Genomic DNA, 273,462 nt, shown 5'->3' with positions numbered 1-273,462 from the left:
AAAACGGGAAAAGCCCGCTAGGTGACTTGTGATAACGGTATCTCACGCAAAATAATATTGTCTCGGGGCGCTCTTGTTCCATATTTTCAATTATCTTTTATCTATTTGAAGATATCACATAATTACTGTAAAATTAGCGGTATTTTAATTTCGCCGGGATGAAGACTCTTAACTGGAAGACCAATCGGAAAACAAACGACCATTAGGAATACCTAGGCGCAGATGGCAGGACAGTATTAAGATGGATCTCGCAAAAATAGGAATACAAAGTAGAAACTGCATCCAGTTGGTAAGGACAGAAGTCAGTGGAGAGCTTTTGTGAACGCGGCATTCAACCTCCGAGTTCCATAGGCCATAGGGTTAGTGAGTTCTTCCCATTCTTTTTATTTGTTTTATTGCTCTTAATTTTATTTCGTATTTTACCTTTAAGTCTCTATATTTCGTCAGTCTTATTTCTCTTAGATGAGGGTACCGTAGTCTGGTGGTAAAGGCTTGGATTCATATCCGCGTTGTCCCGGGTTCAATTCCCGACCGATGCTTCCCCATCGTCGTGAGGCAAAACTGGGGAGTAACGTGACAGCCACTACGTCTAGAAAGCTCCCGATACATCGGTTAGCGATAGGGCGACGCGGCCGCTCTGACTACGCGTTTGTCGCTAGGTTGAGCGTAATTCCACCAATCGCTAACAGATGGCGTGGAGCGGCATAAAAGATACGCCAAGTGGTTATTTGTCTTAGATCTTCTCGGACTGTATATTGATATAATTTACGCGCGTTTCTATATTTTAGTTTTTAATCTTCCTAATTTTTTCGTTCTAAAATGTACTTCTAATCATGTTTGCATTTATTATTTTAATTTTTGATTAATTTTTTATTGGTTTTATTATTTCTGCTTCTATTTTCCTCTCCTAATTTAATGTATTTGCAGTAATTTTAATTGTACTCTAAAATTATCTCAATTGATTTAATTTGGAGTAAAAAAAAAGGAAATCTTTGAGTTTTACGTCCCACAGTTATGATGGCTAGGCTTAAAATGAAATTGAAATAAAATTTTTGAGTTTTACGTCCCCACGGTTATGCCGGTTAGGCTAAAGGAGACGGTGATGATGAGAATGAATGAAATGGTGGAATGAAGAAAGTGGGAGGAAACGGTAGAACCCACAGAAAACCCCCGCACACGGTGTTTGTCCACCACAAAGTTCACTTGGCGGGAGCAGGGTTTGAACCCGGGGATCCCAGACATCAGAGGTGAACGCTCTACCACTGAGCCACCGCGGCCCTTTGGCTAGGCTAAAGGAGACGGTAATGATGTAAAATGAATGCAATGGTGGAATGAATAAAGTGGGAGGAAACGGGAGAAACCCGGAAAACCGATAAACACGATGTTTGTGCACCACAAAGCCCACTTGACACGAGCTGGAATTGTACCAGAGACCCCGAACAACAGAGGTGAACGCTTTTACAACTAAGCACCGTACTCCCTTTGTTTGGATTATGTTTTTATGACATCCTTTCCATATTGTTCATCGTTTTTCCTTTCAGATATCGAAAAGTATTACACTATGATCACTATTTGTAGCACTCCCCAATTTTTTATTTTGTTTGCTATATTAAATATTGCTATTGTTTGAGATTCTTATCGTTAGATTCTTGTTGTTAGCTATTTTTGTATGTTAGAGATTTCTTCTTCGTTGATAAGTAAGTGAACCCGCGTATCGTAGTCGCTAATGCTCTTGTCTTAGATGCGAGTAGTCCTGGGTTCGACTCCCAATGGGGACATTCGTTTCGAAAAATTGCAAAATTTTTTTCCAGGGCCAACCATAGTGACAGAGGTTTTCCTCATTCACACCAGGCAAATGCTTGTTAAACAAGGAAACAAAGAGCACAGATGAAGTGTACCATCAAATCTTTACGCTACATCAGTTATTTCTGTACAAGTAATTATAATTTTATTATGAAAGTATACAAACTTATCTATGTCGAGTGTACAGAGAAACGTGATAACCCTCAAATATGTATTCGTATTCGTCACGATTTTACGAACACTTATACTTTTTACGAACATTTTAGCTTTTTTGGTTTAACCAGCCAACCCTGTCTCTACCCTTCAGAGATTCGAAGATATAGACATTTTACTGTAATTGTTTATCTTCTATCCCCTCCCCAAACCTGTTTTCTCGAAGAGTTTCCAAAAATTCTTTCTTGGTTCTACCTCACATTACAAATCCTATGCACTGTCCAAAATTTGAAGTTTCTAGCTTAAGTTGTTTGACCCAAGCATTGATCAGTCAGTCAGCACATCTTCTTTTATATACGTTAATCTTTCTTTTAAATATACCCCATCAGGAAGTCGTGGTCGGAAAGAGGGATTGTCCGCCGTCTACTTGTTCAAAGTTGCCGACCCTTCTGCCGAGGCGGCAAGCGGTCGAAAATCGTAAAATAAAATGCCCTTTGCCGACTGTTTGCCGACCGTCAGAGTCGGCAAAACAGTCGGAAAGGCCTCTTTCCAACCCTCTGCCGACTCGTTTATGCCGGCCTCTTTTCAACGGCGGCACCGGCGCATTTTACTCCGCCTTTACGGCTGCTGGCCGACTGCTGAGCAAGGGAATTATTCGTCGCGGTCGAAAATCGCCGGTGTTCGGCGCCGACAATCTGACCGCGGCATCTGGTCGGCATGGATAAATTTCCGACTATAGGCGGCAGGATCCTGATGGGGTTGTTAAAAATCAAACATACATATTGAGATGTCGTGGGCTACCATGAATGAAAATGAAATGAAATCGTTAAGTTTAACGTCCCACGATTATGCCTTTTAGGCTAAGGGAGACGATGATTAAAGCAAGTGAACGATGATGGAAGAATTGGTGGAATGAGAAAGTGGGAGGAAACGGGACTACCCCGAGAAAACCCACGGACACGATGTTGCCCACCATGAACTTAGGCCGGGGGTCGAACCAGAGACCCCATATACCAGAGCAGGCCGGTAGCCAGCCCAAAAATGTAGGGGGGGCGATCCAACCATATTATAGTTCATCATCATATTATAATTCATTTGCAAGCCTACTGTGAAAATTTTAGGTGGGCCAGAAAAAATTTAGGGAAGTGTCCCCCCTAACCCCCCACTGGATACGGGCCTGTACAAGAGGTAAGGAGTGTACCACTAAGCCACCGTTCCCCCTTTTGTCAGTTTAAAAAAAGTTGGAAACCATTAAGCTAACCCGTGATAGAAGCTCTGGTAAGAACCCCGTGAAATAGATTGCTTGCAATAATTTTTGAAAGTGCAGCCATCTTAACTGTTTGTTAATGATATATTTTTTTAAAGCAAAATTCAACTGCTTTATACGGCATTCGTGGACTGAATTTTTAGATAGAAAACTGGTGATGAAGTATTCAAGATAACAATTTGCATAGACGAGTCCTTAATTAAGCGAACAAAAGGGTCGTTTTAAACATCTCATCCGACGCTGATAAAGGGTGATAAAAAGAAGGAAAAAAAAAACGCCAGCAGAACTTGGATGAAGTTAGAAAGTCGACAACTCGACATTCATGTCGCAAGAACAGATTTCACTACAACAAAAGGCGCTGCCACACTGAATTACATCAGCAAAGTCACGAACAAATACACTAAAAACTTACTAGATGGTGCTGCATGTCTGTGAATCAGCTGAAAGAAAATAAATGGAAGTTACCTACAGTGACTTTGAGAATTGGTTTACAATCCAGTGAAAGGTGAAATACGTACACGATAGGCGTGGAAACGAAATCACGAACACCTCCCCAAAAGGTGATTTCTATATATACGTTCCCTCAGCATTATAGAGTTAATTTCTTCAGTTTTTCCACAATCCGGAAACGGTAAACAGAAATGAACAAGAAAAACTTGTAAAAAAAATACTAATATAAATTATAACTAATAATAACTAATATAAAAATAACTAATATTAAAGAAATAACTAAAATAATTATTAGACACAAAGTACCGTAAAGCGAGGTTACTTTGGACATCAGTGGTTACTTTGCACAAAATATGAAGAGAGTTGCACAGTCCTCTGTCGGTAAAACCATGAACTGTAAAGAGAAAGTTTCAACTACCACAAGGATCTTATAAAATGGAGGTTCTGCCCTTACAACAAAATCTTGAAACCATACGTCACAGTTTCGCCACCCCTACTCTGCCCACTCCACCGAATAGGATCGCAATGTTTTGAGCCAACAAACATGGCGGAAACGAGAGTAGCCAATCAGACGTGCCGATGCTCGGTTGTTTTTTGGCTTCATTATTTAATAGGATGAAGATACATATGGGCAGATCCTCTATTTTATAAGATCCTTGAACAACCACCATAAAATAGAACATATAACTGCATTTTGGCTATAATGTTGGCGCTTATCAGTTCTAATATCGGAAGGAAATGAAATGAAATCTTTAAGTTTAACGTCCTACGGTTATGGCGGTTAGGCTAAAGGAGACGGTGATGATGAGAGATGAGTGAAATGGTGGAATGAAGAAAGTGGGAGAACCCCGAGAAAACCCATGAGCACGGTGTTTGTCCACCACAAAATCCACACGGCGCGAGCTGTTATTGAACCAGGGACCCCAAGCACCGGAGGTGAACGCTCTACCACTGCGCCACCGCGGCCCTCCTTATAAGTAATAAAAAGTAATAAAAAGTGCTCAAAATCAAGGAAAAGGAGGGTTTATTGTTGAAAATTTTCTTACACTTCCTACCAATTATGCTGGCGCTTCGCGGCTGATTTTGTCTATCTCACTCATACTATGCAGGCGTTCTTACAGAAAAAGTGTTCCGGGGGGCCGCACGTAGTATTCCGGGAGGCAGTGCCCCCCAAAAACATGTCTGGAAGAAACACTGCTCATATGAACGAGGCGCCGTCGTATACTCTCACCCCGGAAACTGATTTTCCACGGTACGGCACTGCACACCGTATGGCACACAAAACTCTGGCGACAGCGATGACTTTTGATACTTGTAAAATAACGATAGAACAGCATCTCCATTTGCGTGGTGTGACACCGCTTCAAATTCGTCGCCAGTTGAACAAGACATATGATGATGGTGTCATGGATGTGTGCAGTGGCGTATTTACGATTTTGTTTCGGGGGGCTTTGCTCTTTCGGAGGAGGGGGGGCTTTGCCTGAAAATATGAAAATTCTGCAATATATTTCATATATTTTACTATAGTGTGTAAGATTTCAGGCGGGGGCTTAAGCCCGGAAACCCCCTAAATACATCACTGGTTGTGTGTAATATGCGATCGTGAGTGCGACGGTGTAAAGAAGGTAGAACGTCGTGTGACAATAAACTAAGACAATCTCGACCTCGCACAAACCGGTTTGACGACAGTGTGCACAGATCCCACGGAAATACAAACTTTGGAGGCAGTGTCAGTGTTGCCACACTCAATACAATTGTACCAAATTCAGCCCTTTTTGCCATTCACCGGCCCGTTGGTACACTCCGCATAAAAAAAATTGCGACAGCTAACGCCGTGCAGCTAGGCCACCCAATATACACTTTCTTATCCCATAATCTTGTCAGGTTAAGAGACCCCCACTCTCTCCTCCTCTCTTCTCTCCTATACAAAATTAGCTAACAACATGAGCGAAATTCTAATTTCAAACTATACATGCATTAATACCTATAAAATGAAATAATAAAACCGAGACGAAACAAGATTCATAAGTTGATGCAGGGAGAAACTGAAATACACACAATGAAAAATTAAAACCAATAGATGTCTATTACACAGAGATTCAGAAATGAGGCAGAGAGAGAGAGAGAGAGAGAGAGAGAGAGAGAGAGAAGAGGAGAGGAGAGGAGAGAAGAGAAGAATAACAAGAAAAGGGAGAACAGATAAAAATGTGGAATTTAAACGTAGTAAGAAAGGTACTTTACATTATAAAGTTCCGTTTCCAGAAATCCGATAGTAATATACAAATAACGTTTGATTCTATATATTTTTCAGAACTATTCGAATATATAGAGAATGCTTTAAACATTCACTAAGTCACTTTCATAAAGGATAGCATACTCAATTTCCAGTAGAACTGTAGATCTCCGAGACACATCTAGGATAAAGTCAAAAGTTTAATACATCCTTCGTTACTGCGTGTTTCGATTGCAAATTCGGTAGAGTTCATTGGAAGTACTGATCCAAAATACATTGTAATAAAGCCAGTAGGCAGCGTAGGTCATATTCTCCATTTCAGACTACTAATGCAAACTTAAAAAAAGAAAAAAAACAGAAACGAAAGGAAAAAGAAAGAAAGAGAGAGAGAAAATTGAATGTGTGCTCTTTTACTGCTAAATTTCTAACAGAACTATCCTATATTAAATGTCCAAACTTTATCGTAATGAAAACTTACAAATGTTCAAAAGGAAAAGTGGATCTTCCTTATAGATGTGGCATGTTTCAAATTCAACGTGAATAAAACACGTTGAATTACAGGATGAAAACAAATTTTGTGTCGAACTAGTATAAATAAAATTGTTTTCAAATTACCATTTTCTAGCCTTTTCCGAAGATTTATCCCTTCCGGACATCCAGCATCGATTTTATCTCTTGCGGATATAACATAATTTAAAAAGATAGAATGAACATGCTAGAGCTCGAACGGGTAATTGCGTCAGTCGGATGATGTTGGTTAGGTTATAGAAGATAAAAAAGAGATTTTACTTATTTCCATGCGTTTATATAGTATTTCTATCAGAGATAACCAGGACTGTAGATGTTATCACCAGAGCACGAAAAACACGACGCCAAAGTTCCCAGTTAATTAGATTTTAACTTTGGAACACGCACATGCACTTAAAGTGCGTGTGTGTGTGTGAGAGAGAGAGAGGGGGGGGGAGTGAAAGTTACAAAGACAGGATAGGGAAACTTAAGAAAGAGAGAGGGAGGAAGGGTGATGAATATAAATATGAAACATACTTATCATTGCAGTGTATGATGTAGAACGCACACACTGTTTACTTGAATTATTCCCAGTGATGCCTTGTAAGTTCTCCTACAGAAGATAAATCTCTGCTTGCAGCCATTATTTCATGCGAAGAAATCATACTACCTGATGGGGAATCGAACCGAGATTTTCCATTTGGAAGTCTCGAACTTTACCACTACACCACCGATTGCTCTAGCCAAACTTTGTTTAACAAGTGGTGCAGTGTTTCCTTCTGAGAACGATAACACGAAAAGTGTATACTGCAGATCAATGATGTGTTTGGAATGTCCTGGTAATTCGCTTGCCCTTTCCCAACCAATATTCGTAAATTGTCTCTATCATGATACAGGTGTTTGCTTCCACATTCTTACGTATTGCTTGTCAAGTATGATAAGTCGATTCTTCACAATCAGTTTGTAAAAAAATACTTTGGCGTGAACAAGATTTGAACCTATGTTAGATAGCTGTATTATTCATAAGGCCCTTACGTTACCCTTACACTAGCACGCCACCTGGAGTTAAAAGCCAAATATTACTTACTTTAGCCCTGATGTTTAGAACGAACCAAAGTGCACAACGAAATTCATTTATTCGACGGCCTATAGAGAAATTAGTGGCGACTAATAAAGAAAAAATATACAATCCAGGAAAACTTCCAGAAATAAAACATATTTTGCAGTAATTTCCCCGTACAAGTTCAAAAGTACGTGAATAATAATAATAATAATAATAATAATAATAATAATAGTTTGTTCACATTCAGAGTAGAGTTGTCAATTACACTAGTCAACAAGATTTTGGCACAGAAATGAAAATACCTGATTTTAATAGAAGTTTTCACGTAGTATTCGAATCTTCAATCAGTTTTTCTCCATCACCCTCAGTTTCCCCGTGACAGAGGGATTTTCGAGAAATTTCCCCTCAAATTTCCCTTTTTTAAACCATTTTCATACCTGTAGCTCGGGTACCCTTAGGTATATAAACACACAAATTATATTGTATGTTAGCTTGATTTATACTTAGTACGCCCTCTAAGTTTCATAAGAATCGCATTATTCTTTCTAGAGAAATAAACATCTTTATATACAAATATGCTATGTGTACTGTTCATTTTACCATATTCATTAGTGGAGTTAAAATCACATACAACTTCCACTAAAATTACAATATAAGCACGGTTTATACCTCATTGTATTTGAAATGAAACATATTTTAAATGATGTCTACACGGTGTCACCATTTTTGTATGAGGCAATTTCTAGAGGGATTTTGTGGGAAATTCCCTCTAAAAAGTAGTTTATAAGATTTTCGTCTTAACTTGCTATTTGTATATAGTGATACAGAAACCTATATTTTGGTTGCTGTGTAGGAGACCAAGATAAGAATTGGGCTCCTCACTACATTTGTTGTACTTGCGTGAAACGTCTGACTGGGTGGGCAAGTGGTGAACGAAACATGAACTTCGCAGTACTGATGATCTGGAGGGAACCGAAAGATCATTCTTCAAACTGCTACTTTTGTATGACACAGATAAAAGGAATAAGCAGTAAATCTAAGCACACAGTACAGTACCCTAATTTGCCATCAGCAATTAGGCCAGTTCCACACATTGTAGAATTACCTGTACCAGTACCTATTGCTCATCTTACGGTAAATGAGGATTACGGACTTAAGGCAACTACTGAAGTTCCAAGTGAAGAAGGTGACTCCACTTATGTAGGAAGCACATCTACATTGGATCCCCATCTGATAACTCAGGGAGAACTAAATGACCTAGTACGTTTTAAAACTCTCCAAGATACAGGCAGAACTTCTTGTTTCTAGACTTAAAAGCTGGAATCTGCTCCATCGTGACACTAAAGTGTGTATTTTTTAAAACCGTCATACAGAGTTTCATAACTACTATTCTCATGAAAATGATTTAGTGTATCGTAATAATGTCTGTGCTGTGATGGATACACTCGGACATGCACATATAAGTACAGAGTGGAGATTGTTTATTGACTCTTCCAAAACTAGTTTGAAGGCTGTCCTATTGCACAATGGCAACAAATTTCCTTAGGTACCTTTGGCTTCTGCAACTAATATGAAAGAAACCTATGAAAACATCGAAATAGTGTTAGAAAGAATTCAGTATGAGAAATACAGGTGGACCGTTTGCTGTGATTTAAAAGTTATTTTTTTGTTAATGGTTTTGCAGCTTGGTTATACGAAATATTGTTGTTTCCTCTGCGAGTGGGACAGCAGGAACAAAGCGGAACATTACATCAAGAAGGAATGGCCAAAGCGTGTATTAACTCCTTGGCAGAAGAATGTTTTTTACTCACTGGTGAGCCCTGATAAGATAATTCTACCTTCTCCTCACATAAAGTTGGGGCTCTTCAACAACTTTGTTAAGGCAATGGACAAAAGTAATGCAGGATTTTGTTACCTCAAGGAAAAATTTCCTCGGGTGTGACGCTAAAATCAAGGAAAGGATTTTTGTAAGCCCCCAAATAAGATGTTTGATTTGTGACCAAAAATTTGAGGATCTCTTAACTCCGGTTGAGAAAGCAGTTTGGTGTTCATTTCAATGCTTAACAGAGAATTTTTTAGGAAACCAGAAAGCCCCAAATTGCCGTGAAATTGTGAGTGATTTCCTGCAATCAATCAAAGAAATGGGCTGCAACATGTCCCTTAAAGTTCACTTTCTAGACTCCCACCTGCATTTCTTTCCTGAAAACCTTGGTGCTGTTAGTGATGAGTATGGGGAACGTTTTCATCAGGACATTTCTTCCATGAAGAAGTGAAATGATAAAAATCATCTCTAGCCGAACCTCATCTATGTTAAAAATTTGATCGTGATTGATCGTTTAGTTCACGAGTTATCAAGTTTTATTTATTTTTTAACTTCTCCCTCCCCTCAACCCTAAGTTATATCGCCAAAGTAAATAGATAAATACCACCTTATTCCCGTACCTCATCTATGTTGAAAATTTGATCGACATCGGTCGGGTGGTTGAAGTGATTAGGAGCCACAACATAGATACTTTCAATTTTATAATATAGATTATTATTATTATTATTATTATTATTATTATTATTATTATTATTATTATTATTATTATTATTAGCATACTTTTGAACTTGTACGAGGAAATTACTGCAAAATATGTTTTATTTCTGGAAGTTTTCCTGGATTGTATATTTTTTCTTTATTAGTCGCCACTAATTTCTCTATAGGCCGTCGAATAAATGAATTTCGTTGTGCACTTTGGTTCGTTCTAAACATCAGGGCTAAAGTAAGTAATATTTGGCTTTTAACTCCAGGTGGCGTGCTAGTATAAGGGTAACGTAAGAGCCTTATGAATAATACAGCTATCTAACATAGGTTCAAATCTTGTTCACGCCAAAGTATTTTTTTACAAACTGATTGTGAAGAACCGACTTATCATACTGGACAAGCAATACGTAAGAATGTGGAAGCAAACACCTGTATCATGATAGAGACAAGTTACGAATATTGGTTGGGAAAGGGCAAGCGAATTACCAGGACATTCCAAACACATCATTGATCTGCAGTATACACTTTTCGTGTTATCGTTCTCAGAAAGAAACACTGCACCACTTGTTAAACAAAGTTTGGCTAAAGCAATCGGTGGTGTAGTGGTAAAGTTCGAGACTTCCAAATGGAAAATCTCGGTTCGATTCCCCATAAGTAGTATGATTTCTTCGCATTAAATAATGGCAGCAAGCAGAGATTTATCTTCTGTAGGAGAACTTACAAGGCATCACTGGGGATAATTCAAGTAAACAGTGTGTGCGTTCTACATCATACACTGCAATGATAAATATGTTTCATATTTATATTCATTCCCCCTCCTCCCTCTCTCTTTCTTGACGTTTCCCTATCCTGTCTTTGTATCTTTCACTTCTCCCTCTCTCTCTCTCTCTCTCTCTCTCTCTCTCACACACACACACACACACACACACACGCACTTCAAGTGCATGTGCGTGTTCCAAAGTTAACACGCAGCAAGAAAATCTAATTCACTGGGAACTTCGGCGTCGTGTTTTTCGTGCTCTGGAAATAACATCTACAGTCCTGGTTATCTCTGATAGAAATACTGTATAAACGCATGGGAATAAGTAAAATCTTTTTATCCTCTGGGTTACCGAGTCCCAGTCAAATTACCGGGTTACTACGGGTTTGAATCCTCGACCCAGTGGTGGTCTATAACCTATCCAACATAATCCAACTGACGCGATTACCCGTTTGAGCTCTAGCCTGTTTATTCTGTCTGTGCAAATTACGTTATATTCGCAAAAGATGAAATCAATGATGGATGATCGGAGCAGATAAATGTTCGGAAAAAACTAGAAAATGGTAACCTCTTTGCTTATTTGAAAACAAAATTTTATTTATACTAGTTCGATACAAAATTTCGTTTCCATCACTTAACTCAGCGTGTTTTATTGAAACATGCTACATCTATGAGCAACAAACTTTTCTTTTCGAACATTTGTAACTTTTGTTTACGACAAAGTTTAGAATTTAATATAAGGTATTCCCGATAGAAATTTAGCAGTAAAATAGAACTCATTCAATTTTCTTTCTTTCTTTCTTTTTCATTTCTTTTCGATCTTTTTTTCAGTTTGCATCAGTAGTCTGAAATGGAGGATATGACCAACGCTATCTACTGGGTTTATTAGAATGTAGTTTGGATGAGTACGTCCAATGAACTCTACCGAATTTGCAATCGAAACACGCGGAAATAAAGCATGTGTGTTAAACTTTTGACATTATCCTAGATATGTCTCGAAGATCTAGTTCTACTGGAAATTGAGTATGCTATCCTTTATGAAAGTGATTTAATGAATGTTTCAAGCATCCTCTATATATTCGAAAAGTTTCTATATATTTTTCAAAACAAACGTTATTTCTATATTACTATTGGATTTCTGGAAACGGAACTTTATAATGTAAGGTTCTTTTCTTACTACGTTTAAATTTCACATTTTTCTCCCTTTTCTTTTTCTTCTCTCTCTCTCTCTCTCTGCTTCATTTCTGTAATAGACATCCATTGGCTTCAATTTTTCATTACGTGTGTTTCAGTTTCTCCCTACATCAACTTATGAATCTTGTTTCGTTTCGGTTTTATTTCATTTTATCGAAACTAATACATGTGTAGTTTGAAATTAGAATTTCGCTCATGTTGTTAGCTAATTTTAGTATAGGAGAGAAGAAAGGAAAGAAGAGGGGTCTCTTTACCTGAAACGATTATGGGATAAGGTGTATATTGGGTGGCCTAACTGCTCGGCGTTAGCTGTCGCAATTTTTTGATGCGGAGTGTACCAGCTGACCTTTTCAGCCCCTTTTGTAAAAAAGTTGGTACAATTCTACCTAATTCAGCACCATTTAACAAATACTTGGTGTTGTAATACTTAAAATTATTAATAATGTGTTGTGATGTCTTTCAGGGAAGGTTCTAGGACCCAGGACCGGTTTTACATTTTTTACAAATGTCATCTACTTACCTCATATTCTTCCTGTAGTCTATTATCCTCCTTCGGTCGTGAAATAAGCGAGAACAAGATGCAATAATTTGTATTTTAATATTTTATTACAATGTACTGTTTACACACGAACTCGGAGATGATTGGTTCTTCGTTTTCTATATTTTTTCATATATGGCCATAATACTGTTTTGGTTTATTGGTCACTTTGAAATAGAGGTGCGTTTGGTTTCCTTACAATACATACCAAAGATGATAACTGTTTTCCCTTTTAATTTGTGGTCTCTGTTATAGTTCCAACGTACGAGAAAAGTTTCATCTACTTCCACAGTTTTTCGGGATCCTCCTATTTGGATGTTTTTAAAAAGTAATTTTTAAAAAGAGCACTTTCTTGATTAGGGCTCTTAGAAAAGGGACCGGGTAGTCTTTGTGTTATAGAACCATGTATTTTACACTGATATAAAATATTGAATTCGGCCCGTTTGTTTCAATTTGGTACTATTTTTCAGCCCACTTCAGAGCTAGGACTGTGGCAGTGTTGGGCAAATTTCAATTGAATTAACAATTAACAATTAATCTGTAAATTTAATTGTTAATTGCAATTAACAATTGAAATAAGTAATGGTTAATTGTTAATTGCAGTTGGCCATTAAAAAAGGAGAATCAATTGCAATTGATCAATTGATTGAAAGTAATTGCAGTGAAAAGTAATTGCAATTGAATTCTGTAATTCAATTGCAATTGAAATTAATTGGCAATTGATTCAATTGCAATTGATTTCCACAGCAATTACTTTCAATTGATTGATCAATTGCAATTGATTTTCACTGATTAATTTTCAACACTGTAGTTCAGAGAGGGCGTGGGGCAATGAAAACTTTAGCCACGACCAATTGACTCACCACCCGTCGTGACCCACGACCCACCGTGACCCACTCTGACCCACCACCCACCATAAATCACTCTTACCCACTGTGACCCACAGACCCGCCAAAACCCATTGTCAACAACTCTGACCCATGATTCACGCCCTCTTCTCTACTGACTAAAGAGTTTAAACTTGTAATAAAACAAGCCTATAAAATTATCACTCATCGGAGTTTGAATTTCTACGATCAATCGCTCAAGCATCGCACTAATACAATAACAGCGGATCTGACCTTTCTAATATAAATAAAATAGTTTGTTCGTGTGTCTGTGTGTCTATCTTTGTGCGGCCTGTGGACGGGACGAGTGGACCGAAAGTTTTCAAAATTTGGTCACGGGTAGCTTGGTCTAGGCCCCAGACCAAGACGAAGAGTTTTTTTTTTTTTTTAATTCCTTACTATGGGGTCTCCAGGAGACGTTTACCGGGACCGGCCTGGGGACCAGACAAGTCGACCGAGAGTTATCAAATTTTGGTCAAAGATACCTTGGTCCAGGTTTCACACCAAGGCAAAGCTTTTTCGAAAAAATTCGAACCAGGGGGTCTCAGGGGGGCGTTTACCGGGACATGTAAAAGTAGTAGAAAATGACCGATATCAGTGTCGATTTCATAGTTTTCGCGGTCGCTGAGATCAATGGTGAAACTCCGATCGCATTAACTTCCAAATTCACCGTATTCTGCTACGGGCCGTGGGTCAATGGGGGGGAGGGGGGAAATACCGAAACGTACAAGTAATCCAAAATGACCGATATTAGTGTCAAATCCATAGTTTTCGCGGTTGCTGATATCAATGGTGACACCACCATTAGCGATGACTTTCAAATTCATCCACCGTTGTATGCGGGCCTTGGGTCACCAGAGGGGGGAATTCCGAGACATGTAAAAAAATAATCGAAAATGACCGATATTAATGTCAAATTCATAATTTTCGGGGTAGCTGAGCTCATTGGTGAAACTCAAGACCGCGTTTACTTTCACATTTAGCCCCCATCAGATAAGAAACGGGGGCATTATGAAGGGGATCACGAGACATGTAAAAATAATCCACAATGACCGATGTCAATTCCGTAGTTTTCGCGGTGGCTGAGATTAATGGTGATACTTTCATTAGCGATAATTTTCAAATTTAGCCAGCATTGTATGCGGGCCGGGAGTCACCGGGGGTGGGGAATTGCGAGACATGTGAAACTAATGGAAAGTGACCGATATTAGTGTCAAATCCATAGTTTTAGCTGTCGCTGAGATGAATGGTGATACTTCCACAGGCGTTGACTTCCAAATACAGCCCCCATCGGCTGCAGACCAGAGGCATTGTTTTTTTCAAAATTGGAACCAGAGGATTATAGGGATTTTTACAGGCATATGTAAAAAGTAGTAGAAAAGGGCAGATGTTAGTGTCACATTCATAGTTTTCGTGGTATTAGTTGGGGGTTGGTGGGGGCCAGAGGAGATTGTTTCACAATACGAACCAAGGGGGTCTGAGGGGGTGTTCACCGGGACATGTAAAAGTAGTAGAATTTGTGTCAAATCCATATTTATCGGGGTTGCTCAGACGTATAGTGACACCCCCGATAGTGTTTACGTTCAAATTCAGCCCCATCGGCCTTCCCAATGAAAGCACATGTACGTTGTTGGATATATATTCACACAAAATATATCCAATGTTAGAAATGTTTCTTAATTGTTCTCCCGTTGTTCAATTTGTTTACATTGATATTTTATCTGATCCGTGCGAAGAACGGGTATAACAGCTAGTACGAAATGGTAAAGTGTTTGTTATGGACCGAATTACAATGAATTCAATTATATATAAATAGATAATTATTATAATTATAACTAATAAATATTTCCTTGTTGAATCATAGAGCTCCTCCGTGGCTAAGCGGTTAGCGTACGCGCCTTTGGCGTGGGAAACCCGGGTTCGATTCCCTGCGGGAGCTCATGTGGTTCGGATTCCACGTTAATCAGTAGGTCCATGTCTCATATAGCCTCGCTGCTGACCGGGACGTTAAACCCCAAAAGCAACTCAAAATCAAATCAACTTGTTGAATTATACATATTTTTCAGTGGAAAAATGAATACAACTTAAAAGTCCCAAATAAACGTAAAGTCGACCAACTTAAAGGAAAAATGTATAAAATTTTCCATATAATTAAGCTTACAAACAAAATTTCCATGTAATTAAGCTAAATTACCATTTTTGTGTCGTTTTGTGCGCCTATTTCCTCGTTTTCTGCGTCACCGGAAATGGGTCAACGTTATCCTACAAATATGGCGGAACAAGTTAATGTTGTTCCGTCAGGAACGATTTCGAGGTCGTTTCCTTCACATCGTCTTGTGCGTGTTTTCTACCGTTTTGTAAGCCTATTTCCACGTTTTGTGAATCAATGGTAGTGGGTCAAAATGGGCATTCAATGTGGGAAGAAAACTGATCCACTCTCCCACCAGTATCGAATTTGAAGGTCGCTTTTTTCGCATTGTTTAGTGCATATTTATACCGTTTCTGCGCATACTTTCACGTTTTGTAGGCCAATTAAAGTGGGTCAAAGGTGACCTACAAATATGGCAGAGAAAGACATATTCATTCCACTTTCAAGGTCCATTTTGACCCTCTTCCACTGATGCACAAAGCGACACAAATCATGTATAAAAAGTGTGAAGGAAACGACCTCATTTGATGGTGACGGAACAGCATTAAGTTATTCCGCTATACTTGTAGGCCATTTTGACCCATTTTTGTTGTCGCACTAAAGTGGAAATAGAAGCACTAAAGTGGAAATAGGAGCACAAAACGGTACAAAGCAGGCACTATACGATGCGAAAGAAACGACCCCCCAAATTCGATAGTGGCGGAACAATGGGTCATTTTGGTCACACTTTGGACGTCCATTTTCACACACTTCTGGTGACGCGCAAAACGTGGAAATAAGAGCACGAAACGGCACGAAACATTCACTACTCGACGCGAAAGGAAGGACCACGAAATTCGGTAGGTATAGTGGTGGAGCAGTGGGTCATTTTCGTCCCACCTTCGAGGCCCATTTTGACCGTCTTCCAGTGACGCACAAAACGTCGAAATACGCGCACAAAAGGGTATGCAATGTGAAATTAACGACCTCGAAATTCCATAGTAGCGGAACTCTTGGTCATTTTCGTCCCATCTTGGAAGCCCATTTTGACCCACTTACGGTGACGCACAAAACGTGGAAATAAGGGCACGAAACGGCACGAAAATCCACTAGTCGATGCAAAAGGAAGGATATCGAAATTCAATAGTGGTGAAACTCTTGGTCATTTTCATCCCACCTTCGAGGCCCATTTTGACCATCTTCCAGTGACGTACAAAACGTCGAAATAGGCGCACAAAAGGGTACGCGATGTAAAATTAACGACCTCGAAATTCGATAGTGGCGGAACAGTGTGTCATTTTCGTCCTACCTTGGAAGCCCATTTTGACCCATTTCTGGTGACGCACGAAACGTGGAAATGGGGGCACGAAACAGCACGAAAATTCAGTAGTCGATGCGAAAGGAAGGATATCGAAATTCGGTAGTGGCGGAGCAGTGGGTCATTTTCGTCCCACCTTCGAGGCCCATTTTGACCGTCTTCCAGTGACGCACAAAACGTCGAAATAGACGTACAAAAGGGTACGCGATGTGAAATTAACAACCTCGAGATTTAATAGTGGCGGAACTCTCGGTCATTTTCGTCCCATCTTGGAAGCCCATTTTGACCCACTTTCGGTGACGCACTAAACGTGGAAATAAGGGCACGAAACGGCACGAAAATCCACTAGTCGATGCAAAAGGAAGGATATCAAAATTCAGTAGTGGCGAAACTCTTGGTCATTTTCATCCCACCTTCGAGCCCATTTTGACCATCTTCCAGTGACGTACAAAACGTCGAAATAGGCGCACAAAAGGGTACGCGATGTAAAATTAACGACCTCGAAATTCGATAGTGGCGGAACAGTGTGTCATTTTCGTCCTACCTTGGAAGCCCATTTTGACCCATTTCTGGTGACGCACGAAACGTGGAAATGGGGGCACGAAACAGCACGAAAATTCAGTAGTCGATGCGAAAGGAAGGATATCGAAATTCGGTAGTGGCGGAGCAGTGGGTCATTTTCGTCCCACCTTCGAGGCCCATTTTGACCGTCTTCCAGTGACGCACAAAACGTCGAAATAGACGTACAAAAGGGTACGCGATGTGAAATAAACGACCTCGAGATTTAATAGTGGCGGAACTCTTGATCGTTTTCGTCCCACCTTGGGGACTCATTTTAACCCACTTCCCACGACGTACAAAACGGAAGTAGACGCACAAAACGATGTGAAGGAAACAATCTCGAAATTCATTGGTGGCAGAAGAGCAATAACTTGTTCCGCCATATTTGTAGGCCCATTTTGACCCACTTCCGGTGATGCACAAAATGTGGGAATAGGCGCATAAAGCGACACAAAACACGCACAAAAGATGCAGAACAAAGTACCTTGAAATTCGTTGGTGGCGGAAGAAGTTAATGACGCCGTGAGCACCAATATAAGTATATACTGTAGTTCTTACCAGTTGGCGCGGTGGGTCAGTGGTAGAGCGTTCACCTCCGGTGCTTGAGGTCCCTGGTTCGATCCCAGCTCGCACAGTTTGTACTTTGTGGTGGACAAACACCGTGCTCGTGGATTTTCTCGGGGTTCTCCCGTTTCCTCCCACTTTCTTCATTTCATTCATTTCCTATCATCACCGTCTCCTTTTGCCTATCTGGCATAATCGTGAGACGTAAAACTAAAGATTTCTTATCATTTTTTGTAGTTCTTACCATCAAGGCTGAGAACTGCACGGTCCAATTTTTTAGCCAAAGTAGAAGCCCAACCGGAATAGTGATGTCAACCGACTCGGCTTGGTTCAACTGAGCGTACAGCTTGAGCTGGCTTGATTGGGATTACCCATCGACTGGGCTCAATTGAGCCAATGGCTTGAACCGGCTCGGTAAAGACGAGTCATCGGCTCGGCTCGATTGGAGCCAATGGCTCGAACCAGCTCCGTTGAAACGAGTCCATAGGCTGGGTTCGAGTCAGCTCAACTGAGCCGATGGCTCGAACGGGCTCGGTTGGGGTAAGCAATCAGCTCAATTCGGCTCGGCTCGTGTGAGCCATCGGCTGGAGCTGGCTCGGTTGGATGAGCTGTTGGCTCGGCTTACTTCTCGGTTCGGCTCGATAAGTGAATAAGCTGTGAGCGAGCCGCTTGAGCTGTTGACAACCCTAAGCCCGGGTCGAGCAGTTTTGAACATGTTTGGCTGGAGTCCCATAACTTCTAACAATTTTTGGCTCGAGCCCGAATACTTGCTCCTCCTGAACTCAAACCAAGAACCTCGTGACCGATGTCCTTGCCTCCTGAAGATTTCTTGACGACCAAGATCGACAGTCACCTAATTTTTAGTATTCCGATACAAACCGCCTATATTCCATGTTTATACAGGTACACGGTGTTATAATGATAATTAATTATAGTAGTAGTAGTAGTATCATTGATTATTATATTGTCTATGTAGGATACTTGAAGATAGTAGTACTTGGAACTACACAAAGGATTTAGCTCGAATTGGCTCGACTCGACTGGAAACTCGATCCGAATTCGAGTCGAGTTGGGGGAAATTTTTCGAGCCGAGATCTCAAGTCGAGCTCAAAGATGTCTGCTTCGAGTCGAGTCGAGTTTTAAAGAAAACTCGCTCGAACTCGCTGGTGCCCATTCCTATTGTATGCATGACGGGCATATAGAGTTCTTTCGAGGGGGATAGAACCATAAACATAATATATTTTAAAAAATACTTAGTTTCCTGGCTTTCTTCCCAGGGGGGGGAAGGGATGGTAGGTATCCAGCATTTCTTATAAGTACCTTATTTGAAATATGTAAAACAGTAACAAGTGGACAACACAATACACACACATCTTCTTATCTTCAGTTTTAATTGCTGATTTCAATTACAATTAACAATTACAAGTTTCAATTGTCAATTGCAATTAACAATTAAATGTTTCAATTGCACCCTTTGCAATTGACAATTAACAATTAAAAGTTTCAATTGCCTGGTGACCAATTAACAATTAACAATTAACAATTGACGAAAATTTAATTGCAAATTTTATGATTGAATTCAATTGCAATTGAAATTAATTGTCAATTACAAATTGAAATCAATTGCAATTGAAATCAATTGCAATTGATTTTCAGAGCAATTACTTTCAATTGATTGATCAATTGCAATTGATTTCAATTGATTTTGCCCAACACTGGACTGTGGCAACAATGGGTAGTGTGTTCCATACACATTCGGCAATCCTCCAAAACAGCTTTCTCCACTCGTTCGATCATGTCGTCAGACCGGCAAAATTTCAGGTGGAAGTATAAACGGTGAGAAATTATGAGAGTTTGAAGTGAAATTTAGCATTGAAACAGATTTTGATGCAGCTTTAATCGATCAACAACAATTATAGCGGAGCTGAACAGTTCAGATATCTATAATAAATAACCGAGGAAGTTGGGTGAGTAATCCGTTAACCCTTTGGGGATCCTATGGTACAATTTTTACCATACGCGTTTTTCATGGTACATTGCGTTATTTCTCTTCTATTTGAGCTTTTTCGTCCTTTTTTTTTCCAAGTCCAGAGGCCTTGTAGAAGACATTACGTATGGTTCCAGACCGTCCTGCGTCCAGACATAGGAGGTGATGACGTCATAAGTCAAAAATTTCTTTTCTCATTTTCTAAGCCTATGTTCAATATTTTTTGGCGGGCTTATTTTTCTACGTAGAAGATTGAAATTTTGCACAAACATTCAGTCCACCGAGTAGTATTTACCAGATTTTTTGTTCCGATGTCAGTGTTAAAACAGGGGGGGAACCAGAGGGTCAAAGGGTTAAAAAAGGGATTTTTTACCCCAAAAATCCCGTTTTTCGTCATTTTCCCACCTCACATACATGATAGGACCACGTGAGTCATACCGTCTGAAAGGCAGTTCCATTCTGAAGAGAACGACGGTCGAATTATTATTCTAGGATAATTAGGGCCGTCTCAGTAAATTTTTATCCAAATATACTTCTGTATAGGGTAAAAGTGGGGCATGGTAGGGAATTTTTTTCTGGTGGGCCTATTTTTTCACGTAGAAAATTGAAATTTTGCACAAACATTCAGTCCACCGAGTAGTATTTACCAGAAGTGTTTTCCCGATTTCTGCGTAAAAACAGGGGGAGTCCAGAGGGGCAAAAGTTGAAAAAAGGGAAATTATGCCCCAAAAAATCCCTTTTTTCAGGAATTTCCCGCCTTAGATACATGATGGAAACATGTGAATGGTACTGCCTGAAAGACAGTTCTATTCTGAAGAGAATGATTGGCGAATTATAGTCCTAGGGTAATTAGGGATGTCTCAGGATTTTTTTTCCCTGAGATCATAGTGTTTTATGGTAATTTGGGGCATTGTGGGAATTTTTGATAAAAATTCTTCCGTCTTTACTATTCAAGATAGAAACTTGAAATTTGGCATACACATTCAGCATACCAAGTACTATTTATCAGTTTTTAGATGACTACGATCACACAGGGGGGTCCAGGGGGGCCAAAGTTCGAGAAAAAAAGTTTTCCCTCCGAAATTTTCACTTTGACATTTTTCCCCCGCTTCTGGTATATGGTATGAGCATGCAAGTGGTACCATTTGAAAGCCAGCTCTATTCTGGAGAGAATGAGGTATGAACCATGATCCTAGGATAAATAGTGACGATACAGTAGCTGTTTGACTGAAAGTCTAAAAAATAGCCCAAAAAGCCAGGATCCTTTAAGGGTTAATCAGATGTTCACATGTTGAAATCCTGTAAAAAGTTTTTTTTTTTTTCGTACACATCAAATAATTTCTCATTGATTTCCAATACTAAACTTTAAACTCTATTACTTCCAGGAGCGGATAGGCATCACTAGGGGGGCGCGGGCACTTCTTCCCACAGAGGCCACTAGAATCTCAATGTCATAAATCAAGTTGCGCAGTTTTCTTCTACAGTAAGTCAATAATGTTAACAATTTAACAATTAAAACTTCATACTCTTTTATGAACATATCATCTCAATTGTTCAAAGTATTACACAAAGTTCAAGGAATATGTATACTCAAGGCCCTGCCGTGGAAAATCAGCGCCCGGGGCGAGAGTATACGACTGCGCCCCCATACACATATTCCAAGCAATTTTCCTATTTACCTTTTCTCTCTCGAATTTTTCGCCCCCTTACTTCAGCGCCCGGGGCCGCCGCCCCGCTATACTATATTACAAAATTAGCGGATGTTTTAGGGTACTACTTTTCGATGCTACAACGTCGTTCACCTTTTTATTTGAAACCTTCTCTAACAAGTCCTTTTCAATATGTATCAACATAAATGTTTCCAAAGTTCCTGAGACATGGCACTCCTTAACCTATTTTTAATATATTTCAGTTTTGAAAAACTTCTTTCACAGATTACCTGGCTTACGGACCAAGTCAACAGAAATCTGTAAGCTAGTAGCAAACCTGGATAAGCATTACTGTACAAATTATAATTCTACAAAATTAAAAAGCAGCACGTTGGATAATTTTTGCAACACATTCAGTAGCACTCGCATTCCTTGTGAAGTGTTTGGGCCATTCTGCCCTCTACTTGTTTCATAAAAATAACAATAAAAAGCAGGCTTTTTTTTTCACTTTTTGAGCCTACTGTCAGCATTCCCAAAACTTGGAACAAAATATACGTTTTATGTAGTGTCAGTTTTGCTGTACAGATATCTCTTTAGGTCAATTTTGTGCAACGATGTTATAAAATAGAGGACCTGCCCATATGTATCTTCATCCTATGAACTCAGTAAAGCCAAAACACAACCGAGCATCGTCTGAGTCGGCACGTCTGATTGGCTACTCTCGTTTCCACCATGATTGTTGGCTCGAAACATTGCGATCTTAGTGGCGCGAAGAGGACAGAGTAGGTGTGGCGAAGCTGTGAAGTATGGGCAGATCCTCCATTTTATAACATCCTTGATTTTGTCATAAAAATATTAGAAATGAAAATGAAATGAAATCTTTGAGTTTTACGTCCCACGGCTATGCCGGTTAGGCTAAAGGAGACGGTGATTATGAGAGATGAGTGAAATGGTGGAATGAAGAAAGTGGGAGGAAACGGGAGAACCCCGAGAAAACCCACGAGCACGGTGTTTGTCCACCACAAAGTTCACTTGGCGGGGGCTGGGATCGAACCCGGGACCCCAAGCACCAGAGGTGAACGCTCTACCACTGAGCCACCGCGCCCCCCATAAAAATATTAGGTTTTACAGTTAAAATGAGAGAGTACATATTAAAGAGGATCTGCAGGACATTAAATTCCGGAGGAATTTTCCACAGTGTAGGAAACTATTAATTCATATGTAGAAATGCGAAAATATTAATGCTCTGACCTATGTGATTTTATGCAACATCCAGTGTTTCACACACTATCCTCATTTACGCGCCCACTCTCAGTCACTCATGCCCCTGCCTCTTGCGAACACAACCCTGTGCTAAGTCGTGGGTCCCCTCCTGTGCTCCTGCTTTGAACCGGTTAAATTGGGGTGACCAAATCGTCAACTAGAAAAAACGGGACACCTTTCATATCTGGATAGGTTGCTCCCCTAAATATATATATATTTTTTTAGCCTCTCCGTTTTCTCTCTCTCTCTTTTTCTTTTCTCTCTCTCTTTTTTGTATTTCTCACAAAAAAAGGGCAAATTTACAATTTTTCGTTTTAAAACCTATTGAAAAGGTTGTGGAATTAATTAGATAACAAGTAACTATCAGCAGCTAACAAAAAATGAAATATTTTAAAACTACTAAAAATATATGAGCGCTCAAATCTGTCACCGACATGATTTATAATTACTCTCAGCATCGGATTCCAACTCCTTTTATTTGTATTTTGTTACTATTAAACATTATTTCACTTCCAACTAGTTTTCTTTTTACTTTCACTTTTATAGTTCTCTACCTTTATTCTCCTTTGGTAATAGGTTACATCTTAGTCAAATCACGGAAACACTGTACTGTACTGATGACAGCGCCTCAATCTTCCACTGCCCGAAACAGAGAGTAAAAACAGGTTACATTTGTTCTTCATAACACTTTCAGCCCTTTGCACTGTCGTCTGCGGAGAAGGGAGGCCTAAGAGGGAAATCAATGGAACCACCACATCCAATACCGCAAACGTCGTAATGACGTTGCTCAGTAATTAAAGATATATTCCAATATAATCACATACCTTAGAAAATAATCATATAAATTAAGAAATTTTAGCGATTCGAAAGGTTTTTTTTTGTACCCAATGTACGTAAATACGGGACATTTTGGCGTCCCGAGAGAATTTTTCGGGACACCGGGAATGGTAGTGAAAAAACGGGACAATCCCGTTTTTACGGGACGTTTGGTCACCCTAGGTTAAAAATCACCTCCCCTTTTAATGGCCACCTAACGTAAGTTGCTTTTTCTGCAGTTTTTTTTAAATGGTATTCGTCCGACGCGTATTTATCTTAAAGAAAGTCCTCGTAAAGTGAATCTGCACTCATGAATGCAACTCCTACCCTAAAAAATAATTTTTAAGACATTACGAATGAATTTCATGAAGAAATAATTACATATAGTAAAACAACACATACTTATTCCAGAGACATTATATGTATGCACATTGTCATTTTGTACGCAATAATCTGAGCATACGATAAAGTAAATGTCTTAAGAAATCATTTAAATGAAGAAAAGTGAAAGAAAATGTTTCTTTTTAAATTCCACGGAATATTCTCAATCTACACCAATTTTGGGAAGTCACCTGCGGTACTTAGTCCTAATATTCTTTAATTTTATAGTTATACAAAACAATTACTGAAAGTATGTATCGAAAGAATGTCAACTGCTTTCCGTGTCCACATCATAATCGATTTTAGTGCAACCGCATAGCGATTTTCGTTTGTTTTCTTTGATACAATGTTGAATAGAAATAGAACAAGTTCTAATTTAGAACAGTTGTATCAAATGTTGTAACCAACCCAAAAGTTGCATACAACTTGGTATCGTACATTTTCAAATTCCACTTTGATAAAATATTTGATATTTGATGGAATATTTGTTCGTCTATAACGGGTTTTAGGTACATAAGGCACATCCTGCACACATTCCCACGTACCTGAGGGAACATGATAGGCATATGCCTACTATATAACTGTGCTGTTAGGGCACATATGGCAGAGGTCCCGGGAGACCTTTCAGAAACTTGGCTGGAAGATATTGCGACATGCACCATATTCACCGAACCTTACGGACAACCACCTCTGTGGGAGATCCATCGCAAAACAAGGTAGACTTGCGGAACACAATCAGGGACTTCTTTGCATCCACGACCGCCAAGTTTTATTCCCAGGCTATTGTGCAGTTGCAGGAATTGAGAAAAGGTGTTGGATGCTGATTGAGATTACTTCGAAACCTAAAGGTTCGTAGCGACCACTGTATTGTCCTTTGTTTATTACTGCTCTAGAACGGCAAATACTTTGGTTACCTTGTTTTGGTTACTCTATTTGATTACTTTGTTTTTGGTTACCTTGTAATGTACACATGGCCGGTTGAGTAGTTTTACAGACGGTACACACCAAGACCGTAATCAGTTTAAAGCCTCGGGGGGGGGGACAGCTTAAGCTGGCCTTCCTCAAAATATATATATCGCAAGAAAGTAAAAGTCGGAAGAAATACGTCACAGAACGCGGTATCATATAATATTATGAATGAGAATGCACAACAGCATGCAGAAAAAACTCCATTCATGTGATACATGAATGGGAAGGAAATTACTGGCCACCTTATAGAAAGGATGAAGGCGTTGGTTCATTTGTCTGTTCTCTGGTATCAAAAACTTAATTTTAAAAATAACCTAACCCTAATTTCAAATGCAAAATAATGTATAACAAGTTATGCTTACACAGAGACGTCGAAGTGTTTGCGTTTACGGGGGGATGGGTGAGCCTGATTGAACTTTCAGAAAACCGGAAATTCAACTGGTTATGCGCCTCACTTGAAACAAAATGTTTCTTGATTCCCACTGTTGCGATTTTCTGGATTTAAAGCTTGTTCCATTCAGTTCGATATTTTCTTCTATATGCTGCATCTAGGGGACGCACCGGGCACCGTCCGCCCCTGATTACTTCTATCCCGGTGTGCAATTCCACTTGGGCTCAGTTGACCAGCCTCTGAACTGTGTTCAAGCAGGGGCGTCATTTCAGACTTCGCTTGGGGGGGGGGGGCAAGACCACCACCGACATAAGACTTTCACGTTTTGTACTAGAATATTAGTAGGCAATCTATTAAAGTATATGTACCCCCCAAACTCTGGCGGGGGGCAATTGCCCCCTCCTGTCCCCCTAAATGACGCCCCTGTGTTCAAGTTGGGTCAAATTCCCAACAGGTGCCAGCGACAATTTGCTACTTACTAAGCATGTTTAAAACTTCATTTTAAAAGATTTACCCGATTTTTTCGTAATGGTTAGATAACATTCGATTCGATGTCACATATATTGAACAAATACTTGAAAGTTAACCTCTTTTCACCATAAAAGCGGAATTTTTGAAGGCGATGGAACATGTTCATGCTTTTTTTTTTTTTTTTTTTTTGTAATTGTTAAGAACAGCTACTTCTCATCTCCGGTGCACGAGGATACTTCTTACTGTTGCACTAGCTACAAAATTGATTCTATTTGATGCACAAGTGGTAATGCAACACATAAGAAACCCAGATCATGTTGTATTCACACTCCAATATGAAGTGAGAATGCAGCGTGATCTGGGTTTCTTATGTGCTGTATTACCATTTGTACATCAAATGGAATCAATTTTATACCTAGTGCAACAGTAAGAAGTATCCACATGCACGAAATATGCGATATGCGTTCAATTGCCCCCACACATACTCATACATTAAGTACAAGGGCACTAGACAAACATATATATTAAGTACAAGGGCAACATTTAGAAATGCAACGAAAAGGAGAATAACGGCCAGGAAGCATTCATTTTCACATACCTGAAATGGTTAGAGGATTACAAGGGCACTACAGGGATACACATTTAAGTACAAGGGCCAAATTAATTAAGAATTGCAACGAAAAAGAGAAAAAGGGCCAGGAAGCATTCATTTTCACATACCTCAAATGATTCAAGGATACAACCGAGCGACTTCAAACTGTCTTCTTTCCGTGAGGTAATTCTTATTTCAACACCACCATACTCAATAATATTCCATGAGTCACAGATTCACATAACTATAATCACTGGTAATCACTCCCCCCGACATTTTTTTCTTACCGTGTTCTCAACACATTCCACGTGCAGCTCGTCGCCATATTGCTCTGCCTCCTCCTTCACTCAGCTGCCGCCTATATCAATCTGCGCAGACGCACTTCCATGATTCACTGACGTCACATAGAACATGTGAAAATCGCAACTCGTCAATGTGAATAAACAACGTTCAAAACACAACAAGAGCGGAATACACACACGTCTTCTTTTATTTCAAATCACTCATTAACTAATTTAAATTGGGTATATTACCAACTTTTTAAGTAGGTAGATATTCAATGAATAATTCCTGAAAGTATGGCGTTTCTACTCCATCCGTAACCGTGAAGTTCTTCTCCTTAACTATAACTTTTTTTTTTTTTAGTAGTTTATATACCAAGTTTCATTTATCTAACTTAATGTGCTTGTTGAATGCTCTATCTTTGAAATCCCTCTTCCTCTTATGATACACAGTAATGAACGTAACATGATAAAAATTCGACTAAATCAGCTGCTAAAAGTGGTTAATCCATTTTGCTACGATGACGAGAAATACGACCTCGATGGTATTTTTAAATATTGAGAAAATAGAACTATTCTTTTCTCCCTTTAAAATCGGAATTTCCAAAAATGCTTGGATACATGCCCCTGGTTTATAATAAGAAATTTATATAGTTCCATCCTCCTAACGTGAAAAAGTATTTTTGGCATACACTTTGGATACCGTAAGACAGGTTACTTTGCACAAAATATGAAGAGAGTTGCACAGTCCTGTGTCGGCAAGACCATGAACTGTAAAGAGCAAGTTTCAACTACCACCATAAGATCTAACTGTATTTTGGCTATAATGTTGGCGGTTAACTTCAGTTCTAATTACCGAGAAGGTTTGTTGTAGAGGCATGGAAAGATTCCCTACATTTTAGCACGGTGCTCATTATCGAGTAATTTTGCACGGTCTTGTTTATCGAATTAATCATTCTGCAGGTGTCGTACATTTTTACACCATCCACCTAACAATCACGCGATTCTTCCTGAATATGCTTTCACTATACGGGGAGGAGGGACAAAACAAATATGAACTAAGTAAGGACAGAAAAAGAGCAAACAGAACTTAAAATAAAAAGAGAAAAATAGTTATAAAAATAAAGCTAATAACGACACTAATAGCAGATTAAAGTAAATGAGATTAAAAAGAAAACTTAAAGAAAAAGAAAATCTTGCGAAAACAGACTAAAATGTGTTGCTGCTTTGCACTTCAGTATTTTCAGAAATTGATATCGTTTCTGCAGATCGACTTTCAAGGCATTCTTCGGCTAAGTTGTCAAAACCTGTATTTTCGGAAATTAACGTATGTCAGCAATACAGAAGAAAATAAACACTTTGTTTAAAAAATAGGATTTTTTTTTTTTTTTTGACGGAACGTTTAAGAGTTGGTGCAAGTATTTTTTCCCAATTGTACACCATATATGCAGATATAGGAAGGACATATGATACGACGTTGGATATACCAGTCTTATGCATTGCTGCTAGGCAAAACAGAACGAACATACGGAAATGGCGGAGACTTTAAAAAATGCTTGCGAAGTTTGAATATCTCCAGAAGCTGGAATAATGAGTTATGAATTGTACAAAATGAGTTGATGTACAGAAGTATGAAGGTTCCACCTTCATGACGTGCTGTTCACTCGGAAAAAAGATGGCAAGCTTCTTAGAACTGCCTTGGAGATAATGTGTTTCACAAATCACGTTTTTGTATGCTCTGGAACAGGCATAACTTTTTTTTTTTTAATTTTTAAACTTCCTAACTGAATTCTCGTACGTGCTGCTTATTTTACTCTTTAATTTAATTTAATTTGTAATTGTTCTACCTTCTATTCCTAATTATGTTAATTATTGATTATTCTTTCTTATTTCTTTTCCCTTGCTATTCGTTTTCGTCTACTTCAATTGTGGTACTTTTTATTTTTCTTATTTACTTCAATTTCCCATTGTTTTACTATTTTTCTTTTCTTTACCATAACAATTGCTTTGCTCATATTTTGTTCTGCATCTTGTTCTTAGTTATTTTAATTTCCGGTTATTTTCTTCATTATTCTTTTAGTGAAAATGACATTTTCTAAGCTCTCCTTCTCTATTATTAATTGCAATCGTTTATCTTTCTGTTTTTACTTAGTTTCCATTTGTTGTGTCCTCTCTCCCCCTAGTGAAACCGGTTTCAAGGTGAATCACGTGATTGACAGATGGACCATGTGAAAATGCACGACACCTGCAGAATGATTAATCCGATAAACAGGACCGTGCGAAATTGCTCGATAATGGGCACCGTGCGAAAATGCACGACATGCCAGAAAGAAGTCACTGTAAAGGCCGATAAAATTTGAAAGATATCACCTACAAGAATTTCCGTCAAAGTCAAGTCATTTTCGTAGAATACTACTGTGTATAATGGGACTTTGAAGCAATAGTTGAAATTGAAAAGTTTTAAATTCTTATTCTACTGTGCGTATCCCATTTCTTGTTTCATATATCGGGACCCATAGGAGCTTACATTACGAACATTTAGAAATAACTGCGATTATTGCATTTTTTCAAACATAGGCCTGGTACTAACTGCTTTTTCCTTTAAAATGGACTTCATAACCAAAACAAAGAAAATATCCTCAAAATATCACGCAAGTCGCGATTCAGGCATATTACAATGACAGCTACATTATTCCTGTTATACATGGAATTAGAAAAAGAAACCCTACATTTTTATACAATGGGCTGGATGAAACATACTCGCAGGGCGCAATTTGATCATTGCTATAAATATAGACTAACAGGTCAGAATAATGCAATTTAACAAATACCATTCTTGTGATCAGCGTAAAACACCCACATAATTATACCTGGATTTAACAAACATTTCCGCGCACTGCTTTTAAATTCGAATAGTGAAACTTGTCTATGGCCAGCTTACAGAAAATGTGATTATTGCATTTTTAGAATAGGATTTCTAGTACATGCATTACTTGATTGTAAATTTTTAATAAGCAATGGCACTACAGCTACTTTTAAATCATCTATATAACCATAATATAAAGTACTAGAAAAAAATACTACAGTATGTTTAATACATATACACTCAAGTCCAAAATTATTGTCGCATATCTATAACTGTCCTCTTGCAAGAATATAATTTGATAATGATTTTGCAGAGTACTTTTAATACTGATACTACGTGTATAATCGGGAAATGTATATTTGTGGTAAATTTCATAGGAAAAGAATTATAAATACGAAAATTAGAATGAGTAAAACAAAATGTTGCTAAATGGACAATAAATTTTTTGTTTTATTGTTCTTATTTACTATTTTGACATGAAATTTGCCACATACATGTATGCCGATTACGAGTATACACATACTAACAATATAAGAAATACCGGGTGAATTCGTTATCAAATTCTATTCCTACAACAACATATTTATAGACATGCGACATTTGAACATGAGTGTACAGTATCGTCTTATTTCTTGTTAATGTGTTACAAAGGTTTCCCTCGGAGCAAGAGGTGTTTTGAGAAAATCTTAAGGAAATTCGTATCTCAAAACCACTATCTTTGGACAAGCCGTCACGTGCCAATAGTTGACAATTGAGATGGTTAGCTTTAATCTTGAGAATTTTCCGGTATTACTAAAGCTCCTTATTGATGAAAGGAGTCGTTATGGGTAACATTTTTACTAAAACTGAGTAAACTAATACGTACAACCATTTCCTTAATTCCTTCACCACCCCTTTATCAGAGCAGTGTTCTGGCCATTGACCTCCAAGAACAAAATCATGCGAATCCATGCTTCTGTCTCCAATCACAAATACAGAACATCTGCCTCATATGGGAATACGAAACATTTAAGAAAAATAACAAAACGGTATTTTGCATGGCCAAGGTACGAAGCTAACTTTATTATCATGGGGTAAACATTGCTTGAATGCGGCCAACTTCCAAGATAAGACAGACGATAGAGACCTGCACGGGCCGAATGTTTCGGCCCGAGCTCAATCCGGCCCGAAAACTTTGGAGATTTTCGGCCCGGCCCGATAAGTTTTTAAAATTCTTGGCCCAAGCCCGGTCCGATAAATTTTAAGTTTTTGGCCCGACATTTTTTTAAAAAAATTAGCTCGAGCCCGAATCTTTCTCAAAATTTAGTACTAAATTTGACATAACCCTCAGAAACATTTTCTAAACTTTGGTTCACAACCTGACGCTTGCCTCCTAGAACTTTGCCTGTCATCAAGAGAACAAAAACTCCATTCCCTGTAACAGAAATCTAACTTAATTGATTTTTAGCGTAAAGTGAAGATGGCAATATTGTTTAGCGACAGGCAAAACATTCCCACCCCTTCTTATATTTTGAGTTCAGTGAAGGTCAAGGTCAGAGCTTAATTTACCGCATAATGCCTGGAATCCTCTATAGTAAAAGAGGAGCCGCTAAGCAACACAAACTGTAATTAGCTATTGCATTCGTTGTAACATTTTTCAAGGACACACTTCTTCAACGTTTGGCTTTATTCCAATTATCATTTAACGAAAGTCTATAATTATTAAAGAATTGCAATTGATCGGCCCCAGCCCGGCCCTACCTGAAGAGAAATCAGTGTCGGCTAGCCCAAGCCCGGCCCGGTCCAAAGAAATAACTGTCGGCCCGCCCAAGCCCAAAGAAATAGCAGAGTCGGCCCGTGCAGGTCTCTAACAGACGAACCAGGCCAATATGAGAAGGTGGCTAAGTTGGCAGGATTTACGGTACCTCTTCAATTATCTGAAGACACAGGATCGACCACAGAAATATTGACTTCTTACTGAACCGGAACAGCATTCATCCAAGCCATTTTGTATATAGGAATAGTGCTTAACACTAGTTAAAGTAATGAAACTCACATTCTGGAATTATAGTACAACTACCTCTTTTCGTTCCAGTGTTTTGCTACAATAACTTCTTCCGTCCCTCTGACTAGCAGGACCATGCCGTGGGGCGGGAGGGGCGACGGCTCCGGGCGCCGAAGTAAAAGTGCGCCAAATTCGGGATGAAAAAAACGATATATATAAAACGGAATGAAAAAGTAATAATAAAAAGTGCTCAAGATAAAGGATTTATTTTTGAATTTTTTTTTACACTTCGCGGCTGCTCTGTGGACCTATGTACAGAGCCACCGTCGTACTCTCTCGCCCCAGGCGCTGATTTTACACGGCACGGCACCGATGACTAAAAGCAGTAAGCACAGAATATATACCCTTCAAAACAAGAAATCCAGGTTGTAAAAACAAAGCCTGAAGTTCAAGCAAACAAAATATTTATTGAATACCATCGTAATACACTCTTTTAACAAACTGATATGAAAGACAATAAAAACTTTTATTTTCAAATCAATTTTATTATAAATTAATCCATTTAAAAAAGTAAACGAAATAAAACAAAGAACTCTATTAAAAAAAAACTGCTGGATGGACCTTCAAATCGGAAGTAACTCTGCAGACAGTTTAGCTATCCCACAGTTGACTTGCACTTGCCCCCAGGCATTCTGTCCTTTCCTCGTATATTTTAAAAAATAATATATATTTTATATACTCTGGAATAGCCTTTGTATTTTTAAATGCGCAAACTATTGACAACTTATTCCTTTTATTTATGAAACCCTTATTTTGCAGTCCACACATTCCTAGGAATAGGTAATATTTTTTTTTTATTATAATAATAATAACCTCACATAATATATAACCATAATTTGTATACAACAAAGATTCATTTTCTTTTTTTTAAAAAAAAATCAAACATTAATATATGTTTCACAGACACAATTACTATTTTTTTTTACAATAATACATTTTTTCATACTCTCTAAAATACAGATTTAACAGGGCCCTCCCCAGGTATGAAAAAAAATATATATATATTGGCTGGGAGTTTCTAGGACATCATATAGTCGCCAGAGACCGATAACTTGTGCAATAAATATCTCTGCTACGGGTTCCATAGCATTTTTTATTTTATTTTTTTTTTAGGGCAGGCAAGTTTATTTTTCTGTCCTTATAAAATCTGCAACTAACAGCGTTGTATTTCTGCTGGAACCACACAACAGATTTTGTCGTAGAAGTTCTCCTGATAGCATTGACTAGGCACACAATAGTTAACAAGAATATGTCCATGGAAAAATAGAAACTTCTGACAAAAATTAATAATAATTATAATAATAATGTGAAATAAAAAAAAAATTGTCGTAGGAAACCTGGACAAACTACTATGAAAACCATGCCTTTTTTCTTATTATTTACTGAATACAAAACTAAACATATGCACATCCTTTTCACAACGGTATTATTTTTCTTCTTAATTATTCATTAAAAAATGGTAATTATTTACCTGTACTGTAGTTTCACAACATATAAATCGCATGTACTAGTAGTAGTAGTAGAAAGAAGTTTGGGGGAGAGAGATATATATATGTATCAACAGATTTTTTTCTTATTTTTAAAATTTTTAAAACACATTTGGAATGTTATGCCAGATATTCTCTAATAGAAAGCACTTCTGCATTGGAATTGAGGAATACAATATTACATATTCACTTCGATATATATATTTTTTAAATCTACGGAGGAATTTGATCTAGTGAAACGAAACAACATGTTTGTACTCTAGTTTTCAAATATAACAAATTTCACATAATCTTAAAAAATACTATATTTCTTGAAAAAATTTATTAATAACATTTACTTCAACACTCGTACCTGATATATTAATAATAGTTATTCCCGTTCACCCCCAAAAATGCTCATTTAGTGACGTGAAGCTCTTTTTATTATTGTTTCAGGGAAAAAATGTTAACTTATTTGCCTATTTTTCACTAGATCCAACACCTCGTAACGTACTTCAGTGCAATGGAAATTTTCTATCCAATAATACACTGAAAAATTTCAAGTTTCCTTCCAATATATCGACCGCCTTGATAAAATTTATGTATGGGCTTCATACAAGACATTATATGAAAGTTATTGATATGAACTGACATGTTTAATAGTCTTGTGGCCCCTTTGAAACAAAATACGTTGAATCCTACCGAAAAGTGCGCAGACCGTGGACTAAATAAGGAAATTAACTCGGCAGTCAGTATGAAGTCACGTGAAGGGAGTTATTTTTAAAAAGAAAATAGATGAACCATGTTTCTTAAGGCTTGTGTCACTTCTGTTTAAATGTTACATTTTTTTACGAAAAAAAAAAAAAAACTATGCATCACAGAACAATTTTGAAAATTTCCCTCGCAGTAATAACACAGTTTTATTGTCCACTGAATATAACTGTAGATTTTTACCCATTTTTTCTACAATTCTTTTAAATTTTCACATGCAATTAAATTAAGTATTAAAGAGGTTGTTTTAAAGAAAGAAACTAATTTTTATTATTTCATTATAAGGCTACTTGAAAAAAATTCTGACTTGCTTTCCTCTGAAGTTTTAATCAAAACTACTTGATTAGGAAAATGAAAAAATTTCAACATTGGGGTAAATATTTGTAGATATATATATATATAGTTTATTATTATTAATTATTACAGACAATTGTCCGTTATCTTTTTATCTGACCACACACACACACACACACACATATATATATACACACACACACACACACACACAGATACATACATACACATGCGCACTGCCTACTAAAACAACAAGCTCAAGAGAAGTGGGACTTATTTTTTTTTTTTTTTTTTAATCTCTTTGTAGCACATTTTTTTGACTACTACTAAAACACATTGCCACGAGATCAAACACACAGTACCAGAAAATCTCTCAGTCCTCCATTAGCAAGTTATCAAATGTTAAAAATAAGATGGTTCACTCAGTATTTGTTTAAATTTCAAAATACAAGGTTTGAGATTTAAAGATTTGAAAGACTACAAGAAGGAAGAAACAGGATCCACCACAGTGCTAGCATCAAGATACACTTACTTGTAACTGGTCGGCGACCTAACAGTAATTGTTAGCATTTTTATTTTTATCTGAAATCTTCATGGAGGACTTTTCCCTTTTTTTTAAATATTTTATTTTACCATTTTTATTTCAAAATATAATAAAAGCTTCCAACAATGGCCCCCGAAACAAGAGTCCCAAAAAAATAAATTAAGGAATTAAGAAAAAACAAATTTGTTCAACGATCGTCCATTTTTTTTAATATTTTAAATAATTTATCTTTTCTTCTAAAAATGTACCAGTAATAATAATAGTATTAGTAGTAGTAATAATAATAGTAGTAGTAGTTCTTGGCAGGCAAAAATTACATTCATTTACAATGCTACCAATCCCTCCCACTTTAGTAGATCAGTCTTTTCATGAGTACAAGTAGGCCTAATTTCGCCTCGTGTTTCAGGGTCAGACATGAAAAAAAAAAATAGAATAACAACTACAACAACATTGGTGGCCAACCTCAACGAATTGTGTGCACAAAATATCGATATGAGCACCAACCCGAGTGGGAAAATGTACGGAAGGTTGGGAACCAACTTTTTAAAATCCTTCCTTTAATTATATTATGTATATATATATATCTAACTACAAATTACACGGTGCAAGCATCAATCTACAAGCAGCTATCAAAAACTTTTTTTTTCCTACTTTATGTAACCTACTGTATATCGTAATATTAAGGATATGTGATTTTACAGTTGATTTTTTTTTTTTTTTAAATCATACTGAACAAGTACAAGTATTACAAAGAATTTACAATTGATTGACACTTCCAATACAAAATATTAGTCAAGTTAAAACAACAATTAAAACTGTCACAATTGCTTCTCGAGGGAAAAGGGGAAGATGTTGGGGAATGGTTGTGTTTGTGTATGCATATGTATAATAATAATAATAATAAAAAAAAGCAGAACAATCTGGATGGATATCAACCGAACTTTTTTTTAAAGGAAGGTGGGGTAGGGAATAGGGTTAAGCCTCGGGAACTGTGATAATAATTATGATAATAATAATAATAATAATGATAATAATAATAAAAAAGGAGTGAGTATGTTTTCAAAAATGTTTAACGGAACCAGACCCAAAAAATTGGGGCTAGCTTTTTCAACAACATAACAAAACTACTTTAGGGTTATTTTGTTCTTTTACAACAGACACAGTATCTCCAACCTTGATCCTTGCTCTTGCTTTCCAATTTAGATGCAACAACTTTTAGTTGCACATCGATGTACAAAAGGAGCAAAAGTAACGTAAGGTGGAGAATTTTCACTACGCAATTTTTACTCTTTTTTTTTTTTAGAAAAAAAATAATATATATATAAAATCAAGTACTAGTGCGACTGAAGTGCTACTACAAATAATAAAATAAGGAATGCTAATAGGAGAAAAAATAACAAGCAAGACATAATACAACAAAAAACTAAAAAAAAAAAAAAAAAAAAAAACTCTCGAGAGTACGTTTGACTCCCATCAATCGTAATCAACAGTAAGAAGCTGCCTACAAACTAAGAAAAACTAACATTTACAAATCTTACACAAAGTAATAATAATAAAATGTAATAAATTTAATAACTGGTGCCATGAAAAATGCAAATGACTGGACGATGTATCTTTACATTAAAAAATCGGTTTGTAAATAAGCTAGGCAAATATGTGAAAACAGATTTGCAGTCTACCTCTCTTCTCTTACAGACTAGCGAACTAATAAGTAATAATAAATCACAAAAAATCTACACTCAATGCGGGCTTTCGTTAATAACCCAGCTCTCTCTCTCTCTACATATATAAAAAAAGCTACGTAAGTTCTCTCTTTTTTTATTCTTTAAATCCTCTGTACTTGGCACACTCCCTCGGCATTTTGTACCTAAAAACCACAATAATTAACAAAGGGACACTGGTCATTGTTACATCAGTCTGTAGTTAAACAATTAAGTCTACAAACAAGTTTAACAGCAAAATGTTGTGTGTGTTTTCTTTTCCTGTCCAAGTAATAGGAAGGTTACACACACAATTCAAGGGGACACCTTGAGGTTCATACAAACAATTAATATAGCTTTTTTTTTTTATTATTTTTTTTTCCAAAAATTTGTGCTCCAACCATGAAATTTAACATTTTAAAGACCTTACATAGAAAGATATATATATATATACTGCGCTTACCTAACACCAGTGGTAATGAAACAATGAGAACAATTGTGTCAAAAACTTACATGTACCCTAAATTCCATCTCTTTATATATATATATTTATAGTCGGCAACCATATATTATCATATACATTTCTTGGATGGGGGAGATGAAATATACTTAAGGCAGTAAAGATATTCTACATTCAAAAGACACGCACACACAGATTGAGCACAACATTTCAATTCCATACATAGAATATATTCTTTAGCTGCATAATACAATTATGGTGTAACCTGACAAGCTTATACTAATTTTCCCCCCCGTTCTCAATAATGTAAATCAACAACAGTAAAAACATTATTAAGTAATGCTTCCAGGTTACACCAGACTGGTCCGAACTGGGCAATTCTATCTACCACATCGAAAAAAAGCAGCCTAATGCTCTACAATAAGCAACAACCTACCCTGCAAAGTTCCACATACATTCACACAAATTGTTCATTTTCCATGGAATCACCTATACGTATTTTTTTTTTTTTTTTCTCCAACTGCTACCACAAGAATGAATCGTAGAAAATGACGGGGAGAAGGGGACAAACTCTTTAGACCACTGGTGAGGTCGTGTATATATAAAAAAGTTTTCTACTATTTTTTTCCGCTTCAGAAACTTGTGAAATATTAGACAACAATACATGACGGTTAGTTTAAGCATGATGACTTGTCACAAAGTACGTCGAAAAAAAAAAAAAAAAAAAATTCAGCAGCAATAATACTAAGATCCCTGTTACAGAGAAAAGTACCACATATGTACAATTAAAAAGTTATTTTCATTTTTTTAAAAAGAGATTTTTTCTGATAATGAAGCGACGCGAATACGTTAAAAATCCATTTTGTTTTTCTTCGAACATTCGGCTAGTAAGGTTCCTATTCTACGAAGATCACATACATGCATATTGGCAGCCGTTTTTCGAAAATATATATCATTTCTATATAGAATATAATAATTACTCCTCTTGTTTGGAAGGAAAAAGCTCTGGAAAAAGATGGCTGGCAAAAAGGGGGAAATATTTTCATTTTGATTCATATATTATATAAAGTTACAACCTGCAAAAGTGGTTTTATCAAAAGAACCTATTATCTCTACAAAGTAATTTAAGTCTCTCTCATTGGGTCGTCTCAATAATGCGTTTGTTTGTTTTTTTATTATTATTCAGAGCAAAATATTTACACACGCTAAAGCGTAGAGATTTTTGTTATTAAAATTATTCAAATATTTTTTGTACTTTTGTTCCAATATTCGATTATTCTAATACCGAATATATTCGAGTACTCGAATTTTAACAGTACTAATATAAACAACCCGTATTACTAATATTTTTCATCAAGTATTGGTATCCTTATAGTGTGTTTCTGGTTATTTAGGTTGATATTCAAGACTAATTAACGTTAAATGTGGTCATTAAGCCGGAATTAGTTTCTGAGAAATGTTTTACCGATTGGAAGTTAGTAAAAATACAAATCAAACTTTAAAATACATTAAAGTCAAGATTGTGAATTAGGATTTTTTCAGACCTCTAAACTGCAGTTATACCAATACTGGACTAATATCCATTATTTCTTAACATAATTACGTACTTTCTTCAGCAACAAGTTTCAGAATTTTGAATTGCAGTATTAGTTTCTTTTATATGTTTGACGCAATGAGAGATACTTATAGCAACAGTCTCGCAAGAAGCAATTTATATACTTTGTTTGTTTTAAATATCTTACTACAATTTTATTTTTGCATACGAGCAGGAAAAATCTATCCACTGCTTCAAAATTGCACCTGTTTTGAGGTAGCAATGGATAAGTGCCACATTTCAAAAGCGAGCACTAAAAGTTTTTTTTTTAATTTTTCTTTTTATCAACACGTTTTCTGTATCTATATTAGTGTTTTAAGTTGCATTAAATTGTTTTCTTCAAGTATTTCAATACATTGCACTGAATAAATTAAGTTATTTCTTATTATTATTATTTAACATTTGGGAAAAACGGGAAGGCAATATGAACAATCACAGTCTGTTTTATATGGGAAGAGAACGAGAGAGATATCATTGTCAACAGAATACTTGAGTTGGGTGCTCACTTTTATAATGAGGCTGTGTACACTGCAGTGTTTACACATTTGGTGTTTTCCAATTTTTATTTTCAAAAAATCCAGCTCATTTTCACGTTCCTATGCAGTACACATGAGCAAAACCTCCCCTGATCCGAACCACCACAATTATTAAACGCTGCCTTTAAAAAAAAAAAAAAAAAAAAAATCTAAACCAGTTCGAAGATACGTTCAATGTTCACTCGTTAAAAATCTCACACCATGGACCTACTACCAATGATGTTTTTTTAAAATTCTTTTAAATGAAACATCAAAGCCACCTTTCTTATTCTAGAAACACACTTACAGAGCACTTTTTACATTACAAAAGCAGGAAAAGCTATATATTAATATGTACACACCCATGGATTAATGTTCCCTATAGTAATTGACTTAATGAAGTTTACTTTCTTTTTCTCATAATCAACATTTACTCAATGTATAAAATGTACAGGGCCAAATACATTATCTAAAGATGATCTGCTAACTTTGAAAAAAATACTTCCACACAACGATAGTAACTGGGAAGTTGTTACGAAGACCATTACAAACAAGTGGTCTTGTATAAATAGGCAGAATGAAGCCCATGGACAATATACATCTGAGCTTAATCGTAACTAATTATGTTGATTATTTCATTGCATAGAAATAATGGAAATGATGGGGTATTGAGAACACGGTTTAGTTAGGGAAGGGTACGGGCACTATATATATATTTATATATATATGTACGATACACAATTGAACTGGAATGCAACACTTATAGAAGGATTTTGACAACTTTGGATCAAAAATCCTGATTGTTGTAGATCAATTTCTCACAAATAGCTTGGAGTAAGAGATGGAGGGTAAACGGGAGTGGATTTTCTTCTTGTCTAAATGGTAGTTATGGGTTAACAAATATTAAATATCTCATATTTCCGTTCAGTCTTTCCTGTTACAAGCTCCAGCGCTCCAATGATTTTTGTTGTTTGTACTATGCATGGTACAAAGAACCAAGTACAACTAGGCCATACGAAACTATACAAATGTTGGCCTAACTTGTCCTAAGATTTATTTATTCCCTTCTACAATAGACAAAACATCTTCAATTTCTTCGTAAAGTAATTTCTGTACATTACAAGAAGAAAAAAATACTTGAAATTCTTTACGAAGGAATTAAGATTTATTATTTAAAACTTTTAACACAGCACAAAACATTTACAGGGTTAGGAAGATCATTAAATTTACTGCAAAAATTTAAATCACGACTTAATTGTTTTTCAAAAACACACATTCAAATTACTTTTCTCAATCAAAAATCAAGCTATAACAACGTTGTGGAGGATTGGATTGTCATACTAACACATTTTAATGATGATCATTACAGTAACACCATCTTCCTGACCCTTAAAATATCTTGTGTGACTTTCCTTTGTAAATCTGGGCACTATAATAGTCTATCCACTCAGAAAAATCACGAGACCACCACAAAAAATTTCATTTTACATTTTTTTTCTTAAATTGCCCCAAATTACGAAATATTTATTGCAACATTTAAAAAAACATAAAAATATAACAAATGACACCCGTGTTTTGTGATTTTTTTAAAAAAGAAAAACTGCAAATAAAAGCCAACAGAGCTAGATTCTAGCGCTTTAAGTTTAAGAACACAGTGGACAGACTACGTATGATAAATGCATGACAAAAAATTGGAAGAAAACTCATATAAGAAAAATACAACCAAACAATTTGAAACAAAAAGCTACTCATTAAAACGAATTTAAAAAATCCCCTTTAAAACAAAAAAGAAAACGGCAGAGCACTTAATTTTTTTTTGTTGATAAATGGAAAATATACGCATTTTGACTTATCTCTGATAAATGCATATTGCATATTATTAAACCATATAATTAGTCAACAGAATTATTTCTCTCATGTCTTCAGATAACCTAAAACACGAGTTTACATATACATACATCTACCTACATATATATATTTATTATATATATATATATATATATATATATATATATATATATATATATATATATATATATATATTGCCATTTGCTTGAATAGTTTACTATCATGCAACAATATTTGCTTTCTTTTCCTATCTTAAAACAAAAGTACGTGTATTGCTCCAAACAATAAATATACATTACACAAAAAAAAATTATATTCTCTTTTCAACTCTTTCAGAAATGCCTGCTATATTCTCAGTTTAAAAAGAAAATAATAATAATATATAAATAATAAACAATCAGGAATAAATTAAGATCGGATAAATATTGCTACACTGATCAAAAGACACCAGAAGATGGCCACCTAGGTCCACATGATGTCATATGGACATGTACAGCAACATAATGGCACACAAATACAGATCTATCCTTTTTTTCAGTAATGTCAACATAAAAGAAAAAAATTGGTGTTAGTTTTTCATATTAAAGCCAACATTTACATGTACATATAGATAATATATATATATATTTATATTCATATGTATATACGCACACGCACATATACCACAAACGCGCACACACATATAAAAAATTAACTTCGAACTTGATTTTTTTTTACAACAAAGAATATTTTTTTTATTTGACAGTCTGTATTTAAGATAACGATTTATTTTTTTATATATAAAAAAGAAAAAAAAACAACGGTTACTATTACTTGGGCTCTATGTGCCGATCTTCATTTTTTTTAAAGAAATACTACCAAACTTAAATATAGTACGTAAAAATAAAGTGATAATAATTTAAAAACAAAAAGTCATGTTCAATACGAGCCACAAACTGAATTATGGCAATATTATTATTAATAGTAATAATAATAATAATAGTAATAACGAAGCACTTTTTGCCCAATATATATATATATATATATTTAGTTCAAAAGTCATGGGTTGTCTGATTTGTTTTTCTGACTGACTAGGTTATATTTGATCAATTTTTTTTTTTTTAAAATATGTATATATAGACATTATATAAAAGTTCACAGTATTAACAAAGGAAAGCCAACACTGTAGTTGAAAACAAAGTTGAGAGGTACCACCACTGTTGCCTTCGACCTAAATTATTCCTTCTTTGGATTCCTTATATTATTATCGTATAAAACAGTCCACTGTTAATTCTCTATAGCTACTTGTACAATGTCACAAAACGGCACAAAAACACGTATATTAAAATAGAGATTATATTAAACAGGTGCATATATTCATGCCAGAACTGTACAACGTGGCCCAGGCACCATCGTATGTCAAAGTCCCTGTTATTTTTTATACATATATATATCTTTTGATAGTTCAAGAATTTTTGGTCAAAACTTTTTTTGAATGCATAATACAAAATGAAACAACACAGGAGAGTGTCGTATGACACAAACTACCTCCCACTCGCTGTTTTTGAGCCAATGTTTCAAGGTCATCAACTTCTCAAATCAATCTACTTGTTTTGTTTTGAGTTTCAACATGTGGAAATACGGTACAAAACTATCTATCTATAATATATATATATATATTATCATCAAGGAAGAAATTGTTTTGCAATTAAGAACTAGAGTACACAACAACAGATATAACTTCGCACACCACTCCTCTCAAAAATGCACGAACAAAGTGTAGGGAATGGTTGCATTACTTTATTATTATTATTATTATATTTGTTTGTTACTCCCCCGTTATTAACCTGGGGGAAAAACAGCTTCAGTCCAGTGTTAAGTGTCTGGAGATCTCACATGATCCGGGCCGTAGCAGAATAACGTATTCTGACCCACAAAACAACATGAAAAACCAGAGTTTAACACCTCTGGTTGTGGATTTTGTGTAAGTATTAACAGGTTGGGGACTTGAGGGATATGTGTTTAATTACAACAACAATAACATAGTCCACCCACAGACCTTCGTCAAGACAGAAGGATTCATGGGAGACCGTAATGGAAAACAACTAATGAAGTCCTCATCTTATGGGGAAGGAACTGGACGAGGGAGGAATAGGACCCTTCCAATTATTGGCAAGTAGATTCTTTTCTTTTTTTTGGGATGGAATGAGCAGTAAAATGATCCAAGTCCCCCCTCTCCTACAAATCCTTCTTAGAGCCCAATGGGGGGCACTTGAACATACCGGTATATATAAAGTCTGTAGTCCTTACTGGCTAAAACCACAGATCCATCGTCCATCAGTGCCACATCAAAACACTGGGCATGTTTCACTTTGGACTCAAGAGCAGACACAAGTTGGCCCTCCTGAGTGAAAATTGTGAGATTGAAGTTATTATGGTTGTCTGCAATGAGAATTTCGCCAGATGAATTGATACCAACTCCAATAGGGTAATTGGTAATTCCTTCCCCACCTATCTGCCTCAAGTAAACTCCCTCATAGTTAAAAACTTTGACACAATGTGCGCGATTATCACTTATGAATATTTCTTGCTTGTCATTGACCACAACACCATTCGGGAACTCCAGATGTTTTGAGCAGCCAAATTTTTGAAGTACATTTCCCATCTGGTCGAAGATAATCACCCTCATTACTTTGCATTCTACAACAATTATACGACCTTTGTTGTCCACAGTTACACCTCGAGGATGCTGAAGAATGTTGGCACCAAATTTGCGAACGAACTGCCCATATTGATTGTAGATTTGTATCTGATGGGTAGGAGATCGCTCTGTTACTATGATATCTCCTGATGTTCTCACAACAGCGACTCGATTCGGATATAGTAACTGACCGTCTCGCTTGCCACACTCACCAAACTGGAACTTAAAACGGCCCTCTTTATCAAAGATCTGAATACGATGATTATTGGTATCAGCGACTATGATATCATTCTGTGCATTCACAGCAACGCCACTCGGTTCAGTGAACTGTCCTTCCATTACCCCAAATTCGCCGAATTTGCAATGATAGATCATTTTTTGCCGCTTGATCTGAGATTTTGGAGGAAATATTGTGGTGGACATCAATTTCGAAGTTAGATCAATCATTGGATCAGGTCCTGAGGGAAGTGGAAAATGGTCACTGCCATTTTGGAAGATGCTATCACTGCCACCATTAGACCATTTTTCGTATGGGTTAATACCATTCAAATTCAGATCCCCAATTGACGCTGAGAAAGGTCCCAAACTGTTGGCTGAGCTGAAACGTTTAGAAATTATGTTTGATTCAAACGAGGACAACAACCCATTCGTGTAAGGTCTTTCTATAACACCATTTAACCCGCCACTGCTACCGTTCATGGCACCAGGAATGGTGCCATTTAAACTGCTGGTACTGCTCGCATTGCTGCCAGTGCTCCCTGTACTCCCACTGCTGCTACCGCCATTCAGATGTGCACTACCATTAGTGGGGCGAGCGATAGGAGGCTGTTTGCTTGGTCCCACTGGAATATCGGAGCTCGATCTTACGTACCCAAATGTGTTTCGAACACCTACTTGAATTGCTTGATAGTTAGAGACAAATTCCAAATCACAGACTGTCTGTAAATTCACTTCTGGAGTGTAGCTCAAAAGTGACTGTAATTTCGAATCCAGGAGTTTTTTGAACATTAGCACTTCAGTAGTCGTTGCATACTTTGTAAGCCGTTCAACAAATTCACAGGTCTGGTAGATTTTGTCCACAGTCTCTTGTGCCTTCTGACCGAAAACACTAAGAGAAATCTGTTTCGCATTGAAAACGCTTTCCAATTCTTTCAACACCTCTTGCTTCCTTTCTTCGATCATGGAACGATAAAACTGGAACGTATCATTAATTTCATTCTGGGCTTTGTGATACTGGATCTGGAGCCGACTGGAGGTATGTTCTAAACTTTTCAACGTATTTCGTATATCAGTTGCTTTGATTTTCCCTTCTTGTACAACCTGATTGATATGTTCTACTTGCTTAGCGCCGATTTCATTCAGATGTTCACAGTCATGAATACCATTTGGGTGTTCAATTAAGGTACATTCCTTGCATACCGGGATGTTACAAGTACGGCAGAAATACTTTAACAATTCGTTTTTATGGCGTGGACAAAACACAGGTTTATCAACTTTCAAATCATCCTTGTTGCTTTGGAGTTCCCCCAAGGTTAGAACTCGATGGCCCTCAAAACAATGCATGAATTGGTGTGCCATTACACAGTTAGGACAAAGGAAATTCGCACAATCGAAACAACGTGCAACAGCACTTGATTCTTTGCTTTTACAACCAGTACAGTGGAGGGAAGAACCCTCGATCGCAGATGATTCAAGAAGATTACTGACTGCGTAATCAGACAATAAACCACCAACACCTTGTGATGTTAATACACAATCCTGGTGACACTGTGAACACGTTAGTTTGTCTGGATGTTCTTGATTCTTCTCAAGACACGGCTGACAAAAAGTGTGGAAACACGGAAGGACTTTCGGGATGGTGTAAGTCTCATTGCACAAACTACACTTGGTATTTAGGCCCAAAGAGCCTCCCAATCCACTGTTAGAAAATCCGTTGCTGGTACTAGTAGGAATAGAACCATTCACAGGAGTGTCCAAAGGCAGAGAATGCTCAGGTTGGTCAACTAAGGACCCAATCGTAGTAGCTGCAGGCAAAGATTCCAACGATGGAGTTGGTGAGGCCATCTTCAATCAGCCTTCATCCCTGCAAAATAAAGAAGGAAACTATGTTAATGCTCGATGTTTAAAACAAATATCTATCATTATATACATATATTTATTGTGAACATACACTAAAAAAAATTACATGATTATACAACTACTGAAGGGTCTGGAGTAAGGAGCACCATTATCACTTCTGGACAGAATAGTTTCTCATGCATTACAGAGAAGTTTGACCAATCTATTATCAATAGTTTGAACTACTTCGCCGTCGGCATGCCAAACCTTGCCCAATTTCCTATCCAAAAATTTAGAATCATTTATCTTTAAAAAAAAAGAATCTACCAGTTTTAAACGCAGGAAACGTCCTTCCCCCCCCCCCTTCAGGACCTTAAATTACTAGTGAAAATCTTTTATAGGAAAGTTGATATTGCTATTTTATTTTGAATTCTAATATTTTCCAATTTAGAAAAAAAAGAAATACAACGTTGTGTCTGTGGGTTTTTCCTCACTTCGTTAATTTATTTATGATGTAATTCCATAAAAAGTTTCCATGACTCACTCTTTAAAATCCATATATTTTTTAATGTATTAATATTTTTTCCACTGGTATTATTGACGTTTATTTGATCTTAAATGTATAACAGACCACTTATAATATAAATCCTAATCAGATTCTCATGTTAAAAATTTCAAGAAAATGCATATACAGTACATCCCCATTTATCCGACCATCGTTGATCCGGATCAGATTTGCACATTGAAAAAAAAAAAAACTCGACACATGCAGATGACGTGCATCAGCTGACAAACATCATGGCGTACTTCAGAGCGTCAGCCCGACACCACTCCAGCTGAAGTGATTCATGATAAAGCGTTTGCATCACCGTGCTTCATTCAAACGCCACACGTATTTGTATCAGAATACAGTGGATCAATTCTTTGTTAAGAAACAATGTGAAAACAGTAAGTCTGTTTATTTAACGTCTTGTTTTGTTTATATTACCACGATTTCCGGTTTTCCGGATTGCCTTTGGTCCCAGTTAGTCTGGATAAACGAGGCTACACTGTAATTCCAAATGAAGCAGTCAGTCAGTGTAATATATCAGAATGAATTTAATGGGTTTACTGGTCCATCTCTCATTTATATTGCATAAATTACTGTAATGTTTTCGGATTCAAAATAATAAACATGGCGTTTACAGGACTTCAAGGGGTAGAGGGGAGATTTACGCTCCCACGTACACATTATTTCAAGAGTTTATGCTTATCTTAAAATGGTCTATTTTTACTTATCTTCCTCAAGGCGGTAGCTAAAACCCCGAAATCACCTTTGCGTACGCCACTATTCTCAATATACATTTTGTTCCTATACAGGATGGTCCAAAAGTAGCCATCGAGACCGTACTGATCAACTCATTGCATTTTATATTATTTCTCATTGTTATCCATCAGGTAGACTGTTTCTTTATTAGTTGTTCTTAATGTGTTCTTATTTACGTCTTAAGCTCGGAAGAACCGAAGCAAATAAACCCATAAACTAGAATGTTATACTTGATCAATGCAGGGATATATATACCTACTTTTGAGCCGCATGTATTAATCGGACAATTCTGTAAGTACTTCACTTCGAAATTACAACCAATGAATAACATATTGCACTCCCAAGAATAATACTGTCACAACTAAAATAGCTTTTAAATAGCTTTTTAATTAATTTTTAGTGATGTATTCTGAACTGTCACAAGAATACATTTTTTGATTGAGCAAAAGGAAGCAATAGACTAACAGAACTGGGCGCAAGGTTTACCCTCAGGAAGACACTTCTGAGTATTGTTTAACTTTACCCCCCCCCCCAAAGAAAAAACAACAGTATTTTTTAAACTTGCCATTTTATAAGAATTCTAATTTATAAAACTGAAAATGACTTTTTAACTCTTGAACCATCCGATGGATCTCGATTAAATTTTCAGCATAGGTAAGGTTCTGGCCTGGGATGGTTTTTATGATTTCACTATCACGGTGGAGCTTAGGGGAGAGACATTTAAAAATGATCGAAATGACCTATAGTAATGCTGAATTCACAGTTTTCGGAGCCACTCAGACGAAAGTAACACTTCCGATCCCATTTAAATCTAAATTCAGCTCCCATTTGCCCTTTATGTTTAAAATAAAACTTATTCTCCCCGTGCGAAGAACGGGCAGTCTCCTAGTATTTTATAAGAATACATATCGCCTGGCTGCACACCGAAATCCTTAAATAATTACAAAAAAAATATTACATTTAGTTTAGAATGCTTGGTGAGCAAACTAAAAAATAAATGTAAAGAAGTAGAATATTTAATTAAGTACATTTTTTTTACGATAGTATACACACGAGCCGAAGGGTCGTTTGGAACAACTAGTACATACAAAGCCCAGAAGTGAAGGAGCTGTAGTTGAGGAACAGGCTGTTAAGACATAGGATTAGGGATTTACGTATCGACTTTTAGATTTATATAAAAAACACCCGAGATATTGAAGTTCATTGAAATTTAGAATTCAATTTTTCCATCCGATGCAATATCCTTTAATCGAAGAGAAAATTCAACTCTATTAGGTATATGTACCTACTAATCGTTCACGTTATGTGTGTGTAATATCAAGCTACGATTGCTTTTACTATTCGAACTTTTCCATCCATCGCAACAGCATGATCCCCCCTCCTCCTCTCCCATCCTCCGTCAGCAAAACACTACTATCCGTTAAATCGATAGCATGAATATCTCCTTTCCCCTTCTGTTCTCAACTTGCTTTCTCAAACAAACCGACGTCAACACGTTTCCATGGGAACAGTCATTTTCCGCGCTAAAATAGAAGCGACGGTGACCTCTGTTCGTTCAGGTGGCAATCCAAGTTGCCTCACGCTCATTCTGGATTCTGCACTTTGTGGGGGCATCAACGAATTTCTGGTGGACGATTTCCAAGTTGCCTTTCGCAAACATCCCGTCCTGTTTCTAACGTTATTTTGTTTCTATCATAATAATTGCAACAGCTACGAGCACAAGACAGAAAGCATCGTTTCGCAGATTTAACCTAACAGATTGTCATAGCATATAAAAATGAAATATTTCAGTTTTACGTCCCAGGGTTATGCCAAGTAGGCTAAAGGAGACTGTGATGAAGAGAAATGAATGCAATGGTGCAATGAATTAAATGGAAGGAAACGAGAGAGCCCCGAGGAAACCCAGGAGCATAGTGTTTGTCCAACTCAAAGTTCACTTGGCGCGAGCTGGGATCGAACGAAGGACCCCACGCACCAGGGGTGAGTGTTTTACTACTGGGCCACCGCGGTTAATCAATATATTTTGCATATATAATAATAATTTTATGAAGCCAATTGCCACACAGACAAAACACAATCATATACGCAATTTTCATGAATAACATCATGGGCTTCCTGTCTGTGGACTGAAGTGTTACTACTATAAATGATTACGGTTGCTAATTACCGAGAAGTGACAGCTAATTAATCAGGAAACAAATGAATTTGCAAATGAATCCCGCATTCTTCACAGAGACACGCACAATCAATCAATTATAAATTAATTGCTACTATGTAGCAGTAAGAATGAAAAATAGCATGAAACGTGTTCGCGCCATCTGATACATGGCACAATATGCGATATACGTGGAAGATTCCTAAATTTTCTATTAAAAAAAAAAAAATCCTGGTGCTACAGCCCAGGAAAGATATAGGACTAGCCTGATATTACTTGTTCAATTCGGTACACTGTGAAAACAAGTGAAGTCATCACAACCATAAGAATATAGTTAAACTTGTGTGGCCATACAATTCACAAAATTTTAATTGCGCATTTTCAAAACTAGATAAAAAGAAAAAATGTCACTGTAATTAGGTTGATTTGCCACTTCCGGTTTGATTAACTTCTCTACCAACGAATTCGATTTCTAATTTAAACCTCTATATCAGCGTTTCCCAACCGCTGTGCCGCGAGGAAATCGAAACAAATTAATTCTATAGGAACCAAATTCCAAGGTATAGGGGCAATGTATTTTTGTATTTCACTTTACTATGAACCTCTACTCTATTATAAATCTACAATTTTAAGTTTTATACTGTGTTACTTTTCTGTACATTTTTAATGTTGAAAAACATATTGTCATGACCATTATTGCTTCTTTATTGTTGCAGACTATTTCGTAACTTGAAATTTTAACATATAATTCAATAAATTCAACAAAGCAAACATGCATACCAATTACCACACATTTGTGTTTTAAAAGTATAGGAGATTTGTTTATTTGTTCGTTATTTACTGATCTTCCCTTTTAGTGAAAGGTTAGATACAGTTTTCGAAAGAGAAAGTGGATTTTTAAAAACCCGAGTCCTATATTTCATTGCAATTGTTTTCTATTTTAAAATTAGAATGAAAAATAAGCATAATGATTTACCACGGGGCAAAATGAGTGATCGAGCTCTTTTTCTCTGTAAGAAGGAGATCAGTAATCACATAAAAATACCATGGTATTTTATATTTACAAATAATAAGTATATATATATATATATATATATATATATATATATATATATATATATATATATATATATATATATATGGGTGTGCCGCGAGAATTCAAGTTACACCTGTAGTGTGCCGCAACTTGAAAAAAGGTTGGGAAACGCTGCTCTATATCCTGTCCTGAAACTGTGATCCATCAAGTTAGAGATTTTTTTGTCTTCCAGATGGACGAACATTGTAAATTTGCAAAACTCTTTAAAAATGCAAATACAGATCTGGTTTCACTGAATGCAATTTCCCCAAGTCATCGTATAATACCTAAAGCTCAGGGCCGGATTTAGGGGGTGCACCGGTCTTTGTAAATATACACTATCTAAAATTAGAAGCTAGCAGTGAAGATAGCAACACTTTTATAAGGATTCTGTACGATATAAATACTGTATTCATCATATTCCAAGTGTCCATGATTAAAGAAATTTTTGATCTATAGCACCATGCTAATTTATATACTGAAATTATACCGACAGAAAGCACCCGTGGCTCAGTAAAGCGATGGTTTTGCATTGGGAAAGTCGTGAGTTCACTCCCGAGACCAGACAGTGAGCAATTCCAGGACAAATTCCTCATTCACACCACAGATGCCTAAAGGCATTAGAAAATTCGAACTTAATTCAACTGTACTGAGTTATCGGTGCACCCCTGGTGAGAAATTCTGGATCCGACCCTGCTAAAGCTAATATACCAAAAACAAGGAAGGCACTAAACAATAAAAAAAGAACATAACGCTATCAAGATAATACAGCACTTTTACTATTCAATACCGAACCACTTAAAAAGTGAGGAAAGAATACTTCCGGTAGTGAATGTCACCCAGCACAAGGTAGCAGGAAGTTGCTGAGCCCAATCATAATGTAAGTCATCCGCTCACATTACAAAAGCCTAACCCAACACAAGCACCGGACGAGGCATGACGGAGCATGTCCTACACTTCTACAATCTACACCTGGATGAGAGAAACGAAAAGGAGTACGGGAAGTAGGGGAGAAAGTCTTCCAGAACATGCAAACTGAAAACCACTACTAATTTTCAGCTGAAGAGCCAATTGTAAGCGCAGGGAGAATGAAGAATTTCTCGCTTCGATGAGCCCTCAAAACACTTGCTATTTCCTGTCAAGAACCGGGTTACTAGTGACATCTGTCGTCTGATCTTGGAATATTCCGTTGCAATATCCGGTCGCGGGTGCGGAAATTCAACGGTTCTTGCCTGAAATAAGCAGGAAATTCTCAACTTTTGGTTAATTCAATACTCCTACTGTACACCATATGGACAATACCTCAACATTCAACAGGAATTTGAGACAATAGTTTTTAAACGCTACTGAATCAACCAGCAAAAAAGCAATGTAACGGAGAAATGATGTAATCGTTTAGTTCTTGATAATCGGTTGCAAGTTCAAGCATGCACAAATGCCCATGAAATATATTCCGTTACAAAGTAAATCTCGAGAATAGTGACAAATTTGAATTAAATAGAAATCCACATGCATATATTAGTTTCGCGACATCTCATAACCAAAAGATAATTTTAAAAGGATTTAAAACAAAACTAACGGTAAAATAAATCCCTAAACAAGATGAAAATTGTTTTAAAAACTAAAACAAAATACAATAGCTTATGCATGACTAAAAAAGTATAGGGACATCCTCATATACTATCACTTGATAAATTCTTCAAATCTGACATAACATTTTCAAATATTAAATAATGATATATTTACACATATTACATATGAGTACTGAAGAATTTATGAACTGATTGTATATGACAAACTTAATTACCTCTGCTCCCTCTGAATCTCTATAATTATTATTATTGACAAGGTAGAATTCCGTGCAAACATATTTTATTCGACTGCTATATTTTAAGATGAAAACTAAGCTACTATTCATATAGCTACAGGAACATAAGTGAGGAGGAACGCGGGTGGAGGCAGTTACCCCACTTCCAAAAAATATCCATGGCATCCCTCCACTTAAAAATTACAATGGGCAAAGATACACAAGGAGAACGGGGTGATATGTCCCCCAACCTTTTCAGATCCAGTTTTACCTCAGCATAACTACGAATATTGGAATGACTATTGGGGTTTGGAGAGACTTACGAATAGGGAAGAAAAAAAGTTTATACCAGTGAATACTGTATACGAAACAGGTTTTACAGTACCAAATCATAAGAAACAGCACAATTTTAGTTCCTCTGAACTGGAAATGTGAAATTTTAAAAAAGATCAACATATTCTGTAAGTACATAAATTTACACTTGCGAGTTCTGACTGATAAGTTTGTAAGCAATGACATTTAGGAACATTAAGCTAAAATGTAATTTTAAAACTGTTTTTCGTTATCTTTTTTTAGATAAATCGAGAGAATGGCAATTTTTTTTACAGCGTTGTCAAGGTATTATTTCTGTTTAATTGACTGATCTACATTGTTTTATATTAGCTTTTACTGTTGTGTACATATTTTTCACTGTTCACTTATTTACTATTATTATTATTATTATTCCTATTACTATCATTAGTATTATTATTCCACGTAATATTTGGTCCCACGAGGACGGTTTCGATTAATAGTGTACTTCTCTTTTTCTTAGGAGTCTTACAGAAAAAAAAAGTTCTATTCTATGCGCCTGTTTTTATTTTTTAAGGTTTGTATATATTTTTCTCTATTCTTGATTAACTCCGTCCTTCACGGTTCTCTCGTGCCAACCTGAAACAAGTTACTTCACCTCCCAACATCCTGAGATAAAAGAAATGAAAAAAAAAAAATAATCAAGGTCTTGTGCCCCATTCTCGCTCTGTTCCAAGTACCACAATAACAACAAGTCAATTTCAGAAGCACTCAAGCGGTCGTTTCGTGCAGTAACGCCCCGGGGCACTTTTCTTTAAAAAAGTACTCACGCACTCCTATCTGTTATATACTTAAAGCTAGCGCTATGGTTTCAGAAGCCGTAGGCTCATCGCCGCCGAAATAAAAAGAATACCATCGGATCGTATTCTGTAGGAGATAATCTAATCGAGATTAGTACAACCTACTTCCCGCTAGAGTTGCCAGTTTCGAATCAGGGTTCCCTTGGGATTAGGCACCCAGTGACATGGTGGCTCTATGGTGGGATGCTCACATCTGGTGCGACGGATCCCTGGTTCGATAAACGCCAATGCAAATTTATGGTGGACATCATCTGATCTTCATCATGGGATCTTCCGGTTCCTTCCACATTCTCGCTCCCCGAGTGTCACAATTCACTTCCAATAATCAGTCTAAAGAACACAGACCTGAGATAAAACTAGAAATTTCATCTCATTTCCGACTCATGCTAATTTCGACAGGCACTCACCCGAGTTCAACATACCCACTGAGGCTTTCGATCATTCGGACTCAGGCTTTGACTTGCTATTAACTTCTAGCGCTCATACACACGCGTACCCACTCTCAATCAGTGTTTCTTCCACACACATTTTTTGGGGGGAGGGTGCATTGCCCTCCCCCGCAGGAGATCAAAATAATATAATAAACAAAAGAGTACCAGCAGTGCCCTCGGACCATTGTTTCTGAAAGAAACACTGCTCTCAATTAGTTACATAGAGGCAGAACTCTTGATATCTTCCCACCTTCTACTAGGCCTAGCCGAAGTCAGTCTTTTCTACATTAACTATGTAGGATACATGTCCCTCCAGGGTCTTGAATTACACGAAGTTACATTATCATAGTTGCTCTGCCATTATTGGTATGTAACTTGCCGCAACTGAAAACTTTCCATGCACCATGGTCTTCAGCTATCCTCTGTCTTCACGTACGATTTTTGTTTTGAAACCACCCATCAACTGTAGCAATCTTCGCCATCTCCCTCTCTTTCCAGCCACCTACCCTCTAGCATGTTCCATCAAGACAGTTCCTTCGCAGCTAATGTTTCAAACAGTTTGTTTCTCTTTTCAATTACATCTAAAATTGTTGTTTTCTCTCATTAGTTTCAACACCCTCTCATTCATTCTGCCCCCGAGCCCAGCTAATTCTCTTCATTCTTCTTCATATCCACATTTTAAAAGCTTCCAGGTCTATTTTCATCACTTCAGCATAATGCCCATACAGTACAATATTCCATAATAATCTTTGATTTTTTATCATCTCTTTATTCATAATCTATAGTAGTCTGAAACGCTATTTCTGTAATTTTTCAGCATGCCAAACTTACGTTATACACACACTGTTCTGCACTTGTACTTTTGAAGAAAAAAAAAGCACGGAAGAGGTTTGTTATGTTTTTCTAAACACTACCAGACACAAAATATCGTTCAAGATAGTCGCCAACTATGACACATGAATTTTACATAGATTCTCACTCATTACTCCCTGATAGGACATCTTGCAAAACTACGTGTCATATTCGATGCCTCTATAAGAGAAACTGCAGATCATTTTATAAAATGAGATATTTCTTCCCCTTTTCACTTTACCTCATAGACTGTTCATTTTTTAAATGCCATCACATCAAAGACAACATAGATATAGAACGCAGGGTTGCCAACCGTCCCGATTCTGTCGGGACTGTACCGATTTCTGACTTATTTGTCCCGCGTCCCGCCCGGACACTCGTCGGGACACACATTGTCAAAATTTATCGATTTTCGAAGTTAATTAATATTTTATTGGGCCAAAAGATTTTGTATGATGACAGCCAAAGAATAACACTTGGTTTTAGTAATATCTTTTGTCAGTAATCCCTTAACAATGATATGCATTCATTTGTGATTAAAAAAAAAAACTATATATTTTTCTCTCTAAACTTTGGCCGTATTAAATAAATTGCAGTTGTTTTGGTTTGAATTTGATGCATATATTGCCATAGTGATAAGCAGTGGGCGGGAAAATAAAATAAAAAAAAAAATGTGTCGCATTCATCAGGTTCGTGTTATTCAGCTGATTATTTACATTGTTTTCAACGACTCTGTATTTGTAGTTGTCTCCGGGGGGTCTCTAACACTGATTGTCCCGTCCCGATTTTCTCTTAAGGAAAGTTGGCAACCCTGATAGAACGTTAAATATTGGCAAAAAAAAAAAAAAGTGATGTTATATTGGAAACTCTGTAATTTGTAAGAGTTCGATGTTTTGAAATCAAATGAAGTCTCAATTTAACGTCCCATGATTGTGCCGGTTAGGCTAAGAAGCGGGGGGGGGGGCGGATGATTAAAGGCAAGTCAATGATGGAAGAACTGGTAGAATAAAAATGTGGGAGGAAACGAGCGTACCCCGAGAAAACAAGAACACAAGAGTTAGATGTTTTTAATACATTAAATAGGGGGAAAAGGGAAGTGGCTTCAGAATGATTTCGCAATTATTAACCTTTCTATATACTGGCATTTGCCACGGCGACATTTCACTGTGTTAATAGGCCTCATCCCGGCGAAATTAAAATACCGCTAATTTTACAGTAATCATGTGATATCTTCAAATAGATAAAAGATAATCGAAATGTGGAACAAGAACGCTCTAGACAATATAATTTTACATGAGATACCATTATCACGACTCACTTATCTGCTTTCGATTTCGAGCCATTTTGAAAATCGGCATTTAATTTCGCGTTTCTAAACAGCTGAAAACGGAAAGCCACTAGGTGACTTGTGATAACGGTACCTCACGCAAAATAATATTGTCTAGGGCGCTCTTGTTCCGTATTTCAATTATCTTTTATCTATTTGAAAATACCACACACATAATTACTGTAAAATTAGTGGTATTTTAATTTCGCCGGGATGAGGCCTATTCGCCATATTTGTGACAACTGTGAAAAATGAAGGAACAAGCGCAAGTAGAGAATCAATCAATCGTCCATCTTTCTTTTTCTTTACGCAACGACCGGAAGACCTACATGAAGAATAAATCAGGTACTACTCATCCACGCAATTCTTAACACGAACACAACGTCAGTGCTATAAGACTGAAGGCCGAGTCAACTTCTAAATTCGATAAGAGTCCCTTGCACGTGACTTCCTGAACGAACGTCTCATTCGTTGTAGACGATGATGATGAATATACTGACAAAGATGATTCGATTGTCTGTTTTGCATACATTATATGAATAATAGCTAATAACGATGGAGATTTAACATGAAACAAACTGCTCACATGTAGCATTGTATGGATAACATGAAATGAGCTATATTGATTTTTGAAGTTATATTATTTCCTAAAATATGCATGTTTCGTAGTTTTTGTTGAACTACGTCCAACAGCATATATTACAGCAGATCAATTATCATCAATCATTAAACTGCTGCAAGGTTTCTTGCAATTATGCAATTACCTTTGTCTGTCCTGAATATTATTTCAAGTGTTCTTCAAGGCCGTTCATAAGACCTGCCTCTAATATTTTATTTATATTACATACATACAGAAATCAATACTAACATTTCTTCGAGTAATTCATAGTACTTAGACTATAGCAGGGTCAACAAGAGATGGTCTCTGAAGTTTCGTACCACATGCGGAGGGAAAATTCATTCCCTACTTTGGTACTAATGTTACCAATCACGGTCACTGTCTCGCACCATTAATTAAATTGTCATAAAATTTCGCGACAGACCCTATGAGACCGCATGACACGTCAATGTGTCGCGACGGACTAACTGACACTTAAAAAATATTAACGCTGGGCAACAAAGTTGGCTGAAACTTACATTTGTTCCTGGAGTCCTATTTTCATACCTTAGCGTACAGTTTGCACGGGTTTCTCTTTCCTATAGTTTCCCAGTTCCAGATTCATTGATAATATATTCCGAGTGGTTAGGTAACCTATGTAACTACTAGGTAAGGTGGGTTGCAGCACCACAGAAGAAAAAAAAATCCTCGCCACAAAGGAAACCCGTTATAATGGATCAATTAATTCTCAACTTCGAATGAAACTTTAATGTATACTGAAATGCCACTAATCTGTTTAGAAATTAATCTGTTTAGGAAACACCGACATTTTTAGCTGATTTAATGGGTAACCTTTCACCTTTCCCGAAATAACTGAGCCCCATGTTTGAGCTCTATACAGAGATGTAAGGATAGCCCACACTTAGATTTTTTTTTTTAAATAAATATGTTCGGTGTTCTAGTTAACACTGACTTCAACAATGGAAGTACTTATAGGAAAAAATTGAGTGTTGTGAAGATACGTCGTCTTAACAGCGCAGTCATTCGGCCTAGCGGCCCAGCTATAAGCTTTATGAAGCCTAGAGGTCTGTTCAAGCCTCGCTCAAGGTGAGAATGAAAAACATGCAAAGAAGCATATTTCGAATTTAACTTATTCACATGGACTGGGAGCAACTAATGATCTCCCTTTAAATAAATAAATAAATAAATACACTCGGCTATATATTAAATCGGTTCAATCAACTGGATCAAACCTGGCACAGCAGACCTTGACCTGCGTGTGAAATAATATTGGTTCCTAAGTTACGAGACCCTCAATGTAGAGTGTGAACTTACTGCACTTTTCGCAATACATTTGTGATAAAGATTTGCTCCTTAAAAATTCGTGAAAAACTATTTCTTTTCTACAATTCGAAAATTTATAGTAGTTTGCTAGCTTCTTCCGCGAGAGCAATTCGACTCAATTTTGGTTCAGTAATAAAGGAAAAAAAATAAATAAGCAGTCATTTTTTTTTTACGTCGAATACGAAGTAGCTTTTAACTAAAAGCTACGCGTAAGTTAAACATTTAAAAATGCAAATCAGTTTGATTCCTTTAAAAAAAAATACGGAAGTATATTTTATACTAACTACAAATTGGCGGCGAGTTTATTATTATTCCCTTAATAGCAAAATGTCCGTTCTTCGCACGAAAAAAAAAAAAGGTTTCATTTTCGGCATAAAAGGTCTTGGAAACTGACACTACTAAATTAAGGGACCCCCAAAATTATGAATTCGAAACTAATATATATATATATATATCTTCATCTCAGCGACCCCGAGAACTATTGATTCAACACTAATATTGGTAGAAACCCTCTAATCCGTCACCTATGAGACTGGGGGTATGGTCGGAATGCGAAAAAAGGTCGGATTATCAGAAAATACAGAGAAATACGAATTTATACTAAATAAACAATCTCAGAATTAAAAAATGACTGTATTGTTCTCTACAGTAAAAACAAACGAACAGTGAGCACTGAAAACTGCACAGTACAGTACAGAAAAAACACAATGGAAGAAATTATAACAAGAACTGACGGAGCACTAAAACGGATATGCGGTAACAGCAAGTAGACAATACCGCAACGGCAGTAAACAATAATGGTCCTCGTGAGTCGGTACAAATTCGGGTCGAACACATCGATCAACCAGAGTGACGGTCCAGCCGAGGACAGACGAGAGGTGTTCTACTGTATCTGTCACCTCCTTCCCATCCACCCTAGGGGTGTTCGCACAACATTTCTTTCGAGACTAATTCGCGTGTATATATTCAGAAAGGAGTTTACATACCGAGTTACACCTTCGTAACATGACGAATCAGTGAGATACTCTACTTTTTGTATAAATTTTAAATAACCTTTTTCCCCATTGCAATCACCAGCTCCTCCCCGTTATTATATATAACTACGGTCTCTTCGGTAAAGGAGACAGACCATAATTAATGGAAGTGAATGATTATGAAAGAAACAATGGAACCAAAAAGTAGGAGGAAGCGAGGGAATCCGGATAAAACCCAAGGACAAGGTGTTGTTCACCACGAACTCATATGACGTGGGATCGAACCAGTGACCGCTGGTACCAGAGATGAGATACACCCATACTCCCAACATTCAGAAACAGAAATTGGTAGGTACTCAAGTCACAGAGTTAGCTTAACCAGATCTGCAGTTCTAGATGCGACGTTGCAAGAGGATGTATACAATACTTCACGGTACAAACCGCAGGGGAGGGGGGAATTACAGAAGTTGACACATACCGCACCGCGTATCAACATAAAACAGCCGTCCGGATGTTACGTCATTATCTTGGTGATATTTTAGCTTAGAAATATAAACGATAAACACATGATTTTAGCCTGGAAAAATTTCGAAAGCAGTACTATTCATAAACGCCCTTTTTTGGAAATCAAAATCTTAACGAATAGCCACAATACAATAGTTTTCACTCTCTTGATTCACATTACGTTTCTTGGAAGCTTTTTTCTTAGTTTGAAGACGCCTTTGCCGCAAACCTTTTGAATGGCTTCCTGAGAAAGTAAGCCAAAAGCCGTCTTGAGAAAACATCACTGAACACGTGGTAACGACGCACAAAAAAAAAAAAAAAAAAAAAAAAAAAAAAAAAACTTTAAAAAAGAACACTCTCGCTCTCTCTTTAGCCAATGTACACAGCCAGGCTTTGTTCTGTGACCTCAACGTCCTTGGTCTAACAACCCGCGCCAAGAGTCTCTTGACTGTGCAAGAACACTACGTCATGCTTGGGGAATGTCCGGTAGGGAACGATTCACATATAAACACAGTGAGGAAAAAGAGATATCTTAAACAGGACTTAATTTTTCAATAAACTACAAATGAACAAAGAGCCTTTGAGTTTTACTGTTTGTATATTTAAGGGACCCATATCCTAACCATTTTCGTATATGGTTGCATTGTGAAACTGCTACCGAAATAGAAAACTCCAGATTGTTTACTTCAATCTACAAGAAAGATCCTCCTCAGTTTTTGTGAGCGACGGTATTCGTGTAATTTTACCTTTGTTACTAGAATCTGAAGAGTATTTCTGCTCGAACTAGTTAATTTTGAGTTTCACGCCCTTTCAGCAGCGAAGTTATATGAGACGGGACCTACCGAATAACGTGGAATCCGAACTAAATGCGCTCCCGCCGGAAATCTGCTCGAACTAGATCTTCATCCAAAGTTTATCCCACTTGCATCATGTACAGGCAACACTACTACAGATATTACTAAATGTATTTTCAACTTTCCTCCCATGACCAAATAACTACTTTTTGTACTACCTATTACAGCAGTTTTTTAAACCACATTTCTCGCTTTAAATTTTCCACTTTTCTTAACCCTAGGAACCTCAGTGCGAGGGGGGTTCCTTTAACTCTCAAGTTTTGTCCCTTGAACCTTTGCTGAATTACCTACAATATTTCATTGCCTACAACATAATTTGTCCTATAACTCAATTGACTGCAGCAATAAAATCTTACTGCAGCTACTTAATGACTCCGACATTGAAAAAAAAACTATTGTCCCGTCTCGATTTTTTAAAAGTTTGCAACCCTGCTGTGACTTCCTGTAGATACACTTTCTCAATAGGACTATATTTGTTTAACAAGGAAATGAATGATGTAGCATGAAAACTTGATCCTACACTTCATCTGTACTCTTTTCTCTTATAAAAACAATCTAGTTCGATCATTTATTTCTGAAAATATAGGTGGAAGTATTTTACAATTACTTATCGTTTTTTTTTTTTTCGGATGCACCAAAATAATACTAGTTCAACATTACATAAACGTAGTGGCCTGTAGTATTGGACCCCTATCCTAAAGTTTGGATCCCCTCCGAACATAAATATCTGCATGCGCGCCTGGGTTCATTCATCATTACTAAAGATGCCGGAAATTATGAGGTCGCGAGAAGAGCTGATTCAGGACAACAGGAGGATCACGTTACGGCATCTGACGGCAGCTCCGGTACTTGGAAGGAGCTTCTAGGAGGCCGTCGCTTCGCTTCAGACAACGAGGTGAAACACTTCGTGGCAACGCAGCTGAACACGCACGGACAGGATTTTTTCCGAGGAAGAAATCTTCCAACTCATTCCACGATGTGACAAGTGCCTAAACCGATGTGGAAACTATCCTGAAAAACAACTTAATGTATGTGCTATCTATTTGTTGCATTGTTTGTATGAAATCGTGTATAGCCTACACGTTTCACTGCAGACTTTGTAACCTTACTTTCCGACCACCCCTCCTATTTCACAAAATTTTAAAAACTTAAATCATGTAAAACAGTGCTTTAGATATAATGGGTGAACTAACGTTGCCTACAAACACTAACGAAACTTCTCGACTCGAAAAGGAGACGGAATTGTTTTAAGAATTAAAAATTTACAGGGTGTCCGAGAAGTCCTTCCCTGATTACAGAAATTGATAAGTCAGGCTAGAAATAAGATAGAAATATGAAACTGGTGTTGAATTGTTTACAAACTATAAAAGTTTTGGTCTCATCAGTACACTTCCACATGAGCACCCTTGGTAGCACATCTAGGCGATATTCAATTTCCATCCACACATTACCCAACATCACTGGAGGGATCGATGCAACGACTGTGGTTATTCGTTGCTGCAGGGTTTCAACATCTGGTACACGTGTTCGGTAGACCTCATCCTTGACATAACCCCATAAAAAGAAGTCTAATGGGATTATGTCAGGAGAGCGTGGAGGCCAAGCTGTTGGTCCATCACGACCAATCCATCGCTTCTTACTTACGTACTACAAACCTAAAACAAACAAAACTGAGACTTGGTAAAACAGAACAAACCTAACATACAAAAAGTTTTATAGTTTGTAAACAATTCAACACCAGTTTCATATTTCTATCTTATTTCTAGCCTGACTTATCAATTTCTGAATTCAGGGAAGGACTTCTCGGACACCCTGTACTTCTCATATCGTGGGCAACACAAAGTGATATTCGCGCGAGATTTCGATGTTGATTGCAGTGTGGTTAGTCACAGTTCAAGCACAGAACCACTGTCGCTACTTGACTATGACAATTAAATAAATACCTATTTGTAACCGATCCTCCATCGTGTGACTACCATGTATTTCCTTCCCTTCGTGACAAACTTCTTACAAACCTTGACTACAGCTAAACGTTCCTTCTTTTAGATGGATTACAAAATGACACGAACACACCTTTCGGAGTACCTAACAAAACACAAGGTCGATATCAGGTCTCTAATCGCTGCGACGTCTTTTGTGTAGGTCAACGCTCCGCCGCCTCGACGCCGATGGTGGCGCAACATCAACGTCAGCGGGCTTTTCCTTGTCCCTCATCTTCCTGCTACTACGGTACATTTTGGGGAAAAATAGGAAAACTGATATCCCAGATCTTAAGCACGCAATACCTCTTTTTCAATGATCTATACACTCCTAGTAATAAGATCGTTAGCAGCACGCTAGTGGCAAACGGAAATGGCAAACTCGGCTACTTTAAACCTATCAAAAGAAAATCACAGCTGATTGTATCAACAAAGAAATGACCCATATTGACGGACAGGGTTTAATCACTTCCAGGTATTTCCATTTAAATTATTCTCCATACGTGAGACAATCTCTCAAAATGTCTTACACCTTAAAGATAAAGGTGAACGAAAGTGAATAGTAACAGAAAGCCATGCTGAGAGGAAACAAAAAAAAATCCAGTTTAACGTCCCAGTTATGCCATTTCGGCCAAGGGAGACTATTAAAGCAAGTGAATCATGGAAGAATTTGTGGAATGAAAAATGGGAGGAAACTGGAGTATCACGGAAACCATGTCCACCACAAACTTACATAGCTGTGGATCGAACCAGGGACCCGCGCACCAGAGGCAAGTGTTCTACCACTGAGCCAACTTTCTCCTGTATGTTTAATTTCGAAATTTTGGGGATTCCGGCCTCAGTGGACATTCCATGGGGTGTAGAACAATATAAAGAACTTTGAATTGCTACTCAGCTATTTACAAGAACTGAGTTAGCAACCGTGGACGCACGTAACATTTAAACTGTGGGCTCATTAAAATTGTGGACGGGCCTGTCTGGGGAGTAACGATGCTTTAGTAGTAAAATACCTCTGATGCGGGGAGTCTAGTTCGATTCTAGGTTATGCCGTGTGTTGGATGTAGTGCCCGTGGATTTTTCTCCTACATTCTCATCCCACCATGTTTCACAGGAAAACTTTATGAAATCTTTACGTACCACGGTTATGCCGGTTAGGCTAAAGGAGACTGTGATGAGAGATTAGTGAAATGGTGAAATGAAGAAAATGGGAGGAAACGGGAGAGCCCCAAGAAAGCCCAGAGCACGGTGTTTGTCCACAAGGTCCACACGGCGCGACCATGTTTCACAGGGTTCCCAACTGATTTTAAGGAACAGTCCCTTATTTTATGACTTTGTCCCGCGTCCCGGGAAGCTTCAATACGGGACGGCAAAAGCCTCGTATTTTGCCCAAATGACAAATTTTCACACAACGACTTTAAAGCCCGCAATTTTTAATGAGTCGTCATGAATGTGGGCAGTAAAGGTACATGCTATTTCAGGAAAGCTCTGAGTTTCCAAATTTATTTAAGGTCGTACCCTTTTTCCTAAGCATCTCACACTCAAATTCATTTCTGGAAAATTTTCTCACATATGAATTTGAAATGGACTAACACAAAAAACAGGTGTTCTGCCCAGTTAATGAAAACTGAACTTACAATAGCAATCAACTGTTCGACTTTAAGCTGCAATAAGAGTTTTGACAGCCTAATTAAAAATCCAAACTTGAGAAAGATTATAAGAGCAGTTAAGTCAAGCATGAAGTATTTTTTTTATTAAAAAAAAAAAGATTAAATAGCTTAAATCCAATATTTTAAAAGTAATATTTACCTATTTTTTTCCATAATAACTTTGTATTAGTTCATACTTTTGTATTTCTTTCAGTCCAAAATGATTACTATTTTTATTTGATGCCTGGCTCAATTTTTTTTTTTTTTTTTTTTTTTTTTATACCACTAGATCATATCAAAACCTTTCCCGTAATACTTATTGAAACTCGTCAACTTGTCCCTTATTTTGACTATTTTTATTTGGCAACCCTGATTTTTCATAATCATCATTCTCCTTTAGCCTACACAGGGTAGAACGATTGGACACTAAATTCAAAGATTTCCTTTAAGAAACTCCACTGTATTTTTGTAACGAACTTATTAATGCCGCTTTGGTATGTTTGAAAACCATAAGCGATACAGAAAAAGGCGCCAAAAACGCTTCACGGACGCATCACATCGTTTGTTCATTATTCTATAGAAGAAGAAAAAAAAAGTGAGTCAAAGAAAAAGACGAGCGTTTTTCAAGGGCAAAGATTGTGAACCTCGATGTGAAGGAACAAAAGAATAAGCTATGTTGCCAACTAACTACATTTCTCTGTCTTGTCTGTCTGTTTCTCTCTCCCACTCACTGTTTATCGCCTGTGGGTAACTCACGAATTTTGGACCACAAAGCATTCACTTTCACAAACAGAATAACTAAAGACTTCGATCCAAAATAACCAACACAAGCAGCAAGTACACTGTTGCCAATTATTTATATTATCAACACACAAAGAGAATAGTAAATTTATGTACTTAATTTTGCGCACACCAAATTGCCTCGAGATTTGCAATGCTAGATTAAATTAGTTTGCTTGTCCAGTGTACAATATTTATCTACGTTACGTGAAACTGAATCTAGAGTTTAACATGGAATCATACTTATCGTCCCAACATTTACTGGAGTGCTTTTTTTTTTTTTTAATTATAATATTCAAGGGAGACTGATGATGAGGGATCATAGCACTGGAATAGCAGAGTTCCGGCAAAGCCACGCATACGATATTTACCTCAAACCCCACTTGGCGGGACCTGAACTGGAACCAAGGACCTCACGCGCCATGTGAGCTCTCTAGTATTAACCCTTTCAATTTCTGGTTTTGGGGTAAACTACAGACTTTCAGTCAAGCAGCTTCAAGCAAGGGTGTAAATAAGGGCCCCGCAGATCCCGCATTGCGGGAGGGCCCCCAAATAGTGAAGTGGGACGTAAAGGAGCCCCACTCCACGCTGTTTGCGGGAGGGCCCCCAAGCCTTTAGTTATGTAACTGGCTATAAGCATCATCCCTATTTATCCTAGGATCATGGTTCGTACCTCATTCTCCTCAGAATATAAAAGCTTTTCAAACAGTACCATTCACATTTTCCTATCATGCCTCAGAGGCGGGAAACAGAAGTCGGATTTTTTTTATTTATATTATTATTATTATTATTATTTTTTTGTTGAAATTTTGAGTTCCTCCGAACCCCCTGTGTTAACGCATATATCTCAAAATCAACTGAAAAATCAGTCTTTTATGGGCGAAAAACTTCAGCGATTTTGCATAGGAAACGCGCACACATGTTTTACCCATAAAACAAAATTGACACAGCCAATCGTCGAGAAATTCGAAATTGGATTCGGATAAGAAAATACATGGAATCCATACCATATACCCTAGGATCCACTGCACATTTTTTTTTCTGTGTAACTGAAAGAATACTTCCTCCTGGACCGTTGTTTTAATCTGAACAATTTCCGGAATATGCACATAGAACAGGCAGCAGAGTCATGTGTACACTTCGTGAAGGAGTTAACGTTTCTATTGCGTGATACTATCTCAATATTGAAACCGGAAGTAGCAGCCGCTTTTAGCAGATAAATAATGGGAATAAAATTTACTCGAATTGTTGAATAGACTCCAAGAAACTTTTGTCAATATGTATCATCGTTTTTACTCCATCGCGATCAACCATCTGGTCGATTTCTTCCACTTTGAAAACAAGTGGCTCAGTGGTAGAGCGTTCTCCGGTGCTTGGGGTCCTTGGTTCGATCCTGGCTCGCGCCGTGTGGACTTTGTGGTGAACACCGTGCTCGTGGGTTTGCCCGGGGTTCTCCCGTTTCCTCCCACTTTCATTCCACCATTTCATTCATTTCTCATCATCACTGTCTCATTTAGCCTAACCGGCATAACCGTGCCCAAGATTTCATTTTTTTCTTCAACCGTTCTAAAAGGATTTCATCTCACTTGGCAACACTGCTTCCTACTCTCAACAAAAATTATGGAAAATATTATAGACAACTATACAGTATATGGGAAAAGTCTGAATACCAATCCCTCCCAAGCCCTCTCTTGTAGAGGTGGTCTCTCTAGGAATTATCCTCCTCGAGTTCAAACAAGCCTGAGAGACTTTCAGGTATTCGGGGTCCATCCACCATCCATCCCCTGCTGCTACCTGCATGAAACCGACTGAATACGACCAATGTTATTCTCGTCCCCAAACGCCTCCTAATGCGATCATTATTCTGCCTTCTCTTTTCTGGGCCCCTCCCATAATAGTCTACAAAAGGGACCGTTTTTCCTAACGTTCCAAAACTTTTGTTATCAACAACTCTGCACTAACTGTATCTTTATACTGGTATCGGTGAAGTGTTATCCGAAACCGTGAATAGAAATTTTTCATTCTTCCTTTATAGTTTGGTAATAAATTATGAGATATTAAAATAAGATCCGTCCGAGGGCTGGTGGAAAACATTCTGCACCAACTATTATGGATAATGACGCTACTATTCCGATATTATAAAATTCAGAAGAATAGATTTTTTCGTGTTTAAATTATCTTTGTTTAAGCCTATTCATTTTCATTTTACAGCAGTTTGACGAAATGTCTCAGAAACCGCTGTTCGGAATGCGCCTACAGTTGCTTCGGGCGACACAAATCGCTTTCTTACTATAGTTTTCATGTGCTGGAACAAAAAAGAATTCATTACTTGTCATTAATTCCATATTTTTACGAAAAAAAATTATTCTGTATTCTTAACGGGCACTTGCATCGTGTATGTAAAGATTGGTGCAACGATATATTGTTTTATGCAATTCATTGATGGCCTCTGGTAAACAAATAGTCATCACTCACCAAATCATTCGATCTTCTAAAAGCTCTCGTTGTCATATTCACGGTGCAGTGGCGGATCAAGCGGGCGTCCCCCCCCCCGAAGAGAACAGTTTTTATTTTATATATAAATAAAACCCATCCCAGAGTTTGGAGGTCTTAAAAGTAGCTCTAAGTAGCAGTATTACAACCTACGCACCCCCCACTCCCACCAGAAGTCCGTCCTGGATCCGTCCGTCACGATGTAACCGAAGCAATCATTCGCTTGGCAGCACATGTCGAACTAACGACTTTTCTGCTTTTGGGCTCACTCTAAAACACTCACGACGTGAATTGCTATTTGTTTTAGTGGTGGACACAAAAAAACCGGTTCTTCGGTTGTCGGTTTTTAGAAAACCGAAACAGGTTTTTGAAAATTTAAAAAAAAACTCTGTTTTATCCAAAAACCTACTTGGTTTTTCACCAGATCCGGTTTTCGTTTTCTTCCAAAATGTTGTTTCTAACCAGAATAGGGTTTCGTTGTTCTCCGGAACAGAACAGTTTCCACAGAAATAGTTATGTCTTTACTAAAACTTTTCACCGAAGCCAGTTTCGTGAAAACCGAAACCGGTTTTGGAGTCTTTTCGGATTTCGGTTTCTAGAAACCGATTTCCGGTTTTTATAAGAAAAACCGGTTTGGCCCATCCCTAATTTGTTTCACGTTCGCATGAATACATCAAGTTTCGTCCCCTACAACGAAGTACTCACTTTGGTTGAATTTTCTGAGTATTTCTTGACACCTATTGATACGAGCCTGTTCTGGAGCTTCGGTCAAGTTGTGTGGGATTTTACCGCTTGAAAGTTTCCGAATGTTCAGGTGATCATGCAAAATCTTATACACTGTCTATCATTAAATCATGCCTTAATCTCACAATATGTCATCGATCTATCTATCTCAATCATTCACGCAATGTCAACATTACTGGCGACAGCAGACGTGGATGGACGATCTTCACGAAATTCATTGAGACATGGATAATCATGCTGGAATTTAGAAAAAATCTACACAGTCCTGTTGGATGGTACATCTCCAAAAAGCCAAATGAAGTCGCACTATATATTGTGTTAAGGCAGGTACTGCCTCATTGCTATTTAGCGTAGGATCATGGTTCACACCTCTTTCTTCCACAATTGAGCTACCTTTCCAACGGTACGACTCGCTTGTTTGTATTATACACCTGAAACGGGAAAATCGGGTTTTGATTTTTTTTTTTTTCAAAAATTTTGCGCCACTCTGGCCCGGGCCTGGGTTGACGCAGGTATCTCAAAATCACTTTAAAAAAAAAAACGTAGCTATATACGCAATCTGTATGCAAAATTTTAATATATCTTGAAAACTACGGCCAGAAAAAGATTTGAAAATTGATTCAGAAAAAAAAAAACAGAAAAAAAAAGAAATGTGATGTCACCCCCCGCCCCATGTGGCGTCACAAAGTTTACAATCTGATTCCAAAACGCATCTGTGCTGCTCCTTAGTCCATATCTGATTTGACGAATAATAATGATAAAACGGCGTAAACGCTTGTTATAGGACATAAATAAGCGATTAAAGATAACACTGCATTATGGTACGAAAACGTACCACGGATCGTAAAAGGGTTAAAGACAATTTAAACAAAGAAAGTACTACTCTTCCGAATTTTACAATAGTAGAACACTGGCGCCACTAAATAGTAGTTTGTAGAAAATTTTCAAGTAGCCCTCGTATACTCAGGGGAGACCACAGAATCGTGAAAGGTAGCTCGCAGTAAGCTGTGTCATACTGCATATATCCATCACTATTATTTGTTTAAAATTTCGTCTAGTGAATAAATAAGTAGGTCCTTCAGTGATTTCTGAAATTACACATAGCTCTTCAATCCTAAAAAGATAACAGAAGGAAGCTGGGTGGATTGGATTACGAGTTAAGAGGCATAATCACTGGGAAATTAAAATACCGTTAATTTTTCTATGTGATATCTTCAAATAGATGAGAGATAATCGAAATGTGGAGCAAGAGCGCCATAGACAATATTTTGCATGAGGTACCGTTATCACGAGTCACCTAGTAGCTTTCCGTTTGCAGCCATTTAGAAACGCGAAAATGCCGATTTTCTTAATGGCTGGAAATCAAAAACTGATAAGTGAATCGTGATAACGGTATCTCATGTAAAATAATATTGTCTAGCGAGCGCTCGTTCCATTTTTCGATTATCCTTTATCTATTTAAAGATATCACAATTACTGTAAAATTAGCTGTATTTTAATTTCGCCGTGATGGAGTCTCTTAAACGTTCCTTTTCAGGACTAAAGCTATGAAAACTGGACGATTTCCCACCGGGAAATGAACCCGGGATTACGCAATTTTCACAACAGTCCATCTCTAATAATCTCTCTCCATGATGCATGAAGAAGGCACACACAAATTGAAACTAAAATTGCTATTCAATTCAATTTTCTTCCATACCTAATGTCCAACAGAAATTGAGCTTCCGTTGTGATTTGAACCGGGTCCCGCACAAGAACGAGAATGCTTCAGCTTCATGATCTCAGTAGTATGTAACAAGTGGAAAAGAACTAAAACTAACAGCCGTTCCGAACATTAGCATTACCGTAGAACTAGCTAGAAATCATTGAAATTGCCAAATTACTAGTTTGGAAAGCTTACTACCAGCGTTTCCATTTTTTTTTTTAAAGCAAATATTATAAAGCCTTCGCCGAGCAGTTTAATGTTCTGCTATTTTTGAGAACGCCCGTAACCTAGCCAAACACACCCAATTTGTTCTACTAATGAGAGGAGTTCTCACGCACGGCCTGAAAAACGGCTGTGAGGCATGCAACGACACTCGTTTGCTTCAAGACCCTCGCGCGCCTCGGCTTTTCCCAATTGGGATTCCAGATGGGATTTTTTTTCTTTAATGCACGCCGTTACTGGTAAACGCATTGGGTGAGGTTCACTTCGCCCAACATTTTAAAGCATATCCTATCCTAGCCTTCGCTATCTCCTAACCAAAGTTCAAACAGGAACTCTGAAAGAACTAGCGCTCATGCCATAGGTAAATAGTGCCACATCTGGGTAATTGCGATTATTTATAGACTTGTTTAGCGTCCCAAGACTATGCCCTTTAGGCTAAGGTAGGTGAATAAACCAAGTGATTGATAATGGAAGAATTGATGGAATGCGAAGGTGGAAGGAAACGGGAATACTCCGAGAAAACCCACGGATATATTATCCATCACAAATTTACTTGGTCAGAGATCGAACGCACCAGAGCTAAGCGCTCTATCACTGAGCCACCGTGCCCTATAACTGCTTCTTCGTTAACTTCTTTACAAACGAATATTACGAGAACTAGAACAGAACCGGCTTCGGTAAAAATGCCTTCAGTAAAGAGAAACCAAAATATTGAGGAAACAAAATCATTATATAAAAAAACTAAATTTAAAACTGGTTTTGCCTATCTCTAGTGTAAAACAGTGGCGGCTCTTGAGGGACATAAAACCTTAACTTACCTCTCGTAAACAAGAATCGGAACTTAAAATAACGGGTCATCCCTTGGCTTGTAGCGAGAATATTCTAGATTCTACCAATGCCACTTGCTAATTTAACCCTTTTAGATTCCGGATTCCCTATCATGTCCTTTAGGCGGGAAATTTAAAGAACTCGACATTACTCTCTCTCTATCCCTTCTTGACCCCCCCCTGTATTAACGCAGAGACCTGAAAATCAACTGAAAAATACTAAAGAGTGTACTAATTGCGTGTACAAACTTTCAAGCTTCTATCTTTAATAGTAAGGGCGGGGGAAATAATATATCAATAATCCCCACAATGCCCCAGATTACCGCAAAAGACTGATCTCTGGGGGGGGGGGAATTCCCGAGACATCCCTATTTATCCTAGGATCATGGTTCGCCCATCATTCTCTTCAGAAGAGAACTGCCTTTCAAACAATGCCGTTCACATGTCTCCATGTATCTGAGGCGGGAAATTCACGAAGAGTTTTTTTTGGTTAAAATATCTTTTTTTATACTTTTCGCCCCTCTAGATCCCCCGTGTTAAACACAGTGATCTGAAAAAAAAAAATTGATAAATACTACTCGCTGGACTGAATGCTTGTGCAAAATTTCAATCTTCTAGGTGCAAAAGTAAACCCACCAAAAAGTTTATGACGTCATCACCTATGTAACGTGTTCTCCCATGCCTCTAGACTTGAAAAAAAAAACGAGATAAAAAAAAGCTTTATTGGTTCTTTTTTTAATTGAATAATGATACTACTTTGGTACCTAAAAATAGGTACTAGAACTCCAAAGGGCTAAAAAAAAAAAAAAAATCACACCGGCAAAAAAAAACTTAAAAATGTAATCCTTAGCAATCTGATAACGGTTTAATAGAAGGAAAACGAGGAAGGGGAAGAAAAACCGGCGTACTGTAATAAAACGGGGAAACTTAAACAATCAGGAACAGCAATGAAATAAAGCTTTCCAGTTGTATTAAAAAATACTGATTCTCAAATGCGAATCTATGAAAACTGATGTGCTTACCATCACAAATCACTCAAAAAGCCGTTTTCAAGCCTATATGAACTGTTACATAACAGCGTTCCTTCTAAGTTCAGAGTGATGTTAAACCAAAACAACTAATCCTCTCTAATATTACGGCGAAATGCTAGCAACTTACGAATGTCCTGTATCAAAACTTACTACATTGTCACGCGATTTCGTTGATACGTATTTACATCTTGTCATTCTGCCAGCAGCGGGGCTACATATGACGGGATCTACAAAACTGTAACGTTCAGTACTCTCCTACCGGGAAGAGAACCCAGGACATCGTAGTAAATCAGCGAGAAGGATTTACCTTTAAGAAGACACGAATGGTCAGCAGTCACAAATCTACCGTTATTTCATGCTTATTCTCACGAGACTAAGTAATAAACCTGAAGGTATGAAGGGTTACCATACGGAATAAAATGGTTCATAAATAAAAGTTTCCTAGGGGTCTTCAAGACCAAGCAGGGGGGGGGGGGGCAAAATTATTGACACTAATAACTATAGTCGTAATTACGATTATGAATTTCGCAACAAAACGTTAAATATAGTACAAATGCAAAGTAACTAGTAAGGCCTGTGGTTTCACTAGTTACGCAGTAAAAATAATAATAATAATAATAATAATACTCCACACTAGAACGATATGGAGAAGTGTTGTTGATGGGAATACACAATTTATTATCATCAAAGATTTGACAATACAGTGCTGCTCCTGAAACTATAAGAGTCAAAACAAAAAGGGCGGAAAACCAATGAGCGGAAAGATGCAGGATTTATGAATGGTTCGTCAGGTAAAGAAAGAACCACTGCAATGGAATGGGAAGTTGCCCACACGAAGAGCGCAATATCGGACATCAAACTCTGAGGAGCTTGTCTCCAAACCTACTGACAAGTTTGAAATTAGACCTGAACCTTACCTCTACGCCACGAAGATTTACCACTGAAATCACCGAAACGTACTCTCCCTGTGCCACTAATGCACTACTTCCAGTACTAAAAATTCTCGTAGCCCTGGCCAAATGAATGCAAGAAAACGCGTGCCTTCTTCCCGAAGCACAAAGTGATACACATTCTGGTATTTCAGTGACCTGCCTGAAAGTTGGCAACGCTGTGAGGTACGATCTTGACAAGTCGATCGTGGCTTTGTACCTGTCAAGGTCATCTGTTTTGGAGGGTATGCGCGACCTGGCAACGCTGGTGTTTTCCAGCAGACGTGCTACCCAAGCAGTCAGTCAAACACAGACACCACCAGCTGTTCACATCCACAACACACCACAAACCCACTTCCACCGTCCCAAGGCCGTACAAGACAAAGACATTCCACCCGCTGACGGCAATCGCCCAAAAACCCTTTGATGATAAGGGAGGCTTATTTACCTTCAATTCTTCATTTCTCCACACCCACTGGTAGGCGTTTCGAAAACTAAAATCTTGTAATGGATAATTTCATGCTTGTAACTGAAGAAATCTCTCCGAGACTAATTTGCGGACGTGGATGCACTGGACAAAACAATGCTCCAAGTTTAACAAAAACAAAAAAAACAAAAAGTATTAGCTCAAAAACATGCAACAACCGGAGGGAGCGACTAATTGGTTTACATTTGTTGATCGACTTCATTACTGAAATTAGTCAATTACTGACGGCAATTGAAGATCTCAGGTATCGACTTCAATGTTAATCACGCCAAAACTAGACTCATTTTTAATGCTACATCTATGTCGAAAAAGCAGGACAATCGCAAAACCCGGGAGGAGCTTTGGACGCAGATTGTGGTCATGAGAATATTTGAATTTTTCATTGAAAATCGTAGATTTATGGAAGGCGTCCAAACTTTTGGGGGTTGGGCATTGTTGGTAACTTCTGCGAGCAGAACTGGAATATTTATACACAAATAAACAGCAATAAGAAACGTTAATGATAGCAACTGACTGACCGTTTGTCGATTAGTTCTCTTGAAGGCCAAGCTTCTGTTCTACCAGAAATACACTCTTCGCACGAAAAAGTACCTGAAGGATACGTCCTAAATTCCAGTGATCTGTTTTGAGAAAAAAATTAATGGCTAATCATTTTAAAGAAAGAGGTAAATGTAAAAGGGCATCCAACATTCAGAACAGGCCTTACTCACCCACAAAGTGGCCTATGGAATCCGGTGGTTCAATGTCGCGTTTACAAAAGCTCTCCATTGGCTTTTATCCTTAGCCAAGTGGATCCAGTTCCTAGTTTCTACCACTGAGCCACCGCGGTCTCTCTTAATCCATTGGTAACATACTGTTGATACTATAATGGCCTAGCCTTTCAAGTTCTTCCTTTGTCTTGGACGTAGTTCTAAAATTTTTGTTTGGATGTCAAAGCATTAACTTTATAGCAGTCAATAAGTATGTAAAAGAGCATTGCCTAACGGACAGACATTCATTCATATCACAGGGTAGAGGGGATCAGTTTTTTTTTTTTCAGAAAAAAATGTTCGGGGGACACACTTAGTATTCCTGGGGGCACTGTTGTACTGTTCTATTTATTATATTATAGACGTATTATTTAGGTGTCCTCCGGGGGGCAGTGTCCCTCAAAAATGTCTAGAAGAAACACTGGTGGGGATGACAAAACATGTGTCAATAGTGTCGCGTAAATAACGCTTTTTTTTTCAGTTGAAAATTACTCTTGTCTGGTACAGAATCACGTGTTCTTGTCAAGGTCCCAACAGCTGCTAAATGGAAACTTTGAACCGCTGGCCTTGCCCAACACCTCAGACGAAATTTCAAGGATAGCAACCAGTACATCTCTCTTTTTGCCTACCATTGCTCATGAAACCGATTTACCTTGCCTGTTACATATGCCAATGCACACCTGCTCCTGGTTCACGTAATACATTGAATGACAGTTCATGCACTTTTGTAAACAGGAATACTCACAAAAGTACGTTTTTCTCATGGTTCGTTATTTTATGGTAATTAAATTGTCCGCTTCCTTTGGGTCTCATTGTTCTTTGTTTACCGCCAATGATGACCTTGCGTGAAATGGAAAAATTGTTCACGAGTCCGAATTACAAATGAGCGCGCGAAACACATACCACAATTGTAATTCAAACGAAGCGGAATTCTTGTCAAAATAGCATCCTTTGCTAGTGTTGGACTGGTAAGAGAGAACAAATGGATTTGTAACATAAATGGCTTTATCCTACCACTAAGTTTCACTATACAAAAAAAGCATCTTTTATGCACTTGTATATACACATATGTAGAAAGTTAATCTAATGTGGTATGAGCGTATATACGTTCTATATGTCCAGCCCATGTAGTAGGTCAGTATGTGATAAGGCGATCTACTGAAGCAGTGAAAACATTTCCAGCAATATACCCTTATCGTAAAAAGCGCCGTAGCTTTTTTTTTTTTTAAAGCTACCGAATTTTACATAACCCAAGATGGTGGTCTTCAGAAACAAACATGTAACATTTTCCAGATGAAATCCAGCAAATTCTATCAAACACTGAGTCAGGAGTTGACTTTTCTAATGCAGACAATGATGTGGGAGGTGAAAATCACCATCACTACAACCTTCCACTGGAAGCAAGAAAACTAGGGAGGGTACTAACAATTAGAGGTTGCCTCTAAAAAAGTAATCGTATGTACTTTCGTACGTTCAAAAGCTATCTAATGCACTTGTTACATTCTATCCTAGCAATTCAACTGAACAATACCAGGTTGTATTAAGTCTTAAAACACAACGTTTAAAAATTTATTTGCCATGTATTTAGGATACCTACAAATCTGGTGCATAGTTGGTGCAAACGTGCAAGGGTACCGTCATCTTCTTTCAATGATTCCCAGCATCCCGTTCGCGCGGCATACGTGCCAGGCCCATCTGATAATAGTTCTAGGACATCACGAAAAAATAACAGACGCAAAAACTTTATCGAAATATTTTATTTTTAATAAAACTTTTTCCGGTTATTCATTGAATGGATCTTGTATTATGAAGGCCAGATACACACCTGTTACAAATGGATTTGAAAAATATTTTTCATTTTTAAATCACGGGCCAGATGAAATACTTGCGAGCAGCAATTTGGCTATCACCGGTATAGACCAAAAACTGTAACAGACAAGGTTTTCTTGTGTCAATTCAGCACTGAAACAAGAATTTTTGGAATGATCAAAAAAATCAAAAGATTGCGACCTTTGCCAATAATTAGTTCCTGGATCAGGAGCCACAAAATTTTTAAACTGTCCCTACATCGAGTTTTGGTATTTTCTACGGAAACAGCACATCATACTGAGTTATGTGATAGTTTGGATTTTGCCACACTATATGTAGTTCTCCAGATATAAGGCGTACAAGAAAGTTTTGATTGAAATATATTGGCTGTTATGACCCAAAAATAGGTTGCATCTTCGCAGTTTTTCCTCTATTGAAACCGGGATATTTCAACCACTTCCGGTTTCAATGCCAAACACTCATCATTAGCAAGTCAACCATAGTTCCATACTGTACGAACGGAAACTTCTTTTTTTTTTCTTTCTTCAAAAGCATAACCACATATACTAATCAACAACATATGAAACAGCACGTATACTTACTTTCACTAAGACAAATACAGAAAGTTCAATATATGCTCGTTGTATAAGTCAATAAAAATACATAGAACTACATATTTCTCTCCGTGCTGACAAAACAAAATTATTTTATTTGTGTGAACACAATAAAAGCGCTCTTTGTGCTACAGTACATTCCTCGCAAGACTAGTAAAAACAGTGCAAGAGTCTTTGAACATTAGATTGTTTTTATTTTTCGTTGTTGTTGTAGTAGTAACTCATGCCATCACGTGACCAACAACAACTAAGGCAAGAAACCCACACCTAGCTACGTTTGTTTACCTTTTTGCTACTCGCTTGAGCAAAATCTGCAATGTAAATTTCTTTTTAGCGACTCATGCATCGCGTATCGTCTTGAAAACACGCGGAGAGCTAAACAAAAGTAGATCTTGTAAAGTGAGATCATTGAACTAACTACTACTTTTAACAGGGCTCATTACACACTGAATTATTCGTGTAACAAATCACGCACATAAAATGATGTTGCATAAGGAGGGATGGATATTTTATATTACAGATTACGACATTGTTTGAAATATACGGGAAGGCAAAATCAATATGGTGTTATACTACAAACAGCACAGAGGTCTATGTGCTCTGTTGTCCACGAGACGAAATAAGAAATAAGATTGCATCGTCTCGACTGAAAATGTTTCTAGTAGGGATGGGCAAAACCGGTTTCTATAAAAACCGAAACCCGAAAAACCGACATGTTTTCTCCAAAACCGGTTTGGTTTTTCACCGAAACCGGTTTCGGTTTTCTCCAAAACCGGTTCAATTTTCACCGAAACTGGTTTCGGTGAAAACTTAAAAAAAAAACTATTTCTGTGGAAATGGATTCGGTTTCCGGAGAACAACGAAACACCATTCTGGTCAGAAATAGAACAAGTTTTGGAAAAAACCGGAATCGGTTTTGAAGAAAACCGAAACCGGATCATGTGAAAAACCGAACCGGTTTGGAAGAAAACCGAAACCGGACCATGTGAAAAAACGGTTTTTTGTGCCCACCACTAGTTTCTAGTCTCTTTCGTAATGCAAAATTTGTGATTCTTCCGTTAGTTTTATATAGAAGTTATCAGATATAGAATCATTTCTCAGGTTTATGTATAAGCTATCAGAATCATTTCGAGTCACAACAGGTTCACGAAACGGTGTGAAATAGCAATTTATACCATATTTATTGAAATTAAAATGAAATCTTTCAGTTTGACGTCCCACAATTATGCCCTTTAGGCTAAGGAAGACGACGATTAAAGCATGTGAATGCAATACAAAAGAATGCAGCGATTATGAAAATATTGGTGTAATGAAAAAGAACCACGAAAAATACCGGAAACCTGAAGCTGCTATTATTCGCTCATATGGTCAGATCAAACTACTGTCCTTCGCATCAACAAATAAGGCCATAGTGTATACCACGTCAAGGAATTTAGTTTATCAGAGTGTATACAACGTAACACTTTAAGTTTGAATTTTTGCACTTAATTTCACACTTATTGCTTACTCAAATCTGTAAACTAGAGAAGTTGTTTGGTTTCACTCAACGGATAAATAAGTATTTTGTATCCTGAGCATTATACAAACTGATGTGCACAGTTGCGCAGGTAGTCTATTAAACAAGGATAATAATTACTGCCATAAGGTTATATGGGGAGTCAGTATGTTGGGGGGAATATACAGGGTGTTTAAAAACAACACCGACAACGTTTGGGAAATGATTCCTGACAAAAGTATATAGATCTACCTGGGTGCACAAATCATTTCTTTCGGAGTTATGGGTTACCGAAAACACGAGAAAAGGAACTTTGAAGATCTATAGCTCCGAAACTACGGGACCTATCGTCTTCGGATCAAGACCACTTAGGAACTAGTATGTGCGCTATCAAAAAAAAAAAAAAAAAAAAAAAAATCAAAATCCTAAGGTAATCACGCAACAAATTTTATAGAGGCAGTTTGGCTACGGGCATATAATTTGAAGAACTCACCAACTATTTCTTTAAAAATTGTGAAAGTACCACAGGATTCTGAAACTTGGATATTTGGATAAGAGCACATACTAGTTCCTAAATAAAGTCTTGACCCGACTACGGTAAGTCCCATAGTTATTGCGGCTATGGGCCTTTAAAGTTCATTTTTTCACATTTTCCGCAGCCTGTAACTCCGAAAGCAAGCACTTGTGTACCCAGGTTGGTCTATACTTTTGTCTAATCTTGGTGTCATCTCCCAACGTTGTCGTCGTCGTTTTTAAACACTCTGTATAGACGGATTACCTAACTTTTGACTCACTACCTCTAGGCCAAAATTAATGATCGATCTAATAGTTGTTAAAAGTTTGTGTCTCTCCCGAGCAGACAGGCAGAGAGTAAATACACAAAGAAGCTTTTGTATTCATCTGAGAATAAGACCCTGAGACGAATATTGGGACACAAGAGAAACGGGAATGGTGAACGGCGGAAACTTTACAACGAGGAACTACATAATTTATACCGTTTACCAAACATTGTTAGGGTCATCAAGTTTCAGAGGCTCAGGTGGGCAGGCCATGTAGCCAGAATGGAAGAAAGGAGGAATGCTTTCGAAGTTTTTAGAGGCCTCATCCCGGCGAAATTAAAATACCGCTAATTTTACAGTAATTACGTGATATCTTCAAATAGATAAAAGATAAATGAAATATGGAACAAGAGCGCCCTAGACGATATTATTTTGCGTGAGGTACCGTTATCACAAGTCACCTAGTGACTTTCAGTTTTCAGCCATTTAGAAACGCGAAAATAAATGCCGATTTTCAAAATGGCTCGAAATCGAAAGCACATAAGTGAGTCATGATAACGGTATCTCATGTAAAATGATATTGTCTAGGGCGTTGTTGTTCCACATTTCGATTATCTTTTATCTATTTGAAGATATCACATAATATTACTGTAAAATTAGCGGTATTTTAATTTGGCCGGGATGAGGCCTCTTAACTGGAAATCCAACCGAAAAACGACCATTACGAAGATTAAGTGCAGATGGGAGGACAATATTAAGATGGATCTCCAAGACTACGTGGCTAAGGATAGAAGTCAGTAGAGAGCTTTTGTCAGCGCGGTATTGAACCTCCTGGTTCGATAGATAGGCTGTCGAGTGAGTTAAATTCTTTTGTGAACTCGACCACTGAGCCAATTACCCGAAGTTGAACAGAGTATAATGACTTCCACACTCACATCATTAACAATCATTTCGTACTAAATTCCCGTGCAAATCTTAATGAAACTTACGAGAATTTGATCTAACATTGAAAAAAATAGTTAAAATTCAATGTCACAACTGACCACCCTTTGCCTTAATGACTCACAAATAGATTTGAACTTAAAGGTCTTGCAGCACAATGTGAATGTCATCCAAGCGTTGAATCTCGCACGATAACAAATGTATTATATGCAATATACTACAACAAATTCAAGATCATTTGCAATGCAAACGTGTGACATGAGGGATCACCGGTCATGAGGTTAAAATGAAATAAATTAGTGCCTTTTGTCAGCTTGTACTTCATTACATACATGGTGAGAACAACTAAACGAAATTAACACTTTTCCTTTACACCATTCTTCCCCTCTCATTTTACCTGCACGAAGACAGAAAATGGAACTGAGTCACAATAGTTCTAAGAAGTAATTGTAAGAGAGACTTTTCTTTTTACACGCCTATTTCTTTCAGCTTTCCTTATATACCTCAAACCAGAGTACTGTATATGCTAAAAATCCTTCAATAGGTTCTCGTACTTCTGAACTTGTAGGCAACTCAATAAATATTTGACTAAATAATAGATTGCAAATTTCTAATTACGAAGTTGCTTTAAAAATTACTTTAAAAAAAAAAAAATACGCGTTGTTGTTGCGACCTTCACAAGTTGGTCAGAATATATTGACACCATTCCAGGGCCTGCAGATTATACATCAAAAACTTTTGATCTTTATCTACGCCCTTAGCAGTGATTTTTAAAAAGTGTTCTATATTCTAGTGTAAAGACTTCTTTACATAACACTTTTAGTGTAAAGGAAATGCGAATTTGAAGCCACACCACAGATATACACAATGGCGTAAGGGAAATTAAACTTTAATTATTTTAAATCGGAAAGAAAGTCCGAAAAATTTCCAGATAAAGAATATTTTCAACCTTCAGCTATACGGTTAATTAGCAGTAAGTGTTACAAGACTTGCTTTTCACGATTCGACTAATGTCAACAATACAATTTCAAAGTGGACTCCTGAAAATTCTAATATTTTTATGTTTTACATCCATCAATGCAACGCAAAACATACCTTTTTTCTTTGCGATAATCGACAAAGAAGTTGCGATTCTGCCTTTGAGGTCAAGAGGCCTCATCCCGGCGAAATTAAAATACCGCTAATTTTACAGTAATTATGTGATATCTTCAAATAGATAAAAGATAATCGAAATGTGGAAAAAGAGCGTCCTAAACAATATTATTTTACATGAGATACCGTTATCATGACTCACTTATCTGCTTTCGATTTCGAGCCATTATGAAAATCGGCATTTATTTTCGCGTTTCTAAACGGCTGAAAACGGAAAGCCACTAGGTGACTTGTGAGAACGGTACCTCACGCAAAATATTGTCTAGCACGCCCTTGTTCCACATTTCAGTTATCTTTTATCTATTTGAAGATATCACATAATTACTGCAAAAATAGCGATATCTTAATTTCGCCGGGACGAGGCCCCTTAAGAGAGATGGATGACTAAGGCAACTGAATGATGACAATAACTGATGGAATGAGTACGTGGAAGAAAATGGAAGTTCCCCGAGAAAACTCACGGACATGATTTTGTCCACCACGAACTTATTTCGCCGGGATCGAACTAGGGATCTTACGTACCGAAGGTAAGCGATCTATCGGTAAGCTACCGTGTGCTCCCTTTCAAATGTAGCATCTGAGATAGTTCTCAGATAAAAAAAAAATCTATTTCTGATAATGTTTTAATCTACTCAATTGGCTTTACTATATATATATATTGTTCCACTCCTATTTGATCTCTTGAGAAAGGAATTTCAAGCGCGGTTACTAGCAGCAGAAACAAAAAATCAAACGGCCTCACAAAGAGTCAGTGATGCTTTGTGAACAAATGGGAAGTTCTACAAACGCTATGCAGCCTTTATTTTCATCTCGTATTAGCTATTTCAAATAATGGTACTAAAACAAGAGTTAAAATGCAAAATTCGTTTGCCCCTTTCCAAGTGTACTTTTAAAAAGAAAAGAACCGAAGCAATCGCGCACGATAGCTTTCGGGAATATAAAAATGCTGTAGAAACGGAAACTTCCAAACAAGAGCCATAAAAGGGGACGAAGTCAGCAAAATTTAGTTACTGCACATTACTCCGAATTAGACTATCACTACTACCTGACACTATAAAGGAAGTGAACCCTATCGATCACATAAAATTACATATGCAAGCGAATACTCGTGTTAAGGTAGCCATATACAACTCTGTGCTCTATTATGTGAATTTGTTGCTCCCCATTTCAGCAAAATACACGCAGAGAGGAAGGACTAGGAAGGAACTTGATTCTAACAAAATACTGTGGTAAGAGGCAACAAAAACTAGCATTATCGATGGTTTTGTGGGTATACTTTTTGTAGATCCCTAGCTACGCCCACACTGCCAATACTTCTCATCTTCCTTCCTTGTGTCTTGACTCATTACTAAAGCGCTCCTACATTTTACTAAGATTATGAAAGTGCTCCTACGTCACACATCGGCCACTGCAAACGATTTAACATTTGTTATGCTACGAATCTCTCACAAAGTTAGAACAAGAAACACGTGGATCAAAGATGGAAGTTATTGCGTGCACGAAAATACAGCTATTGAAGTTGCGATGGGGCGGACAAATTGCAAAAAAATGATCGATGAACAAAATAAATAGATGCCTAGAGAGAAGTAACCTAGGAAATGTCCTAATACGAAGTGATATGACTAAATCAAGAAGCACAAAGTAACGTGGATAAGAACTGAACAAGACAGAGTATGAAATGTATTTAAAAAAAAAAAAAAAAACTTTTGTAAGTAAGTGTACATGCCACAAGATCCCTACGACGCTGGAGACACGTATTTGTCGTTGGAAGATTTTATTTCGGGCATTTCGTTTCCGCGGCACCCCCAGCTTTATCCGTCAGACCTCCACCCACTTCCGTCGGTTGTGGCAACAAACGAGGCAAATCCAACGCAAGAGACATATCACACACACACACTACGCTTGTCTTCCACATATGTGGATCGCTGCCATTGTAAACATTAAACGGCATAAATAAAACGAACCGCTTTAGCAGCTCAAAAAATTATCTTTCGACAGAAGCAATTTCGTTAAGTTAAGTGACTGGATACGGTACAGTTTCAAATAATGTCTTGCTTGATTACACGAATCAATACGTAATTGGTTACTATTAAACTTCTCTTCGACCTCGTGAGTCAACAAAGGTTTGAAAGACGTCTAAATACGGATTACAGAACAGTTCATGAGTCAGCAATACTTGGATTAGTTTGACCCATCTTTCCATTCTACCTTTATCTTTAACCAGACATTACGAGGCAGCAAACTCCGGTCTAAGAAGCAGAAAACTACTACAATAGAAGCAGTGTCTGATGCAGCTAATATCAGTTATGAACCAGTCAAATATTCGTGAGGCTCTGATAAGAGGAAACGTCACAGTAACAGGAATTTCAGTTGCGTTCATTGCAATTACAAAAACAAACGGGAAAATGGTAATGGGAAGTGTCAAAGTGTGCTGCTGTCTGTTGTTCTTGGTGTCATAAACAGAGGGAGAGAAAGTCGGCTGCTTATCAAACTTCAGTTATAGATCAAAATACAGGAAAAACTACAAAATTTAACGGGAAGTTAATAAATTACTATTATACATTTAAAATGTCCGACTAGATTCCCTAGTTGAGTTCAAAAAACACACATCAACCATTTTTCTTTTACACCTTGTACTTGGCCCTAAATTATTTATAGGCGTACAAGAATTCTTGTATGGCTGCCATCCCTGCACAGAGAACCACCCACTAGTTCCACCCAGTCATTTTAAGCCTTTATCGGTTTGTACATTCCTTGTCAGAAAATCTGGAAAATACAGAGCATACATAACGTCTAATGTACGCTCTGTATTTTTGTTGGCGATCCGTACCTTGTTTCCTGAGGGAGAACACAGTAGGGCCGGAAAGAGAAACACCTCAGTGCTGTGTGACTCAAACTTTGGAGCGCTCTTTGTCTAGCACGTGTTCTAGCACTGTTTACAACACTGAAGCTAGGCTTGGTTTGGCTGGCCTGTCCTCTACGCAATGTGCGAACGGTCTAAACCAGAAACTAAATTTCATTCTCGTTCTAGAGTTTTATATCTTTAAATAATAGACGGAGTAAGTGTACAGGGTGTCTACTAAAATTCCAAAATGAAATTTCGTGACCTTTCCTTTACCAAACCTAAAATCTCTTAACATTCTCAAATACGAAACGAATTTGGGTTCGAATTAGACCGAGTTTTCATGCATGCGATAGTAGAATGCTTTGCTTGCAATTTGGTAGCGTCTAAAGCCGACCATAGACATTTTTGGTGGTAATTTTTTACGTTTTATAGAAAAAAATTTCCAATTTGTACTTATATTTGTACAGATAAAACAATTCGTGACCTAAAAGCTAAATTTCTCGACTTCCATGACCGTTTTCTGATTTCGTGACTTTTTCATGACCGATAAGACCCCCTGGTGTAGCATATAATGATAGGTATGCTACAGGTGTGGTATTTGTTATCGTAGAACAGCAAATTCTATCAACAAAGGCAGGTGTGTCCAGTTTGTTTTCAATATTCCTAAATACCAGTCATTTCAGACAAATAGTATGTTTTAGGAAGATATGGATATAAGCTTTAGAAATTCTTATTCCTTCAAAATCATTTTACATACAAACTCCAAAGAGCTGCAAGTACTATGGTATTATTAGTCTATTTTTACAGCTGGCGAAAATAACTATCGGGATAAAAATAACACGACGATAACTCCTAGCTGAAAACAACATTACTAAAATGTAGGTGAAAAATCCCAATATACTTGCTTCGTATTTAAGTAATTGCATGAAAATCGTACCGGTCATATACTTCCGTACGACCTATCTGAGTGTTGATTACAGGAGACACCTTGTGAACTAAGGAGACACTGGAACTCAAAGCTATTGTAAAGTGTTTGGAATGGCGGACACGAATGTTATCAGTGTTCAAGAGACTTGTGTCTGCCGTGTTCAGCTGCCACATTCTGGATGATGCGCCTGCACACTTCGCCACGATCGCCTGTCAATGCTTACATAATACGACATTACAACATCGCTAGAATTGTACCTATAAATAATAAAAACAATAGGAGCAACAAGTGTATTGCGACTTTTCGTACACCTTTTACTATTTCTCGGAACTTGTTCAGGGCACTACTTTAAAACTCTGACTTTTCGTTATTTTGAAAAAGAAAATTGTGAATTTCCATATGACCCTTGTAATAACAGTAATCAGTATTACAATAATATAAACGAGTATGCCACAGACACACACACATCAAAATATATAAAGTCACTAATTCAAGACATGTGGAAGAGATACACCCAAGCTGAGGATATACATGCACACGTAAGCCAAATTAAGGTAACAGCAGAAATCGAAAAGTAATAATGCGATTGTAGGACAAAGTAGAAGCAGCAAACTGCTTTAAATTTCATGCGCAGACCAAGAAAAAGCAAAGTAATAAAGCAGAATAGATAAGAAAAAGACAATTTGCGTGTTCAACTATGAAAATGCACAGATAAGGGTAGGAAAGCAAGAGAAAGATGATACCAGCAATAACAAACAAACACTGGATCCAACATTCATAATACAACTTTCTAAAAGCAAGTCTGAGCACAGTCCATGCAACACCACTGAGCGGCTCCAGCCCTATTTTGCCTGTCTTGGAGCCGAAAAAGAAGGGAAAAAGTTGCTTCCCAATCATATTACGAGCGAATGAATTTCAATACATTACCTTTCTTACGCTTCCACAACCAGTTCGGATGCGAGCTCCACAGTGCCATCCTAAAATTAAAAACGGGAATTTGTTACGAAGGATACAACCGAAAATAGGTCATTTAATTTTTCATTAGTTATAAACATTTTAGCGTACATTCAATACATACAAAACGTAACATTAACGATCACAACGCTATGAAGATGTGCAATACGTAAGTATACTTTCATCATCATTGGGAAATAAATATCTGCACGGAAAAAGAAAATTAAAGTGCATTATATATATATATATATATATATATATATATATATATATATATGTGTGTGTGTGTGTGTGTGTGTGTGTTTTACTGATTTATAGCACACGTTCACCAGAATTAACTAATCGTTGGCGACGTTGACACCAGCGAAATATAGTAAGCATCTTGTGTGTTCACGCCAAGATAACCTGCTTACGCACATTGATTGTCCGCATTTAGTAAATCAGGAAAAACTATGATTTCAATCCTGTCAGACTGCCTGTATAAACCAGATTTACCGTTCAGAATCCAGCGAACTTCGCACGCATGTTTTATAGAAGGATCATTTCATAAGCACACTAATTTTTGGTGACTTATACGTTTATTGTTTGGAGAGGATCTGTTTATCGGCCTTCATTGCAATCTCCTTGTTTGGCAATGACGGAATCCCAACGTCCGCGTACCTTCTGTATTTCATCAAGGACGCCATCTTTTGTGAAGTTGTCGAATGGTTCGGGTATAAATGGAAATCGATGCCCATAAGTATGTTGTTTCAACTTCGGAAACAGGTTGTAATCTTGTGGACTCATGTGTCACTGGAAGAAGCATTAAGTAACAGTTCCAACCGTATTTGAGACGCTCTGCTAGTACAGCATTAGCGGTGTGTGAGTGATGGTGTGGAAAACCAGTGAACCCACACTGGAACTATGATCGGTTTTTGTGCTTTTTTCTGACATGTCGAAAAGTTCACATGCCACATGGCGATCTCGTTTAAGTGCATCTGCCACAAGTTGCACACTTCTTTCATCGGATGATGAATTCAGCTTTCCTGGTCTTCCACCATTCTTTATGCTTTCGCAACCACTACAGAAATGAATAGTCCAACGAGGAACTGTGTTCACCAGAGAGCGCATAAACACACGTCCTACTGCCTCAACACCTCACCTTCAACTGATGAAATGATTATCTCGATTTCATCATCCACTCCGCAGTGCATTTATGAAATTACCCTCGTACATCGAAACAAAATTATCACACTGAACAATGTTCTATGCGTGAGGGAAAACTTTGATTGAAAATTCTCCCGATTCTGAACTAAACTCCGGATTCTCTTTTAAATCTGAACAACATACAGGGTTGACACCAGCGACAAATGGCGAGACCTGAAACTAAGATAACAGTAGCAGAAGGGACAATGACATTCCAATGAATTTCCTCACTTAGAGACGGGAGCTTACAGCACATAGTTTTATTAAAATAAACGTCCTTGCAAAAAACATTGAATGGGAGGCGAGAATCTGAATAAGGATATATATGGTCAGCGCCGTTAGGGTTACTTTTGTTGAAACAAGAGTTTACTCCGTATTAAAAACAACCATAATATACTTATTGCAAGTAACGAAGGTGAGACGACCAGGGTGTGTATTTATTACACGTCCTCAGAATAAAATCACTACTATCCACAAACCTAAAATTCCATTCCTAGACAATACTTGTTGAACAATCCCAGTCTCATTGTAGACGAAGTTCAACATCACATCGATCACAACGAAGCAATGAAGACTTACACAAAATGTGTCTTGAAGTTCTGCCTGCAAAAATAACTACGTTTCCAACTGAACACCTGACACGATAGTGCAGCAAACGTTAACAAAGCTGCTTGTGCGGAACCAGATAAACCAGCCTGCACTCGTTACAGTAAAAGCTCTGACCTGACGACAGAATGGGATTTATATCGATTGAATGGTTAATCTCATCGAAGGTAATCTCTCAGTTACCGATCAACTCAAGAGTTCGCTTTATTCTTTCCGTATTACGCTAGGTAGATTACATTCCAATCTCGTAGTTTGAAATTACGACAAACTATATCACACGACTAAAACTTATCAGCGATCAATACGATGCCTAGCGCTCCAGTCTTGTATGATACATATCAACATTGAAGTATATTACAGTACGTAAACTATTCTTTATTCTTGATTAAAAACAAATCCATGGTGCCCATCTCTTGAGTTCATGGCCCATCATCAAACTACCGTTGTAACTTATATCTGAAAAGGGGACATATAATAGCTTAGTGGTCGAGAGTTTTATTTCAGATGCGAAGATCTCTGATTCGATCCCAGGTTTTGTGAATTTCAGACAGACAACACCGTGTTGTGTATTTTCTCCGGGTTATATTTCCTCCCACATCCTCATTTCAATTATTTCCCGATAATTCAACTTAATTCTCATTGTCTCCTTTAGCCGTTGAACGTATATTAAAAGATTTCAATTCATTCATATCTAAAACCTCCCACCCCCAGAAGTGTTTAGTTGTGAAGTGGGAGACTCAATTACTTCTAGTCGTCATTTCTAGCACCCTAGAGCGGAATTCGATACCTCTCAATTCAACGTTTCCTATGGTTTCAGGTGTAAATTAAACACTGAAAAATTGGGGCACTACTACGAACTGACCCTCAGATCTTGCGAGTTGTCACACCCAAAAATCAAAATTTGATTTTTTTTCTTTTGTGTCCCAATATAATACCAAGGTTATTAAGAACAGGGTCTATTATTAACGTGCACCTCGAATCACGATAGGGGTTTGAATTCGATAAGCTGCGGATGCATATATCATTATACGAGATCAATTCCCACAGACCATTCCCCACTACACTACCTCGACTAAGAGACAGCTCGATTACTGGAACATCGAGCGTACCCAAAAATAAAGTAATATGAATGTAAGGATAAAATTTAAAGCAAGTCTTGTTATAACATGTGTGTTATAGCTTTGGCAATACAACACTGACTTCTTGACACCCGTTATGAAGGTGCAATCTGAAGTTCAAGGTTACGGATTTCAGAAAATGAGAGGTCAATTCTAACCACCAAAGATTTCTTCTGAGTAGAGGTCTGCACGGGCCGGAATTCTTAGCCCGGCCCGTGAAATTAGTCCGAAATATGTTTTAGCATTTAGACCCGACCTCTTGTAATAATCAAGCCCGAATTAGAGGAACTTAATAATTAACGCAAAATTTTATTTTTATGTGCAGTAATTTTGCAGTTATACTTTAAAAGCTCTGCAGAAAGAACAGTCCAATAAATCGATTAGGTATCGTTGTACAGTACATTAACAAAGTTTGGCCCGAGCCCGTGCAGACCTCTACTTCTGACAGGGAGGTCAATACGTCATGTAAACCTGCGTCATGCTGTACCCAAAAAACGATAAAGTATTGTTAATTACTGCCACTTATGTTCTCAGAAAAAATCTTATAAAAGTAGATTATATATATATAAGGCAAGAAAGAGCACAAATAAGGAATAAAATCTTTGGGCTACATCAATCATTTCTGTTAAATAACTATAGTTAGGTATATGTTCAAGTGTACAAATGTTAGTCGAGTTATGAAGTTTCGGGGGGAAGGGGGTCCCGACCCGGTGGACCTACCACGGGTGCGCTCCCAATTTTTGCACTTACATTTTTAAAAAATCAGTACAAATCTAATCTTTTAATTGGAAAAATGAAATGAAATCATTTCAGTTTTACGTCCACGTTCATGCTGGTTAGGCTAAAGGAGACGGTGGTGATGAGAGATGAGTGAAATGGTGGAATGAAGAAAGTGGGCGGAAACGGGAGAACCCCGAGAAAACGATGTTTGTCCACCACAAAGTTCACTTGGCGGGGGCCGGGATCGAACCCGGGACCCCAAGCACCACAGGTGAACGCTCTACCACTGAGCCACCGCGCCCCCGATCTTTTAATTGGGTTTAACTTTTGAAATTAATAATAATAATAAAAATAAAAATAAAACTTATTGGTTCTTAGAAACTAAATTAAACCTTTAAGTTGTACGTTCCACAGTTAAGTCGTGCAGGCTAAAAGAGAGACTGATGATCAGAATGTCTGAAGGTGCAATAGAAAAAAAAAAAAAAAAAACTAAGAGGAAACTGGAAACTCCAGAAAACACACAGGTTTTCCTTTGTCCATCACAAAGCTTATTGGCTGTTGGACATGACCTGTCAGTTTCTGACAAACATGTAGCCTTAGATTGTACTTTCATAATATGTCTGATGTTGAAATTGTTACAAATTAGTAGTTCTTACTCTAGTTAAATTTTAAACGTTACACTACAGGGTTAGCATAAATGAGTCATTCGTTTTGAAAGGGCTATATTTTCAAAAGTATTGCACATACATACATGGAAGATAAATGAACTCACAAAGTTTGTATTGTGTCGCAGCACGAGTCCATCGGGTGTGGCAGTACGAGGTTTATCGAAAATGGAGGGGGAAAAAAAGTCAGTATCAAGACTTGTGTTGTCATCAAAGGAACAATACTGGTGAACATTTGCAGAGGGTGTATAAACTAGGTGAGTTTTTTTTTTTTTTTTTTTTTTTTTTTTTTTTTTTTTTTTTTTAATCTCTTTCATGTGTGTACGTTAATACTTTTGAAAATACAGCCTTTTCATTTATGCTAGCTCTATAGTTTCAAAGCTAGAATTACTTGGAAGAGAGAACTGTTACGTATGAAGGAAACAATCAGAAACTCTAAATTCAGAGTGACGGAATTTCTGACTACTTCATTTCATTTCTCGTACAAAAACTTCCAGATCAAACTTGCAGTAATATGCGGAAAATACAAAAATTGGAAGTTAACCATGGTAAGTTTGTCTAAAAACGAAAGTGACGCTCTCGTTTGAGAACCCAGAACACAATGTATCGACGAATAATAATAATAATGAGAATCAGGAAATGAAACCAAATAAAGTTCCTGCCACTAAACCCTCGACGACACAACCCTCCTTTCATCCGTAATCATCATTCCCATCACGACGTATCACCTGGTACCAGAAAACCGGTTCCACGCACTCAGGTATATTTACACACACAATGTAGAATATGAGTCACCAAGGCAGCATGTCACCCAGAACACGTAATCACGCTTCCCTTATTCCTTCCACATACATTCTCTACGGCCTTTCCCCCAACAAACTGAAAGATACACCTGCCGAGATAACACCAAGAATTAGAATTCAACAATGTAAAATGCTCTAAATGCTATTCTTAAAAGTAACTCGATAACAGCTGGAAAAAAATCTTAAACAGCGGTTCACAACCTTTCCAGGTCTGGGAAATGTTACAAACATAACGAGAACTGACTTGTCAAGCTAAATTAGTCTACGTTACTCTTCCGGTTTTCGTATGGGGGTACCACGAATTCAATTTTGCCCTCGCTTCTGGTCTAGTGGCTAGGGCGCGCACATTTGGTTCATATGATGGGAGAGCATTAAAAAATGTGAACGCATTTATTGTGGTTTGGATTTCCGCTCCGAATGACTTTGGACTGCTCTCTACTCTGAAAACTAAATTTTAGTCCAATATAATACTGAACGCAAAGGTTCCGGAAGATATATATGCTGTCATCGTGATTAGAGTACCATCATCGACGGGACAAGTATTGTATGTGCACACGGAACAGGGTTGGCAAAAACCATGGTTTTTATTTTAAAAAAAAAACGGTTTTTTTGGTTTAAACCAGGTTTTTATGGTTTAAATGATTTGCTCTATATATTCATATCATATATGGACAGAAATAAGTTTGTTTCGTCTTGATGTTATTATGCAACAACCGGGTTATGCTGGAAGGGGTCACATAAGCTTAAAGCGGAATAAAAACCGCTTCTCGAGTTACATCCGAGAGAAATTGTCCTCCATTTGAACTCAGAACCAGGACTAATTGGCCACAAATGCGATACGTCTGCCGACTCACTCACGAAGGAATCCTGATAAAAAAAAAATACGTTGTACTGATCTTTACATGCTTCTTAATATAATTGTCAAGAGTCATTTCAGAAGGACAAAAAGATAAACAGTTGCACAAGTGAAACCATTACACAGAATTACATATGGAACAATTTCAAAGTACTACGGAGTACTGAAGAACTAATTTAGTTCAAGTTAGTTAACAACGACTTTTATTGGTCCAAATTAAAGAAATACACCGACTTAATCTGCATATCAATAAGAAAAGTGAATAAAGATACGAATTATTTGAGTCCACTTTGGCTCAAACTCATTTATACATAAATAGATACCAAAGATACTTATTTCACTAAATGCCTCTCGTGAGTCTGTATGACCCCCCCCCCCACATACACACACAAAGTACGGCATTTTGATGTATTTTATCAATAGTAAACATTGAAACGAAACAATATTTAGAATTTTTCTTCAATTGCAATTACATAATAAAAACTACAAAAAAATTACAAAATAAACATTTATAAACTTGTAAAAAAAAAAGTTGCTTTTGTAGTATAATCTTTTTGAGTAATGAATGGGGAATTTAGATCTGAATATAATACGAATAATATACGGGAGTGAAACGTGATAACCCACAAATGTGTGTTCATCAAGATTTTATAAACACTTACACTTTTACGAACATTTTGTTTTTTGGTTTAAACCACCTTGGTTTAAACCAGCCAACCCTGACACGGAACATATTTTTTAATTACCGTAAATAAAAATCAAACCATTATAATACACAGCAATTGTGAAACTCATCACTGCCGAACCAATGGTTGTCGTGCGATTCTATGTGCATAATCCGAGTTCTATTCCCGATAAACAAAAATCTGGCACAGAGACAATTTGGAGCCCAGGTATAATGGCGCCGGAAACAGACGTTCTTGTCCATATATCCAGTCAGAATCGTGCCATTTACTGGTCACCATAAACTTACTTGGACGAAGATAGAACCAGGGACCCCACGCACCAGGGGGTATGCGCTCTACGACTGAGCTGTGCCCCCCCTACACACACACCCTGCCTCAATGCACTCAAAATATCATTAAAAAAAAAAAAACTACCCCATAAAGATTTACCTTACATTCTACACTTAATGGTGTGACAAACCTAAGCCCGTTAATCATGCAGATAATTACTTTTACACTTTTCTGTGAAAGAATTGGAACCGTTTAATTTTACGTATTTACACCAAATTATTTAATGTCCCATTACTCCGCGAAAATTAAATTTTTAACTTTTTTTTAAAAAAAATAATTTGTATTATTTAATAAACATTAACTACACTTGGACAAGAAATCAGTAAAATTACATAATGGAAAGTGATTCATTTCAAAGAGAACCCAATACATAGCACCAGAACCGGATTCAGGGGGTGCTAAGGTGCACGTGCACCCCCCTTCGTTGTAAATATACACTAGCAGTGAGTTTTGCAAAAATCAAGTTTGTCAATTTTCTGAAGGTTGAAGAAAGAGGATTCATCGAGAGCAGACACTGAGCATTTCCGGGGCAATTCCTAATTCACACTTCAGATGCCTAAAGGCATTTTAAAAACTCAAATTTAATTCAAATGTACTGGCTGTTATTTGCTGCACCCCCCTCAGAAAATCCTAGATCCGACCCTGCAAAGCACCTCTGGAAACCTTGTTTCATGCTGAAGAGAATGCACTATAAACAATAACTTTCCAATGAACAGTGTTGATGCAATAGCTATTTCACTGCGAGTCCACGATTTTCTTAATACTAACAGGGTCAATGGGCCCCAGGGACTTACTCCGTTGTCCACTGCACCTAATTTTTTGTGCATGAACATATCTTTGTTATGTTTATCGAATGGAACACGTTTTATTAGGAAATCCCGTTGACAGGTCCATGTGCTTTTCTTGTGCGGAATGTTGTTGCTGTTGGGAGACGCTGACTGTTACAGTCTCGAAATTGATTTAACTAATTATTAAATGTTTCAGGACTTAAAATTGTAAAATTTCGCGACATACCGGTTGGTGACCACAGCGTTAGAATAGAAGGGGACTACAGCTGACTAGACTGTCCTTAGCATCATTTCTGAAGAACATATTGCTTTTTAGCGATTGTATAATCGGTTAACATTCAGAACCAATATAATCTAGCATTCGTGCCATTTCACTTTCCCCAGACTTTAAAAGCAGAGTAGCATAAAACCAGAATTCTTTATCCTGTTATCTATGCACAAGATTTCGAATGATAAATCGTGGTTGACACTAATTCTGTCAACTTTTTAGGGGGAGAGGGTGTTGCTGTAACCAAATCCGAACTCCCATGGTACTAGCTATATTGAGAGATTAGAAAGAACTCTACTGTTGGTGTAATGTCTTTCACATACGCCGCTGCCGGCTGTTCTAATTACAGTTATGAACAAATTAGCAGTGTCAGTGTATACCACGTGAAGGAGTTTGGTTTCTTCTAAAATAAGGAAATAAAAAAGTACTTGATCGTTAGATCCATTTTAGCGTGCTATTCCAACAGATAGACTAGTATTTTGTATCCTATGCATTATACTAACCCGCTCATCTCCTCAGCACTGTAGGTAGTATCCAAGCGAGGATAATCAATTACTCCTATAGAAATACGTCGAGAATCGATCTTTTTTTAATCCTATATGTCTTGAGATGAGCTGGATGGATCACATAAATGAACGTAACTCCCCCCCTCCCCCCACACACATGACATTTTGCAGTTTATGACGAAATGAAAAACTTATTACTTACGTTATCACAACAGTAACTACATTTCAAGTAAAATTCAAGAACTAGGAAATTGTTGGTGTCATAGTACATCAACCATTTCCTGGAGTAAAACTGGGACGTTGCAGTGCAGTGAGAGTTGAAAAAAGAAAAAACAATCGCAATATGTTTAATGCCGGGAGATTATCTGTTGCAACACGCATGAAATTATTACCTCCTATGATGGTGAAACCAACTCCATTATCATAAGCGATGATCTGATAAAACCGAGTAGCAAATTTCGGTGATAAGTGGCGAACCTCAAACCTATTACTAAGACATAAAATTAGATATATTTGATGAAATATGATGATAGATGGCTTATGATTAATACTTCGGAGGAGTGAGCAAGTTTCTGACCACAAGGTCCTACCCAACTCAATGATCATAGTGCAAATGATGGGAGAAAAAAAAAACCTTGCAAATGTCAGTAGAGTTATCTGACTCATTTACATTGTTATGTACTTAAATGGTATATATGCAATCGATTCTATAGTACAGACTACGCAAGTGTGGTTTCGTGCAACAAATCCCGAACTTCCAGTAATTACATCAAATTTCCAAATTTCCTTAAGACACAGGGTGGGCCAGTTTCATTCCTGTTCGAGAGAGCCATGTCCGTTCATCCGTTACTCCACACGATAACTTAAGCGGCTGAGAATTTTTTAATAGACAGCTAGTGCAATTGTTGAGTTCTATAATGGAGTCCATATCTTAACACGTTTACAGATAACAGTGCCACTTTCAAAAATTCATTAACAATCAATAGTTGCCATGCAACCTGCACTCAAGCAAATATTGGTTACCTAATAATAAAATACGTAATAGCGTAATCCCCTTTACTGTTTTAACAGTATTTGTTTTACAATTTATACAGTCTACAACCATCACCCAATGAAATCTAAAACAGGGTTCTTACATTTTTTTTTTATTTTTCTTTAAAAGATAAAGTATTGTGTAGACTGAACTGTGTTGCATATGTGCCATCAGTGTAAGTAATCAGTGACATCACTGCAGTGGGTAAGCTTCTCTTGTAATGGGAATGTTGATAAATGTTGACAATGTTTTACTTCCCTTTTTAATTTGCACGTTTTCTTGGTCAATGTGGATAATAATGTGTATTATTGGCTTGCCAGAAGTATTCAATTTCTGTTAATTTTCCTCTTCACTTGGAAACAATGATCGTATGGGGGAAGGGGAGATTTCGCCTGCACCTAAGATGAGATCAGAGACTTCCGCGGGACTTTTTTTTCGGGGAGGGGAACAATTTTGATGCTCTCATGTATGTAATACATCATATAAAACAAATATTTATGTACATCATAACTACGGTATATAAATTATAGTATTTCATATAGTAAGTACTTTAGTAAATTAATATGTTTTGACATGTATTTCCAGGAACACCCTTGATACGTAATCGCAGGGGCTATAAGACCTTCCGGATAGTAAGAAATAACTCGACAAAAGTTAACTTGTAATCTGAACGCTCGAAATTAATTATATTTGACGTGTTCGAATACTAATGCCAAACTATAGTCAGTTCCTCTGCCTACTGTATGGTGTAAATCACTCCTTTTTACTTTAGAAACTAAATGGATGAGTATTTTGACCATACAAAGTGTACTTTAAGGCAATGATTTCCAAGTGGTGGAATTTACAAGAACCATTTAATAATTAGTTAAAATCAATTTTGAGAGACTGTACCAGTCAATGACTCCAGCAACAGCAATACTGCTTAGTACTTCAACGAGTTATTTCTTTATAGAAGCTTACATTATTATTATTGCCCGCGTTGTCTGGGGTTTCATTAAATTGTGTCAATTTTAAAAGGTTGGGAACAACTGCTTCAGGAAAAAAATTCTGCTAAACTCGCCCTTAATACTCGGCAGGAAAAAATGGTGATGAGAGATGAATGAAATGGTGGATGAAGAAAGTGGGAGGAAATGGGAGAAAACCCACGCACACTGTGTCTGTCCACTAGAAAGCTCATTTGGTGTGAACTGGGATCGAACCAGGGACCCCACAAACCAGATATGAACGTTCTACCACTGAGACACCGTGGCCCTACGACTGTTGGAGAAACAGAACTAAATAAATTCTAAAGTACAGAGTAAAACTCTCCTAACTAAAAGCTACCAACACTGCATAATTTTCAATGCAAAATTTTCAAAAATCCAAGTTGATAAAACGTCAACGTAACATAAACTCGAGGACTGTTGTTCTCCAGTGAAGCGGATTGCCCTTGACTTTACTAAATGGAGGGGGGGGGTCTTCAATATATGTAAATACTTCTCTTATCTACTAACAAACTCATTTTCCTTTCCTTGAAACATCTGCTTTTACAGCACTATTCGCGCACGAAAAACGTCAAGACATCTTGATTCAATACAGAACGCCTCACCACGAACACACAGCGGATTTTCCCATAACTAAGTGCGGGAAAAAAAAAAAACCTCACGCTAACATTAAAAAAAAAAAGCCTTACTTCTCCAGCGAAACGTGCAGTAAAATAATTTACTAAGAATATAAAATATTACTTATGTTTCTCCAACAGTAATCGAAGAAACAACAACGCACACTTAGAACATTTACTATATTTTATATATATGGAGACAGCATTTATATATTAAAATGTTAAGTGTATATGTGGTTGAGGAAGGTTTATTTGTTTGCGGCCAATTCTTTTCGACCATGAGGTGCCTCGAAAACCACAAGTACTAGAAACGTGCCGTTTTCACTGATCAATTTCAAATTTTGTGTAGATTTTCCAGTTCACATTCAAATTTTCAGATACCTTCTCTTTATTTTTCTATTCCACATTTTAGGAGTCTTTTTGGCCCTATTAGTTTAATATTGCCACTAGGACCTTATTCTCTAAGGTTCTAAGAGAATAACTATTTAGTTATCTATACGGCCGTAACTATAATAATATAGTATAATAATAGGAGAGAGAATAACTCTTAATTTTTTTCTAAGGTTGATACCCTTGTGAGAGGCAACCAGTACAGGAGTTACGTATAGCGGGTTGACGGACATTTCAGGCGCTCTAATCTGAATGACAAAACCTATTGCAAGCTGCCAATTTCGAAGGTTTGTGGATACAGAATGAGGCATACTTGAACATGGGATTATAAGGAAGAAATATTTGCATTTGGTATCATCTATCACTTATCCAAATCTGTCACAAACTTCTCCCAATATTTTATATATTAAAATACTACATGTCTGGCTATAGCAATTCACACTCCCTTTGAGAATCTTCCTGTGCGTAAAGGGACTTGCACAAATATAGTGGGAAGGAGATTCCGCTCATATTGGTATTGTGCGCTGTGTAAATAGCGGAGATTCAGCTAATTAGCTATTTCCTTACTTTATCTACTTCAATACTTTATTTCTTCTACATTATTTACACTCTTCAGTGGACACGTAAGAAAATCTCGTCAAAATAATTACGAAAAAGAAATATCTTGTTTCACGGCCAACATTCTAAATGAAAGACGAATTAACGAAACCATATTATGAAATAACAGGAACAAACTATGGGAGGAAACGGGGAATTTCAGCAAACCAGTGGACATGACGATGTCCACAAACTTTCATGGAAGTAAACGCTCTACTACTGAGCAAGCCACATGCCCCCTAAAAGAAACCTGTCAAAAATATAAAATATCCCTATATAGTCAGGTTGATAGGGCCATATGGTTGTATATCTTGTACACAAGCGGTAACAAAAACGAGCTACTACTCAGTTACATCGTATAAAAGACCACGGCCGGCCGAATTGTGTAGCTTTTAACAAGATTACTCTTAGTCGGTGCATCTTTTTCTCCCAATGCAATTCCTGGCTCTAGACTTTTTTTTTTTTTTTTGTAACTTGTTTATTAGTGTGTACCTCTTCCTTTATCTCACGACACTGGATCGTCAGAATACTCTGTGCTTCCACCGAGAATTGAACCCAGAAATATTCTCATAAACCCCACGCATATTAATCATTTGAATAGACAGACGTACAATTTACGATTTTTTTTAAACTTCCTGACTGTGTTTAAAAGAATCATTACATACAGCCGTAACTATAATAAGAGAATTTACATGATCACTAATATAGGCCTACATATTATTTTTTTATAGTGGCAGAAAGTAGAAACGCTTTCAAAGTCTTGACTGGAAGACCAATCGGAAAACGACCATTAGGAAGACCTAAGCGCGGATGGAAGGACAATATTAAGATGGATCTCGCAGAGATTGGAATACAAAGTAGAAACTGGATGCAGTTAGCTAAGGACAGAAGTCAGTGGAGAGCTTTTGTGAACGTGGCATTGAACCTCCGGGTTCCATAGGCCATAGAGTTAGTTATATTATTTTTTTGTAGTGGAATGAAATTTACATATGCAGACTTACGTAAATGTTAACGTACGCAACTTGCACAGGAGTTAAGTCACATACAGGAACATGTTTCATAGCATTTTGTCATTTATGTTCTTGAAAATATTTTTCCTGTAAATGATTCGAAAATATGTGCAGTGTGTCATTTGTTTCTGAAGAACGCCTATAACACACATCCCAGAAAACGTAAACTGTCAATGAAGCAACGATTGGTAATAAATAATCATAAACTAAAACCATTTCATGGCCAGCTCTCACGGCACATCCGCCAATTATGCTCGACGCCTTCTGGTGCATGGGATTTAGACATAGTACGCTGACATCCTTATAATAAAATTGTTTTAGTCTACTACTAGTACTATTCTTAACATTTGAATAAGCTGGAACCTAGAGCAATAAGGAAATAAAACCATTCTGCTAGTCTAGCAAGTGAAGAACTAACCACCTGGGAAGGACCATCAATTAGAAGCAACAGGAGCTTCGATCACAACGAATAAGATTATTATTATTCCGAACTATTCTACTCGAAAAAAAAAAGCGCTAAATACTAGTAATAACTTCACACGCTATTGCATTCGATTTACTTACATTTATTTCAAGCTGTTTTATATTTTTATAGTATACAGATAAGAGATGGGATCGCATGCTGTCTCACTGGTTTATCCTGTAAACACGGGCAATCGAACTAACAGAACTTACACGTAAAATTGATGAATAATTATCAGCTTACGGCCACTGGCTTTTGTTTAATCTCAAATTCGGACTTTAACGGTAATTGAAGGACTTAGAATAAAGTTAATAATCTCTTTGGTCTCCAGTTTCGCTCCCGCTAGGGTCGATTCTCAGAATTGATCCAAGACCGTAGGGAAGAAATATATGGGCTGGATTCCTCAATTCTAATAACACCAAACAACGAAAGTAACTGTACGTCACTACATTTGAGCGAATGTCTATAATACAACACGCCAAATGGATTTATATACCGGTCGCCGGTTTAGATCCAACGCGAGGCAAATTATGACTGATTTTATTATTCATAAGCATCCATTTTTTGCCGTACAGTCTTTAGCCTATACAGTACAGTCCCAGTGTAAATAATGAATTTATCTTACATTTATTAAATGCTGGAGTTCATATATGTAGTCTATGGATCACATCTGGATTAAGATAGATCCTATTTCCGAAGGGAAAAACCTTACTCTTCCGAAAATAAATTTGGAAAATTTCCAAAACAAATAATAATCTACTCCTGATTCTTACCTTAGAGAATCCATCCGAACTTTCCAGTAACAAATTGTCAAGCACTCGTGCACTCCCAAGCACACACTACATTGAAACACACTAAGCAAGGCCAGTTATCCCACACCCTCACCAAGAGATCACTATGCTCCAACTCGACTACACAAAAGACACTGAAAACTCCGCGCCACAACACAATATCTCGAAGCTATGATTAGCGGGGGGAGCGGTGACCACGTGCTGCTGGGCGGGGCCAAAAAACAGATTGGCGTCCGTCCTGTGAGCAAAGCAGCTGCTATGAGGACTCCCCTTCAACAGAGCACAGCTGACAGAGAAAAACGCGCGGAAATAGACGCCCGCGGATCCAATACTGTCATATGCTGTCGGCGGTCCAGCCGCTGTTTCAACACGTTAGACAAAGGCAATGAAGTAACACAGGGGAAGAAGGCCGATGGTCCAGCCCTCATCACATCCTGAATCCAGTCCATTGTGCGAAGGCCGGCTGCACACTACTGTGACTGTCAACCAGACGGCAACAAATCCACGGAACCCCACAACCTAATTTCTGCGCAGGCTCCCTCAACTGGCCCGACATCTCTTGTTCAACATACGTAACAACACATCCCACCACCCTCAACCCTCGAGGTAGTTGTGTATCACTCGCAAACGTAGACTTACGCACTCCAGAGCGCAGCACGCATTTTATTGACGCACCAGAGGGATAACAAGGAAAATGGAATCCTCCGATTTAGGGGTGAGGGTTAACTACCCCTTAAAGTTTATTCCTTCCACCCGTCCACTAATGCCATCTGTCGACATATACTCTCTCCATACAAACACACGGAAGTCTAACAACCTCTTATTCGTGCATGTATTGAAAGAACGAGATTAGGAGATTGTATGCCCCAACCCCTTTCATCTATTTTCATGCACGCTAAGTTACATAAATAAACCCAACTTTTTTTTTTTTTACTTCTCGTGACGTCACACTGAAGAGCTTTACGTCACAACAAAAACAAAGTTCAACATAACAATCACAAAAAGTTTACAAAAAACAAATTGAAATCTTTTTCTGGAAAGCATACACACACACGAACCAACACATTTACATTATATTTGACAACACTATTCTTTCCAGTAAAGTAATTAATACGTACCCGATTTAGTTTAGTGTGAAGCGAGGATATTTGTGCGCTTCGTTACTAAGTGAAAGGTCTTATTTCTCTTCTTTTGTATGTGATTTATCAGTCTTTATCTCTCAGCCTCTTTCTCTCTCCTTATACTACCCGTTGATTTAATTAGTTGTTAATAACAAATCTTTAAAGCACACGAGAAAGTAGTGTGTGTCTGCAATAATCCAAAACACAATAACACAACAGGAAAAGAACTACAACATACAACATAATTATTCCTTTTTTTCTGTCTGTCTGTTTCGTTAAAGGATTTGTTTTCACGGTTAACAATGAAAGCCACAAACTATCATCACTATTGAATTTAACAGAACAATCCAGGCATCAAGCATTGCCGCGCCCTTCTACTACTGACTACACCAACAACTTGCTTTCTTCCCCTTCGAAAAGGCTCTTCCATCCAGCACGCTTCCCTCAAAACAGCCCTAAAAAAGAGGGTTGGTTCAGACGCATGCGCACCGAGGTTTTTTCTAGAAACGCGGCCACACGCAAACAAAAAGAAACGTTTTCACCCCCAGCACTCTCAACCCCCTGCGAGTTAGCTTCCATCGATCAGCATCCCTGCCAGTTTTCATCATGACCTTCAACAATGACCTCTGAGAAGACCAACACCTTTTTTTCTTCTCTTCCTAGTTTTTTTTTCTTACATACTTGCTATAAAAAAAAGTATTCTAAAAATACACGATAATATTTATAATGCGGGAGTTACGTGCGCACTGGAGCCAAACTCTTACGCGCAGAGTTTTCCCAACCCTGACACAACTGCTTTCTCCCAAAATCTCTTGTAGTGATGGGTCGTTACTTGCGGAGTCGTTACAAAGTAACGACTCTTCTTGAGTACTCAAAGGAACGAATACCGAAAACAACTCAAAGGACTCGGATTCACTTCAGAATCTTTTGAGTCCAAGGACTCAAAGTATTCATTTGGATTCGGATTTAAAGTTAGACATATGATTCCTGGAATCAATTCGCGTCTGCATTGGACAGATTGACAAGATTTAGTAAGGAATACTCACATGAAACAGACAAAAAGACACGTTGGAAGCATATGGGTATTATAGTGCGCATGCGTTAAGAAAAAAAATCTTCATTGCTTGATTCTTCTGCTTGTTGAGTGCTCTCTCCTCTTCGCCCTTATGCACGCTTCGTAAACAGAACGACGAAGCTAAGCTGTTTCCCTCCCCTTTCTCACGGCATGACAACTTTTAACATCCAGCGGTCAGAATCCACGGCTTTAGCCATACAAGCGAACAAACAACAAAGTAATAAAAAAAAGTGTGGTGCCGTCTATTCTCTAGTGATATACAATTTTTTAAAAATGTATTTACAACTATTTACACTGGCAGTCTTTCTTACATATTTGCATATAAAAACAGAATTTGGGAGACTTTGGAAGATTGCAATCACCTGCGTGCAGTTAGCACCCCCCTTACAAAAAAAATAAAATTATTTTTATGTCAATCGTGTGATCAGGTATGCTGAACAATTTTTAAGGTTTGATCAGATTTACTAACATAAATATGAGCTATATTTAGTAGGGGGGAGTAACTACATGCTAGTCTCCTGCACGCCTGATTCTGAATTTTTCGATGCCAATTCAGTAGCGTCATTTCAGATTTGGCTTTGGGGGGGGCAAGACCCTTGATATATGTAAAATTTCGCGTTTTTCACTGACTTACTACTATTCTATTGGTAAAATCTAAATAAATCTCAAACTCATGGGGGGTAAATGCCCCTCCCTGCCCCCCTAAATGACGCCCCTGTGCCAATTGTTCGATCAGGTTTGATCAACGATTTTCAATGTTTGATCAACTTTACTAACATAGAAATAATGGTTAGAAAATGAGGGGGCCAGTCCTCCTACACCGCGATTCGACTTTTTCTTATGTCAATAATTTGATCACCAATTTTAGACGTTTGATCAGCTTTAGTAACATAAATTTAGTATATTTAGTATATTTAGTAGGGGGCTAACTACACGCTATCCCCCTCTCCGGCTATGGCTTAAGGAATCAGATAATTCACAGCAGCAGAAACAAAATGTCTCCATCTGTTGCCATTTTGAGCAGCTTCAATTCAATTTGAATTCTTATACGGCTGTGTTCTAATTGTCAAATATACGGCTGTGTTCTAATTGTTTGAAATACAATTATTGGAATTAAGTAGATGTAACATTTTAAAATACCGCAAAGATAACACAATTTCTCATTTAATGTCATTAAATTCATTTTTCTAGTCGCTTTCTTCACATAGATTTTTTGAATCGTAATTTGTGGTAACACTTCAAATATCTACAGATATCAACGCTAATGGTTGCTTTTATGTATCTTTTTTGGTGCATAACACCATTATTTATGATTATGGTTATTTACATTCCAGTATTTGCTTTGATTCTTGACAAACTAACAGACAAAAAAAAAAAAAAAACACGTTAAAATGTCATCAGAGTCGACGTATTACCTGCTCTCAAAGATTCTATTTCATCCGTAGGATTATAAGATTAGGAATTAGGTTTCTGGGCTTTCAGCATGGGGGATGGCTACGTTAGCCCGTCACGTATGAGGGATGACGTCCTCGGCTATCCGGGGGAAGGGGAAGGAATTAAGTGGCCTAGGATCTATATATTAGGTACCATCCCGGCATTTGTCTGCTGTGAATGAGGAAAAACAGGAAATTCAATCAGGATAGCTGGCCTCAGAAAGATTTTACACTTTTTCGACCGAGTGTACCCACCGGGAATAGAACCCGGGACCGCTCGCACCAAAGGCGAGAGAGTGTTAGCGGCTACGCTATGCGAGGGCACTCTTACAATTCTTGCGCAGAAAGTACCGGTACATTAAATTTTTGAACCTTGTCGAATTTGTCACTTGTAGTCAGTATGCTAAGATTTCAATTTTTCCGGGGGAGGAATTCCAAGGTATTCTTTAAGCAGTACGCACACTGCTTGTAGCTCTTGTTTGTAAAGGCTTGATTTGTAATGAAGGCCAGAAAGTTTTGCGTTCTACATTTTTTAAATCTCAAATTTCATTCTATTTTCCCGATATTTTCTTACTTTCGAAGGATTATGTTAATTCACTTCAAATTCATGTAAATAACCAACACTATATATATATATATATATATATATATATATATATATATATATATATATATATATATATATATATATATATATATATATATATATATATAAATACAGTGAAACATAGCCCTTCATTCTTTGTCTTATTTAGCCGCCCCACAGTTATTCACAATAGTACTATCAAACTTATGGCAGTTCTACGTTGGGTGTTCATTAAGTTAGGAAGAATGAAAACAACTATTTTCCACCGCTCGCTGGTGTCACTCCCTCTAAAGAGGATGAAGCGGGGGGTGCTATTTTCTTTTAAAATCAGTTGCCTAAAAATATTCTTTCCTTTTCTCCCTTTCACTCACCCGAAGCAGAATTCTACTTGATTGCTTTATGAATAGTATGCTGCCGAAGACATACGAACTACTACGAAGCCAAACTGAATACATTGACGAAAACGAGGAATCAAGCTTTTGAAAACCTGTTTGAGTACGGGTAATCAGAACTGAGGGAAAGAAACCCAAAAGGCAACTGAGTACGGGGATTCAGAGGGACATATGAGTCCTTGTAATCAAAGTAACGAAAGTAGTCGTTACTTTTTATGATTCCTTGAACTCAACGAATCCAAAGGAATCGAATACCAGAAAGGAATCAGAATTCCCATCACTAATCTCTTGGTAAAGATCCAAATTCACCTTCATCCCCCTCAACTTTTCCAACCCTCTTCCGCTTAAAAAAAAAATCACCCCAACCAAAGCAGCAAGCTCGTCGACTTTCGGTTTGGGGTAGGGCATGGTTTGAGGGGGTAGAATACACTTCGGGACGCCTCGGAGATTCTCGTTCGGTGTCGGGAAGGTCATCCACCACCAGACGACAAATAACGGAAGAACAAAGGAAAAAGTCTCAGCGAATTGAAACATTTTAGAACAACGGGGATGATGCTTTTGAAATGAAGGTTTTCTAAACTGAAATTGCACTCTCGAAAAATCTGTACTTACTGTTCACGCAGGGAAATTCAACGAAATTTAGTGTATCTGGAATAACGATTCAAGTGGCATCTTTTGTGGCTGTGAATAGTTTTTGATCATAGGATGGTACCGAAGAAGCCAATGGCGTTTCCACAGCGAATGAACACTACGGATAAATTACATCCTGAAACAGGAGATAAAGACCATGCCTCGAGATAATCTGCCTTTTCCTTGTAGATCATCACTACTTAATGCCAGTACGAATCACTCAACCTTTATATTGCTATCCCAGCCTCTATACATTAAACCATATTAGGAGTTAAATAGGAGGAAACAGTGGCGTGTAACCTTTCTGAATATGCGTATTTTTTTTGTGTGTGTAATACATGTTTGCGTAATGTAATATCTATCTATATGTAGTGAATTTTATTTTTCCTTGTCATCTTAGCCAAGGGAGAGAAAGCCTCCTTACGTACGCCACTGAGAAGAACACAAAATGGTTAGGAAATTGAAATTCTGTTCTAAAAATCATGTGGTGGAAATAAAACCAGGGGCCAAAAATACAGTTAATGAGCATCTACAAAATCCTGCATAGATAGTCCACCAGATCAGTCGAGGTCTCTGGCGCGGATGAGAACATTTATATAGCTTTCTGTGGTTATAATTTTTATTTTATTTGTGGATGGATGAAATCAAGGATGATCGCGAAAAGACATGTGAGTTTTTTTTTTCGGGGAAGGAGGTGGGGGGAATAGCTACCAGAGCAAAACTGCGAGTTAGTTTAACTTCGAATAATATTCGCTTTCAAAAGCCTTGTTCTAACTTAATTTTACCTTTATATTCTGAACAAAGACGCTTCTGCCTCACATACGAGAAAAAAACATTAGCGACATGATCTAAAATTATTTAACACATAGTTATTAATAGAATTCTGCATGGATGTGGGTGTATTCATAGGTATTCCTCCATCACTATATATAATCGTATTTTTATCTGCCATCCACACAAGAACTAAAATACGATTATTCATGAAATTCTAAACTTAATTGCTCACATTTTGTAACAATGTAGTTACTCTTTAGGGACAAATAATCACCAGAACAAACTGGCATTATTTTCTGTGATTTAAATCCTATAATAAATATAAAGTACTAACATGATTTTATGGCTTTAGCAAAGAAGCCGTTTCACTTCTTATGAGTTAGGAAAAACAAAGAAGGATGTGCTCTTAAACTGACACATGGTTTTGCCAGCTTGACAATTTTCTTGTCAGAAATCTGTATTTGAAAGAATCTTAAATAAGTAGTTATGTTTTTCATTAATTTCGTGTTTCTGTTTGCATAATTTAATGTTTAGCTTGAATTCCATATATATATATTGATACACAGGTACAATATTAAATATATATGGCTGTAAGTTGAACCTTCTGATTAAAATTCAATAAATAATGCCATATATTAACCTATTGACTGATTTACATGTAATTGCATCAAGAAACTGCCTCGCCGTTAATCTAATAAGGCACATCCTTTACACAGAATCGAATTCTCAACCCTCGAGCCCCGATGGCAAAACTTTGTCTTTCTGCGATGAGCTTTTGTAAATCAAAAATTTTCTGCAGGAATTCCAAAATTAAAAAAAAAAAAAAATCAAGATGATACTGTTTTTATTACAGCGTTACATGAAGCATAGTAAACAGTTTTCAGTGGTATCTCTAGTTCGAGTTGCAACCTGTGAAGTCACATTTTTTTAAAGAGTTTTGGTAAAAGAAGCAGATTTAAAATATTTATGATACTTTCTCATCTCTAATATCATCACTAAGTCCATCCTTTGCTGCTGGCCTTTTCTCCATTACATTAGTAACCACTGAACCCCAGCTGTCACATATGGTCTCAGACAATAGTATACTCAAATAAAATATCATTAGCTTTACTGCAACAGAGTATTTGTGTCGGAAATCTGTTACTGCAACTTTAAAGAGTGTCTTTAACTTAAAATAAAATTTAAAAAAAAAAAAAAAAAAAACTCATTTCTTGAGCTATTTACCAAATCCTTCATAATTTAATGAAAAGCTTATATTCATATAATCATCTATCTTGATCTATATCTATCAAAAACTCAAATGGGAATATACTCAAAGAAATTTGCAGACAAAGTCCTTCTGCTAGCTACTTTTTTCCTCTCGCAATTTTTCTGAAAAGGCGCAGCAAATTTTCTGCGATCACATCGCAGATCGCGGCATGTTCTGTTATGGGGCCCTCGAGTACTGTGCTTTTTCACTCCACTGTTGCGTCATACGTATATCAAAATCAGGTTTCGAAGAATCAAATATTTACGACGATTCACTGATTCGTTTATGTTGTATCTGTCCCACGTAAAACACTATTGATTTTCTCGAAGCTGCAGAATGAATCATCTAAATACCATGTCAAACGAAGTGCTGTCACGAAAAACCCACAAGAACTTAATTGTTCGTCTTATTCAATCGAAAACAATTTGAAAATTTCCTATAAATACAGGGCACTGGAGATGATTTCAGAATTACAAGAGAATTTCATTGTAGTATGACATGTGCTTTAAAAAAAAAAAAAAAATCAGCATGTATTAAAGTTACTTCAATTTACAGGTAACAGAACATGATTTAATACACAATATTCTGAATACCAATGTTGCATATGGAAACTAAATAGAAGCATGATTATTATGCCAATAAATAAGGACAGTGATTTATCAATCTAGCACTATTGTCATTCCAACTCTTCAGAACACAAATATTCGGATAAATTAACGCTTTTGTTCAGTTTAAACGATACACGCGATTATGTCACGTTTAATGAAATCTAGAGTACTTTTTCAGCATCGAGGTTGTATGTGACGTGGATCTATTAGTTTGAAGTGAAATTCGGAACACCGTAATGCCCTCCTACTGGGAATCGAACCCAAGACTAGGTGCAGCAAAGAAGCACGCGTTAACTACTATATTAATGGATATTGTGTACTGTAGGCTAGAAGCGACTAGGAACAAATGGGAGGAAGCTTTAAGCAAAAAAGAACAGGCACAATGTAGTCCCAAAACAAGCCCATTTAATCTGGAGTTGAACTAGAAACCCATTACACAAAACGCTATTTGCTATGGATATTCTACATATTTTTTGCAGTTAAATAAAAATACCAAACACACATCACATCACTCCCCTGAAAAATCAATTTGAGAGAGATCCACTGTGACTAACACTATTCAGCTTAACTTTCCAATGTATTTACAATACCATTCTAATTAGCTGGTCCTATTTTACACTAAAAACCATTACTGTTTTATTTTTATTATTATATGCCTATGTATCTATATTAAAATGTTAGAAAAAGTTTGTATATTTATGGCCTATCCTTTCGACAAAGATATCTCGAAAACCCACAAGTGCTAGAAACGTCAGCTTTCGCTAGTCGATTCCAAATTGTGTAATTTGCCAGTTCTCATTCAAATTTTCAAAAATATATATTCTACATTTTAGGCGTCGTTTTGACCGTATTAGTTTAATATTTCCATTAGGACGTTAAGATTAATATCCTTGTAGAAGGCAACCCGTACAAGAGCCATGTACAAGCGGGTTGACGGGCATTTCAGGCGCTTTGATTTAATCTGGATAACAAAATCTATTGCAAGCTGGCAACTTCGAAAGATTGTAGACCCACAATGAGGTGTACTCAATATGAAATTATAAGGAAAAAAAAAATATATTTGCGTTTGGTATAATCTATTACTTACCGAAGTTTGCCACAAACTCCCCCAACATTCTACTTTATATATTAAAATACTACAGTTATATGTTTATCTATAGCAATTCACTCCCTTTGAAATAGGGATGGTATCGAGACGAGACGAGACGAGACTTTGTACAGTCTCGGTCTCGTCTCGGTTTAAAAATAGCTGTCTCGGTCTCGGTCTCGTCTCGAGTCAAAAATCGCCGTCTCGGTCTCGTCTCGGTCAACAAATGCTTGTCTCGATCTCGGTCTCGGTCTCGAAGGCCAAATCTCGGTCTCGTCTCGGTCTCGTCTCGAAAGTCTCGAAATAAATAGGTGAAATTAAAATTGTAAAAATATTATTATTGGAAAGTCTGTCGTTTCTGCTTCTTATTTTTGGCTTTATTCTTGACTTAGAATTATAGTATCGTATACTTCTTCAGAGCTAATTTGCTAGCGCTGATGCCTTCCATGCGTGTGTTCCAGTTTCAATCATCAGTGGGTATATCATATCTGGGATAAAATTCTAATAGTAACCCATATTTCACTTTCAGCAAAAGACTTTCTCATATGGCATCAGTGCTGCCATACAATTAAACTCTATTAAATTAACTTCAGTACTATACAGTAGTTTATTTCCTTCCTTAGAATAAGAATTGTTCAATACCTCCTAACGGATAACGCAACACATAGCAGCATGAATGTATTTTACAATTTCTCATTTATTATCCAATACGTTCTTTTTTGACTGTCATTCTAAAAGCATAATATAACGTTCATTATCTGAACAAATAGGGTAAATTATTACTACAATATATTTTGTTTAAAATTGATCAAATGCTTTATTACCGTTTCACATCTACGTGTTTAATTGACACCTTATAACACGAAATTCCTGAACTTTGTGGTGGGAGCTACGACACTCATCTTTGCTATGTGTGGCCTCGAGTCGCATCACGAAACAAGTTAGATTCAAAGTCAGATGTTTCGCATAGTTCGTGTCTAAATTTAAGTACATTCTGTTTCTTATACAAGTTCCTAAAGTTGTAATGCATTACATACGCATACGTATATCCACTGCCGTAACATAGATTAAGCTTATTCCTGAGCTCTTAGCGGTGCATGTGCTCTTTATCCGTGAAAACAAATCGTGCGTTCATTACGTTGAAGTTTTATATTGATTGAAAATTACTTGCAAAACATGAACATACATATTATATAAGTATATAGGTAATTCGAGCTAGCTGTATCTATTTTCTCTCTCTCGCCAAAACAAGTGATTCTTAACTTTCTAGTTTTCTTTTGTATTCATTTTCGTAGTTTTGCAGCAATATGAAGCATTAAATAGTCAAATATATATATATATATTTCGCTGTATGACTTTCGTTAAATTTTGGACCCAATTTTACCCTACCTTACCTAGTAAATTTATACAGTATATATATATATATATATATATATATATATATATATATATATATATATATATATATATATATATATATATATATATATATATGAACATTAGTGGTAGACTATGTTAAGTCACTTTTTGGTCAAATTGAGTTAGAATACTTTTTTTTAATAGACTATGTTCTTTCTAGTGGTGTAATAATGTGAGTCTAAAGCCATCTTACTACTTTGTAACTACTTAGTATACTTTGAAAAACAGTATTATAAATCTTAGTTAAGGAACCGGTTTTTCGCTTCTCCTGTAAACTTACGAAATTATGACTTGGTTTAGTTTACCTCTGAGGTCTCGATATAAAATCATCACCATCATCATAATCAAGCATTATCAATCCACTGCTGGATGAAGTCTTCCCAAGTTTTCTCTACAACTATCTATCATGGGTAATTCTTTTCCAGGTTACTCCCCAGTGGTTCCTGAATTTCTTGTATGCGGACATTTCCTAGGCTGTATTTGTCACGTGGTATCCAATCTAAAATTTTTTTCGTCTATCGATCATAATTTCGTCTTGCAATATGTCCATCACATTTTCCGGTCTATTTTAAACATTATTTCATTAGTACCAGTCATTAGTTGCCAAATAATTCAGTTCTATATATTTGGGCTACAAATAGTTCATATCCTCTACTTTTGGAGCACAGACACGCTACTTTTTGATCTTCGGATCTGGCAACACTGACTCAATTATTTAAATCAACACAATGTAAGAACTCTTATTTGCTGTAATGGCTAGTACGCTTGATTTTGGTTCGCATGGTCCCGAGTTCGATTCCCGGTTGCGGTAATGTTCAACGACCGAAGTTTTTCGGATTCCACTATGATCAGTAACTCCACGTCTCCTTTAGCCGCCTTAGCATAATCGTGAGACTTTAAACTAAAACAAAACAAACCAAAAATCAACACAATGTGTATTACTAACTGTAAGTCTTTGAATAATTGCATATAGCTATATGGTATGGATCGAGTTTGAGGTAGTCGGTGGTCAAACTATAACAAATGAAATGCAGTTAGGGTGTAATTAAAATTTTAATAAAGCAGCATCTAAAAAAATACACCAGGCCTAAGGCTTAGGGAGAACAACTAGTGCTACTGAAAAGTTGCCAGTTACGTTTAATTTCAGTTACAATTTGCTTTTACATGTATTGCTGGAACGAAAACTTTGACATTAACATTATAAGTAGCCCAAAGACTATGAAAAACATCGTGTTTTGAAAACATTCTTGCACCATAAAACAAATTACGAGTAATTTTAAAATATTTTGCATTTTAGCTACGTTATTTGCACTATATTTATAATAATATTTAACAATTTATTTAAGTTCCCAACACTGCTTAAAATAATGTAACTGCGACTTGTTGTAATTAAAACTACTGAACACTAATGTTATAATGTTCCTGCCATTTGAGTTATTAGAGATCTCCAAAATGTTGATGTTTGTGATAGGTATTGTCCTTTGTTACACTCAATAATATATGTGCTTTTGTGGTTTAATATCTAAATTAGAAATATGTAGAGCTCTTTCGTGGCTAAGCAGTTAGCCTATGGCGTGAGAGACCCGGGTTAGATTCCCGGCAGGAGCTCATGTGGTTTAGATTCAACGTTAATCAGTAGGTTCAGTCTCATATGACCTCGCTGCTGAAAGAGGCGTTAAACTCAATTAGAAAATGAAATGAAATTTTTGAGTTTTACGTCCCACGGCTATGCCGGTTAGGCTAAAGAAGACTGTGATGATGAGAAATGAATGAAATGGTGGAATGAAGAATGTGGGAGGAAACGGGACAACCCCCAGAAAACCCACGCACTAAACTAAATTAACTGAACAGAAATATGTAATACCAAACGTAGTGTAATTTGAGAAATTAGAACTTTATGTTGCGTTGGCAACATTGTTTGTTTATCTAGTGGTATTGCAGAGTATCTAGAAGAGTTTCCCCTTCCATATTTCACACAGCATGTTAAACAAATTCAGCATTTTTAATATATATGACTATTATATATAACTAGATGAAATACCCATTTTTCGCATGGGACCAGTATTTGGAAGTCAAGGCCTGTGGGAGTATCACTATCTCAGCAGACGCGAAAACTATGTATTTGACACTAATATCGGTCATTTTGTATTATTTTTACATGTCTCGGTACCCCCTCCCCAGCAGGTGAACCCCGGCCCGCATGCACTGGTAGCTGAATTTGAAAGTCATCGCTAATGGAAGTGATACCATTGATCTCAACGACCGCAAAAACTATACATTTGACACTAATATCGGTCATTTTCTATTACTTTTACATGTCCCGGTAAACGCCCCTCCTGATTCTAAATTTAAAAAAAAAAAAAACCGCTTCTTCTTGGTCTGAGGCCTGGGACATGATACTTGTCACCGAAATTTCGTAACTCTTGGACTCTCGTCTGGTCCCCAGGCCGCACACGGGCAATCAGAAAGACAGGCACGCAGACACACAGACAAACAAACTCTTTCTTTTACTTACGTATATTAGATATGATATACAGGCGAGGATCCAAGGGGAGTGTTAAAGGGATTATACCTCCCCTTGACGCTCAGCTATACACTGTATAAAATGGGCTTCAATCCTACTTTTTTCTTTACACTGGATAAAATGTCAAACTATGGTTTAGCCCCTCCCTCTATCATATCCTGGATCCGCTGGTATATATATATATATATATATATATATATATATATATATATATATGTATGTGTGTGTGTGTGTGTGTGTGTGTGTGTGTGTGTGTGTGTGTGTGTGTTGAGAGAAGGAGACAGAGATGACTATACACATCAGCAGTGGATTTTGTTTCGGGAGAGGCTTGAGAACGAGTAACGAATATTTGTGTGGTACGTGCAATGCGAAAAAATGATCATAAATCTATTTCGGGAGGGGCTTCAGTCCGTTAGTCATCCCCTAAATACGCCACTGAACATTAGTCAACTGTTCCCATATTACCATATACAGCAACGAAAGAAATTTTGAGTAAAAGTCAATCTTAATAGTTGTCTATATCAATATTCGAGACGAGACCGAGACTTTCGAGACTGACCTAAGTCTCGTCTCGGTCTCGTCTCGATTTATAGAGCTCCGTCTCGGTCTCGGTCTCGTCTCGGTAGATAAAAGACCGTCTCGGTCTCGGTCTCGTCTCGGTATATAAAAGGCCGTCTCGGTCTCGGTCTCGTCTCGATAATTCGAGACGATACCGAGACGAGACCGAGACTAGTCTCGGTCTCGGTACCATCCCTACTTTGAAAGTATTCCTATCCGTTACTTGTATCCGTAACGCGACTTGTACAGATATAGTTACAAGTGGGAAGGAAATTCATGCTATTAGAACTGTGCGCTGTGTAAATAGCGCAGGTTCAGATTATTATTATTATTATTATTATTATTATTATTATTATTATTATTATTACAATACGGAGTGAAAATCAATGTCGAAAAGTTAAATTAATTTTATTTGTTATTCGAATATCATTTGAACAATTATTAGTTATTCGAATAACTGGTCGAATAATTACTTATCGAAACAATTGTTCGTTATCCAAATAATTGTCCGAATAACGTATTTTGTTAGAAATTCGAATAACGAATATTTAAAGAACCCATTATTTGAATATTCGAACAATGAATTATTCTAATTTTAACAACACTAATTCCTAGACTTGAGATATTACGGAAGCTACAGAAGAAATACTTTGAGAGCTTCGAGATGATGTGTCAGAGGAAGATGATAAAATGGACGAAGAGAGTAACAAACGAAGTTTTTAACACGAGAAGGAAAGAGAGGGACGCTTTTGTAGAAGCACCAACTGGATTGAACACATTTTGCGAAGAAATTGTTTTCCTCAAAACGCTGTAGACGGAAAAATGGAAGGAAAGCGAGTAGTAAAAAGAACGGAACTCATCGATGATTTGAACAGAAGAAAATAAGTTAAAAGAGGACGCTAAAGATCAAGAAACGTGAAATAAACATTTCCAGAACCGAAACTAAGAAAGAAAAATACACAAAAACTTCTTTAGTCCCAGGATCTACTGACTTAACAAAGAACGCAACTTTGAAATTCCCGCCATTCTGTTGTAGCAAGTTGGCAGCACTGAACGTTACGATTTTCATGTCTGTGGTTGGTAGTTATGGAATGCCGAATAGCGCATGATCATCATTGTTTTTTGTACACGTGGGAATGAAGCTTTTCCCGGCAGAACAGCGTGTTGTAACGTTCAAAAGCTGCCGAAATACTAGAACAGAAATGCCGAGCATTTCAAAAGATGCATTCTTTATAGGACACCCTGTATTTTGTAATAATGCTATGATAGGATATCAGTTACTACTTGGTCTAAAGTTATGTCCAAACAGGGACAAATTGAGACCCCCAGATGATTCGAGTCATCACTTGTAAAATCATTAAGGAGTACGTAAAATGAGTTTTTTTTCAACGATTTGCTTCCATTATGAGGTGTGTTCGATTCATGTTAAGAATTGTGAGGTGCAGGCAGCGAGATTTTCTTTGTTTCTGCAGATAAGAACAAATTATACATATATGGCCTTTAAAAGAAAGAAGAAAAAAGGTATGGTCTCTGGAGGTGTAACGTGGAGCTTTAGAAGCAACAAAGAAAACGGGATTTGGCAAACAGCTGTTGACAGTTTTAATAGCCCTTTGACTGAAAATGTCCTAGATCTCGTCTGTTCCTTCCTTCTACCTGCCTGAGGTATAACGGTGAGCACGCATTTAGAGTCAAAGGGGTGGCAACAGCGGAAATGGCCTCGGTTTATATTTTAATATAGGTCTCCAGTACAAAGGTCCTGATACAGCACTTTCTGCTCCCCCTTATTTCTACACGGCAATAAGCCTATTTGTATCTTCCCGCCATTCTTAAAGAAACTCATCAGCTACTAATGCTTCACTCCCACGCCCACAGAAGGCGGGGCAAATTGTACACATGATTTCCAATGAGTTTAAATCTTGCAAATAATATGCTGAAGAAAACGAAGCGTTTTGCAAAACAATTATCTTTGTTTCTTAAAACGTCCTTACCAATCAATTACAGTGATCAACACATTAAATGCGTGCAGTTTATACGGGGGTTGGACAGAATATGAACCAGTGGCGTATTTAGGGGGGGGAGCTTCTGGGCTTAAGCCCCCCCCCAAATCTTACTATAGTAAAGTATACGAAATATCTTGCAGAATTTTCATTTTCAGGCAAAGCCCCCCCCCCCGAAAGTTAGCAAAACCCCTCCCGAAACAAAATCGTAAATACGCCACTGTGAACAGCAGTCGGAAATTACATGTAAGTTTCGGCCGTTATTGTACAGTCAACGACAAAAGTTCTTTCCGTTCGGTAAAATTTACTTTGGGAATAACAGTGGTATGACTGCAACGTACAGATAAGTACATTCTTTTTAATTTTACTGAAAACTGTACTCAAACTGTCCTTCCATTTACGAAACTAATTTCATCAAATGGAAAGGACTTTTATTGCTGGCTGTACATGTGTTGCAGTTCGCGATAGCGTTTTGTTCCCCATGTCTAGTCCAGAGACTGCTCACTTGATATCATGATCTGGGTGGACAAAAGCGTACCAGTTCGCCTCTGACTGAATAATCTAAATTCCTATATCCTCTCTGTCACGGACACTTCTCGTTGACAGGAAAAACAATTTCCCACTAATGCCCGTTAAGGTCCCACTGTATATCGGGCGTTCTAAAAAAAAAAAATGGCGCCCACGGACCATAGAGCATTATTCTACAAGTCAAAATAAAGCAAAAATATATATTTGAATACCTTTCGACTCCTCGTCTGGACACTGATCGCACTATGTGGCAACGTCGCGAATAGGTTAGATCTACCAATCTATCAAATAGTTATACCGATTCTTTCCAGATGGCAGCTAAAATTTATATTGATTGACACTGGCATCATTTTTTCGTGTAGCAATCAATTCAACTGCTTGTTGTATTTGTAAATGCGCCCAAGTTAATCTGCAACGTTGCCACATTGTGAAATTTTGATTCCCCATAGCGGCTGAAGGAGGCCCCGGAGGGCATACCATCATAACACTTCTGCTTTATTTTGGCCTGTAGATTAGTGCTCTGTGGTCCGTAAGCGCCATTTTTGGAACACCCCATATATTTTCATTAATCCAGTTTTCAGTATACGTTGTTGAGCCATTGGGAAAAAACTGGCCATCTTACTCCTGTACTACTGGCTTAGTGACCTCGCCTAGCTACGTTGGGTAAACGGACTAGAATTTACCAGTAGGCGGAACACTCAAAAACTATAAAGACAGTGTTATTGGCAATAGAGAGGCCCAGTAAACCTAAAATAACGTTGTTACTAACTAACCATCTTGATTCCACCAACCATTACAACTGGCAAGCTTCAACATCTATACATACACACACTGTTCGTGTAAGTCACGTGATTACATCGTGTATAACGAGCTATGAGAATTGGAAGAAAAAAAGTGAGAGGGGGAATATGAATGTTTTTCAGTTCATCTCAGCAGCACCATGTGCGCGGAGAATCCCACGCCCTCCGACATCAATGCAGGGGGTAAAGGAGATGAGTGAGGCAGCGAGGTGATTGGCCCATCAACTGTTTCTACTCACAGTTGTCACAGAACTTTACAAAAACACATCAAACATCGAATGTGACGTCAGACTTAACAGTCTCTCTCATTATGTGATTAAAAAGAAGAAAAAAACTTAGGCACAAAGCTAGAACGCTTGTTTGCTCACACACCAGTTTATCTGCATCCAATAAGGATCAACAGAACGAATTGAAAATGCACCGAGCTACTTACTTCTAGCGCACGATAAACAATAAAATTACTTCGTATATTCTGGACGTATGTACTTTTTAACTTCGAAGCTATTTTTACTGTTAAAGGATTGTGACCTGCTTGAGTTTGTACAAGAAACGTCAACGATAAAGAATATACATACTTATTTATTAATTCTCAACGTATAAGTAAACTCTGTTGCTTCTCTAATTTTGCTCTCACTGTTCAACTTGGTCTTATACAATAATCCAATTCATACTACTTCATAGGTCAGCCTCTTCGTGCAGGATCAACGAAAAGTCGCGCAACCCACTTTCTTTACAATACATTGCAAAATAAATATAAATACTCTGATGGATTCTGTGTTGAAACACTACATATATGAGGTGCATTCAAGTTCTAAGGTCTTATGCTTTTCATCACTGGAATTGTGAGTTGTTTCTACACCACTTGCCCAGTCGTAGTACGTTCGGTGGGACTAGATGGCAGCACAGTTCGATGCACATAAAATGACTGGTACAGTATTGTCTTCCGGTGGAAAATCTTTACATTAATTCTAGATCAGTCTATCATCCATTTGCTTTACCATATATCTCATATGCTTCCAATATATTTTGAATAGACAAACAATATTCAAAGTAATTCAATAAAATTTAAGAGCTGAATATTCAACTAATAGATCGCATTATGTCCTCCTATCTTTCCAATGCATTATGCAGTGATAACCTATGGGGAAAAGTGCCATTTTATGGTATTTTTTGACAATTTTTCCAATAGAGATAAAAGGGAATACTCACGAAAGTAAAAGAAACGAAAAAGCAAAGAAGCGGAACGTGCCACTATCGAAGGAGGGGATTTTGTGTCATTCAAAGAACCATTGATAACTAACAAATTCTCGTTGCTATGGTAACGAAAGAAATTACATTTATAAAGGCCGTAACAAAGTCAGCTGTCCACTACGGAAATTGTCAGAGATTCCTGTATATAATAATGCACATAATAATAGGATACTCAACGGTGAGACACTATTTCTGCCAATCCGAATTTCGCATCATAGACACAGGAATAACGAGTACTAAAAGAGCTTGTTCCATTATGATTCCCTTCTTAACTGCACGGATTATCCCCTGCCCATGATTCAACTTGCTTTTGGACAAAGCTTCAATAAACTCTTTAATATGATTTGAATTTTTAAACTATAGTTTCTCTACACATAATATCAATGATCCCAATACGAAGGAAAAACTGTCACACCCCAAAACACTTCAAATTATGAACTAGGAGGAAAGAAACGATGAGTTCATCTTTTTGCTGAAACAAATCGAAGTTAAATTGTATTTTATTGTTATACATGACGCGAGGAATGTCTCGTCTCAAAACGAAACTGAGTAACTTCTTAAATACGAGACGAGACTAATTCCACTATTCTCATAAACAACACTAGTTCACTCCTATTAGTTCTCACATCTATTTTAGCGTTACACGATTCGCAGTACGAAAATGACAAAGTGAATGCACGAACACGATTAAGAACATTTATTAACGTTTAAAAGATGTAAGTTATTACACAATATACTCCAATAATAAATATTGTTTAAATGATGATGCATTACACCTTCCGTGGACCTCTTGTGACGTGAAAGGGTTCTAAGAACTTCTATAGAGCGTCTCACCCTTAGATTGCAGTACAGGAGTAAATGGCAATGCTTTTCCTTATGCCCATTGTTGCCAAACTTATCCTGAATTTTAGAAAGTTTTATTTACTAGATATGGATAGATTATTGTAGAACATTGTATTTTCTATCAAATAATATGTTTTTCTAATATGAATAGGAATTTTCAAGCATTGAAATAAATTGAAACAGTGAAATCTTGCTAATGGCAAATTCTAACGTAGCGTTAATATATCACGTCATAAGTTCTGAATTATAAAAAAAATACAAAGTTGAAACTTATACAGCTATTAATACCAATGCCAATGGTATATTTGGTGCCAATGTTGGGAAAGTTTGCATTCAAAAAAACTTTTTTTGAATTTTAAAATAAAAAATAAAATTAAGCCAAAGTGTGTATACTATTGCAATACAATATCTAAAAAGTTGATTAGTGATAATCTCTCTTATTTTTCATGTTAGATAGGGATGCAAAGCGAGAAAAATATTGAGTAATGATTGACATTTTTAAAACAATTCGCAGGTCGATATCTATCTATATTTAGGTTTTATGACTTAGTGTTAAGAGTCAACTTTCCAAAGCGCGCGCATCTGACCAGAAGAAAGGCAGTGACAAATCTGGCCTATACTATTTTTCTCATAATGTTTGTTTTAACGTTACTGATGTAGAGTGCCGTGCTATACCGATGAGTATTCAATGTTGATGCTATGCGAACACGAATCTATTGTACGTCTTGGCCTGTACTGCTTAACGGAAGCATGATCGCACAAAATTGTAATGGTTTTTCTTTTTAATCAGAGCATAGATTGTGTACACAAGTTTACAAAATGAAATGAAATCTTTAAGTTTTACGTCCCACGTTATGCCGGTTAGGCTAAAGGAGACTGTGATGATGAGTAATGAATGAAATGGTGGAATGAAGAAAGTGGGAGGAAACGGGAGAACCCGGAGAAAACCCACGCACACGGTGTTTGTCAACCACAAAGTTTACTTGGCGGGGGCTGGAATCGAACCCGGGACCCCTAGCACCAGAGGTGAACGCTCTACCACTGAGCCACCGCGGCCCAAAGTTTACAAAACGAAATATATGATAACTTTTTTTCGAGAATCGAGACGAAATGAGAAATAATTGTCTTATCCTGTGGGCAACACTAACTGTATTAATTTTATTTAAAGAGATCAGGTCAAGAATAGCCATAACCAAAGCATTCAATAAGAAAGAAAAAAAAATCACGTAACTAGCAGTCTCAACATCGGACTAAGGAAGGAGTTTGCCATGTGCAATATATATATGGAGCATTGGACTGTATGGTTCAGAGATTTGGATATTACGAAACTTAGAGAAGAAATATTTAGAGCGCTTCGAAATGTAGTTGGAGAAAGATGAAGATAAAACGGGGAGAGAAAGAAAGTAACAAACGAAGATGTTTTAAAAGATAAGAGAGGACAATTCTAGCCGGCATCTTTCGTGGGAAGGCCAACTGGACTGAACACATCTTGCGACGAAATTGTGTTCTCCATACTGCCATAGAAGGGAAGATGGAAAGAAAGCGAAGAATAAGAAAGAAAAAAAAAAACACAACTGCCCGATGATTTGAAAAATGGAAGAAAATATTGGAAGCTACAACGGGAAGGTGACGATCGAGAAGCATTAAACATTTCCATCCTTTTTTTTTTAATAGTTTGTCCCAGGACATATTAAAAAACGAAATGAAATTTTTGTGTTTTGCGTCCCACGATTATGCCGGTTAGGCTAAAGGAGACGGTGATGAGAAATGAATGAAATGGTGGAATGAAGAAAGTGGGAGGAAACGGGAGAACCCCGAGAAAACCCACGCACACGGTGTTTGTCCACCACAAGGTTCACTTGGCGGGAGCAGGGTTTGAACCCGAGACCCCAAGCACCAGAGGTGAACGCTCTACCACTGAGCCACCGCCCCCCCCAGGACATATTAAAAGGCAGGATATTTAATAATAATATTTAATACAAAATATTAACATACCTAACTTATAATACCTTTAACACGTGTATTACACAAACCACAGGACACACTTTCCGCACTTTTTACACAACACTGAAATAACCTTTTACGCAAACAATACGCAAGCTGTCACTCAAGACGACATACACATGTATAGTGCGGTTCATTGGCTTAAGGAAAAAAAACTATATTTGTCGCTCTTTGTTAATGGTTATTGGACATGCGCTTGTGACATTGTATTACGTAGAGCTGTTTGTTTAGAAAGCTGAGCCATTTTGCACTTTTTGACATTTTGTTGGTAACAAAAATTTTCCTCAATGACTCAACATTCGCATATGGTACGCGGATCTCTTAGTTCCTTCTTTTTCCGCTTTCTTATCTACAACTGTTTCCTGGTTTATTCATGACGTGATCCAACGAAAGCATTTACAAAAATATTGTTATTTGGCCGTCACGCAGAGCTCGTCAATCCATTCCTTACTTCCTGTGCGCACACACACACACACACACACACATTATATATATACAGGGACTTTTTTCCTTTTCTTATGGTTTTAAAAGAATACAAAACCATGAAAAACTTACTTTCACAACATTTATTAGATCTGTTGCTTCTAAGCATCGTCACGCACATGTTATCGATTCTATAATAGAAGAATTACTTCGAGTATCAATTGTATGACTCATCCTTAAGGAGCTGAAATTCTAGGAGAAAAAAGAAACCGTTGAGAATGCTCGACGAGCATTGCCACAACAAACTTAGAAATATTTCTCTCTTTCGAAATTTGTATGAAATTGCATAATTATTGAATCACTTAGTGATGCAATAATTACTGACATCTAATGACGCAATAATTATTGAATCAATAACTCAAGGATGTTATAGAGAATGTGCCCATATGTATCTTCATCCTATTAAAACGATGAAGCCAAAAAACAACTGAGCATCGGCATGTCTGATTGGCTACTCTCGTTTCTGCCATCGTCTGATTGGCTACTTTCGTTTCCGCCATGATTGTTGGCTCAAAACACTGCGATCCTATTGGGCGGAGTGGGCAGAGTAGGGGTGGCGAAACTGTGACGTATGGCTTCAAGATTTTCTTGTAAGGGCAGATCCACTATTTTATAAGATCTTTGCAATAACTGCTATTGGTATTGAATCGATATTGGTATTAATCAACACCAATATCATCTCTCTAGGATTTACGGTTCCCGAAATATTGTTCCCGAGATCGGAACTTTTTTTTTTTTTTGTGTGTGTGTGTGTGTGTGTGTGTGTGTGTGTGTGTGTGTGTGTCAATATCTTGGGAACGGTAAGAGTGACGCGACAAATTCTGTCACTTCTTTGAGATAGTTTTTGACGCTCTATTGCATAAAGGGCTCAAAATTAAAAAATTAGCAAAAAAAAAAAGTTACAGACACACACACATACATACATACATACACACAAAGAGGCCTTAGAAATGAAATGAAATCTTTTAAGTTTTACATCCCACGGTTATGCCGGTTAGGCTAAAGGAGACGATGATGATGAGAGATGAGTGAAATGGTGGAATGAAGAAAGTGGGAGGAAACGGGAGAACCCCGAGAAAACTCACGAGCACGGTGTTTGTCCACCACAAAGTCCACACGGCGCGAGCTGGGATCGAACCAGGGACCCCAAGCACCGGAGGTGAACGCTCTAGCACTGAGCCACCGCGCCCCCCCCCCCCAAAAGGCCTTAGAGAATTCAGTAACGAACTTTGTAAGTTCGTTGAACATTATGTTAGGAACGTAAATTAAATATTTCAGTATTGCGTGCCATGGTTACGCCATGTGGGCTAAAGCCGATGGTGATGAGAAAATCAGAGATGGTTAAATGACGAAGGTGGGAGGAAATAGGAGAACCCCCCCTCACACACACACACACACACACATACGATGTTTGTCCACCACAAGGCCCTCGTGGCGTGAAATATTACGAATATTTTCTCTATAATAGCCATCCAATTTTCATCAGTTTACATTTTTTTTTTTCAAAATAACGTTGTGTGGAGGTACATTTTTAAACTAGAGTCGAACGAACAAGAAACTACCCTCAATGAACAGAATCTACTATTGATTGAAAGTACTGGTTGAGACGGTTGATTACAGAAGTCTGAAAACTATGGCCGATAAAACCAGCTGGTGCCACTACCACTATTAGAATGTCACTCGGCCGATAGTCATTCTGTCGACTACTGGCCTAAGAAGGTTAATAACAGGTTCTCTTTTGTTCGGGGTTCAACGTTCTTTTTCATTATTCTGCTATAAGTAAGTGACTTGGCTTATTGGCTCCAAACCATATATGCTCCCACCAAGACTCAAACCTGTTTCTCCAGCACAAATGACAACGGTACTTATTTAATCGCAATGGACCTGTAGAAGCGCGAACCCAGAAATTTCTGTTAGGGGGGTCCAAGCTTTGGAGGGGGGGTCCAATATTACAACCAACTACGTCTATGTAGTACTGAATGGATATTATTCTGCATCCAAAAAGACTAAGTAATTGTAAAATACTTCCACTTATCAGGAAAAAAATGATAGAACTAGATTTTATTTTAATCAGAGAAAGAGTACAGATGAAGTGTAAGATCAAATTTTCACACTACATCAATCATTTCCTTGTTAAACAAGTTTAGTTTTATTGAGAAAGTGTATAAATGTATGTTGAGTTAGGAAGTTTTGAGAAGATTTGGACCTCATGGGTCGCCCGTGGGTGAGCCCGTTTCAGTTAGAACTAGACTGTTTTTATAAGAGAAATAGTACAGATGAAGTGTAAGATCAAATTTTCACACTACATCAATCATTTCCTTGTTAAACAGGTATAGTTTCATTGTGAAAGTATACAAATGTATGTTGACTAACGAAGCTGGGATGGGGTCCCGATCTGCTGACTCCCCAGTGGGTGTGCACCTGGACCTACATTCTCTCAATTTTTGTATGAAATTGAAATTAAGTTCGGTAACTATCAACGATTTCAATATATATCTTCACTTGTTTAACTCTGTTTCAAATTGTTAAGCTTAAAAAAAAAAAAAATCACACACTAATGTCCGACTGTTAACACAGTTCTACTTTTAAAAAAATACTGAAAAACTTTACTGAAGAGAATGAAGAAAAACTGAGAAAGCAAAAATGGAAAAAAAAAAAAAGAAATGACAATAATTACAGTTTCCAAATTTTATCTTATACGACTTCATAATTAGCTGGACACCCAAATTTGTACACTAGCGAAGAGACTTGGAATCATAGGCAGCGCTACAGTGGGTGCAGCTGCATCCACCATATTAACTTCAATTTACAGATTTCCTATAATAATATTTTCTATTTTGTATATTTCTTGTTTCCTATGTTTGGTTATATTTGAGTGACTTCTTAAGCTTCTCATAAGTTACTTACTATCACACCTTGTATTTATATATATATATATATATATATATATATATATATATATATATATATATATATATATATATATATATATTTGTAAAACTTAAGGATTATTTTTGAGATCTTAAGGCTCAATAGTGCAGAGCGTTCTGGCAACAATGTTAGGATGTGTTGTCCCATCCTAGCCTGCACCCACATTACCAAAATCCTGGCGCCGCCTATGCTTGGAATAACAGATTTTGTTTCTTTCAAATGTTTACACATAGAAGAAATTGTAGCGTCTACGGTTTCGTTTCTTATGTGTACATGCTATTTGATATTCATAATAGGATACATATCTGAGTCTACTGTTTCTTATGTTTTTATTTATGGACTGGAAGGTAATAAAATGTGAAACTTTTTTCCAGATTATTTCTCTTCCCCCAAGTTTATTACGTATCGTTAATAAATAATTTAAAAAAACATAGTAATTAAAACCAACTTAGATGTTGAAAGGCCAGGGAACATCTGACTTAGGTGAAGCGAGATTTCAATGTGTTTATACCAGGGATGGAAAAAGAACCGGTTATGGCCCGCTTTTGAACCAGTTCAGGCTCCAAGAACACATGCTAACCATAGGAACTTGTCCGGAGCGTTTTCACAAGAATCGGTTCATTTTCCATCCCTGGTTTATACTAGGGATAAGCAAAACCGGTTTTTATAAAAACCGAAAACCAGTTTCTATAAAAACCGAAACCCGAAAACCGGTTCGGTTTTATCCAAAACCGGTTCGGTTTTCACCAAAACTGTTTTCGGTGAAAACTTTTCGAAAAAACACAAAACTATTTGTGGAAATGAATTCGGTTTCCGGAGAACAACTAAACACCATTCTGGTCAGAAATAGAACAAATTTTGAAAAAAAAAACGGAATCGGTTTTGAAGAAAACCGAAACCGGACCAGGTAAAAAACCGAACCGGTTTTGAAGAAAACCGATACCGGTTTTTCTAAAACCGAAAAAACGCTTTTTATGCCCATGGGCACAAAAACAGGTTTTTGAAAATTTTCAAAAAAAATGTTTCGGTTTTCTTTAAAACCGGTTTTGTTTTTTTTAATTTGTTCTATTTCTGACCAGAATAGTGTTTCGTTGTTCTCAGGAAATCGAATCAGTTCCCACAGAAAGTAGTGTTTTCTAAAAGTTTTCACCGAAACCAGTTTTTGGAGAAAACCGAACCAGGTTTAGAGAAAACCGAAATGTCGGTTTTTCGGGTTTTGGTTTTCCTAGAAACCGGTAATACAAACTGTAACCTTACCTACCGAGGAAGGCGGGGAAGGGAAATCACGACAGACTGGCAAAATTCGAGATTGTATCTAGGTTTTAACAGAATTGGAAGTATCCTGTGTACATTTTTGACACCACACCTTTCAGAAATAATAATAATAATAATAATAATAATAATAATAATAATAATAATAATAAAAGTGGACTGTGACGACTATAGTATAACCGCCATTTAATCAACAAACTTTCAGCTTTCCTGAATATACTGTTTTATTCGCTTATTCACTGAAAACCACAATCCAAGTATCTGGTTCACAAATGATGCTAATTACTATTTATAAGAGGACATTGTGTAATGATTCCAGTTAACGGTCCTTGTCTATGAATGTTAAAAATTAAGAAAGTGTTAACTTTGTAACTCACTTCCGTCACATCACTTTCTAGAAATTTCCATGTAATATATAGTTATTTAATATTAATTCTAAGCGGAAAACGTAAATAACAATGTTCATAATTAAACAGTTTATTATAATACAGTAATTTGTTTCCTTCTTTTGGAATGTTCTCCCATAAGTATATGATTCAGTGTTTAAATTTAAAGTGAAACCACCTCAACGGGTAACTCCGTAATATGGACAGATTTGGTCTGAGCTAAACTTTGTATATTATCACGGGACAGAACCCTCCTTTATAGGAACATACTTCACAGTTCAGACGCATTTCGCGCAGAAAATACTTCAATTCGAATAGAAAATAAATCTGCGATACACTACAATTCAAAGAACACCTCTTTGCAACAAAACGTTCCTTTGTCATATGTATGTCAATGACCTGGTGAACCACTATGCACAAGAGTCGAAAGTTGAACCTGAAATTCTTGTTCCTCATGGGGGTTGAGAGAGAATTAAGAAAAAGGTCCTTAGAACGACGGGTTTTCTCGGGGTTCTCCCGTTTCCTGCCATTTCATTCATTCTCATCATCCCTGTATCCTGTAGCCTCGCCGGCATAATCGTGGGACGTAAAACTAAAGGATTTCATTTATTTTTTTTTTTTTTAAGGGAAAACCTCAAAACCTTTAACCCTCCTGCGACCACCCGCCAACACCAAGTATGCTTCGCGATTCCGCGGGCCATTTAAATGATTTTTAATGGTCTATAGTGTATGAAAAAAGCGTATATCATCACTTCTATTGTGCATAGAGACATGAATTAAAAAGTACTTTGTCTAGGATTTCTACTTTAATTTTTTGTGGCATTCATATTTTTTTAAAAAATTCAGGGGGGCCACAGGGGGCAAGAGCCGAAAATTCTAGAAAAAAAGATTTGGTGGAACCACCCCCAAAACACCGTTTTCTATTTGGTTTGTAAAAGTAATAATACTATTTCATCCTAACACCTAAGCCAAAGAGATTTCGCATTGGGAAGGTTGTAGCTATATTTCAAATAAAATTATTTACAAACCAAATTACAATATACCCAAACAATAATAACTCACTACACAGAACTACACCTACTATATATAGTAACGAAGTTTAACAGGACAACTTTTCGGAGTGAAATACAAAGATAGTGACAATTTCTGACTTCTTATAAGTAATGTAACACAAATAATACTATACAATTAATCAAATATTAGACAAAAGCGTTCAACTGGAGTATACTGTGTAATGATTTGCTTATCTTTAAGCGCTGATAATGCTGTTTCGTTGTACTTGCAAATAATTTACTTTATCAGTTGAAGTGATTATGTTACAAAAGTATTATTTTAAGAAAAATGACCTCATGATTAGAATATGTGATGTTAGAATACTTTTGTGTATAGCTTCTTAGTTGCGATACGCATATACCACTTTTCCAATAAATAACTCTACATTGTTCTGACCTGTGGGTACCAATATCTCAAAAACGTCAAAAATGTACCAGACCACTCTTGCTTTCAATGCCCTAATTTCTAGTTTCAATCAGGTTTCTAGTTCGATCCCCGTCCAAGTACGTCCATGGGTTTTCTTGGGTTCTCCTGTTTCCTCCCACATTTTCATTTTACGATTTTTTCGATCATGATTCACTTGCTTTAATCATACATCTCCCTTAGCCTGAAGGACATAACTGTGGGATGTTAAACTGAAAAATTTAGTTAAATTTCAATTTATAGTTTTATATAACGGATCATGTAACACACAGTGTTTTGAGGTTTTTGCTTAAAAAAAAGTCAAATGAAATCAGTTTACGTCCCACGGTTATACCGGCTAGGCTAAAAGAGACAGTGATGATGAGAATGAAAGAAATGGAAGGAAACGGGAGAACATAGAGAAAACCCATGCACACGGTGTTTGTCCAAGGTTTTCCTTTAGAGACTCGTGAAACTTCAAGTGTCGTCTAGATTCTTCTCACAAATGAGACAAGAACTGTTGCTCGTCTCGAATTAAAAGGTGCACTTCTCGTGGTTCTGGAGATAAGAATATTTCTCTTCTCTCGTGCACACAACAGAAACAATTTTGTACTTTTCAATTCTAGACTCTCTGGAAAATAGTGATCACACATCATAATGTAACTTCTTATAATTATTTATCCTATTCAGTTAATTTCCGGTTCCTAACGCTGCTTTTCTACAGCGAATAGATAATATAGCAGAATATTAAATATTATAAGCTAATAGAGATTTAAAGAGACATATATTCGTATCCTATAACAAAAATTAAATCTTATTGTTAATATGCGTATCTGTAGTAGATATAGTTAATCGCAAGCATCTTTTCAGGACCGACAGGGATTTCACGAAAACCGTATATCTTTAGATTGGCGGCCCTAGTACGCTCTTTTAATTTTTACAGGGAAATGAACGATACCTCGTTGTAAAGCTTATGGAACAGATTCCAACGAGCTAACTTTTATGCCCCCCTTGGAAAAGCCGTAGATTTTTTTTAATGAGAATTTTTGTTTTTGGAAATTTGTGAGAGGCTGGCAAACACTTTTCGAAAGCAGGAAAAAAAAAATATTTTCACATGTACGCCAAAGGTGAAAGTTCAATACCAAGTGAGAAAAAAAAATCCGAACGTGTTTCTTACGAGAATCATCCTGGATATATTTTTCGAAATATTTTGGTCTACCTTGACGTAGGCAACCCTAGCGACGTCCCTAATTGTAACAGCGATATAAGCCATACCTCGTTGGAAAGTTTATGGGACAGATTCCAATCAGGTAACTTTTGAGCCCCCCACCCCCGTGTCCAACCCCCAAAACTAAAAGAAAAAAATGGAAAAAGTACATTTTGTGGTAATATAGCAACACTTATTTGTCGTACGCAAGTTCTCTCATATGCGCCAGACATAACTAGTTATTATGTTCGTTTATCTTTACTGATACCACCTTTTATGCTTGTGGCTCGTTTGGGGGGACATTTCCCCTAAATGCTGTGAGGGAGTGGAACTTCCCCCCCTTCCCTTACGTTGCCGTACACCCGATGTGGATGAAAGGCACACCGTTGGAAAGTTTCGTTCTTCCTGAAGAGATCGACACCTAAATCATCTCTCTAGGTTAATTAGGAGCCGAGCTACGGAGGTTTCAACTGTTGGCTCAGCCCCTGAGCCGGTTGTCCTGAAAAGGCTAAATCGTTAAGCTCAATATGGTTAAGTTTATTAAAATTATCAATTTCTCTCCCCACGCCAAAAAAATATTTATTACCTTGAAAACAGAAATATACCACATTATGCTCTGAACATGTACATGTATTAGGTCACATTGCACATTGCTTAAATGTCACTGATAGTAGCGCAATGAACTTTTTCTTATCAGCTGTAAATCCTACTTCAGCCTTATGAACTGCGGACAAACTCCGTGATAGAAAATATCACCACGCCTCCACGAAAATAAATTATTATTAAACACAAATTAATTCTCTAAGACTTCGATGGAGGCAGTCGCCTAACTTCCTGTAACAGTGTTTAGTTACATAAAACCCGGAACACTAAGAATCACTGACGTCAAAATATTTAGGAATGGTAATGTGGTACGTAAGGAAAGAAAAATATTTTTATCGCATTTTTTTTTTAGACATTGGCGGTGTTATGTAGATATAATGTATAGTATTTACCAGAAATAAAAAAGTGTCTAAATCGAACTGAATGTAAAATTGGACGATCAATTTCGAAGTTTATGAATTTCAAATTTTCCATTTGTTTCTCATTACAGCACTCAATTTGATGCTCAAAAGAGTTATGTACACTCATCTCCAAAATTATTGTCGCATGTCTATAAATATGTTGTTCTAGGAATATAATTTGATAACTAATTCGCCCGGTATTTCTTATGTTAGTATATGTATAATAGATAAAGACAAGTATATGGCAAATTTCATGCCAAGAGCAGTAAATAAGAACAATAAAACGAAAATAAAACTTTCTTGTCCATTTAGCAAAATTTTGGTTTACTCATTCTAATTTTCGTATTCATAATTCTTTTCCTATAAAATTTACCATAAAGATACATTTCCCAATTATACACATAGTATCAATATTAAAAGTACTCGGCAAAATCATTATCAAATTATATTCTTACAAGAAGACAGTTATAGATATGTGACATTAATTTTGGACATGAGTGTACCTTGTTTCTAATCATCGTCATCATCATCATCACCATAGGTATTCTGCCACCATTGGCAGGTCGCTTACCGCAACTGGAAAGCTTCCATACTCCATGATTTTCCGCTAACCTATTTGTATTCACGTACGATTTTTCCATTTTGATTTCGTCCATTAATTGTAACATCCTTCGCTCCCTCCCTATCTTTCCTGCCACCATACCCTCTAGCACGTCCCTCATGACAGTTCCTTCTTAGTCCATGTCCCAACTAGTTTCTCTTCCTCCTCTTAATATCAAAAATAATTATTTTCTTCCCCATCATTTCTAACATCCTCTCATTCATTTCCCGCTCGATCCAGCTAATTCTCTCCATTTTTCTCCACGCCCACATGCCGAAAGCTTCAAGTCATTTTTCATCATTTTTGCTTAATATCCAAGTTTCTGACCCATGCAAAACAATACTCCACTGAGTTTTTCTCAACTTTATTCAAGACCCCACAAAATAGACTTCTGTTCCTCCTAAAGGCTTCTTCGCCATTCCTATCATTGCTTTTATTTCACGTTAACACTTCATATCATCACTAATACTACTACCCAGGTATTACCTATTCAGATAGCCACCTGTTCTATTTTCTCCCCTCCTACTTCTATAGTTGACACCGATTGCTTCGTTCTGATCACCACGACTTTTGTCTTTCTAACACACATTTTTCTCCCATAGTGTTCACAGCCCTTCCTCAAGTTTTCCATTGATTTAGATTTCAGCTTCCGCAACCATCACCATTATCATAGCAAATCGTACATAACTAATTATTCTACTTCCTACTGAAATGCAGTCTTCATTTTGTAAGCTCTTTTTCACTATTTCTTCTAGATCTAGACAGATATTAAATATTGCTAGCGAAAAGACAACGTTCTTGTCAAACCTCTTCCAATTGTCATTTCTTCCTCTATTCTAACCTTGTTTCTACTAGTGCTGTTAAAAGCATTAGTTTTCAATATCTAATAATAGTTAATTCTACATTATTCCAATAACACTAGCCACGGGAAAAGTTTTCGGAGTTACAGATCAATTCGATCAATGAATTACTCTAATATTAACACTACTACTTCCAACAACTCCTAGTAAATCAAACAAATAAAATATACAGAGCACAGCAACTTCCCACTGCTGGAACAATGTTGGCAAGCGAATAAGAATATCGATGGTAGAAAGGATAGTCGAGCATATGCACCACTCCTAACACTGACAACACTTCTCGAAATTACCACGGCCTCCTCCTTTGCATTTACTGTTCCACCACACCACAAATGGAAATAGTGGTTTGAAGTGTTAATTAGCCGGCATACTCCAATTTTAACTTCAAAATGTTACAGAAAACCCAACAAGTCTTCCAATATTTCGTACGTAATTTCAGACTACTGTTCAAAGAAGGTATTTATTGTTCGCTAAATCGACAACAAAGAACATAACAACGTGGCTGGCTTCAAGGGTTTCTACTTGGGAGCAGCGAGCTCGATTTCCCTGACTTTTTAAGTTTTCCAGGTCACAATTTCTAAATCTATACATATTTGTGTGCACAGAAGTTCTGAAAAACAGACTAACTTAATGTATTTTATAAAATACTCTACCAAATAGCTGGGTAAAATAAGAGAAGTAGGGTTCTGAGAAGTTGTAAATTCTCTGACTTTTAGACGTTTTAGTTTTTCATAAAATTCTGACTTTTCTAAGACTACACGAGTAAGCTAAATTCCCGGATTATACCACATTTTCTAGGTCGTTGAGAACCCTCTGACTTGTATGAAAGCTTATAGTAAAAAGTTGGTAATTATTAATAAATGATACAACTGATATAAAAAAAAAAAGTTAATAGAATGAATGAAAATATGAGAAGCAAAGAAAAAACCTACAGAGATATTCTTGTCCACCATAAGCATGTGCCCTGAGATATCACGCAGTCCCACATGCTGTGTCGAGAAATTTTAGAATTTAGAAAAATCATAAAGCATTTAATAATTTAATTAAAACCAATTCTGAGATAGATTGTACGAGTCAACGTCTCCAGTGGCATAAATAATGCTCAGTATTACATAGTCACTATACAAATTTAATCAGCTTACATTAATTTATAATACGAGGTAATAAAATACTAAGTGTGACACGATGTTGGTGTGTAGAGTTAAAAAGATTAGGAACCACTGGCGTATGTCATCGGGGAATTATTATTAACATTAATACCCTTACAGTGTAGGGTTTTTCTTTTCTACAAAACTTCACTACGTCATACACCAATTTCATCAGTATCGGATCTAATTACAAAGTGTGTCCATTTTCCTGGCGTTTTCATTTCAATTTCCAGATCTCAATTACTTAAGCAATCTATATAACAAAAACCGAAAAGAAAAAAAAAGGATTACATGTACAGACTTGTACATTCTGGCAACCCTGTAAAGGAACAAAAAACTGCCTTCCCTCCCAACCACCTTAATTCACGGATTTCCTAGCCCCTTTTCTTTATTTTGCTGGTGACACTTTACTGCATGTCTACGTTATCGTGACATTGATTATTTTTTAATTAGAACATAAATAATAATGGCGTAGGCAGTTTCATTAACGGGGGGTTCAAGTGTTCAATTTCAGATCATTTCAAGACATATATCTTAACAGTAGATGTTGCTCAAGGCAGTTATAACCCCGAAAGTCCCTTTGTGTACACCAGTCAAATACTCAAACTGTAATGAAAGCTTTAGATTTTACGTCCCACGATTATATACCGGCTAGGCTAAAGGAGACAATGATAAGAAATGAATGAAATGGTGGAATGAAGAAAGTGGGAGGAAACGGGAGAACCATGAGAAAATCAATGCACACGGTGTTTGTCCACCACAAAACAGCGTGAGGTGGGATCAAACAAGGGACCCAGTGCACCAGAGGTGAATGCTCTACCACTGAGCCACCGCGGCCTCGCTAGTCAAATAATGTAAGACTTCCTATGAAACAATGACTATGTACTACTGGCCATTGCTGCCTCCGCTAAAGTCGGTGACTGGTAGTCTGTTTCAACATTTATTATAATTCATTCATTAAATTCTAAACTTTTGGGACATACCTTATGGGACTGCACGACATACCAGATGGGAACCACTGTCCTAACCCAGTAACTCCATGAAAACTCAACAGCAACGACTCGACAATCGCTCAATACATCGAGAAACAGTACACACGTTAACTTGGAAGATCTGACCTGACGTCCTTTCTGAAACTCTATAAAATGCGCTTTTAACTTAGTACGCATCAATTGGTTATTGCCTATAAAAGCAAGAGGCGACTCTAACACAGAGTGTAATAAATGGCTCAGTTCAGTAGCCTTTTTTTCTTCTTTCTAAGAAGAACGGAGATAGATAGATAGAAAAAGAGAACAATGAACTAGGAGGAAAATGAAATTAACATACCTTTATGATCCACCTTCTTTGTCAGTCAAAAGCTCTCTTTCTTGCAACATTAGAACAAATACACCTGCAACAACAATAATAGGTTCGTTGTAATATAAATGACATAACACTGAGAGTCTGTTTATTAAGTACTATTAATAATTGAATTAACTACTCAACTACACACCATGAGTATCTCTTCTGTCCAATCACTCTGCATGAGTATTTCCACTACGTTTAGCACCAACAATTCAGTATTCCACGAAAGAGAATTACTCAACTGAGTAAAACAGCTAAAAGCCCACCTCACACGGGTATATTCTGCACATTAATTAAATTATATTACCATTACAAACTTCTAGAGCATTATAACACATATCTATGTTGTCCTACCGTACTCTGTTATTAATCTACAGAAAAAAATCGAATACAAGGGATGATCGAAGAAAGTTACAAAACTTACGTTGTTCACTGTAACTTAACGAAAATTTATTTGTAGATTACTAACATGTTTGTCTTGGTGCAGGTTTGAAGAATTCTGATTGTGTATACCCGAAAAGCGGACTTTAAGAGCCTTCATTCCGGTGAAATTAAAATACCGCTAATTTTACAGTAATTATGTGATATCTTCAAATAGATAAAAGATTATCGAAATATGGAACAAGAGTGCCCTAGACAATATTTTACATGAGAAACCGTTATCACGACTCACTTATCTGCTTTCGATTTCGAGCCATTTTGAAAAATCTGCATTTATTTTCGCGTTTCTAAACAAATGAAAACAAAGCCACTAGGTGACTTGTGATAACGGTACCCCACGCAAAATAACATTGTCTAGGGCGCTCTTGTTCCATATTTCAATTATCTTTTATCTATTTGAAGATATCACAATTACTGTAAAATTAGCGGTATTTTAATTTCGCCGGGATGAAGACTCTTAAAAATGCTGACTCGTCTGGAAAATTGGTAAAGAGTAGAAATGAGATCGGTGGTGCGATTCTGTGGGCCAAAAACACTACACCTGCTGGCATTCATAGGCGGATTGTACAGGTGTATGGGGGAGGGCTAAATTTCTAAACAAGTGGTCTCAAAGAAAGGCAGACCAACATTGTTAATGACAACCCTGGACACAGTGGTAGACCCAATACCTCAACCACTGACGTTACGCTTGGAACGACTGGAGTACCCCTTCGACAGCCCTGACCTAGCCCCAATGACTTTCACCCTTTCCGCGTTCTAAAGCAAAAAGGGCTGGCCATCATCACTTGGCATGTGATTATGTCAAAACCTCTGCCTCACGGTGACTACGAAAACTTAATGCGGATTTGTATGCAAAAGATATAGAAAACTATGTGCCGCTGTGATAAGCTGTGGAACAAACTGTGATTACATCGAGGACTTTTGCTGAGTGTGCCCGTTATCATCAGGTGTGTTCATCTTCCAAATATGTCTCACACATAAGCCACAATAGGGTTTGTAACCTTTTTTTCGATCATCCCTCGTATATTTATATCAGAAATTTTCGTTGATTTCTTTCACGTCCCATCGATCTATCATTTAGCTAAGGAAAGTGAATGATTAATGGAAATGAATGCCAAGAATTTGTGGTGCAATAAGAATGTCAAAGGAAATTTTAAACTTTTTCACCACAAACTCTCAATGCCTCGGATCGAATCAAGAAACTCCTCGCACCAGAGATAAGCCAGCCATTAGTGTTCCCCATGAGACGAGAAGAGAGGTTTTCTCGTCTCGTTTTGTATATCGGACCCTTGCTATAAAAGTGCCACAACTCAAATAATGTTAATTTTTAAGTTATGGAAATGTTCGGATTTGTGAGCCTGTATTCTATCCGGCAATATAAGAATCATCGCTCTAGCTTTACAAGAAGCTGTGTGGGAGCGCTAGTTACACTAATGAATAACATTAAAGTGCATGTATTACCAACACTTTCAAATGCGATTTATTTAAAACTGTTTTCAGTTGTGGCACTTTTGTAGCAAAGGTGCGATATGTATGTACAAAATTTATGACTTTCTTCAAAAATTTTATCCAGAAGTTACCAGGTCCTTCCGCGTCAAAAGGTGCACAAAAGGCGTGATGTAACATCATTTAAACCATAATTATTATTGTAATATATTGTGCAATGATTTGTGTATCATGAAAACGTTAATAAAAGTTCTTCATTGCGTTCGTACAATTACTTGATCAATTTATAATTTCCATACTATGAATTATGTTCATAGTATGTTTCCATACTATGAACAATGTCTGAGATCTAAGACTTAGGTGTTCTTGTGTCGCCAACGAGATTCAAGAAATTTCCCTTCCCGAATTTGTAAATATAGACTACTTCTCGTCTTGTGGGTAACAAATTCTGCCACTGAGTCACCCCGCCATTATTAATAATAATAATAATAATAATAATAATAATAATAATAATAATAATAATAATAATAATAATAATAATAATAATAATAATAATAATAATAATAATAATAATAATAAGAAGAAGAAGAAGAAGAAGAAGAAGAAGAAGAAGAAGAAGCAAATGAACAAACTAAATTGATACACTCTTAAGAGCCTGCCTTTCTAAAAATACTTTTTTTTTTTTTGCTTGTTTATCGTAAGTAAAAGGAGATAATGAAATACAACTTACCCCAATCATAGATAATGTTATTTTATAACAGAAAATATGAACATGTTCCGTCCAAATTACCATACAAATTACAATGTTACCAAAATAACAACGATCCTAAGATCTAAGTTAAGTATCTTCATCCCGGCGAAATTAAAATACCGCTAATTTTACAGTAATTATGTGATATCTTCAAATAGATAAAAGATAATCGAAATGTGGAACAAGAGCGCCCTACACAATATTATTTTACATGAGAAACCGTTATCACGACTCACTTATCTGCTTTCGATTTCGAGCCACTTGGAATTCGGCATTTATTTTCGCGTTTCTAAACAGCTGAAAACGGAAAGCCACTAGGTGTGCCTTGTGATAACGATACCTCAAGCAAAATAATATTGTCTAGGGCGCTCTTGTTCCATATTTCAAAAATCTTTTATCTATTTGAAAATAACACATAATTAGCGGTATTTTAATTTTGCCGGGATGAAGACTCTTAAGGCAGCGACTAAAGTAAGTAACTCAACTGCATTTGGTTACGTATCACGTTGTTTAGGTTTCCTGTGAACTACTTTTTAAATAATAGTTGTACTTAGTTTGTAATAAACAAAATAGTTTTAAGATACAGTTTTTAAAACTAAATAATAATGTTATCTAAAAGTAGTTCACAGGAAACCAAAACAACATGATACGTAACCAAATGTAGTTGAGATCGTTCCTCTAGTCGCTGCTTTAACTCAGATTTTAAGGTCGTTGTTATTGTGGCAACACTGCAATTTGTATGGATGGCAACACGGAACATGTTCTTTTTTTTTTTTTTTTTTTTTTTTTTTTTGTTATAGAATAACATTATCTATGATTGTTGGAAAGTTGCATTTAATTATCTCCTTTCACTTATTAAAACAAGTAAAAGAAAAATGGTAAATTTTGTATACTATTTTTCTACATAAATGCCACGCAAATTACGGCATTTATCATAGCGGCACAAGTTTTCCAATACCGTTGCAGGAGAAATCTGTCGCCTGCGATTTCTATCACTGGCTTACACCGCCATGCAGTTCGGCGTCAGTATCAAAGCGCTTGTGTAGCGAGCCACGTCTTCATTGCTGAGAAGATCTGTATGAATTTTTCGTCGATTTGCCTCATGAGTTCAAACAAGGCTAGGTCTACCACTGTGGTCCTTATCGTGTACAGTCCGCAGCAAAAAAACCTGCAACATAAGCATGTGTGAAACTACGCCTAACAGCCCAGGGAATCAACAAAACGTCTAAGTGGCACGAATCACTCCAGGAGAAACTTCTGCGTCCTTCCCTGCACACTTATTTTGGAGCAAAAGACTTCGTCGTTTCACAATAAACTTACATGCTCATGTTGCAGGTTTTTTTGCTGCGGACTGTACATAGGAAGGACCATTTTTAAAATTAATGCCCCATTGCCTCACTCGAAAATCACTCATTATTGCATGTCCGTATACTTCACATAGTTGGCGATGGACTTCTATTAGCTTTTTTTTTTTAAAAAAAAAAAAAAACTAATCAGAGCTCACCTCACAAGAGGCGGGATTTTCTCTTGCAGCGCACATTGTAACACGTCACAGAAAGAACAGTAAGAGCGCCACAGTTCTCACGCTACCACAGCTGGATGAGTACTAAGTGTGGCAACGTTCTGATACCAAGATAGCTACTCTAGCCCCTCTCACTGTCGCGATAGGCCAAAATGTCTGGTACTTTTTGGGTAGCCCTCGTACATAGTATTAGGTCATCCATCGTATTTATTTCTTGTGCAGGGGGCCATGTTGGCTTAGACGAATTCTGATAACTTCTAAATAAAATTTTAAAAAAAGCACAAATTTACGAATCAAGACTAGAAAAATATCGAGACGAGACGAGACAAAAATATTTTTCGAAAATCAAGACACGTCAACACCAACAAAATTTACAAGACGAGAAAAAAAAAAACAGGATCGTCTCGTAAGCAATACTATTGATCTGAACGAGGAATATTTTTAGCACACGATGTATTAACTGATTAGCGTGAATGTAACGTAGATGCAATGGAACAAATGATTTAATTATGCGGACTTAATATTTGATTGACAGACCAGCTTGTGCAAAATTAGCATTGTAATTGCTAACACTGCTAGAGGTGTGACTGGTTCTTGTCACTATACGCAATGATTTGTTGCATCGATGGCGGATGAATAAGCAGTGTGTCGTTTACACATTAAGAGCGACAGTAATGGCCAGCTCAAAACGAGATTATCAATTGTCGTTAAAGAAATCCTCTACATCAAATCTAATACTATTCATAAAATGATATTTTAAAATAGTACAATATCCTTTCTTTGCACGAGAAGAATCAGATTCTCAACAATGCATCTCAAGGATATAGCGTCAGCGATATGTACCAACGAAGTTTAACGTTTGAAGTCTCCATCAAATGTTGATGAACTAAAGTCTTTCCAGCCTTGGAACAAAGTAGATGTAAACAAAATGAAATGTATTACTCCACGGTTCACGCGTACTTCAGCACTGAGAGAGAGAAACAGCAAGATGATCTGCTAGCTTATTGTCGTCGCATAATTTCCGAAGTGTAAGGCTCTTTTGGTTGGTATATAATTAACGCACTGACACTGACTACTGTTATGTTGGAAATACATATTTTCTTAAATCGTTATATAAACGAAATTGCCTCTGTTCCTGACGTTCTCTTTTGTGTTTTACAACACGAGAGGAAGGTGCATTATTGTAACACTTTTTCGCCATGGAACACACTGCATTCTACAATTTCAAATGAAGGAGTCGACGCGCGAACGCATACGCATGCGCAGTAAATACTATATGTCCAAGGACGGGTGAGGTTGAAATAAAGCTACGTCTGTTAAATATTATATATATTACGTTTATTATCACTAAGTACAGGATAAATTCGGATATTTTCATTTGAAATTATCGTTTTAGTAGGGATTATATTGCGGTAGGATATTAGTGCAGTGAGACCAACAACCAATCACTGGTCATCGATCTACTGGTAGTCAGGTGGGTTTGTTTACATCCACTTTTTTCTAAGGCTGGAAAGAGATTAGGGATGAACTTCAACAGCAGATTTTCGAAGTTTAACTTCGTTGATCTTGGTTACTTTTTTAACACTAATGGTCGTGTGCACCAAAGAAGTTCAACTGTTGAACGAGCGTCATAACCAAGCTCGGTGAAAATGTCTGTTGCACCAATAACGTTCAAGGTTAAGTCTCGGTCAAATGGTGGGACAAACTTTAACTTGAACGGCCGAATTTGGGGGTTTAAACTCCGTTGATTCAAGTGTCAGTCAGTCTACATTCATTATTATTATTATTATTTGTATTTTTTCCACTTGAAATTACAATACATTTCTCGTGTCCGAACATTTTTTTGCTCGTGGTTTCATTATTTTTTCCATTACAATTATAATCACTGAAACTAGGCTACTCACAACCTTATGCACACAATCTCGAAAGTCAAAAAGACCGGCACGCGCCATGCTTTCTTCATTTGTTAAACGAAGATTAGAGACAAAAGCCGACAACCAATCAGAGTCAATTTTACAAATTGACCGAAGTTTACTTAAACGAGATGTACTGAACTTCGACTTTCAATGGTGCAACAAAAGACCTGGAACACAGTTTGAGAAACTATACCACATGGAGAGTCTAGAATAATTATTAACATATACAAGTTATTTTTAAACCAAAATCAATATTTAAACTGGTTAAGTTTGAAAAACCACCATTTGAGCCTCACCCCAACAGGTAATAATTAATCTTGGTTGCAAGGGACGTGCCTCGGCAGATATCCATATACATTACGTACGTGACAATTTCACCACAATGAGCCATGAATATTACGGATTGCCTGGCGACATATGTTTCCGCACAACAGGTACCAAGGTAAATCTTCATAGGGGAACGATATAAATACATATCAATGCATTTTTTTTAAAAAGTAAACAAATGTATTAACTGAGAACAATTTATGCGGTTTGCCATTTTAAACATAAAATGATACTGTATATACACTTACAAAAAAAAAATCGTAAGTTGACAATTAACGACAAAAAGCTTCAAAGCGCTTCACGAGAAATAAACATTCGATTTTTTACTGTGTACTTTAGGAAACGAAACTGTACGTCATACATTTATGCCCTAAAGGCTAAAAAGTTGGGACGATTAATGAAAAATAGTTGGTGGAATGAGAATGTGCCAGGAGACTTAAAAACCCGAGAAAGCTGACGGGTACAACGTTGACCACCATGAACTATGGTCTGACAGTAAACCAAAAACCCCTTGCAGATGTGACGAATCTACCAGTAACAAAAAACCAAATGCTCCAAGAGCATTGCCAAAACGAATTAAAAAGAATTAATTTTTCTTATTAACTTCTATAGGTTTCATACCAATTGTTCTCTGTACTTTGTTACTATACTCATTAAACAAATCTTGTAATATATCTATCCATTTATAATTTCCTTGAGGACTAAATTTTTTCTACATGGTTTGTGTCAGAATTCTGTTAAAACGTTCTACAATGATGCTGCTGTTTTACGAAGACATGCTCAAAACGGAGGGCTCAAAATTGAAAAATTTGCAAAATATCATCTCTGACTTACAGTTCCCGAGGTATGGCTCCTTAAATCTCTCGAAATCGGAACTTTTTTTTTCTTTTCAATATTTGGTGAACGGTAAGAGTGAGGCGAAAAATTAGAGTTTCTCCGATAGTTTTTGGTGTTCTATCGAATGAAGGGCTCAAAATTCAAAAGTTCGCAAATAACACAGACTGACAGAATTCAGTGATGAAAATTTTAAGTTCGTAGAAAATAAGTTACTAATTTGCATTAGTTACTTTCAGATATAACTCCGTATAACATTTCACATTGAAGACAATGAGATTAGGTAGGATTTTGTAAGTTGGAAATGGGATTTATTTACAAGGAACCACCGCCTAAAACTGAAGGATAAATAACGGAGCGAGATTCGAACCCGTAACCTCCCCACAGTGAAGCTAGAAACTTCACTTACCTAAGTTTGTTCAGAATATATGCAACTGAATCTTTCTGGATTTTCTCTTCAGAATGCAGTAATTAAATGTATTTTCGTGTTATGAGAAACGAAGGTGAAAAGTACTGGTACCCCCCACACTAAACTGTGGTAACAAACACCGTGTGCATGGGTTTCCTCGGGATTCTTCCGTTTCCTCCCACTTTCTTCATTCCACCATTTAAATTCATTTCTCATCATCGTCGTCTACTTTAGCCTAGCCGGCATAATCGTGGGACGTAAAACTCAAAAAATTTTCATTTTATTTTCGATTTTTAAAAAAACAGGCAAAAAGAAGTTTTTTTTTTCGATCCCATGCAACTCTAGGTCTCAAATTGAAAGGGCTGAAGTGGTTACGGAAATTCTCTCCTTGTGAGCAATTCTACCACTCAAATTTTACTAAGCGACAGTTCACTACTATCTGATATTCGGAGCTGTATTAAAAACCATTCTGCCATATTTTGTTACTGTCATGTAGAATTACTCAACGGAGTACACCTATAAATACAGATACTCGAGAACCAAAGCTAACATTCTACAATAAAACCTACCACTTACAGAGAAAAAGTGCATTATTTCACTAAGCTGTGCCATGTCGCCAGGAATTTCAGAAAAAAAAAAAGAAAAAAAAGGAAACGATATAATCTTTAAGTGCTTGTGTTAAGTAATGTCATGGACGCCTTCAAGTAAATTATTTCACACACACACTAACATGTAATTCTCTTCCGGTTGCACTCTTGGCTTACTTTCACAACACAAAAGTGTGACAAGAGTAGGGTTATGCAACGACGCCAATGCCAAACACTTCAAGTATTCTCGGTCGAGGTGGTAAAACTTTTACTTTACTTGCTATACAAAAGCCAAAAGAACACGGTATTTCGTTTCGTGGTTAATTATACTTTGTCTTTCTTTAACGCCCATTTCCTATTACAATTAATGTATGTATTACCGTATGATATAACGCCGCTTGTTTAGAACTATATATTGTGTTAATAGGAGGTAACTAATATGTAATGTCAGTTACATTATAACACCGGACTCAACTTTTACTTTTTTTCCTTCCTTCTTCGAGTTCCAGCTGACTGGCCTTCAAATGCCTAGGCCAAACGGTTTAACCCTCGCACTACTACTTTGTGCCCGTTTTTTTTTTTTTTAAATTACTCTTCCCCCATAACAAAACATGCCGCGATCTGCGACGTGATCGCACAAAATTTGCCAGAGGAAAAAAAAATAGCCAACAGAAAAGTATAAAAACATGCCTGCTATGTGTAGATATGTCTGAGTTTGTAAATATATTCCCATTTCAGTTTTAGATAGATATAGATCAAGATAAATTACTTTTTGAACACAAGCTTTTCATTAAATCTATGTAGGACTTGGTAACCAACTCAAGAAATGAAGAAAAAAAAATTTGAGTTGAAAACTCTCTTTAAAGTTGCAGTTCCAGATTTCCGAGACAAATACTCTGTTGCTAACGTTTTGTTTGAGTATGTATACCTATGGGGACATCTTAAGCAGACAGTGTATGCTGAGACAATCCGTGATTTGAGACACTTGGAGGAACGCATATAACAAGCCTGTGACCAAATTTCAGGAGACATTCCGTGTGCAGTCAGAGTGGTTGCGGCGACTACAGTTCTGCATTGCACGGGATGGATAACACGTAGAACATGTGTTGTAGCTTTCAGTATCAAGGTAATTTCCCACTTTTGAACATTAATAACTTCTAAACTGTACAACATAGGGGAAACAAATTGCACCACTAAATTCCTGAGCTCAAGCTAGTGTTATAGACCCACGGGTATGCTATGTGGGCTAAAGAAGACGATGATAAATGAATGAAATGGTGGAATTAAGGAAGTGGGAGGAAACGGGAGAATCCAGAGAAAACCCATACACGCGGTGTTTGTCCACCACAAAGCCCACTTGATCCTTACATTGTTCAACTTTTACCGGCACTGGTAAAAATAGTTTGGACTTTAGAAATTACACATCAAATTTGGTATTTTAGACATAATTAAACGTGTTTCACTGTTGTGAGATGTTTAATCTACAATGGAAGAAAAATGGGCGCGATGCTTCAGTACACTGCTCATACGAGGCATTCAAATTTCGTGAGGGCCCGTTTAACGTACCGTTCAGAAGCGAGGCTATATGAGACGTGACCTACTGATTAACGTGGAATCCGAACATGAGCTCCCGCCGGGAATCGAACCCAGGTCTCCCACGCCAAAGGTGCGTATGCTAACCGCTTAGCCATGAGGAAGCTCTCGACTTAAGATGAATTTTGAACGAAAAATGCTGAAGGAAGAATGTAAATATTTCTTGCTGTACTATGGAGCATTTGCTAGCATTTAATGATCACAGACATTTTTAATATTTGCAAATTTTCTATCAAACTGTGCAGAGTTAAACTGCGTTGAACTGAAATACAATCCAAACTCCTTTTGTTATGAATTTTATCAGGCGTTCACCCAGAAATTTTTCATGGGAAGGGTCCAAGCTTTTTTTGGGGGGGGGGGGAGGAAGAGTCCAATACTACAAGCCTCTATGTCGTATTGAACCGGAATTATTTTGCACCCGAAAAGACGATAAGTAATTATTACTTCCACCTATCTTTTCATTAAAAAAATATAGAATTAAACTGATTTTGTACGAGGAACAGTACAGACAAAGTATACGATGAAATTTATGTTACATTCATCAGTTTCGTGTTAAACAAATATAGTTTTATTGAGAAAGTGTACACATGTATGTTGAGTTGCTGGAATCCGGACCTTGTGTGTGCGCCCCGGAACCTTATACCAAAGCAGATGAATTATTAATCTAAATATACGAGGTATATTTGAAAAGTTACGAATGATCTTTTCGTGTACGTATTATTTTTAATATACCAAGATTATCCACTTCAAAATAGTCTCCTTGGGCAGCTACAGAGCGATGGAGGTTTTGGACATATTTTAAGGCATGGGAGAATCAACCTATTAGGTATAAAGCGAATGACAGAAGGAAAATACGTAAAGGAAGACCGTGATGGAGATATACGGAGCAAATAAGACAAGATGTAGGGAAGAATAAGTACATGGAAAAGTCTGGCTCAGAACAGGAAGAATGCAAAGCTGTCTCAAACAATACAAGACGTAATAAAAAAATAAAAAAAAAGTACAGTAAAGCCACGATTATCCGCGAATGGATGATTCGTGGTGCTGATTATCCGCGAGTACCGCGAAAAACAAATTTTAACCCTTCTGCAGTCGCGCTTAATTACTTTTTGTAAATAGTCGCTGCTGACTACCACTTCACAAGCAAATAAGTACAGTTTGTTCTATAAAAATAAAATATTTCCAACAAAAGTGCATTCATTCTATTCTGATAAGCAGAAGCCGATTGTTGTAAGGTGTAAAAAACGGGAATTGGGAAGAGTTTTTTTTTTTTTTTTTTTTTTTTTTTTTTTTTTTTTTTTTTTTATCATCCGCGGTGCTGTTGCCACCCAATTCAGCGGATAATCGTGGCTTTACTGTACAGGGAAATGAAAAGTCTACCTTAGGATAAGGAAAAATGGAAAGGTGTGTCAAAGAGAAGGACTGCTCCCCTTAAAGGCAGCTTATATACATTTTCATAAGAAACTGCATGCAAATAATAATGGTGCGATTTACAAGAAAAATACGGTATTTTCTATACTTACTGTGGTATATGCTCCCCCCTTCCCTAACATCTTAAACGAAATTCAAGCCTGAAATTACGGACTCATGACAGCACGTTTGCAAAATAGCATGATCAAAAGTGATTAATAATTACAAAGGCAATGACTAAGAGATATCGTTAACATTCACTACTCCATGTCCTCGTTTCTCTTTCAGAGAAAAGACAACTGTGTATAATAAATGTATTCATAAAGCATGCTACTACTACACCTTAGAACTATCACCGCCATCAGTTCGTTGTTCACGCTTCATAACATTACAGCAATACAAAGAATAAGCTAACATACGATTACAAAAAGGCAATAGCCGACTCCGCCCTATCATCTATCCGCTGTACCCACCCACCCAAGATTCAGTCGCTATTCTACGTTACAAAATCACTGCCCTCTCTTTCTCTGATATCCACAACACACAACAACACTACACGCTACAATGCGTTCGAGATTGTTGGAGTTCATGGACACAGGATGTTAGTACACTGTACTCCGGCGCTCGGATAATTGACTCTTTTCAGGACACTTTGAACACATCTCGCTGCAATAAAAAAGAAAGAAAAGTTACCAATACACATCGAACGCGTTAAGTTATGTGAGCATGATAGTCGGAAAAGTATTTAGCCTCGATTCTCAGAAATATCTAATTAAAAAAAAAAAAAAAAATTCTTGACACCACGAGAAATTCATTTCATTTACCGTCCCACGATTTTGTACCGTTGTTCTGACGTGATGACAATAAAATAATAGAAAAGAAGGAAATGGGAGAACCACATGGAAACTCACGCACATGGTCTGTAGCTACTACAAAACTCACTTGGCGGGAGCTGGAATGGAACCAAGGACTCTACGCACCAGAAATAACCGCTCTACTACAGCTGCATCTCCTCCCAAAGTTCCAATATTTGGAATGTACAAATGGGCATTTTGTGTTGTTTCGATAAAATTTTGACGATCACTGAAAATCAGATGATGTCAAAACAACATAACCACTGACCTAGCTCTTTGCGATTACTATATATTTCCTAAAATCCTGTTGGAAAGGCAGATTAACTCCATAGAAAAGATCCCCGCGGGAAAACGTGAAATCTTTCAGTTTAATGTCCCACGATTATGCTCTAAGCAAATGAATTATGGAAGAATTTGTGGAATGAGAAAGTGGGAAGAAACGGGAATACCGAGAAAACCTATTGACACGATGTGGTACAGCATAAACTTACTTGGCCGGGGATCGAATCAGAGACCTAACCCACCAGAGGCAAGCTGTACCACTGAGCCACCGTCCCCTAATATCCCACAGGAACAGCGACAGTTTTTTTGTACAGTAGATCCAGCGGACTTCAGCAATCTTTCAAAAAAGGTAATGGTGGAAATCAGGATTTAAGTTAAATTTTCTCGGAGAGAGAAATTCTCGGACATTTTGCATAATACTGTACTTTGAACACGAAATGAAGAAATAGCATGATAGGGCTCTATGATTTGCGGATCTGGATATCGAAAAATCGATGAAATATCGAAGCTTAAAAGTCATATCGAAAAGTATCTAAATATTAAAATCAAAATATTAGTGCTGTTAAAAAAAAAATTTAAAACAACAATTACTATTCTGAATAGTTTTACAACTTGCCCTATTTGTGTTAGACTTTACAATACAACTATCGTTTCACGTGTTTGTAAAAAAAACTATCATTACAGTGCATTCTGTTAAGAAGTAGTAAGTTATAAAGTAACAAAAAAGAAAAAGGAACAAAGAAAAAAAGGAAATCAATCCAACATTTTATTAGTGCGACTGGTAGAGCTGTGATATAATTAAGCTGTTATTAGTACACTCATGTCCAAAATTATTGTCGCATGTCTATAAATATGTTATAGAAATATAATCTGATAACGAATTTACCCGGTATTTCTTATAATGTTAGTATGAGTAAAATTGGCAAAGACATGTGGAAAATTTCATGTCAAAAGAGCAATAAATAAGAACAATAAAACGAAAATAAAACTTTCTTGTCCATTTAGCAACATTTTGTTTTACTCATTCTAATTTTCGTATTTATAGTTCTTTTTCTATGAAATTTACCACAAATATACGTTTCCCAATGATACACATAATATCAGTATTAAAAGTGCCCTGCAACATCATTATCAAATTATATTGTTACAAGAAGACAGTAAGTAACAGCATGTAGGGAAGTGGTGTCGTGCCTTCAAAGAAAAACGGACCAATATTGCTAATGTTGATCCTGGACACAGCGTTAGACCCAGTACTTCAACCACTGACGTTACGCTTGGAACGACTAGAGCACCCCCTTCTACAGCCCTGACCTAATCCCAGTGACTTTCACCTTTACCTTGTTCTAAAGAAGGGGGGAGGAAAGCTGACCATCATTATCTGGCATGTGATTATGTCAAAACCGCTTCCTCGCGGTGGCTACGAGAACTTGACGCAGATTTCTATGCAAATGATATTGAAAACTATCTGTAGTTGTGATAAGCGCTTGAATAAAAACTTTGGTTACATCGAAGACTATTGAATGAGTGAGTTGAAAAAGGTACATTCCAGAAAATAGGCAAGCTAAACTGGGACGGCTATATTCATTTTATTTGTACCTACACCGCTTGAGAGAAACAAGGAACGCATTCTTTAATTTTAGGTCCTCTTTACTGAAGTCTACAGGAACGTATGAGTGAAAAATCGAACATAGTTCTGGAATGTGTTCATGTTCCCATCCAATGTTTGAAAGTTGAGGTTTTTGGAATGTGTTCCTTATTCAACTCTCATTCTATTGTTGAGTGCCCTCTATCATCAGCTGTGTTGATCTTCCAACTGTTTCACACATAAGCCATAAAAATGCTCTAACTTTTCTCCGGTCATTCATCGTGCTCCTTCCTTGAATACAACAGTTCCCTTTACATGTTTTCAAAAAAAAAAAAAAAAATCGAATATCTGAACCAAGATCACTTACTAAACATGGCTGGTATAAAGCACTAACTGCAACATAAGAACCACGAAAGACAAGAGAAATAATGGCAAAGACCTATCTCCAGACTTTTCAGGTGTCTTCATCCGGGAGTATTAACATTCTTAATGACGTCACTAGAAACCAAGGTCAAAAAGAACTGAACAAATCACGACCTCCTACTCCGCACTGACATGAAAAAAAAATTAAATCGTATTCCGCCCAATTTCCAGCCTTGAAGGCTAAGTACTCATCGTTCGGATGCAAAAATTACTTCAGATCTTACGGCCACCAGCACAGTTTTATCATCCTAAGCTAATGGTTTTCTAACATTTTTTTTTTTTTTTTTTTTAACTGCAAAAATATCTCTCGCGGGAACACTTTCACTGAACAATTCTCGTCCAAGACTACGAGAGTTTGATTATTAAAAGAAGAAAAGTTAGCACAACCGGCTCCATCCGAAACCTGTTTGTTTTTATTAGTGATACATTGTGTTCAAGCTTGTACAGAAAAGTACTTTCTCCTCTCTTAATATACATTTACGTTAAAAGAAAAAAAAATATATACACAATAGGTTCCTCACATTCCATTGCCTCCTACGATTCTTTTATTACGTCAGTTATTTGTTCGATGTGAATCATAATGCATTCAATCGTTAACCTTACAGGACGTAGGTAATTACAATAACTAAGCGATTCGATTCAGCGATTTATCCAAGCATAAACTCATGATGAAACGTATTCAGGTGCTGCAATATAACTATCTTAAACATTAACGACCCAATATCAATGCCTACAATTCAATCAGCTTCTGCAGGTTTCAGGAGGTTTCCATTTCAGATTATGTTGGCTTCAATAATACAGTCGCATAATTAGCTGTAATTTGTTAGGGATCTATTATTTGTCTTTCTTCCATGTCTGGAGGGCACTTCTGGAATTCATATTTTGCTTTACTCCGCATCAGTTTCTAAAGCCCAAATCAAAGTAGCAATACCTTACCTATTCAGCATATACAGAGCTATTCAAAATGGCTCAGTACAACGTTTACTTCTGGTGCGTGTGAACTCTGGTTCCATCCTAGTCCGCACAAAGTGAGATTTGTGGTGGCCAAACACCGTGTGTGGGGGTTTTATCGGGTTTTTCCCGTTCCCTCTGCCCCACTTTCTCGGTGCATAAATGTTGGACGTTAAACAAACAAACGAAAACGGTATTCAGTATTTTCGAAAAATAATACCTAATTTACCAGTTTTCTTTTGCTTGTTTTTTTGTAACTGAAAGGATATAATGAAATGCAACTTACCACAATCGTAGATATTATTCTACGAGAGAAAATATGAACCTGAAGAATTTTCAGTGTTGCCATCCATAGAAATTACAGTGTTGCCAGAATAATTCCCCAAAATCTAAGTTAAGACAGCGACTAGTACGTATTATGTTGTCTTGGGAATCCTGTGAACTGTTTTTTTTTTTTTATTATTATTATTATTCACTTTATAATACAAAAGTTAACATAGAGTTATTAAAATTAAATAATAATGTTATTTAAGAAGTAGTTCACAGGATACCAAAACAACAGGATACGTAATCAAATGCAGTTTAGTTCGTTCCTCTAGTCGCTGCTTTAACTTAGATTTTAGGGAATTATTTTGACAACACTAATTTCTATGGATGGCAACACTAAAAATTCTTCAGGTTCATATTTTCTGTTGTAGATTAACATTACCTATGATTGTGATAAGTTGCATTTCATTATTTCCTTTCACTTATGAATAAACAAGCAAAAGAAAAATGATAAATTTTGTATTTTTAATAAGTCTCACTCAAATCTTGAAGACGTTCCCTCGGATCTGTATGTACGTATTTGGATAGTACAAAATAGTACAAATGTAAGTCTTCAGACAACAGTCCAAAAGATAATACAATGATATATTATTTTCACTTTATTTTGACTTGCAAAATAGCATTCTGTAGTCCGTGGGCACCATTTTTAGAACATCCGTTAAACGCCTCATGTAGGCATTCAACTGAATTACTCCTATCCCTTTTTCCACACTCTATGAAATGAAACTGTTTTACGTCCCACGCTTATGCTGGCTACGCTAAAGGAGATGATGATGATGATGAGAAATGAGTGAAATGGCGGAATGAAGAAAGTGGGAGGACACGGGAGAACCCCGAGAAAACCAACGCACAGTGTGTTTGTGCACCACAAAGTTTACTTGGTGCGAGCTCGGATCGAATCAGGGACCCCATGCACCAGAGGTGAACGCTCTGAGCCACCGCAGCCCATTTAATCAAAAAATACTGAAATACATATTACTTATTTTAAATGAGAAGACTAAATATCCAATTCTATGTATCTAACATTCAGCAATTCCGAGATGACACAAAACAACTGCAATCTCCTCGTCATTTCACCCCACTTCATGTAGAGTTTCCAGATCTTGCGTCGCAAATCCTACGCGCACCACAAATCAGCGTTGTCTTCAGCGCAGTGGACAGCAGTGGCTCCGCAGAAGAGCCTTCACCTTGCATGTAAAATAAAATATCTCTAGTTTCAGCTTGCGGACAACACTGTGTCCAAAGATTTTCATGTTTTCCTGTTTCCTTCCAGTATTTTCAATTCACTTCTACCGTCAACATTCTTTTAGGCCAGCCGAGAAGAAGCACAATACTGTGAACAATACAACAAGCCTCGTATCGTATAATTCACTCGAGCAGGTGATAGGCAAAGGCCTAACCAACATTGTGAAGTAGATATACATTGCCAATGCACTCAGTTTCTCTCTCTCTCTCTCTCTCTCTCTCTCTCTCTCTCTCCTCTTCCTACCTCTATCTCAGTTTGGTTGTCCAGCTTCATGTCAATGTGGGCCCGGTCTTCTTACTCGCTACCTTTAGTTTAAAATGAAAATAAAATGACATTTAAGTTTTACGTACCACGCTTATACCGGCTAGGCTGAAGACTAATGAGAAATTAATAAAATGGTACGATGAATAAAGGAGAAGAAACGGGGGAACTCCGAGAAAACCCACGAACACTGTATTTGTCCAACATAAAGCCCACTTGGCGCGAGCTGGGATTGAACCAGCGACCCCACGCACCAGAGATTAACGATCCACCACTGAGCCACCGTGCCCCCAGTGTGTAATTATAATTTGCTATAACAAAAACAACGAAGAAATATTGTCTTTATCCCGACGAAATTAAAATACCGCTAAATTTACAGTAATTATGTGATATCTTCAAATAGATAAAAGATAATCGAAATGTGGAACAAGAGCGTCCTAGACAATATTATTTTACATAAGAAACCGTTATCACGACTCACTTAGCTGCTTTCGATTTCGAGCCATTTTGAAAATAGGCATTTATTTTCGCGTTTCTAAACAGCTGAAAACGGAAAGCCACTAGGTGACTTGTGATAACAGTACCTCATGCACAATATTGTCTAGGGCGCTCTTGTTCCATATTTCAATTATCTTTTATCTATTTGAAGATGAGTTGATTTTAGTTTAGCGTCCCTTTCAGCAGCGAGGCTATATGAGACGTGGACCTACTGATTAACGTGGAATCCGAACCACATGAGGTCCCGCCGGGAATCGAACCCGGGCCTCCCACGCCAAAGGTATCTATTTGAAGATATCACATAATTACTGTAAAATTAGCGGTATTTTAATTTCGCCGGAATGAAAACTTAATTTCTTAAAGTCTTATCTCTGACTCTTATAATCATCACACCAAATTGGCTACAAAGTAAACAAAATGATAATGAGAATCCTATACAATATAGGAAGAATGAACTAACTCATTTAACACATTTTATTTTCGCAATTAACATCTTGTTGGAAGAACCCGCATTGAAGAAGTTTTCAGCAGCTCAAGGTCATACACACAGATGATACCAACGAAAGACACAAAGACTTATTTCCCGACTTTAGATGACCTTGCTACACGCTTACGGTCTTCAAATTTAGTTTTCATTTCATTATCTACTTCGGTTCACTTTTCAGAAGCGGCTATGGAGCGACGTGTCAAATATATTTTTAAAAAACTTAGCAATGTTGTTATATATTTGCTGGTTCCATCATATCCCTTCGAGGATTTTCAAACTACGAGCTGTCACCAACACAAAACGTGACAAAAGCAGCTGACAATATGGAACATAATGCTAGTACGGTAATAAGAAATAATAGCGAAACAATTTAATTTCAATTATTTTGTATGTCCTGCTTTACCACTTTTTCTTCCTCTGGCGAGACTTTCCTACTTATACAAGCTTCTTCAAAAAACTCATCTGTATCCAAGAAAAGTATATCTAATGAAATTCATTCACTTGTTTGTTAAACGTAAAACAATTCAAACTATATGCTTATAGACATCGATGGTGAACCATTTTGAAAGAAAAAAAAAATGAAATCTTGCAGTTTAACGTTTCTACGCCCGCCAAGGATTTGAACATAATGGTACTCACATGTTCGGGGTCCTGGTGACCCCCTTAATTATCACAGTCATGACTTATACATCGTTGTAAAGCTTCTGGAGCACAGATTCTAACAACGTAACACTTGTGCAATTCCCACCCTATTCGTACAAGAAACAAAAAAGTTTTAAAAATATGTAAAAATAGAATGCGGGGGGCCCTAGCAACCCTTGCAGTAGTTATTCTACGCTGACAAAATGTCAATGTGTAGGCAATACAAAGCGAAATAAGAACTCAGAACGAAAATCCTATAAAAACGCCCTGTATAACATTTCCAAAAGGCTGTTGCACACTTCACGTTGACGGCCGTGGTGACCCCTCTATCACATATGCTCTTCCAGTGAGAGTTGAACCCGAGATCTCATCTACCGAAAACAACATCCACGCCAGTCACCGAACCAGCAATGAGAGATACGATTTAATTCATTTAATGTTAGTGCACAACATTCACCACTAATCCTTAGTGTTATGCTAACACTGTTGTGTCGTAATATGACGTACAACAAATTACTTATGAATTTAAAAAAAAAAAAGTATGTAGTATTTAGTGAAACAGAACAAGTAAGACTCACGGAAACAATGTCTTTTTCCGTACCGAAAGTGGGTTGGATTTAAATCGGACTTTGGTGCCTACACTCGAAATCGAACCCGGATTCTTGAGCACAAGATAAACTTAAGGATCTCAATCTGGAAGAACGAACTAAACCGCACTGCACAATTTTCACTAAAATTCAGAAATGTTAGTATACAAATCATGAATGTTCACTTCACAATCCTAAATGACATACCTTTTTGAAACAGCACCTTTAGACAGTATGGTCCTGTGAGACCAAGCACATTTGGTAAACTGTATACCGAAGTGACTAATATTTGCCTTATCAGCTACTATGTATTCACCCCAACTGTAACGGACATTGCACGGAAAATCTTACTGTTTGCAAAAATATAAAGAAAAAAAAATGTTATCCGACCTAGCCCGCTTCAACGTTGGCAACTGAAATCCGGATATACTACAAATAATACCAGAGTACAAAAATTTGGGACCTAATAATAGGTCCTATGAAAACCCCAAAAGCACAGTATACCCGAATCTATTCATCCAGTGACCAAAACCTGTCTCTTCACACTTTTTGTATCAGTTATACTCAAGAGTTTTCGTTAGTTTCTTAAGTGCAACAAAATTCTTCTTCTGCAGCTCGGAAGACAAATATTACAGATTAAAAGAAGAGGGGAAAAAAGTGCAAAACTTGTGTTGCACAAACGTGCTGCTGCAATGTTGCGCCCAAGACTTAAGAACACAGTTCCACGATGGCAAGTTTGGTCGTTAAACGTACTCTTTCTAAGCAATCGATGACAGCGATATGTTTCTCCTATTGTGAATCCTATGCAATGCATCTCCCAACGATCTGCAACAACTTTCTTTAACCAGTCAGTCCGGTCAGACTGCCCCGTGCAGCAGCTCTGGTACAGAGAGAAGAGATGCTCTCTGCGAGATGGATGCACAAAAATCTTCTACCGAATCTCCTGCGTGTGACCACTGTCCACTAAAGAGCACACAGCTCAGCAGGACCTTGCGATTTCTGCTTATCCACATTAGCTGGCCATTGTAATCCGGTTACCTTTAACTCAAAAGCAGACTAGATATCGTTATAGCTCTTCCATTTAAAAGGCTGAGGGGGTGACTCACGGCTCCCTCGCACACAAAGATAACGAAGAGATCTTCAAGAACTTGGCTCACCCTCGCCACTATGAAGAAAACCAGATAGCCCAACGGAATATCTTTGAAACTGATACAAGAAAAAAAAAAAATCAACGGATGCTGTAAACAACGAATACTGAACAACCATGACTACTTCATACACACAAAAAAAAATTGGTATCAACGTACAAGAGAAAATATGGGGAGGGGGGGAGTAATTACATCAAGTTCTTGTACTCACGTATAAAACAAAAACTACACAATTATTCGTCATTATTTTCATACAAAATACGGACAAAACGTTCAAAATGAAATTAAATTAAATCTGTTTTACGTTCCACGAGTATGCCGGCGAGGCTAGAGACTGATGAGAAATGAATGAAATGGTGGCATGAAAAAAGTGGAAGGAAAACTCCGTGAAAACCCACGCACACGGTGTTTCTCCACCACAAAGCTCACTTGGCGAGAGCTGGGATCAAACCAAGGAACCCACACACCAGAGAGCTCTACCACTGAACCACTGCGGTCCCCAAAACGTTTGAAACTAAATATGGAAAAATGTTAATGCACTAATACTGCATGTCGCAATATTAGTGCACTAATTTTCGAATAAATACCAACGTCATAGTCGCATCGATGTCAAGTAGTGTTGGATTTAGTCCGATGAGATACGAATGACCTATCGTATTCACCACATGGTGTTGGCATCGCGGCTGTCTACTCAGTATCGTGAGGACAGTTGGAGAGCTACTTGAAAGGAAGAAATAGTGAGCTCTGGTCTACAAAACCAGATTTAACGGCAAGGGAGACAATGTGCTGACCATACATTACCTTATACCTTTTTTTTAACCAAAAAATATCTGATTTTATCTTCTTCCATAGAAGAATGGACAATAGCTATACGAAGGCTAAATTTTGACGTATTCTTCATCTCAGTTAACTCATGACCATAAAATAAGAAACCTCAATATCAAGGATTGTTCGAAGTGAGAAAAAATCAAGGACTTCTACTAGATTGATCCACTTATTGGATTTAATCGTTTTTCACCATAATGTCAATCAGAATCAGTACTCGGGTTTGTATTCGATACTTATATCCCTGTTTATCGTCGGTACAGAATAGATTAACTGCGCGAACATACGGATAAAGCTCCGCACTCCTCAGATGCTCCGTAACAAGTCACGGAGGACATGGAGACAAATACTATGTAAGGCAATGGGACACACACTGATCCATTGGATATATTTGGCTCGTATATGCAAATACTAAACTATCATAATCATTCTGCAATTATTGGCAGGTCACTTACTGCAGCTGAGAAGCTTTCATGCACCACGGTCTTCAGCTAACCTTCTTCGTCTTCACGTACCGCTCCTCCCTCTTTTTCCTGCTACCATACTCTAGCACATCCCTCATAATAGAGTTCCTTCTTAGCCAATGTCCCAACAATTTTCTCTTCATCTTTTGAATTACATCTAAAATGTTTTCCCCCCCTCAACATTTCTAATACCCTCTCATTTGTTTTCCGCTCGACCCAGCTAATTCTCTCCACTCTTCTCCATACCTACATTTCGAATCTTTTCAGTCGTTTTTCCTGCTTTTGCGTAATGTGTGTTTCTGACCCCGACTGTACAATACTCCACACGAAGCACAGGGCTCATAGTGGTCTGGTCTCTTGTAAATAGTTGAAAAGTGACCAAAAGCACACGAAAAAGTGACCAAAAGCGCGCACAAAAAATGACCAAAATCTCATCATGTCCCTTTTTTCCTTTGTCAATTTCATCGCCTCTGTTTGTTTTCTTTCATCTTTTCTTCTTTACAACTACTTTTTGAGCTTCCTCCTTTCTTAGGATTTTTAAATATGCTTTGTAGTTACGGTAAGCAGACTTAGCAGATGTAAGAAGCTTCTGAGTAAGTGGAACCAGTTTTAGCCTATTTCCGAATTTCTTCATCCCAGACATTATATTTAACTTAGCACTGAGAGTTTTCAAAGCCGTGAAATATTCAAGTTCATCACCGACTTTTAAGAAGAACATACAAGAAGCATAACACAAGACGAACATGATGAACCACACAAACACCATACACAACGTTGAGGGAGCGTTAATTATTACGAGAGAAAACTAAAAGACTATTATGATAAAAGAAAGAATAGACCGAGAAGGGTTCTCAACCCCACCTTGAGAGCTTAAGCATCCACCAACCATTCACTGTGCTTTAGAAAGAATAAAAGCTGAAATGAGAACAAAGCTGACTGTTTCACATATGGTAGCAAGTACTGAAGCTTTCAGAAGAGTAATGAGTAAAAAGTTTCTGCATTTTTCCATTTATTTTTGTAACATTTTTCTTAGAAATCTGCCAATGCAAAACATATATCACACGAAAAGGTCACTTTACCTCCCAAAAAAGTAACTTATAGTGACAAATTTGAAAAGAAGTAACTTTTAGTGACCAACTTTTAAAACAGTAATTTTTAGTTATATATATATATATATATATATATATATATATATATATATATATATATATATATATATATATATAAAGTAACTCGCTATGAGCCCTGGAAGCATTTTGAGTCATTTTCTCGACTCTCTATCTAAAAGACCCGTTTTTCTTCCTGCTAAACGGTTCTTTCGCCATTCCTATCCTCGTTTTTATTTCACGCGTACATTTCATACTATCATCAATAATACTACCCAGATATTTCTGAGAAGTCACTTGTTCTATTTTCTCCCATCTTACTTCTATATTCGGCACCGACCACTTCGTTTCAATCACCATGCATTTTCTTTTACATTTATTTTCATCCTATATTATTCACAATTCTTCCTCAGGTTCTCTAACATCTTACTGATTTACATGTTAGATTCCGCAACAATCACTATATCATCTACAAACCCTATACACACCTACTCATTCTATCTACTACCGAAATGCAATCTTCATTATGTAGCACTTTTTCACTACCTCTTTTAAATAGATATTAAATAATGTTCGCGAGAGAGAATATCCCTGACGAACACCTTCCAATTGCACTCTTCTCTGTCATTTCATTCCCTATTCCAATACTTAATTATTGGTTCATATATAAGTTTCTTATGAGTCTTTGATCTTTTCATTGCAACCCAACCTTCTTTAGAACTCCAAACAATTTCCAATTCACGAGGTCAAAAGCCTTTTTTTTTCTTTTTTTTTTTTTTTTAAGAAAATAAATGCAATATATACATCTTTTCTTCTTTCTATAAACCTTTCACTGATTACCCTTAATCTAATTACATATCTTCTGCCCTTACTTCCCGTCCTCCTTTTCCATTTGTTCTTTCATACAACCTTCAGTATTCAAAGCAAAATTTTTGCTGCATGTGCGGCATGAGTAATAGTTCTATAATCCTCACATCTCTCTTGGTTCGATTTCTTAGCCATCGGTATCATGATTATCTTCAGGAAATCCTTAGGCCACACTCCTCTTTCATATATTTCATTACAGTCAGAATAATTATTTCTTGCTCATGTCTCCCATATTTTTAATTCGATTAGTATAGTATCTATCTCGAATGCCTTCCATTTCTAATCTCTGACATAGCTTTTTCAAACTCATCCCGAATACTAACCCCTTTACCACCCTTGTTTATTTCCTTTTGCTACTTCAACATCTAGGCTAGTGTTGTCAACGGCTTGAGCGGCTCGGCTCTCGGCTGTCACCGAGCCGGCTCGAACCCTCGGCTCATTTGGGTTGAGCCGAGCCGATGGCTCATCACAATTGAGCCGAGCCGGAGCTCAGGGTGGGCCGGTGGCTCAGGGCTCGAGCCGGGCCAGTTGGGTGCAACATCGTCCTGATTAACAAAGAAAAAATACAAATTCGCTTAGAAATATTTTTTTCAGTTATTGATAAATAGATGGAAGTAATAAAACAAAAAAAGTCTAGATAAACACAAAGGATATCTATCTTTTAAAAAAACTACATAGATGATGATACACGACCTTAATAGTTGTAGGCGTACTCGAACTTGTACATATTTGTACTATTATTTCATTAGTTTTTTTAAATATTTACAACAGAGGTCAAACTAGTGCTCACTGATTTAAGAGATTAATTAACAAATCAGTTACAACAAACTAAAATATAAAACATCCAACTTCGAAAATTGGGCTTTTAACATTTCGTACCACGTACTTAGCAACTTTAACCTAGTGTTGCTAAGTACGAGCGGCTCGGCTCACGGCTCAGTCACAACCGAACCGAGAAGTGAGCCGAACCAACAGCTCACCCAACAGAGCCGGCTCGAACCCTCGGCTCAGTTGGGCCGAACAGAGCCGAGCCGAGCCGATGGCTCACCTGAGCTGAGCCGAACCAAGCCGATGGCTCACCTGAGCCGAGCCGAACCAAGCCGATGGCTCACCTGAGCCGAGCCGAACCAAGCCGATGGCTCACCTGAGCCAAGCCGAGCTGAGCCTGAGCTGATGGCTCATCGAAACCGAGCCGAAGGCTCATCCGAACCGAGTCGAACCGGTTGACATCACTAATCTAGGCCATACGGTCTATCCCTATACTCATGTAAATCCTCAACGTATTTTAGTATGTACTAAAAATAAACTTACCCTGATATTGATGTGATACTCAAAACTAAGAGTTTGGAGACTTCTCGGACATCCTGTATATACGCGTTTACGTAACAGTTTTGTTTCTCAACAAATATCCCAAAAGAACAGACATTGATGTTAAGTTAGAGAGGCTACACAGATAAATCTTATCATAACGTGCTGAACAACACGGTGAAGGTATGTCAACGAAAAGACTCTGACCTCCAAAGTAGGAAAAATACCAGAAACTTTGAAAAACAACGAACAAATATTGCTCAGATGGGACAGCAGTATCTTAAAAGCAAAAGAAGATATACTAACCAAACTCTCAGAACACAGTTTCAAAACTTAACAGATAAAAACGACAGCAAACAAAAGGACCAAAAAAAAAGCTGACATTTAAACACGTGTTCCACGAAAATAATAGGGCTTCTTTTCTGTGTTCTTAAAATTCCGCAAACTCAAAACACTACAGCAGAACGCTTAAACAAAGGTCAAACTCCAAAATTCCGTTCAAACCGATCGCAACAGAGCTCGTCAGCAAAGGTCTTTCGTTTCCAGCTTTTGATAACTCGTCCGTGTTTTGGCATTCGTCAGCTACAAATGTCAGAACGATAAGCACTATAATTTTCCATATTCAGTAATAATTTTAATGCTGGTTGGCATCCTTACCACTTGACCAGAGAATTGTTACACGAAACTAAGCAACAAGGAGATATTCTGTATAGCAGTGGTTCTCAACCTAATTTCTATCACGATCCCCATTTTGTCACATCCTATTGCCACCGATCCCTTTATAATTTCTGGTTTTGTAATAAGCTTGTGTGGGATTTTTAATATATCTATTACGGAAATCTCACGATATCCATCTATTTCTATAATAGTAGAATCCATTTCTTGTATATAGAGGATACAGTAACTTCCCTAAAAGCGAATGGATTAAAACCAAATTTGGTCAGTTCATTCATATTACAAATATCGAATCCGTTCCGTCATACTGTTTCAAAATGGAGGCTTAATTTTGAGTCATATGGTAAAAAGATAAATTTCTAATTTTGGTTAAAAAATTTGGACAGTTCTTAAAAAGAGTTACTGAGTATTTTAAATGACTTGATAATGCGCGTCACGACGATTTAACCGGAGATTGCCACACTACTGAAATCACACCATGCGCAAGTATTTCATTAGCTTACAATTTTAATTGTATTTCAATATGCAGGTTTTGTATCATTTGTATTTTTGTGGTATTTCATTGTGCCGTTCTCATTCATTTCATATTGTACCGCTTTCATTTAAATTGATTTTTAGACAACTCTGCACCTGTTGAAAATGTTTAGTAGACCTATTTTGTTGTTGTTCTTAGCAGTATGTTTAAAAATAAAAATATGCCAATCAGAACAAAATTCTAAATATTTTCCGGTACTAGATTCTAATTATATTTCTCTCTTCCGCTTATCTTCGCGACCCCCCAGGTTGAGAAACTGCTTATACTGGTATGTACACTCGTGTCCAAAATGATTATCGCATATCTATAACTGTCTTCTTGTAACAAAATAATTTGATAATGATTTTGCGGGGTACTTTTAATACTGTGTATATAATCGGGAAATGTATATTTGTGGTAAATTTCATAGGAAAAGAATTATAAATACGAAAATTAAAATGAGTAAAACAAAATGTTGCTAAATCAGGGTTCATACAAAAATACTGAACTCAATTTCCCTGAATTTTCCAGGTTTTCCAGGTACTAATTTTACAATTTCCAGGTCTAGTGGAAGAAAGTAACAGTAAGAAAAAGACAAATTTTAAGGATAATATATTTATATATTTTAGAATGGTCACCCTTCTCCCCGATGAACGATTGGAATTAAATATTGAGTCACAAGAAAATAAATAAAATTTAAGTTGAGAAGCCTACTAAGAGAATTAATAAGTAAATACTTTTGTTTCATACTTGAATACATTCAAAATATACAAAAATACTGAACTCAATTTCCCTGATATTTCCAGGTATTTTACGAGATATGATCGATTTCCCTGAATTATCCAGGATTTTTTCTTCCAAAATCAATTTCCCTGAGATTTCCAGGTTTTCCAGGTAGTGTATGAACCCTGTAAATGGACAAGAAAGTTTATTTTCGTTTTAGTTATTATTTTCTGTTCTTTTGAGATGAAATTTGCCATATTATATATATATATATATATATATATATATATATATATATATATATATATATATATATACAATCTTTGCCGATTATACACAGAACATTCTAATACCGGGCGAATTCGTTATCAAATTATATTCCTACAATAACATGTTTATAGACATGCGACAATAAATTTGGACATGAGTGTACAAACAAGACGTTGTACAAGGACATATTACGCGTTAGGTATGATGTGTGGTTAGGTGACCGACTTTTAAAAGTAATTACTTCTGGCTTTCTAGAGTGGAGTTCGTTAAGCCTTACAACAGTGTTTCTCAAACTTTTTTCAAGAGCGGACAATTTTTATTAAAATTTTCTACGGACCATCGTACATATGTCCCCCTTTGAAAGCATATCGTTGCTTTAATAGAAATGTGACAAACTTTATAAAAATATTTTTTAAAAAAATGTTGAAAATAATATTGCAGGCTAGGAGAGTTTTGTCTGAAAATAATGCACGTCAAGGTACACATTCTCAAGGAAATAACTGTATTCTTTGTCCATCCCTGTCAACTGCACCAATGTAATATTCAAATCGCTCTCCTGGAATCTTGATCTTGAGCCATACCACTTTTCTACTAAAGGAGCTATGGAAGGAATAGTATATACCAATATACTTATATTTTATTTCTTTTAAAAATGGTATGACAGTATAACCCTCATTTGTTTCCGCATTTAATCCTTTCGAGATAGGGGCATCTTAGGCGTTTTCGTAGACTTTCGGTTAATGAAGTATAACTCAAAAGAATATTTAATCAATTGATGTGGCTGATACCTTTTTTATTATTTTTTTTAAAAGATGTGGGTAATTTGATAACAAATTTGATTGCAGTGTCGCCACCGGGAGGGAAATGTAGAGGTAACACTTCACCAAAAAATCCATCCACAACTGAATTTTAAGATTTTTTGGAGCTGGCACCACTGTCTACACATGGGTCCAAGTCACCTTTTATATATATATATATATATATATAAGGTGTGTTGACAACTCACAGTGAAAAAGTAGTTCGCTGGCATGCAAAAACAAAAATTCTCTCATCGTACATACGAAATTTTGACACCTTTTCCCCTTCAGAAACAAAAATAAAGTTATGTAAGTATTCCATCTTTCGTAATTATTCTATTGGAACTTCCTAGGGTCCGTTGTGTAGTCCAAAGATAAGGCTTTCAGATACTGCTACATTTGTTCCAATGTAGCCAAAACAAGAGATAAATTTTCTGTGACTGGAAACACTGCTACTATATAACCGCAAACCATGTTAAACTTTGGTACACCGCTAATATATCACAGAAGTATTATGTCGATATCTAAGAAACGAAGCTTGTAATCTTTTTTTTAAAAATATGGTAAACAGAAAAGTAAACAACATGAAGGTTTAGAACCTAAATTGGAATTTTTCGTGCGCCCTCTAATGACCCAATTGTAAGAATATGTACTTGCTTTTGTTCAGTAAGGACTGATGTTCGACTGGAGTGGCTTGCGTTCGTACATACAGGTACTGATTCATAAACAAATTTCAAATTTTTGGAACGAAAATAGGAAAAAAAATTCCCTAGTTGGCAACACTGGTTGAGAGTTGGTCAAACTAGTCTTTAAAAAAATTAGACATCCATATGAACGAACGGTAAGAGAAAAAAAAAGAACTGTCACAAAACTGCATTTTCGAGAAAACAGCGTTTTAATATTGAAAGCCGCGTTAAAAGAAGAGGGTAAGTTACATCTTTACTCCTTTTTACATGGACATTTTTACATCTACGCATGTATGGCATATACAGTCCAACAGAACCAAGAGTCGCCAACAGATAGGACAAAGCACCAGAAAAAGCTCACACATGGACATTCCTTGTTTCCCCCCCCCCCCTTACCCTTTATATAAGGTATATACTTGGCAAGTCCTGAGTAGATCTCTCTAAAACGAAGGGAAATTCGACACTCAGGGGGGAAAAATACCATCAGGATAAACCATGGTGCAACCATACTTGGTTTAGAAAAAATCATTCCAATATCTTAAGTGTTCACACAGCAGATGACTAAAAAAGTAGTGTGCCACATTCCCGACCCTATCTCGAAAGCGTTAACTCCTTTTCAACGACTTGCAAATTCGCAACATACTACTAATGAGTGCTTCTGCAAGCCGGTGTACACTGGTGGTGGTCAGAGGCACCGATTGCAACGAATTAGTGACGTATCCGTTCAATTTTCCTTGCATACTCTGCCCTCTAGACAAGTCAGACAAGGTTGTAATATGTCGCCACAATTATTCAACATTTACAGTGAATGTTTAATGAAATTGGGGATTTCACGATTGGAGGGCAAATTATAAACAAGCTCAGGTATGCAGATGATACAGTTATTATAGCTAGAACCGAAGAAGGAATAGAGGAGATGGCTGACAAAATAGTTGACACTGAAAAACTATATGGAATGGAAATCAACATCGAAAATTTGAAAGCCATGAGAATATCCCGAGGAAACGCGCCCTTACGGCTCTGAGTAGAACCAAAAAGAACTGAAGAGGTCGAGAATGTCAAGTATCTGGGAAGTATTTTGACGAGAGAGACTTACTGCACCAAAGAGATCACGTCAAGAATAACCATAATCAAAGAAGCATTCAACAAGAAAATATCACTTAACTAGCAGGCTCAATATTGGACTTAGGAAGAAGTTGTTCAAGTGCTATCTTCACGAAATCCTCTCAAATTGTATGCCTTTCTTTGTTTGCAAAAGACTCACCCCTCCTCCTCAGAATATGCATTTCAATCAAGTCCACAACTAATAATAAATATCGAGATCAGTTTAAGTTATGTTTAAAAACTAATTTTAAACCGTTCAACTTTGTCCTCAATTCCGCCATTTTATAGATATAAAATGGGATTAGGGATTAGATTTCTGGACTTCGTCATTTACGGTTATCGTAAGCCCGTCACATATGAGTACCATCCCTCGGCGATCACACTATCCGGGGCATTGGACAGAAGGAAACGGCCTGGGACCTGTATGTTAACTACCATCCCAGCATTTGCCTCGTGTGAACGAGGAAAATCCAGGAAAAACCTCTCAGAATGGCTGGCCTAAAAAAAGATGTTACACCTTTTCGATCGAGTGTCCCCACCGGGAATCGAACCTGGGTCCGGATACAAGATACGAAATTAAAATACGAACCTATTTCTCTTTTCAACTTTATATTCGTGACGAATCCATAGTTTTCAGGGTCGCTGAGATGAATAGTGACACTTTCGATGCAGTTTAAATCTAAATTCAGCCCTTTATGTCTAAAATGAAACGTATTCTTCCCGTACTATATATATATATATATATATATATATATATATATATATATATATATATAGTACGGCCGCTGTATCTCTGGCTCTGAAAGCCATGAGAAAAAGAAAGCGAGGGTTGATCACACACACCCACTACATTGACACCCCCCCCCCCCATAAGGCCCAGTGAGTGGCCGAGCTGTCACCGCGCTGGCATGGAAACCAGACGTTGTTGCCGTTTCGTATTCTTCCTTTTGTTTGTGCATAGTTGAGTGAAAACTGCATTGAGATCGTGTTTGGTTATTGCAACTTTTTTCTTTTCTTTTTGTGTGTTTGGGTGTGCTGTTTAGAAGTATTGTTATTAATTGGTGACAATGGCTAGTTCTTCAGAACCGAAGGCAAAGAAAATAACGTATAAAGGGGAAATTGGCAACATTGTTTTGTCCACGTGCAGAACTGTCAGAGCCGAGACGTAGCGGCCATACTATAGTATTCTGTTAGTTTTCAATACATATTTTTGTCCAATTTGAAATCCTCTACCCCCTTAGGATACGCATTTCGGTGAACGTGACATGTATAATACGAAATTATTAAATCAGTATATTGTCAAAATTCTTGGTTCATTAATAAATATTTCGGTTTTTAGCATAGAGTTAAAAAAAAGTCCTACCATCATACACATTAAGATACGAGTTTCAGACTTATATTAGCTTTTAATGTTCTAGAATAGAAATATCGTATTTTATTTGTTTTAAGCAAAATAAAAATGTGATTTAAATCGCACTTAAATTATTTAAATCAACCAATCCTGATACAGAAGAGACAAAATTGTAGTAGCGTAATTCTATATGGTGACGTAATAAGGGCTAAAAAAAACAATGCTTTTGTTAAGAAAAAGCATTTTTTAAATTACGAAATGTGGTGAAGACTAAAAATCATTGCACATGATTTAAAGTGAAATTTCTTAGCCTTCTCAGCTTTCGGAAAAGCGCCCAATCCCGATTATTAGCCAATCCTACTTTTTTTCCTTTTTAATTTTACCCCACAAACAATCCTTTCAGTTCATTTTATGAAAGCATTGTTCTCTAGAGGGCTTTTACGATTGTTGTTTTCCTTAGACAATTTTCTTCAATGATAGTTCCTCTCTCTCTTTTTTTTTTTTTTTTTTTCGTTGAAGCTACAACAAAATCAGCACCAAAATCACTCTCAGCTATGAATTAAAACGAATGCTGATGTTAATAACGCCTATACACAATCTGATTGTATTTGTAATAATTTTACAAACACATGATATAGTCTAGAACGAAAATTGTGTGGAAAATAATTTCATATGAGTTTACGTCTATGTATAAAAATTCTAGCGATCGAAAAAAAAAAAAAAAAAGACAACTTAGTGCTTTCTACAATAGAATACTGCAATACTGTTTATTTAGATTTGGGCGACAATCTATCGAATAGACTGCACAGAATTCAAAATGGTTGCGTCCGTTATATACCTATTTAACTTCAAATATTGAGATTATTTAACCAGCTATTTTTAAAAGCTGAAGTGGATGACATTGAAGGTACGATGTACACTCATGTCCAAAATGACTGTCGCATATCTATAACTGTCTTCTTGTAAGAATATAATTTGATAATTATTTTGCAGGGTACTTTTAATACTGACTGTGTGATCGGAAAATTTATATTTGTGGTAATTTCATAGGAAAAGAATTATAAATACGAAAATGAGAAAGAGTAAAAGAAAATGTTCCTAAATGGACAAGGAAATTTTATTTTCGTTTTATTGTTCTTATTTACTGCTCTTTTGACATGAAATTCGTCACATACATGTCTCTGCCGATTAAACAATACTAACATTGTAAGAAATACCGGGCGAACTCGTTATCAAATTATATTCCTACAACAACATATTTACAGACAATAATTTTGGACATGAGTCTAGATATTACATACTTATAACTTAAGATATTAAGAGTGCATCTAATGTCACATTTTCAATATCAGCGCGAATCTTATCAACGAAACACCAAGAGTAAATAAACTATTTTCTCTGCCGAAGCTTAAAACTAGTACTGTGTCAAATTTATTCAATCACAGCCGTGAAATTGTGGAAAGACCTTCCGGGCGATATTCGAAAGTCATTCTTGATAGCTATGTTTAAAAATCAACTCAAAAATTACTTTTTGTTTCAGATTACCACCACAACTAACTAGAGCAATAGTTATTTTGGTAATGTATTCTACGTAACACATGGTCATTCCTCGTCGTATTTTTTTTAATTTTAAATGTGTTTTTTTCATGTTCTTGCCATGCTTGCTACTTTTCTATTTTCAATTTTTATTGTTATTGTTGGACAATGTTTGTATGTATTAGACCGAGTAAAAGGTAAGCCAGAAGTCTTAACTCAGACTTAATACACTGAAACTGAAAAATTATCCGTTCTAATTAGTACAGGAAGTTCGTCGAATATTAGTTGCAAGATTTGATTCTAACAATCAGAAAAGTAACTTCACAAAACTATTGCAATGAAACACGATTTATACGTCTACACTAATTGTAACTCGTATCAAGAAAACGAAACAAAATTACAAGTGGTTTTCCAATTTAATTACGGATATCGATACGTCCTATTATTTTATATGAGCTATCAATTTTAGGAGAAAAATTCCTTTCCACAAATACGACTATATAGACACCACATTCTGAAAGAAGCTGTCCATATTTCTTCCCACCCGGGCGAAATGAACTGGCATCAGACACACCGATCACGAAGTCCCCCTGTGAACCATCGTAAGCCACACGTCCGCATGCTCAAGAAACAATCCTGCCTGGTTTCTAACAAGGGTTGCTATGGTTACCTACCCTCAGACAACAGCTTTCCACTTCGCCCCTCACCAAGGTCACGGAGGACAGGCGTGGCAGCAGGTGGGCACAGTCGGAAGGTATGTCTACATCACGTGACTACTCAGGTACATCCAGGAGAAAAACTTATCCAGGAAGAACAAGCAACACTTTTTTTTTTTTTTACTTCACATATCCCTTCCTCTCAACAATGTAATGTTAGTGTTTAAGCGTATACTTAAGAATACCAGTATACTCAAGAACGAAAGAAAATTGAAACTGCTTACGTAATAAGTATGTTTTCGTTAACGGCTAGCTCAATTTATCATGGTACGTAATAAGTATGTTTTCCTTAACGGCTAGCTAAATTTGTTATCACGGTACGTAATAAGTATGTTTTCGTTAACGGCTAGCTCAATTTATCATGGTACGTAATAAGTATGTTTTCCTTAACGGCTAGCTAAATTTGTTATCACGGTACGTAATAAGTATGTTTTCGTTAACGGCTAGCTCAATTTATCATGGTACGTAATAAGTATGTTTTCCTTAACGGCTAGCTAAATTTGTTATCATGGTACGTAATAAGTATGTTTTCGTTAACGGCTAGCTAAATTTGTTGGGGTATGTCTTGAAATGATATCTAAGTTTAACGTCCCACATTAATGTCCTTTAGGCTAAGGGAGATTTTCATTAAAGCAAGTGAATAATGGAAAAACCGGTGGAATGAGAACATTTGTGTGTATATATATATCCGTACTCTGTTCATATGTCCGATTAGATTACTTGCTGGATAAGAATGAATTTTCGCCAGGATGTAGACGGGTCAAAAGCTAGGAATCAAAATTCCTTGCTGGAGATATCTTCAAACCAGAACCGGTAGGAATCTACAATTTTCGGTTTTAACGCTGATCATTACAGAGCAAAAACGGACAGAAAGACGCTGTCAAACATCAGGAATACATTTCATCTCCATTCTTAAACACTAAAACCGGAAGTAGTAGAAATCCAGTACAATTTCTAATTTCATTATTGATCTACATGGAGCAAAAGGAATAAGAGCTCACAAAAAAGCAGTTTTTCGGGGTCTATTAACCGAATTAACCCTCTATTCAAAGTGGAAATGAGAACTGGTTTATATGTAGACTACTATAAAAGTAAAAATGGTAACATAACGAGACGCGGTTTCTGGAATCGATTTAGCATTCTAAAATTAGGAACTATCTTATCTTAGTCCTCTATTCAAACCGGAAGTGGCAGATCAACCACTTCCGGTTTTAGTGCTGTTTTCTGCAATCAATTAAGGGTTTAACGAATATATTCCATCCCCACTGTAATCTCTCTACTAAAACCGGCACACTAACCTCTACTGAAGTGGTAGAAATATCACTTCCGATTTCAATAGAAAAAATACCACGCCATACAAATGAAACTGCTTCACATGATTTATACATAGCCCTTGCTCTCGGGGCCGCGGTGGCTCAGAGACCTCTGGTGTATGAGGTTCTTGGTTCGATCCCAGCTCGCGCGAAGTGAGCTTTGTGATGGAGAAACATCGTGTGCGTGTGCTTTCTCGGGGTTCTCCTGTTTCTTCCCACTTTAATTCCTCTATTTCACATGCGTTCTCATCATTATAGTCTCATTTAGCCTAGCCGGCATAACAGTGGGATGTAAAATTTAGAGATTTCATTTCATAACACTGCTACTAGTTTGCTGTTGAACAAACCGGAAATTGTTTATTTTTACCACTTCCGGTTTGAATAGATGGGGTTATCGTGGAGATGCTATGTTTTCTTGGGATGTAGAGTTCATGAAAAAACTTCATTATCTTTTATAGTCATTGCTCTGTGAAAATCAATATTGGTAGATTTTCTTACTTCCGGTTTCACTGGAGAAATTAAGACCGCACATGGGGTCTATTCTTGAAACGCTGAATCTATACCCTTTGTCGTTTTTGCTCTGATACCTGTGAAGTGGCAGACGAACAACATAACAGTTCTGTAAAACCTTTCAATTACGCATAGCATAATTTGTAGTCTTAAGAAATAAATAAGTGGGATACGGGTCTGGAATCTTACAAACTTTAATTAAAAACAGATCAATGAACAAATGCAATTTTAAGGTTTTATTTGAACAGCGAAACAGTCTTCTTAGGAACACTTTCCATCCGTGTTGATATTACGAACATCTGGAATTTAAAAACCTTGCATTCTGGTATTGACCAGTAACAAAAAGGACGGGAAAATTCTCTTATTAAGCATGCAAAAACCAAACAACAAGGAAAACTTTCCGTAACAAACACTGGAGAATAACAACGCCGCCAGATCTTCGCGTGAATAGAAAACAAGAGCTGAAGTCACGCCAATATGTCAACATATTAAATCCTCGTCCAGATGCATGCTTTTCGCAATGTAAGACACGCTCTCTATGTCTACCTACTAACAGACTTACAACCAGGATTAAGTTGCACGACTACCCTAGGATTTCCCTGCCACTATTTGAGTAGTTATACTTCTGTTTATGAGTATTTCGGTCTGCAAAGAATCAGTGTAACTTGAAGTATAGTTAATGTTTCTCCACCAGAAATCAAGGGAAGTGGCGGAAATTAATTACAAAGGGGGCCAATGAGGACCTAATTACAATGTCGAAAAATCACACATACACTTTCGAAACCAAGACGATTGACCGTGTCAGTTACTTATTATGGGCGAAAAAACTTGAGCGATTTTGGATACGGAGGATACGTGTAACAAAGTCATACAAAAAAAAAAAAAAAAAATGTATGCAGCGAGGCCTCAGGGAATGGATGGATTCGATGTTATTTTGTTACACACAGGGTTCATAGTAGTCTGGTCTCTTGTAAATAGTTGAAAAGTGACCAAAAAGTGACAAAAGCACACGAAAAAGACCAAAAAGTGACAAAAATCTCATCATGTCCCTTTTTTCCTTTGTCAATTTCTCCATCACCTTTGTTGTTTTCTTTCATCTTTTCTTCTTTGCTTCTTTTTGAGCTTCCTCCTTTTGTTAGGTTTTCTAAGTATGCTTTGTCGTTACGTTAAGCAGACTTAGCAGATTTAAGAAGCTTCTGAGTAAGTGGAACCAGTTCTGGCCTATTTCCGAATTTCTTCTCCCAGACATATTTAACTTAGCATTGAGAGTTCTCAAAGCCATGAAATATTCAAATTCGCCACCTACTCTTAAGAAGAACATACAAGAAGCATAATACAAGACGAACATGATGAACCACACAAACACACACAATGTTGAGCGGAGCGTTACGATTACGAGAAAAAATAGACTATTATGATAGAAGAAAAAAATAGACACAGAAGGGTTCTCAACCCCACCTTGAGAGGTTAAGCATCCACCAACCATTCACTGTGCTTTAGAAAGAATAAAAGCTGAAGTGAGAAAAAAGCTGACTGTTTCACATATGGCAGCAAGTACTGAAGCTTTCAAAAGAGTAATGAGTAACAAGTTTCTGCCTTTTTCCATTTCTTTTTATATTTTTCTTTAAAAACTGCCAATGCAAAACATAAATCACACGAAAAAGTCACTTTACCTCCCAAAAAAGTAACTTTTAGTGACCAACTTGAAAAAAAAAAAGTGACTCGCTATGAGCCCTGTACACAGAATACAAATTTCGGAACACCAAAACGATTGACCGTGTCGATTTTGTTTTATGGGCGAAAAATTTGGGCTATTTTGGATAGGTAGGACAAGTTTTCCGCCCATAGGAACAAAATTGACACGGTCAATCGTCCTAGGATTTCGAAATTTGAATTCTGGGTAACTACATACATCGAATCATCCATACCATGGGGTTCGCTGCACACAACTTTTTCTTTTCTTTCTTGTGTAGCTGTGTTACACACATCCTCCCTATTCAAAATCACTCAAGTTTGTCACCCATAAAAAGGAACTGACACGGTCTGTTCGGTACACAGAACTTCTATTTTGTGTGTCTGTGGTATTGATTCGAGTTTCGCGACAAAAACTATGTTTATCTGTTGTATTTGAATTGATCTAAATATCGACTCTCTGTAATATATATACTATTCACAAAAAAATCGAGGCAAATACCGAATCTAGGGTGACCCCTCTCACGACGTCAAGTTACGTCATGCAATTCTGATGAAAAGGTTGAATCAGCTTGCAACTACAGCCGGAGTACGCTCCTTGAACCTCTTAACATAAAAGCTCGAGAGCATTTCGGTGTTAATTTTATTGAAAATATAAAATTCCGAGTCTATTCGTATTAACTATTGTTTACCCGAACATGTCTTAAAACTACGAATATACTCGTTTTCCTATGCTTCTGTGTATTTCCGCCAGATAGTGCTGCTGCAGTTATTGTTTAAGTATTTTTCCGGCAGATGTCATTGTACTCTCCTCCGTTCAGTATTCCGATTGTTTTCGTCTGCGGTTGTGATAAAGCAAATTATGGCGCCTTACTTTTCTTCCATGTTTCCTTACGCTATTTCTCTTGTCTTGTGTTTATTTTGATTACTCAAATGTAGTTTCTCCTTATTTTCACAGGTTCCTGGGTAATATTATTGATCCCTTTACGGACATGAGTATACTTGAGATTTTAAGGGCTTTTCCGATGACCACATCTTAACAACAATCATCACTATGTATGTTCTTTCAACTAATTACTTCACTTGAGTAACAAAGAATTCATTAAAACCGAAACGCCTTTCTGTTCAAAATTGGTGTGTTAAGAGAGCAATTTTACATGCAGAGAATTTCTACTAGAGGATGAGGCGGACTAACTTTCCGAGTTAATTCCTTGGTAATTATCACTATGTTGCAGCTCCTTACAAAATGAATTGGAAAGATAGAGTAAACATGTTGCCATCTATATGAAGCGTGATCTATAGCTTAGATAAGTTTTGGAAACAGCTATTTAACCTTTTTAAGATCCATGGTACGTTTTCGTACCAAAATCCAGTGTTGTCTTAACCGCTTATTTAGGTCCTGTAATTCGTTTAAGCAGGGTTTTTATTTATTTATTTTTTGGTCAAGTCACACATGGAACAAAGAACACATCAGATGCGTTTTGGAACCAAATGGTCAACTAGGTGGCGCCAAATGGGGATTCAGGGGCATGTCATCACACTTTTTTTAGGCAATTTTCAAAAAAATTTCCCGCCCTTACTTTCCAAAATATCGAAATTTTGCATACGCATTGTGTACAGCTCTATTTTTTTTTTTTTTTTTTTTTTTTTTTTTTTTTGATTACGTCAACTCGGACCCGAGGGGTTCAAGATTTTCTAAAAGGGGATTTTTTTCCGAAAAATTTACCTAATTTCCCCTTTCTGGTGTATGATATGGGCATGCAAGTGATACCCTTTGAAAAGTGTCTTTATTCTGAAGAGAATGAGCTATGAACCGTGATCCTACGATAAATACCAATGAAGCAGTACCTACTTGGCAGCCGAAAATTTACCTCAAAAGCAAGAATCTTATAAGGGTTAATAGCACTGTTGTAGATATTATATAGCTGACTTTCTACATTTTTGATCATCTTCACTGTCTACGTTATTTACTAAAATACATAAAAATGGAGATACGCTTCAATGTTTCCTTCCCAAAATATCGGTGTTGTAATCAACTATAAATTAAGTGGGACATTATAGTCATTGAACGAACCAAATGCAAGTTGCGTTCCCGTGCTCTCACTTCGCAGCAGGAATGTCTATTTTCATCTCTCGTGTGTGGATATATAAATCTAGATCCAAACATTCCGGTTGAGACGCTCTTTATCTCCGCGCCTCCTACAGCTCACTCAGTCTCCTAAGAAAAAATTGTTTACATAGTGCATGCCTGTATGGGGAAAGGAAAATCAACACACAACTGCCACTTTCACTACAAATTAAGACTCGACTCAAGCGCTCACAAACCAGAGTGTTACAACATATGCCGCTGTATATAATTATGGTTAGAGGAAAGCTTACATTCAAAAAATAGGTAACTGCATCTTTTACAATCTACTATTTCTTCCACCGGACTTTAAAATCAAAAACTCTCCCCACCACACACTATTTAGAGTCCGCCAAATTTAAATACTCCCATTCCGCTTAGCACCTTCAACCATGAATTAATTAAAAATGCATTTAAATGCATATGAAGAACTAGCAGAATACTTGCCCTCGTCGAGGACAATACGTTTCATTTTGGACATAAAGAGGTGAATTTAGACTTACACGACATCAGAAGTGTCACTGTTCGTCTCAGCTATCCAGCAAACTACAGATTGAACACTAATATCTGTCATTTTCGATCATTTTTAAATCTCACCCTCCCCTAAGTTGCACCTCAAAGTGAAAACAATAAAAAGGATCCCAGACCCGAACCTTATCTATGTAGCAAATTTGATCGAGATCGGTCACCTTGTTCATGAGTTATTACAGGGTTCTTATTGATTGGAGAAATCTTATTTCCCTGACCTACCCTAACCTTTGGCAGGAAATTCCCTGACTTTCAATGACAGGTGTCGAATGATGTTGACATATAAATAAGAAATAAATAACGGTGAATATTTATATACGAGAACATTTATTCTACAGTGACAAATAATAATTGCTCATACGTACATTCCACTTACCACCCAAAATATCTAAGCAACGTCCCACACTGACCATTAAATGGTTAGCTAAGCTGAAATTGGTGTACAATTAACATTATTGAGTCACAAACAGTCACTCATTTTTATTTATATACATAAATGAATGTGTCACGTATAACATATTTCCGTAAATGCTTTGAGCATTATTTTTTTCCCGCTGGATTAAAAACAAGTGTGCCCATGGAGCATACAATGGTTAAGTTTCGCACAGGGTTTTACAGTAGGCTATACATAATTAAATATCGCCATTAACTAGCGACAATAATAACACGAATTATTATTATTCTCTTCGTATTACAAATTGGGCCGTGTTGATGTTTCTAGGCTAAAGGAGACGACTGACAAATCGTGCAAGGCTGCTTTTTCAGGAGATGCAGACCTAAAGATTTAATCTTTTCACCCCATCCCTTTTTCGAGCCGCTTTCGCTTTGCTCCTTCCAAAAAACGATGTACCTATTTTCCTCACGATTAAGTGAATATTTTAAAAAACTAAAGTGTATGATTCTAAACTACTACAACAAAAAGAGTTGAGAACCGATAGGTTCATGATCTGTTTTAACTCAAAATAATTATTTCTAACTACACAAAACAAAAATACTGTCCCCTGTTTCTATCTTCTTCATCATTAGAAAAAGATCTAGAGGGGAAAGTATTGTCCCTGTCTGGGATAAAATTTTCTTCTCTAAAGGAATTTTTTGTCAAAGGGAAATCCCTGGCATCCCTCATCAATTCGGATACTGGTTGTACGACACTAAAAACCTCACTTACTAAATGCAATGGAGACTTCAAGCAAATATTATTGGAGTAATTAACATGCGTAGTTAATGAGGTAATGATACTATTTTGGATACTATTTTTTATTACAAAACATAATCATTAAGTTTTATTGTATTCTTATTAGAAAGTCATTATGCAAACTGTTTTCTTGTGTTTCTTACTACACAATCAACAAAGTTTTGATTCACATGTTCATTTTGTAGTATTGTTTCACCGGTAAATTTTTAATATATACATCTTACAAAAGTTTTCCTTCGTGTGTCCCACTTGCACGTTTTCAAATTGTCACCGTAAAGCTGAATTGTCACTTTAGAACAATCTTGTAGCTGTCATATATATATATATATATATATATATATATATAAAACTTGCAACCCTATAATATTTATCCATGTAAACAGTCTTGAAAGGGACTTTTTTTTTTTTTTTTTTTTCATCTTGCAAGGGGTCAAACCATGTGCAACTTTCTGGGTCGTCTTGCTTGCTATCTGCTATCGTCCTCACGCTAAAAGAAAAACAGTTTCGCCGCTTCCGAAACAAATTCTTTTGGTCGGGGAGGAAAAGCGCGCCAAAATACAAGTTTTTAATGAGGAGGTTTACTATTTGTTCACTAGAATGCAGTGCTGCATGGGTGGAAATCTCTCTCTTGCTTTCAGAAAGTTGTAATGTGTAAACAGTAAATGGAAAGATCGGGTTGCAAGATTTTTAATGAAAGTTACAAGATTCTTGTAAAGTGACAACACAGCTTAAGTAAATGATCTTGTATATACGTCTTTGATCTACCTTTATATTTTATCATACAGCATAACCGTTCTTTCATAATTTCCCAAATTATCCGGATTGAGTCCAGAACTAATCAAGCTGGATAACTGGAGTTCCACTGTATAAATTGCGCTTTTTTTTCGAACACCCTATACAAATACTTTAGATTTCTTTGACTAATAAACTATTTTTAATGTAACGTTCTGTCATGCCATCCGTAATGCATTTTCACTCCCACCTCCGTTGAAAATTAAAATAAAAAATTTGCTTTGTGTTCGTGTTCCAACTTGTTTGCTCCGAGTCGGAACGTTAGCACCAAGCACGTCACCGACAGATCATAATCGCCAAACATTACAAGGTCGCTTTCTCACGTGTTGTGTGGGCAGTGAACTTCACCTCGCCGAATCCCAAGGCGGGGCACTCTGGCAACACTGTTTTGTCTCAAGGTCACCTACCTACCTATCTCCCAGTGTTCCGGATTATAAAAAAAAGGGGGGGGGGACACATCAACAGAGGAGCTATGAATCTTCATTCCATAGACGGCCATGAACCAGCCCTTTCTCATGTACCGGAAAACTCCAAACATGGAAAGGGGTAGGGCAACACAAAGGAATTGTTTACCCTTGTATGCATGTGCTTATCAGTCTCATACCAATTCCAAAATATTCAAGAAAAAAGCGTAAAACTTCTCTGCGTGATCTTACATCGAAACTTGAATGTGCAGATACACAAATATACACTGTTAAACCGTTTGAAATGAAGTAGAATGCGTATCCTCGAAGGGGTCAAAATTTATCCCGAAAATAAAATTTCAGGAGCCCAAACTACTATCTTTAATAATAATAATGTAGATTACGTTTGATCCTTTTGAATCCTACTTCGAAGGTGTTACTGATGTGTGTGTATCTTTACGCATAATTGTAATTACTTTTAATGGTTTGTAATGTAATTCAAAGTAAAACACGAATGAACCAGCCAAACTATTCAATTCACCCGTTTCTTTCGTGCTATATCTGACAAGGATATGTATGCTCATCCCCACTCCCTACATGTAACCTTTACATATGTAACCCTTTATTTGGATGTTTCAGAATGTTTTGCCTAATTTCCAATTTCATAAATTATATATTACTTTTGCGGTGACCTAGTAGAATTGTTAATGAAATCTTTGATTTATGGAATGTACACCAAATTGCTGGTATAGTCTGAGAAATTTGCATTCTATAATTTTCCAGTAAACTACCTTATTTCTCGGGTAAGAAGAAAAAAAACTGAGTATCTCGTACAACACGTGAGTATAAAATTTAATTCCGGTACGCTATACTGCATGGCTTCTAGGCGACTGCACATATGTCGTCACCTCCAAAATAAAACCTATTTGCCACGTAAACGCTACGAAACGTGTAATCCCGTTGAAATCCCAAAATTTCGGTTTAAAAATACATTACCATATTTTCTTCACTCCTACCTTTACTTAAAAGTTAAAACTAAGGGGAAAAAATGTCAGACAAATAATCATTTAAAACAGTTATGCGCGGGACAGCAGTTCTCCGCAACGATTAGAATAAAGTGTCCATTAAAAATATTCTACATATATCAAATATAGGAAAAGCTAACGAACTGCTTAATACTAAATGTCACGTGAAGTTTATGTAAAGCACATTTCTTTAAGACAAAACGAAACTAAGAAACAAAACTTCAAAACTGAATACTAAAACATCCTTTGAATTCATTTATTCTCCGAGTGAAGAATTTTTAACCTAAATAATTCGAATTTCTAATTTATGGCAAAAAAAAAAAAAAAAGTACTTACAATCGAATATTTGAAGGAAGAAAAAAAAGTATCAGGCACTCTTCAGCACTTCTTTATATTTTCATAATCCGTATACACCAAACTGAAAAAGAGAGAAAAATAATTATAGCATGTGTTCCTGCAACATACACTAAAACAAATATTAACTACGAGTTAGATAGTACTCTTCAATTACACTTATATGTGGTTAGCACATCGTTATTTCTAGCTTTGTATTTACTCCCTTAATTCACGTAACTTCACAATCTTACTCACGATTCTAGGTCAATACAAAATCATATACAATCTGGGTTACATTTTTGTTGTAATTTCTACCTTAATGCCCCACGTTAATGCTCTTTTGACTAAGGGAGACTGATGATTAATGGAAATGAATGAGTATAAAAGAATTGGTGGCATGAGAATTCGGAGGAAACTTTAAAATCTTGACAAACCTCACAGACACGATGCTGTCCCCCCCCCCCCCCCCCACACACACACAAACACACGGCTTGGGATCGGGCCAGGAATACCTTTCAACAGGTGAGCGCTCGACCTCTGACCCTCCCCCGCTCTCCACATGTTTATTCAGTCCATATATAGAAATTCTACGTTATTAACCAAGATAATTCTGAAACTATACCACAGCTAGTCAAACTTACTTGGCCGAAAATCGAAACCACGGACCTTATTCACCAGAGCTAAGCGCTCTACCACTGAGCTATCATGCTTCCTAGATCACGGTCAATTCATTGCCAAGTCTGATACAAATCTAACTGCGGGTCAAAGAGATTCTCGCGCGGTTTTTTTATATGGAGAAGAATGTGCAGTTGATAATCCAATTATCAACAGATTTTTTGCATTTTGTTTTATCCTACCGGTAAGAAACACCCACGAAGAGATTTAATCTGTCCTGTTGAAAACGGATGTAGTAAAACCCAGTACAACTTTTTCCCCCGAGTTTTAGTATTGATTCCTACATAATAATTGTGACAGATAGCGAGGAACTTTTTGACGTGAAGTAAGTGTCTGAAGAACATGTTCCATTTCAATCTTATCCCTCCTTTGTAACCGAAAGTTTTAGATTTAGTACTTCCATCTGCAGTATTTATTTACATCATAGTTTGGAAATATGATGTAGTTCCACTATATAGAACTGAACTCACTTTTTGTTTTGCTTAATGAATCCCTTCTTGAAGTAGGTCCCCTTCATTTTGAACTAGTATAGCTGTCAAATGAGGAATTAACTATACAACGTGGAAACGAGAAAAAAAAGTCATGTGTACACCACGTATAAGAATTTGGTTTATATATTTTATCAATAATGATATACACTACAATTTCCGATAACACTTCCGATTTTAGTGGCTATATTATATTAAGAGTGGAGATCGCATACATACTTGGAAACTCTTCTTGCCATCTGTTCTTATTACTTTATACTCTACGGTTCCTACTGATTTTGACAAATCTATTTCCCTGATTTTCCCTGACATTTAGCATGAAATTTCCTGACTTTCATTATAAGTGTCGAACGTTGACATAAAATAAGGAAAAAATAACTTAACATTTATACATTAGAACACTAATTCTAACATATAGATGAATAGAAATTAAAACAAAATTGCTGTAGGAAAAAAAAGCAATAAAAACTATTATAATGACTGACTAAGCTGAAATTGGTGTATAATTAATGGTAGGAAAAATATATTTTATAAAATTTCCTTGACGTTCCCCTGATTTCCAGTATTTTCCCCTCCGCGATGATTTTCTTTGAGTTTTCCCTGACTTCCATAACCAGTAGGAACCCTATACTGATCCATCCGGATTTGAGATTTTAGAAGGGATATGAAATATTCTCTTGGGACGTGTAACTCGTTACAGAAAAGGATTTCTTGCTACTAACCGTTTTTACCTTACAGCGATCAAACGTTAAACTGTAAATGATTGATTTTTGCTACATCCTGTTTGAATAAGGGATTAAGAAAAGGATGTAGACTCATGTCCAAAAATTATTATCGCATATCTATAAATATGTTGTTGTAGGAATATAATTTGATAACGAATTCGCCCGTTGAGTAAATAAGAACAATAAAACGAAAATAAAACTCTTGTCTACTTAGCAACATTTTGTTTTACTCATTTTAATTTTCGTATTTATAATCTTTTCCTATGAAATTTACCACAAACATACATTTCCCGATTATACAGTAATATCAGTATTAAAAGTACCCTGCAAAATCATTATCAAATTATATTCTTACAAGAAGACAGTTATAGATATGCGACAATCATTTTGGACATGAGTGTACATATTCTTTTACATTAATCAATTAAAAAAAAAACTCATCGTTTTTGTCATGTTGAACAATATTGAAACTACACTGCAACTGATACTACTTGTCCCTTGTGACAGCTCGCTGCGCGCACGTGGTGCTCAATGCTGCGTTGCCAGCTTTTGCGTCGAATATTGAAACTACACGAGTAGAACAAGTAAATTGTTTCTTGTTCCATATTAACCTTTACTAAATATAGAATGCTACATGACACAAAAATGAACTAAAAGGAATGCTTTCAATAACCACCAGATCCAGTACTCAAGTTGACATTCGACTAAAACGATGTGCATTTGTTTATATTCAAACTGGCAACGTGCGGAGAGCTGCAGAGCGACAGAAATGAGCCACTATAATTGGCTGAACGTGCTGTTGCCGTAGAAACAGTCCTTCTTTGCTGATTGTTATGACCACGTGCAGGAAGGAAAGAAACATAGGAAAGCAACTGTTACAAGGGACAAGTTGTATCAACTGAATTATAGAAGTTGTACTGGATTTCTATTCCTTTCGATTTTAGTAGAAATTTAAGAATGGATATGAAATGTATTCTTAGGACACTTAACCACTTCTCACTATTACCGTTCTTGCCCTATAGCAATGGTCGCAAAACTCACGAAGCTTCTACGCTATCGTACAGTTTTTAAATTCTACTGAGCTACCAACCAAAAGAACTTTCAACTTTAAAAAATCTTACATTTGTTTATTGCCTATCAACTTACATTTCTAGTTAATATGAAATCAAACTTTCCAAGTTAGCAAACGTCTAATATACACACGAAAAACAATGTGCACAACCCCATATATACAGTATATATAATCAACTGTGACATGAGGCTCACAATGGCAGTTGCACAGGAGAAACAAGCAGAGTTCTTGTTGTCAGCGCCCTCTGTCGTTAAGAGTCAGTTTAGTGGAAGAATCAAAGTTAGCCAAGAACGTTAAGAATCTTCATCCCGGCGAAATTAAAATACCGCTAATTTTACAGTAATCATGTGATATCTTCAAACAGATAAAAGATAATCGAAATGTGGAACAAGAGCGCCCTAAACAATATTATTTTACATGAGAAACCGTTATCACGACTCACTTATCTCCTTTCGATTTCGAGCCAGTTTGAAAATTGGCATTTATTTTCGCGTTTCTAAACAGCTGAAAACTGAAAGCCACTAGGTGAGTTGTGATAACGGTACCTCACGCAAAATAATATTGTCTAGGGCGCTCTTGTTCCATATTTCAATTATCTTTTATCTATTTGAAGATATCACATATGTAGTGCCGCAAATTCGCAAACTATTTTTTGCGAATAATTATTTCTTTTCTTTTTATTTTTTTTTAAAACTGCAACAGAATTCGTATTTCATTTACTTCTTTTAAAATACAAATTCGTGTTGAGTGTTCTTTTTTTTCCTAGCTGGAAACCAGACATCCTGTCTGCCTTCACCGAGTTCCCCCTTTCTGACCTGTAGGTCAACCGCAGTTAAGATAAACATTCTCCCCTTCTGGTTCGATACAGAAGCTTAGTTTTTTTTCTATATTAATGTAGTCTTTTAACAAGTTAGATTATTATTATTAGTGGTAAAATACTGTTAAGAAAACCCATATAGTTTGTGTATCTTTAAAATGTCATTTTTGCTTCTAAAAGAAGATTCTTTTTCGTTCTTCAAAACATTAAATATATATGTGTGTCTTTGGTCAAAAAACAAGTAAAATAAACTGTTAAAGGGTCTTGAGTTCATTATGTATAAAACCTTTCAAGTTTATTACTTGAAATCTTTTATGTTTAGTATATGTTTATAGTTTAAAATACTATTTGTACCATTCTCTGTAATATCTCGATGTAATCTCATTCTTCCAGAGAAAGGGGCTCACACACCTAAACTCAAGGACTACACATCACACGCACACGCATGCGCACACACAAAATCTTATCTTTTGCCTGGCTCCGCCCAAGGCACCTTGTACTAGCCAATCTAAATGTTAATAGCATGGCTCGTTCCAATAGTTAGTCGCTCCACCCCTCAGAGTGGAACTCTTCCGAGGTCATCTGCACCCGAAATCGTGTGCAAAGCCAATAATCTTTCTTTTCAGAATACTGGTCCCCCTCGGGCTCCGCCCTAGGTACTTTTTAGATCTCCACGCATGCTCAACCTCTGACCTTACGGTCCTCGTGCAACGTTTGCTCACGTTACTATTTTGCACACAAACCGTAAATTGGTGCCGCTTGCACCTCCGACCGAGGCCCTTAAAAACGCATGTTTTGGCCTCTCTCGTCGGACAACGTCCCCCTCCTAAACCCCTCAGAGACGTGCAAACTACAAGGAGTACACAATTCGTTAGGTACGTCTCAGTTCAGGAACTTATCACAAAAAAGTCTCTAGTTGTCCATCCCTCTGCCTTCAAACCTCTCTGCCTCTACGGAGGCCTGCCTACTCAATCTCTTGGTTACCTACCTCACTACCTTAGTTTACCCAATACTTGGCAATCTGTTTCTAAAAGCTCGATGGCTCAGCCAGGGTTCTCCCATAATTGCTGGTCGGCTTAGGAAACTAACAGTCAAAGTACTACCCTACCTAATCCTCACAGTAACTTGGCAATCTGTTTCTAAAAGCAAGACGGTTCAGCCAGGGTTCTCCCATAATTGCTGGTCTGCTTAGGAAACTGACGGCTAAAGTTACCTCCTTCCAAACTTGGCAATCTACTTCCGCAAGTTTCGCTTCAGCCCGGACTCGCTCCAGAAACTGCTGGCAAGCTTAGGAAGTTGACGGCTAAAGTTCTGTCGCACCCCTATTTAATGTGTATTTTAACAAACTCTAAGTTTATTGCTTAGCTGGCCTAAAACGCACCGGTAATCAAATAGTGACTCCCTGTTTGATGTCTGTTCGCAGACCGGTAGATCAAACGGTAAACCCTTACACCTTCCTTGTTTGATGTCTGTTCGCAGACCGGTAGATCAAACGGTAACCTTAATTCCTTCTGGTAACCAACTTTGTTTAATGTCTGCCTAGCAGACCGGTAGATCAAACGGTAACCTTTACACTTACCCTGTTTGATGTCTGTTCGCAGACCGGTAAATCAAACGGTAACCTGTTCCTAACCTCTGGTAGCCTACCCTATTTGATGTCTGTTCGCAAACCGGTAGATCAAATAGTATACCTCTTACCTACCTACCCACTAGGACTGATTCGTGCCCTCCCAGTCTAGTGCAGTTTTATTTTATTTATAAAAAGTGCTACAGTTAGTTTGTTTTATTCAATAACATTCAGTGAGTTATTTTTACTACCTATTGGAACGTCGCCACGTAAGTTAAACTCTCTTATATATAAACACAGTACTTACACTATCGCCCCGGCTCTGGTTCTTGTAATTTGCTTAAAGCCAATAAACTGCAGACTTACTGCAAGAAACATATTTATCAAGTTTTGTTTCAAAAAATATCCCAAAAAATTGTTTGGTTATAAAACCTTAATCAGGATAACAATTCCATTGTTTCCATTAAAAAATAAGTCTTGGCCACGGCCAACGCTACCGTGTAATACTAAGATTCTTCAAACTGTTTTGTTAGCTAAGTTCCTGTTTCCAGTATAACTTTACCGCTCGAGTTATAGTTGATGTTTTGCAAAAACTTTGGTTAACTAAATAAAAGTATTTTAAAAAATTACAAAACTCTCTTGTGTGGGTGCCGGTCTACGCAAACGCATACCGCCGGCCCGCCACATAATTTGGTGGCAGCGGTGGGATATCTTGAACAACCCTAGGATATCTTGAACAACTTAGGATATTTTGAACAACCTAGGATATCGTGAACTTTTTGCACAGCCTTAGGATATCAGGAATAATCGTGACATCGTAAACTTTGATACCAGTTTAAGTTATTTAAGTGAACTGTGTTTTGTGCATGTGCATTTTGCATGTGTGGTATTTATTGTGTGCTGAAAGTTTTTTCCATCTGTTTAACTTTCATTCCATCCTCCTTGGCGGAAGCGAAAAAGGGAAAAGGACGCTTTTGTTGTTTGACTGGCCATCAATCAGCAAAACATCCTGCTCACTGTATCGTGACGCCAAACGCACATTAGTGATTTCAGTTCATTAGTGTTTAAATAAGTGCAGTGCATTTTAGTGTTAAAATTAGGCATTTAAAGTCCCATACAGGTGATAAACCCATCGTAAATTTAGATTTAGTTAGGTTAAGTGAGAAATTCCTCTCAAAAACCATTATTGCTCAAACCTTCGAGTTTTCGCAAATCTAAGAGGTCCATTCATTTATTTCATTTGTTGTTTGTACGTTGAAACGTAATTTAAATTTTTAATCATGGCAGAAGCTGACGGAAGTAACGTACAGCCAGAATATGTTAAAGTTTCTCAGGCAATTCAGGTTATTGCAGAACCATTTACAGAAGATCGTTCTAAGTTGAGGCAATTTATTGATAGTTGTGAAATTGCTCAAGGGTTAGTTAAGCCCCGTGATAAGCCTGTATTATTAAAGTTTATTAAGTCGAAAATTTTAGGAAAACCTAGAAATCGTATTTTAGTTAGATTGAACGTAAATACTTGGGAAGCAGTTAAGACAATTTTAGAAGAGAATTATGCTACACATAGATCTATTGATTATTATGCTTGTTTATTGTTTTCTGCCAGGCAAGGCAAAAATGAGGGTATTAGCTCATGGGCTAGCAAGTTAAATACAATTCGAGCTAATCTGAAAGCTGCTGCTTCGAAAATATGTCGTGAAACTGAAAGAGCTGGTGCTCATTCACTTATTGATCATTTGACAAAAGCATCTTTTGTCCAGGGAATTAGCGATCCCCGCATTCAAACAGTAATTCGTGGTAAAAGTACAAAAGATGATAGTTTCGCTCAATTAGTAGATTTCGCTCTAGTTGAAGAATCGCACATATTGTCTCAGAGACGAAAGCCATTAAATTCTAAGAATGAAGATAGGGCAAATTCTTCAAATCATAACCATAAGTCAGAAAAGAAAGGAAATAGGAAATTTTCCGAGAAAAAGCATTCTGAAAGTAAATCTAAAAATTCTCATAACTCTTCTCATTCCCGTAAGGATAGTAGAAATTTTAAGAAAAAGGTTCATTGTTTAAAAGATTGTGATCATTCAGTAGACTCGCATAAAGAACCGCATAATAAACATTGTAGTAAAAATAGTGACAAATTAGAGGATTCCAATTCTTGTTGTGCTTTACGTTGTACACACTCATATCATTGTCGTGAAAAGCGTACCCATACTTGTGCTAAAAAACGTATCCATGTTTGTACCCGAAAAAACACAAGTTCTCCGCGTTGTTCTCATCACCGGCAAACGCGCAGTCCTTCTCCGCGTAGTTCTCGTTGCCGCAAAACGCGAAGCCGTTCCCCGCGTCGCATTCAGTGTCACCCAGCGCGAGATCCTTCTCCGCGCCGTCCTCAATGTCATCGCCCAGCGTGTACTCATTCTCCGCGTCGCACTCAGCGTCGCCGATCGCATAGTCATTCTCCGCATCGCACTCAGCAACGTCCAGCGCGTAGTCCTTCGCCGCGTCGCCCAGTGTATGTGTGTCCTCAGCGCCGTACACCGCGCAAACCTTCTCCGCGACCAAACCCGAATAATGTCTCACCGCGTCGTCATCCCGCCTTTGACACGCATAATTGTGAATTGAAAGAAAAATGCCGTGCTGACCACAGCACCAAGCCAAAATCTTGTAGCAAGAATAAGTCTTTATGTTGTTTATCGAAACACAACTCCTCCAGAGTTAAATTAGAAAAACGTTTTGATAATAATAAAAATCAGAATGATAATGTTAAAAAGATTTTCCTTTGTTCCACTGAACAAACGAGTAATAATTGTACAAAGGTGTCCCCACCTCAGAAACCTGATCGAAATTCTGTTAAGTCTGATACAATTGGACGTTACGCCCAATTATGCGAATGTTCCACTAAAAGTATAATCGATAAAAAGGGTAAAATTAAAGTACAAATGATGGATTTAAATAAAAATTACAACATATTATTAGATTCAGGCTCAAATCTATCGCTTATTAAGTATAACCATTTACGTAAGTCAATGTTGAGAAAGATACATAAATGTGACTCCACTCCAGTGCATGGATTCAATAATTTTCATGCCCATACTTTAGGTACATTAGATCTTAGATTAAAAATAAGCAAGAACAGAGTGACTCATACTTTTCATGTAATGCGTAGTGATTTATTACCTCCTAATGTAGCCGGTATAATAGGCAAAGATTTTCTTCTTGAACATCATTGTGTAATTTCGTATGACGAACAAGCTAAATTAAAAATTGATATAGGAACTAAAGTAAAAATCCCAGCACGTACTGAAAAGCTAATTAAAGTTAAGACTAAAAATAATGGGATAGGATTTTTGTCCAAACGTACTTTGGCAAACGGTGTATTCCTGCCAGACGCTATAGTTAAAGCATCCGATAACAAATGTATAACTAGCATTTTAAATTTGACTGAAAATGAGGTAAACGTACAAATTCCTCCAATCTCTTTAGATTTTGAACCACTTCTTGATATGACAAAATCTCATAGTGTTTATGCATTGAGCAAATCTAACAATGCAAGTCAAACTAAAGGATTAAAATCGCGTTTAGAAGTACTTAGGCAGAACTTGCGATTAAACCATTTGAATCCAGAAAAGAAAGCGTTAATACTGTCGCATTGTAAAGAATATCATAATTTATTTTATTTAGAGGGAGACAAACTCTCCTATACTGATGTAATTGAACATAGCATCCCCATTCATCCCGACAAACGAAGTACAGTCGTGACTCAGAAACCGTACCGTATTCCCGAGGTACATAAGGCAAAAGTACAAAATCAAATCGACAAAATGTTAGATAAAGGTATAATTTCCCCAAGCAAGAGTCCTTGGAATTTTCCAATATTAATAGTGCCAAAAAAGATAGACGCATCAGGCAAACCTAAGATTCGTATATGTTTAAATTTTCGTAGGCTTAATCAAATTACTATTGGAAATAGCTTTCCTTTACCGAATATTACAGAAATACTAGATCAGTTAGGGCAATCGAAATACTTTACGACCTTGGATTTAGCCAGTTCGTACCAGCAGATTAGAATTAAACCTGAAGACCGTAGTAAGACCGCCTTCAGTACACCATATGGTCATTACAAGTATAATCGCATGAGCTTTGGATTATGCGGTGCCCCCGCAACATTTCAGAGAATAATAAATATTGTTCTATCCGGATTACAAGAATTAAAGTGTTTTTCGTATTTAAACAATTGTTGTATCTATAGTAAAAACTTAAAGGACCATATGTCAAGATTAAAACTTGTATTTGATAGGTTTCGAACCTACAACCTCAAACTTCAGCCTAATAAGTGCAAATTTCTTAAAAAAGAAGTAACATATTTAGAACATCAAATAACAGATCAAGGTCTGAAGCCAGACCCTCGCTTAATTGAAAAAGTGTTACATTTTCCGCATCCGAAAAATGTCAAGCAATTGCGTGAATTTTTAAAATTAAGTTCTTATTACCATAAATTTATTGAAGGCTATAACAATATAGCCAAACCTCTCACTCTTTTGTTAAAGAAAAATGTTCCATTCAAGTGGGAAACCAAACAAGAACTAGCGTTCCAAACTTTAAAAAAAAAATTGACATCACCACCTCTCCTTCAATATCCTGACATGAGCCGTCCCTTTATTATTACCTGTGACGCCTCAAAAGTCGCAATTGGAGCTATCTTGTCTCAAGGCCAAATTGGTCAAGACAAACCAATCGCTTACGCTAGTCGTACACTAAATAATGCTAAAAAAAATTACTCCACAACCAAACGTAAATTACTTGCAATAGTTTGGACTGCCAAACTATTCCGCCCATACATCTTTAAAAAGAAAACAACCTTTGTAACTGATCATAAACCTTTGCTTTGGGTGTTTAGTGTAAAAGATCCTAGTAGTAAACTTTTAAGATGAAGAATTAAGTTAAAAAAATATAATTATAAGATTGTTTATAAAGCAGGTGTCCGTAATACCAATGCTGATGCATTGAGTCGTATTGCATATTTAAACCCCAATCCAGAAGGTCAACCTTCTACCCTTGACGAAAAAACAAAAAGTAGAATTTTAAAAAAGTTTCACAACCTTCCTACCGGTGGACACCAAGGTATTCATCAAACTATAGCTAAAATCAAATCGTACTTAAAATTAAACAATATCAATCCAAAATCTTGAAAAAAACTAAACACCGATGTCAAAAAATACATAAAGAAATGTAAATCGTGTCAAAAGAACAAACTCACCCAACCTAATGTCAAACTTCCAATGGTTTTGACCACCACTCCCGAAGTAGTATTTAAAAAATGTGCTTTAAATCTTGTAGGGCCGTTTCCTGAGAGTTCTCTCGGAAACAAATACATTTTAACATGCCAAAATGAATTATCAAAATATTTAGTAACCATTCCCCTACAGCAACAAGATGCAAAAACCGTAGCTAAAGCCTTTGTAACAAAAATTGTTTGTGTTTTCGGTATACCTCAAACCATTTTAACCAATCAAGGTACTAATTTTATGAGCGATACCTTTAAAAAAATGTGTCGCATGTTCCAGATTAGGAAACTACATACTAGTGCATTCCACCCTCAAGCTAACTTCGTTGAAAAAGTTCATAAATCTCTTGCTAAGTATCTGAGGCATTATGTGTCTAAAAACCAACTGAACTGGGACGTCTGGTTGCCATACGCTGCTTTTGCTTACAATACAACTCCACATTCAGTAACTAACTATACTCCACACGAGTTGATGTTTGGCCGGATGGCTAACATCCCTGGTATATTACAAAAACAAACTACCGACATTAATTACGCGTATGATAATTACATCAAAACCCTAAAGCAGAAGCTTCAGAACAGTTACGAGTTAGCTAAAACAAAACTAAAACAAGCTAAGGTTAAAAACAAAGAACAATATGATAAAACCGCCTCTCATAAAAAACAATTGTTTAAAGTAGGCAATCAAGTGTTACTTAAAGATAAATCTGTTAAAAGAGGACGATCCAAGAAATTGGGTTCACAGTGGATCGGTCCATACAAAGTAGTTAAAATTAAAGGTGTTAATTGTACTATTGCTAATCAAAAAAAAACATTTGTAGTTCATGCTAATAGGTTAAAGTTATATTATTAGTAAATACTATTAGTAGGTAATGTAGTTTCCATTTTTGTTCGCAGCCATCATGAGACATCCTCTCTCCTTGTCTGCTTGCTTAATTATATATATATATAAAAAAAAAACTTTTGGTCATATGTTCTGGGTATTCTCATCGAAAACTTTAATTAAGTGTAATCACCCGAAAACTCCACAAGGTTGAGCTAATTAAAAAACTAAAAAAATATATACATGGTAAAAAACCAAAGAGGAATATTTAATTAACTTCATAAATTTAATTTGGGTGTTTGAAATCTAAAAAAATTCTCATTTTTGGTATTTCCGATGTTAATTATCAATGACTCTTATTTAATTATTTACGATAATTAAATCAGATGTCATTTCATATGTTAATTATTATCAAATAGTCTTTTAAAAACTATTCATAACACTGTGTTGTCTATTAAACATAGTCAATACTCGTAGTCAAATATATATGAATTTGCATGTCATACATTAATAAAAACATCGAGATCAAATGTTTTTATCAATCAAAAAATTCTTGGTTATGTTATTAGTTTACCTTTGACTAATGGTTTAAAATTTAATATGTATAAATTAATTCCATTTCCAACTGAGCTTAAAGACAATAAGTATTTCTTTATACAGCCTCAAAATCCGTATTTGATTATTAAAGTATCAAAACAATATTATAGTAAAAATTGATAAACATATGTTTAATACTTGTAAGGAATTAACTTCATTTTCAAGGGTTTGCAAACAAACATTTCCGTTAAAACCTACACATAGTAATAAAGACTGTAAAGTAAAACTTATTGATTTTGTTAAATCAATTCCAGCAGATTGTAACAAACGTATAGTAGAATTAAAAAATATTTTATGGATTTCATTAGATAATAATGAATGGCTATTTGCTTCGCCATTCCCAAAAAAATTAACAATAGTTTGTGGAAATGATATGTCGAAAACTGTTTTAATTCATAAAACTGGAAAATTAACTTTAGATAAAAACTGTAAAGCTTATAGTCCAAATTCCTTAATCAGTTCTCAGGAAATATATGTAAGTAACAATACAAGTAAAGATTTACTTCCACTACTAAATAATAGCATTGATTGTTGTATATTCTCAAACTCAAAGATCAATATTAAAAATATAAAATTTACTTTGCCGTTAAATCATATCATACACAAAGTTACAAATTTACAATATGCCAGCCATCGTGTTGAGGATGTTAAAAAATTAATTAATAAACAAAAATGGCAAATAAAACAAAGTAATCATGTATTTTCTTATTCTATTTTGACTTATATAATCATGTTTACTATTCTAATATTTCTTTGTGTATATTGTAGTTTTAAGCTTAATTGTTGTAAACATAAAAATAAATGGTGTAATTCAAACTGTATCAAAACCATATGTTTTAAGCCAACAATCATTGCAGGTGTACAATCAAATAGTCCAGCTCTTAATGCCACTTATCGAGCTGCTTCTGGTAAAATAACTTTTAACAAGGAATCACAAGATGATTCACCTCATCTCAATCAAAGAAGTTACTAGGTCTAGAAACTATCGTTAAAATTTAATTTTGGAATTTTTTTTTACTTTAATTGTAGTTAATACGAAAAATTTTTGCCTTACAGTTAAAATTTTTCTTTCCCTAGAAGGAAGGACTGTAGTGCCGCAAATTCGCAAACTATTTTTTGCGAATAATTATTTCTTTTCTTTTTATTTTTTTTTAAAACTGCAACAGAATTCGTATTTCATTTACTTCTTTTAAAATACAAATTCGTGTTGAGTGTTCTTTTTTTTCCTAGCTGGAAACCAGACATCCTGTCTGCCTTCACCGAGTTCCCCCTTTCTGACCTGTAGGTCAACCGCAGTTAAGATAAACATTCTCCCCTTCTGGTTCGATACAGAAGCTTAGTTTTTTTTCTATATTAATGTAGTCTTTTAACAAGTTAGATTATTATTATTAGTGGTAAAATACTGTTAAGAAAACCCATATAGTTTGTGTATCTTTAAAATGTCATTTTTGCTTCTAAAAGAAGATTCTTTTTCGTTCTTCAAAACATTAAATATATATGTGTGTCTTTGGTCAAAAAACAAGTAAAATAAACTGTTAAAGGGTCTTGAGTTCATTATGTATAAAACCTTTCAAGTTTATTACTTGAAATCTTTTATGTTTAGTATATGTTTATAGTTTAAAATACTATTTGTACCATTCTCTGTAATATCTCGATGTAATCTCATTCTTCCAGAGAAAGGGGCTCACACACCTAAACTCAAGGACTACACATCACACGCACACGCATGCGCACACACAAAATCTTATCTTTTGCCTGGCTCCGCCCAAGGCACCTTGTACTAGCCAATCTAAATGTTAATAGCATGGCTCGTTCCAATAGTTAGTCGCTCCACCCCTCAGAGTGGAACTCTTCCGAGGTCATCTGCACCCGAAATCGTGTGCAAAGCCAATAATCTTTCTTTTCAGAATACTGGTCCCCCTCGGGCTCCGCCCTAGGTACTTTTTAAATCTCCACGCATGCTCAACCTCTGACCTTACGGTCCTCGTGCAACGTTTGCTCACGTTACTATTTTGCACACAAACCGTAAATTGGTGCCGCTTGCACCTCCGACCGAGGCCCTTAAAAACGCATGTTTTGGCCTCTCTCGTCGGACAACGTCCCCCTCCTAAACCCCTCAGAAACGTGCAAACTACAAGGAGTACACAATTCGTTAGGTACGTCTCAGTTCAGAAACTTATCACAAAAAAGTCTCTAGTTGTCCATCCCTCTGCCTTCAAACCTCTCTGCCTCTACGGAGGCCTGCCTACTCAATCTCTTGGTTACCTACCTCACTACCTTAGTTTACCCAATACTTAGCAATCTGTTTCTAAAAGCTCAATGGCTCAGCCAGGGTTCTCCCATAATTGCTGGTCGGCTTAGGAAACTAACAGTCAAAGTACTACCCTACCTAATCCTCACAGTAACTTGGCAATCTGTTTCTAAAAGCAAGACGGTTCAGCCAGGGTTCTCCCATAATTGCTAGTCTGCTTAGGAAACTGACGGCTAAAGTTACCTCCTTCCAAACTTGGCAATCTACTTCCGCAAGTTTCGCTTCAGCCCGGACTCGCTCCAGAAACTGCTGGCAAGCTTAGGAAGTTGACGGCTAAAGTTCTGTCACACCCCTATTTAATGTGTATTTTAACAAACTCTAAGTTTATTGCTTAGCTGGCCTAAAACGCACCGGTAATCAAATAGTGACTCCCTGTTTGATGTCTGTTCGCAGACCGGTAGATCAAACGGTAAACCCTTACACCTTCCTTGTTTGATGTCTGTTCGCAGACCGGTAGATCAAACGGTAACCTTAATTCCTTCTGGTAACCAACTTTGTTTAATGTCTGCCTAGCAGACCGGTAAATCAAACGGTAACCTTTACACTTACCCTGTTTGATGTCTGTTCGCAGACCGGTAAATCAAACGGTAACCTGTTCCTAACCTCTGGTAGCCTACCCTATTTGATGTCTGTTCGCAAACCGGTAGATCAAATAGTATACCTCTTACCTACCTACCCACTAGGACTGATTCGTGCCCTCCCAGTCTAGTGCAGTTTTATTTTATTTATAAAAAGTGCTACAGTTAGTTTGTTTTATTCAATAACATTCAGTGAGTTATTTTTACTACCTATTAAAACATCGCCACGTAAGTTAAACTCTCTTATATATAAACACAGTACTTACACTATCGCCCCGGCTCTAATTCTTGTAATTTGCTTAAAGCCAATAAACTGCAGACTTACTGCAAAAAACATATTTATCAAGTTTTATTTCAAAAAATATCCCAAAAAATTGTTTGGTTATAAAACCTTAATCAAGATAACAATTCCATTGTTTCCATTAAAAAATAAATCTTGGCCACGGCCAACGCTACCATGTAATACTAAAATTCTTCAAACTATTTTATTAACTAAATTCCTATTTCCAATATAACTTTACCACTCAAATTATAGTTAATGTTTTACAAAAACTTTAATTAACTAAATAAAAATATTTTAAAAAATTACAAAACTCTCTTGTGTGGGTGCCGGTCTACGCAAACGCATACCGCCGGCCCGCCACACATAATTACTGTAAAATTAACGGTATTTTAATTTCGCGGGGATGAAGACTCTTAATGCGGTGTACCGAAAATGTTTCCGCGAGTTACTAAACGGCGTGACACACATCTTGGCATTTAAAGGCGGCGCTCCAAGTTTCCTTTAAATGCTGCTAGCAAATGAGAGGCCAGCGGTATTTGCCATGTTTATTTTGTACACATCCACGTCTATCCTCTGCCACCTGATGGCGCTATAGTTCGTCTGCTTAGCCATAGCCACACCCCTTACCACTCGGCAACGTCACATCAGAGTTTGCGTTTTATTTGTTTAGATGAAATGTCAAGATGTTTGTCACAGGTTTTAGTAGCTCGCAATCGGTTGTTTGGCGATCACTGCTCTATAATCATCAACGTAAAAATAGGAAATGGCTGATTTCTAGCACTTCCGGTCTGAGTTTGAGGTTAACGTCCCTTTCAGTAGCGAGGCTATATGAGACGTGAATTTACTGATTAACGTGGAATTCGAATCACATGAGCTCCCCAGTTCTGGTTTGAATACAGTCTTCAAAAAGTAACTTAGTTCGTGACTTCTGACCTACATTTTTGACCGTTTGGTGATGCACCATCAGATAATTCTTGACATTTCGTCTCCCGAACGTACGGACAGGGTAAATATAGAAAGGCGTTTCGCTAAACCCAAAAATACTTCTTAAAAAAAGGATGGAATTATGCTAATGCTGCACAAGCCCGGAAGACAGCATTCCTAAAGATAGCTGCAGAATACAGCAGTACCTTGCAGCATTGACACGCAATTCAAAGGGGGTACATAAATTATAGGTGATGCCACAGGGGGATAAAAACGGGTTGAATACGAAGAAAAGGAAGTAAGGGTAGTAGAAGAGTGACGTATCAAAAGACTAGGAAATGGGATACTGGAAGGAAGTTTAGACAAGATATAAAAAGGAAGTGCAAATGGTTTAAGAGATTACACTTAAGGTCACAATTAAGTACAGATTAAACGCTGAATGCGTAATGTCTAAAAGCCAATTTACTATCGTACATTGGAAGAAATAAGCAATATACTATGCAAAACTAAACATTTACCAATATTAAGGTATGTACATACAAATACCTATTGATAATCCTGCCTGTTCTAAATGGTTGCGAAACATGGTCACTTACTCTGAGGGAAGAACGCAAACAAAATATTTGAGAAACAACTTTTGACATGAATATTCGGACTCAAAAGGAACGGGAATATTAGAAACTTCAGAATAAAGAACTACACAATTTATACGGTTAACCAAACATTGTTAGGGTCATTAAATCTAGGAGGCTCAGATGGGAAGGTCATGTAGCTAGGGTGGAAGAAAGTAGAAACGCTTTCAAAGTTTTAACAGGAAATCCAATCGGGAGACTACCATTAGGAAGACCTAGGCGGAGATGGGAGGACAATATTTAGATGGATCTCGCAGAAATAGGAATACAAAGTAGAAACTGGATCCAGTTTGCTACGAATAGAAATCAATGAAGAGCTTTTGTGAACGCGGCATTGAACCTTCGAGTTCCATTGGCCAATAGTTACTTATTTTAAACATTTGCCTCAAATAAGTTCAAAATATTAAATGTGGTCGTAATTAGTATTATAGAACCGACTTGAAACTGATGAAACATTTGAATCTGAAATTAAGAAAATCTATAGAATAGGGGTTTTAAAAAAAAAACGGATTGGTCAAGTTTCACCCGACTTTTTTTTTTTTTTTAAAGCAATAAGACTTTATAAACTAGCGTGTTTGGGTGTGGTTTACTATCTTGTAGAAACCTATTTTTAAAAATCCTCTCATTGATCAAGTGCACCCAGGTGAGGGTGGGTTTACACGAAAAAAAACAGGTTTCACAAGCTAGAGTACAATGGTCATGATTTGGAACCAGTTCTCAAATAATGTGGTTTGGGGAGCATACCTGGCAAATATATTGACTAGAATTCTCAACATAGTGTTTTTTTTTTTTTTTTTTTTTTTTTTTTTATAAAGACAATGGCGAATGCCTGCCAACAGAAACGATCACCGAATCTATTAAGATAAATATAGACCGTATCAATCCCCAACAGGCAGTATTATTCAATATTCACCCAGTAATTCAATTTAAAAGGAAAAAACCTCAATGGATCAATGTTGAAACCGTTTACAAGCGAACTGGCAATCATGGTTACCAAATTAGTTGTTTTGACACAAATTGTGTGGTTTCTTGCTGTGTAGTGGGAAATATTCGACAAAATGTATCCAGATAGAACTGGTTGATGTATAACGTAGGAGCGCAGTTTTACAATCTAAGAGTAGTGAGAAACATGAGGAAAGGAGATGGGGGGATGATAGAAGAAGGGTTTTATACTTTTAAAAAGTAGAGAAACATAATGAAGGGACGGGAAGACGTAAAAGAGGGGGTTTTACAATCAGAGAAGTAAACAGAAACGATGAGGGAAGCGAACGATGTAGGACAGGGGTTTTTAACAATAAGAAAAGTAGAGACATTCAATGAGGAAAGGAGGGGATGATATGAGGAGTTTTACAATCTGAGAAAAGTAGAGAAACTCAAAAGAGGGGAGGGATGACAGGCGTTTTTAACAATCTGAGAAAAGTAAAGAAACTAAATGAGGAAAGAAGGGGAAGATATAGGAAGAGGTTTAGTCTGAGAAAAGTAGAGAAACTCAAGAAAGGAGAGGGGTGACAGGAGAGGGGGTTTTACAATCTGAGAAAAAACTGAGGAAAGAGGGGATGATGTAGGAAAGGGGTTTTATAATCTAAGAAAAGTAGAGAAACTCTATGAGGAAAGGAGGGGACAACATATGAGAAGTGTTTTAATTCTGAGAAGTAGAGAAACTCAATGGTAGGGAATGACAGAGGGGTTCTACAATCTGAGAAAAGTAGAGAAACAATGAGGGGAGGAGGGGAGGGAATACAACAGGAGAAACGGAATAAGCAAGTTTCGGCAGCGTGCAGTCATGTATCAACGAGTAGTATGCCCCTAAACCATTAACTACGCTATCGATATTTTGGTTTGCCTATCACCAATTTATTTATTCAATGACAGGTTTCCTACAAGCTCCTTTTCCCTCTCCGTGCGGTTTCCTGAGAAAGAAAGCAAACTGTGACGTCCCAGAGTGTTCAATTTGAAATGACTTACCTACTTGATAGTGTACGATGCTATTTAACTAATCTACATGGAATGCAGTCTAAACAAGACCTCTTTTAATTAGAAGTGAGCAACCTGTCTCTGGTCACCATATTACTCTTAAAATTGATAGTCAAACGTAATAAACGTATTTTTTTCTATATTGAATTATCATTATAATTCGTTACGTATAATTAGTATAATCGGTATTTTTTTTTTCTAGCGTGGTTTATGGTAGGTTTTAGTCTAACTAGCAGGAAATTTTCTCAACTTCCGGTAATGATGCTGACATTTCCGCATTTTTAATATTTACTGCAGACAGCGGTTTCACATATCAGCACCATGTTCCAAACGTTTCGCATAGCCTCGGTCCTGGAAAGGAACGACGCTAAACTCAACCACATTTCTGGACTTGCTGAGACGTTGCTTTACGAACATATGATGAACAATAATTCCGCTGGCCCATCCAATTTTCATACTAATACTGAACAGAACACTTATGATCAGTTCTCCGAAATCCAGAGCAGATATCGTCACCAGAGGAACGTATAAAGTATTATTTTCTTAGAAAGATGTGTTTCTAATAAGATGGTAATTGAGCTACATTACAACAGATGTTCGACAAGGGGAACAGATGGCGGTACATTCTATTTACACAAATGGGGCATTCAAAATTATGTCCAAACATGAATAAACAAAAACCGCATTTTTGGAATTACGTTCCCTCTGGTTCTCATGCGACGATATTATCTACCATCTTCGTTCATAAAATGAGATATTTCTATTTTACGTCCCGCGTCTATGACCGTTAGGCTAAGGAAGACTATAATTAAGGCAAGTGACTGATGGAAGAATCGGTGGGGAAAAATGAAATAAAATCTTAATTTTATGTCCCACGGTTATGCCGTCTGGGCTAAATAAGACTATGAGAAATGAATGAAATGGTGGAATGAAGAAAGTGGGAGGAAACGGGAGAACCCACAGAAAAACCACGCTTACGGTGATCGTCCACTACAAAGGCCACTTGATGCGCGCTGAAATTCAATCAAGGACCCCATGCAGAGGTGAACGCTTTATCATTGAGGCATCGCGGCACCGAGAAATTGGTGGAATCAAAATGTGGGAAAAACGGAAAAGAAATATTTCAGTTTAACGTCCCACACTTACCTTTTAGACTGAAACAATGATTAAGGGAAGTGAATGATGGAAATTGATGGAATGAGAAACTGTAACAAAATGGGAGTACCCCCGAGAAAACACACGAACACAATGTTTTCCACCACAAACGTACTTAAGCGGGCATCGAACCAGGGACCCCACGCACCAGAGGAAGCGCTCTACCACTGAGCTACCGTGTACCCTCCATCTTCGATCATAAACTGAGGAATGATACAAAAAATGCACGACTTCTATGCCTCCAAGCTCCATTTTCTTCCGGTGCTACGAATATTTTAAGAATTATTTGTAATATTAAGCTTTTACAGAAAGTGAGAGTGCTATTACATTAAATCCATAGCAGTGCCCGTGCGACAAAGTCACTTTCACGCAAGTAGAAGGAGAGTCATACTTAGTCATAACAAACCACCATGCAAACGAAATATAGCAGCTAAAAAAAATTTCAGAAAGCCACGTTAACACTTATCGTGAGTGCTCCCATCCATCGCAGTAGGCGACGAAACATGGCTTGACTACTACTACGGGTTTTGGCCTCTTGCCATCAAAAGTTCGTTTTCAAGGTGAACCCTAGACCACAAGAAGGCATTCAAGTACGACAGCACTGACATTGAAAATAGTTCTAACACACACAAAAGAGTCAACAACAAACCCACGAAGAAGAGTAATCAACCAGATGATTCCAGCCTAATCACAGAACAGAAAACACGTTTCGTGTATATACAAACCGTGATCCTTGACTACTACTAAGAATTACAACCGTAATATGTAACTATTCTGCCTGTCTCTGCAAGAAAGCGATTTATATGTATTCTACACTAGCCCAAAAGACAAATGCCAATATTTTAACTGTGGAGAAAACAAATATAAAGGTTGCTGTAAGGATGCATGTTGCTATGTAAACATGGATTCAACTGTAAATCCATATCAGGTGTAGTCAAGATTTTTATGATTGAGGGCTACTTAATTTCAGATCGAAGGCTACTTTTAATTTCAGAAATCACCGGTGGCCCACTAGCTCGACAGAGGAAATCAAAGTAACGAGTGATCGACACACACAGTATGACACAAATCTCTTGACCTAGGATTTTTGGTGAAAAAGTAAGGAAACTTGGTAAATGGAAAGATGGGAGGGGGAAAAAAACAGCTTTTAGTGATCTTGACACTACCTTTGTTAATAATTATACTATATCGCGAACAATTTTAAAATTTTGGATCAAATTCTATGCGTTTAAATAATTTGGTCTCTCTGAAAACGTGTTTAACTGAACATCGGAAAATGTAAATGAATATTACAATTTGACCTTTGATTTGCTGACATTTCAAGACGCGGAGCAGTCGGTCAAATCAAATAAATTCGACATTTATTATCTGAATTTTGGCAACTATCAAACTTTCTCGGTTTGCCAGAAGTACTTTTGAGTTTTTTTTTTTTTTTTTTTTTTTTTTAATATTATTTATTTATGAAATGAAATCTTTCAGTTTAGTGCTTTCCTAATGGTCGTTTCTCGACTGGATTTCCAGTTAAAATTTTGAAAGAGTATATATTTTCTTTCGTTCTGGCTACATGGTGAACAGTATAATATACGGTTCCTCGTTATGAAGTTTCCATCATTCTCATTCCCCTTGGGTCCGAATATTAGTCTCTGGATTCTATTCGCAAATACTTTCAGCCTGCGTACTTCGCTCAGAGTAAGCGACCATATTACAGCACCATATTACCATAGTAAGCGACCATATTACAGCACAACAGGCATGGTTATCGTTTTATATATTTTAATATATAAATTCATAGGCAGAATTCGCGAAGAGAAATTATTTTAACTTAATAATAACACGAATTTTCTGCTTTCTTCGTGGGTATTGTTTTGGCCTGTTAATACTGATTCTAGATAATTGAAAGTATCCACTTTGTTGCAAGCATTACTTAACAAGTTAGCCACAGTTTGCAGTATTACGCTCACAGCGAATTTCCATGAATTAAGTTTTCTCTGCATTTACTTCTGAACACATCTCCATGCAGGTGTTTAATAAAACTTCTGCACTTTTTCTATTGTTTTCCTATCATAGTAATGTTATTATAATAGTTAATAGTAATACTCGCGATAGTTAAACAACGCATCTCCCTGTTTCGCGGCATTCTAGACATATTGGTCAAGATACCTCCTTTAATTAATTCGGAGATATGGAAGATAAAATTAACTTTGATATTCTGACCAGATAACAGTCTGATATTTCTGACCTTCAAATGAAACTATTTCAAGTAATATCATGGAAGGCGACGGGAGATTGGACCCACTACCCTATTTTCTAAGATACTTTTTTTTCACTTTTACACCTACCCTATTTTCTAAGATACTTTTTCTCACTATGACACCTACCTTATTTTCTAAGATACTTTTTTTTCACTATGACACCTACCCTATTTTCTAAGATACTTTTTTTCACTGACACCTACCCTATTTTCTAAGATACTTTTTTTCACTATGACACCTGCCTTATTTTCTAAGATACTTTTTTCCCCACTATGACACCTACCCTATTTTCTAAGATACTTTTTTTCACTATGACACCTATCTTATTTTCTAAGATACTTTTTTTCCACTATGACACCTACCCTATTTTCTAAGATACTTTTTTTTCACTATAACACAGTGTCTAAGTAGCGTAACTAACAACTTAAAAAAAAAAAAAAGAACTGGCTGATAAAATTTTGCTGGAATTTAACAAAAAAAAAAAAAATTACATTGTGGGTTCAAGGAGCGTTTCCTTCTTTGACATTTCTAGGGTTAATGAAGAACAAACTCTTCTGGTCAACCATTTCTGACGAGATCTGCCTCAAGGTAATCAATTTCAATACTAAATGCATCATAGTACTCTGGAACTAAAATTAACACCTCTGTTGTTACAAATACATGTTCAATATTGTCACACTTGCGAGACTATGTAACGGACGTTACCTAATACTGAAAACAGTAAATTATCACGTAGCACTTTGTAAACACATCTGTTACAAAATTACTTCACGTATTTTGAAAAATAAACTTAAGTAGATGCTTAAAGTTTATTTTTAAGTAGATGTTCTTTACATCAGCAGAAAGTACAATTAAAAAGTAATATTTATAATACGAACGTAAGAAAATTAGCTTGTCAAGTTTTAAAGTTAGCATTACTTTGTAGTCCTTAAGAAAATAGACCTACATGAAATTACATCACAATTTCTAAATGTTTGTTTCTTTAAAAGTAAATGAACCTTTGACAGACTTTTCTTTCGCATTACGTGCTTTATATTTATTTAAACAATAATGTTTACTCAAACTTTCGTGGTGCATCGTAGAAACAGTTATAAACACTTTCAAGCCTAGGTCTCAAGCTTATGCTGTAATTATGCAACTACCTCACTTACAAATTAAACATTAAAAAAGAACTTCTAATTCTTGTTAACAAGACTGTACTGATATGTTATTGTATTTGACATTCAAATTACAATTGTGTCACAGTTTTCACGATCAGTCTAAAGAAAGCAAGAAACATTACACATTTAAACTAAAGCGATCTGATTCCTACTCATTATCAAGTTTCTTTTTATTAGGGATGGGCAAAACCGGTTTTAATAAAAACCGAAAACCGGTTTCTATAAAAACCGAAACCCGAAAACCGACATTTCGGTTTTCTCCAAAACCGGTTTAACTTTTCGAAAACACAAAACTGTTTCTGTGGAAATTGATTCGGTTTCCGGAGAACAACGAAACACCATTCTGGTCAGAAATAGAACAAATTTTGAAAAAAAAACCGGAATCGGTTTTGAAGAAAACCGAAACAGGTTTTTTTTGAAAATTTTCAAAACCAGTTTCGGTTTTTCTAAAACCGAAAAACCGGTTTTGTGCCCACCACTTTTTTATTTATTAAGAGCCTGACTTACTTAATAATACGAAATGTATCATTTTCCTTTTGCTTGTTTATTCATAAGTGAAAGGAGATAATGAAATGCATCTTACCACAATCATAGATAACGTTATCCTACAACAGAAAATATGAACCTGAAGAAAATTTCAGTGTTGCCAGAACAATTCCCCAAAAATCTAAGTTAAGGCAGCGGCTAGAGGAACGAACTGCAACTGCATTTGACTACATATGTTTTGATAGGTTATAAACTACTTTTTAAATAATAGTTTTATTTAGGTTGTAATAAACAAAATAGTTTTAACATAGTTAAAATTAAATAATAGTTATTTAAAAAGTAGTTCACAGGATACCAAAACATGATTTGTAATCAAATGCAGCTGAGTTCGTTCTTCTAGTGCTGCTTTAACTTAAGATTCTGGGGGAAATGTTATTCTGGCAACATTGAAAATTCTTCAGGTTCATACTGTCTGTTGTAGAATAACATTATCTATGATAGTGGTAAGCTGCATTTCATTGTCTCCTTTCACTTATGAAAAACAAGCAAAAGAAAAATAAATTTTGCATTAGTTTTAGTATGTCAGGCTCTTTAAGTTACGACGGTGTTAGCTGTTACTCAAACACATCTGTCTCACAGTCCTCCTTGTTGGTCTAGTAGCTAGCTGCACACCTTTGATGCATGGGATTTCGGGTTTGAATTCCAGTGGAGGGCCTCGAAATTTAAACGTGTTACGGAGAAAATGAACTTAGACACAAAGAATTTCATTCCTCAAATGAATGACCCCACATTTAAGAATTTATCAAGTGCATTTCCTTGAAAGAAAGAAAAAAAAAAACATTTTCAGTCTTGAAAGTTACTGTATTTTCAATAGAAATTTCCTTCACTACGAAGCAATCATGCATCTAAAATAAACTCCTTATTGCAGCACTTTTCTTGATCTTTTTATTGTCCGTGGTAATTCAAGTTACTACATATTTTAATACCTTGTGAAATTGCAGATAGCGTTGCAAGGGGTACACAGATCACTTTCCGAATAAACAGGGAGGTCCGCGTTATCGAAAAGTTTGAGAATCACTGTTCTAATGCGTTTATCGAATCAAAATCTAAATAACGTAAAGCAAATAATCACTTTAGCATAACTGAATACCGCTTATTAACCTTGGAAGTGTGTTAAATCGCTCCAGTATTGATAAAAAAAAAATAAAGCAAATATTATCCATGTCCTTATCAAAGTATAGAAAGCAATTTTTAATTTACGCGCACGAAGGACATATGGCAAATAAAATCCTTGAAACTAGCAATACTATTACACTTTCCTTTCAATCTCCGAAAGAACCGGATATCCCTTCCCCTTAGAGCACACAAAAAGCGGAAACACGTCAATTGTTACATTCTTCCAGCAGTTAAAACAAGGCTTTTTCCCCAATGTGAAGCAAGAGAGGATTATAAAAAACAATGCATCTGGTCCCTCACTTGCTAACTTCAATCTTGACCGAGTTACATAAGAACAGAATGTTACTTCTTACTTTTGTTCGAGACATGCTTACCACACTTCCTATACAAGAAGTCGTCCCGCCCTCTAAACACACTTTCGCTGGCTGCTCGCAACTTGGTCATAGCGTCAACTCGCCTGCGGCAGTGAGAGCGAAAGGGTAAAAGCAACGCGAGAAGAGTGTCTGAGGACCAGTGGGTCAGGCAAACGGAGAACACTCGCACTTCACTTCACTTCACTGCCACACCGACCGAACTACAACTTGCTTCTCTGCACGTCACGCAACTGGTACTGAGCAACAAAGCACTTCGAGTGAATCACTGGAGGACGACATAAGGTTGAACTGTGTCACAGTTCCAGTGCGATCAAAGTGATTCATTCCCATCGAAACAAAGGAGTCTAAAGCTTCACTTTGGAGCTACTATATTTTAAGAAAACCTATGATATGGAGCCTGAACCTTCATTCAAATTGGAGATACTAAAGTGAAAAAGTAAAGATTTCACAATGAAGGAGTCTGAAATTTCGTTTTGGAGCTACTACACTAAAAACCTTGGTAAAGAAAGTGTCGTCGTATTTACGTATAAGCTAAACAAGCTATAAGTTTAGCCCCCACTCATTTGGGGACCCCGAAAATTAAAGGAAGAAATTGAATGTACATTTCGAAACTATACGAAAAACAATAAATAAAATCTACATATAGCAACAGTGCTTCGTGTTGTGTAGGCCCCTATGATGTAAGTAATGGAGGCACTTTTGCTAGTGGTAGAACGCTTACGTCTGGTGCGTGGAATCATAATAATTCGATCCCCAGCCAAGTAAGTTTGTGGTGGGCAAGACCGTGTCCCTGGGTGTTCTCGGAACTCGTTTCCTCCCACATTGTCATTCCACCAATTCCATCTCCATTGATTTGCTTTAATCATAGTCTCCCTTAACCGAAAGGGTATAATTGTGGGACGTTCAACTGAATTTTTTTCATTTAATTTTAGAAAGCAGGCTAGCAGAACATCACTAGTTTCATTTCTGTATATAGGGTGCCCACATTCATCTGGACACAAAAGAGTTCCCATTACTTTCAGCAGCTTAGTGCCCCATCAAATCTAAATCCAGCTCTGGCAATGAAGAAGTCAAGCTCACTCTGGAATATCTATACTAAAAGCCTAACTCTCTAGAATAAAGCTTCGTAGTCACTAACGCTCTCGCCTTAGGGGCAACCAGTTCCGGGAATGAAATCTGTTTTACGTCCCAAGCTTATACAGGTTAGGCTAAAGGAGACTGTGATGATGAGTAATGAATGAAATGGTGGAATGAAGAAAATGGGAGGAAACGGGAGAGCCCCGAGAAAACCCACGAGCACGGTGTTTGTCCACCACAAAGTTCACTTGGCGGGGCCTGGGATCGAACCCGGGACCCCAAGCACCAGCAACAAGTTCCGGGTTCGATTCCGGTGGGGGAAATCTTGTTCGAAAAGTTGCACAAGCTTTTACAGGTCAGCCATTCTGAATGAGGTTTTTCTCACTCACACTACGCAAAGGGTGGGTGGTACCTCGATCCCAGACCCTTTCCTTCCTTCCTAATTCCCTAGGCAGGATGATTGCCGAAAAACATAATACTTCATACGTGACGGTCTAATATGGCTCTAGATGTCGAACGAAAAAATTAATTCCTAATTCTACCCTCGAGAAGAGCTCAAGGCAATCATTTTAAGTTCCAGGTGTGGTCAAGCACATCGCAAGTGTTGCTGATTATTTTTTTTTTTTTTTTTTTTTTTTTTTTTTTTTTTTTTTTTTTTTTTTTTTTTACAGCAATGCATTATATTTCCTCACGTGGCTTACGAATTGTCCTCAACGCTGAGTGAATGCTGCACTGTCAGCAAGTAAGTACCTGTACTATTAAAATTATTCGAATATATTTTCTGCTGTTTTTTCACATATTACTTTCCAATGCTAGACTAATTTTCATTATCGAAATAATTCTTCGATTAATTTTCGATATCGGAATAATTATTTGAAAAAACGAATACCCGAATACTGCGTACTTCAAATTTGAACACTTTTACTACAAACGAGAGATGTTCCTTTTTCAAAATTGGGAGCTCGCTCGGACTCAGACACTATCTTGAATGGAGCTTGCTTCCCAATAAGAATCACGCTAGTTCACAACTTGCACACCATCGAGCACGGGCTCGCTATCCCCAATCAGCTCTCGTATTCTCTTGTGATTGCACTCAGATTCGGGTTTATATGGGCTCGTGCTTATTTCCTGAACCCGAGGGCCAGACCTACGAGTTGGACATCTGTTCAGCTGACATTATTTTCTCCCCCCCCCCCTTGTTCAATAACCGAGGTACTGGCCAGGCTATGCACTACACGACTTCTATGCACTACATGAATTGAACCGGCAAGTACTTTTCTCATACTTATCTTAACATACGAGGGTCCAAAAATACAATTTAGTTATGAAAAGCACATTTACTGAAAAAAAAAAAAAAAACATTGTTACATACCTGAAACTTCCCTCCCTTTCCCACATAACCACCACCTTCATTTAAACATGTGCCTGTTGACGAGCTTCAGAATTCCCATGTTATACTCTCCTGCCGCCAATTTACTAAGCCAAATGGTCACTGCTAACTCTTCTTCACTTCCAAAACGTTTAGCGCCCAGAAAATCTTTCAGCTTAGAGAAAATGTGGAATTCACTACAAACAAGATCCGGACTATAGAGTGGATGATCAGAAATACCCCATCCGAACTGATCCAGCAACTCTGGTAAGTTGCAGCATCTTAATGAACTGGCGACAGAAGAGTACAAAATGGAAATTCTCAAGCACGTGAACAGATACGATAAATGTTTAAATGAAGATGGTGATTAAGTAGAGAAGTGAAAGAAGCTTCAGGTATGCCTTATGTAACAATTTTTTCAATATTGTTTTTTTTATTATTATTATTTTGTATGTCTATTTTCTGGACAACCTTCGAACATGAAATAACGTTTTTATCAATTTCCCCACAGAAAAGCCACCTACAGCCACCAAATTTTGTACACGCAATCTTCAGATCTAATAGCGTACGAAGCATTTTTATTTGATTTTTCGACTCTAGGAGAGATTCATGCGTCAAAATTTATGCAAAAATGGTATACAGTTAACCAGTGCCTGTGATGTATGCAACCAAACCGTTCTTCCTGTCGTCCAGGTTACATATGTTTCAGATCTTTGAAATTCTTTTGTATTAACTTATTCTACCTGTGTAAAGGACGGATATGTCAGCTAGTCCGACGATCGATAAAGGTAATGCAGGCACTGTTCGTTGTTATAGTTTTCACGCAATTTATTTACTTCAAGATTTTTGCATAAATAATATTCCTCATGTGCGAAGAACTGGTATTAGGAATTCATAAATTAGCGTTCTTAGGACCACTGGTCGTTCAAAATGTGAAAATGAACTAAAAAAAAAAAAACTGGCTGGAAAAAGAAGTGCTGGCAACTTTAAAAAAAAAAACTTTCAAATCGAATTCTGGGAATAACGAAATATTCCACTGGTCGAAGAAATAAAACGAATGGCCATTCCTTTCATAATATTTAAGGCTCCTACAAGGGAAAAATCCCCTTTTTATATCCTTAGTTAATCATTCAAACTATGGTCAACGCTAGGTTCACGTAAAAACTTACGATCATGTCACGTATATATGGAGTTACGTGAAAATGTCATATGAAGGTGAACAAGAAATCGCGAGAGTCTTATAAAGAAATGCAAGGCCTTTCCATTGTGCCATCTAAAAGGCCAAGCCGAGACATATACCTTTCTTCCGCTATTGTCTCACTACCACAGAAGGATTCATCTGGCACTAAGAGACGGAGAAAGTTTTAGGTGTCCTTATTAGTGTCCGTATGAAGGAAATCTAATTACTTGCACCCACACAAATTTATATATAAAACAAATGTCGAAGTCTCCCGTTGGAATGTGCCGCAGTGCATATTCCAACTAACTACACACTACTTCTAAAATGCAGTTTAATAAAAGCAGGCGTCTAACGTATGAACAGAACACGTGGAGTACTCGAGGCGCTGTTGCCAACTTAAAAGTCATCTTAGGTAATACTAAGATATCCTGTCATAGCTGCTACCACGAGATAATCGTGCGTGAAATTGGAAGTTTTACTTACACATTCCTTATAGGCAACAGAACCAACTTTAACCATATATTGTTTTTATGATTTACATTTAAAAACAAAAAAAGATTCGGGATTTATATGCATTGCATTACACTGCGAAACAGGACATGTGAGTTTTGAGGAGCTCGTCAAGTTGTGGGGGTCATGCCGTCATGTATGGCCTTCAAAAGCACAACGCAAAAGGCTTCGCAAATACTGTCTAAAATGTTTTATGGGATCCAAGAACACAGTCGACATGGAGTACACGCGTTACGGCTTTTTTCCTTCTCCCCCTCTACACACTTCCTTATTTTTGAGTTAAAAGGTACCGACCGGTCTTCAGTTCAAAATGCACTTTCAACAAACACGAACTTAAGGGATTAAGAAAAATCCCAGTTTTCCTCAAATTCCCTTTTTCAGGTACATGATACAGACATGTGAATGGTACCGTCTGGAAGGTTGCTTTACTCTGAAGAGAATGAGGTACGAACCATGATTTTAGGATAAATAATGATGGAAGTCAAATTCTTGATTGGGAGTCTAAAATTTACCTTAAAATTAGCAAAAAGGTTAATCTTTTTTTTTTTTTTTTTTTTTTTCGAAGCTGATAAACCCTCTGTATCGCGAATCGCGACTTTATGAAAAGCAGAACTTGAGACAGCGCTTAATATCACAGCAGTACATCTCGTCAACATCACGTTTCCAGCTTCCATTAGAATAAAGTAGTTCTCACAGAGCCGGCTATATGTTTTAACTTGAACATCTTACAATGCCGCGTGGTCCCGAGTTCGATTCCCGACCGGTGCCTCCCAAATTTCGGGGTCCACCAGCATCGTAAGACAAACTGAGGTCTCAAGAAAACAAGACGTGACGGTCATTAGGTCTAGAAAGCTCCTAACGCATCTGTTAGGGACACAGGGCGTCGCAGCGTGCTGATAAGCTCGACGTAGTTCAGCCGGTCGCTAATGGATGGCGCTGGAGCAGGCTTAGACCCAAAAATGGATTGTTACGGCAAGTGGTTTGGGATTTTTTTTTTTTTTAATTTCCTTTTTTGCTTGTCTAGGGCTCATAGTGGTCTGGTCTCTCATAAATAGCTGAAAAGTGACTAAAAACACATGAAAAAGTTACCAAAATCTCATCATGCCCTTTTCTCCTTTGTCAATTTCACCATCACCTCTCTGTTTTGTTTCATCTTTTCTTCTTCTTTTGATCTTCCTCCTTTCTTAGGTTTTCTAAGTTTGCTTAAGCAGACTTAGCAGATGTAAGAAGCTTCTGAGTGAGTGGAACCAGTTCTGGCCTATTTCCGAATTTCTTCACCCCAGATGATATATTTAACTTAGCATTGAGAGTTCTCAAAGCCGTGAAATATTCAAATTCATCGCCTACTCTTAAAAAAGACCATACAAGAAGCATAACACAAGACGAACACGATGAAACACACACACACAACGTCGAGCGAAGCGTTAACTATCACGAGAGAAGGGGGGCGCGGTGGCTCAGTGGTAGAGCGTTCACCTCCGGTGCTTGGGGTCCCTGGTTCGATCCCAGCTCGCGCCATGTGGACTGTGGTGGACAAACACCGTGCTCTGGGTTTTTTTCGGGGTTCTCCCGTTTCCTCCCACTTTCTTCATTCCACCATTTCACTCATTTCTCATTATCACCGTCTCCTTTAGCCTAACCGGCATAACCGTGGGACGTTAAGCTTAACGATTTCATTTCATTTCATATCACGAGAGAAAACTAAAAGACTACTATGATAGAAGAAAGAATAGACACAGAAGGGATTTCAACCCCACCTTGAGAGCTTAAGCATCCACCAACCACCCACTGTGCTTTAGAAAGAATAAAAGCTGAATGTTTCACATGTGGCAGCAAGTACTGAAGCTTTCAGACGAGTAATGAGTAACAAGTTTCTGCCTTTCTCCATTTATTTTTACATTTTTCCTACAAAACTGCCAATGCAAAACATAAATCACACGAAAAAGTCACATTACCTCCCAAAAAAGTAGCTTTTAGTGACAAATTTGAAAAAAAAAAAAAGTAACTTTTAGTTTTTAAAAAAACGTGATTCGCTATGAGCCCTGCATGCCGCACGCGAATTTAAAACTAAGATACAATATAGTCAGATGCAGATATTTCAAATGGTCAGCCAACGTTCAGTGCTAGCTACGAATCTTCTCTCACAGAAAAAGGTTCATGTACTTATTGTGTTTTACATAATTTACTATTACTTTCATAATGTTGAAGTGCTCACAATTACCCATGAAATGAAATGAAATCTTTGAGTTTTACGTCCCACGGTTATGCCGGTTAGGCTAAAGGAGACGGTGATGATGAAAGATGAGTGAAATGGTGGAATGAAGAAAGTGGGAGGAAACGGGAGAACCCCGAGAAAACCCACGAGCACGGTGTTTGTCCACCACAAGGTTCACTTGGCGAGGGCTGGGATCGAACCCGGGACCCCAAGCACCAGAGGTGAACGCTCTACCACTGAGCCACCGCGCCCCCCCACAATTACCCATATCTGAAGCACAGAGCAGCCGGAGGGGAGGGGGGTTAAGGAGCAGGCGCTTAATTCTCAATTGCTACGCCTGCTCAAGATATGTAATAAAGGTCAAATACAATGAAACTATCCCTTACGGTATTAAAAAAAAAAAAAAAAAAAAACTACTCCCATCCAAAAAATGTGATTCTCCATTTGCCCCGTAAGAAGTTACAGCTAGCGTCGTCACTGGTCTGAATCGACACAAACGAACAAAATATACCAGTTACAACACACATACACTCTCTCTTGTTAGAAGAAAAAGGCAAAACGCCCATCACAAATAGTTCTAGTAAATCATTTAGTGTGTGCTTCGAAGAACAGGAAGTGACGTCACTCCAAGAGTCATTACAAATTGAAAACACGTCCATTTACTCGGTTAATACATAAACGATGACAGTAAGAGAGATGTTAGCATTTCAAGTGAACCAATGGACTACATACAATTCTTGTTCCAACAATTTAACCAAACCACCAAGCTAAATATGGGTTTCAATTGCTACGATGCTCCAGGATAAATGGGAACTGTTCTAAAATTTGGTTCAATGAAGTACATTATAAGCGATACGACTTCACGCACGTTAATTCTTTATATCAATTTATCTTAACGATGTTTAGTACTTGCAACTTTAGTCACTGATTAATACGAGGCACATCGAGGATGTAAATATCAATAACCTGTAAAATAGAAGATGAACATCACAAGAGAATTTTATTACTATGGAGTTTGATTCATAACCAACTTTTCAACCGATACATAATCCTTTACGAGGCATGTCATAACGTTGCACCAGAATTCTGGCGCGAAGACTGGAACCTCGATGTCCCCCTTCCCTAAGTTCTACCGTCAAATATCTAAAAACACTCCCAGGCTAGAATCGCATCTACGTTGAAAATTTGATCGAGATCGGTCGGGCGGTTCAAGAGATAAAGAGTCACAAACATAGTCACTTTCAATTTTATAATAAAGATTAAATTTAATTCCTCTTTCTTACAACATTCGTAACACATTTATAATAATTACGAATGCAGTTCATTTATGAAATGAAATAAAAAATGAATCGAGTTTTACGTCCCACGTTTATGCCGGCTAGGCTAGAGACGGTTAGTGTTGCCACGAGACGAGACGAGACGAGACTTCAGGCTGTCTCGTCTCGTCTCGTGCAAAGCATGTCTCGTCTCGAAAAAATGTGCTCGTCCCGTCTCGTGTCTCGTCTCGAGATGTTCTGTCCCGTCTCGTCTCGTCTCGTTTGTCTCGTTTTGTCTCGTCTTGTCTCGTAAAAATATAGCAGCATACCATGGGAACGAAAGTAAAATGTAGCAGGCTGCACCATGCTAATCAAGATACAACTAAGAAGGGAAGAGAAGAAAGATGGGGAAGATTATATATCGAAATGGAAGATGGTTTATATACCAATCGAAAGCACTAAAGACGCCTATTACAAAACTGTAATAAAAATTTTCCGAATGCATATACTGTGCGAGTTATATGAATATACAGGGTGTCCAGAAAATCATTTCCACCCCTTGAAATCGCAAACGATGAGACAAATGCTAAAACTGGAAAACACGTTTTTGATCATTATAAAAGTACAATGTATCAAAGCAAACATTGTTATCCCAGGGCCACCCGCAGAGTCCCAGGCGGGATCCAACTCAAAAATTACAAAAGGTAAGGGGATCAAGTAGTATATCGTTCGAAACTTCTTAGGAAATGAAAGAAGACGAACAAGTCCCAACTCTCTAAAATTACCCTGTGCAAAATGGCGGCCGGTCAAACTGTCATCAAAAACGTCATTGTAGAGTCTATGGCCACCCTCCAAAGAAAGAAAAAAAACTGAAACGGTAAGACAGATGTCAAAAACGAAAAAGATGTGTGTCATCTTTTCAAAAGTACAATGATTGAAAGTAAAAATGTTTGTCCCAGGGTCCTCCACAAGGTTCCAGACGGGGTCCTACTCAAAATTTTCAAATGGCAAATATGGTCAAATAAAGCTGTTGAGAAATAAAAGAACACGGAACAAGTCTCGATCCTCTAAAATTACCCTGTGTAAAATGGCGGCCGGTCAAAATGTACATCTTCATTTCGATTTTCTGAGCACGTTCACTTTCCATTTTGCAATCGGCACTTGTTTTCATTCTGAGACATTTGTACGTATCTACTCTTCCTGGTGCAAGGAATTCTTTCATTTGAATCATTTTATAATTGATAAACCAGATAACGAGCATAAGTACCACTGTTGTGCAGTCATAAACATAAATAAGTTGAGGTAAGAGTCTTTACTTCTGATGGCTCCAACCTCTACTTATTTATGTTCGTGGAAGTACATTATATGTTAACTAGTCAGTTCTATACTCAAAGATGTCAAATGTTGTCGTTTCTTTTCTTTATGTCTTAATTTGCTTTTATTATTATTATTTTATTATTATATTATTTTTATTATATATAACTTTATTATTATTTTTTCTTTATTTAGATATTATTGGGCTCAAAGAGCAGAATCTCACAGTAGGGGCATTTCCTTTCTTTCCGTTGAGTACAAGAATTAAAGTGAAAATAAACTAAAACCCGGTTACAGAAAGAACAACTAAAATGCAAGATGTTTGCACAGTATTATCGTAGAGCGTCCATACTTGTTCTTTCTGCTTTCATTTAATAACAGCTTTAAACGATGTGCTACTTGACCTCCCTTGCCATTTGAACAATTTGAACATGACCCCGCCTATGACATTGTGGAGGACCCAGAGACAAATATTTTTACTTCCAATCATTGTACTTTTGAAATGATGACACAGATGTTTTCCTGTTTTGACATCTGCCTCACCGTTTCAGGATTTTTTTGGGGGTGGCCATCGACTTTACAATGACGTTTTTGCTGACAGTTTGACCGGCCGCCATTTTGCACAAGGTAATTTTAGAGTATTGAGACTTGTTCCGTCTTCTTTCATTTCCCAAGAAGTTTCGAACGATATGCTACTTGACCCCCTTACCTTTTGTAATTTTTGAGTTGGATCCCGCCCAGTACACTGCGGGTGGCCTTGTGACAAGAATTTTTGCTTTAATACGTTGTACTTTTAAAATGATCAAACACATGTTTTCGAGTTTTGGCATCTGTCTTATCGTTTGCGATTTCAAGGGGTGGTAACGGATTATCTGGACACTCTATATATCCATATAACTCGCATAGTATATGCATTCGGAAAATTTTTATTACAGTTTTGTAATAGGCTTCATTAGTGCTTTCGATTGGTATATAAACCATCTTCCACTTCGATATATAATCTCTCTCTCTCTCTCTTCCCTTGTAAGTTACAAGTATTACCCAGAACACACAAGACAAGAAATGTCACGGTAGCTACACCGTGAAGCCTTCACCTCTGGTGTATGTGGTAGTTGGTTCGATCTCGGTTAGTGCCATGTGAGCTTTGTGGTGGACAAACATTGAATGTGTGTGGGGACCGCGGTGGCTCAGTGGTAGAGCGTTCACCTCTGGTGTTTGGGGTCTCGGGTTCAATCCCAGCCCCGCCAAGTGAACTTTGTGGTGGACAAACACCGTGTGCGTGGGTTTTCTCGGGGTTTTCCCTTTCCTCCCACTTTCTTCATTCCACCATTTCATTCATTACTCATCATCACTGTCTCCTTTAGCCTAACCGGCATAACCGTGGGACGTAAAACTCAGATTTCATTTAATTTCATTTCATTTCTCGAATGTGTGTGTTTTCTCGAAGTTGTCTAGTATCCTACCACTTTCTTCATTCCACTAATTTTCCCATCATCATCCATTCGGCCAAAGTTGCCTAAAGGTCTTAAAAATAAATTCATATAAGCTCACAAGGCAAGGACAAATAGTTTACAAGATAATATATCTCTGCTGTTAGTTGTCTGAGGCTTCTCGACCCTGGCTTTTTTTTTTCATTCTAAAACATTGAAATTTGTTTCACCAGTTTCAATACACGAATATACAGTAAATTGCTCATAGGTACGTCGAAGATGAAGACACTAATGTTAAATAATGTTTACACGACAAGCAAAGTTCGATGTAAAGGTGTCATCATCCCCGACACTATCGTATACTATCAGCCCACTTGCTTTATAGTGTCTGTATATATATATATATACAGAGAGAGGGAGAGAGATGGAAAGATATAGATAAATAGAGAGATAGATATGTGTGTACACTTTGATTTCATAAATTCCAGCCTTTAGGTTTCACAGTGTTAACCCGTAACAATCCAAAAACTACTTTCCATTTTAGCATATATAGATTTGTTGCAATTATTTTTTTTTTAAATAAAGGTCGGAACCAAATAATTTTATTGAGTAATGGAAAGTATTTGATTGAAATTTTATATGTTACTGCACACTAAGCTCTACTTAAAGTGCCATAGTAATGGGAGCTGAACGACACATCAGACGAAAGAATGCTTGGGGCCAGTCTTCATCTCCATGGTTCAAATATATTCCCATAACCGCGGGGTGTGTGCTACTATGTGGTGCTTGCCCCGTTTGTGTAACAAACTCATGACAGTACACCCAGATTAGCTAATGGCTAAAAAAAAGTTGATTTTTGGGTGGCCATTTTGGATTAAAGTTCCTTATATTGTCGGGATCTATTCGCAATCATACAACGTACATCTTCATACCAAGCCGAGCGGTCTGTAGCGATGGACCATCGGCTTGAAGGCCCCGGGTTGAGTCCCGGAAGGGTCATGTGTATGGATTTTAACAACATTTGTTTTTTCGTACTGTGTCAGGGGGGGGGGAATCGTACGGGATAAAAGGATTTCAGTCTGAAAAAAATGGAGAGAATATCCTCCCCAGGATACTTTCATGGGAGTAAGGAATTAGTAAAAATATAGGATATACCTTTTATAGCAGGTTTAAAAATATGGTTTGGGTATCCTATTTCTTTTCTGTTAATTATATTCTTCAATGTTCGAATTTTGATCATTCTCATGATATTTTCTGCTTTCAACGGAGTTCCATGAATATTATACCAAATGCTCTTTACACTTATCAAGTTCAAGAGGTTTAGTGCGCCTGTAAGAAACAAGTTCTGAAGATAATTCAGGTTCTAATGAATATTATTCACTAGGAAAAGGAAGTATTCCCCTCCTCTCGAAGCAGAGGGCGATTTCGCACTCTGGTCAGATCAAACATTTCCGCGTAACAAAACGAAGGTTCCCCTGTAAAACTTCTTTGCCTAAAGTGTTATTATTAGTATCATAAATTTGCTGAAAGCAAACAATTTGAAGGGTTCGTCGATAATATCTTTGCTTCTTTTGTCGTCCGCCCGCCTTCCAAACGAAGAGGTGAATTTTACAACATGACTGCTGTATAATAAGCGAGCGATTCGTAAAATGGTAAAAGTGTGTTTTTATGTGTGTGTGTGTGCGAGAGAGAGAGAGAGAGAGAGAGAGGGAGGGAGGGAGAGAGAGAGAAGACAAAATTTTAGTTTGCAAGATGACATACTTCAATTGCCGTTTTCGGTTCATATAGCAAAAAGAATACCGCCACCAGAGAATAAAGACAAGTGTAGACCTTACCCAGTTTTCAAATTGAATAGATGGTGGTGGTAGTTCGGTTTCTTGACCTTGTAAAAATCTTCCCTGTCTTTGATTTTGTTTGTCATCATTCCAGCCAGAAATAAAAATAAAATATGAGAATTCCTCAGTTTACAGCAAGGGGAATTGGGGACAAGACATTAAGGATGATACTCCTGGAAGCTCATGTATCACGATTGTTTCATTCAATAGACAGAGGACACTTTTCTATGAAGGCTTTTCAACATATTTTCTCACAAAGGGGATTTTCCTTTTGCAATCTATATGACCACTGGCAATTTCAATCTTGCCCATTCCCGCCAGCTTTTTCATTTTCGAGACACGAGACAAGACGAGACATTTTACGAGACGTCCCGTCTCGTCTCGTGTCTCGTCTCGTTTTCGAGACGGGACAAGTAGTCTGTCTCGTCTCGTGTCTCGTCTAAGAGGGTTCTGTCCCGTCTCGTGTCTCGTCTCGTTTACGAGACGAGACGAGACACGAGAAATGTCTCGTCTCGTGGCAACACTAGAGACGGTCATGAGAAATGAATGAAATGGTGTAGTGAAGGAAGTGGGAGAACCCCGAGAAAACCCACGCACACTGTGTTTGTCCGCCACAAAGCTCTCATACAGCGCGAGCTGGGATCGAACCATGGATCCCACGACTTATACGCTCTACCACTGAACCACTGTAGTTTATGTCAGGAACTTTTGCCCCTCCTTGCTCTTTACCCCCACCCCAGGATATGAACCACTATCTATAAGAAAGTGTTTGGAATGAATTAGTACTTTATTTAACACCACTTTGGCTTAATTTTTAAATTCTTAATATTCCTCATTAACACTAAAATTTTAGAAAGTGAGGGTGCGCGCTTAGCGAAGACCCTAAAGCAATATTTGATTGTAAATGCTTAAAAATCTATTACTTCCAAGGTCAATCTGAATTCTAATGGAAAAGCTACTTAACGATCATCCAAATAACATTCCACAACAAATGCCAACAGCAAGCTACTACTTCATTACTAAATGACTTCTTTCGCAATCTGTAACAATTCATATTCTACGTCAACGATCTTACAACTGCTAATCGATAGAAGTACAAATATTACTACGTAAATGGACTCAAAATTAGAGAAAATAACTATCGTACATAGAATGAAAACATGTTTTCAGTAATGTATTGCCTAAACTAATAACAATACGACGAGATAGAAACAGCTGCAGTAGCGCAGTACCTTAAGAGTTTAAGGTTATGATTTTCAGTTTGGGGTGGGTACAGTGGCTCAGTGGTTTGTGGTGGACAACATCGCGTCGTTCTCCTAGTCCCGGGTTCGATATCTGGTGGGGAAAAACTAAGTTCTTCATCATGATCTGATAAAACACGCTTTTTACCAATAAAACACGTGCAGGTGTCTGTGATATTGCCTTTGGAAACAAAAATATGTGCAGGTGTGGTGATATTTATTGCCTTTATCAAACACGTGCCGACTATGGTATGACTGTGCCAATCTCCAGATCGCTCTCGAAATGCAGTGGGGTCGTAGGCCAAAAGGACGTGACCCACTATTCAGTGCATTGTAGAAAGTATCTTCCGGACTCTGGTTAATTTTGTCTATGTTTTACTTTCAATGCCTCCATTTTTTTTTTCTTTTTTCATTTGTTTCTATTCACTTATCTGATGCGAGATAAGTATATCTAAATGATAAAAGAATTTCATGCAATTTTGAATATTGATATTTGTAATAATAGCAACATACTACCTGGCTTTCGAGACTTTAATTTTACCTTGATTTTGACTTTGGTCTACTTAATCTTGATTTGAGACTTTCAAATTTCACCTTATTTCCCCACTACAAAGTATCTAAGTCAGTGTTTCTCAAAGTGTGGGTCGCGAGTTTTTCCTTTTAATTGTGAAAAATTTATTTTGATGCAGAAACATATGTTGTAAAGTAAGCACCATTCAGGAAATGAACATTGAAAGCGTTTGTTAATGGGGTGAAGAGTAAGTGGTTACTCAGAACCCTGCCCTGCTGTACAGTCAGTAGAGATGCTGGGTTAAAATTGAAAGAAAATGGCTGAGTCAAAATCTGTCACGGGGTAGGGCATTGCGTTGAAAATAGTGTTAGCTCTGTTATCTTTATATGAAAAAATTAGAAATATGATTTACAAAATTTAACTGGTTTGAAATACCACCATAAAAGTAGGTGGGCCACAAAATACTTTTTAATATTTAATGTGGGTCGCGGTAACAAGAAGTTTGAGAACCACTGATCTAAGTCAACAAGGAAATAACTATATATGATAATTAAATTGAAGTTCATTGTAATACAGCCCATGACAAACACTTTACCATTTTATATCGTAAAGGTCAGATCCACCGGCACTGCGACGAAGCAGTGCTGGAGCGAATGACCGTAGAAATTCAAACTCCGATTAGTGATAATTTCACAGCCTTTTTTTATTACAAGTGTAGACTCAGCTTCGCTCCTGAATGGGACGCTAAACTGAAGTCAAATCAAATCTTTAGTCAGTGCAGAAGAGGGTGTGGATCATGGGTCAGAGTAGATGACGATGGATTTTGCTGGGTGGTAGGTCCGAGTGGGCCCCGGTGGGTGGTGGGTTTGTGAGTCATGGGTGGTTTTCATCGACCCATGCCAGCTCAGTTGCTCTCTACTGAGAATGACGAAAGCAAACTGCCGCTGTTGGAAATGACTTATAGATGATCGGTCATTACACCTACTTCTGATATCTCAAGATTTCATTAGAAAGTATGATCTCCCAACTTCACTCGTAGAACAATATCAGATTAGCTGTGGCCTTAATTATGTAATTCACGAATGAGTGCTCACAATATTAATACAGCATTCTTATTATTAACACCTTCCATACAGGAGCGTGAGTGTATTCAAGGTGTATACAGAACAAATAATACCGTGCTATTCAAGCAGGTCATATTTAATCCGTTTCTTCTTTTACTGACACTGATTCATCACGGATAATGTAATAGTGTATTGATGCTGGATTGAAATTCATTAGCAGAGATTTATTTAGGTAAGAAGTCTTTAGAATATCCTTTTTTTTTTTATTTAGAGAGAATGTCGTAAATCTTATGGCAAATTAACTCCTTCTGACGTGCTAAACAATACACTGTTCTCTTTGTAGGACACTATCGTGATAGGGCATTCCAATAACCACTTTCACTGCCCATCACTTGTAATCAAAAGCTACTTTCGCACTATATTCTTTAAAAATGACATTCACAGAGGAAGATCTTTTCATGCCACCAACACATTCCCATACGTTTATAGTCTCTCCTTATTACGTAACACTGCTTTATGTACATTGTCTTGTTATAGGGGAAAGCTCTTTTCTATTAAGAGGACTTTTCATTACGTATGATTACATTTACTCCGAGGATGATTACATATAACAACAATGACCGCGACTAGACTTAGGGGGAGGGGGGCAAGGCATGATCTGAGTATTTGTATATTAATGTTTTCCTGGTCGTTTGACGAAAGGTTCTATACCTAACAGGATACTATCCTCAGTCAAAATACCATATATCGTATTTCATATTTTATTAAGCAAACTGACAAGAGCAACGCAAGTAGGTACTAGCCGTTTGCACTCAAACACCAGAAGTGTAAGATTTGCTTCCTTGCTCATGAACATCTTAAAATTCTCTCTTGAAAATTGTGATCAGATTATTTAATAACAAATTTGCAAAACAAGTAAGTAGAAAAGATAATATTAATCACGGTAATGAATAATGAGGCTTGTTTTATATAAGTTATGTTGAAACTGGGGATTAATGAACAGCTTGGATTTTTAATTTCACACATGCTATTAAATGCATGTTATTACTCTTAGAAAATGAAAAGCAGTAAATATTACAAGCATATGCTACGACATTTAAAGAAATACGCAATTGCAATATTAATTGCTTTGAACTGCAATTAAAACGCAATTTCTGTAGCTTTCTTAACTCTACGGAAGTCAACTAATACGTACTCGCCCAACGGCAAATATACGGCACCATTTTTTATTTTTATGAATCAGTAATACATACAGACACTAATTTCCAAATAAAACTATATACATAAAGGAGTTACTTCAAAAAACTGGGGTGGCAACTACCCCCTCTTGCTCCCCTAATCGCCGTCCCTGTACGACAACTATAAGGTAAGACTGTCCCATACATTCAACTGCACCAGCGTATCTCAGTCCACTAGGCTACTCTTGTGGTTTATGAATTGAGCATTACTCTTCTCTCTTTTAAGTCTAGAACGACATATTCGTCGGACGTTCCCAACAGTAAACATCATGAGAAACAGTGCACCTTTGTTGCAACCGGAAGTGACGAACTTAACTGAAATCTTCCATCCTGCTTCTAGTAAGCCCCCATGACACTTTCTCGGCTAGTTCTGTAAATTTATATTCTTGATATGTTGGAAGTAGTCTTGTTAGAATATTACACTTAGTAAAAGAAAATACAAATGCTAAACAGGGAGCATTAAAACTACATATGATTCAAGTTCCTTAATTAGGGTGTCTACTAAAATTCCAAAATGAAATTTCGTGACTTTTTTGTAACCTTTTCTTCACCAAATCATAAAATTTCCTAACATTTTCAAGAGCAAATTTGAGTGCGAATTAGGCCGAATTTTCATCCATGCGATAGAAACGTACTTTGCTTGCAATTTGGTAGCGTCTAAAGCCGATCATAGACATTTTTGGTGGTGAATCTTTACGTTTTATAGAACGAAATTTTCCAATCTGTACTTATATTTGTAGTTTTAAAAAATCGTGACCCAAAAGCTAAATTTCGTGACAGAAATTTTATGAGTTAATGCTCATAACGTGATCAAAGCGGCCATAAAGTCGTTCATAGTGCAAAACTACTACAAAGTAATTTTAAAAGACAAAATATGAGGTATGTATGAAATTCGAAGGTAATGGCTAGGGTCCGGATTCTTATGTGCTAAAAACTGTAAAATATTTTGTGTGCTAAAAAATGAAAAAAAATATTTGCTAAAAATTAAAAAAATATTTAACAAAAAATAACAAGGAAAAATATGGGAAAACGCCCAACATAAAAAAATAAATACTGGTACAGGTACTTATAGCTTCTCTTCATCAGATGTCGAAATTCCATGGGCATTGCAGCGAATAACTGTCTTTTCCAAATTGTCCATCTTAAAAGCCATGCCCACTGTCACGGAATAATGCCTTATATCGAGAAAAGGAACGTTCTACATCACATTATTTTAGCGTATTTGAAAAGGAGCATATCACGAATATTCACACCAACTTCATTTGTGTTTAGGCCAGTGTTCGAAGTGGTATTAAAAAAAAAAAAAAAAAAAAAGCAGAGGCGGTGTGTTTTATTACGATTTCGACTCGACATACCCGTTATCTAAATGTTGAAATACAGTGAGAGTATATTGCCTAAAAGATTGCATTTCTATTTATATGACTGATCCCTTGCCAATAACTTTCTGTTTAAAAACAAATTCTTCTGTTGTATTATAGAGAATAATACACGCCCCCACAGCAGACAACCCTTAAATCCGCCCGTGCTCAAAACACGACATTTATATGCATTAAGACAAGAAGACATACACACATAAGAAAAACAATTCAGTAGAGCACATCAAAATTTAAACTAGATGAACTTCTTTGAAGACACCTCATTTTAAAAACAAAAGGTAGGAAAAAAGATAACAAAAGTGTCGGTGTTGTCAATTTAGAAATTAATCCTACATAAATAAAATATTTTTACGTGCAAAGCTATTCGTCAATTGGTCTGTATAAAAATGGATTTATTAAAGGTATTTAGCACATCTAACTCCAGTGACGGTATGTCTTGATCACTAAAAAACCAGAGGCGGTATGACATACCACCGCATACCGTCTCACTTCGACCACTGATTTAGGTCTTCCCATACTTCCGATATTATATATAGGGTTTTATAGCCAATGTTTTTTCTTAAACAAATCCTTAAATTCTTTTTCTTACGACTTCAGCTTTCGAAGCAGGAAGAACATTCATCTTTCTTTCAACGCACTCTATTTCTTTACCCGAAGTACTCAATAAATCTCCCGTAGTTTCTAGTTTCTTCAGAGTGAGTCAAGAAATCGAAACTGGGAGATATGAAAGCCAAGTCACACTTCAAGCTACTGCCACTTACTAAAACGATGATCAATCGTCTGGGTTTAGTTTAGTTACTACAGCTATAAATGCTTCAAAATGATCCGCATAATATAGTACTGCATTAAGCCAGGTATCCCACCTCGTTGGAGGAAGTGCAAGATCGGGATTTGTTTCTTTGAAAAGCTCAATTCTAGTTTGCGATTTTACGAAAATGTTTTTCCCCATTTGACACTAACTTGTCCACTTTAGGATAAAGGGTTCGGATTTTTTCACACAATCAATGTATTGCGTGTACGACATGCCACGTGAATCATGTTAGAGTAGCATATGGAAAGAGCTTTACAAGCTTTCCTCATGTAAGAAGCATCATCAGTCAGAAAAAGCAAACAATTGTTGTATTTCACATCATTCGGCCACAAAATGTGCAAAGATTTATCGAACAGCCTGGCAATTGTCACATGGTTCATAACTGAAATTTCTTGAAAAGCTAGTAGTGCTGTGCTTACGATTACTTCCCCTTCACCTACGGTCACTTGTACTCTCTTCAGTTTTGGCTTCAAAGTACAAAGCACTCTTTTAGAAGACCTTCATTTGGCCCAAGTTACCCGAGCGTTGATAAGCAGAAATTATGACGACGCTGTTTCTACAGTTGAGAAATTGCTTGTAAATACGATGGATAGATTTATGCAGCCTATTCTTTTCCCTATGTTGATTTCTTTCGAGCGAAAGAAAAAAAAATTGTTGCGAAATTTAGAATAAAATAACGGAAAATTATTAAAAATACGTATTCATAACAAAAATGTTTAAAATATTTATTTACATAACATTTTCGGAAAATATGTATTTTATGTAAAATAAAATTTGTAATTTACACTTGAAGACTCTTAATTGGGATAATAAACTTTGGTTTGGGCATGTACGTGTTTCCAAAAAAAATGTTTTTACATAAAAAGCCGGGCCTTAGTATGGACTAAACATCTGACCTTATAAATATATAGGGTGTAACAAATATGTATGACCAAACTTCAGGGGGGGATAAGTTCATATGACCAGTCCGGAAATTCATGGTTAAGAGTTACCATTACTCACTCGCCTGACACTCGGCGGGGAACTGACGAATGTGGCAAAATCACCGATAAGCAGGATGCCATGAGTGATACATTAGTGGAAAGAATATGGATAACGGATTCCAACAATGTACTGTCTCACCAGAACCACACAAATGGTGCACGTGTTTATGTTCAAGTATCATTAGCTAGTGCCTTGCACTAAATGTTCAAAATGTCGCCCCCTCCCTCTTCACTGTCAGCGAGTCACCGCACAGAGGAACGAACGCGCTCCCAAGTTCCAGGGGTATTCTGTATTCTCTGGCAAGCTGCGCCCTTACAAATACGGAGCGTTTCCACAGCATCCACACTAGATTCGTAGACAAAACTCTTTAAATACTCCCACAGATAGTAGTCCACGAAATTCAAACCTATTGAGCGTGGAAACACTGCATTCAAATACTGGCGCGCAGTAACATTGAAATGAGGGGGCGCGCCATCGTGCATGTTATGCAACATTTATGGTGACCAATCAAGTTGTTCTCACTTTAGCGTGAGGGTCACGATGGCTCAGTGATACAGCGCTTACCTCTGGTGCATGGGGTCTTTGGTCCGATCCCAGGCAAGTCTAGGGTACACAACATTGTGTCCGTGAACTTTCTTGGGAACCAGTTTCATTCCACTTTTACATGCCACCAATTCTTCCATCATCATACACTTATCTTAATCTCCCTTAGCCTATAAACTTAAAGATTCCGTTTTTAGAGTTTAGCGTCCCTTTCATGAGCGAGGTTATTGAGACATGGGCCTACTGATTAACGTGGAATCCGAACTACATGAACTCACGCCGGAAACAAACAGAATCTCCAACAACAAATGCGTGTACGCTAACCACTTAGCCACGAAGGAGCTCAGGATAAATAAAGGAGTTTTGGTAACTTTTAAGGAACACTTAACTCTAAAACTTTTCTGAAACTTAAAAGAGTAGTGTAGCCCACGAGATGAGAAATTTGTTGTCAAGATTTAAACAAACAGTCTTCATATTATGGGTAATATTACATGCTTCCACTATAATATTGTATATCTACATTTAACGGAAATTCCACAAAAGAACTACATGGTACATTGATTTTTATGGGAAAAACATTTGTAACTGATTACATTGTACAGAGAGAAATTGTATTAATGAATGAAAAAAGCGTTTGTACTAGTTCTTGTTAAAAAGGTGTTCCCTGAAGTTAGCACGAGATCAAGAGGTAATTAATTACGATTTTACTCGTGACTACTGTCAAGCAACTTTTTTTTTTTTTTTTTTTTAAATTTTAATTTGCAAACTTGACAGAATAAGTGTTTAGTCGTAGTTGACTCGGGAGTCCTAAACTGGTTCCAGAACTTGTAACCAATTAACCTGAGCATCACTGTTGTACAAACAAGATGGGGAGAGGAGGAGGAGGATGGAGAAAAAAAAAACTTATGCAGATAGAAGTGAAAACTAGACGAATATAGTTATCACAATTACGTGAGGAGAGAAATGTTAGCATTATATCAATACTCGAACGAGCAGGAGGTTAGGTGAAAGTGACGCTAGGAAGGAAACTTTCTATCCTCTTATGTCCTTTCTAAAAGACTATTACTTTTAATGTTCATAAATTCATCCGAAGAGAAAAAAAATCGACCTTCGAACTGAAAGTAACTCTTAAAAGAAACTTAAATCATCTTATATTACTCGCATTTAGTACTTATGCAACATATTACACATTATACATAATAGCTACAGGAAAACATGCTCTATAGTTACTACATGGTGTTACAATGACAGATAGGCTCTCACACCCCTGGTCGAGCACGTATGTCTTTGGTGTACGGGGTCCCAGGGTAGGTTCCCGGTGATGAGTTTGGACATTTGAACACATCACCTATATATTATTTATTACAGCTCTGGATATGTACGTATTTCACATGAATTAATAAAACATTGACCAAATCAGGGTGTAACAGTATCTGCAATGTATCTGATGAAGGCAACGATAATATTTCGTGCCTTGGCCAATGTGTTTTAATAATGCATTACGACGGATCCTACTTTTTTAAACTGTAGATTCAAGTCTCATATGGCCTCGGTGTTAAAAATGCACCACTCAATCCTGACCAAGTCCCCCAGACATGTCCCAACCCGCAAGGTTGGCTCTCGTGTTCAATCGGGCACAAGTCCATAAGCGCAAACCCATGTTAGCACGAGTTCCATAAAGACCGAGTGTGCAGAAGCCGAGCTTCACCACAAACAGCAAATGCCACGCTTCGAAATGAAATTAAATTACTCTATTTTAGCGTCCCACGGTTATTCCGTTTAGGCTCAGCCAGACAGATGGTCACTGAAAGTAAAAGAAAAATTATTAATTTTTTGTTCTGTCCCATTGGGAACCGACACCAGAACTAGATACACCAAAGGCTGATCACTAGATCAGTGGGAAGGGCGCGATGATACTGAAAATGAGTGACTACGGAAAAATTGATAGAATAATTTGAATGAACACGGGAACGTCTAGAAACCCCATAAACACAGTCTTCATTTACCACAAACACACACGGCTTGTGAACGAAAATAGGCTTCTCCCACTAGTGACGAACGCTCTACCACTGAGCCAGTGTCTCATAAACCAGGGAGGATACAGAGATCGATCGATTGAGCCCAAATCCTTATCAACTCTTGAGTCTACGGAAGTAATGTGTTTTTTTTTTAAATAGGACTCAAACCATTATTCTAGTTTTTATTCATAGCATGCTTCTCACTGGGATTATAATACGCGACCCGACACGCATGAACGTAACTATTTGGTCACCCAGATGTACGGGAAAAATGAAATGAAATCTGGGTTTAACGTCCCACGTTTATGTCTGTTAGGCTAAGGGTAACTATGATTAAAGCACGTGAATAATGAAAGAATTGGCGGAATGAAAAGGGAAGGAACCGGGAGTAGCCCGAAAAAACCCACGGACATTATGTTGTCCACCACACGAAGTCGAACCAGGTATCAGACGTAAGCACCCTATAGCAGAACATGCCGCAATCTGCGATGTGATCGCACAAAAATTGCCGTGCCTGTACAGAAAAAGTGCCAGAGGGGGGGAAAAAGGGCAACAAAGTGTAAAAACATGCCTGCTATGCGTAGATGTCTTAAATGCACGGACGACTCGCAGAAACATAGTTTCAACTGTCCTTTCAGTTTGCCTAAAGTGTATTTTTAACGATTACAAGTGTTTGTTAACAACAAAAGGCCAGCAGCAAAGGATGGATTTAGTGATGACATTGGAACAACAGACCCGCTTACATACATTATCCCAAATGGCCCTCCAGCAGGATATTTAAAAAAAAACACACCTTAACCCCTTCGGGATCCCATGGTACAATTTGTACCATATGCACTTTTCATAGTACATTGCGTTATTTCTCTTCTATTTGAGCTTTTTCGTCCGTTTTTTTTTTTTTTTTTTTTTGTTTGTTTGTTTTGTTTTGTTTTCCAAGTCCAGAGGCCTTGCAGAAGACATTACGTATGGTTTCAGACCGTCCTGCGTCCAGACATAGAAGGTGATGACGTCATAAGTCAAAAATTTCTTTTCTCATTTTCTAAGCGTATGTTCAATATTTTTTGGCGGGCTTATTTTTCTACGTAGAAGATTGAAATTTTGCACAAACATTCAGTCCACGGAGTAGTATGTACTAGATTTTTTGTTCCGATGTCAATGCTCAAACAGGGGGGGAACCAGAGGGGCAAAGGGGTAAAAATAGGGATATTTTTACCCCAAAAATCCCGTTTTTCGTCATTTTCCCGCCTTACATACATGATACGACCACGTGAGTCATACCGTCTGAAAGGCAGTTCCATTCTGAAGAGAACGACGGTCGAATTATTATTCTAGGGTAATTAGGGCCGTCTCAGTGAATTTTTATCCAAATATACTTCTGTATAGGGTAAAAGTGGGGCATGGTAGGGAAATTTTTTCTGGTGGGCCTATTTTTTCACGTAGAAGATTGAAATTTTGCACAAACATTCAGTCCACCGGGTAGTATTTACCAGAAGTTTTTTTTCCGATTTCTGCGTAAAAACAGGGGGGTCCAGAGGGGCAAAAGTTGAAAAAAGGGAAAATTTGCCCCAAAAAATCCCTTTTCTCAGGAATTTCCCGCCTTATATACATGATGGAGACATGTGAATGGTACCGCCTGAAAGAGTTCTATTCTGAAGAGAATGATTGGCGGATTATAGTCCTAGGGTAATTAGGGATGTCTCAGGAATTTTTTTCCCTGAGATCATAGTGCTTTATGGTACTTTGGGGCATTGTGGGAATTTGATAAAAATTATCCCGCCCTTACTATTCAAGATAGAAACTTGAAATTTGGCACACACATTCAGCATACCAAGTACTATTTATCAGATTTTTTTTTTGATGGCTACGGTCACACAGGAGGGGTCCAGGGGGGCCAAAGTTCGAGAAAAAAATTTTCCCTCCGAAATTTTCACTTTGACATTTTTTCCCCGCTTCTGGTATATAGTATGAGCATGCAAGTGGTACCATTCGAAAGCCAGCTCTATTTTGAAGAGAATGAGGTATGAACCATGATTCTAGGATACATAGTGACGATACAGTAGCTGCTTGACTGAAAGTCTAAAAAAATAGCCAAAAAAGCCAGGATCCGGAAAGGGTTAAAGCCGATCCTATTACAAAATACGGTGTATCGTATTATAAATATTTCAAATCTACTTCGTTTAGCAAAACTCTTTCAAAATATATGACTTTACAGGTTGTAACTTGAACTAGGGACACCGCTGAAAACTCTTTACCATGCTTCATGTAACGAAAAACATGATAGTATCATCTTGATTTTTTATTTTGGAATTCCTGCAGAAAATAAAAAAGGCTCATCGTAGAAAGACAAAGTTCTGCCATCGGGCGTAAGCGCTCAACGACTGAGCCACCGTGACCCCACCAAGGGGTACGGATAAAGGACATATTTCCTATTGCTATTATAAACATTAAATATCATTACGTCAAAAATTACTAAATATTATTAAACAACATACTTAATACAAATTTCCAAATATGCGGGAAGGGACGTGCCAATAGCAAAACACTTATGATTTTTTTTTTTTTTTTATCTAAGGATTCTAAAACGAAGAAGTTATTTCTTAATGAAGCAAGTATAGTGTGTTAATGCTCTAACACTATGAAGTATTTTATAACAGGGTGTCTACTGAGTTTCATTTTCAAAATTCCAGTATATTCAGTATATCACCAAAATTCCTATACTTAACACACTGATTTTTTTAAAGTTCTTTAGGAATAATCACACTCTTGATGATTTCAGGTTTGTAACGGTTTTACCATCAAAAGAATATTTTATTTTTAATAAATTTAGTTAACCTTCATTTTTTTTGAAATACAATGATTTTTAACATTTCCTAAAGGGCCTCCCAACTCCCCTTACAGCTCTCCACTCTCCACCAATCGTTTCAAATGTCTAATTACAAAATGTATACAACTCTTCCTTTCGAAAAATTTACAATCTCAATGGATACAAAATTGTTTCTAAAACGATTAAAACAATTACAAAAAAGTATTGTTGGCAAATTATGTTTCATGATTTTTCCAGTAAGTGGATCAAAATTCCAGTATATTTCCAGTATTTCCAGTATCAAAATTAAATTCTAGTATAATTTAAGCAGTTCCAGTATTTCCAGCATCAGTAGACACCCTGTAAAAGATACTTTGATTTTAATGTTTTCCCCCAATGATTCAAAAAGAGTTTATCCAGCACCTCAAGAGCAAGTCGCGACTGCTAAAAATTTTCTCAATTCGTATGCAGAACAGGCTTCTGTGAAGACGAAACGGCCTCACGTTTAAAGAAAGAATCGAATTACAGTGTTTTCATGTGTCCTCACAGGAAATCGAACCTTGGACATCTTAATGCGAGAACGTGGCTGGAATATACACTTCGGCGCCAGGGATCAATTCACTTAACGTAGAACACGATGCTCAAACAAGTGTGATCGTTTTAGATTTTTGATTTTGCCTTCTTCAATTTGTAAGTATCTTAAAGGATGTTCAGTACATACAGTCTTTACTAGCATGTTCTATAATTTTCCAAAAGTACAGGGTGTCTCAAAAAGGATTTTTATTACTTTGAAAACTCATTGATTTATTTATTTAGCTTACAGACATGTTACTGGTGTCATTTTGTAGTAAAATACATCAGGTTTTTAACGAGGTTTTTTAAGAGGTTACATTGGTGATGCGGTACACATCCGATGCAGCATGAAATGAAATTAAATTAAATCTGAGTTTTACGTCCCACGGTTATGCCGGTGAGGCTAAAGGAGACAACGATGATGAGTAACGAATGAAATGGTGGAATGAAAAAATGGGAGGAAACGGGAGAACCCCGAGGAAATCCACGCACACGGTGCTTGTCCACCACAAAGTTCATTTGGCGGAGGCTGGGATCGAACCCGGGACCCCAAACACCAGAGGTGAACGCTCTACCACTGAGCCACCGCGGCCCCCAGGCCTATGAACAAATAAGTACTCTCAGTGTTTCCTGAAATGAAAAGTAGCCCTCAAACATAAAAAGGTTACAGCCAGTCTTAATCAAGCCCACCTAAAGAATAAGAATGGTTTCCAAAAGATCGCTCTCATCGTCTTTAGAATTCCAATCGATTACTAAGGATTCAGTTTTTGCGCTCTCTTTTCATAAGTACACAAGGACGAAAGAACTCAGCCGCAAAAAGGAAAATGGGAAAATGTACAAACGAACAGTACGTTATCATTAAATGCGAACTGCACCAGTGACTAAGAAGCCACGTCACACCATAATCGCTATTCTAAATATTGCTCAATAGTCTTTTTCCAATAATTACTCATATAAAGTAAAACAAAGACTAAGTTTTTGCTATCGTAGGGGGAAAAAATTCTTACTTTTTCATAAAATCGTTCAATACACTCCATTCACATTTGATCAACAGCCTTATCATTCACTTTATGGCTCAACGTCTATAACACAACAGGTAGTTTTTTTTTTAAATTCTAAATAACAAATAGTTAATATACGTATTAGAAAAAAAAAACTAAGTGCAAACCCCAATTTGACAGCCAGAAAGTCGGGGACCAAAAGATCTGTATACTTATCCCTCTAAACAGGGTGTTAATAAACTATACCGACAAACTAAGATGTAATTCTCACATCAAATAAAAAAAAGTTCATATGGACCTGGGGAGAAATGTGCAGTTACAGATCTAGGGCTATCCAAAAACGTCGAAAAGCTAAATTTTAACACACATTATTTCGAATTCGAGTGTCGGTTCATAGCAGCGAAAATCAAGTCATACATACACAATCCAAAAATGCATATTTCATCAATATACAAATGGGTGTGCAAGGACTTCACTACAGGGTGTAATTCCCAGACATGCTCAACAGCATTTTCAAGTATGCTCTGATTTCAAGGGGGGTGCAAAGCAGGCAAATGGTAAGCCTTGACAATACTGAACACGATACGCTTTGGCGGGAAGTCGAAAGTGTTCGAGACCACCAGCACATATTCTCTTCGGAATAACGAGTACTGCGATGTTTTGTTTCAACCGTGCAAAATTCAACGCCGCGCAAACTAACTATACTATACCAACTTGAAAATAGTCTGTCGGAAAAAAAAAAAAAGAGTCTGTAAAAGTATTTATTTTTCAACTTGCTTTCCGCACAATTAATTTTCAATTGCTGATATTAAATAAAGTTTCAACTAGTTCTGGTACAATACTGATATTAGCTAATATTCCCCAGCTTTCATTTTTTGTGCAACAACTTCAGAATTATTCCTTTCATTTTTTCTTCTTCTTCTTGAGAGAATATTCATTCCTTGATGCCATGCGCACACCCAGAATTTTTTGTTGAGAAGGGGTCTAAGCTTTTGGGGGTGGGGGTAAATACTACAAGCCACTACGTTTCTGTAGTATTGAATGGGTCTTCTGTACCCGAAACGACTATAAGTAATTGCAAAAACTTCAGGAAAAAATGACAGAACTAGAATCTTTTTATAAGAGAAATTGTACAAATGAAGTGTAAGATCAAGTTTTCGTGCTACAATCATTTCTTAATTGTACATTTATTGAGAAAGTGTACTATTATATGATGAGTTAGGAAGTTTTAGGGGTGGCCAGGACCCGGTTAACTTTCCCCGCGGGTACGCCCCTGCTCGATGTTGACATCACCTTTACTAAATCATTTGCTATATTAGTTCACGTCCCTGCAGCGATTATAATTCTGTCATATCGCTTTTACTCTTTCCATCTCAAGAGAAAATAGGAGGGAAAAACAAAAACTGTCGACATTTCTCAAAAATTGGTGGTGTACAATGTCCAAGAAAGCGAAGTGTTCACATCCTAGGGATTTGAAAACTTAAAAACGAACAGGAAGGTAACCAAATTCCGAGAAAAAAGAATTAAATTCGAGAGTTGAGAGGTTATACTGTAATTGTTCGAATAATTATTCGACTTTTGGAAACTACGAGGGCGGACTGGAAAGTTAGTGGCCCGATTATGAATGACGCAATTATGTTTATATACATTAACTGCATAACTATATCCGTTGGTAGTCACTGTGTAAAAACTTCATTTCTCTTTTAAGGGGAAGAGTTTATAGGTCGCTACGACGGAAGTGACGGAAATATGTGACATGGAGAAAATCGAGCTTCGAGCTGTCATTAAGTACCTGCATAAAAAGAGCGTATTACTACAGTAAATCAATATAGGCAGGGTAGGACACTAGGACTCCGTGATGAAAAGTGGGTAGCTGAATTTGAACGTAGAATAGACAGCACTGAAGATGACACCCACCCACCCACCCACCCCAGTGACGCCTTCAATGTCGACAACTACAGAAAATGTCATTAAAATGTGTGACCTGATTTTGAATGACTGCATAATCAAAATCCAAGAGATAGCTGGGACTGTGGGTATTTCCTGTGAGCGAGCACAAAATATCGTAAACGAATCATTTTTTTTTTTTTTTTTTTTTTTTTTTTTTTTTTTTTTTTTTTAAAGGAATCCGAGAGATGGGTACCCAAGCTGCTTTCAGTTGAACGCAAACGCAACCGATTCACCCCTTATCGTGATTGATTGGAACTGTTTGAAAGTGATCCGGAGTTTATTGGCAGATTTGTGACTATGGAGAGACATGGCACCATCATTTACGGAATCAAAACAACATCAAAGCAATGGAAACGACCTGAACCTCTTGTCCGAAAGAAAGCCAAACAACTTTTGTCAACAAAGTTATGGCATCATTTTTGGAGGAATGCTAGGGGCATTATCCTGATTGATTTCTTGGAAAAGGAAAGACTGTCAATTCTGAATACCACTCCACCCTCCTGCGACATTTGCGTGAAGAAATCAGCATCAAAAGGCCAGGAATGCTGCGAAGAAGGTTGTTGTTTCACCAGGATAATGCGCGCGTTCACACGTCCATTGCATCCCTGGCAGAAATTCATTCCTGGCTTCGAACTGTTGCCACACCCGCCTTATTCACTTGATCTGGAACTCTTTGGACTTTCACTTGTTTAGAAACCTGGAAAAAAATTTTGTGGGGTCAGCAATTTTCTTCGGATGCAGAGATGAAAAGTGCTGTACTGAGATATTTTGTAGGGCTTGAGGCCTCATTTTTTAAAAGTAATATACAAGCGTTACCGGAGAGATGACGTAAATGTATCTCGGTCCAGGGAGATTACGTAGAAAAAATAAAACTTATCCAAATATTTTCTATTTTTGTAAGTCAGGCCACGAAGTTTTCAATCCACCCTCATAATAGCCGGATAAGGGAATAACATGAAAAATTATTCAAATAACGAATTTTCTAATAATTTTTACGGCACTACTCCTGGTTAGATGCACTTCCATATATGTCAACTCTGAACAATAAGTAAATCCATTGTTTCCCAACTGGAAAACAACAACTACAGATAAATTGTAGAAATTGCTTCCAAATTATCTAGAGATTACAAAAGAAAGAAAAAACAATCAGCACACCCATGCAAAATTGGCCAACAAGAAAATAATAATAATAATGCTTGCTCGTTATTTTGTTCTGTATATCATAGCGTAGCAGCTCAACATCTAGCGTTGGGCGACGGCCGCCTCATCGCTATTTTTACTCTCCTACACACACACACATACTATATACACACATATATATACACACAAACACAGACTTACCACCCCAACCGTGCAATGACTCATACGAACAGATGAATATACAAAATTTCACTCCCAAGTGTCTCTGTAGACATCAAGTTCTCAAACAGCCGCGTCAATATGAAACTATGTCAGCAACCCACATAGAGAATGTACGTGAAGATAATTAAGTTCTATTCCATCGCCACCCACACAAATGGGATTCTCCGAATAAAGTGTTTATAAGCTTTCATGTTAAGCTAAGCTAAAATCTACAGAATTGCACACTACAGAACGATACAGCAAATTTAATATGCATGATTGTGCGACAGCTTTGTATTAAAAACAAAGGGAAGTTCTTTTTTTTTACCAGTTTGTAAGATCAATTTGGTTTAAAATGTCAGCTGTACTGACATACGCTCCAGTCCTAACGTTAATTACTCGGTAACTTTTAGCTTGTAGTCCCACGTTCGTCTCCTGAGGCTAAAAACATTTAATGAGGAAATTAAATGAATTGACAACTAAAATTAACACAAGAAAATGGAACATCAAAAATTACAAAAAAGTACGTTACCACTACAAGCACCATGACTCATCGGTCGAAGGTCACTTGCATTGCCTTATGTCCGAGATTTGTTCTATTTCGGTTTAACCTATATTTCTCAGCACATTGGGCATGCACTCACATAGAATCCGAATTATAAAAGCACAAGTCGGGAACCTTACCCGCGCCTCAGCACAAGAGGCAGGGTTACAATAGCAATCCGACCTTACTGAAATTAACATTAAATCGAACACGTAACGTTCCCCGAATTTTAATGATCAAACGTAGATTCTCATCGAACATTTAGGGTTACTCTGATTTTAATGGTCAAATTAAAATGAAATGAAATATTTGAGTTTTATGTCCCACGGTTATGTCGTTAGGCTAAAGGAGACAGTGATGAGAAATGAATGAAATGGTAGAATGAAGAAAGTGGGAGGAAACGGGGGAACCTTGAGGAAACCCACACATGGTCTTTGTCTATCACGAAGATCACTTGGCGAGAGCAGGGTTTGAACCCGGGACCCCACACACCAGAGGTGAACGCTCTACCACTGAGCCACCGCGACCCCGATTTAATGGTCAAAATTTACAGATAATTTTAACTACAATCCCCTCACACACACACACACACACACACACACACACACACACACACACACACACACACACACACACACACACACACCTTTCTCTTTCATCTCCAGTTAATATTTACACAATTTCGTTAAGTCATCCGTTCGCCAAAGAATACCCATTATATAATAATTAGTGTACCTTTGAGACTATATGGTACAATCCGCGGCAAAAAACCTGCAACATGAGCATATAAGTTTATTGTGAAATGACGAAGTCTTTTGCTCCAAAATAAGTGTGCACGGGAGGAGGCCGAGGTTTATCGTGGCGTGATTCGTTCCACTTAGACGTTGTGTTCATTCCCTGTGGTGTTAGGCGTAGTTTCACAATAAACTTACATCCTCATGTTGCAGGTTTTTTGCCGCGGATTGTACAAAGTTTGAATATCCATTCAACAAAATTATTCACTTGAGCTAGCAACTAGCTTTTGTTTAGCAGTTGTGATACAGCCATTCGTCACCACTCACTATTTGATAACCGGGGACACAGTACCAAGATTGTGGAAAGAAAACTGGAGAATCCCCGAATACGAGGATATCCACCACAAATTCAGATGACCGGGGATCCAACCAGATGCCCCTCTTACAAGAGGTTAAGTGCTCTACTGTCGAAATATCGTGTCTTCCTCCTCCAAACTATGGGGATTGAATATTGATCTGATCACTGGATAACGTTGGAGATAAGACTGTTCCTGGAACGCTCCGTCCATTACGGTTTTCCTACTGATCTAAAGAAATCGATTTTACTGACTTCTCCCTTACCTTTAACAGAAAATTCCCTGATTTTCATGACAGGTGTCGGATGATGTTGACATAAGGAATAAAGGTGAATATTTATATTTGAGAACATTTATTCTATACAGACAAATAATAATCAATTGCTCATACGTATATTCCACTTACTACCCATAAAAATCGGAGCAACGTCCCATACTGTGATCATTAGTGGTTGGCTAAGCTAAAAAATGTTGTACAATTAATGTGAGAAAAAATATATTTTATAAAATTTTCCTAACTTTCCCTGATTTTCAGTCTTTTTCCCTGACCTGCACCATTTTCTGAGTTTTCCCTGACTTCCTGACTAGTAGGAACCCTGTATATGCTGTATGGGATCCATGAAGATTGACCCTGCTCCTGGGCCGCGGCGCAAATTACCGTTATATGCAATATGGGGAATATGGAGGACCCTGTTCCTGGGACGCGGCATCCATTACCGTTATATTCACTATGGGGACCAATATTGAAACTGGAACTTCTGTCACTTTTTTTTTTTTTTTTTTTAATATAAATATAAGATTGAATATATTATTTCGAAAATGAAACTGCACAAAAGAAAACTTCTTCGCAACGATTACTTTATGATCTATAATGCTATAATGGGCAATACTGAAACCGGAACAGGTACTGGGTTTCTACAATTTCCTGCTCGAATACAGGTATAAAGGAGATGGAAACTAATTATTGGGATTTGGAAAAAAAAATCAGTTCCTGCAGTTTTTGCTCTTATACCTATCAACAGACAAACAGAAGACCAAATTTTGGACATAAGAAAGATGTGGAAGAGATGGCTGCTGCATTTGCTAACAATGGAACAAAATTACAATCGTGAGGATTTCAATCAAGTGTTTGGCAATGTTTCACAACAATAAAGCACGAGTTTTTGGGTCGATTCATAAACATGGATGTATCAATTCACACCTGAGACGAGTCAAAACAACTGCGAAAAAATGGAATTGGTTCCAAAGAAAGCGAAGATAGTTCCATCTATTGGGAAGGTCATAAAATCATTTTTTTTTTTTTTTTGAATGCTCGTGGGATACTTATCTTCAAATAGACGAAAACAATTAACGGCGAGTATTATGCACACTTATTGCAGCGTTTGAGTCATGAAGAAAAAACTGCTGCATTTGGAGAAAAAGAAGTGTTGTTTCATAAAGATTATACACCAGTTCACACTTCCATTCTCACAATGGACAAAATTAACGAATTAATGTTCGCATTGCTTCCCCACGCACCCTATTCGCCAGATTTAGCCCTCTCGGATTGTCTTACCAAACTTATAGGAGGAACGATTATCGTTCAACATCAATCTTTAGGTTTACAAAAAGATTATTTCCTCGAAAATTACGCATGTGAATCACTCACTTTATTCAGCTATAAGATACTGATTGGTTTTGGACATTTGTATTGGCCTGGCTTATCCGCATGGTGTCTTCCAATAGTAACACAATAATATCTAGGACGTAATCACGACAACAACCATACTATTCAAATGATAAAAAGACTAACATCGTTCTCTTTATTCTGTCATTGGACTCGCTTAAATACAGGTCTATTGCCATAAGAAATTCCTCTAGAACTCTAAGCAAATACTATTATCCAACCACTTTGCTTATAAATCCATACAAACATTCAAGAATCTTTCACTACAATCTTCTCCAAAACATCCAACTTGTTTACAGATTATCACATGCCAACTCTTTACAGTCAAGTATGTGTTAACCTCCCACCATACAACTAACTATACCCAACACAATAACTGAACAAAAGGAAACATCCTCTAAATGTAAACTTTCTTCACAAGGAATAGACTAAATTAATAAAACAATGTTTCGAACTTTACAAACTATATTAGTGTAACAGGAAACTACTGGAAAAAGAATAGATACGTTCAATAAAATTGTTTTAATTAAAGAAAACTTTTACCATTCAGTGGTGTGGTGTGGGGAAATTTACACGCAGCTTGGTTTCAAGAAAACATCCGTACTGACAAATAACAAAAGAACAATGGACTATTTCATAATCAACAAAACATAATTAGCTCATTCAATTTGAAACACCGTAAAGGTAGGTAAATTCCACGTTGTAAAGGCGTTTTTCTAGATAATAAAAGTATTACATCCACATAGAACATATTTTGTAATAATAATGATTAATAATAATAATATTAATAATCGGGGAACAGTGGTTGAAAGTCACCTTGATACTACACCCTACATCAGTTCTGGGATCTAGGATTTAGATCTGTGGCCATTTAGCCCGTCACGTAGGCGAGCACACCATCCGGGGAAAGTGAACGAAGGAAGAGGCCTGGGACGTATAAGTTATGTACAATCCGCAGCAAAAAACCTGCAACATGAGCAAGTAAGTTTATTGTGAAACTATGCCTAACAGCGCAGGGAATTAACATAACGTCTAAGTGGCGCGAATCACGCCAGGAGAAACCTCGGCGTCCTCCCCTGCACATTTATTTTGGAACAAAACACTTAGTCGTTTGACAAAATTACATGCTCATGTTGCAGGTTTTTTTGCTGCAGACTGTACCACCCCAGCATTTGCCTGGTATGAGGAAAACCAAGAAAATCTTATTCAGGATGGCTCGCCTGAAAAAGCTCTTCACACTTTTTCGACCGAGTGCCTCCACCGGGAATAGAACACATCAATGTTACGAAGGAAATCAAATGTAGACACCATTATGTATTATTTAATTAAACAAAATCTGCCCAAAGCATCATTATTATATTACTAGCATCAATTACCCATAAGAAAAATTAGTGATATGCTCCGTTAGTCGGTCACTTTTTAACCATTACTAACGCGCTCTCTGATATCGGTCATTTTCGATTATTTTTATATTTCTACCCATATTGTGTGGCTGAATTTATATTTAAACGTCATCGGAAAGGACAATGTTTATCTCAGTGACCTCGTGAACTACAGATTCCACACTAATATCTGTCATTTTTTTTAAATCACTTTTATATACCTCACCCTCCCTACGTTGTACTGTCAAAGTGGAATGATAAAAACCAGTGAACCTCATCTATGCTGAAAATTTGATCGAGATCGGTCGTGTGGTTCAAGAGTTATTACAGGGTTCCTACTGATCTGGAGAAATCTATCCCAGATTTCCCTGACTTCTCCCTGGCCTTTGGCAGGAAATTCCCTGACTTTCATGATAGGTGTCGGATGTCACTGACATACAAATAAGGAATAAGGAATAAGCAACAGTGAATATTTATATATGAGAAACATTTATTCTATAGAGAAAATAACAATCGATTGCTCATACGTATATTCCACTTACCACCCACAAAAATCTAAGCGACGTTCCATATTGTGATTAATGATTGGCTAAGCTGGAATTGGTGTACAACTAGTGTTAGAAAATATATATATTTATTTAAAAAATTTCCCTGACTTATTGATTTCCAGTCTTTTTCCTTGAGTTTCCGTCACCTGCACCATTTTCCCTGACGTGTAAGAACCCTGTATTACGTCACAATCATTGTCGGAATCTCTGATAATAGAAAATGAAATGAAATCTTTCAGTTTAACGTCCCACGATTATGGAACAATTAGTGAAATAGGAACGTGAGCGGAAACTGGAGTATCCCGCCCCCCCAAAAAAAACATGGAGACGATGCTGTCCACCACCAAATTACTTGGCCAGGATCGAACCAGAGGCCCCATGCAACCAGAGGTAAGCGCTCTACTACGGAACCACCGGTTTGTCATGGTGTGAATGGTGCACTCACAGAAAATACTAGCAAGCAAGCAAAGGGCATTCGAGTTGCCAAACAAAACTGGTTTTTATCATCCAAGCACAACCACTCCTGCAGCACAGCAGTCCCACGAAATCCCACTATCCTTTTACGAAGGACGAAAAGTGGATGGGGGTGTAGTGGAGGCCTTAACTACGCGATATCCATGTTTCCCGAGACAATACATGAAAATACGAGCTGAAAACATACTTACTTACTCGATTTGAAATTACATGTCAGTATTACAATGAAAAAGAACCTTTTCTGAAGATTTTATCATTACAACTTTTCTTACTGTTTCTGTGATTAACGTTGAAACAATCCACAATGTCGGAAATTTAAGTCAAAATTTTATTAGGGGCCGCGGTGGATGTCGTATAACCTTAACTTATGGTGCATGAGGTCCTTGGTTTGATCCCAGCTCGCGCCAAGTGAACTTTGTGGTGGACACACACCGTGTGCGTGGGTTTTCTTGGGATTCCCCGCTTCCTCCCACATTCGAACATTCCATTCATTTCTCATCATCATCATCTCCTTTAGCCTAGCCGGAGCAAGCGTGGGACGTGAAACAGCTTTCATTTAATTCCAAAATTTTATTGATTCTTATAGCTCAGAAGTTTGACGGGGAAGAGAATCATGACATCACAATTACTAAGCAATAATATCTTCACTACATAAAAGCCTTGAAAATAGTTATGGCGCCATATAACAGCACTTTGTAAGTAATAAAAGGCCAATCTTTCAACATATTGGTTTCACTGGTGGTGAGTTTAACGTTCTCTTGAACGTCAAGGCTATACGAAACGTAGGAACTCCTGTTTGACCATGAGATTCGAACACCGCCTCTAACCACATAACCATGAGGCAGCAGGGCAATATCCGGATGTGAATATCAAAAAGGGTTTAAATAATGCATACAGAAAATACAGTGTGTTCAATTTAAAAGCGATACGTAAGGTATAGTGCGTTCACTCAATAGGAGTGCAGTGCAGTGCGGCTAATTTTAAGATCTCATGCTGACTTTTACAACAGCATCCCTTCATCCCCCTTTTGACAACTGTAGGGTTGCAACGTCTTAACACTCACTGTGTCTTGTTCTTTGTTCTGATACTGCGGCTAATATGAAACAGATATCAGGGAATATAAGGAACAAGGAAGCTGGTCTTGAGGAACAGGGAATCTAGCAGCACATTTTAAACTGTGGCAACTAAAACTCCACGTGGAGTTGACAAGTGACCGTCAATTGTTTGAAATGGGGGTTCTGATTGGCCATTTAGTTATCAGTAGGGGCAGGAGTTTTTCGCAATTTGAAATTAAATATTTCGCATTTGAAATTAAAAATTTCATATTTTGTCGCTTTTTGAGATATAAAATTTCTAATTTTGTCGCTAAGTAAATTATTTTACAACTCTAATATAAATTATACAAATTCTAATGTAAGCCCAATATAATTAATAAGCAATAAATCAATAATACTACTTAGGACAATGAAGTTATTCTTTATGCAGTTACTAACAACAAATTACTTCTTTCTTCCTTTACAAGTCCAAAAACTTAAAATACACTAGCACAGTATCATCACGATTGCCATCACAAAACAACACATTGTATTAGTTATACACCGGAAACATACATACATGTAAAACACATACATACAATACATTAGTGCAGTATCTTCTAGTATATCTCGTCTGCAAATTATTATTCTGATGAAAAGTGCAGCATGTTTCAACATTTTCTTCTTTCATTTTTAGCTTTCAATCATTGATTACAAAGCTGTATTAAAAAAAAAAAAAAAAAAAATCTTTTCACAGTCAGTATTCGTTATTGGAACCCATATTGCCGACAGGCACAAGTTATTTAAGTTTAAATTTTTCTCCCCTTTGAAAAATTGTACTTTTTATTTCTGTATTTTAAAAACTAAAATTGACGTTTTGAAAAATTCGCAATTTGTCGCGTTTTACGGCACATTTCGCTCAAAATGTCAGTTATCGCATTTTGTCGCGACTTCAAAATACCTATTTCCTTACTCAATCTGACGTAGTTCGTTAAAAAAAAACAACTCTCGGCTTTGTAGGAAAACTTTCGCAACTTGCGAAAAAAAAAAAAAAAAAACTCCTGCCCCTAGTTATCGGGGGTGTTTTCTGCAAGATCTCTCGGACGAATGGCACGAGCCAACACATGTAGAATAAGAACTACACCTCGTTTGAAGAAACGAACTAACTACACTTTTAAGTCTTATTTTTGTTGTTCCGTTATGCCCACTATTACAAGAAAAGTTTATTGCGGCGGAAGGGTGGGAAGAGTTGTATATTTGTGCTCAATATCACGTTTAAACTGAATACACTATACTTTCATATTTAAAAATATTGACAGATATATCAAAGTATAGCACAGCCCTTCCCTGATCTTACACACATCAACACTTTAGAGAAAGCGAGGCGTATAAACACAGTCGATTGTTCCGTTCAAGGTAATGTGGTTTATAAACAACTGGACAAGATGGATGTGATCTGTTGGTCTGGAAAAGCTTATACACATTTTCGACCGAGTGACACTTTAGTTAAATAATTCTAGGTTTCATATACCCAGAAATTGAGTGCGCACTTCTACCAGCATTTCTATATTACATGAAAGGTTTTGAAAACAAGAAAATTAGAGATCATTTGATAGTATAAGTTTGTTTTATATTATATAAGTTATCCTCGTACATATGGAAGAAGCATGTATAATGAAATCTTCACTCCTAACTCTCAGGTCGATACAGCTGGGGAGAAAAAATTAATTACAATATTCTCCATTATACCAGCTCTGCTTTATATTAGCAGAATACCCGTTCTTCGCACGGAGAAAATAAGTTTCATTTAAGACAAAAAGGGCTGCATTTGGATTTAAACGTCATCGGAAGTGTGACTGTTCATCTCAAAGATCTCAAAAACTATGGATTCGACACTAATATTAGTCATTTTCGATCATGTTTATATATCTCCCCCCCCCCTTTCCCAAAGTTGCGGGGCTGAATTTGGATTCAAATAGGGTCGAAAGTGCCACTGTTTGTCTTAGCGACCCCGAAAACTATGGATTCAACACTAATATTTATCATTTTCGATTATTTTTAAATATCTCCACCGCTCCCATAACATGCACCGTACAAGTGAAATGATAAAAACCATTCCAGGCCCGAATCTCATGTACGCTGAAAATTTGATCGAGATCGGTCGAGTGGTTCAAAAGTTAAGTCACAAACATAGCCACTTCCATTTTTATTTATATAGGTCTCGATTACATCAACGAATTGCTAAGCAAACATATTATTATTATTATTATAGAACTAGGCCTTTGTGCCGCAGAATAGGTCCAACATATTAAGACTTTAAAAGTAAGGTTAAGCTTGGGGTAGGGTAGGTTAGTTAAATTTTTAGTTCGGGTTGGATTAGTTTCGGTTGGTTTTGCTATTCCTGAACCTACCCTGTGGCACTTTCACTACAATTTCACCATTTCCCGAACTAAACCAGTGTTAGCTGGCGAAACTGTTACATGACATTTTAAAAATAAAAATTTGCTTGGTTGCTTAATAATTAGTATATCTAAAATAAAACATCTAACATGCTACAATCATGCTTTTTACGTTAAAGGGAACGGATGAGAAATGAAAGTGAATGATTAAGAAGGAATTTGTGGTATGAAGATGTGGGAGTAAACCGGAAATCCCAAGGATACAATGCTGTCCACTGTATGACTCCCATTACTAGGATCAGAATAGGAACTGCACAAAACGTGAACGCCCTACAACTGAGCAAATGTGCCTTCTATGTACAGGGTGTCCGAGAAGTCCTTCCCTGATTACAGAAATTGATAACTCAGGCTAGAAATAAGATAGAAATATGAAACTGGTGTTGAATTGTTTACAAACTATAAAAGTTTTTGTCTGTTAGGTTTGTTCTGTTTTACCAAGTCTCAATTTTCTTTTTTTTTTTTCTTTTTTGTTTTGTTTTGTTTTAGGTTTGTAGTACGTAAGTAAGAAGCCCAAGAAGCCATGCCAACCAACCAGGAGAAGGCACAGTGTGTCCTGTGGTACCATGAGACACGATCACCAACCACGGTGCAGAGACAGTTTCAGACAACATTTGGGAGGACTCCACCTGATGTCAAGAGCATTAAAGCCTGGTATGAGAAGTTCAAGAACACAGGGTCGGTTGCTGACCTTCCGAGATCCCTCCAGTGATGTTGGCTAATGTGTGGATGGAAATTGAAAATCGCCTAGATGTGCTACGTGCTACCAAGGGTGCTCATGTGGAAGTGTACTGATGTGACCAAAACTTATATAGTTTGTAAACAATTCAACACCAGTTTCATATTTCTATCTTATTTCTAGCCTGAGTTATCAATTTCTGTAATCAGGGAAGGACTTCTCGGACACCCTGTATATTTTGGAGCAACTCTCAAAATAAGACTGTATATTCCGTAACAACAGTTTTCTTAATGTTGTAATTTGGATTGGCATTACGAAAAAAAAAATTTGAAATACGAACTGTATACACTCGTTAATTATAATATATTTTAAATCCCAACGTTTGCTTCTAATTGCCGGAACTATTTTTTTCAATTGTTGGTTGTAAAGACACCTTGACGTGAACATACATTACATTTAGTTTACTTTTTAATTAGACCGTTTATTTTTCATCTCCTAACATTATATATTCTTTCTAACAAAAAAAGACTAGATTCTCAATTCAACTGATATAAAGAGTAGATTATCTTCATAGGCCTTGAGGACGCACCCCAGAAATTTTTGTTGTGGGGGGGTTCAATACTATAAGCCTCTACGTAGTATTGAAGAGGCATTATTCTGTACCCGATAAAAAACTAAAATATTTCTACCTGCATTTTCAGAAAAAAAATTATAGAACTAAGTTGTTTTTGGAAGAGAAAAGAGTACAGATAAAGTGTAAAATCAAAAGTTTGCCTGTTAATCCTTTTAGGATTTCCACTCTTTGAGGTAAATTTTAGACTTTCAAACAGCTACAGCTACTGCTTCCTTACTATTTACCGTAGGATCACAGTTCATACTTTTTTTTTTTTTTTTTTTTGGTCCGTGTTGTACACCAGAAACGGAAAACCAAAATTTCAATTTTATATCTTGAAAACAAAGGGCGGATTTTTTTTTTTTTTTTTGAAAATTGAGGTGATACATTATTAATCGTTGAACCATGGTTCATACCTCATTCTCTTCAGAATAAAGCAACCTTTCCAAGGATACTGTCCGCATGCCCATATCATGAACCAGAAACAGGAAATTAGGGAAAATCGGGAAATTTTCCGAAAAAAAAAACCTTTTTTGGAAAATTGAGCCCTCTGGCCCGGGATGGGTTTGACATAAGACATCTTAAAATCACCTGAGAAATACTTAGAAGTATACACAATGCGTGTTCAATATTTCAAACTGATGCCTTGGAAAATAAAGACGGAAAAATTTTTCAAAATTTGGCCGAAGGTCAAAAATATATACGGATTTGTATATATAGTACATAATAAATTTCCTGCAACATTACTATCTTCCGGAATTCCGGAAAACCGGAAATTTTTTGAAAAAAAACACCCACTCGGGATATTTGCGCCCTTGTGCCCGGATTGGTTTCACGTAGAGATCTAAAAAAGAAAAAAACATCAAAGATGCACACAATCCGTATGCAAAATTTCAATCTGATATTTTGAAACCTAAGGGCGTGAATTCTTTAAAAAAAAATTGCCTTGGACATTTGTCATAATTTCCTTCCAATAATTTGACCGAGAATAATCCATTCAAGTGTTGTCTTCAAACTCCCCACTATATTACGGTTACAGCAGCGATCATTAGCAGCTCCTATTGTACTGTCAACAAATGAAATTTAAGTTCTAGTTCTACGTGTCATCAACATCCATCGAGCTTACGGGAGATAGATTGTGTTGATGGTAATGAATGAAAGAAAATGAAATCTTAGGTTTTACGTCCCACGATTTGCCGACTAGGCTAAGGACAATGATGAGAAATGAGTGAAAGGGTGGAATGAATATAGTGGGAGGAAACTGAAGAACCCGAGAAAACCAAAGTACACGGTGTTTGTCTACTACAAAGCTCACTTGGCGCGAACTGGGATCGAACCAGGGACCCCATGCACCAGAGATGAACGCTCTGAGCCACCGCGGCACAAATGAATGAAAGCGTGGTAAGAAATGGGGAAATCAGGCAAATCCACGCACGCGGTGTTTGTCTACCACAAAGCCTTATCCTACAAGTTATGCGGTCAAGTATTATATGAAATGTAACGTTTAACGTAACTAGCATCACTTTCACACGACCCTGTAATTAAATACATATATTTACACAAAGGTCAAATTACAACTTTAATGAGGACAAAATTGGAGACTCTCCTTCCGAGACAATACCTTCATTTGTAATTGGTGAACAATATTCGAACTGAACAGTCCTAGTTGCACGAACTCACAAAGCACTTGAAGATTTCATCCACTGTATAAGCATTACTTTCCATGTGAAAACTAAAAGCCACACTACACAACACTCCCACAAAACACAGTTCTTCACTCACACTGTAGTTGCTCTACTGCCAAGCCACTTCACTTTCGCTTCTACAGCGTACACATGCTAGACTGCCTCTCCGCTTCTCTCCCTCCCAATTGCTTCAAGACATACAATCGAGGCCAGTGACGTCATCCACTATAGCTCTCCAGAACCCGTACTTCCTTATCCGTTTTAGATTTTCTGACAGCTTACTCCTGCACAACTTTTCAGCATACACAAATGGTACTTTTGCACTTTTTTTCTTTTTTTAAACCAAGCTATATGTGGCTGCCAGTCGCCAAAGGTTCAAGCACCAAGCAACAAATAAAATATGTTACATATACACACAAAGAATTATCTACTCCAGCGGCCACCGCCCTACGGCGCCTGGTTGGAACGAGAAAGTTTCCACACGTCTTTTTTTTAAAACTCTTATCAAATAATTCATCAACTATGCGCATTAATGTTGCTTTTATGCATAACACTGCTCTCTCTCCTTTCCAACGTTTAGATTATAAATGATTGGGGCACCAACAGTAATGAACGACTCTTGACTACATGTACGTGATCGATGATAAAACAATGCACGATCTTTGTTTTCCACACATGTTCCCTTCGAATTGCATTTCAGTTGTGTCTAGGGCAAAAACATGCAAAAGACCACGTAGTCCATATTACACTAATTATATTCAAATCGGGAGCTTTATAGGAGTAAAAGTGAGGGGAAACGCCATCCCCCCACTTCCAGAAAATGTGGCGTCCCCCTCATTTTCTAAAATATTTACAAAGGAAAAGATAGGCACGTGGAACGGCGTGACGTCATGCGTCCTTTTCAGATCCACTTTTACTAGGGATGGCCACAAAGTTCCGGTTCCGGCGGAACCGGTTCTCGGATATCCGGTTCCAGAACTGGATCCGAAAACCCGGTTCCAGAACCGGATCTTAGGAACCGGTTCCAGATCTGGATCTGAAAACCCGGTTTCAGAACCGGATCGTAGGAACCGGTTCCAGACCTGGATTTGAAAGCCCCCAAAGACCCGTAAAGGAGGCACAAAGTTCACCTTCGAAACACTGGAAAAAGGACCAAGCGCTTGTGTCCTCCCCGCGCAGACCCGCTTGTGCCCCCAGAAAAAAAAATTCGTCCACCAGTGGGTGTTTAGCCAAATGAGTTGGCCAGTTTGCCTGTTTAGCCAATGAGTTTGCCAGTTACCCAGTTTATTTAGCAAAATGAGACAACCGGCCGCCGCCTGCCTGTCGCTTCCACCATTTCATCCAGCACACTGTTCACAGCCTGCCAGCAGCTCGGGTTTAGCGTCACAAAGTTTTGGTTCCAACGGAACCGGTTCCTCGCGGTTGGAGATTTGGTTTTCAAAACCGGTTCTAGACCTTGATCCGAAAAACTGGTTCCGGGACCGGATATCCTAGAACCGGGTCCGTTCAGACCTGAAAACCGGTTCTGGCCATCCCTAACTTTTACCCCTGGAGTTATATACATATACTTGTGGGCTTTCTTACATTTTGTTGTAGTTCTGATAACAAGAGTTACTCTACGCCAAAAGACTTTTGAGGCACCCTGTATACTTTTTCGTAACCCAAGTGGTTTAATTAGATACCTAGACTAATGGAAGGGGTCTAACTTCCTACAAAATGGGTCGACCTAGGAAATATCCGTAACCATTTTTCCTTCAAAGCGATCTACATGATATGGGATTTTACATGAACATATACAAGTTATTAATTAAGACTTCCAGCTGCTGACAAGTTTCATGGACTAGTTCCAGTAACTACCCTCAAATCCTAATGAAATTTATATGAAACCACCACAAGAACGTACTTTTTGAAACAAAAAGTGAACCAACAAAATTAGTGCACATATCAAAATTACGCGTGATCATACATACAATCATAGTATGAACATTTGTCAGCTGTTGACGAGTTCCATGCTCCAGTTCCAAAGATTATCGTCAGATCCTCGTGAAATTCATGTGCAAAATGCCGGAAAAAAAGAATGTTAAAATTGGTACATTTGTATCGAAGTTATGCTTGAAACATACGCATATCAAAGTCGATTATATACGATTTTCAGTGCATCCGTTGACGTGTTACATGGTCTAGCTCCGATCCTAACAAAATTTACGAGGAAGGATCACAAACTACGGTTACAAGGTCATATTTCCGGAGTTTCGTCCGTTATACAGGAATGAGGATTGTACGGTAATTTTAATACACATGGAGTTGGCAACTATGCATTTTAGCCGCCTATTGCGCTAGTTGTAGGTAAACACAAATGGCGACGTTTGGAAAACTGGTCTCGCAAAGAAGACCGCTCAGTTATTCGACTTCTGTCAGCGAAACATTTAACCGCGGCTGAAATTCGCCGGTACTTGGTAGAAGTTTACGGAGAAACTGCAATGTTTCGTAAACACGATGCAGAAAGTTTGCATCTGGTAGAGAAAAACCCACATACAGCTCAGAATACCACCACGCTGTTGAAGCAGTAGCGATGGGACATCATCGACCACCCACCCTACAGCCCGGACCTTGCTTCAAGCGACTTTCACCCCTTCCGTACCTAGGAGGCCGTCGCTTTGCTTCAGACGAAGAGGTGATAACACTTCGTGACCGCGTGGGTGAACACGCAAGGACACCACATTTACCAGGGAATTTTCAAACAGATCTCACGATGCCTCAACCGATATGGAGAACGTCAAAAAAATAATCTAATGTACGTACTACCTGTTGGCTGTACTGGATGTATGAAATATGTGTGTTTCACTGCAGGCTTTGTAACCTTACTTTCTGATCATCCCTCGTATATGGCTCTTTCAAACTCATCAAAAACTGTGAACCTATATTGATGTTAGATGTGAAAATACAATATATAAACGGATCGAATTAAGAATCCCCCTCCTTTTTCTGGTCTGTTAATATGACGTATGTATCTCAGCTCAGAATGTCAGACGCCACACGCTGTCTACATTAACGAATTCAAGATGTGTAAGACAAAATAGCTCAACTGATTTCAGAGTTAAGGCACACTTTGATACACCTTAATGTAACATATTACTCTATATTGTTATGTCGCATGATCTCGAAATACATTTCAAATACCTTTACTAATTCAAAATTCAATTCACTATCGAGAACTATCTATCTATCTTTCCCTCACATAAAAGAATTTCAATAATTTCCTTGTTATATACACCAGACGTCTCATCAGCACATGAATAATCGTACTTCCTGGCCTTTCTCCGTAACAACAAGATCTGAGTTTTCACTAGACAATGTACCTCAAAGATCAACAACGCTATCACTCTCGAGAATAAACATTCTAAGAATAGAAACTATAAACTCATTATCAAGAGTTCATGGAAAGACCTCAATGTGCCATGCATTAAATTTTATCTTCACAAAACATACGAACAAGCACTTCGATTGTATTGTCCCAAGAAGTTTGAGGAACATATGCCTGCAGGAGAGTTCATTTCCACAATTTTATTTCCACACCAGCTGATATTATCAGTTTTCAAACTAATATCATCCTAAAGCAAACCTCATTGCGATATACAGACATGATGAAAGAAAGAAAAAAAAACTCCATTTTAGATAGACATCTAGTGATTTCATAATGACCAATCCATAATGACTAGAAACAAAACAAACAGCTAATCACCTGTTTTTCTGTTCTCTCTATAACAAATTAACCTATTTCGAAGCTTTTCTCGCATGATTTAGCCAAGAATAAGCATTATGAAAACTTTAATATAGGGTGAGTCACAAGATTCTACACACAGCCATGCACTTCTCGTCACTAGCCAAGATAAGCATACACGTCCTACGTAATCTTATATGAAAATCTCCCAAGTGACAGTTTTCATTATTGGTCCCACAGTTTACATCCTGTTTACAACGCAAGCAATTTCAATTGAGACTCACTTTTTTCACATAAAATCGCTGGTGATTCTACTGGGCGTTTACGTCTTTTGTCAGCAGTTCAGGCTACATCAGATCAGACTTTCAGCTTGTTGATTGAGTCTTAATGCGGACGTCAACATCGAGGCAATTTGTCTCCGTCACGATCGTAACCAGAATCGATAACAGTAATAGATTGAGGTTTAATGCGGATGTCAGCATCCAGGCTATCGTCCCCGTCACGATCAACGCGACTTAACACGGGCTGCAGTAAATAGTCTGGTCAAGACTTCGCTTAGGAACTATGTGCCTTATCCAAAATTAGACGTTTCAGAATTCTGCGGTACTCACGCAACAATAGAGAGAGAATTTCACTACGGGCAAATAATTTGAAGTACTCACAAACTCCCGGAGGATTCTGAAACCTGTAAGATTATGCAGCATGCAAGATTAACCCTTACAGTAGAAGTAAGATTAGGAATTAGATTTCCGAGCCTTTGGCAGCTAAAACCATGTTAGGCTATCACGTATAAGGGATGATGCCCTCTGCGATCGCATTACCCAGAAGCTGCAGATTTCAACCACTTACGGTTTTAGTGCAGTAATAACAGTACAGATAAGTATTCTTGGGACATTGAATCCATACCAAAAGACCACTCATCGCCATCACTTACGGTTTTCGCTCTACAGCAATATTGAAACTAAAAATGGTAGATTTCTACCACTATCGATTTTAATAGAGAGGCAGATGAAGTTTACTCTTGATACGTCAAAACAGATCTTGGCTTTTGCCCTATAGGAATCAATATTAAAACCCGTTACCACCAATACCAATCAATATTAAAGTTACTGCGAATTACCACCACCTCCAATTTCACTGAAATAAGGACGGAAATGGAAAACATCCTTGGAATGCTTACGATTAGGATTTAGATTTCTGGGCTGTCGGCATCAATGACCATTTAGCCGGTCACGTACATGAGGGATGATGTCCCTCAGCTAGCATACTATTCGCGGAAAGAAGGAAGGGACCTGTAAGTTAGGTACCACCCCGTCATTTGCCTGGTGTGAATGAGGAAAAACCTCATTCAAGATGGCTGGCCTGAAAAAGCTTTATACACATTTTCGACCGAGTACCCCCACCGGGAATCGAACCCGGGACCGCTCGCACCTAAAGCGCGGAATACTGAAGAATCTATCCATAATTTATGTAAGTGATGTGTATACAGGGTGTTTCAAAACAACACCGACAACGTTTGGGAGGTGATTCCTAACACCAAGATAAAACAAAAAGTGTAGACCAACCTGGGTGCACAAATGCTTCCTTTCGGAGTTATAGACTGCCGAAAATATTTTTTAAAAAAATAATAACTTTAAAGCTCCACAACTCCAAAACTATGGGACCTACCGTAATCGGGTCGACTTCACTTAGAAACTAGTATGCGCCCTAAGCAAATAGCAAAGTTTCAGAATCCTGTGGAACTTCTAGAACAATTTTCATAGGGGTAATTGGTGAGTACTTCAGATTACATGCCTGTAGCCAAACTGCTTCTATAAAAATTGTTACAGAAGAATCGCAGGATTCTGATACATGGATTTTTGGAAAGCGCACATATTAATTCCTAAGTGAAGTCTTGACCCGATTACGGTATGTCCCATAGTTTTGGAGCTATGTGCCTTTATCCATTTTTTCATGTTTTCGGCAGCCTATAACTCCGAAAGGAAGCATTTGTCTTATCTTGATGTCAGGAATCACCTCCCAAACATTGTCGATATCGTTTTGAAACACACTGTATAGAAGGTTTCTCCATATCAATTAGTTTCTGCTCCATGGTGATCAATATTGAAAGTAGATACATTTCTCTACTACTTCCGGTTGCAATAAAAAAATGAAATTAAATCAACCAGTTGAACGTCCCACGCATACGCCTTTTAGGCAATGTAGATGGCAAGTGGATGATGGAAGAAATGGTGAGATGAGAATGTGGGAGAAAACCCACGGACACGATGTTCTCTATCACAAACTTACTTGACACAGGATCGAATCAAGGACCTTAGGCATAAGACGTAAGAGCTTTACCACTGAACCACCGTGCCCCCTCGGATGCAATGATGGAATGAAAAAAAAAATAGTTGAATAAATAATTAAATTATTCCTTACGTACAGAAGGAATGACAAATTATAAAACATGCAGCACAATACTATTCAACTGACATTAGGTGCTGATTTATTTTTTTAAACGAAAAAGGCACAAAGACTATGAAAATCTCCTACAATAGGCAACATCGTAGGTAAAAATACATTCAGGAATACATGAGGCGACATGGAAAAATGAAATCTAAGTTTTACGTCCCACAGTTATGCCAGTTAGGCTAAAGGAGACGGTGATGATGAGAAATGAATGAAATGGTGGAATGAAGAAAGTGGGAGGAAACGGGAGAACCCCGAGAAAACCCACGCACACGGTGTCTGTCCAATACAAAATTCACTTGGCGCGAGCTGCGATCGATTCAGGGACCCCAAGCACCGGAGGTGAACGCTCTACCACTGAGACACCGCGCTCACACGAGGCGACATGCGTTTGTAATTATAGATACATAAGTGTGATCAAAAGGAATAGACATTAGAAATGAATTAAATCTTCTGCGTTTTACGTCCCACGGTTATGCCGGCTAAGCTAAAGGAGACGGTGATAATGAGAAACGAATGACATGTAGGAATGAAAAAAGTGGGAGGAAACGGGAGAACCCCGAGAAAACCCACTCACACGGTTTGTCCACCACTAAGTTCACTTGGCGCGAGCTAGGATTGATTCAGGGACCCCATGCACCAGAGGTGAACGCTCAACCATTGAGCCACCGCGGCCCCGAATATTGACAGAGCCAAAGAAACATCAGGAGTGCAAAAGAAGATAATTCAGCTGTATCCGGGTTACAAAGGTATTTGCATAATTCGAAACATCCATTAAAGAAGTTATAATTCTTCACGAAACATCACCCTGTCTACAAAAAGGACCTTAATTATTTTAGGGATGGGCAAAACCAGTTTTTTATAAAACCGGAAACCGTTCTACCGACAATCGGGTTTTCACCGAAACTGGTTTCGGTGGACTTTTCTATTTCTGTTGAAACGGAATCGGTTTCTGGAAAACAAAACACTCTTCTGGTCAGAAACAGAACCAATTTTTGAAAAAAACGGAACCGGTTTTGAAGAAAACCGAGGTTTTTTGAACATTCTCAATCGGTTTCGGTTTTCCGAAAAACTGTTTTGAGCCCCCCCCCCACTAATTATTTCACATATGGACTATACAACATAGGTCAACAATGAATGTCACGAAAAACGGTGGGACGGCTATCATATAAATTCATAACTACACTTAATACCTCGGAGTTGCAAAAGTGGGGACGTGTCTCCCAAATCTAAAAATCGTCAATGTTTATAGTGAATAAATACATACGGAGCTATCAACACATTACGTGTTTGGGGGCACGGATAGTTTTATTTAAATATTACCAGGAAACAGCCGAAATATTAGTTTGGAGATAACGTTTCAGTATAAGTGATGTTTGGCGATTTCATGCACAACCCTACAGCAACAGGCTGGAATCGATATCTGGCAACAGTGAGCAAAAACCACCCGCACGTTCAAGGAAGATGGTGATAATTTGATTTAGCGTTATCACGTAACTTTAAATGGCAATTGGTAACGGAAGAAAAAGAAGAAAATATATCTTCTTTCGTCGAATACCTAATTTCATTAGGTAACAGCACAGTCATGCCGATCATGCAGCATTCATGGGTGGGGAGTTTCATTAAAATCTACAATTTGAATTCCCGAATACTAACTATTTACAATCTATTTCAGATATTGGCAGGTAATCTATATTAAACAATGGAAGAAAAAGTAAACCACCACATATGTACAATAAAAAAGCCTACAATACTCAATACACCATAACCATTGCAAAAGTGAAAAAAAAAAAAAAAAAAAAAAAAAAAAAAAAAAAAAAAAAAAAGCTAATCTCCGGTTTGTAACTAAATCAATAACCGAAAAATGCAACCAATGAAAGTTGGTTAAAAACCTTCCTTTCATCTACAAATGTGTACCCCTTAGCTAAAGTAAACAAATGATCAATTGAAGTGGTGAAATAGGAAACTGTGAAGTTGTTCACTACAAACTCTCATGGCTATGGCCTGGAATCGAACCACTAGCTTTTCGCACCACAGGTGAGCACTACCACTGAGTTACCGTGCTCCCCTTCCCATGAAAACTAGGAAAAGCATATATTACAGTCCAACATATATATATACAAGGGTATATTATATAGGGTGGCCCAAAATTAGACACACAGTCCCGTACTGATCAATTCATTGCTTCTTATATAATTTCTTATCAGGTAGACTTAGTTTCTTTATTATTTGTTCTTAATGTATTTTTACTTATATCTTAAGCTCGGAGTAGCCGAAGAAAATAAACCTATAAGCTAAAATGTTATACTTGATCAATGGAGAGGTGTATACCTACCTCTGTGCTACCCTGTATATTATCAGATGTACCCTTAAAATTTTAAAAACTGTTGCTCTAGAATTACATTCTGTGTTCCATTATTAATTATCCAAAAAATATGCCCGATCCCCCTTCTCACACTATCTTGTCCTTCAAATGTGTTCATAATTCATATGTTTACATGTGCCCTTATGTTTATGGACATCAAGGTTCGCAGTACAGCAGAGTCCCGATTATCCGGGCTAATGTGGACCGGATCTAACAACTCGGATAAGCAAAAACTCGGCTAACACAGAAAATTTATTATTACTGCACAGTATTTATTATTTATTTATTGATCGTTGTTTCTCTTTATTAGATTATTTATTATTTTTATTGGACATACAGTATAGTACATATAATTGTGCTTCATACATAAGAAATAAGCCGTAATAGGTAAACAAAATGCAGTTTGATATTGATACGTGTAAAAGTAGAACATAATACGAAACAACACAAATAAGACAGAGTAGCGTACATACATTATATATATATATATATATATATATATATATATATATATCAGTCTTTCATGGTCTTCTGCTTTATCAAGCTGTCTCATTTCTGGCCGCGATATTGCACAGAGGTAGCATCATCATAATGTCAACTGGTGCTATGTCGTCTTGCTGTTCAACGTAGAACATAGCAGTGCCTTCTCAAACAAACTCAAGATATGCAACAATTAACCCTTGTATACTACCAACAACATTGTTACACAGGAATTACCATGGGATCTTCTAGAACCCCATCTAAATTGTGTTCTTTACGCAGAACCATCAGACAACTGAAATTAAATCTCACTTGTTTAAACTATGTATTATGATAAACAAATCTGGGATCCCAAGAGACCCCATGATAGTACACAAGGGTTAAAGCTCGCTCCCTTAATTCTGGCAACAATGGGCAGAGTCGCTATCTTGTTTACTACGCTTGCAGGCTGCTATCATTGTAACTGGGTTGTTTTTTTTTAAATTTTTGCTTGTTTGGATTAAGCTCGGATAACACGGAACCTCATTTAATCGAACCTCGGATAATCGATACTCTACTGTATCTTTCTTAGTTGCAAACTTGGATAGCTCTAATTTCTGATTGTGGATACAAGTAAAATAGTGACTGGGAGAAATAGTTATTATGTGATTTTATCCTAATGCCATTCATGCCTGGCAAAGTAACGGTAACAGGATAGTAATATGGCAGTTACTGAATCAGTATCACCTACTGAGTTAGATTAAAGGTGTCAAGCAAGAAAAGCCCCTCCTTGAGAGTATATCAATTTCCCCACTCTCAATAAAAATGGAACACTATTTTAAAACCTAATAGGCTATGAAGACCGCTAATTATGAAGCAGGTCAATCATTACTATGCAAAGCACAATAATTGTAAAGTATTGGCCATCCAAGGAGCTAGAAATTAATATCCATTATTGCTCATGTAGGACCGTAGCTGGAGCTTACAGATCCATGGTATCCCTTCCCTCTTTTAGTTTACGGAGTACTGGTTTTAAAACATTTTATATTGTACAGTCAGCAGCAAAAAAACCTGCAATATGAGCATGTAAGTCTATTGTGAAACGACGAAGTCTATTGTTCCAAAATAAGTGTGCAGGGGAGGACGCCGAGGTTTTTCCTGGCGTGATTCGTGCCACTTAAACATTATGTTGATTCCATGCGCTGTTAGGCGTAGTTTCACAATAAACTTACATGCTCATGTTGCAGTTTTTTTTGCTGCGGATTGTACACACAGAGATGCCTGGATGACACGGCCTGCAATTCTGTAACGTTAGTGAAATTTCCATCACCAACTTCCACCTTCCTTAACATGTCTGTCTTCTCTGTATTCTAAGAAAGATAGATTGCACATTCCAAAACTAAGGTTAACATCAAAGTCTACGACGATTCTTAAGGTCAAAACATTTTTCTTCTTTTTTAATATTTTCTAGTTCTTCATCCAGCGTACTATGTAAATCTCACTATTGCTCATAACTAGAATCTACTAATACGATTATATACACCTATTATTCTGTCATTACTACATTACCCATATCTATAAGAGAAATCTTACGAATTCGTCATGGTAACAACTTAAGAATATCTTGAAATAGAAAAAGGAACTAACCTTGCAGAAGGTGCTTTTTATTATTATTATTTATTTATTTATTCCTGTTAAAACTTAATATTCGATATATCAGCCAGCGCTGGGGAAATGACTGAACCTTATTACCGCAAACAGGAAGAAATTACTGAGTGTTTAATCCTAACTAAACACTTCACAAATCACTAATAAGAACTTAACACTTAACAGCTCAAACGATGTTCGTTTATTTTAAGGTGTAAAATGTATTCTAGAGATGTTCAGTCCTCACTACCTGTTTGACTATATGCACTACCGTATTCCCTTGGAATAATACAATCAAGTCTGTTTACCTGTGTATATTTGGTTATGAACATGTTAATCATATTTTTCCTTTACAGGTTTGTCACGGCGAAAATTCAGCTTCTTGTTAAGAGTGAAGACTGAAATATCGAATAGTAAGTTTTAACACGAATTTAAATAAATAAATAAAAGCACCGGATCCGAAGTTAGTATCTTTTCGATGTTAATATGCATCCTAGAGCATCTAGAAATTACTTGAAATGTTCATATATCTAGTCTCTCTAATGTTAATACTTTCTTAGAAAAAAAAAACATACATTTTGTACCGGGTCACGCGTTGGCTCCTGGATATTAGCCAGTCTAACCATCCCGTGGTTACGCTCCTGTGTCCATGTTGGTGAGTGTAAGTAGGTGCGCGTTCTTTCAAACTAACAATGCTGAAGTGTAAGGCAGACACATGCCGGTTACATCTCATTTCTTATGTAGTGTTAACAAAGAAACTATGTTCCAAGGGCTTAACACACGTATGTCTATACACACTGTCATACTCTCAATCTCCAACTCTTTACACAAATACTATAAAAGTAAAGTAAAAATCGCCCTCTCCCCCCCTTCCCACACACACAAACATACCATCTTTCGTAATATACCATGCAGGCTTAAGGCTCTGAACACTTATTTGGGTTTAAAGTTCCATAATCATGCACCGAGGCTATGGGAGACTGGGATGAGATAGATGAGAATGTGGAATGAAGAAAGAGGGAGAACCCCGAGAAAACATACGCACATGGTGTTTGTCCACCACAAAGCCCACTTGGTGGGAGCCAGGATCGAAATAGGGACCCCAAGCGCCAGGGATGGGACTACTGCAACACAATGCCGTACTGAAAAATGATCTGGGTTTAATCCCTTGAGCAAGATAATTACGGGAAAATATATTAAGATAAAATATCAAAATTACGAAGCCATTGGCCAATCCTTATCAACGAAGATTTAAAAAAAAAGGAAGAAGAAAGTAGCTGGAAACAGATGGTCGTCAAAATAAAATGGTAGATTTCTTTCAATCGTAGCAGCCGTTTGAGCTCCACACTGGTAAGGTACTTTATGTTAACTTTTCCAATTCAGAAAAATTGTTGAATAGAACGCAAGGACGCGTAAAACCGTTTATATTATTTGTAAGCACCTGGAATCTGTATCCAAATATTTCTGTATTGTTTGTATGGTGAGGACTACAAAAGAACAGCCTTCTGAGCTGACACCGTCACTTCTTTAACATAGTGCCTTATCAGTGTGGAGCCAAAATGGCACCTAACATTGAAAATCTCACCACTTTAGACTGACAACCAACTAATTCCAAAGTTCTCTCTTTCAATTCCTTCGTATACTTACTAGTAAGAACGGATTGAGAAAAAAAGATTCATAAAATGCTTCGTGTAAAGCAGGGTGCAAAAATTCCGGTCGCCAATGGAGACTAGAAATTTAGAGCTGGCGACCAGTGTTTAATAGGAAGAAGTTTATTTCGCACGAAAATAATTCTCACTGAGTAAGAGAAAACACGGAATGTGAAGTCTTTCCAATGGAAATTTTATGCCCTGATGTAAGCTCTTCCTCTGTCAAACCAAAGGCGGGGAGGCTCTTATAATTTGTATGTGAGAGATACTGACGATCATCATTCTTGGATTGGCAAGTGTGTCTGACTGAAATTTTGCGCCCTGGTGTAAAGTATTGCTATATGGGTCGGAAACATGGACACTACGCAAAAATGATGATAAACGATTAAAAAAGTTTCGAAGTGTGAGTGTGGAGAAGAATGGAAATAATTCGCTGGGTGAGTCCCAAACTAATGAGAGTGTGTTAGAAATGGTGGAGGAGATAAAGAACAATTTTAAACATTATTAAGAGAAAGAGAAACTGGTTGGCACATTGGCTGAGGAGGAACTGCACCATGTGAGAGGTGCTAGAGTATGGTGGCAAGAAAGAGGAAGGCGGAGAAGGGGACTACAATTAATGGACGATATCAAAACACAGAAGTCGAAGAGGTTAGCAGAAGGCCGTGGAGGACGAAAGCTTCTCAGTCGCAGCAAGTGACCTGCCAATACTTATGATGACGACTCCTGTGTTGTCCTGTCCCCGTACTCTTCATACACCCTGCATACGGAAGTCACGCTTATCCTGAAAAAGTGTGGATGAATGAGTGCTTGAATCCCTTTACCCCTGAAGAAATTCTGTGTAAGCCACTGGCAGCACTCATCGAGGTGATGTCTGCAAAACAATCCGACGTTCTCTCTTACCTTGCCTTCCCAAGTTACCATATTCATTTTAAAAAGAGAGCAATCCTAAGTGCCGCATTATAAGAAAAACTTCGAGCCCACCGGAGATCGAAACCGACCAGTCTAAATGATAAACTGTACCGGCTAGGTTACCGCAAATTACCGGCTAGGGTTTTCGACTATTGTTATATATGGAATACATACTCTACCCTTTCAAAATATCTAATGCAGCATTGTAAAAAAAGAAAATCTGAAAAAAACGCTATTTCGCAATCTCTCGCATTAAGTTGTTATTGATTCTTTGCGAGAATTAACGAAAACTCCACATACAAAACAACTGCTTCCTGAATAGACAAACATTTCGTTAAACAGTTATTTATCTGATTATCTTAACATCACTTATTTGGCGAAACCTGCACCTAGCGTAGTTTATAAAAAGAAGAGGTTAATGTAACGCAATATGAAGAGACTGTCTACTGGAGTTAATATTTCCAGTTTCCTGTCAGAAAATCTTCCAGTATACACATTACACCGAACTTTAAAACATGTTGAAAAAGCAAAATCTTCTCCAATACTCGAGTACCTAAAATCGAAAAGTAAATATTTTCCAGACGTTCGCTCTCTTAGAATACCTGTCATTATCCACACTCATTTTTTTCCTGTGCGCGCAGAGGAAGGGGGTCAAAATTTATGAAGTCTTATCTTATAAACATTATCAATTTTCTTTCTTGAACTACCTAGTTTTCACTGGTCGGCCGGTCAGTCCTATCAACCACCTGCACCTAGACGATGGGGTTGCCATCTTCAACTATCTTAAAGGGGTTTCTACATTTCTCCAATATTACACAATAATATCCAGTATTTCCAGTGTCGATACCGATGTCTAGTCGATTCATTGGAATGGATGGATGGAACGATTTTTGGAATTAAAATCTCGAGTTAATTCTACACCTGGGGAGCCAAAACTAATTTTAAAAAAAAAAATTACAGGAGAAACGAAATGAAATCTTTGTTTTACGTCCCACGGTTATGCCGGTTAGGCTAAAGGAGACGGTGATGATGGGTAATGAATGAAATGGTGGAATGAAGAAAGTGGGAGGAAACGGGAGAACCCCGAGAAAACCCACGCACACGGTACAGGAGAAACGAGTTGTTACGAAAGGGTAATCAGTGTGTGAGTAATCTGTGAACAGCATAGAATAATGTGTAATGGAGGAACACGAAATGTTGCCGGGATGGGACCAAAATTAGCTAAAACACAAGCTGTTGCCGATCCATACAAACCGTAAACGTCCCGTGAAACATCTAACCAAAATCAGGCTAAAATCCCCCCCCCCCAAAAAAAGAATGAAGATTGGGGGGGAGCCTGGTCCCACAAAAGCAGAATTTATCTTTAAATCTGGCTATGTATTCCTTTCGCCATATCCTTGCAAATCGAGAGATCTAAAACACTGAAATGAGCGATGGGTTTAAGGCTAAGGAATTTTAATTCACTAGCAACCATGCATTATTGTTCTAGTTCACTATATATATAAAACAGGCCAAGAATAAAAGTATATCAGTACAGGAAAATTTCCTAATTTACGCCAACCCAAATCTAGCCCTCACCTAAACAATAAGAGCTAAAAATTAAAACCCTCTCCGCTACTCACGTCTCTAGCACAGCATGCACTCTCAATTGGAATCACCCCGCGATACCTCTATTTGCCCAGAAGGTTAGAATGGCCCTAATTGTGCTAAATAATTCGAATTAATAGGGAACAAGTGAAGCTTACATATAGGAATATCAACCACTAAAACGCATGCACACCGTAGCCAATGGATGGCAATTAGTATCTCCCCCAACTCGTTTCATGGTTCCAGAACCGAGTATCTTGTTTTTGTCTAAATTGTGATAAAGGTAGAAGTACAAGGGCCCTGGGGGTTTTTAACTCCCTTCGCTAGCTGTCCCTAGCTCAGCTATATTTTGTAAAGTACGTAACACACTGTAAATCTTATATGTGCAAAATTGGGGAAGATACTAAATATCAGCCCCAATTTCAAGCAACTGTGTTTAAAAAATTGAATATCATTTATTTCAGTAAATATATATGCAACTGTTCATTCAAAATAAAATATATTTTTGCTCAATGTTTTTCACGCAACCATTTAATATTAATATGAGCACACAAATAAGTGAAACGTTTTAATGGAAGATTAAAATCTGACGGTATGACTTTTAAAACACTTCACGAGATCCATTACCCACAAATGAGTATTTTTGGGTAAACTTTACAATACACGCTCCAGATGCGCATTGATGAGTAGGACTGCTTTACAAGCATGCAGAAGAGTAGGGTAGGGCAGAATAAGACAGGGATAAGTAGGGTAGGGATAGGAACGGGTTAGCTTAAGGTTAGGGAAGTTTTGACTTCTCGTTTCTGAGTCACTACAGCAGTTGGGGCGAGTATTGTAAAGTTAACCCATTATTTTAACCCTCTCCCATTCCAACACACAAAGAAACTTGCCAATATCCATGCATCTTCAGGCAAGACTATAGTACACGTATGTTATTAGGCAACAGCTGTTAACAATAAATTTTAAGACACCCTCCTGATTCATTAAATTTGTAAACATTCTATGATAAATACAGGCTGAATATACAACCAGTTTCTATCAATCTAGACATAAGAGTAAATAAAGCCGGGACCGGTAGTGTAATCATGTAAATCTTGGAAGGCAGGCAGGCCCAATGTGGGAAACTGGGGAAGAAGGTCTCCCCCTCCCATATAGGTTAGTAGCTATGGTTACTTTCTGTACCAAAGTTTAATATTTAATTCATACAGCATTGCTGAGCGAGTGAAGGCGGATGAGCCCCGCAGAGCACGTTGTTTTCCGTCTTTATTACAGCTAAATGGGAAAGGGGATCTGTGTTCTAGTTTTATATATAGCGTCAACACATGCTATATGAAACATGAGCTACAGTACTAAAATAGAATCCGAACAACCGTGCCTGCTTCCTAATTTTAATGCTTTTCCATTGGAAATTGAAAAATGAAATCTCGCAGTCTACGTCCCACAATTATGCCCTTTAGGCTAAGGAAAACTATGATTAAAGCATGTGAATGACGGAAGAATTGGTGGAAGGAAACGGAAGTACTCCGAGAAAACCCACAGACATGCTGTTGTCCACCACAAGCTTACTTGGCCACGCATTGAACAATGATCCCACGCACCAGACGTAACGTTCTACTACTCAGCCCGTCCACCAGGAACTCAACCCGGGTCCAGGTACACAAAAGACGCAGGCGCTAGCCACAGACGTTAATAGTAGTTTATAATCTCGGTAATGTACAAGGACGAAAAAAAAATGCTATCGTTACAGTAGGATCTACATCACACATCTACGCAATTCTCTATAATTCACTCGGAAAAAGTGAATAGGCCTAAAATTCTGGGGTACCGGTAATCCTATACAAAAACTCACCGTACACACACATTAATAGTATATCAACTATTCCTTAACTGTATCTAACAACGCACCCATGTACACAATCTGATCACACCCTTAAAATTAATTTGACATTACGGCACACTATCCACACCACACACAAAAAGAAATTCAATACAACATTACGTATCTGTGTGTGTATATATATGTATATTCCTATGATTTATCAATTTTGGACGAATATGGCACACTTTATTAAAATGTAAACCACCCAAAGCAAAAAAAATTCGGAAATACACAAACTTCGCAGTTTCTTCCCCTTAAATATGAAATGAAAATCTGTCAAATCATTTTGAATACGCTCAATGCTGTATTCGAACGTCTAGCTATTAAGGGTTAATTGTTTCCCTTAGTTGTCAAGGAAATTTACTGCTGCCAGGAGTACAGATAAATACACGAAGTATGGGAATACTTTAAATACCCACGAACGAAATGTCACAATGGATTAACATTTCAATTGTCACGCACCACTCAATTCAGCCGATATATGATAATGATTTTACGCTCACATTCCATTTCTCGAATAAACCGTAATATATGTAACACGCTTGTTCCAGAGCAATTATACTGTTAATTCCTTTGTGTTTTAAGGGAGCACATGTTAAATCAAAAAGGCGGGAATATTCGACGTCAATGTTTACAATATGGTGCGCATGATGTTAATATTGACTTTTCATACACTACTACAATTATTTACCTCACTCTGGCCACACATTTACAATAATACACATGCACTTCGGATATTACACTGCCAATGCGCATTTAATGTCAACAAGCATGACATATGTAACGTACACATAGCAACATGTCAAACTTCGCACTCTCGATTTCACCTCTCAGAGCTTTCACTATGTAGTCACTTGCTACTTGGTACACTTTGAAGTAAATACATTCGTCAACACTTGAAGAAAAGAACGAATAATTCCTTCCTTACCTTGAAACACAGCAATCCTTTCTACATTAGTAGACTAAACCACTCAAATACAGCAGCCCGCCATCTTCAACTGAATTATCCGACTCTTTCCTCGAAAATTAATAGCACTACAGGCCCGCCAGCCAGTCTCTTCTTTCAGTTTTCTTTGTGTGCAACATCCAATCGATACTGAGCGCGAGTCTGTGCAAAACTGGCTGGACAGTTGACAGCCAGATGGCGCATGATCACTCAACAAGTACTGAGCGAGGCGGATTGCCTTGCCTTTTGCTTTCTGTTGTGTTCCTAAAAATTTTTACTTGACATGAAGCATCACTTGCATCGTGAATTCTTTGTTACGTAAATGTTTTCTTTTTTTTAGGTGCAAGCTAGCACGAAAGTGAAAGTAATATTACGCGAACCGTAGTTGAGACGAAGCATAAGATATTTTTCTTAGGATAAAAAAATGAATGTAGCTTAGCTTTCGTGTTGTATTATAAATTGATCAGAATATATCTACCATTATTCTTTCCTTGTCTAAAAATAAAATGTTTTCTAACTTCATAATAACGATAAGGGAACTAAAAAGATAAAGACTTATGTTTGCGAACTCACAACACATTGATATCGACCAACAGCCGGAAGTTCATTCTGTGGAGAGGGGGGAAGGATGGAGATAGAACGCGCTAATGTATACAACATAAGTTCACAATAGCACGGACTCAAGAAATGATCACAGACGCCGCTTTGTCTCCTAGTTTTAGCTATGGTATCACTTCGAAATAAAATATTCCATGCTTTCTTATTGTATTTTGCAACGTGTTGCGTATGCAATAATTCATGTCTGTGAATACAGTACTATAAAAGCTAGTTACGTAGTTAAATGTATTTCTACGTGCTCATTTTGAAGCCTGTTGTATTACAATATGCTTTACAAGACTGAACTCATGACATATTTCTACCTACAAGACCCAAGAGGCAGGGACGTATGTAGAGGGTGGGTCCAGGGAATCCTCACCCCCCCCCCATTTCTAACTTCTCTGTAAATTTAGTCTAATTTTCAGGTGGTTTTACAAATTTTAGTGTTATTTATCATCCTCATATTGAATTTGGACCCCTCCCGAAATAAATTCCTACGTATGTGCCACCAAGAGATTGCCATGCCTTGGAACTTGAATTCGGTGCAGTTAATTAGTGCGCAAACGATCATGTAAGATTATTTGATGCATTAGTCAGACTCTTCCCCACCTCACTATCTCGGTTTCCAAAGAGCAGATATGTGTTTTCTCCACACCCTTGGATCTTCCTCAAAAAACAAATAAAATGTACCACTCTTTTAGTATATCGGGCCGCGGTGGCTCAGTGGTGGAGCGTTCACCTTTGGTGTATAGGGTCCCTGGTTCGATGCCAGCTCGTGCCAAGTGAACTTTGTGGTGGATAAACACCGTGTGCGTGGGTTTTCTCTGGATTCTCCCGTTTCCTCCCACTTTCTTCATTTTATCATTTCATTCATTTCTCATCATCACCGTCTTTTTTGCCTAGCCAACATAACCATGGGACGTAAAGCTGAAAGGTTTCATTTAAAAGGGTCGGCCATCCCTGAGCTAAGCATCCCAAGTAACTCAGATGATCTTCCAACGTTGGCTCAACAATTTTCCAACGAATTCACTGTTCCCCAACAATAGGCCAACAATTTGGGCTACTTGGGATTAGTTAATGAGTGAATACTTCTTTTAGGAATAACCCGTAGATAATTAATATCATTCGTTATTACAGATTTTCACTACCATAGTCAAACATAAGACAATCAAATGCCCTATATCACCAAGAACTCCGGTCCTTGACAGAGAAACTTAGTTTAAAATCAATGTTTTTTTTATTGTTATTAATATTATTCAACTGTTTGAACGCATGAGGAAATTAATTTACCGTATGTCATAATAACAGTAAGATCTTACGTTGCTATCACCCATGCATAACTCTTGTTTTTCATATTTTTCACTTTCTTTTGTGGTTAGGTAACAGCTAAGGGTACTTCTGCTCCATTTACCTACTGACCACTGGCAGAAGGAAAAGTGTTTTTCTCCACTTTTGTTTTTCCAAGCGCACACAGTTTCTGAGTCAGTAAAGTAAGCCTTTCGGTTCGCTTCGCATGCATGTAGGCATCGCGTTTTGCCGCGGGCGATTTTAAGACTGAAGACTACTACAGGACCTGGAACGAGCATAATAATGATTGAACAGCAGACAATAGTTTTAATATCGCATAAACCCATTGTTTCTTGATATTAAACAAAAGCTTTTTAGATCTACTTTGCTTTTAAAACCGGTTATATAGAAAGCGTTAAATCTAGTATTATAGAACACTCACACACAACTGCTTTTTTGCTATTACAATTTATATTAATATACTAAACAATAAGGTTTGTTTTAACGTTTAATATTCTGTTTCAGCTCTGAATTCTACAATGAGACATGGATTTGCAGGAAACAAGAACTGTAAACTAAAGCCGAGACTGGTATATACAGGGTGTCTCAAAAGTCCCCTGACATATTGTAACTTATTATCAGAGCTGCAACAAAATATGGGAGGGGAAACCGTCTCCAAATATGATGTTTTCAATCTAAAATAAAGGATTTTTTTTTCTAAATCGGACTAGCCATTTGGGATGTACACTATTTATGCGTCCAATGTTAAATGAAAATGGTAATTTACCTGGATATACAACATAAGTGAATGAAGTGACTGTTATGCTAACGTGTCGATGGCCAGCCCTCATTTTAAAAATAAAAAAGAAAAAAAACATTCACCATACTCTTACAAAATTTTTCCATCTCCCGTCCCGTCCTTCCCTCCCCAAGCACAGATAAATGGCAACGTTGTATTTTAATTTAACATTGGGTGCATAAAGAGTGTACAGCCCAAACGGCTCGTCAGACTTAAAAAAAAAATCCTTCACTTTAGATTGAAAACATAATATTTGAAGACGGTTTCCCTTCTTACATTTCATTGTAACTCTGATAATGACAGAGTTGCCATGTTAGGTGACTTTTGACACACCCTGTATATGTATTTATGCATTGTTGTCGAGATACACGACAGTTGAGACCAAGGATGTTATAAAATAGAGGATATGCCCGTACTGCAAATTCATGAAGCCATATGTCAGCTTCGCCACACCTACTCCGCCATCTTTGTTAGCTCAACTTACATAGTCAATGCTCCATAAATTAAAGTTAAAATTTGCAATATCTTACGTGCTACTTCTTGAATACGTATTAAGCAAATAAATGGAAGTGAGGCTGATTGCAAAGGTGATGGAGGTTAATCAACCCGAGTTGAATTCTACTTATAGTAATGAATCCAAGTACGAACGAAATTATTGTGCTCGAGCTCAAATGAGCGCAAGTTCAACCGAGGGTAAATGAGTCCAAGTCCAGTTGAGGGAAGTGAACCCAAGCGTGAGATCGTTTGAGGTTAGGGAGCCCGAGGCCCCCTAAAAGTAATAAATGCAATCTACAAGACTGAACGAAATTGTCACATATCAGACAGCTAATGTCATTCTGATTAACACAGTTTTCTCACCTTTTTTCCCTCTTGTCACTAAATCTATAAATTTCATTGTCTTTTGTTATGTATGTCAAAGCATTGCACTGAAATATAATTACAAGGGTTATCAGAATATAAAGGCGTGAGAACCACAGAAAATTTTTTGAAAAACAAAACTTTTTGTCATAAGGGATTGTCAAACTTTAATCCGACGAGCCTATAAAACTTGCCCTGTAGAATATAAAAGATTCCGATGTGTTTGAAGAGGGTTTTATGACATTTTTTTTTTGTATCATCTGCGTTCAAAAAATCACTTCATTGTTTTTTTTTTTTTTTTTTCAAGATGGGAAAACTAATAAACATTAAATTCTGAGTCACTACATGGTATCTTGATTAAGAAATATCTCATTGGGAATCAGAGATGCATATTCGAACAGATTATAGCCACTGGGTTCTCTGGCATGTAAACTTTGGGTGGGGAGGGGATATCAAACCCAACCTGTTTATTATCTTCAATTCAATTTGTTAACTGCTTACTTTCACGTACCCCTGAGAACTCTGAACTCTGTTATAATCGTTTCACAGTCTGAATATTATATTCCAAATAAATATAATAATAATAATTATTATTATTTATGTTATTCTCTCGTTAGTAAATAAATTAAATTAGAATAAAATGTTGAATATTTTGTACTTCAAAATATTGGGGGACGCGTCCCCACCGCCCCCCCCCCCCTTGACAGAGACGCCCGTGGTTATAGCATATAAATTCCTCACCTCACTAAAAAATAACTGAATACTTGTTTCAACGTTTTTGAAAACTATATTTAAAGGAGGGTTCTACAGGCTGGCCCATAATTATGTGTATATCATGTTTCAGAGACTGTGGTAAAGAAACTAGCAACATAACTTGAACATAAATACATTACTCTCCTACCCTTTCCTTACAAGAATTTTAATCTCTGTTCTTCGTGGCATGGCACACTAATGCACCATCCAAATCGATACATGTCTGGAGACGAAGAGCAACCATCCATATCGATACATGCCTGGAGACTAAAAGCAACCATCCATATCGATACATGCCTGGAGACGAAGAGCAACCATCCAAATCGATACATGCCTCGAGACGAAGAGTAACCATCCAAATCGATACATGCCTCGAGACGAAGAGCAACCATCCAAATCGATACATGCCTGGAGACGAAGAGCAACCATCCAAATCGATACATGCTTGGAGACGAAGAGCAAAGTTGTCACAAGAGCTTGACAGACTTGTACTGGTATCCTGTGGAGCTCTTCTGTGATAGCTTCCCGTAGTTCAGTCAAATTGCGTATGTGACGTTGATATACTTTGTCGTTTAAAACACCCCGTAAGAAAAAAGTCAGGTGGATATTAAATCGGGAGATCGAACTGGCCATTCTACAGAGCCACATTGACCGATCCAGCAGTTCGGGAATGTTTCGTTCATCCTGTCTGGTATACATTAATGATTCTAAGTCCTGTGACCGTTATCTCCACGGGGCCGCGGTGGCTCAGTGGTAGAGCGTTCACCTCTGGTGCTTGGGGTCCCGGGTTCGATCCCAGCCCCCGCCAAGTGGACTTTGTGGTGGACAAATACCGTGTGCGTGGGTTTCCTCGGGGTTCTCCCGTTTCCTTCCACTTTCTTCATTTCACCATTTCATTCATTACTCATCATCACCGTCTCCCTTAGCCTAACCGGCATAAAAGTGGGACGTAAAACTCAAAGATTTCATTTCATTTTTTCGTTATTTCCACTCCCAGGCTACACAGTGTTGCCATATCGAACCTTTTTGTCCAGAATTACAAATACTACAGCGTTTTGGAAAATTCTGTTCCTAAAGGGAGAAAAGGAAAGAATTTCTCACATTACAATATTCAAATTTCTGATTTCATATTTAGTAATCCTCATTCTTCCTGTGTGAAGAAGAGCCTTTTTGCTAGTAGATGAATAGATAAATAGATAACTAGATAAAAATAGATAAATAGATAGCTTTAAGCTGGTCGATATATAACACAAATAAAGCTAAGAAACTGATATTGTTATATTTTTGCTCTTGCTTTCTTAAATACTGTCGAAGTCTTTACGAATTAGTTTGATGGGAAAACAGGTGTCACTTCATATTCCTTGTTCCTAATGACTGTTTTATGAACCCTTAAAACTACATTTATAGTCTTAGGGTTTCACAGACATAGACGAAAGAGAAAGAAGACATCATATTGAGCCTTATGTCGTCGAGTCTTCTTTTGAAATCGAGTCAGCATAGACGAGGTTCTTTGCACAGCGCTTTTATTGATTCAATAAACATGTGTTTTATGCGATAAAGAACAGGTTTGTCTCTCAGTTGTCTTCGTGATTAAGTTAATTTCTCAATTACAAAAATGAATTAACTCAAGTTTAATCTTGCAAATATATAATTATTTTTAAAGGAATTGCCTTTATACGTACCAAAACTGTGATCTATTTTACTCTGTTCATGTGTCCATTCGAATTCATTTATATATTTACCCTGTCTGTTCATGTGTCCGTCCAAACTCTTTTATATATTTACCCAGTCTGTTCATGTGTCCGTCCAAACTCTTTTATATATTTACCCAGTCTGTTCATGTGTCCGTCCAAACTCTTTTATATATTTACCCTGTCTGTCCATGTGTCCGTCCAAATGCCTTTATATATTTACCCTGTCTGCGCATACGTCCGTCTAAACTCCTTTATATATTTATCCTGTTTGTCCATGTGTCCGTCCAAGTTCTTTTATATATTTACCCTGTCTGTCCATGTGTCCGTCCAAACTTTTTTATATATTTACCCTATCTGTTCATGTGTCCGTCCAAACTTATTTATATACTTAACTTGTCTGTTCAAATTCCTTTATATATTTACCCTATCTGTTCATGTGTCCGTCCAAACTCTTTTATATATTTACCCTGTCTGTCCATGTGTCCGTCCAAATTCCTTTATATATTTATCCTGTCTGTCCATGTGTCCGTCTAAACTCCTTTATATATTTACCCTGTCGGTTTCATGTGTCCGTCTAAACTCCTTTATATATTTACCCTATCTGTTCATGTGTCCGTCCAAATTCCTTTATATACTTAACTTGTCTGTCCATGTGTCTGTTCAAATTCCTTTATATATTTACCCGGTCTGTCCATGTGTCCGTCCAAACTCCTTTATATATTCACCCTGTCTGTCCATGTGTCCGTCCAAATTCCTTTATATATTTAGCCTGTCTGTCCATGTGTCCGTCTAAACTCCTTTATATATTTATTCTGTTTGTCCATGTGTCCGTCCAAACTATTTTATATATTCTCCCTTAATCCTCTATTGAAACCGGAAGTGACCAAATTCAATCGTTTCCGGTTTTAGCGTTGATTACTATAGAATAAAAACGGCAATAGATAGCGAGAAGTTGTTTTCGGCAATTAGTTATGTGTCCCAGGAATATATTCTATGTTCACTCTAATCTCTGTACAAAAAGTAACAAGTGGTAGAAATCTACTAACAACTTTCGGTTTTAACACCAATTAGGAAAATATCACTCATTAGTACATCTTAAATAAAATAAAAATCGATTGCATTGGTAATACTAAAATTTTTGAAAGGGTAATGAAGGGTGAGGGGAAATGCATTGTTGAGATGAGACTGGAGGCGGAGTTTTTTTTTTTTTTTTTTAGTGGGGGATGAACTTGGAAGAAGGGGGAATTCCTGAGATATTCTATTTTTGCCATAAATTTTGAACACTTTCTCCTTAGGAGCAGTGTTGACAACTCTAATGATTTTTCAATAAACCTCCTGAATTTTCTACTTACCTACCGAACAAAGAGCTGTTACGCAATCTGGTCATCTTAGTGAATCACTTCTATTTCTTTTTCTTTCATTCCAAGATCAAATATATAAGAGATTGCTTAAGCATGTGTTTTATTTTTTTCTTTTAAAAGTCTAACTCTATTGACTATGGAACCCGGAGATTCAATGCCGCATTCAGAAAAGCTCTCCATTGACTTGTGCTCTTGCCCAACTGGATCCAGTTTCTGCTTTTCTATTATACTAAACAGTGGCGGATCCAAGGGGGAGCTAGAAGCTATAGCCCCCCCCCTTTGACGCTCAGGTATACACTGGATAAAATGGTCTTCAATCCTGCTTTACACTGTATTAAACGGCAAAATATGGTTTAGCCCCTCCCTTGATCATATCCTGGATCCGCCACTGATACTAAATGAAAAGTCCAAATATCTGGTTTCTGAGGAGATTTCCAGATAGAGACATCTTATTACTATACAATAATTGCCACTCCCATCCCCCCCTTCCACGTTAAATTTACAAAAAAAATCCTTCCTTAGTGATACCCTCCGTCACAAATTGTACCACTGTTCAAATTTAAAGTTTCTATGTGTTAATCAGTTTGCTCTAGGCTTTGATCAATCAGGACTTCTTTTATATAAAGAGGATAATTTGCAGTAAGTAATTAGTGTTAAATCTTTAATTAATCTAACAATTCAGAGAGATGTTAGCGTTAGAGCTGTTATGCTCGAGGCACTGATATAGTAAATATCAACATGACAATTCGGTAGACCGTTGTTGAGTTAATGGAGCTAGCTAGTTCTGAGTACTCAGAGGTTTTGTAGCTGGTTGTGATGTATCGCTGCGTATGATCTCCACACATGAGAGAGGGTCGCGTCACTCTGGCCATATGATGGTGCATTGATTCATGGATAAAGAGCAAACATGTTCACATATGTGATGCACCTGTGTTGAGTTGGTGAAGAGCAATGCTGGTAGGAGGGGTGAGGAACGGAGCGGAAAGGGGGAAAACCCCAATACATGCAAATTAGCGCTCCACCACACACTTGGCTGTCAGTATGTTCGTAATTTTTTGAATGAGGACTTTTTGTGGACCAATTCATGCATTATATGTGTACACTACATTAAAAAAAAAAAAGTTTGACAAATTACAGAATATATATCTATTTACTAAAGGCAAACATATCAGTGCTTCACGATTCTAATAGTAAATAATCACTTCTAATAGTGTAATAATCACTAATAGTAACTTCTAATAGATGTCACTAGCTGCGCTGCGTACCTGACTGACAGGGCCGACAGGCCCTACGCAATATGCCGCCCTGTACAATGTCATAATTTGTCGTCCTCATTCTTCAGAAAGAACAAATCTTAAAAGCCACGATTTTAAGTAACCCATCACATAATAAACAATGAAGGGGGTAAGGGCACTCGCACTCAGAAATGCCTAAACACTACAAATACGATCTCGTTGTGTCTGTTTTTCTTCTTTAAATAATAATCTACTATGTTAATGAAAGATAAATCAAACAGACCTGCAGAGGAGAGAATGTAATTCTTTTTTATAATATTCAATATCAAACTTCAATCTTAATATATCAGTTTGCAATTCCGATGCAACCAGCCATTTTATCTTTATTTCTCGATTTTCCTTCTACATCTGTTAAAAAAATGATTTTAAAAAAATGTTTCCATATTCAATGATAACGAACTTGTTTGTGACAAAGACAAGACTGGTTTTCATATCAAAACTGTGATAACAAACTAAATGGAGCAGGTGTTTGCTATGTTCGAGAATTGACTTCTTGTATTTGACAAAAGTCAAGCAAATTAATGCTGGGATTTATTTGACCATTTGCTTTAGCACTAAACAAGATTTATGAATGTAGTATTCAAATAGAAGGTCAGCTTAGTAAATTTAACTACCATCATCGTGAAGTCTGTTTGCAACAAGAAATATTTATTTTAAATAATATAGTTATGACAGATTTTTCCACCCCTCGAAACTTGGAGATCCATGCAAGTGCACGTGTTGTATGTATGGTAGAGCTCGCCCTGATGACTGAACCCAAAAGATGTCACAAATAGAAGTTCGTGGCCCGTGATTCAAAAAATTCCCAAGCAGTCTTATCAATAAGCCATCACACTTGATGACCCCGGGAGACATTTACGCGGAGTGGCTATGTCTCATACGGAACTTAGGATTAGACATTGGGAGTATGTTTGAGGCTACAACAATGTAATTCTAACGTACACAATAGCTTTCTCTCTCACTCTTCCCACTAAATCCATAATTTTCAAACACTCTTGTTGTATGCTTCTGTGTATGTGCATGTGTATGTGTGAATGCATGTATGTCTCAAAGGGTTATTTAATACTAATTCTTATCAATTAGTATAAAGTTAAAGATGTAACTGATAACTATTTCCTTTAGCATTATGAGTTAATAGTAAAGTATTATCCTGTAATAAACAAAATATTCCATATTAATCAAACTTTCTCCAATAAAATTATTGTAACAACAAAACTAGCCATTTTTACTGCACTGGACTTTAGCATTGCACTGAATGATAAACTACAAGGTCTACCAAAGTATACGCGCTTGAGAATGACGGAGGAGAAAATCTAACGTTTTTTCTCATGAAAGGTAGTCAAAGTTCAATCGACCGAATGGGAATAACTTATCGTGTAGATTATAAGAGATACCACTAAGTAATCTTACGCACAATACGAGAAATTTGTTGTCTCATCCGAATTATCGACTCTAAAACGAAACGAGAATCGAGTCGGAAAGTAAATTTTCACATTCGAGACGAGACAAGAATTCTCGTCTCGTATTTTGGACGAAAAATTTCTCGAGTCACGTGAGCAACATTAGCTTACCCAAGTATTAGAGCTCAAACACTATAGTGTTACATAATTCGTAGTATAAAAACAATAAATTCATCAAGTGATTGTAGGAACATGAAGAAAATTTACCAACGTTTCAAGATATGCAAGCCATTACAGAATATATTCCAGTAATAAACATAGTTTTGAATATTGTTATATCACACCCTTCGTGGACCCCTCGTGAGGCACAAGGATTCTGATAACTTCAACGTGATTTTTTTTAAAAATAGAGCACGAATTTTATAGGTGCATTTCGAAAACGAGACCAGAAAATCTTTCCGAGAATTCACACGAAAAGAGAAAGAATTCTTCAAGAATCGAGACGAGAAAGCCCTGTCTCGTCTCGTGGACGACACTGTCTCTGAGCACAAACAAGCTTTGTTAAATCTTTTGGTACAATCTCTGTTCGGAAAAAAAAATTAAAATATTTCAATTTAACGTCCCACGTTATGCCCTATTAGGTTAAGCGAGACGATGAAATAGACAAGTGAATAATGATGGAAGAATTGGTGGAATGTGAAAGTGGGAGAAAACGGGAATACCCCGAGCAAACCCACGAATACAATCTTGTCCACCACAAACTTATTTGATCAGGGATCGAACCAGGGCAGTCTGTTCGAAACCGCTGTATTATTTTCAGTATGGGAAGACGAATAAACATGAAATTAGGCCTCAAATATTCAAGACATAATATCTTAATTAAGAAATGTGCTGGAAACCAATTAAATGTAAATTCCAGTTGAAATACTGAACATCATTAATCTACTTAGGTACTATAAAATTCTACAGTAATGTTGTAAAGCTGATATTTTGGCTACTGCCGGATCACCGGGTCTGTCTAGGACTCTCCGGGTCACCGAATCTGTGAAGCCACATTCGAGCAAAAGTTGTGAATCGGTTGTCCTGCCATTACTGTAGTCCACATGGTTTCGGGTTCGGTTTAAGCTGAAATTACATTGTTTTTGGCTTTGACCTATATAATCCTACACAATTAAATTAAGAAGTAACGAATTCTGGTCTAGGGAGCGAGGAAAATGAGAATGTGAGCTGATCTGCCGGTCGTAAAGCTAAAACCCGTCTGGCTGGATATAGTACTTCACGGATTTATGAAGTAAACAGCTGGGTTCAGTTTATTATCAGCAATAATATTCCATCTTAGCTGAGTAGTTACCGCGTGCTTTGGGTCTGTTTCGTCTTGAGTTCGTGCTGAATCACCATCACAGATATTTTGTCATTATTGGCAGATCAGTTGGCTGAAACTGAGAAGCTTTCATGGACCTAAGCAGGTTTTAGCTAGCTTCTTTGTCTCCATATAGGTATTACCTGTTTTAGTACCGTCCATCAATGTAACTTCTTTGGTTTCTCCCTGTTTTTCCTGCTACCGTACCTTCTAGCACATTCCTCATGATACTTTGCCTCTCAGCCAACATCCCACTCAGTTTCTCTCTCCTTTTTTTAACGACATCGCAAATTGTTCTTTTCTTCCATATTATTTGTAACACTTTATTATTCGTTTTCTGTTCGGATCAGCTAATTCGCTCCATTCTTCTACATATCCACATTTCGAAAGCCAACAGTCTTGTATTTATCGCTTTTGCGCTCATGCTTCAGAGCTCTAGAGCACAATACTCCACACAACATGCTTCTAGACCACAATATTCCACACAATATGATTCTAGAGAACAATACACCACACAATATGATTGTAGAGCACAATACTCCACACAATATGATTCTAGAGGACAATAGTCCATACAACATGCTTCTAGAGCACAATACTTCACACAATATGATTCTAGAGCACAATACTCCACACAATATGATTGTAGAGCACAATACTCCACACAATATGATTCTAGAGCACAATACTCCACACAACATGCTTCTAAAGCACAATATTCCACACAATATGATTGTAGAGCACAATACTCCACACAATATGATTGTAGAGCACAATACTCCACACAATATGATTCTAGAGCACAATACTCCACACAATATGATTGTAGAGC

The 273,462-nt window shown here is 37.2% G+C and overlaps 1 protein-coding gene across 8 annotated transcripts; it reads right to left on the bottom strand.

The window, feature by feature from the left end:
- Positions 1-32,050: 32,050 nt before the first annotated feature.
- Positions 32,051-261,399, bottom strand: LOC145669547 (protein brain tumor-like). Of its 8 annotated transcripts, none has more exons than XM_081737735.1 (5): positions 261,209-261,399; positions 176,453-176,534; positions 133,049-133,112; positions 85,055-85,104; positions 32,051-45,618 (listed from the first exon to the last, which is right to left on the bottom strand). In XM_081737735.1, exon 5 carries the CDS (start codon positions 45,597-45,599, stop codon positions 43,086-43,088), a length of 2,514 nt encoding a protein of 837 aa, XP_081593861.1. In that variant the 5' UTR covers positions 45,600-45,618; positions 85,055-85,104; positions 133,049-133,112; positions 176,453-176,534; positions 261,209-261,399; the 3' UTR covers positions 32,051-43,085. The 8 variants fall into 8 exon arrangements, with proteins under 8 accessions (XP_081593861.1, XP_081593865.1, XP_081593863.1 ...); XM_081737739.1 differs by lacking the exon at positions 261,209-261,399 and adding an exon at positions 260,972-261,121; XM_081737737.1 differs by lacking the exon at positions 261,209-261,399 and adding an exon at positions 243,550-244,031.
- Positions 261,400-273,462: the final 12,063 nt, after the last annotated feature.

The sequence above is a fragment of the Thermobia domestica genome, chromosome 14 (genome assembly GCF_964235325.1).
Source record: "Thermobia domestica chromosome 14, izTheDome1.hap1.1, whole genome shotgun sequence".
Taxonomy (NCBI): Eukaryota; Metazoa; Arthropoda; class Insecta; order Zygentoma; family Lepismatidae; genus Thermobia; species Thermobia domestica.
Note: the sequence above shows the minus strand (reverse complement) of the source record. Positions and strands in the feature narration are given on the sequence as shown.

Bases quoted from the DNA above. Each gene is read 5' to 3' on its own strand.
- LOC145669547 (XM_081737735.1), bottom strand. From the start codon at position 45,599: ATGGCCTCACCAACTCCATCGTTGGAATCTTTGCCTGCAGCTACTACG.